Source organism: Phodopus roborovskii, unplaced genomic scaffold, assembly GCF_943737965.1.
Source record: "Phodopus roborovskii unplaced genomic scaffold, PHOROB, whole genome shotgun sequence".
Lineage (NCBI taxonomy): Eukaryota > Metazoa > Chordata > Mammalia > Rodentia > Cricetidae > Phodopus > Phodopus roborovskii.
Genome location: NW_026126447.1, coordinates 34442026 through 34683360, shown reverse-complemented (window position 1 = coordinate 34683360; position 241335 = coordinate 34442026). Strand labels below are relative to the sequence as shown.

General features: G+C 41.3%; 2 protein-coding genes across 11 annotated transcripts; both read right to left on the bottom strand.

Annotated features, from left to right (window-relative positions):
- Window positions 1-13101: 13101 nt before the first annotated feature.
- On the bottom strand, window positions 13102-27705 carry Dynlt5 (dynein light chain Tctex-type family member 5). Its single transcript, XM_051188011.1, has 5 exons — window positions 27554-27705; window positions 25470-25581; window positions 21852-21943; window positions 14938-15062; window positions 13102-13406 (listed from the first exon to the last, which is right to left on the bottom strand). The coding sequence occupies exons 2-5, from the start codon at window positions 25562-25564 to the stop codon at window positions 13203-13205; spliced, it is 516 nt and encodes a 171-aa protein (XP_051043968.1). The 5' UTR covers window positions 25565-25581; window positions 27554-27705; the 3' UTR covers window positions 13102-13202.
- Window positions 27706-44396: 16691 nt separating this feature from the next.
- Sgip1 (SH3GL interacting endocytic adaptor 1) lies at window positions 44397-236199 on the bottom strand. 10 transcript variants are annotated; one of them, XM_051188253.1, is made up of 25 exons: window positions 236069-236199; window positions 235005-235127; window positions 142500-142563; window positions 137072-137096; window positions 134156-134224; window positions 130790-130846; window positions 128716-128770; window positions 127671-127846; window positions 99527-99551; window positions 98562-98613; window positions 96316-96401; window positions 92934-93026; window positions 90591-90665; window positions 88050-88547; window positions 81463-81590; window positions 80352-80478; window positions 75789-75854; window positions 74809-74868; window positions 55534-55645; window positions 50508-50663; window positions 48510-48642; window positions 47438-47640; window positions 46897-46961; window positions 45936-46100; window positions 44397-44444 (listed from the first exon to the last, which is right to left on the bottom strand). In XM_051188253.1, the coding sequence occupies exons 2-25, from the start codon at window positions 235012-235014 to the stop codon at window positions 44422-44424; spliced, it is 2523 nt and encodes an 840-aa protein (XP_051044210.1). In that variant the 5' UTR covers window positions 235015-235127; window positions 236069-236199; the 3' UTR covers window positions 44397-44421. The 10 variants fall into 10 exon arrangements, with proteins under 10 accessions (XP_051044210.1, XP_051044211.1, XP_051044208.1 ...); XM_051188254.1 differs by lacking the exon at window positions 236069-236199 and adding an exon at window positions 235432-235566; XM_051188251.1 differs by lacking the exon at window positions 236069-236199 and having other exon boundaries at window positions 235005-235379.
- Window positions 236200-241335: the final 5136 nt, after the last annotated feature.

Here is a 241335-nt window from a genome sequence, read left to right as displayed (position 1 = left end):
GAAAGTCATGTGCCACAAAAAACAATGGGTATTCCCCCTTGAAATCTTTCATTCTTTAGCATTTGAGTGATGAAGGTCCTGGAACTGGAGTTACAGATGGTTGTAGCCACTGTGTGGGTTCTGGAAAACAGACTGCTGGGCCATCTGTCCTGCTCTAATCTATCCAGCTCTTACTACAGGGGATCCAAAGCCTTCCCTTTAGTGATGGGTAAGCTGGGACAGATTGCTGTGCCATCTCCTAGGCAGGAGCTTTGCCTCTGGTAAGCATGGATGAAACCTTGGAAGACTGACCATCAATCCTGCATCTCCTTTCCAGAGATTTCTGGGACCATAGCTCTTAATGGCATCTGTGGCAGGAAAGCAGTACAGAGAGAGGGGCATGGAGATTATCACATGAAAGAGATGAATGATCAATGTATATATGTGTGTGTGTGTGTGTGTGTGTGTGTGTTTGAGTAATGCTCTCCTCCTTCTCGTAGCCTAGGCTACCTTTATTTTGCCCCTGTCTTGCAGAGATAAAAGGACTTTCCATTCTTATCCTAGCACTTGAGAAACCAAGCCCTAGCTGGTGAAGCCATTGTTATGCAATTGGCTGTCTTCCTCAATAAAAGGAGAAAGTGGGGCTATCACAAAATGTTTTCATCTCTTACATTGGCTGCAGACTCTCGTGGATTGTAATGATAGAATCTGTTCAGCCTAGTACTGCTCTTATTGATGCTGCCTGTGAATGTCATCAACTACATGTTAGGTGTTCATTGTGTGTGGTCTTTGAACATTGCCTTCACACACCAGCTGTAAGGAGCAGATGGTACTTTATCATCATCATCACAATCACGAGAAATTTATCTAGTGGATGGTGTCTCCTGATACACAGTAAACTGCTTAGTGTGGATCAAGGCAGTCTCGCCAAGCTTGCTAATATTCAAAATCCTTATTATCATTAAAAAAAACAACTTAATTTTACTAGGTAGCAAGTTAGATATCACCAGGGAAGGGGGCTTTGGAGATGGACCTTTCCTCTTAACCAGCAGCTTTAAAACCAAAATGAAATTTCAATACTCCATTTATTGATCAAAAGAATGGGATCTGAATCATAGTCCCTATACTTGATGAACTCTCTGGAAGGCCATTCATTGAGACCTTCCTAGACCTTATAAGCATATGATCTAGGAGCTGGAGAGATGGGTCAGTGGCTAAGAGTACTGGCTGCCCTTCCAGAGGTTCTTGGTTCAAATTCTCAGCACCACATGGCTGCCCACAAGCATCTGTAACTAGGAGATCCAGTGCTCTCTTCTGGCCTCTGTAGGCGTCAGGCATACACATGGTGCACAGACATACATGCAGGCAGACACTTATTCATATAAAATAAAACAAATCTCAAGAATATGATCTATAAGAGGTTTCCTTAAAGAATATGAATACAGTTGTCCTTTCAAACGAAAGTCAATCTAAATGACCTTGTCAATCACCTGGATAGGCATAAGTTCCTCAGGAAAAGCCGCCTTGGCTAGCTGCTTTATAAGCAGTATAAAGCCTTCCTGACACATAAGTCAGATTGATTTACTGTATCAAGCATGAATTTCCTCCTGTGAAGTGGGCCTTAAATCCAATCAGAAAGCTGTTAGTTACCCTCATTACACAGCTTGCCAGTCAGTCATTATCATAGCCCACAGAAGTCTTAGCTGGGTAAGACTATTGATTAATCTTCCCCTCCCCCACACCCAGCATCCTGAATAGCACCTTCTGGTGCTGTGAAAGCTAGGACCAAACTGTGTACTGTCTTTAGCAACAGAGACTTACTATTCTGTTTTAGTGGGCAACTGTATTAGTTACTTTTCTCTTGTTGTGATAAAAGCACCATGGCCAAGGCAACTTAAAGAAGAGAGCATTTACCTCTCTTCTTTAAGAGAGGTAAGAGTCCTATGGCATAGTGGCCATAGACTGCAGTCATGGCGGCCGAAACAGCTCTGAGCTCACATCTTGAACCCCAAACAGAAAGCTGAGGGTGAACCGGGAATGATGTCAGGCTTTTGAAACATCAAAGCTCATTCCTGGTAACATATTTCCTCCAGCAGTGCTATTCCTTCCAAACAGCACCACCAGCTGGGGACCAAGTGCTCAAATGCCCAAGACTATGGGAGACATCTCATTCACATCATTTCAGCAACTAAATCAATGGCAATAGCCTGTGTTGTTTTTTGTGGGGGTCTTTGGGTCCCCCATCACAAGCAAAGGAAATAGCCCATACCTGACACTGGGCTTTTTATTTAGAACCTACTGATGGGAGATGTCATTTTGTAAATATGTTTCTCATACTGGTTAATGAATAAAGCACTGTTGGCCAATAGGAAAGCAAGATAGGCAGGACTAGGAGACAAGGAGGAAAGAGGAAATAGGAAGGAGGAATCAACAGAGAGAGCAGAGAGAGCAGAATGCCAGCGGCCTCTCTCTCCGGTAAGGTAAGACCACGTGGAAGTACTTAGATTAACAGAAATGGATTAATACTTAAGTCAGAGCTAGCCGATAAGAAACTAGTACCCGGCCAACAGAATTATATCAAATACAGAATCTCTGTGTGTTATTTGGGGCTGGCGCATTGGCGGGACAAGACCAGTGGTGGGAGGAAAAACCTTACTCCTTACAACCTATGGCTTCTGAGAGGAGCATTATCCCCTGTATAGGGTAAATCCAATTTAATTTAATCTATATTTAAAACACACACACACACACATACACACACAAAGTATTCAGGGAACTTATAAAACAATAGGTGTCCAAATATCTTTTTCAAATGCACACACTGTTAATTATTCCTCTCTCTACCCATTCTTCTATATGGCCTAGAACTGGTGGCAAGGACTCTTAGGCTGCAGGGGTGAACCTACTATTACTTTGCTAATGGACATACCATCAAGCAACCTTCTCAGTATTTGTCTGTGAACCCACAGATTAGTGCTGCTCCTAGTACTCACCAGAGGAGCATCTTTGTGCATTGGGTGGTGGTTGCTTCAGAGGCTTACAACTGGTCAAAAGGCAGAGAGCAAGTCTGTGGAGTGCTCAGCTCTCCAAATCATATCACTCCTCTTCAAGGCTCAGAAACATTGCGGAAGATTATAAATGCTAAAAGTTGTGTTTTGTGAGCAAAACAGTATTTTCTGGATGTGACAGAACCATTGCATTCACAGAAACCTTGTACAAAATCAAGCCAGCCAGTCAGCATTCCAGCATGGGTGGGGCAGGGGACTTGGGAGGCTCCCTCCCTAACTGAGGAGCTATTGACGGTTGCGGAATGCTAGGGGAGGGACAACTGGTTTTCTTTATGGACATGGCCTCTGAAAGATTGGCCAGGGTCCAGTGGAAGCCCTCACACCCATGTGCGTACGGACAGCACAATAGATTCAGTGGGTTACTTTAAAAAGGAAAAAGAAAGAAAAAAGAAAAAAGAAAGAAAAAAGAAAAAAAGAAAGAAATTTAAAAAGGGGGAACAAGGAAGTGATGTTAGAAGGGAGCACATGGTGGGCCGGGCAGAATCCCGGAAGAGTTCAAGCAGGAAAGTGGTAGGGAGTGTACGTGATCAAAGTACATTGCATATATGTATGAAATTTTCAATGAATGAATAAAAATATTGTATTTTTAAAATTAAAATGGAATATAGGTGTTGTGGAATATGTGTTTAACTATGCAAAGATGTGCTGTATTTGTTTAATTATGAAAATTAATTATGAAAAGATGTGTTGCTGTTTTACCTTGCCTGCCTAAGGCACCTGATTGGTTTAATAAAATACTGAGTGGCCAAAATCGAGGGAGGAGGCATAGGTGGAAATTCAAGACAGGGAGAGTAAGTGGAAGGAGGAGTGTAGGCTTGAGAGAGAGAGAGAGAGAGAGAGAGAGAGAGAGAGAGAGAGGAAGGAAGGAAGGAAGGAAGGAAGGAAGGAAGGAAGGAAGGGAGATGCCAGGGATGCCAGGGGCCAACCAGCCAGACTTGAAGGAAACATAGAATGAAAGGTAAAAAGCCCTGAGGCAAATGGAGATGAATCAAAATAGGTTACATGAAATTAAAAGAGCTAATGGGACAAGCCTAATCTAAGGCCAATAATAAGTCTCCATGTCTTTATTTGGGAGCCGGTTGATGGCCCCCCAAAGATAATTAGAACTACATACAGGTCAGTACAGTTGTATCCTGGCTGAAGAGAAGATATTTTAAAGAGAAATATTTGCTTTCCTCCCACTGGCTATCATAGTCTTGAAACAAGGGATCTCAACAAATTAACATTTTCCCAGGAAGGGTTTGCTGAAGGAAGGGATTGTCTGAAGCCCTGCTGTTAGAGGAGACACTGTCCTCCAAGGAAGGTTTCACAGTTTTGGCAGTAGATCAGGTATCAGCTGATTAGCATGATTGTGCATTGGCCAGGCTGCTTCACAGGCATCCCTCTAGCCCTCCCAGTTACAGCTAAACCTCAAGTACCCCAAGATGGACTTGTTCTCCTCTCAGTGTGGCCACAGGGAACATTCTTGTTTCTCTGGGTTCACTGCTGTCTCTTTAGTTGACATACTGGGCATAGAAGGCTGAGCCTCACTCATGGGGGTTGCCTAAGCACATGCTTTGACCTCGACCACTCTTGTAACACAGTGGTCCCTCTGGCCTCACCCCTTGAGACTGTACTTTCATCTCTAGTAAACTGTGTATTTTCTTCATGTGCTCAGTGTGCTTTGTTTGATGTCTTTCTTCTCTTTTAGTTGAGAATTTTGTACAATGTATTTTGATCAAATTCACCTACCTCCTAATTCCTCCCAGATATACCCTCTGTCCACCAACTTTGTGTCCTTTTAAATATATATTTGTATATATATTTAACCACCGGGGTTCTCACCTTTACAAAGAATGACTCTCCCTCTCCTGGAAGCTATTAATTGCCAATACTTACTTATTAAGGATGGGAAGTCCTGCCTACATACCATGACATGCTGGCATTTTTGTTTGATTTCAGCTTTTGAAGGTCTTGTGCATGCTATGTCAAGTGCTGTGAGGTCATACGTGCAATTGCATTACCGTGTCCTGAGAGCACTGTTTCCTTATAGTCTACTATTCTTCTATACTACTGAGTCTTCTAAGACCCCTGAGCCTTGGGAGGAGGAAGTACGACATAGATGTCCCATTAATGACTGAGCATTCCAAAGTCTCTCATTCTCCATTTACAAAAAAAAAAAAAAAAAAAAAAAAAAAAAATATCTGATCAGAACTGAGAGATGCACTGATCTGCCTATGGGTAAAGTGTCTACATCATTAGGAGTGCACACACACACACACTTAATCTTTAAAAAGCAAAAGTGATCTTAAAAGGCTATGAAAATAATCTTGCTTTTCCAACTTGATATTTAAGAAAAGCTGATGTTTATATGTCAACCAGTTTAACACAGAGAGGCAGAAGACCGGTATCAAATGAGCTGGAATTTATTGAGGCAGGCATGGCAGGGTTGTAGCTGTGTAGCTGGTTGTTCAGGATTGAATCAGCCCCTCATGGGAGGGAGACAGGAGGTAGAGGAGACTCACAGTAAGTGAAAGGAGTTTGCAAGGTTCATGAAGGCCCTTTATGAAGGTAAATGCTGGGAGAGAGGAGAATCTAAGCTTCAGAGGATGCAAAGTTGTGTAGGAATGCCAGTAATTCAGCTGTGGTGTGTTGTCATGGTGATGTGTTTGTAAGTAATCCCTCACTTAGGCTGTTGTAGTCAACAACAGTAAACTTTTTGGGTTCACCAGCTGGACTGTGATTTTTTTTTGAGGGGGGGTTGGTTGGTTTTGTTGTTTTTTGCTGTTGTTAGTTCTCTGTTTGGGTTTGAAGAGACTTATTCAGTCACCTCAGAAAGAGTCACATAACACCTGTAAAATTACAAAGCAACACCACTCTGCCTACTAATTTTTTTATTATGCAAAAAAGTTTTATAAAATACATTATTTGAGATAACATGTAGCCCCTTTACTATTCTCAAATGTTACTATCTTAAAACTTCTAAATATTAATAGTTTTCATCATATAAACAAAAGCTCTTTGAAATTCTTTGCAATTTCTAAATGTGCAAAGAACACAAGTCACCAAAGTTTAACCAGTTCGGACTATTTGCAGTATTTGCAGTTTAAAGGTTGCAATAGACAACCGTATACATCCCTATGGACGGACTCATTCTAAAGGAAAGTGTATTAGTGCTTTAAAATTTTTAATTTCATTTTCTTACTGTGTGTGTCTGTAAGTGTATGTCTATGTGTGTGTGCATATGAATATGGCTGTGTGTCTGCCATAGCACACATAAAGGGGTCAGTGACAACTTACAGGAGTCAGTTCTCTCCTTCACCCTGTATGTCCCAGGAATTAAAACTCAGGTTGTCAGGGTGGGCCTTTGTACACTCAGCCATCTTGATGGCCTATATGTGTACTTTCCAGTATATACTTATTAGTTACCATTTATCATATAATAAATATTTATCATAAACAATTATAACTTGTTTTTTGTGTGTAAGGTGTACGGTTTTTCCGCGTGCTGCCGCCTGGTCTTGTCCTGCCACCGCGCCAGCCCCAAATAACACACAGAGACTCTGTATTTGATACAATACTGTTACTTGTTTCTTATCGGCTAGCTCTGCCTTTAATTATTAACCCATTTCTGCTGATCTATGTATTTTCACATGGCCTTCTCTTACCGGGGAGGCGGCCGGCGTCCAGCTCTCTCCAGACTCTCCATCTTGACTCCTCCTTACTCCTTCCTATTTCCTCCTTGTCTCCTAGTCCCTCCTATCTTCCTTTTCTATTGGCCAACAGTGCTTTATTATTAACCAGTATGAGAAACATATACAGAATGACATCTCCCATCATGTGTATATTTTTTGTTTTGGTTTTGTTTGTTTGTTTGTTTTTTGGCTTTCTGAGACAGGGTTTCTCTGTATTGCTTTGGAGCCTGTCCCTGTCCTGGAACTAGCTCTGTAGACCAGGCTGGCCTCGAACTCAAAGAGATCCGCCTGCCTCTGCTTCCTGAGTGCTGGGCCTAAAGGCATGTGCCACCAACACCCAATAACTTAGTTATTATAAATACATATTATTTAAGAATATAGAAACAAAAAGAAGAAAGTTGGTACCCAGTTTCTTAAATCCTGTGGATGCTATTTCTAGTGGGGGCAGAATAGCATAGGATTAAGGTTAGGAACTGCAAATAGTTCAAAGAAGTACAAAAACAACACACCTGATTTTTCCTCCATTTGCTTCTGAAGTGACAGGATAACCATGACTAAGAGTTGCAATTGGGCTGGGGTGTAGCTCAATCGGTCTGAGACAGGACCATGGAAGCCTGCCAGCTAATAGTCTCCTCCCATTTCCTATTCTTACCTCTGTGCCTTTAGTCTTGCAGGAGAATGAAACATGCATATATAGGTCACTTGCTTTGAGATGCTCCTTGAATGATTTAACACTCCTGATGGAGAATAGGCATGAATCTGATTCCAAATTTTAAGCAAGAGAGATAGCTTTCTCCTGATGCCACTGGGCATCAGTAGGTACAACTAAAGAGTTAGTGCTTCTTGTAAATGAAATTTTTGGTGCCTGTTACCAATCTTTTTTTTTTAAGCACTTGTCATTATTTCCTAATAATAACCTTAGATGAATTTGGTCTCAGACTGAGATAGCCCCATCATAAGGATTAGGAAATGTTTCATCTTAAATTCCAGCCTCTACTTCATTAAATGAGTGGATCCTTATGTGTCTTTCACTTGTGCTTGTAAACAGAGATGTAATCAAGCATGTTAACTATGTTCAAAGCAATTTTAAATCTACACTATCCAGGTAAAGTGAACTAAAGAGAAAATATTTGTATAATTAGTTAAATACACATTAGTATTTCTTTAATTTCAAAATGATTTATCTCATATAAATTTATAAAGTGATTTCCAATCATCCACTAAGCAAAATGAGACTGATTATGTGGTGTGTTTGGTAGTTGGATGATCCACCCTCGTCATTTGTTGGAAACATCATCTGTTGGTCATTATCTCAAGTGCAAAGGGAAACCTGGGTCTCCCCATACTGGTTATACTGGTTTCTTGCCTTGGTAGGTAGGGAAATGGGTTGGTGGTAGATGGTAGAAGGAGAATCACAGGTCAAGTTAGAGCCTGTATTTAAAAGAAAAAATGTATAGCACAGTTGAGCTGCTGAGGAAAGAAGCGAAGAGCTACTACAGACTCCAGAGAGAATTTCAGTATACTTGGGTCTCAGTTCACTCTGTAGGTTTGTGCCCACTTGTAAACGAACTCACGAATCCAAATGGGTTTGAAGGAAACAAGCAGTGGGCAGGGCTAAGCAACATCACTGCCTAGAACCAGGAAAGGTCCTGACACAAGCTCTAGCCCTCTGCATGGCACAAAGAGAGATTAGCAATACAGGCAGAAGCTGGGACCAGGTAATACCAGGAAGATCATGGATTTGAAAGAAAACTGTCATTCAAAGATGGTAGTTTGAAAATTTGGGGGAAAAAAAAATAACCACAGGTATATTACAGTGATGAAGAGTAATTGGAAAAATGTTCAATTTCGCCTTTCTTTCTTGTTCCTTTTTACAGTGCTAAGTATTAAACTCAGGGCCTTGGGTCTGTAAACAAGTGCTCTACAGAGGCTGAGCTATGTCCCTAGCCCTTGCTGTTTTGAGACAGAGTCTAATTATGCAGCTAAAAGTAGCCTGGAACTACAGATTCCCCAGCCTCAGCTCTTAGAATACTGGGATTAGCGACTTGCTCCAGCACACCAAGATCTGCTTTAGCAGATACATACTGTGAACATTAAAGGTTGAAAGGAAATTTCTTCAATAAGGTAGCTTTTTTATTTGCTTTATTGTTATTGTTATTACTATATTACTACTACTACTGCTACTACTATTTGAGGCAGGGTCTCCGGTGGCTAAGGCTGACTTCCTAATCTGTTATGGCTGAGACTGACCTTGAACTCCCAGTCCTTCTACGTCCTAAATGTTGGGATTACAGTTGTGCCTTAAAACTCCCTGCTTGTCTCAACTATCTTTTTTATTTTTATTTTTCAAACACTAAGAAGATGTTTTCTGTGGATTGGTGTTTTGCCTGTATGTGTCTGTGCACCATGGGTACCCGGTGTCCAAGGATGCCAGAAGAGGGTGCTGGATCTCTGAGAACTGTGGTTGTAGACAACACCATGGGGGTGTTGGGGATAACACTCAATCATCTGTAGTGCTCTTAACCACTAAACTATCTCTTCAGTTCTGGGTTGGCTATTTTATGTACACTGTCTGTCCAGTCTTCATGAGAACACAATCACAGTCTAATTGACTTTTCAGGAAACTGGCTGAAGGTGTTAGGTGCTTGCTACACTCACATAACTGTTAAGGTTTAGAAGTCATAGAAGAAGTTTGTCTTCAAACCTATGCAGAGAAAGGAAGAGAGAGAGAGAGAGAGAGAGAGAGAGAGAGAGAGAGAGAGAGAGAGAGACTATAGTACCGTCCTTTCCCCTAAATTGCAAGGCCCCTCAGAAGAAAGGCCTTTAAATGGGTTGAGATGCTAGACGCCTTGCAGGTGTCATGGTCTGAAAGCCCCAGACTGTTGGGTGAGAACCAGATTGCTGACTGTGAGAGCATCAGAGAGACTAGGGAAGAAAACTGTTTGACGCTGAGTTTTCTTTTTCATTTTTTTTTTCAGCGTTCAGAAAAGACAGGTCAGATGATGCTCCCAAGAAGGAAAACGATCATTCTTTAAGGCTGTTAAGTTATGTGTCTGATTTGTTGACATTTCAAAAAAATCACTTCCATACACTAATTCTCCACTCTTAAAAGATGAATTCAGTTTTAGTAAAAATGAAACTTTTTCATTTAGTGTTTCATTTCTGAACTCACCATCTGTTGCACCCTGACCTCCTACTATGTGCTTTCTGAAGTCACCCAATTAACAACACACACTGAGGTGCTAGCTCAGTTTTTATTTTTTATTTTTTTTGAGAGAAACTTCACATTTCTCATGTCTGACAACAGAAAGGGATAATTTAGGAAACTGTCTTAATGAAGAAAATAAAAGAAAAAAGGCAGCGCATAACCGATAGAGCCCTGTTGGTTTGGAAAGGTGGCTTCTGGCTGGGTTCCTAGAGCCAGTTATTGGCTGCTTAGCACTGATTAGACAGACTTGCTGGCTGATGGATATTTTATACGGCAGCAGGGAGAAGTGAGATCTCATTTTGGATAGCTGCCAATGCTAAATTTCTTCCCTTGATGCTACGGCTCAGTTTTCAGCTGCCTGTGGCCAAAATGTCCCATGATCAACTTAATCTAGGGTGCAGACTCAAAGTCCGTGTTTTACTTCTCGGGCTCTTTCCGCTGATGTCACCGTCCTTCGCGCGGGATCATGCATTTTGCCCCAGGTGCTCAGACTTTGGGCTGCCACCAGGACCACAAGCACTTCTCTTAGACATCAAGCACGCAGTTAACACTACAAAACCCTGTGCCATGGCACAGGATTATCATTACCACATCAAGGCAACCCTGCTGCTTTGTAAAACCGGTAATGTTTGTAAGGTGCCTGGGACAACAGGGGCTCAGACCTGAATCATCCAGGTACCCAGGACTTGAACCATTCTGTGCGTTGCTTTAACCTCCTTTTGCCTAATCATGTAGACCTTGTTCCTGCAATGTCCCCCATATGACATAGCTTCTTAGAGTAGCTTCACTTAATGCTATTCACTTAGAGAAAAGCTATGGTCTGAGTGCACTTCCTTACCAGATAGTTACCATGCCCCCTTCAATCATTGTGTGACCTCTTATCCCTTGCAAATGTCTTCCTCTAGCCTTCCATCTTTTGAAATTCTCCTTGTCTCCATCACGGTCTGGAGGAAGTTGTTGTTTCCTTTCACAAAGCCTTCCACAAGTTCCTTCATTGGATAAAGATGTTCTGGAATTTTCTTGTGATAATGTGTTTTAACCTGTGTTGTAATCACTTGGTAATCTACCTGTGCCCACTTCTGGAGTTCTGGGGTTACAGATGTGTCCTGATGTCATTTCGATTGGATGCTAGTCCTCGAGGGCTGAGAGGTGTATTGGTATTTTCTGGACAGGACAGTGGCAGTTTGGTACAGCAAGCATAGTGCACAAGAGTCTTGCTTATAATAATTAGATTTCCTTGCTAGGTGGTCTATGCAGGTAAGGGGAGGAAAAAAAACAAACAAACATAAAAGCTGGATAATAGTGGAGAGATTAACTGAGAGCCATTGGAGCAGGGGAGTGGGAGGATGGAGGACAGAGAAGGACCTGAGGGGAAGGTGAGACTTGCAGGAAAGAAGGCAGCAGATAGTGGAATGAGGAAGGCTGACATTCAGGGAGGGGAAGCTCTGCTATTGCAAAATAAAGCGACTTCTTCAAACTTTCGTAGTGTTTCTTTGAAAATGTCCCATCTCAAGGCTTTGTGTGTTGACTGACGCTCTCCTGAAAAAATCTGTTTTTCTGAATGAGTCCTTACCCTGTATTTCATATTTCTGTGCTGCTAGAGGTCATCGCTGAACTGGTATTGCACATAGCAATAGGCCTGCAGACTGCCTTTCCATTGCTTTTTTTTTTTTTTTTTAAAAAAAAAAAAAAAAAAACAGCCTTTGTATTTTAAGGTGTTAGTTGCCAACACAACCTGGGATGGATGATGAGAAGTTATTCTACTGATTGGAAATTAGAACCCTAGAAGAAAATCATCTCTATATGGCGAAGCTATTTCTTCATTTGACTCATTCGTACCAAGCTGCTATGTGATTTCACAGCCTTCATCTGTTGACAAAAGCATACAGTGACACTCACTGCTTCTTCTGATAATCAAATCCAGATTCCAGACTGGTGTTTGCAGACAGGCAAGTCCTGGGGGTCGATATTCTACATAGGCCCCCTAAAGCACTATCGGAAAAAAACCTAGGAATGCGTTTTAAAACTACATTTGGTTTTAGGGAAAAGTAAGACATCAAAACATTTTCAAATCAAGAAGCATTGACTTCGTTTTCCATTCGCTAAAGATCTTCCTGATACGAATTATACATAATTTTCCCCTTAAGAGTGTAACACTGCTAATTCTCTCCATATGTGAGCAATTTGTGTTTGACCTTTAACAAATGTCCTCTAGGCAGATGACTTACCATCCTAGAGCAATGCCACAGTGTCATTTTACATGCACACAAAGACTTGAAAGCTCCATAAAAATAAACGACCCATGCTACAAGAGGCATTAGCCAGCAGAAGAGCTATCTTAGCCCTGTAAACTTCAATGCCCATACATTCAGGAACCTCACTGGGTCACTTTAGTGCTAAATTCATAGGAACAAAATGGGAAGCACACGTTTTATTTGTTAAGCTGCCAGATTCAGAATTCTGGGTAATAGGCCAGCAAAAGTCACATGGGCAGTGTGTACTTAAAGGTAGTGTCTCTTTCCAATACATGGTCTTAGGTGCTATAGACACATTTACTATTAAGCATCATGTATATTTAATAACATAATGTCTACTTTAGTGTGCTTAAAAGCCTGCATTCACTTTATAGTTTCCATTATTGAAGAGTCAATGTTCAGTTCTCCTGTAATTTTGCAAAGTGCAGACAACCCACAGAAGCGTCTAGATTTAGTTTGTGGCCCCATGGGTCTATGGTAATTATTATGAAATCATTAATTCTATCTCGGCACTTTCAGCTGTCAAGTACATGTAACAGTAATTGCAGTTAATAAATGCTGCTCAATTTATTAAATGTAAAATGATAACCAGTATTATTGTATATGCAGTACTGAAGTATATTAACATTCATCATTTTGATGTGCCATGTTGAATTACCCTGTCCTATATGATATATATCAGAATATGTTACCATATATTTCTAGAACCTTATCAAAAAATAAGTTCAGGGAATTCTAGCTCTCCAACTAAAAGAGAAATCAAAGCAATTAATACCCAAAGTAATATTTAGGCAGCACCCATGTTTATGTGAACCACACTTGACTTCTGTTTTGGAGAAACAAGGTTCTGTCTTGGGTTCCCCTCCCCTCCACCAGTCCTCACAAGGATGATGGAAACTTCCAGTTGTTCATCTTGTTTTTTTTCTCACAGGTTTTTGACAGCAGAATGTTAGTGGACAGAGAGACACAGCCTGTTTCATGATTTTAAAATGCCAAGACTGTAACTTCTCATTTTCAGTCACTCGAAGTAAACTGCATAGACATTTGCAAGTGCAAAGAGAGAAGCATTTCTGAAAGCATAGGACGAAACGGTATCACTTTTAGGATTCCAGAGGCATCTGCTGCCAATAAGTATGCTCTGACAATCTCGTTGTCCGATGTAAACGGTCACAATTAGTTTATACCGGGGAATCATTAGTTCTTTGACCTGAGCTTTAATAACCTAGAAATTGTAAAACAAAAACAAAACAGACAAACAAAATAAACAAGGGAGGGGAAGTTTTTTAGTCACATTAAATCTCAAAATTGTTAAACCTGAAAGGGTAATTTGGGAAGAATGGAGGGGACCAAGAGGAGGAAGGCAGGGAGGGTGGGAACACAATGGGAGAGGGGAGCATATTGACGCGTGTGTGAAATAGCGGAAATGAAGCTCATCCCTGCGTAGGCTAACTTCAAAAAATACTTAAGAATTTTAAAAAGGAAAATAGCATTATTGATATCATAGGTAAACCTTCTTTCAAGACAGGCATCCAGGAACAAAATGACAACATTAGCAATAAGTGGATATTTCTAAGATACAGTCAACTGCAGAACAGAACTGAAGGGACTATTATACCTTATGAAAATCTATATTAAAAGATGGCCACCCTTTAAAGAATGCTGCAACCAGGGCTATTTTGTGTTTTCATATCTAATGAGGGGAATATATTCTGAAATCTCCTGCAACATAATAGAACTGAATATTTATCCCAGAGTTTGTTATAAAAACCGGAGCAGGAGAAACTATTGTAAAATGCACTGTAGTTTAGAAAAATAGAAATGTATTTAAATGTATTTAAAGACCACGATACGTATAACTGATAACACTCAAAGAAGTCACTGTGCAGGGAGAAAACAGTCATTGAAATGTGTATTTTTCCAATGAAACAGTTTTTGGTTGAGGTAATGGTTCATGGTAAAGCACTTGTACAAGTAAAAAGACCTAGGTTCAAGTTTCCCAAGACCCAAGTAAAATTCAGGTATGATAGTGGGCATTTATGATTACAGCATACCTATGGGGAGGCAGGCCTATCCCAGCTAACTTGGCTTCTGCTGTGGTGAAAAACAGAGACCCTTTCTCAAACAAGGTGAACAGTGAAGACTAACACCCAAGGATATCCTCTGCCCTCTACATATGCAGTGGCATGCCCATGCCTAACGTCATAGACACAAACATGCACACACACACACACACACACACACACACACACACACACACACATTATACAAATATACAGGAAGATTATTTTAAATGGCATGGAGCTGGGGAGATGTCTCAGCAGTAAAGAGCGCTTTCTGCTCTTGCAGTTTGGTTCCCAGCACTCAGATCAGGCAGGTCATAACTGCTTGTTAACTTCAACTCTAGGAGATCTGAGGCCCTCGTCTAGCCTCCTCCAGCCTTTGCACATGTCACATACACGTGCCCACACGCACAAATAAATAAAAATATAAATCTCCTTTTTTTTTAAAAAAAAGAAGTGAACAGTTTTGTAAAGCAATAAATTTGTTACAAATTACATAGTGATGTTTTTAGACAAAAGCTCATCTACACATGTACCTATACACATATGCAGTAGATGATCTAATACCTATTTTCATAAAACATTACCATTTAACTGATGTCAAAAATTAATCCCTTCATCACAAGGAAGGAAGTGGGCTGTCATTCAGCAAACATTGTGGTTATAGTTGATGCTGAGCAAATAGTACTGTACCTCAGAAATTGTTTTAGTCATCTGTCTGCAGAACTCCGGGTCATATTCAGCTTCTTGTAGATAGGCAGTTAGTACATCTTTCAAAATACGGTCGACAGTGGCCACGGGAAAATGTTTAGTGGGTTCTGGAAATACACATGGAATTTCTTTAGAAGTCAGTTATTTCTAACCACATCCACCTACCTTGTAGGTTCATAAAAAGAACACTGAAACATGAAGCCCATTAGTAGTCTGGGTGAACTCCAGCTAAGAAAGATAGAAGTCTGAATTCGTGCCAGGCTTTTCTGAGAGAACAAGGGATAGTAAGCTCTGAATTTCCCAGACGGCCTAAGGAATATGCAGTGAGTTCTGCTGAGGTTCGCACCACAAGCTCCTTCCTCATCAGGTGCCAGTGCTGGGGCCTGCTCCTCAGTGTTTACACCCCTCTCACGCCCGCTTGGGCTGTCATACTGCAGCCAGAGAAACTTGCTTGGAAAAACCCAGATCTTAAAACGGCATTTTCTTTATGGATCTATAGCTGTGTGTCTATCGGTCCCGTGGCCTTGTTCCAGCCGCCATAGCTTGCCGAGTGCATGCTGCTTCAGTCTCTTGTGCTCCGTCTGGCATGTAAAGATGCTTATGTGTCTTTAGCCTTGTCCACTCTTTGACACAGAGCCTCATTCCCCATCTGTTCAGTTAAAAATGTCTACTCAAGTTTCAATTCTGGCTCAAATGTACTTTCCGGGTTCTGTTTCCCCTCGTGTCTCACCCGAGGTACAAAACACCTCTCACTTACTCCAGACACATGGGTCTCCTGGATCCTAATCCACTGGAAAACAGGTAAGGTCTCCATGCAACTCTCTACAGTGGCATAGAAGCAAGGCTGGGGCCAGAGAGAGGGCTTAGAAGGTACTGGTGCTTGCTGACAAGATCGGTGATTGGAGTTTCATCCCTGAGACCCCCCAGGTCGAAGGAAAGAACCAAGTTCAGAATGTTTCCCTGCCTCCACTTGAGTGCTATGGAACATGCGTGCATGCTTGTGTGTACAAACTTATACACGGGAATAAAAATAATAAACTTCCAGAATTTAACAGAAATGTAAGCAAGACAGGGTTTTATCCCCCTGAGAGACTAATTCAATGCTTAGGTCTGATTTCTGGTTTTAGTTGGACTTAAACATTTTATAAATAATAATCATTGCCCAAACAGTAGTTACTTTTTTTCTGACCATATTCTACATGTCAGGGACTGTGATAAGCATGTATTTACTTTATGATATCTCTCAGTAGATCTTTGAGGGAACTCTCACAGTTATATCTGTCCCACAGATGGGAAAATAGAGGTAGAAGCCCAGAATTACACAGTAACAGAAGTAGGAATGGATGCTCAAGATTCATCTGGCTTTAAAATTTATGTTCTTAACCACATTTCATCCATATTTGGATCAAAGCTTCAGATAAGTGGGTTTTACCCTGATATTCCTGGAATTAGCTGCATTATCCTTCTGTTATCTGTTTTTGGTCCACGCAACTACATGGCATATACAAGGTGGCATAGCTTGGTATGTAGGGGATGGGTTATTGTAAAATTAATAAAGAGGAAGAGTGTGAGTCAGGAATCCTCTCCAGTTCTCCTTTAGTAGTTAATATTATCTATTAGTGTTTATTTTTAATGTCTATGTCAGGTAGGGGCTAAGGGAGTCCCCTTCTGGGATGTCTGAAAGAGAAAGGGAAATCACAAGCAATAGGGTTGTTCCCTTCCATCAGTAGAAGCAAGCCACCCCAGGCCTGAGCAGACCAGAAGGGAGCTCAGATTAGATCCAAGCAGGGCTGCACGGAGATGGCTCCCTTAAGAGTGCTATATGCCTTGGCTGAGAGAGTCACTAGCCTGAGATGAAGCCATGGCATGTACCAGGAAGGCAAATCCCCAGGCCTCAGGGCCCTTTCATCCTGCTGGAGTTCCGTTGGCTTTACTCACTGGTCTACAGTGAGGTCAGGAGGCTGTAGTCCAGTGAGGTCAGCCTCCTGAGGCTCATTAAAAAGAATTTTTACTTTGATGATATAAGACTTGTTTAGTTCAATTTAAGTCAGGATAGGAAAGCCACACATGGTGGTACATGCATATAAGCACCAAGAAGGTGGAGGCAGGAGGATCTGGATTTCATGGCCAGTCTTGGATACATAATGAGTGTGAGGCCAGCCTGGGCTGTGAGAGACTGTCCAAAAAAAAAAAAAAAAAAATGAGAAGAAGAAAAGAAATCAGGTGGGGAAGGAATAAAGGAAGAGGAAACATGATACAATGACTCTAGCAGCTAAAACATCTGTTCAGCAGAAATCTCAGGCAGTTGCCAACATGTGAATGACTGGTTCCACTCCTGGTCCCAGGGGCCAGAGATTGAGATCAAAGACAAATTCCCCTATGGTGAGCTCCTAGGTGCTTACATGTGTCTGTGTCCCCTTCCTGTGAATTTTGTATATGATTTTCATTGTGCTCCCGCCTTTAACTGAGGAGCCAGGGATCGCTGATGTCTTCTTGGGGGAGGGACAGTCTGCTTTCTTTAAGGGTATTTCACCATGCTTCACAAGATGGTCCCCCACACAGGAGTATATGGGCAGTGCATATTGAAGCCAATGGGTTATTGGGGTTTGGGGTGGGGTGGGATCTGGGAAGAGGTTAGGGGTCAAAATACAATGATTGATGACATTCTCAAAGAATGAATGCAATATCTTTAAAAAGATTTCTACCTGTGTACTTGAGTAAAAAAAAAAAAAAAAAAAAAAAAAAAAAAAAGCCACTAGCCTGAACTAAATTAAATGAGTTATGTCATTCAGAGAGATACCTCACCCTTTTTCATTCCCATCTCTCCCAACAATCACTCATATCACATGGTCTTACTTGACCAGTATTATTTCCAGGGAACCCGTTCTGCCTTGCATTAACCTATCTGTCCTTTTTGCATTCAGAAAATGGATATTGCAGTATATTGGTCAGTACAATGCTCCCCTGCCTCCTCCCACCCACGAGAGCAGCATCTACCCTTCTAAAATGATCCTCTCCCTCTTGTAGTCATGAAACAGGAGACTCTATCACTGCTACCCATGAGCCCCAGGGCAGAGTGCAGGTGATATTAGCTCAGGGATGACTCGGCTCTAGGTCTGGCCAAAACAGAACTTTCTTACTTTATTTCAAAGTAGAAGTAGGTGTAAAAACAAACCAATCTCTTACTTGCAGCAAAAGCTATGATTCATAACCCTTAGGAACTGCCAGAGGCCACATTTCCTCCAAGTTGGAAGGAAGGCAACAGTGAGGGAAGGAAGTTGCACACATCACCCAAAGAAAGAGCATCTGGAATGCTTGGAACCTGGTTCCTAGTAGCTCCCAGGGCCTGCTGTACCTTTCTGAACACTGCATATCCTTTTAGCTCACAAACACGATTCTATCTTTAAAACTATTTTTCACTCTAGTAATGAAAACTCATTCTTTCCATTCTAGTGGTCTTCTCCCTACACATCCAGAATCTGTCAACAAGTTCCAATTGATCCGCTGACATTCAGAGATGGAAACAGGCAAGGCAAGCTCCCAAAGCTACTTTCAGCGACAATGAATGCAATCAACAAACCCTTTCTTCTTCATTTTGAGACATTTACCTCCCTAAGGAGGAAAACGTTTTAGAATTCAAAAGATCTGAAAAAATGAGAACAAAACAAAAAACAAACAAACAAACAAAAATCTAGATTAAAGGGAGAGTAGTGCACCACAGTTTCCCCAACGGGGATAACAAGAATTACTCTAAGTCTAGCCTGGTGGCACAAGCCTGTCATCCCATACTTGGGAGATGCAGGCTGGAGGATCAGGACTTCAAGCTGTACTTGGCAATGTGGTCCATCTGGGGACAGCTGGAGTTCTCTGAGGCCAAAACAAAAGCAAGAAAGAGTAACCCTTTACATTATTTTGTGCTTGCATTTAAGGAGATGAAATATACTTTAAATAATTAGAACAGTGTGTACCAACTCATAAAGCACTCCTTAGCTAGTGGTTCAGGTTGTTGTCTTCAGAAGGAAGGAGACTTCACACTTTGCCAGGGTGTGAAGGCTGCAAGATGGCAGAGGATATAAGTAGGACACTCAATGGCCCTGCACAGGAAGGACCCCGAGGGATCAATGGGTTCCAGCAAAGAAAACTTGACACCAGAGACAGAGCTTGAGAGCCTCACAGAAACTGAGCCCCGAGTCTCTCTTTTCCTCTCCCTCCTTCCCTTGTTTCCTTCTTCTCTCCTTCTGTCCCTCATTTGCACCCTCCCCCCTCACCAATCACTATTTTCCATCATGTTGGCTTCATTTACTGCTGTCTGTGCAGTGGCAAAGTTGGCTACTACAGTAGGTACTCTTCCTTGTCAACTTTCCTGGGTTTGTAAACACATCTCTAGGCATCTCTAGGAGGAAAGAAGACTCAATCTGAATGGATAACACCACCCCACTGGCTACCATCCCAGACTTAATAAAAAGGGGGAAAGTAAAAAGTCACCAGGGCACCCGTATTTATCTCTTTTTCTAACTGACCTGCCCAGATGTGAGCAAGCAGTCCTTGACAGCTGTGCCTTCCTCATCATGAACTGGATCTTTAAACCATGAGCCAAAATAAATACTTTCTTCCGTACATTCTTTTCGTCCATGTGATGCTCATAGTCACCATCTTTAAAAAAAATTGCTATCTAATTTTAACCTGAGCTCCAGAAAAAGCCGGGTGCAAAACTTAGTCCATAATTGATGGGAGTCACATTGAATAAAACAAGAGGCTTTCATGCTTAGTGATCCCTGGGAAGGTCTTAGCCTGTCCCATTTAGCAGCAGTTACAGTGAGTGGGAACCGATGCACATACAGCACCTCATTGATTCTCACAGCATCCCTACAATCTGCAGTCCATCATGTTATTTACACACAAAGCAGCCAGGATTCCAGGATGCTTTGCTTAAATATCACCTTCCTAGGTACCATTGAAGCTAGCGTTCAAGCTCAGATGGGATGCCACAGCCTGTTATTTTTTTCTATTCTCTCCTCTCTGTGGTTAGTGAGCCAAGGTAAGTGGTGCTTTATCTAAGAAACACCGCTTCCCTTTTCTATTCTTTTTCCCCCTCATGAACTATATTCATGTTTCGCTTTATTTATGGTAGCTGTAATCATTTTGATGGAAGGACAAGCACACCATAACTTATGATTGCAGTGGTGGTGAGCTCTTCCCAGACTCAATGATGAAAGTCTTTTGTGCTAGATTAAGTCTGCTTTTCAAGGCAGCCAGTCAGCTCTTCTAACAATGAAAATGTATTTCCAATTCTACTTGCTCCTGGGTTTATTTTGCCTGTGAAAGATGCTCATGGGCCTTTGGTAAAGATTTTCTTATGTCAGCTTGATGTAGTTCTGGCCAGGAGTGGAGGATGAGGATGACAGTCAGTCACCTTTATAGGAAGGTCGGTCAGCACTTCTGAAACTTTTGTTTGCTTGAAGAAACTTAAAAAAAAAAAAAAAAAATCTAAGAAACTCAGACATTTGCATTTAAATTGCTTTATCTTGTTGCAATGGGATTCCAGACCTTTCTTTAGCACACTTGACTCAAAGTCATAGCTTGCCAATGAAGAACCTTTGGTTGATAAGCCGGGCAGTGGTGGCCCACAACATGAATCCCAACACTCAAGAGGCAAAGATGTGGATCTCTGAGTTCGAGGTCAGCTTGGTATATAGAACAAGTTCCAGGACAGCCAGGGCTACACAGAGAAAATCTGTTTCAAAAAACAAAGCAAAAACAAACAAACACCCTACTCCCAACCGAAAAAAAAAAAAAAAAAAAAAAAAAAAAAAGATCGAAACTTTGATTTCAAGTTGGAGAAAACTTGACCCAAACTCAGGTTGCTGACTGAAAGGGCTAAGGGCCAGCCAGCACCTGGACTTAGGTATATTACTAAAGCAAGCTGGATAGTAGGAACATTTACTGTCCACCACACGCAGTGTAAAAAGCTACTAGACTAATTCTGGAGCCTGTAATTGGAGTGGGGGTGTCAGTCAACCACCACAATAATATTCACATTGTGCAAATGTGTCTAAAGTTACAGTGTGTTGTCCTCCTTTTATCTAAGTCATCACAGCATCTCAAAAATGAACCTGGAGTGTGGCCAATGAGAGGGATGGAATGGGAAGCCATGTTTGTTACTCCAATAGTATTGGGATTATTGGAGAAAACTGGCTATAAGGCCTAGCAGGGTAGGGTGATGGGTTATAATTTTCCTGGGGCTAACCGGCCACAGGTGGAATTACCATGGCCCACAGAGTCCTTCTTTGCTCCTTGGTAAGTCTCTATGGAATTTGTGCAGGGCAGCAATTATACATGAATTCAGATAATCATAGGCAGGCATACACTTAAAGAAAACAAGTAGGTCTGTGAAGAAACGAGAATGGGAAAAGGTATTTATCTGCAGACTCCACCTGGGAGCATAAAGGCAGGTGTGAAAATCCTTGTTTTCAAAGACCCTAAACCTCAATGGCAGTAGATAAACATCTCTGTCAACAGGGGACCACAGTCATCTGCCTCTGGGCTGAGGTATTTTTTCTCCCCACCATCAACAACATTGGTGGGTTTTGAAGGATAAAGATCAATATACATCTCTTTCACACACATGCATATTCATCCAGAAATACCCAGTGAACTTGAGTGCAATCATGTTATATTGTGCATATTTGTGGCATCTGGAGATTCATGCTTTTTTGTTTTGCTTTGTTTTAGATTCTCCTTTTTAAAAGAGGAAATAAGCTTTGCTCCAAATTTTCAAAGCAAGACCACAGACTCTCTCAAATTAAGGTCACTTATCTAGGACTGAAGATAATGCCAGGCTACAGTTAAATTAGCACAGATCATCGAATTAGAAGTTTAGCATAGTGGTAGCACACCTAACTGGTAGGTGTTTTCCATGCGAACTGTAAGGCGAGAGGCTTCATCTCGATGGCTGGGCTCATCCGAGTGTGACACAGTACTGACAGAACTAAGAGCAAAAGAGGAGGGACATTAATAATTAGTATCATCACAATGTTAACGAAGCATAATATTGCTTTAAGCAAGTATGTTTTCATACACAAAATTCACTGAAAGTTCCCAATAAACCGGATATAATCAGCCCAATGACATATTTAAAGTCTGAGACGCTCTAGAGGTAGGAATATTCAGGGCTCAGGGTCATGGTGGAAGCCCAGCAGAGCAGGTGCTGCTGGGCTGAGCCACAGCTATGGAGTAGTGGAGTGAGTATTCCAAAAGCTATTGCCAACAGAGTCCTTAACAAAGACACAAAAGCATATCCCACAGTAAACAAAGCTCACAAATGGCACTTGGGGGTGTGTAAAGAAGCTTAAAGTGTTGGGAAACAAATCCTCACAGACAAAGGGTATTATACAAGGCTCATTGTGGTAAGTGCCACTAAATCCCTTCAGAATGAAACAGAAATGGGAAACTCATCTATCTACATGGTGAGAGAAACCACAAGTCACCCAAACTATAAGAGTCAATCAATGTCAGCTGCCTTTTCAGTATGAGGGACCAGTCTCCAAGGCAATCTGAGCTGATCCAGGTGCTGACCAGAAACCCAAGCAAGGAGGAGTTCCCAGTGGGCTTCTGGCACCGTGTAATTCAACCTAGTTCAGAAAAAACCAAGCGGGACTAATGAACCTAGAGCATTCTACCCCAAATTCCCTCCACCTGTGAAGATGGAGGATAGGAAAGATGCCATTTCAAAGGGAATGATACAACCCCTTCCTCCCCAGCCGCTGCCTTGCCCCCCCCTCCGTGTGTGTGTGTGTGTGTGTGTGTGTGTGTGTGTGTGTGTGTGTTTGCATCTGTGGGTGGTGTGAATTTGTGTTCAGAATGACCGTTTCTCCAAGTAAAGGCAACATTTTTGCTCTAATTGAATAAGTTATTCTGGTTTTTTGTTTGTTTGTTTGTTTGTTTGTTTGTTTGTTTGTTCTTGTTTGTTTTTGAGATAGGGTCTCACTAAATAGCCCTGGCTTGCCTCGAACTATGCAGACCAGGATGGCCTTGAACTGGTAGAGATCCACCTGCCTCTGCCTTCAGAGTGCTGGGATTAAAAGCATGCAAACACCATGCCCCGCTTTTTTGTTTTTAATTACTTGGTTTTTCTTTTTCTGTCTGTGAGAAGTTTAAAATACTTAGTTTGTAGATGTTTGGGAATCTATAAGTTGACATTTCAAGGAAACCACATTTAGTCTATTTTGAAAAGTCCTTTAGTACTGTATGGTTTATGGGACCATATTAAAACTCACTCAAGGTCTAAGAACATGGTGACATTCTGGCTGCCTTTCTCACAATGCATCTTTGTGGTGGCAATTCTTCCTCCTTCCTTCTAACACCTGCTTTTCTCATTTTTCTGGGGCCGTTTGAAGTAGCAACCAACCTCTTAGGCCATTGTGGCTCCAGGTGTTGTAGGCAGGGCCAAAGATGATAGACAGCATCTGCCTATGAAACACACACCAGCTGCATAGGCTTGTGATTTGGAGCTAAGTCTGTGTCCCGGTGTTCCTCGTGTTGCTTTCAATCTGGCAACACGGCCCCTATCAGCGATTTCATTTTCCTTTCCGTGTCCTTTGATACTGTAAAGAAGTCATTGTTCTGTCCATTTTAAAGAGAAAAGCAATGAGACCAAGGTCTTACTATCCTTCTATCTCCCAACAGAAAAGTCTAATGTGTGATTCCACCAGACAGAATGAAAAGGGGGCAAGGACTACTGGAGCTAATCAATGATTGCAATCCGGATATCTGTGTGTGCACAGCATGCAGGAGGCCTTGGGTGAGGCTGCTCTGTCTCTTATAGGTGTAACATTAAAAATTCCCAGAAAACAGAGCTTGATGCACAACTCAAATTGACTGGGCTTAAAAACCAAAAGGAACCACTATCCTCATTACTGTTTCGCTCAGTGCACTTCATTTTACTGTTGCTATGCAGACGGTGTCACTGGGCAACTTAGAAAACCCAAGGGTTGAAGTCTAATGTACAGATTGTAAGTTTTACCAGCTCGGCCTGCTTTTGAATTATTGAAGATGGTTTCTCAGGGTCTTTTTTATTTGTTTGGAATGCCTATGTTTGAGGGCGTCTGTGTATGTAGGTGTACACAGAAGCCTGAGGTTGGTGTCTGGTGTCTTCCTTGATTCTCTCTACCTTACTTATTGAGTCAGGGTGTCTTGCTCAACCCTGAGCTCCCTGATTCACCTAGCTTGGCTAGGCAGCTCCATGTGGGGTGTCTCCTGTCTTTGCCCTTCCTGCCAGTCCCCTGGTATTACAAAGTAGTCCTCATATCTACCTGGCTTTCATGCATTCTGGGAATCTAAACTCAGGCTTTTGTAGTGGTGGCTCCATCTGCTGAGTTTCTCCCAAGCCCCCAACGTTTTTTTTCTTTGCATAATAATCATGTAAATAGTGTATGCTCATTGTAAAACATGCAAAGCACATGGGAAAGTGGAGAGTAAAATTGCCCATTACTAATCCCAGTGCTTAGATAACTACTGTTAATGTTAAAAAGAACGTTTTTGAATTAATGATTTACATATGCAATTCTATTTTTTTTTCTGCTTGAAATGATATCCTAGGACATTCCCATGTCAGCAACAAATGTACATCCATATTTTAAGTATCAGCTTAATATACAAGCATTTCTGCATTTAACCATTAGTCTAGATCTCTAAACTGCCCCACTGGGTTTCTTTTCTATAGGAAAAACATATTTCTATTTTGTTTGGGCACTTGTATTTGTTTCCACTTTAAAATGCATCACCAGAAGCATCAGATGCAAGTGATACAGACTCCTGTGGAAACAGAGCCCACCAGAAGCACAACACAGTAAGCTGTGTGAAAGGGAACTTTCAGTCAGTTTTGCTGGGGCCACGAGGCCTTGAGAAGATCATAGGCGTTTTACTAGAGGCCTGGATACCTTGACCACACAGATGAAAATGTTTAGGGAACCTATTGCTTTCTGCATCTTCAGGCTGACCATGTCTCTAGTGGACTATAAATTCGTGAAACATTTTAAGAAATTTTATTATTTTAAAGTCTCTCTCTGTCTCTCTGTCTCTGTCTCTCTGTCTCTGTCTTTTTCTCTCTCTCCTGTGTGTGTATGTGTGTGTGTGTGTGCGTGTGTGTGTGTGTACCTGTGCTCAGGAGCCATGGAGTCCAGAGGCATTGGATCCCACTGCAGTTAAAGCTGCTTGTCAGCTGTTGTAGGTGCTAGGAAGTGAGGCTGGCTCTACTGGAGGACCAGAATGTGTTCTTAACCACTGAGCCATTTCTCCCACCTGAATTTTTACTTTGGACACTGTATGTATGTTTGCTTCTTTGCCAGTATGAAGACTATAGTGGTTTGAATGAGAATGCCCCCCATGGTTTTGGGTATTTGAACACTTGGGCCCAGCTGGTGGTGTTGTTTGGGGAGAGGTTTAGGAAGTACAGCCTTGGTGGAGAGGTATGTCACTGTGATGGACTTTGAGAGCTTAAGGCCACAAATACTCACACTTCATTCTCTCTGCTTTGTCCTTGTGGCTCACAATGTGAGTTCTCTGAACTCTGCTGCCGTGCCTGCTGCTTGCTGTTGCTCCTCTCTTCCATGATGGACACTTACTCCTCTGGAACCATAAGCTTAAATAAACCCTTCCTTCTATAAGATGCCTTGATCATGGTGTTTTATCACAGCTACAGAAAAGTAACTAATACAAGGCTAGGAGGCAGGGTCTCCCTGAAGCTGTTAGTACTTTACTCATCATAAAGAACAATCTGATAGTTTGCACATTAGTGTGTGATGGACTGGAAATTGAAAAAGAAAAGAGAATAAGGAAAATATTAAAATAACATATTCAGTACTTTAGTGAAGACTGAAGGAGGAGATTAAGATATTATCAATGCTTGCAGTATGAGCAAGAAACATTAGACTAGGGGCTGGAGATTAAGTGATTAAGAGCTTTGACTGCTTTTCCAGAGGACCCAGATTCAATTCCCAGCACCCACATGATAACTCACAACTGTCTATAACTCCAAGATCTCATACCCTCACACAGACATGCATGCAGGCAAACACCAATGCAAATTAAATTATTAAAAGAATACATTAAACTAGAATGTGAACTAGGTATATTTTTATTTTCTTTGTTTTTAGTTTTGTATGGATGGGTATTTTGTCTGTATGTATGCCTGTGAACCATGTGCATTCTTATTGCTAGAAGAGAGTATTGGGTCACTTGAGACTGAAGTTATAAAGTTACAGACTGTTGCGAGCCACCATATGGGAGCTGGGAATCAAACCCGGTCCTTTGGAAGAGCGGCCAGTGGTTCTTAACCACCAAATCATCCCTCTAGCCCCATGATATGTTTTTAGAAATCAAAGAGCTCCTATATTTTAAAAGCAAGGAACTATCAATGTCAGTCTGGCTTATACAAGTTCAACACTGTTCTGTGTTGAACAGCAGCTGCACTCAAACTACTTGAGTTGCTAAAGACCAGCATGAGATGCTCATTAAGTGCATTTAAACCTCCAACTGAAGGTGTAGATACAATAAATATATCGATTACATGTCCCAACACTACAAGTGGATGAGGTCCAGTGTTTGATCCAACTTGCCAATGATGATCCTTCCTGACACACAGTCTCATTGCCAAGAGAATGCTGCAATCAATTTTATCTTAATAATTAATTGAGACAGGGTCTTGCTGTGTAGTATTGACTGGCTAGGGATTTGCTAGGGAGACTAGACTGGCCTCCGTCTCTCTATAATCCTCCCACCTTTGTTCCTTAAGTACTGGCATCAGGCATGTGCTGAAAATCTGATCTAAAAACAGGTGCAAGTGTTCAACAAACTAATTTCAAAAAAGAGCAAGAATGTATACCTTTTATGCAAAGGTATGTTTAAATCAAAATGTGTAAATTTCATGTAAAAATCCAGTCAGTGCTTAAAATGCAGGTGCTACTTTTGAGGGCAGAATTGTAATCAGGTTTCTTGAATAAGAGTTACTATTGAGAACAATCATAAGCCCCTGGTCTATTACTGGTGGGAACCCATGCTCCTTACAACTGTGACTTCAGTAAGGGTGGAAGCTTGTCATTAAAGTCATGTGCTGCCACCTAGTGGATAGACTTCACAGTGCACAGAGAAAAGAAGGTCAGAGGTTCTGTATTTTTTTTAAAGCTTTTTAAACAAATATTTATTGCTACAATGTGTCAGAGTCGAAAGTGATAATAATACAAAAGATAGATTCCTATGCTCTAAAAACATGATGTAGAGTAAGATAAAATATTCACAGAAACTGCTTAACTAGGAACTAAGAATGAATATATATATATCTGATTCTGTTTAAGGCCAAAAGCATGCCAGATCTTTTCCTAGCAGTAGATGGTGTTTCTTGTTCAAAAATATTAATTCTGTGTAAATTATGCAGTTTTATGATATCTTACCCCATTTGATTCATAATTCTAGAAAAAGGAAGGTTATAGTGGAAACAGAAGTTGAAATTTTCACAAATTAAAGAGAGAACAGCAGAAGGTATAGCCTCACAGGATGTATTTTTCAAAAATAGTGGTTTTCGAAGGACAAGGAATACACCTACCTCCTGTGAAAAGTCTGGTGCTGGCCTGATTGAAGGAAATCTAGAGTGATGGTTGACAGAACAGAATAATCATGAGTGTGGGGGAAAGGTTAGGACCAGTTCTTTAAGCTGTGGGTCAGTGCTCATCTGGGAGGAAGGGAGGTGACGGGCAAGGCCAGATATAGAATTCCCCTGGAGGCCCTGAATGAGGCATAGTTTCAAAGCCACCCTGCCATCATGAGAGGTGATCTGGGGGCATCTGAGTCCTGGCTTCTGTGAAGCTTCACCTCACTGTGAAGTCATTAGTGAGGGGTGTGGCCAGTTATAGCAGATTTCCAATGCAAAAGAAACAATTACTCTCCTCTTTCTTCTTTCTTTCCTCTGCCTTTTTGTCTTTGGAATAGATGCAAGGGGACTTTCAATAAGGAGGAGGCTCAAATAAAGCTTGCTTTGTATTAAGCACTCGGAGGAATCCTTTCTATAAGCTTTCAATTCATCTTAAAGTCACCCTGGACTTAGAATACACATGGACTTGTGAGTCTAATTTGTATGAAAACAAAAGGACATACTTGTTCAAGAATTCACAAAATGCAATAACAAATGTTCATTCACTGATCAAAATATTTCCTAAAGGACAATTTTGTGCCTAGGTATTCTTCTATGTCTTTGAGATATCATACCAGGAGATACAAAAGGCAATTAAGCTCCTTTGCCTCTACAGAACATATATTTTATTATTTTGAAATTTATTTATTATTATTGTCTATATGATGTGTGCTGAATAGCCAAATCCATTTTTATCCTTACCTGCCTCAGCAGAGTTTGGTATCCCCCCCCCTCTCTCTCTCTCTCTGTGTGTGTGTGTGTGTGCGTGTGCGTGTGTGTGTGTGTGTGTGTGCTTTGCTATCAGGATGGGTGCAGAAGTTGTTCTAAGTTATGCATCTCTGGTTTCAATGTGCTTGGACATCTCTTCCTACTCTGCTTGTGCCCTTTGGGTTTTCCTCTGGACACTGTCACATCTTTTGACTCTGTTTAAAACTGGCTTCCATTTTTATTGTTAACACACAACTCTCTCTCTATAAACATATATATTCTAGTCTATATTATTGTATAGTTTGTTAAAATACTACATGTTGAAGTTCTATTTATCAAGAACATTTTAGTTTTCCTCAGGTTTAGATTTTTATGTTGGGGTCTCATTTAAGATGACTTTCCCATAGGCATGGTGGTAGATAACTTTAATCCAAACACTAGGGAGGCTGAAGAGGAGGATTATGGATTCAAGGAAGTGCAGGGTGTAGTGTCGGTGGTGGTGTATGGCATGGACATCTTTGCTTCTGGAACAGACAGGCTTTCCTATGCTTTCTTCTAAGTGCTTTATAGTTTCCCATTTTCTGCTTCTCATCTGGATTACATCTGTGTAAGTGCTGCAAGGTACCAGATCAGCTTCATCTCCCTCCTCACATTAAGAGTGTCTTCTTCCAAAACAATGTCAGCTACAACAACTAAAACCCTCAAATGTTCAAGGCCATGGTGATGCATGCCTCTTTTCTCTGAGCTAAAGAGGCCAAAGGATGATGGTCACTGCAAATTTGGGCCAGCCTGGTCTACATAGTGAGTTAGAGGCTAGCCTGCCTTAAAAAGTATCATTTTTTTTTTACATTTATAGAAATAAATTGGGGTAAAGTACAGTCTCCTCTACTTAACCCATAGTTTCTCAAAGAAGCACAAGGGGCCATTGCATTTCACTAGGAAACATGACATTTCAGCTTCTCCAAGTCTCTCTCTCTGGGGTTAGGCTGTGTCTTAGCTTGATGCAAATGGCACTATCACACATGCTCCCTCTTTGGTCTTCTATCTTCTGGCGTTTCCCCTCAGGGATCAAAAGAAAGGATAGCCAGACCTCACTTCTGATGTGAGGACTCATAGGTTGGAATCCTAGAATAAATTCTTTCCATGTAAAATTCTTGTCCTCTGTCTGCCCAAGCAGGTTCCACAAAGGCCATAGGGGCAGGGCTTTCCAATTTGGTCATCCACTGAAATAAATTCCTAGCTGGCTATGAAGGAGTTCCCAAGTAGATCTCAGTTTGCTGGAACGATGAAGTTCTCTATACTCTACCCCTTTGGTACTTTTCTATGCCCAGTGTGTGGCACTATAACTGGCATGTACAAATGGCTTACTTTATCTTGGGTAAATAACTGAAGGGAGTCAGTATAGTGTGGCTGACCTGCTATGCTAGGTAACTTTAATACATTCTGGTGGAGAGTGGTGAGTGCACATAGTTTTTGTTCTATGAATCCCAGGAACTTAGGTTTGAGGCAAAAGAAAGACTCTGTAGTCTCCAACCTTCACCCAAACCCACAGTAGAACTATTGGCCTCTGAACTGACATGCTTGGATAGCATGTCACATTAGCCACAGAAAGAAACTTGACCTCGTGGTTTCTCTTTCCATTTTAAGGACTGGAGACAAGAGCATCTGTTCAAATGCTGTTCAATGTCTGCCAGAGGGTGGCTCTCCAGCAAGTAAAACACCATTGTGAATGCCTGCCTGGACTCATGAGTAGGAAACACAAGGTTTCCCAGAGGGGACAGGGGCGTTTATGTAAATTACACACAGATTGCTACTTTCTGTGCAATGAAAAATATTTGGCTAGTGAAGTCTTTTTTTTTTTTTTTTTTTTTTTTTTAATTTGTTAACCCTGTGGCCTTAGTCTCAACTTACTTGGGCCTGCCATTTCTTTATCTGATAACGGGGGTGATGCCCACACCTGTTGGGTAGAGGAGACGCTGACAATCATTTCTGGATGAGGTCAAATAGTGGGAACTTTGGAGTTTGTGGTCCTTAAGCTTTCCATTGCTGTGGCTTGTCTCTGCTGCTGTGGTCCCAAAGCCACTGGAGACACTGCTCTAAAAACAGTATTTATGGACAGCAGGATTTCTACCAATATTTGCATGCCACAAAATTGTGCTCATTTAAATTTTGATTTCAGGTACGGAATAAGCAACTCTAGATAGGAAACCATACCTAACCATGTTTCAGATTGTATTTGGCTCTTGGCCAGCCCTGGTACAAAGTTTCCTGGAAGCAGAATAGGGGCTGATGATAAGAACTCTGTAAGTGTTCACTGCTACCACTTCTCTCCTTATTAATTGTCTACATGGAAAGTCAAGTTCAGATTTTCCAACTGGGTGGGAAAGTCACATGCCAAAATTTGTGTTTTGGGGGGTGGGGTAAAGGGGCCCAGCTTAAGAGGTTTTATTTTGCTGCTGGGGGCATTGGAGTCCTTTTTGATACAAGCTACTCAGATAATTAATGACTTTATTACCAGCCTGGAGCAAATACACAACCTTAAATGATGCTTCATTTTTCTTTAATGAAACATAAAAATATATTATAAAAATATAATTTGAACAAAAAAGAGCCAATTCCGAAAACAAATGACAATGATTACATTGAATATACACTCAATCTTTCTTTTGCAACAAAGAAAGCACTTAAATATTTATTATTCCCAGGATGACAGTTAAGCTTCAGTCACAATGAAGAATACTGAAGACATAAAATTCAAGATGAAAGGGCAAACCATGCCGATCTTATACTATATCTCCAAATATGTCTACCAGAACCCTTTATTTTTGACTTCCTTCTCAGTGTGTCTACAGCTACAAAGACATGTAAATTTGTAGTATATCAAGGGAGCTATATGTGTGTGTGTGTGTGTGTGTGTGTGTATATATATATATATATATTTTTTTTTAAAGAAAACCTATCACTGTGTACATGTTTGTGAAGAAAGGAGAAAGCAGCATGAGAGACAGAAAGAGCTTCCATCTTAGCTTGAAGATGGATGTGGTCAAGGTTGGGTATTTAGTGAGCTTCCTGAAGGTGCCAGAAGGAAGAAAGCTGAAAGGTTCTTACAAGGAGTGGGGTTCCAGCCAACAGTGCTTGGGGCCAGATAGACCACTGAGAGAGAGAGAGAGTAGGGTGTGGCCAGAGGGCAACATGCCAGCAGAGGATGGTGCTGTGGGAATAGGCAGGCATCTGTGGCCCCTTGAGCCATACTCTGAATCAGCGATTGTATCCTTGCCATTGCAACAAGTTACTTGACCTGAAAGGCTCAGCTATTTCAGAGCAAAAGAGTAAGAATGAAGATGGCCTAGCAGGGTCAGTGTAAGAGAGAAAACGAGACAAATGTTCAGGTTCGGAATGCTCTTCAGGAGATGATTTATAAGACTGACATTTAGATTCAGAAAAAAAAAATTGTTTTTGAAAAAGATGCATCATTTTCAGACACATTGTTAGTATCAAATCATGTCTTCATGTGATAGCCACTAAGACTTCATAATCTTTCTACCAGTTGAAGACTCATATGAAGGAGAATCACCAATACCCTAAGAAATGTAGGTTGCAAAGAGATATGAGATAGCCCAGAGGCTAAAGACCCTTAGCGACAGTCTGATGACCTGAGTGTGATCCCAAAACACTCATGGTGCAAGGAGAGAACCATATCCTGAATGTTGTCCCTTGACTGCCACATACATGCCATGGTATGCCAGTTCCCTGTTCCAAATGAATGAATGAATGAATGAATGAATAAATAAATAAATAAATAAATAAAAATAAGTCTTTTTAGATGGCTTTCTACTCTGTTTTGGAAAAGGACAATGGAAGTGGGGGTGCTACTTTAGTCTTTGAATGAGGGAACTTTATTTTTTAAAGCCACGGGGGATATCCTGTCAAATTCTTACTTAAGTGGTCTTGATAAACAAGTAAGCTGCATGTAGGTGTGTAAAGCATTTTGATGGCTCGGATGGGAAGGACAGGGATTCTAGCATTCGAGAGCCAAAGAATCCTGTTACAGCTTGGATGGAAAGGTATTCTGGTACTTAGGATCCAAGGCATAACACAGGTCACAGTAAGTATAGCAGCTTACAGCCTGCTTCAGGGAAAGGCTTCCCCAGTGTATCAGCTCTGCTTGGGAAGGAGACGGTTTCCCTGTGAGGTTGTTGAAGTTGTTACAGTTCGGCTCCAGTCCCCGGGAGAGTGAAGTATAACAACTTTGCTTTGCCAAGGGAAGGTTTCCCTGGAGAAAAGTGTTAGAGCCCTGATCCGCTCTGCCAGGGTCGTCTCTGCCTCTTTGCTGCAGTGAAAGAAGGTCTCACCCAAACCTTATTCATGAGATTTATTGGGAGGGAAGAATCCAGGAGAGTGGCTGCCCTTTGCCAGTACGACAGAGGACAGCCAGGCAGCCTGAACAGCCACAAGCTAAACAGTCATGGGGTTTATATAGGGCTTCTTGGGGATGGAGTTTTCCCAGGGAGATTTCCAGGGTGGGGATTGGTCAGATTTCAGTCCCTGCACTTAGACTGGCTAGATCCCGTGCTCAGGGGTTGGTTGGTTTTCTGAACAGGTTTAGAGTCAGAGTTGGCTCTGGTTTCAGGACTAAATTATGTTTCTTTCACTGGTCTTTTTTAGCCTTTTAGCTCTAATTTTAGGACTAGGGTGTATCTTTCACTGGCTTTGATTCCAGGGACAAAGTGTGTTTCTTGGGCACTGGTTTCAGGGTCAGGGTGCATTTCTTTGGTTCTGATTGCAGGGCCAAAGTGTGTGTCTTTGGCTCTGCTGAGGGTATGTTTCTTTAGTTGGTCCTTTCCCCTTACAAGATAGACGATTATTTTTAAAGATACTTTAAAAAGAACATGCTTGGTGACTTGGGCCTGTAGCACCAGCAACTTGGGTGATGGAGTAGAGAATGGAAAGTTTAAAGCCTGCTGTTGGAACAGAGAGAACCCAAGGCCATTCTGAGCAATTTAGAAACTCTGTCTCAAACTAAAACATAAAAGGAGGGCTGGGGTATAGCTCAGTGGTAGAATGCTTACCTAGAATGCCAGAGGCTCTGGTTTAATCACCCTGCTCTAACTTTAATAGACGGTAGAACACTTGTAAAAGTTTAGAACTAGCAGCCAGTACAGCTGAAGATCAGAAGTAGGAATTAATCACTGTAGCATTCTTCCTTCTGACTCAGAGTGGGGTAGCTGTTTTGTTATACCCAATTTTCCCTAAGTAAAAGAGGGAGGTTGTGTTTGCAGTCTATGGACTTGTAGGCCTAAAGGTAGAATTGTAAGTAAGTATAGGTGTAAATTGAATCGCTTTGTTAATAAAAAGTTTCGGTTTTCTCAACCCTAATTAAGTATGGTCTATTCTGCAAATCACACTAACTCCTGCTTCCCAACCATGTTGTTAACACAAGGTGTCCTCAATCCTGTCTATTGTGTATGTTGATTGACCGCTATGTCAGGAATTTGTTTCATCTCCTTGCCAATAGTGGTCGAAATGGAATGCCATGGGAATAATAAAGAGGGATTCATCTTTTTAGGAGTGCAAATGCCACAAAAGATCCAAGAAAGTATTTAGGATCTATAACTTACTAACTATACTGTTGAGAACCAAGTAGAGAATTATTATACGGTGAAAAAAATTAAAAAAAAGAAAGAAAACAATTTGAAAGTGTCCAACAATTTGGGGATGATTAACTGACCCTGCTTTCAAATTCACAAAATATTTTATAGTTATTTAAGAGCATATGGACAAAGAATGAAAACATAGTACAAAATTCGTATTAAATAGTTGCTATGTTTATGTACATACTGATTACAAAATGTGCAAACTGTGAAGTTTTATAATATTGGGGAGAATATAAGAGACTTGTAAGGGCAGCTGGTCTGCAGTACAGGTGGTTTTGTTTTGCTAGATAGTTTCCAAAGCAGTAAATGTACTGCTAGGATCAATATAAGCTTTCTCTTCCAAAGACCAAGGTAGCATTGTGTTTGCCTATCCATTGACCCCCTTCCATCCCCAGGAAGATGTTTTGAATCTTGGTAAACATCACTCATAGCTACAGGAACTAGATATCTAGGTACTCACTGTTTGGAACGCCAATGACCTTCCTTCTGTCGGAACTCATGATTTCTTGTTCTGTTCTTCAGTGCAGGAAACTGTTTACCTTTAGCCAAGGCTGACATCATAACACACTCTAAGAAAAATAATTTTTAGAAAAAGAAAAGCTATGAAAATCTTTTAGTTTTTGTGGTTAAAACACCCCAGGTGGAGGACCCAGATGCTTGTGTGACCCCTTTGAATAGGGACTGAGGTTTTCTGAGAGCAATAATATGTAGTGTAAGTAGATATTTTGTTGTGCCAATACAACTAGGAATAGTACTTTTAAAAAATGCAATAGTGTAGTTAATTCACACAAACAGACACTACTCTGTGGTCAAAATGCTTAACCGATGGATAGGGAGAAAGACACCGTGGAAAGTTGGGAGTCTGTAGAAAGATGCTGTCCTGCACCTGATTTTATTATTGCTCTGCATCTAATCTTGATGTAAGTTTCTGAGTTAATTTTTGCTTTTATGGTTGTGGAGGGAAATGTGGTGCGGGGGTGTGTGCTTGGAAGAAATAGACAGATTGGAGAGGTGTCACGGGGAGAACCCAGTTCCACAGAGAGTTAAGTGGATTCCCATTTGTGTAGGCTACCAGTCTGCTGTAAAATCTGGCCACATTCTTCAATGTTAAACCTCCGAGGTTGGGGGTGGGGGTGGGGGAGTCATAACAAACAGAGCTATGAGATCAATCATGGCCTAAAGTAAACTCAAAAAAGGAACCAGAGGAGAGTTAGCGCTGCAGTTTTTAACTTAGTTTCCCTGCTGGTCAGAACTCTTTAGTTCCCCATCAGAAAGTCAGAGCACCATGGTGTCTTCCTACACATGCGCACTAAAGAAGCTGTACACACAAGACCCCAGCTTGTTGCTTTGTGGTTTTGACACTCTTTGGGAGCTTTTCTAAAAATCATAGGAAGAAATTTGCTAAGAAGAAAGATCTGTAATTTGGGCGGAAAAAAAATAAAGGTCAACTTACTCCATGAATATGCCATCTATCTCATAAATATTCATAAACTTTAAATTCCACTACGACTAGCCCACTGAGCTGCTGCTACCCCTTCAGTATCCTGTGCCTGTCTCTTTTTGGAGTATTTGCTTTACTCTAGCACAAACATCCAATAGACTCCCGTTTAAAGCGTGATTCCACTGATCCTTCCCTTCCAGAAAATGTGAGTGTGCTTGCTAGTTCCAGAGAATTAGCTGCTCCCAACTGTGCTTGCAGGCATGCTGCGCTCCCTAGAGAGACCCCGGTTGGAACTGAGAAGTCCCAGCGGTGCAGGAGTAGGGGAGACCGCTGGCGACTAGCGAGTTCCTGCTAGATGAGTTGAGCATCACCCTTTGAAGGCCAAACTTGGGACCACTTTTTCTAGTTTTGTTTAGCTGGGTGCAAAGATGGCCGTTTCCCCACAAAAGTTCCTCCCTTCCCAGCCTCCTTTCCTGAACCCTCTGTCCCCAAGCACCTGCACTGACCTGCTGCTGTGAGCTGGTGGGCAGGCAGGATCACCTGGACCTGGGATCGTACTCAGTGGAGCTGCAGAAAACCGTCTGCTGCCTCCAGCCTCGCTTGGTCTTGCAGTTGTGGTGGACACCCAGGCCGTCTCCAGGGTGACCTCCTCAAACATTGCCCAGGCCGCCCCTCCCAGGCTCGGTGGGCCTTGGAGCAATTCTAGACTTAGACATCTCATCGTCACTGTCTCCCGCAGCCTTCCCTACCCTGCTGCCTTGTGGGGATGCCACGATCTGACTGTGAAGATGCTTCCCCAGAGCCCCTCATCGTGTTTCTCTATCTGGGGATGTGAGGGGGCACCAGTGGGAAACATGGAAGTTTTCCAGGACATCACATCTAAGATGTAAAGACAAAGAAGCTGCCCATCTCCTCCCTCACCCCGCCCCCAGTCCTGCCTGGACTGCTGACAGATGCTATGCAGAGGTTCAGTTATTCCGTTGTTCCAACAACTATGCCACGAAATGGTTGCTCTATCTGTACAGAAGCAGCGAACTGAAAACCGTGATATAAGCACCCAGGGCACACGGAGTACAGGGGCTTTAAACTCCGCTGTTACAGGAGCAGGCTGCACTAGCTCCTTTGTGGACTCTTTCCAGACTGCTGAAGCTTAAGAAGTTTGGAGTTCATCTGCTTGGGGTCGAGAGCCCACCTTCTTTCAGCCCTGCCATAGTGGACCCCCTCTGAATGAAGAGACACCATCCACAGCGCACAACCTACAACGAATCCTCTCCTGGTCCACAGAAACCAGGGTGATAATTGAGCATCCGGATTCCAGTGGAGTGTTCAAAGAGCCCTCAAGCCCATCCCAACCCCTGTTTGCACAAAGCCAAGAGCAGGAAAGAATTGCTCTTGACTATTAACAACTAGGTAGAACGATTCAGTGATCAATAGCCAGCTACCTCCTTTAATCTGCTCAATGATCCGATAGAGCAGAGACCCTATTACTCTCCATTTTATTTTAGTTTTATGAGGATATTGAGAACTATGATGTAACCTGCTCAGGTCTCTAGTCAAATTATGGAACTGAATTCGTCCCACTAGAAAGCTCTCGACTTTGCCAGACAAGTGGGTCCCACCATCCTCTCCCTTAGTCATGTAATTATGTTTTTCGAAAATGTAGCTCAACTTTTAAGATGCAGGAAATAAAAGGTTCACAGGCTAGTCTATTTTCACATTTTTCATTTATTTTCCAGAAAAAAAAATCACATTTCAATAACAATTCACTCACATTAAACTGCATTTTGAGATGGGAACCCTATTTGCAGTAATGCATCATGATGAGTAATTGCATATTCGAGGTTTTTGTGAGATGGGTGACTGGAAGAATTATGAAGAAAATAATATTTATAAAAATCACGTTACAAAAAGTGATATCCACACTTTTACTAACTCATAAGGTGAGTGACGTGAAGACGGTCTCATGATTATATTCAGTCTGTCCAGCCACGTTCCTGTCACCCTTGCCCAGCAGAGAGCTCACAGCTGTTCTCCAAAGGAGCAAATATCTGCTGCTTTGCTGGGCTGGCAACAGGAAGCATAAAGCTGCACTGCAGATTAGGCAGTAAGGGTCAGAGAACACGGTAGGGGAAAAGACGAGACATTGACTTTGTCGACTAAATTTAAAATATACCTTGAGTATTTGAACGCACAGTTTCTTCTGTAAATATTTTATGCCAGAGATGTTTCATGTGATGATATAAAGAGAGTCAGTGTACTTTTGCTACATGGATCACAGGTAATTTGAAATAAAGGCCACTACCAGGTCAAAGTACACACCATTGAATACCTTTTTACCCAACTGGATGCATTGCATTGTAGTCAGAAACACAGTAAAAATTCTCTGTGATGCCTTTCCGAGTTTCTTACTGTTAAAGAAGAGTAAAACACCAATGGCTTACACTGCCACTTAGTGGAGATGATGATTCAAACTGACCGTTTCATTCAGACAGGCTTCGCCCTACACAAGTGAAAAACTGAGGAGAAATCTCACTTGAAACACAACAGTGTTCAAGCAAACCCAAATCAGGAAACCCTGCCTGGCACGCAGGGTAGCGCCACTGGTACTAGAGGGTCACCATTACAGCTCTTGCTGGTTTCCGAACATAAGTATTCAACATCAATTTTCCAGTTCCCTTCGACTGAGATAAGGGGCAGAGTGGGGTGGGGTGGGTGGGAGAAGGATGCAGGAGGATGAGGGCGGAGAGAGATAGAGTGGCACCAATCTCTTTCATGCATAATCCTTTAAAAAAAGCAGTAATCAAACACCAACCCTTGGAATCCATGAAGCTTTAAGAACTGTCATTCTAGGAACTCTTAAGAAAAATACCAGGTTTTAGATCTTCTGAGATAATCATTTGGTATATTAGTTTAAATAGCTTAAGGTGATGGTGAATACATTCAACATTCATTTTGCCAGAAAATAAATCAACAAGGTAATGGAAGTTCAATGAGTCAGATGGCATTAATATATGCATGATATTTTCAGTCTGTGAAGCAGGAAACTTATGGAGAGTTGTGGCTATCAGCCAGTGATTCACAGAATCTGAATGGACTAAAGGGCAAAGTACATTCAGAAAACGACAGAATGTTATTTCTGTCTGGTACAAACAATTTTAAATAAAGGAACATTTTATATTTGATTTTATGTAAGAGAATGATTTTCAATAAAAAAAAAATAGAGAAAGAGAGAAAGGACCCTAAATACTCAGGTTAGCCTTCTGACCATGCTGAGAAAAGAGTGCACTGCTCTTGGCCTTAAAGAAAATGTATTCATAGAATTCAAAAATTTATGTTAAAATACTATCAGCATCACTGAAAAATGATTTGGTTTCTTGAAGTTGTTTAGTTAAATATAACTGAAAAGTCATCACTAGCGTTAATTCGGAACCTCTTCAACAAGCAGGGGCTTGAACTGCTGGTCATAGGTTCAGATCTTAAAAAAATTAACAATATTTCCATGTTGATCTAAGAGTTCTTTAGACAACAAAGTTAAAATTCACCAAAAGACACTAGTGAACAAAGATAATAATTCACTTCCAATGGCCAAAATTACCTTAAAGCTACAATCTTAGCCTAACCTTCCTTCTTGTATGATTTGATTTACACACCCTTCAGTGGAGCTGTGAATTGGAATTAAAAGGAAAGCTCCCTAATGTTTTTCTAGGTATTTGTATAAATAAAAATACCCCTTTCCCAGTTTGGTGACATTCTAAGTTTCATGAAGACCATGCCAGTTATTGCCCATATCTGAAGAGTGACAATTGTGGTATAGGACCACATATTTCGGAACACAGTGAATGCTTGCTTGTGCTAGTAAACCAAACATGATTTGGAAAACACCAGTGGTGAATGCAGTTCAAATATACTGTACTTTCCTTCCTTCAAAATAGCATTAAGGGTCACTGTAATTTGTATTGGTTTAACACTATTTTTTTTAAAATGAGGCTAAAGATGTATTTAGCAAGGCAATGTACGCCAGGAATAAAGAAAGGAAATCAGAAGTTAAGAGAATAAATTATCATACGAATGACACATGTCAACAAGCTGTCTTTTTCATGCTGCACTGCCCACTTAGGAGAGAAAGCAGAAAATAAACCTGTGACCAATCAAAAAGGCCAGCCTTACTCATCATCTCAACTGATCCTAAAACCTGACAGTCCTTCAAGAAGGAATTTTATTTCAATTGGATCCTAACAATGCAATTCTGCCTTGCTGGAGATAACACAGCCCCAGAGTTGTGATGGCTGAGAACATCCAGTGCTTTCTCTTTGTTTCTGTTTAATGTTTGGAGACATAAGGGATGCTCTCCTGTCTCACTTCTCCTCGTTGTTCTGTGGTTTAACATGAAACATGAGAGAAGCCATATTTAATTCATTAGAGAGAGAATGGCTTTCTCCATTGTTTGCCAAATGAACATATGAAGCCAACACAACATAAAACAGCAGGCTAAAGGAGTAGGGAAAGTCCAACATAGCTCAAGAGAGAAATTTGCGTAGTGAGCACAATAGAGAGGTTCATCAGAAGAGTCTCCTTAATTGGTGTTACTTGGTCTGATTTATTTATTTATAGGAACAATTTGACTCATTGGTTGGTGAGAACACCCTGGGGGCTTCACGAGAATATCACATTTCCTTATGTTACATTTATTCTGAGCCCTCTTTGATATTGCTGAAAATCTTGCTTTCAATTTTTAGTAGCTGCCAAACAGAAAAAGTACACATTTTGACTGACCATGATTCTGGGGGAAGAAAAAGCTCTCTCTCTCTCTCTCTCTCTCTCTCTCTCTCTCACACACACACACACACACACACACAAACTCACCCTTACCTCTCTAGTGGATATTTGCATATTTTACTATCATTCTACATTCATTTACATCCTGTAATTGCTTTGAGAAAAGGCAAAAATCATAGCAAAAATTGGTAAAATTCTTTTTGTAATGAGAATCTATGAAGCAAAGCCAGTTTTCAGGCCAGTGGTCTGAGTGTCCCTTGCAGCTAGTATTAGACTGAATTGGGGGAAAACACTGGACAAATGGAATTAGTTTTGAAATTAATAACACATAAGTGTGCTATAATGTGTACAGTAAAAAGGGCCCTAGTGATGTATCAGGCCATGATGCTCAGATTTGGAATGCTTATCAATAAACATATCCCCAGGTTCCATCCCTAGAGATTTATAAAAGACTTGCTTTTACCCATTGCAGTCTGTTTGGTTCTGAGACTATACCAGGGCCCCAATTTAGATGATACTCTTCTACTGTATGGAAACAAGGTGTCCCACATGCCATCCTCTGAGAGACCTCATTTCTTTTAAAATAACATCCTATCAGGTCCACCCATCTGTAATCCTTTCCATGCAAACTTTTCACAGTGTCTTTTATCTTGACATTCAACTTGATTACTCCCCCCAAACGACCTAAATTAAATAGCAAGGTACTTGTTCTGTTGTCGAGTTAATTGGGGTCCTTTGAGTCCTGGGGAGTCACTTTTGGGAAATTAATCAGCCTAAGTAAGCCTCAAAACCATTATTGTGAAAACATGGACTGAAAAGCATTTTTACCATTTTTTAAAAAAATAGATGTTGAATGAAGAGCTATCTAGTGGCTGACCACTGGGGAACACTTGCTGTACAGCTATGTTTACTGTGTAGCAATTAACCACTGTGAATACACATGTTCCTACAGTCTTGAAAGGTGTTTTACTTGGGTGAAGTAGAGCTGTCAGTCTCCAGAGTCAGAAGATACTTTGGAGTCCTTTACATATGATGAGGCTACATCTTAGCATCTGGAGAAGCCCCTCAGTGCTGGGCAACACTTTGCTTTATAGGATTCCCGGCACAATTTTATTAGAAAAATAAAAGTTTCACTAAGAAAAGCTTGAAAACTTGCATCCTAAAGGTGAGAAGAGGGCGGGGCTCATCTGAGTTCAAACAGCAGGCATCAATGGTCGAGTGAAGGTAGGCAGGCTTCCTTCAAAAGGAGGATTGAAAGTGGAAATATGCATAACTATGGGTCTGATGCTTTGCGGACTGGGAGTGAGAAGAAGTCTATACAATAGTCAAAAAGCACTCTTGTCTGCCCTTTTCCAGTCACTCGAAACCCTTTGCACATGGGCAATCTTCCTTTATTGGTAAACTGTGTCCCAAATATCACACAGGGAGTTGTCATTTTAGCAGGTATATCACCTAAAGTAGTAAATTAGTAGTTGAAAGGTCCACTTATGATAAAATTCAGACTAATTTAAACAATAATTTATTTTTTTAAATTTCATAAAAATAAGGGATTTATTTGAAGAGGAAAACATACTTTCCATGTCACCAAAATAAAACATTCAGACTTTCTACCAGCTTTAAAAATCAGAGTGTTTAGGAAACAGCTCTCTGGTTTGTTTCCTAAGAACTTGGTCTTATTTTAGCTTACTGTCCTGCAAACCATCTAGCTATGATCTAACCCATTGTGTTTAGACAAAAGGGAACCTGACTGAACATTGATGACTGAAACCTTGCCTCAATTAGGACCATGTCTCAGAACACAAATCCCTACCCCACAGTGCTACAGATACAGCTCTGAGAGGAGAGGAAAGCCTACAGAAAACCAGTCAGAGCACCGGCGTCTCCATCCCCGGTATGGGCATATGCTATTTGACCAGTTTCTGAACCGGAAGGCACTACCCATTTCTCCACTGAAGCTCTCATTACTCAAGTTTTAATTTTGAGATCACTAACTGCCATTCCATCTCACAAAAGTCAATTAAGGAACAACAGGATTTCTTCATAGTTTTGATTTTGATTCCTGGAAACATTTGAATAATGTTAGAGACTGTTCTAATCTCTATCTTTAATTACATTTTTACAATATCAATAAAATTCTTCTTTGGAAAGAAACACCATGAATGTAAGGACCAATTCATTCTAAAGCTATATAAAATAAGATAAAGAGAAGACGTGAGAAACAGTAATATTTACACATTTTAATATGCTTTTGTATTAATTTTCAGTATTTCTCCATGGATTGACTACTTAAAAACATTGTATAATCACATTTTAGATAAGTTTCATCTTCCTGCTTCTTATTCTCCATTGGCTTAAGTTTTCATTTCCCCATGTTCCATGAGATTTGTTTTACATTTTATTTCTCTATTTTGGTTTCAAAACCAAACTTATTATGAACAAATTAGTTTGTTGTTAAAAAAAAAAAAAGAAAAGAAAAAGGAAGAATGAAGAAAGAAAAAGAAAAAGCCCTTCAAAGCCAGGCTGCTTTGGGGAACTGGGCAAGAGTCTGTTTTAAACAGTAGGAATTATTCCCAGGTGGATCATCTTGGACATTCGTTTGGTAGCAAGCATTGATTGAAGAGAACACAGATTAATGTGCAAGGCTACCAACAATCTCATTGTTGAAGCAAGACTTAAAAATTTAGTCTGATTCTAGAATTGAAAGGAGCTGAATTCAGATCTGTGTCAAGTTTGAGTGAATTCAGAACGAAAGTCAGCATCGAATGCTACACACCCTCAAGTCAATTGCAGTTATTTAATGGGATAGCCTCGAACAGGAATTGTTTTCTGTTGAAAATAACTTGTGACTTACTGGAAGACTTCATCTTTAGACCTCACAGGACAATGCTCCAATTTCCATCCTGTGGGGCCACCCTGCTCCCCACCCCAGAACTGTGGGATTTATTGAGTTGCAATGCCACTGCCATGACTCTGCTTTCCATTCCCCAAGAACGGCAAAGATTCATACTTTTATATGATGAATCTTAAAATCATTCAAAAATATTCATAGGACAACAAGGTAAATAGAATTTCATTTATAAAGCGTATTTCTGCCTTCCCCAGAGACGTAAATGTAAATGATAAGTTTAAAATTCTCCTTTTGAATCAAAATAGGGAACTATTTGAACTATTTTTTTTTTCTTTTCCCTCTAAGGTCCTTACTCTCAGTGTTTGGATTCTTGTAAGTAAAGAGGAAACAGGGTACTCCTGGCTGCTGGTTGAGAAAGGTCCCTCTGCTCTGAGCAATTGTGCAAAAAGTATAAACCAGTTCGGCTACAGAAAATCTTCAAACTTTAAGAATTATGTTGGCTTTGATCTGATGGTTTAACAATCTCCACATTTGCTAAACTGCAAAGAAGGGAATTGGGGTCAGGTAAAATTTCAACATCCTCTGCACTCTTGGATATAATTTAATATACTTAAACTTTAAATATGAATTGCTTTTCCCTTTTTACACAAGTTATAAAAATAAGAGGCCCTGTTTACACAGTTTGCATTTTTATGAAATTTGCAGTTTGAAAAAAAAGCTTTTTAAAAAGTGGTAATTAATGCTTCTCTTTGAATATGCTGTAACTTTAGAATCTTTTTTTTTTTTTCTGAAATAGTTTCTGGATTTAACCCACTAACCTGAAGCTAGAAGTTTTCTTTAGCACTAGAGGAAAACATAGTAAGGAGTGAAGAAAAGTAAATTTTTTTTTCTTCTGGTTCCATTTAAGGTTCTTGATGTGTGGCAACCCCCTTTATAATAACTATCAACATTATATTTAAATTTTATATATTGACAAAATGCACTCTATCTCTGTAAGCATTGTGCCATTCAACAGTACTACTATTAAATTTACATACCACAATTTAAATTACATCCGTTTCAGGAATGGAAAATACTAAAACTCAAGTGTCTAAGTGCCTTACTGGAATGAAGGTACAGTTTACAAATACAATAATTACATTTTAAAACCATTAACAATATTACACCTAGAAGTAAATACTGTAGAACTGATCATCATAGTACTGTGTGTGGGAAATCACTACTGAAAGCCAGGACCCTCCAGTAGGTAGAACAACACCAAGTATAGATAGTGGTTTCATCAAACCAGATTAGAACCCATCTCTCATACAACAGTTCTCCAGGTCATGGATCTTCCAAATCCTTGCATGAGATTTTATTAGTTATCTGCCAAGTATTTTCCTGCAAAGCAAAATCACAAATCAAAATGTTATCGGTAGGCTCAATGGTATGATGATCTAGTCTATTCCTCCTGCCCTGCCCCTCAGAACCGAACACTGCATGTTTGGGGTGCTGTACTCCTATGAAGAAGTTTTCAGGTTTCTTAGTTCTGCACATCAAGGGTCACCATTGCTGCTTTTGTAGACAGTTTGATGAACATGCTGGATCCTGCCCAGGTGGATCTGGGATTTGTCTCTGAGTATGGGAAGCTGTTCATATTTATTTCTGACTTAGTTCATTTGAGAGGGAAAGGAGTAAAATTAATAATTACATCAGAATAGCAGGTGTAAAAAACCAGGACTCAGAGACAGAGGAAGGGGGGGCAGTGGTAATATGGTTGTATCATGTGTGGAAGACTCTGGGTTTACCCCAGCAAGCCACTGACATGGGCAATCACTGTATTATCAGGGAGGCCTGGCTCTCCATCAAAATTCTATTATTTGTGCCATGCTCAATTCCTGGGCAAACAGTGTGTATCTGTAGACTAGATGTTTTAATTTCACCCCACGTCTCTCGTATTCTTTCTTTCATTGAGCGACAGTATATATGTGAGTATATACTCACCTTGGCAGATGTATGGGAGTTAGAGACAACTTGTAGGAGCTGTTCTCTTCTTCCATCATCTGGTTCTAAGGAGTCTAGTTCAGGTTATCAGGCTTGGTGGCAAGTACCTCCATCCATTGATTCACCTCACCAGCTCAAAACTACACATATTCCTATTTTTTTTTAAATATCATTGCATGTATATACATGATGTGTGTGTGAGTGTGTATGTGTGTGGAGGTCAGAGGACAACTGTGTTCTAAATTAGTTCTTTCCTTTTACTTGTAAGTGGATTTTTGGGACTTAATCCACGTTGCCGATTTGTGTGGCCAGTGCCTTTGATCTGATGAGCCATCTGGCCACAGATAGGTTAAAGGTTGCTTTTAAAGTCCAACAGCAGATCTTCCTAGATCTCAGCTTAGCCCGACAATTCTAAAATTCAGGAAGTACAGTTGTTGAACAAACATCTTCCAAGGAATCTAATGCCCCCAATGCCTTTGGCATGTCACACATTTTTATGCTTTCTCCCGCTTAAAAACAACAACAACAACAACAAAAAACCCAAAAAAACCCTAAAAACATGTTTTCAGGTAGGAGAGAAAGTCAAACCCAAGAGTGTCAGTCTTCTTCAGCAATGCAGCAGCAGGACTTATCCCACTGGCTTCAATATATAGATCAACCTTATGGGGATGATGGCTCAGTCTGAAATAAACAGACCCAGCATATGCAGCCAGAGTCTTCCCATTTGGGTTGCCAGTTCATCTGTACTTTATTCAAATATGGGTTTGTTTTCTAATGGGACATGGGGATAGGAATGAGAGAGCAGAGGATGAGAAACCATACTTGGTTCCTGCTTGAGGAGGGGTAGCAACGTTATTTCTGCCAATGAAACCAAAGCTACCCATTTACCTGCAGCAAACCTCTTCTTGATGAGTGAAAACCGGTACCCTGCTCCAACAAGCTCAATGTCACAGCCAGACAGTGTGCTTCCTTCACTTGTGAACTGCACAACCAATGGGGAGGGTTTGCTTGGGCCGTCAGATAACTGAAATCTTGCCAGTAAAGATCCTACACCTTTAAAAGAAGAGCATCATTGCAAGATAGCAGTTCCTAGTGTCACTTTGCAGATAAGTTTGAAATTGCTTTTGAGATTAACTGTGCAAAATTGGGCAGCCTAGAGAGCAGTACATTCTTCAGCTACAAAATGATGGTGAGTAAAAGCATCCTTGAGTACTATGTGTAACTTGTTTAAATATGTCAGGAGATGCAGGGCGTTGGTGGGGCACGCTTTTAATCCCAGCACTAGGGAGGCAGAAGCAGGCAAATCTTTGTGAGTTTGAGGCCAGCCTGGTCAACAGAGTGTGTCCCAGGACAGGCTTCAAAGCAATACAGGGAAACCTTGTGTCGGAAAAAACAAACAAAACAATACCAAAAAAAAAAAAAAAACCCAAACCATACCAAAACAAAATAAAACAAAGCAAAGCAAAACAAAACAAAAAACAAAACAAAAAAAAAAAAAAAAAAAAAGAAATATGTCAAGAGCGTGGTACTTTAAAATTTGCACATGCCCCAAGGAGGGCTACATCCTTCTCAACTGGTGATTGACATCAGAGGAAAAAAAAGATATCTACATGGGCTCTGGCACTGGATGGACACATGCCTCCTGAAGGGTTCTTCTCTGCCACCGTCTAAACTATATACGGTGAGGTCTTGGTGGGACACCAAAGAGGAAGGTCCACTGAAAGCCACTTGCTTTTATGGAGGTTAATAACTAAAAACAGTTCTGCTTGTTTCTAGGGCTACATGGATTCGGGGTCATAGTTGGCAACACCTGTAAGTTATCTCAGATTTAAGCCTGTGATTACATTACCTCCGTTTTCTGACTTCTGGGAGATATCAGGAATTTTCCACAATATTCTTTGCTGTTCAGCATTCCTAAAAGTAAAACAAAGGGCTTTTTCACATACCGAGGATTTCTGTAAAGATGTCACATTTCCAGATGATGTGAATTAAAATAAAGTGGGTCTCAAAAAGGTTAGCTCTCAGTAACTACATATGTCCCCTACACGAATAAATGTTCTCCCTTTTCCTTATTCTGACCAGCCACAGCAATGTGAGATAAACAGAGGGCAACACAGTGTTTAGAGCACATCTACACAGAAAATAGATGCAAAGTATTTGTTAATCACCTAGTTTAGGCGATTTCCATTGTAGTCACTGGCTAGCTCACATTAATTTTAAAGAAGTATTCTTTATTTTGCTGTTACTAGTAGAAAAATTGATTTCCCTGCTCCCCTGGCAGGCTTGCTGAGGTCTCTTCCCACAGTAAACTCTGGCACTATAAAGTCTGCAGAACTTTAACAAGAAGGAGCCCTTTTATGGAGCAGAGAGGGGACGAGAAGCTGTTTTACCAGACTGCTGGAGGAAGCACGGCCTGGAGCTTGGTCACTCCTCCATCTATGGGGACCAGGAACTGCACATTGTTAAGGGCCACTGCGGTGGTCATGGCATCCGTGTTGTACTTATAATCTATGCGCAGGTCAGTGCTCGCAGGTTCACACCGCCAGTTCACTGCCAAGTTCAGAGGTGTCGACTGAATGCCCTGGGCAGACACCTTGCCAAAGGACGGGAAAGAGAAGGTATAAGTCTCAACTGTTAATATAAAACCGAACCAGAGGCTGTGATTGGCTCTCCAAGGAGCAGATGGGAGGTGTGTGTGAGGGGAAGTTGGGGAGGGGTCGGGAGGAGAGGAGGGAGGGGGAACTGGGATTGGAATATAAAAAAGTAAATTATTAAAAATAAATAAAAACCAACAAAAAATTTTCATTAGCGTAATCATTGAATTATTTCTTAGCAAAAGTTTCTTTAGAACTATTTCATGAGGCTATCACACTAGAAAAAAAAATACTGGTTATTTATACCCAACCACTTAAAAGTATTAGAACACTTGTGCTCTTACTGTGATTATGCTGACCTAACTTACTACCAACCAGTGATATTTAAAAATAGATTTATTTATTATTTGTATGTGTATGTGTGTGCCTGTGTGGATTTGTGTACACCTCGTGTATGCAGGAGCCAGCAGAGGTGAGAAGATGGCCTTTGCACTGGAGTCATGGGCCACCATGGAGTTGCAATCACAATGTGGGGCTGGGAACTGAAGCCATGTCTTCTCCAAGAGCAATAAGTGCTTTCAGCAGCTTTTAACCTCTGATATATTTTTCCAGCCCCAACCCTTATAATCTTAATTAAGTGCATGCGTGTTTCTATAATTTAAAAATGAAACACCTCACTTTGTATTTATGGGTGTATGATGAATATTCTTCTCACTAGTTCCCACACGATTCTTTAAGGCTTCAATTTTTCATAATCACAGCACTTCCATAATATTAAAAGAAATGTTACTTTTATGCAACAGTAGGCACTTCAGAATGTAAATTTGTAATGTGAAACAAGAGTACCCTGACCATACAATAGGCTTACCTGATACTTGAGCATGTCCACATTATAATATGTAGCCTGGGGTTTTTGTTCAGAGACTTTCTTTAGGTGAGTCATCAAATTTGGCATGTTTACCCAGAATTCCTTGGTATTGGCATCATTTTGTGTATTATCACTATTAAGATAGAAAGAAAATCAGTGATTGAACAGCGTCTCATTGACACCTCATGTGCACAAGAAGTGTCTCAGCAGACGGTCTCTGATTTCTCTATTGCCTATGACAACCAGAACACGAGAGCATCCCCAGGGTGGTTTTAGCACAGTGCAGTTTGGTGTGGTGTCCCATAAGCCACCCAGTATCCACAAGGAGGCTCTGCTCTGCAGCCAAACATTCCTGTGAGCTCCTGTCTATTAACTCAGTAGAATGACCACTGGGACCTTTGAAGTGATAACTACCTCCTTATCCATACTCAATAGTTCTCCCTATACTATCTCAGTTCTGTCTAATCAGCCAATGCAATTAAGGGGAAATAAATTGATTTCCCTTTGAACTGACATAACATAGTAATTTTCAGGATTTAACCAGTTAAAAGACTTGGAGGTGCACACTGGTAATCCCAACTTTGAGTAGGCTGAGGCAACAGGGTTAAAAGTTCAAGGATTTTGTCTAAGAGCATCTAAATAAAAACCTGGATTCACATAAAGACAGTCTTGGAGTTTACAGTGATAGTCACAGTTACTTACAGTAGGATACAGTCTTGACTCTCTAAAAACCTTAGCATTCCTGACAGCTGGTGCTCAGCAGCCTATTTAATGACCACTTGCCTGATCTACACTGCAGCTGCTTCTTCATCCATGATGAAGGACCAGCTGGGTTCCATGGTGCTGGATAATGCTATCTCATGCGGACAGGATGACACATAAACAGATAGATTGGACGTTTTTAGTGAAAAGGATGGGGGCCTTCCAGGAGAATGGCAAGGGGATGGTTGGTGGGGCTGAAGATGGCAGGGGATGGACGGGGAGACAGAGGAGCTGAGAGGAAGTGGGTGTCATAGGAAGAAGGGGTGGATAGTAGTAGAACAAGGGGAAGTCAATGTACCATGCCATGGTGTGGGGCAGGACATCACTCATTTTTGATAAGGAAGGACTAATAAGGAGAACATACACACAGATTTTGGTAGATGCTCAAAGCCAATTGCAGCAAGTTGAAATTCTGGGGCATTTGTCATGCAATGCCACTGATCAGCTGTGAGCAAAGAGCAATCTCATAAAGGTCATTGGCTGTAAAAAGTATTGGAGCAGGACCAGATTGGAATCAGGGAAGGAAGCACTTGTTATTGCCACAGTCCAGGGACATGATGTTGGTACTAACTCAAGGAAAGATGCTGAAAAGGAAGAGTGTGGGTACTTTTCAGAGAGACTTCTAGAGAGAATCTTCCTATCCATACTTTATGATGGAAAGGAAGCTGTCAAGAATGATTCCTTTTCTCACCTCCACCACAAACCAGTACACACGTGCACATGCCTAATAAAGGCATTGTTTCAGGTTTGAAATGAGACGGTGTGCACATACAGAAACTAATTCACATTATCTTCCCTGGTGTGATACCCATAAAAAGGACCATTATAGTAAAATCATATGTTTCACAGGAAAGGTTTTCAAATTTACATGGAAGAATAGCCCACAATTCCAATATTATTTCATTTAAAAGGGTGTTCATACAACAAGAAGGTTTTCTATTATTGGGCTCATTGCCTACTGTTCTTAACAACTATTTATTAGTAAGAAGTGAAACAGGAGCTATACATTGTCAGCGATATGGAGTTTCCTTAAATGCCTCTTTAACTCCTTTAGAAGCTGTGAATTAGAACACACAAATGCATACACAGCTAGGCATTTACACAGCACCACAGATAGAAAACTTGATAGCAAACACACGGGCCCGGAGTCTGGGTGTCAAATCTACATGCATATCTGCAGAGACAGGGTGCCAAGGCAATCATCTCTTTAAGACTGTATGCAGAAATCATATTTACCAGCAGAGAAGTTGGGGGTTCGGCAGGACATGCTCTAACCTGCTGGAATTTATCACCCGAAAAGTCAGAGCAGCTGGGGATGGGTTGTTGGCAAAGTGTCTGGTGATGCCAGCGGGGAAGGACAGTACCATTTCTCCTGTAATCTTGACAATGCATCTGGAATACCAAACACATGAGAGGAAAGTTCAGAGACAGGATCAGTATCCTGGGATGCAAAGCAGTGGTGGGTTTGAATGACAATGCGAAATACCCAGAGTAAAGGACAAGCAGTTACAATTATACTCCCAACCACCAAGTCATTTCTAGCTTACCTGAGAATTAGAGAACTGATTTTTTAAAAAGAGCCGTAGTTGTAAGGAAATGTAAAATATGTTTCTGTAATGGGAAATTTTAAGAACTAGAAGTTTGAACTTACCATTTTGAATGTTTTGGAAAGGACATATACCTGTCTACTAAAAAGTCAAAAAGAAAAAAACTGGCCTGAAAACGTAGTGTGGTCAGTTTCTTTTATGTACTCCCAGGCGAAGTTCTCCCCTACTTTATTAGTTCTTTAGTCCATTATTTTGCCTATTTTGTCACAATTAAATTAGCCATAGAAATTAACACATGGTAAGATGATAGTTCAGAAGGAAGAATAATCATTTTAAAAGGCTTCATAGAGGTAGGAAGATGATAAAGTGTAGATACTTATAATACAAAATTTCATACATTTCAATGATATAAAAATCAATATATAACCAGGATCCATGTTTCCATTGTCTTCCATGTCTTCCTGTCCCTCTGAAATCCCTTTGGCCCAGTTTTACAGTCCTCGATCCTAGGGTCCTGCTATGTGCTTTCATCGCTCTTCATTGTTTTGCACTTTTTATAATATAATATAATAGATATGTGGTTGGGGATGCGGTGAGACTTTGTTCCCTAGAGGCATTATTTTCAGATTTATCCACGAAACACTGTGCATCAGTAGTTAATTAGTTTTTCTTTTGCTGAATGGATATCCTATTTTAAAAATAATAAGTCAATTCACCCATCAAAGAATATTAGAGTTCCTCCCAATCTTCACCTGTTACAAAGGTGTGGTCGTCTTTGAGTGGGTGTGGCTCTAACTTTTCTTGCTAGGTATGAGGGATCGCCAGGTCCTGTGCTGGGGATGCCTTTAACTTTTAATGAAATAGCCCGACTTCCCGTTTTTCTTTCTTTGTCTTGCCCCCTGTCTGTGTGTTTCATTCTTCTTTCTTTCCCTCCTTCCTTACCTCTCTTTCCTTTCTTCTTTCTACAATGGAAAATACAGCAGTGTGGGCTCGTGAGTATCTCAGCATTTCCACACCCTCACTAACGCTGCGCAGAATCTGTCTTCAACTATTTGGTGAGTTGTGAGATCCTGCTTTAACTTGGCTTTGAAGAATGTCTAAGAATCTTAAGGTCTTTAAAAAAAGATTTAATTAATTGATAAGTGTGTGTGTGTGTGTGTGTGTGCGTGCGCGTGCGTGTGCCCGCCCTTGAGTGCTCTTACTATGGAGCATGCATGGAGGGCAGAAGCCAACTTGCGGAGTTGGTTGTGTTCTTTCACCACACGGTTTTCTGGGAGATAGAGCTCAGATGATCAGATTTGGCAAAGGTGCCTTTACTGCTGTGAGCCATCCTACTAGTCCCCAACTTCGTTCTTTTTCAAAGTTGTTTCAGGAATGGGTCCAAACAGAATGCAGGTTCACAGCATCAACTTCGGCACAAACTCAATTTATAAGCTTTCAATTCCAACCCACTCTATTTTACCTGGGAGACTTTGAATTAAAAAAAAAAAAAAAAAATTCTCTTTGCTTACAGCATCAGGTAAAGTTTTGTCAGTAGAGGGCGCAGAAGAGACAGTGTAAGGAGTTCGCTTAATCTCCATACTCTCTAAATGAAAATTTGAAATTATTGTATTTTTAGATTACTGAGTTCCGTGTCTGTTTGACACGGTTTTCTTTCTTTAGGAAAATATTTTTGACCTGAATGATTGTTCCTACCAGAATTTGATGTGAATGTCAATGTGTGATTTGAATCCAGATTAACAAAGCTTAAAGTGAAACAGAATTAGAAATCGATTTTTGAATAAAGCCTGGGGCCATGTAAATCCTCACAAATGAAGCATTTACAAAGAATGAAGAAATTTCCAATCAAGTGGCATCTGACTTACACATTGGGCTTTCCCTCTTGTCACAGGTAGCAATGAATTCTCCAGTTCTGGGCTACAGAATATGAAGCCAGTTAGTTCCTAGTGGACTTTGAATTAGGGGAGGGCACGGGGAGGGCATCGCTCCCATGTGACTGTACCATTCTGTTGACACTGAGCACAGAGCTTTTTCATGAGCATGCTCCGTGTGCAGGAGCTTGAGTTGCTTATTTAGTCAACCTCCTGAGGCTTATAGACCATGAACAATCTTCCCTCCCCCACCACACCACTCAGTTCAAATGACCCTTTCTGAAGCCTTCTTTACTGTCATCATCATTCCACCTCCTTACTTCACCCTTTTCTAGGTTGGATATATGGACAGATTTTATTTTATTTATTATTTTTATTTTTTTAGAAAATTGTATGTCAAAACATAACATTGTATTTGCACCTTTTCTATAAGACATTGGATTACTTCCACATGCAAGTTTTAGTTCCCATCTTAGATGTCTCCACCTGTGTGCCTCCTGTCTAGTTCAATGGTCAGTTCAGAGTAACCATTCTGTAGAACTTAGATGAGGGAGTCTGATGGGAGATGTCATTCTGTTTCTCATACTGGTTAATGAATAAAGCACTGTTGGCCAATAGGAAAGCAAAATAAGTGGGACTAGGAGACAAGAAGGATTCGAGGAAGTAGTAAGGAGGAATCAGCATGGAGAGACTGGGGTGACCAGACGCCGGCCCCACTCCCTGGTAAGATGAGACCACGTGGAAATACTTAGATTAATGGAAATGGGTTCATACTTAAGACAGAGCTAGCCAATAAGAAACAAATAACTGGCCAAAAGCATTATATCAAATACAGAGTCTCTGTGTGATATTTGGGGTGGCGCGGCTGTGGGACCAGGTCGGCAGGAAAAACCTTACTCGTTACACAAGTATTAGTTCCCATCCTAGTTGTCTTCACCTGTGTGCCTCCTGTCTAGTTCAATGGTCTGTTCAGAGTAACCATTCTGTAGAACTTAGATTGAGCACCTTGAGCCTTGTTTTGGTGCTAAAGATGCAACAATGGAGAAAAGAGCCAAAATCCAGCTGTTAGAGCCTCCATTCCAGTGGACGGGGAGAGTAGACATAAAAAGTATGTGTGAGGTGTTGGAGAGGACAGCTGAAGAGGAAGTGAGGTAGGAAGGGTGGCGAGGTTGGAGGGGGAGGGGTGCTACTTTCTGCAGGCTGAGTGAGAAGTTCTGTTGGTGAATTTGTTGAAGAACGGAAGTGAGGGGACAAATTGCTCAGATACATGGATGAAAGCTTCACTAAAGAGAAGGAGAGGGGCTGTGGGAGGTGGGATGGGGAACAGAAGGGAAATGGCTACAGGCTTAAGTGGAGAGTATTGAAGAGGTAGGAGGGTAGACAAGGGAGGCGGGAGTAAACCCTGTTAGATGAGGGGTGTGGCTGGAAGTCCTCCACCAATAGAGCACAGAGCACCCAGAACCTCACAGAACCCTGGGGAGTGTCTCTCCTGTAAACAGATGAGAGTTTGGAGCATGGGAATCAGTGCCATGACCAGGATGGACTTCAGAGGAAGCTGGGGAGACCAATTACATCTCTAAATATACTAGTGAGTGAATGAACGAAAGCCCGCTAGGGAGCAAAGAGAAGAGGATGGCTGTGTGAGTCTCCCGCGATTTCCCACCACAGTGTACGTGTTCTCGCCACATTCCTATTAATTTTTTTAAGTAAATATGCTTCTGTTTTTCTCAGTTCTTATCAGCTCAGTGTTTAAGGAACTGATCGGCCAGTGCTGAGTGATTCTTCTCACTCACATAGCAGGCAGGTGTACATATTCTTTGTTCTAACAAGTCTACAGGACTAACATGTTTGTAGTGTTTTTCAGCTTAAGCGGACAGTGTTTATGTGTTCCATATGAGCCTCTCTCCACTTTCTCCCACCTTCTCTCTTTCCTTCATGTCTCACCTCTCTGGATCAACCCCAGGCTATAGTGTTTGTTTCAATATATTATTATGGACCTAGAATAAATCCTAGTTCTTGTTGAAAGAGCCATGACAGCCAGCAAGAATAAAGACCCGGTGACTGGGTAGGATGCTTTGGGGCTGGAGTTACTAATTCTATTGGTTCTTCAGAATAGTATTAGTAGAGGAAGACTTTTAGAAACAGTGTTTCTGAAGGGGAAAGAGGACTCACACTTTGTCATGTGAATTCCCACCTAAAGTGTGTCGCTCCAATTATGTTCAGTTCTTACTGCTTAGTAGGATCCGTAATACATAAGCACACCCGGTACTTCCCATTTCTCTCGTGCTAGACTAAGGTTTTCTAAGCCCTGTTCTTATGAGTGAATAAAGAACTAAGAGCAGTCTATCCATCACTTAGGTTTCCTTTTGTTTATTGATAGAATGCAGGCCTAGATTTAAACCAGCTATACACTTGGCAGTAGTGTGGTGCGGGTGTCTGGTGTGCAGGGTGGATTAACATGGTTTGGATTCCCTTTGTTACTGAGTGTTGAAGACTGCCTATCTCTCTGTGAAAAAGAAAGGTACCCATAAGATGTGGTTTGTGTCTTTAAAGCCATCATGTGGGAGGTAGAGTCAGTCGGATCTCTGTGAGTTCAAGTCAACCTGCTCTACATAGTCAGCTGCAGACGGCCAGGGCTGCATTGTGAGAGTGTCTTAACAGAGAAAAGAAAATGTAATAAAATTTCAGAGAATTAGTGGAATTTATGGATCTGATCCACTTCTCCACGGAGCTCTTTCTCAGAAGGTAAGATAGTTTATGTTTAATGTCCACCCCACCCCACCCCGCCCCCACAACTCCATAGGACAGGGCTTCAAGAGCACCAGGCCCTTATCTCAGGCTTACTTGCTTGGGTCTGCTCCTTTGAAGTAGGCGTTGACAGTTTCTGTGAATGCTGCTGCAACTGGGAGGGTGTCCTGGGCCCCCATAGTTAGAGGGCTGGGTCCCCTGGAAGAACCTGTAGGAGATGAAATGCTTCCTTTTATTTGGGGCTTATGTAAAAGGCATGCTTACATGGAACTAGCGATCACTAAGGGACTGGGGAAGGGAAAGGGTCTTTTTTTTTTTTTTTCTAAACAAAACAAAACAAAACAAAACAAAAAAAAAAAAGACGTGATTACACAGTAGCTGTGTGTTCAATGAAAGCACAAGTATTTAAAGAAAATATTTGGCTGGTTTATAGACAAATACACTTGACACTGATTCATTGACTACGGAAGAAAATCCAAGCGAAGAACAAAGTCACAGGGGTTTATAAACGTTCCGCATAAAGCATGAGGCAGTATTTGCATGACAGTTTGTGCAGCAGGTGGTTAGTAGAGAGAAGGGTTAGTTTCCTATTTCCCACTAGAGCATTCCACCCAATCAAATGCTCAGCTTGAAAACCTGCATTCCTTCATTTGGAAGAGATAGTCATGTGGTGTTACATAACTCACAGCTCTTTTCTGCATTATTTCCATTTTTCAAAAGCACAGTTGCTCCTAGGCTCAACAAGGTCAAGATCCTTGCCTAAAACAAATGCTACCAAAACGATACAAGTTGACTCCACACAGACAAAAGAATGCAGCACACCCTTGACACTACCAGGGTCTTTGTGTTCACTGAACACCTGCTGTGTGCCAGGAGAGGCAACATACGCCTCCCTCCCTTCACCCCACCTTCCCCTCAGCTTGTGGGACAGGCAGGGAGAGACATATTTTACAGAAGAGGAAGCCAAAGTTTAAAGGGCCTTTTCCAAGATAATACAGTTATTCAAGCAGTAAAACAAGAATCCAAATCTAGATTTGCTTTCCTGTAAAGCTTGTATCCTTATCATCACACGCTGTGTGGCTGGTCTACAAGAAACACTTAACTACAAAGATTTGCTGCAACACTTCAAAAGCATAAAGTTTAGTTTGTTGCCTTTGTGATTAGCTTCTAGGCATGGTACTGAACATGGTATCTATGTTACACCTTGATACTTCTCCTTTCTACCAAACAAAGATGTTATTACTCTTCTGGCATAGGATACATGCATTGATGTAAATCCCATCCTTTATATGTCTTCCCCCTGGACATGACCTTTCCTGCTCATTCTAGCTCATGACACTCCCCCACCCCCAGTTTTTTTCTATCTTTGTTCAGCTCTTAATATCTTGTACTTGGTAGTAGGCCCTCAATCTTTTAAAATTTTACTTATTTATATTTTACGTATGAGTGCTCTGCATCTACACCTGTGTGCCAGAAGAGGGCATCAGATCTTATTACAGATGGTTGTGAGCCACCATTTGATTGCTGGGAATTGAACTCAGGACCTCTGGAAGAGGCAGCCAGTGTTTTTAACCTCTGAGCCATCTCTCCAGACCCCATGGACCATCAGTTTAACAAATATGATGTACAAATATTTATTGGTATGATGTATCATGCAGTAGATACTGAGGATGCTCAAGATAAGTTAAACATGGTCTTTTTTTTCCTGGAGTTCAGTGTGCAGTTATCATTATTTTCATAGTCAACAGCATCACCACCATCACCATTATCACTCACACCAGTAAGGACCTCTGTCACTGCTATTTACTTCCCATTTACTATGTGCCTTGTGTAAGTAATAAGCATGATATTTATTGGGCAGACCACCTGTGTGTTTCAGCCATGGTTTCCAGCCTTCAACACTGCCAAGAAATGGTGGGGCATCTAGGAAATGGGAGTCACATGGAAGGAATTTAGGTTCTTGGAAGTATGCTCTTAAAGGAAACATGGAGACTTGAACTCTTTCCTGTATAACTCTTTGTTCTCTGGTCACCATAAAGTGAATGTGTCTCCTCTATTACATACACATTTTTGACATGATATATTATGCCACCATAGGCCTAGAATACAGGGCCAAGGAACTGTGACTCCAAATACACTTTTCTTCCTTTTAAATTGGATATTTTTTTTAAAAAAACTTATATTTTTATTTCATGGAATGTGTGATTTGCCTTCATGCATGTCTGTATGAGGGTGTCAGATCCCTTGAACTAGATTTAGAGACAATTATGAGCTGCCATGTGGGTGCTGGAAATTGAACTTGGGTCTTCTGGAAGAGCAATCAGTGCTTTTAACCACTGAGCCATCTCTCCAGCCCTATGTTGAATTCCTACTGTTATGTTTGCCACAATAACAGTAAACCAATTAACACAGGACGAATATTCAAAGAATTTCTACAACTTGCTCAGTCATGCCTAGCTAATATGCAAAAAATTTTGAGATTGATAGTGAAGTATGTGTGAATTCAAAATTTAGATTCTGAGGACTATATTATTTTGTTTCCTGAGTGGGTAATTATTTGGTCATTTGTGGCAAGAAAACAATTGGGGCTAACTAAAGTGTGTACATCTGGGACCATGGGGTTGCTAAGTTTTAAAGAAAGGAATTAGGGATGAGCTACTTGTGCAGTTCACACTTCCTCAAATAGAACCAAGTTTATACCAGCCCTTCCTTAGGAACATGTGCTATCATCCACTGTTAAGTCCAAGAAAGGTGATGTCTACACACATTTACAAATAATACAATAGGGATAAACAGGCAAAACAATTTTATTACACTATTTACCCATTAGTTCAGACATTTATAGAGTAATTAATAGATCCTGGAGGACAATGACTTCCCTAGCTGATGGTAACAAGTGGGCTGGAGTGGAGAGGGGTCTAGGCTGTTACCATTACAGCAAGATCATGGTTTCCCTGTCATTGGAACTTGGGAGTTTGGTGAGGTAGAAAATAAATTACAACCAAATAGAGTAATTAAACAAATGCTTTAAAAGACTGGTGTGAGAGAAAAAAAGATAAACAAAACAAAACGGGACGATGGTTAGTAAGTGACAAAGCATTTTATACAGATATTTTGGGAGATTTTATACATAAAAATGGGCATTAAATAATTCTTTTGAGACTCTATATGAAAACCTCTGGGTATGTTTCAGAGCAAAATGCACAGATGTACAATATTTATATAATCTGGAGTAGGAGTATTGATTTCTTGAGATTTTTGGGTTCTTGGAACTGAGATTTGAACAGTCCCTAGGAAACGAGAGACCCATGAGCCATCTGACATGGGGGGGTCCCACATTTAGATCATGTTAACTATATGTAGTGCATCATTTAATGAGGTAGACAATAACGTGTGGGAGGGAATTTGTCTTAAATCCGTGTGTGGTGTATCTGTGCATGCGAGTGTGTTCTTGTGTGCTCTCGCGTTTCTGTGTGTCTCTCTGTGTGTGCTTGTCTTGTTTGTGCATGTGGAGACCAGAAGTTGACATCGGCATGTTTTCTTCAGTCACTTTTCTGCCTCATTTTCTGAGACAGGATCTCTTCATTTAACCTGGAGTTCACAGTTTTAACTAAATTATCTGGGCACCGAGCCCCTGGGTTCCACCTGCCTCCACCATCTGTATTGGAGTTACAGAGGCATACAGAGACATGCCTGGCTTTTTACCTGGGCACTGAGGACCAAACTCAGGTTCATAAGTATATGTAGGCGAGCACTTTACCCACTGAGCTCTCTCTCTAGCCCAAGGACATGCCTTAAGAAGAAAATAAAACCGATGGGAAATGCAGATGTTAGCAGATAAAGAGAATACTATGGGTGCTTTATTTTCCAAAACTGCAGAATATTTTAATGGATATGATAAGTTTGTGAATAAAGCCGTGTGATTTGGGTGGCTGATAGAGGAGAACTGACAATCACACGAGTCGCGAGTCAGCAGTTAATGTTTACCAAAAAAGAACTCTCTACTGAGGGGGTCCAGAGCTCTGTGCACAGACTAGGCTTTCATTATCAGAATTACTGGGGGGTGGTGGTGCTGCTGAAGGTGATAACAATGCAGTGATTAGCACAGCTATTCAGCCATGGCACTGGGTAGTGGCTGGGAGAATGGGGTTAGCACTGGGAAAATGGGAGTTGGCATCAGCCTGGGATTGCTTCTTTCTCTGATACTTGTCTTAAGTATTTTGGGCAGTAATGATCCAACCATAACCATTTTGCAGGTCTAGTTAAAGGATTAAAAAAAAAATAGTGTAGCATATGCTTAAGATTCTTTTTTTTATTTTTAGTTTTGGATACTGAGCTGGAACTTCTAAGGAAAAACAGCAAAAATAAAATATGAAATTCCTAGATGTTAAGATTGAAAACTGGCCAGACGATCTGGACATGGCGATGCGTATCTATAACACTAACATCCGGGAGGCTGACACAAAAGGATGGCAAGTTGTGGGCAGACTGGCTACATACTGAGCTGGTCTCCCAATTCAAAACAAAGCAGTGAAGTCAGACAACTGTGGTTTTGGAAAAAAAAAAAAAAAAAACAAACTAGCTCAGTAGATGAATATGTGTAAAAATAAAACCAACTGGGGGATTTAGTCGCTTGACTTTCTATGGTTGGGTTCTGAAGATCGATCTCAGGTAGTTTGGGCTGTATCAATGGAGAGTGTTAGAAATGGCGGCTTCACTGTCTTTTGTCAAGTGTGTGCTTTGTGGTTTAGCTCATGAGAGCGCACCAAACACTCCAGCAGTTAGACCAAACTCTAGAATGTGATAATGGAAGGTTCTAATTTAGCTCTCTCTCTTTTCGTCACCCGACTCCTCCCACTGTCCCCTACCCTTTTCTGCCCTTACTGTGTCCGCATCTTGAATGCTGTAACCATCCCTGTGGATTTGATCAATAAGGCCGTGAAAGCAGAAACACATATAAGATAAATATTTACAGAGAACCCTTTTACCTTAAAAGATCTACAATTTACAATTCTAATTCCTTGGTAAGCTTGTACTTTGGAAGGAACAGAGCATTTTGTATTTTACATATTTTTTTTGTCATCACAACCTTATCCATATATCATTTATAATAGCTATTTACAATCCTACAATCCTTTTCCAGATGTTAGGTCACTTCTAGGTGGTAATCTAAATGTATCTGTATATTAATTGATCTTTTCCCTTTGCACTATTTCCTGAAGATTAAAAAGATTAAACAAAGATAATTTTAATTGTTAAGAGGGCCTGGGTATATCACATGGAGGCTCTGCTCAGTGTGGCTGGTCATATGTGAATGTTTCTGTGTCCCCTGCAAAACTGGGATCTTTGTTTAGAAAGACTACTGACTAAAACTAGGAGAATGAAGAAGAGCTTTGAAATTTTAAAATGATCTGAAATGGTATTGTTCTTGACTCAAGAGGTCAGACTTTTTAAGACCAAAAATCTTCAAGAAAATAGTGTTGTGACCACAGAGAAGACAGCTAACTGTACTTCTCTTGGGGATGGGGCGGATTGTATAGCTTTAGCTTTCTGTCCTATAGTATTAGGTGGTTTGTAGACATTAAGGCTGTTATCGTGAGAATAACTTTCTAACAGAGTACAGATGCTCTGAAAATAGTGCCTCTTTACTGGAGGGTTGAGAGTCTCTGCCATACCATCAGAAACTCTGATGTGTGGGATAGAGGTAGGGACACAAATATGTAAATATAAGATACAGACAAATAAAAACTAAGTATTAATACACACTGAAAGAGCATATAGTTGAGGTCCATAGCAAAATGCTTAGTTGACCACAAGATGAACTGGCATGTGATCACAAGACCAACAGAGAAAGACTTGGCTCCACAGTCTTAGCCATCAGGGTGTGAAGTCTTGGTTTCCACTAGGGACAAGGTATTTGATTTATCTGGTACTCATTTGCCTCATCTTCAAAACAGCATCAATAAAAATAGCATATTAATAACTTGCACTAACCATTAGAGGCAGTATTTTTGAAGTCTTCGATGTGGTATACACTTGAAGAGCAATATGTTTTTGCTGCCATAGTTTTTGTCAATGTGAACAGTGGTTAAGGTTATAGAAGAGGTTTAGTATTTGAACTAGAGTAGACTTTTAGGTAGAAAACAAAGGGAGATCTGGAGGTTTTTCTACAAAGGGAATTTGCAGATTCCTTTCATCCTTCAATTGGTTTTATTTTGACTGTTTCTGTGCACACATGTCTAACTTGGCATCTCTCAGCAGGTTTAAGTTGCTTGGTGTAGTATTTGTACAACAATAGGCTATAAAAGTTGTTTGAACAGACAAATAATTTGAACAATCAAGACCCTTTCATTCAAATGTGAGTGCCTGAAATTAAGTGTTGTGCTGGGAACTGTAGACTGGGGACTAAGAGATACATGACAATGCATGAGGCATGGCCCTTCCTTCCTTTGTGGAACTTAAAGGGGAATGTAATATTAGCTAAAATTGCAAAGAAGCAATGAATGGTATTAGAAAAACATTTAATACCACAAACACTATATACTGCTGTTACCTCACAAGGTAGGTGCAATATTTGCTATTTTGACTCTTATGTGTGCCCTTCAAAAGCTTCTAATTCTAAATGCCAACATAAATTTATGATTTTTTATGTATAAATTTACTGTTCCCACCCCCCCAATTTCTTCCTCCTCCATCTCTACCCATGAAAGGGCAGGTTTCCTATGAGTATTAACAAACATGCATTATTAAGTTGCAGTAAGACTAAGTACTTCTGCATGTATTAAGGCTGGACAAGGCAACCCAGTATGAAGAGTAGGGTCCCAAAAGCCAGTAAACGAGTTGGAGACATATTCCTGCTTTTAGGAGTCTCACAAGAGTAATGGGCTCTTTAGTAACATAAAATGGGCAGGATTGCTCTGGGAGAAGTCCTGAGGGATAAGTAGTAGATGCAGACTCTGAAGGAATAAGTCAAGCCTGGGAAGGGGACGTACTTCACAAACCATACTACTGTGCCTTTTTAAAATAAAACACTAATTTAAATTTGGTCATAAAATGTGATAGTTTTTTTAAAATCAAGTATCAAAACAAAGTTAAAAATGAAGACTTTTTACTGTTATTTAATGCCATATCTTGCCTCCATTTGGAGTGGCTTATGACCACCACGATGGACAGGGGAAGCCGCAGCGAGGCCTCATAGGAACCACATCTGTGTTCTGATGTGAGTTGCATTTTCTACTGAAAATGGTGGTAGGGTTGGCCTGGTTACTTTGTGTTTAATTTTAAAGTTGCTGTTCCCCTACTCATTGAAAAGAAAATGTGATATAGGGTACATCCTTTTTTTTTTTTTTTTTGTAAAGAAGTATTATCATTTGTAGGGAAAAAAAGGTTAGATTTATATGTATGCACGTGTGGATGGATGTAGTCACTACATGTAGCCACTTTAAAGGCTACTGTGAGGTTTACAGAGCTATTTATTGTATTATTCATCTTGGTTAAGATCTACATAATAGTTCCCTCGGTATCAAAAATATACCTCTGGAGACATCTTGTAATTGACAGCAAAAGAAAAGCAGGACCTTCCCACAGAACACTTCTCCCCACTAGTTTTCCTGTAAGCGGGGATGTGATGACAGATGGAGGTCACCTGCTTCTCTCATAGTCTTTTCAGCTGAGTTACTAAAATTAACTTCCCTTCATGTGTCTGACTGAATTTTACTACATGCTTGGAGAAGAGAAAAAAAAAAGTCCTGCTTTGATGTAGTAAGAATGTGAAAAATTAATTTATGCAGAAGACTAGTTCATTATGTGCCTGTGTACCTTCTTTGGAATTTAAATCCCATAATGGTGAAAGCTAAGACAAACAGGCTGACTGGTACACATTATGGAATAATACTCAGGTATTACAATACTAACTTTCAAAAACTTCTGGCTGGTTTGCTTTGTAGAAACTTAGAAATAAGCTTGGAAAAATGAATGCAAACAAAATCCTGGAGTTTTAATGTGTAGTGAAATTAAGCTATCAATGTTTTAAAAAAAAGCATACAAAGTCCAGACCATAAACCATTAATATGTTTAACAAAACCAAGTCACTGCATTAATAATAAATTTCAGGTGCCAGTCACAATTCTGATATTTGAAGCTTAGCTTTAATTTCTGATGGGTATGTGGAAGACAGGCTTGGTTATTGTCTGCCCTCATTGGTTAGCAAACAAATGCGTGTCTATATTTAAGCTTATTTTGCATCTCAAAATCTGTTGAGCCAGTGGAGCATGTTCCATTAGGTGGCTTTGTGGGGTCAAGCAAATGCAGCACTGGTGTATGTGCGTGTGTGTGTATGTGCGTGTGTGTGTATGTGCGTGTGTGTATGTGCGTGTGCGTGTGTGTGTGTGCGCGCACGCGCGCACATGCGTGAATACAAGGTGTTTTTCTTCCACAGTTATCCATATCAACCTTTGAAAAGTGTGATTTTTTTCAGGTAATATTTTTAGTTTGTGCTTTTCGATATCTTTTAATTTAAGAAGTGCTTAAGTCAATATAATGATCACTAAAAGCAAACTGTGAGCTATTTTCAAGTGCATTGTAGTGGCCCAGAGGATTTACTAAAAGAAGAGAGCAAAGAGTTATGTAGTATTTGACAATATAAGCAAGTCTTGGATGCAAGGAGTCACTCACATGGATCAGAACTGAAGTGTAGCAAAATGATAATGGTGACTGTGGGTTATTAGATTACAGATTTTACTTTTCTTATGTGTTTGCTTCTCCATGTTTTCTATACAGTCCATGAGAAATAGTACAAACACAATGGGATTTTGGAAATTTTACATTGAGGTTTCTACATTTCTAATTTTTATTCCTTGCATGATTCCTTACAGTTCAAAAATGGATGCCGGCAATTTTGAGCACTATTGAAAGTTACTTTTCCATTGGGACTGACGCTTGTGGAGGAGAAAGAGGGAGAGAGCTGTCTAGAACTGATGGACTTCCTGAAAGTCTTTTGAATGGCCAGTTTCATTGGCAATAAGTTAATTCAAGAAAAGCAAAGTTCATAGATAGGAGGAACCATTACTAGTAGCTATTTTTCCTGGCCCCTGAAAAACAAAGCTTCACCAAAACATCCTTAGAAGATGCCCCTGCCCTGTTCCCTACTCCTCAGAGTAACCTTTGTGCATTATCAGAGGCATCTTTCAAGCTTCTCCCTCAGCTCTTAGAGGAAACAAAAACTTGTTATCATCATACTAAACAGCAGATGAAGAAACGTAACTGTGAAGACACGTAGTACCTGTTTAACTATTGCCTGGCAACAAGAAAAGCAGCCCCATTCCTTCTGTGTGTCCTGTGTTCTGGTAAGTAGAACAGCAGAAGAGGAAAACAATTCCACCCCATGTCCCATCTGTTGTCAGTCTGTGCAGAAGTGACTGCCACATGCATGATAGCAAAAATCGTTGAAATTCTAACAGCGATGACTTGAAATGCCTTATGTCAAAGAAATCTTGAACTTAATAAAGCAATTAGTGTACAATCCTGGTCATTATTATTATCTTTCCCATATTTTAAAATATCTATGCAAATAATTAGTATATGTGATAATTTCATGTGTGTTTTACTTTACTTTCTGTAAGGACCTTCCATAACCAACAGTCTGGTTAGTTTGGAGGTAATGCTAAATAAATATATCTAAAGCCCAGATACATGACAGGATTTGAAAGGGGACATTCTCCTGTATCTACATCTGTATCACTAGTATACCTTCTCTACTTACTTATGTCACTTCTCCTTTCTTCACAAAAGAGCTTTTTCTCCCTCTTTCTTTTGTAGTGCTGTGCCTCATACATGCTAGGCATGCAGTCAAATGCTGGGGCATACCCTGGCCCCCCCATTAAAAGACTATTTTGTTATGGAAATATGCAACTGTAAACTATAGCTAGTTTTTCCTAAAAGACTCATAGCAAAAATAAAAACTCTTATTGACCCGCCATTTTCTGAAGCAGGCTCAGGTCCATTAGAGAGTGACCAATGGTTTCCTCCAATTTCTCACCCTCCATTTTTCTTTTGGGGATGTTTGTAATTACTTGTCAAATCTGCTAAAAGCCATAATTTAAAAATTAACAAGATGCAAGCAGTTTTCTTGCGTGTCTTCCAATAGCTTTAGCACAGGAGAATACCACCAGCTAGACTTTAGTCTCAAGCCAGCTTTACGGACTGTTTTTGGTGGAGGTGGATACAGAGAGAGAGGTGACATTAGGTACCTAATCACCTTCTTGCTCCATAAGCAACAAAGGAAAAATGCTTATTGTCCATAGGAAAGGAAACCAGGTAGCAACTCAGAGCAGAATATGTTGTGGGATGATTTATGCAGAAGACTGAGATGCTAGAAATTTCTTGAGAGCAAGCAAAGTTGACACCAAGACAGCCATGTCACAAGTCAGGGACATGTGAGGTTGGACAATGATAGTAAAAGCCAGTATTTACTGAATGCTTTACATTCACAGTGAACCCATGGCTGGGCTTTCATTCTGACCATGGTGTCATAAGAAAGGTGCCATTATTATTCAGTTTCCAGGAATGCAAGACTTAGGTTATATCACATAGTGCCGAGGCCGTAGCTCCAACCCTGGAAGGTTATTACAGATTCTAACACACAGTACACACACACACACACACACACACACACACACACACACACACACACACACACCCTTTCCACGTATTTCTTACATATGTAATTGTATATATGCATATGTAAATATGTATTTCTGAGTACACTGATATAAATGAATGGAGTTTTCTTTTCTAACTAGGATAAAGTCAACTTACAGTTCAGTAACATCTACATATGGCATATGACCACATATCAGAATGCTAATACAGCAACAATTACTAGTATTCAAAGATGACCACCTAGATTTAAGTCACTCCTATTTTTTCCACTGTCCTCTTAGGTTAGTGGAGGAAATAGGCTAGGACACTGATGGACGCCTCCAAAGCACTCTATCTCCTTAATAGCAATATTTTCTACATGTTAATGTCACTGTCTATTTGATGTCTGACTTCTGTGCACTCTGAAGGCAAGGACATACTTTGCTTATGACTTCTGTGTCCCGATAGCTTTCGTAGTACCTGTGCACATAGCAGGCACTCAGTAAATAATTCTGACTGAGTGAGCACAGCTGTAATTGTGCTGATAACAAAAGCAAAGCACAAAAGCCAAGTTCTACAAATCTGATCATTGTCATCCCTACCAGATGCCTCCCTATTCCAGTTATAAAACATGACAAATCTTAGCTATGCACATCCATTATAATTAATTCTGAGAACCTATGAGAGACATAAAAGAGAATCCTGGCTCCTTCCACAGATATAATTGTGAACAAGTTAGAGGAATTTACATGCTGAATCTAGCTTAAGGAGTATGTTAGTCAAACTCTGTAATATTGACAATCGATTAGACAGCCAAGTCCTTCAACATGACTTATATATCCTTAAGATTATTATGGGGTAGGTAGGGAACCTAGTTTTTTATTTTTTGCTCAAGAGTTTCTGCTACATGGGAAATAAAAATGAAGTATCATATAAACTAACTCTTTACAATAAGAGAAATACAGTTTAATACGCGATTATTTTTAAAGTTTCTGTGAGTCAGTTCATTTTTATTTGATGTGGGCAAACAAATATAAATATTCCTTCAGTCTCATGGAGTGTCCATGTGTGAGAGTCAGAAGGGAGAAAAAGCAGGAATAAAGTAAGACTATATAATAGAAAAGGATACACACCCAAGAGAGTACTGGAGGCGTTGATGGGCATCAGGCAGAAAGAGAAGGAAACAGCCCATAATTTCCATGTTAACTTGTATTTGCAGTAACAGCCAAGGAGAAGCAAGTGTTTGTCTCCTGCAGTTTTCCTTTCTAGTGGTTAGGTTGTTGCACTTAGAATGTCACTGCATTCATCCGACTGACATTACCACAGGTATGAATGTCACTGTGTTCATCCAAGTATGACAAACAGCAGAGAAGTCAGCAAGGCATCTAGGCTATTTAATAGTTTCTACAAAAACATAGCAATTGAGTAGCCCATTCAAAATTAATCACTGATTTAAGAAATAAATAAAATAAAAACACAATGGAGCAACTTCCATTTGGCTGCCAAGTGCAGGCATACACCAAAGCTAACCCTTCCTGTCTATGGATGCAGAGTCCTTCACTCTCAGCAGACTGCCCCAGGTGGTTATTTTTTGGGGGGCAGTTTTGAGACATGTTTTTTCCTGAGTAGCTTTGGAGCCTATTCTAGAACTCTCTCTGTAGATCAGGCTAACCTTGAACTCCCAGAGATCTGCCTGCCTCTGCCTCCCAAGTGCTGAGATTAAAGAAATGTGTGTGCCACCACTTCCTGGCTTTGCTGAGATTAAAGAAATGTGTGTGCCACCACTTCCTGGCTTGCCCCAGTTTTCCAGTCCATTTCCTCTTGGATGCTTCATGGGAACCTTAGTCTTTCTTCCTGATCATATCTCCGCTGGAGATTTCTTCCTCCTGATTAACAGCAGGCTTCTCCCTGGTTCTCCCATCCAAGCACTAAACAGGCCAGACCCTGCTTAGCCTCTGAGAACAAATGAGACTGTGCAGGGCTAGAGGTGCTTCTGTCAATGGCTCCTTATGTTTGAAGATGGAGTCAGCCTTCTCTCCTTGCCCTACTTAAATGGTGTTTTCAAGATCTTGACAGTAGCATCATGTTGGTCCATTCCTATTTCCTGGACTATCTACCTAACTTCTCCCTGATTCTTCTCAATATCAAAGATCCTTAGACCACACCTCCCTCAAAAAAATCTTTAAAATTCTCCTTGCACAGGGATTGTACTTCAAATTCCTCCTCCAAGCATGTGAAACACTTTGGAACATGGCCTCGATTTACTTGGCCCAGGGTTTATCATTGCTGAGCACAAGCAAGGTGTTTGTCCTGCTTCTGCTCAAGTTACTCTTTCAAACTAGAACACTTCACTTTCTGAATCCTGGTTCTTTAATGTTAGCTGTGGCAAGTCCCTCCGTTTCCCCCAAGATGTCCCAGATTCATCTCAGCCAATCCCTGTGCTTTTCTGGAGTTTTGCAGCTGTTTCATGCATTTGCTATAAGCATGCCTTATGGGAAGTGCCACATTCCTTTTGTTTGTGCATTGACCATCATAATTTCAACACAGGGACTTATATCCAAGAAGAGCCACGGAAGAGTTGTACCCACCAAGGGAAGGAACAAGTTAGTGAATCTTTAGCTTTTTTGATCTATTAATCACAAGCTGTTTCCTTCTTCCTGCCCCAGGGGAGTGTTAACTCAAGCTTCAGTTTTCAAAGTTGTCTCCATGAAGTAATCCTTCTTCTGGGGCTTATGACTTCATGTTCTTCCTGTTCTAGAGTTTGCTTTTGCACCCAGACAAGTGTAATGCACACTCAGGGTTCATCTCCTCTCTGAGGGATAAAAGATTTAATCTTTAGTGAAGCATGCCTCCTTTGCCTTCGGCACATTTCCAGTCTTCAGGATTGTGCCCAGTTTCTTTTGAGTGTGACACAGTTCAAGGATCTACATTTGGGACCATCATGGTCCTAAAAGGAGGAAAATACACATGGGACTGAATCTAAAGGAGACACAAGAGTATCTTGGCTTAGCCACCACCAAAGAGCTCACAGACCACATTAGAGAGAAGAAAAATACTAGAATTTGGTCACTTCTCTTAATTCTCCTTACCCAGTCTGAATATAATCTCAAAGTCTGAATGACTATATTTTCAGGTGTCATAGTGCTTTAATAAACAAAAGAAAGTTGATTTTGTCTGATTTTCTTAATTGTCCTGCTGGTGACTGTTATCCTTTGCATTCTGAAGTTTATAAAACAAAGACTAAGTGACATTAGATCCTCAAGATCAGGATGTCATGCAGAGCACAATGGACTTGAATTCTGCAGTGAATGGAAATATCACTTTTATGACTCCACAATAATTCCCCAAAAAAGGATTTAATTCTTGACTTCCTGTTATCTTGAGGAAGTTACCAAAATTCCTGCACCTCTGATCACTATTGGAGATGTGAATAGTAAGAGTACCACTGTGAGTGATGGCTGAGATGTGGTATCGGAGTGTTAGCTCAGGAGTCAACTGCGATATGGAGCAATCCATGAAATCTTGCAGCCCTATCACTGGCAAAGATAGTAAATAGTACCTAGATATGATGATGATGGGGATGATGATTGTAATAATAATAATAATAATAATAATAATAATAATAATAATAATGATAATAATAACAACAACAATAATAAACAATTCACTACTTCACTATCCAGGTATACCCTGCCTGGTACAGAAGCCACTACTCAGTAAACTTTTCCACAACTATTTAATCAGAGAGATTCTGACCTGAGTTCTGGACATTCATGTCCTGCCTAGGAGCCCTCACACACATTTGAGATGACTAGGATACACTCTGATGACCACTCATTCTGTCTGCAGCATGTCTGTGTTACAGTAAACATAATGAGGTAGGGTAATGTCTTCAAAGAGCAGGAAGCCAAGCAAACATTCACACACTCATTCCAAGGGATTTCCAAAGCCAGGCAACTGGATTACTATGAAGAAAAAATGGGAACAAAATCCTCAGCAGACTTCCCTGGTAGCACATTTTGTAGATTTCAGTTTCACTGTAATCTTTTAAACAGATTTAATATGTTAAAACAAAGGAATGTTTTGTGACTTTCATTATTAATCAAAAGGATTGTATAACTCATAGACACACAACAGTCAATGCACACAATCTCAGAAGGGCAAGGATCATGCTTTTATGTTGAATGAAGACTGACTTGAATCGCTATTTTTTATGGTCCTGCATGGTTTCACTGTCCTGATAGCTTAATGCTGATTTTCAAAGTAAGCACTCATTAAACTTAATGCATTATTGATGGAAAAGGACCTGAGTTAAGTGGTACAATCAGAGGGACCCGCCCATCTGAAGAACACTAGGAATTAAGCAAGGCAATTACTTCCCAGAAAACTGTCCACACCTTTCAATTTTCCTTTCTTTAATGACTTCCAAGTGAGTTAATTAGCCTTTCCAACCTCTTACAGACTTTTATTACAAACCAGGGTAAATAAAAGTGAGTGAAGTTGGGTGGGATATTGCTCAGTGAGAGATAACTTGCCTAGTGGATCTGAAGCTATGGGTTCAGTCCCTAGGAGAGAGAGAGAGACAGAGACACACAGAGAGAGAGAGGGTGCAGAGACACAGAGACAGACAGGAGAGAGAGAGACAGAGAGGGAGTAATGGAGGGAGGGAGGAGGTCAGTGTTTTTTACATGTAATTGTGACTTACTAGTGATCAATTAGGGACATTTAAAAAGGTTGCTTACACTGTCAGACACTTAAGAGTGCTTTTTCACAGAGTCAGCAAAAGTCTAGAGAGAAAAAAGTCTATTATCCCAGAGATGACCAAGGTCCTTTCAGAAACATTTTTACTCTCTGAGAGTCAGGATATAGAAAAGAACCTGAATGGACGACTGGGCTGGTGGGTAGAGTCAGAGTAGGAAGGTGGACGAGGAGGTCAATGAGGCACAGACAAGCTGTGTCTGGGAATGATAGAGTTGGAGGGCTGAGGGTGAGAGAAAACTTTGCTCTATACACAGATGAGACTGTGAATAGAGCAAGTTGATCACATGGGGGCAGGGTGTGTCCCACACAGCTTAATCCCTACCTGCCTGGCTGTGAGGCTTTGCAAAGCTGTTTCCAAATCTCATTTTCTTCAGCAGTGACATGTGTAGTTAAGATGAGAACATAGGCAGAAGTGTTTTATGTACTCACAGTGAGTGCTCCAGTGTTATTATATTCACTATCACCTCACTTCTCCAACATGCTCCAGCCTCTACCAAGTTTTATTTTTCTTATAGAACTCACTTCCCCCTCCATACTATCTATATACACTACTTATTTCTCTATTTTTAACCCTGCATGCTAGAATGTAAACTCTGTGGCAACAGGAATATTTTTGTTTTCTTTGCAAGTTTGGAGTGGTCAGTAAATGTCCAATAGATGTTGTTGAATGAGAGATTCATTGCTTAACATAGTTTCTAGTATATAAGATGCCCAGCAAGTTTTAGTTATGAAATAACTAAACTGAACCCTGTCTGTAGGCACTGTTTCCAAGGTATTAGAATGTATGAAACATGTTGGGGATGATGCAGCCTGAGAGGACCTGGAGATCATGTGTTGGATGGGTCATCTGTTAGGGATGATGCTTGAAATGAACATGATGAAAAGGAAGTTACTCATACGTCAAGTCTACAGATAAATGCAGAGAGAGGCTGGAAGTCAGTGGTCAATAGCAATAAGGGGGGAAAGCCAGTGGAGTGATCAGTTAGATGATCAATGACTACTGTCTAAAGGCAGGAGGCTTTGACAGGCAAAGCAGGGCTATGAGAATTTATATCTGGCTCCCATTTGCATGACACATGGCCACAGGAAAGGGAGGAATATTTCATGGAGACTGCTTCTGAAAAATGGTCATCCTTGGAGAGAGCTGGGGTTCAGTTAGGGAAATGAGTGTGAGTTCAGCAGAGAGGCTGAAAATGTAGGGTAGGGGTGTCAAAGATGCCATGCCAACAGGAGGAAGAGTAGCACGCAGGGTCACAGAGGACAGTGTGACACAGGTGACCAAGATGGTCTGAGACACAAGGAAACTCATGGTAGCAAGGATGTTTGTTGTTTGATTTTCACCACCAGATGCAAGATGATTTTATAGCTTAAAAAGTCACCCAAGAAGAGGCAGCACATTTTTGGAAACATCTTGACGTTAAAAGGCACCTCAGAATTGAAATATCTATTAGGCATAGTGATTTGTCATGGAAATACCATTCCTTTCTATTTGAGGATACTTGATGGCTGAAGGCAGGTGCTCTCTCCCTCTCCCTCTCCCTCTCTCTCTCTCTCTGTGTACTCATGTACATGTAAGTGTTCTTACTGGTGTGTGCCCACATGTGTGTTTGTGGGTGTCAAGGTCAAAGGTAAATGGTGGATATCTTCCTCAATTGCTCTGCACCTTACTTTTGAGGTAGTGTCTCTTCTGACCCAGGAGCTCACCATTTGGCTAGACTTCCTGGCCAGCGAGCCCTTGGATCTTCCTGTTTCCACCTCCACAGTGTTGTCATTACAGTGTGAAATGTGGTGCCTGAGTTTTTAGGTGGGTGCTAGGTCTTCACATCTGTGTAGCAAGTCTTTACCAACTGAAACCTATTCCCAGCCCCAGGATTTTCTTTTGGTTGATTGAAAAAGTCACTAGTGAGAAACCCTGTCTTGAAAAAGAGAAACCCTGTCTCAAATCACCAAAAAAGTCACTAGCATTTGAATCATTTTCTTAATAAGGCCAATGTAAATTTAGAACTGAATGACTATAGGGTCCTAGTCACTATTAAGAATGGATAATGAACAATGAAATTTGAAATGCTACAAGAAAAGTTATTCAAAAGTCAGTAAATAAATGAAAAGCTACTTAGAACAAGTGACGATTTTGACATGAGAACTTTCATGTTCTTCACTCTCTGGATGAAGCATTGAAGAAAAGTGTAATTAGTAAGAATAAATGTGGATAAACATGAGTGTCTGAGGAAATCTGTTAAAATACTATTCAACAGAATGTGTTGAATGGCTATCCTTTTGGAGCATAAACATTGAGGTAAGGCCATATTCTTAGCCATTTCTACATCATTCTATCATGACAATAGAAAATAGTCTTTGCAATCTTTTCAGGTTTCCCTAGGTGAAAACACCTCAGATTGACCTATACCTATAATGCTTTATTATGTCAGTTAATTTCCTGGCTAATAAAGCAGGCTTTGCTATTGGCCGAGTTGAACCAGGGTTTGGGCCTTGGCAGGTACAGGTTCACACTGTGCTTTAGGACTTCCAACCCTTCCTGAAGCAGCTGCGTCTGTTGCCTGGATGACTTTTGTATGAATGGTTTTGGACAGGTTCTCTCCAGTATGGGCTTGCTACTAGCCCTGATTGGCTTCAGGTACATCAGGCTTGGCATGCTGGGATTACAGGAGTGCAACAGCCCTGCGGTCTCACCTAGACCCTTTCATTTCAGCTGATCAAAGAGAAAATTTAGGCGGTCAAAAGTCTGTGGGCTTGGCATTTTCCCTATCACAAAACTGCTGCCCTTAAGTGATAAAGTCACATGGAAAAAAGACATCCCCCCCCTCCCAGGAAAATCACTTAGCACTTGTATTTGGGTCATACTGGGAAAAGACTTCAGGGCATCTGAAAATTTGAGGTCAGACCATGTTTCTGGCACCTGTGCAAGTGTCAAGGGCTCCTATCTTATAAGGATAATTCATTGTTAGGTGAATTTTGCTGGTATATTTCATACTGTTCATATATTTTAGCCATTCTGATTTTTAAAAACTCACACTCAAGTTCCTATTGTCATGAAACACAAAGACAAGTTTAATTAATATTTAATTCTAGGGAGAAAAATATAGCTTATCAGCTTTTGACCCTGGAATAAATTTCACTATTTAAAATTTTACAAAGTAGGAACTTGTATGATAAATCCCTATGGATAAAATGGCTGATAAATTAGGTAAAGTACTTAACACCCTGCCCCTCGATGCCCACTTGGTAGCTTAAGTGTGCTATTTAATCAAATGTGCGGCCTGTGAAGATAAGTAAGACGTTAAACACAGAATAAGAGAGTGCTAACCCTTAATAGAGAGTATAAGAAAATGTCAAATTTTGAGCTTAGAAATTGGATATTGTTTTTATGTGTTTCCCTTAACCTTCATGAATGGCAAGTTCAACAGTAGTTGCCCACTTTACTGCAGTCATTATAGTTGCAGTTTCCAGGGATGCGGACCAAACCTTCCCCTAATGCTCTTTGTCTTGCCTCCTGTTTCTCTGATTCCTCATGGAGCATTCACATTCTCTATCTGGAATGCCAGGTTTTCTAAATTAGGCTAATTATAATCCCAACCTCAAATGTGCTTAAGTTTGCCACACGCACACAATTGCAAAAGGATTAGGAAAGAGCCTGGTTGACAGAGTCAAGTTCCTTAGCCAAAGAAGGTTCCATTTGGTTCTGCTTTTAATTGGCCACCATTAATTAAGTAACCAATGTTAACTGCAAATCAGCTTGAGTTTGTTCAGTATGAAAAATGGAAGAACACATACCAACCAAATTCAGGAAATGCTTTCTTTAGTACTTGATGCTTTCCAAGTAGCCATAGCATTTTTAATGGAGAAAGCAAGACCACAAATTTTGAGGAAGACTGGGAATTTTTCAATGGGAATAAAAACAACACAGGAAGAAGAGACTAGAAATTAGAATCTGGTAGGCTATGCTCTACTTACCTTCAAAAGTCAAGTAAAACTTTCCTCTGTCAAACCAAACGAGGGAAGGCTGTTCATTCTCTGTTTGGCCAGGAGGTGAAGCAGGACGGGGAAGGGTTAGGAGAGGGAGAGAGAAGGACACGATGTGAGTTTCAGAGCAGGTAATTAATCTCACTACAGGGAAGGGTAGAGGCACTGCATGCTGTGAGCGTGCAGGTGGGAGGGAAGGCTGGTAGTTGAGAGGTTTTTGTTTTGTTTTGTTTTTGTTTTTAATTGAGCAAACAAGGCAAAATCAAAGCTATGGAGACTGAAGGGATGGACACCCGTGTAGGTAGCTTGAGGCTAGGCACTTGTATGCATGGAGCAGATGTCTTCCTGGCCATGCAGGGTTATTAGCGTATTTCAACTGCATTAATTTGGGCAAAACTGTCATTCAGCAATTGCTGCATCCTTTTTGTTGTCCATGTCTTCCCCTTGCTTGTCGGCACAACTTGGGGTTGAGGTGTCTATGCAACATTTGCTTAGCTTTTCAATGACAACAGCACTGCATATCAATTTCAAGTTCACAGACGATGTCAAAGGTGTCCCATCCCTCTGCTGGAGTCACCTTGGGCATCCAGTCACAACACACCCTTTCCTTCGGTACCAAAGAGAAGATTTCCAGTGGTGCTTCAATAAGGTGTAAATTGGAAAGCAATCAACAGACTCTGAGTACATTAGTTATTTCTTCCTCTGCAATTCACACAGCAATGGCATCTCACCTGGTTTGAGCCTTTTCTCTGAGAAACTGTCATGCAACCTGCTGTTTTACAGTATGTCCACTTAAAATCGGTTCAGTGGCATGAGTTCCATGATGGACAGTACATGGACAGGGTGCATCTGAAAGGCACTGGGACTCATGAGGTGGGGGAGCATGTCCATGAAGCTTCTAGCATTCAGATGGAAAATGGCTTGGATTTGAAAACTCTAAGTATCTAGGTATCACCCAGCTAGCACCATACCTGCAGGCATGTCACAGCGCCTTTCAAACGAGGGCAGTTTGTCATAAAAAACATCATCTTCTGACACTACAAACCAAAGAAACATAAACAAATGGAAAACAAAAAACACAAATACAAATTCCAAATGAAACTGAGAAGCACAGTTTACCAGTTGAGGCAGGAATGACTTTCATGGGAAAAAAAGAAAGACTTTAAGACATTGGGATTAAGATGAAGATATGGAAAGTGATGAACTTATTTGAGATGACTCTATGAAGAGAAACTGGACTAAGGAACAAAAGCCAGGCTTTAGCATCTGTCAATGTGGTGGGAGTCGGCTTCAGGAAAGGAGTTAGATCCCACCTTCTCAGGGAGCCATGAAAGGCACAGCTTTCCTTATGGGAGAACACTTCACTCCAATGCAGTTCTCAAGGGGCCAGGCCTATGTTCATCAACAAGAACCTCAGCATAGCTCTGGCAACTCAACAAGATCACCTGGCACATATATTCCCCCAGGAAGAAAGGAGTTATCGTTTAATGTGACCACTAACAGCAGTATAAATCCAGGGTTCCTGCACACGTTGTGCCATTTTAACTAACTTGTACCCGCCTTTGATAGTTAAAGACTACTAATTGTGAACAGTGTTATCATACTGATATCTTTGAGCATGGTTCCAACTGTAGCAAGATGTTTATTTTTAGAAATTGGCCACAACTTTATGAGCTGAGACACTGAACCTCAACTATTTCAGATCTTTACCCAGGCGCATCACTAAACAACAAATACAAGGGACCGTATTTTTACTCTATATGATCAAAAAATAACGCCTTAGGTTTCAAAGGTGTTATCACAACTTTAACAGATAATCAAATAAAAGTAGTAATGGAGAAACTGTCCTTGTCGCAGGGACGTTAAGGACAGAAATTAAGAACATAAACACTGATGCTTTTGGAACTCATTTTAATGACTTGATGCCTAGTCATAGGGTATATGACAGGGATACTCTTTTTAATTCTTTTGGTTCAAAGATTCAAGAAAAAAAGTGTGTGTGTATGTGAGTAGGTATATGAATGTGTATGCGTGTGTGTTTGTGTGTGACTCTGTGTGTGCATATATGGGAGGAGCCCAAGGAACTGGAAGACGGCACTGGATTCCCTGGACTTGATATTATAGTTGTGCACCATCTGATGAACTAAGTTTGCTTATAATTAAACTTTGGCCTTCTAGAAGAGCAGCAAGCACCTTTTAAAATAAGTAAATTAACCAGTTCATTGATATATTTTTATATGTATGTTTTGCTTGCATGTGTATCTGTGCACATATATGTTAGTGAGCTCAAAGGCCAGAAGTAGGCTTTGGATTCTCTGGAACTAGATGTACAGATGGTTATGAACTGCCATGCAGATACTGGAAATCAAATCTAGCCAGTGCTCACAACCACTTATTCATCTATCCATCCCCAGGTTCCAGGATGTTATTTGTCAGTATTTAACTGTAGTTACAGCTTCCATGGAGGTGGAATGATTTAGTGGAACTCCTGTTTCATTGAATGGATATAGTAGATACAGATGTTTCACAAAATATAGCATCTTTTAGTTCTACGCAGACTAAGTTGGTATGAATATTATCCCCCTAGACAATTTATAGAATTTGGAATTGCTCCCCACATTGGAGGACATATTTTATTTGCATTGTTTAGAACAAGTCCCTTTTACTCAAGTTATGAACCAAAGGAAACATCAGAGTACACCTGATGCTTATTTTGTCACCCATTGATGGTTACATTTCACTTGTTACAGATTCCTGCCACATTAAAGATGCAAATCAGAATGTACAATACCAAGAAGGATTACGACTAACAGGGAAGCAGAACTGCCTGCCTTGTCATCATCTAAACAAGCAAAGAAACACAAGACTTCTCACAGTCACTGAAATAAGAAGCAAGTGGGGGATTTACAAGGAGAGATAAGGCCGTTATCTCTTCTGCTACCTCTCATCTGATTCTTATAACTTCAAACACTTTCCTTACTCCATTACTATCAATAGATTTCTCCCTCCCCTGAATTACATAGTGCAGGTCCTATGGGCATTCTCTAGCACAAAAGTAGTCATCTTCATCCTAGACGTGCATCTTCTCACATTGGGGTTTAACACAATTAGTATGGTTAAAAAAAAGTTGTACCCTGACACATTTGGAAGCCTTTTGTCTTTCTTTGTCATCTATAAAATCGAGGAATTTAAGTTAAAAAAATATAGCTATGTAAGAACTCTTCATTATTTGAGGGTAGTGGCACACAGAAACTTCTATCTTCTCATGTTGTATTGGGTTCACTACTCTATAAATCATAGCTCTTATAAAAATATTCATACTCAAAGTTCTTTATGGGCATTTTCTTATATGAATTATTGTACAGAGAGTTTTGATTTGCTATTATTTTGATTTTGGAGATAGGGTCTCTGTAGCCCAAGAGCTTGTGATTCACCCTGCTTTGGCCTCGTAGGGTGCACTACCAAATGTAGCACAGGCTAGTTTAAAAAATCTTAGTTCATGTATGACTTTGAGATTGGTTCATCAGTTCCCATGAAATTGCTCCAAAGGTCACAGGGGATGGTAGAAAAGTGTGGAGGTGGGAAGGGATTGTTCAGCCACCACTTAAGGAACTTGCTGTGAGTTTCAACCTCTCCCAATTCACTTGCTAACAGTGAGTTGTCAATTTAAGCAAGGCGGAATGTTTGGAGAAAACTAGAGACAACAAGCAACACATGAGGCTGGCTGGTTGTTCAGCAACTGAGCTATTTCAGAGAGAAATGGCTGTCACGTGAGCAGAAGCAGAACAGAATAAAGACCGGGTGGCGAGGACATCAGTGGGTAGACAAACCCAAACCAAAACAAGGGAACCTAAATGAACAGATGAGGGTGCTCCTGTGCACGAGCCATTGTGACCAGCTTCCCACATCGCTCCATTTTTCAAGCCCTCTGTGGTTCATCTTGAAAGGACACACACAAGGGATAATCAGGATCAATGTTGCTGGTTGTAATTGGAGATTTCTGCTGCAGGAAGTATAGAAAAACGTGTCCAAAAGCACGGACACAGTTCAGATTCCCTGTGTGTTCAGTTTTGTGCATGAATCACAGTGAGCTGAAAGAACACGCGGGGTGGCCCATCTGAGGTAGAGTGTGGTCACTTTTGAGTGACAACTCACTCTTACTTCCTTCTTTGCCCAACAAAGCACATCAAATGGAGGGTGTGTGGAATGAATGGTCTTGGGAAAATCTAACAGTAGGATAGGACTTGGGCAACTGACTACCCAAATCAAGGAGACTAAAGGCAATAGAGGGTAAAAAAAAAGGCTAGCTATCACAAAACAAAGAATCAGAGAGGAACGAGCTAATACTTCTGTACACTGGGAATCTGGAAGTCCAGGAGTATTCTAATTGATACAGAAAAAGAACAGATATGGCTTTATAAATAATGTTAAAAATCTGTTATGAAATTACATGAGCTCGAGGTACATGGGACTGTCTTGAAAAACCAAAAGGAAGGAATTCACATGAAACTGGAAAAGTGGCTACATTTTCAATTTATTAATTTAATCCAAACTTGAATGTGTGTGTTGGGGGGGGCAGGGGGTAGGGGGTGGGGGATGACATGGCTTAAAGTTTAGATTATATGGCAGAGCTGAAATTCCCTTTGTGGTTCTGAGAGGCACACCATCACTTGTTCTGGAGAAAATGGGCAGCTGTTCTCTAGGAGAGCCTTTGGTGACTGCATGGTGTGCTCCTCTATAAGTAGCAGCAGGAGCTGGGTGAAAATTTCTCCCAAGCAGTGTGGAATGGGCCAGCTGGTTTATAGCATGGAAGAACGGGAGAGCAGTCCAGAGACTGGGGGTGGGGTGGGGTCACACAGGGAAAGTGTTATGGGAAAGCTGCAGGTCAGGCAGCATGCAGTAAAGGAGAGAGGCAGGGTTGAGGATGGGAGGTGGTGGTGGCGAACCACCCTCTGAGCGGCCATTCTCAACCCTTCACTTTTATCACAGTGTATACGGAGAGGGAGAGGTACAGGGACATCTGCTGGAAACGATTGCTTTCTCCCTTCCAGGGAAAATGGACCACTAGGGAAAAAATGTTCAAAAAATTTCTCAAGTATCTCAGTGCCAATGCCTACATTTGCCAACCTCAGACAACCAAACAATGATGAAGAATTGAAAGTTTCAAAACAGCTAACATCCCAAGATTAAAAAAAAAAAAATTCTGATCTAAACATTTCCTCTCCAAGGAGAATGCCTTTTACAAGAACTATCCAAATATTAGTATCTCCCTTGGTAACTTCTTTTGTGAGTTGCTCTGCATGGGACAATGTAAGGAAATCCCTACAAAACACACATGCACTTCCACATTCCGTCAGTGGTTAATCTAAAGCACTGGCCTCCTTAGCTGAGAAAGTGCTTTTGAGAGAAGAACCAGATGATCATAGCAAACACACAGCAGAACAGTTGCTACTAGAAACAGGGCCCAGGGAGCCGAGATCACAAAGGACAGCCAGTCAACAGCCACAGACACATGAAAGGAGAGGTCAGTTTACCAACGGTGGGAGTGGTGGCTGCACTCAAGGAGTTAGTCGACGATATTGAGGAGGTGCTCTCAGCCCGTGCTAAGGGTGCTATCGGAGGAGGGCTGGAAGAGTGTATGGGTGGGCTAAAAGGCCTGGACTGTAGAGAGAAGAAAGATGCAAGTTAGACACAGCCATAATACTTTGTCCCAGCATTTTCAAACGCTTACATTTTCTTTGTGTTCGTGTGTGTGTACATGCCACAGAGAGCACACGAGCGTCAAATGACAACATTCCACTATATGGGCCACAGAGACTGAAATCAGGTTTTGGCAGCAAGTGCCTACACTGCTGAGCCATCTCGCCATCTCTGGTTTCAGTACCTTTCTTGGATCTTGGCCCTGGATATGAGAACTCAGGTTCTTGATGGCCAAGGTACCATTTTCACTGAACTGGACCGCACTTACACAAAACCAGAGTACTGGAGCTGGAGCAGCGGTAAACCACAGCCTATGAGCTCAGTAGGCTTAGACGAGCCATTTACATGTCTCCCAGGAACTACACTGGTATACTCCCCCATAAAGAGGTCTCAAGACAGAAGCCGAATGTTATGATGCCATTTATTCAGTGGCTGTTGTACAGGGGTCAATGAGATTTACTTCTGCCACAACCTTCTTAATTGAACCACCGAGAAGACCATTCCTACACATCAATCTTAGAATAAAATTTAAGGAAAGGTTGGTAGTACACTTAGAGGCCTCCACTCTATATTCATATTGCTGAATTTCTGCTGCTGATTTATCAGGTTTCTAGGGCCAGAAAGCAGAATTTTTCTTAGAGCTTTCCAGTAACTAAGACAAATACTGTAAAAGAATAATACTCCCCCCCCTCCCCTGCTTCTGAAGATTCACTCGATGGACCATCACTGGCCTAGGCACCAGATTCCTACCATTTTAGACCTTTGCTTGGAAACTGGGAGAAACATGAGGCGGCTTGAAAGACATTCTCACACAGCAGCGACTGCTTATCAGCTGGCCCCTGTGATGGTCACTTATGCTGTCATGCTTAGACCTGAAGTCAAGATGTCCATGTTAGGGGACTTGGGGATCTTGTTCTGAGCATGCTAAGGCAGAGAGAAACATACCACATCTCCAACTCCAGGCTTCCCTGGGGGTAGCTTTGGCCGGGATGGAGGCCGGGGAGGAGGCGGAGGTGGAGTGGTACTGCAGCAAGGGATTAAGGGAGTCGCTGGTCTCGCAGGAGATGATGCACCTGGAAAACAGGCTGGTGTTAGAGAGGGCAGGAAACAAGCTGGCTGGAATGCATCAGCACAGAGCAATGCCTGCCACAGATGCCAGGCAGTCTTTTTCTTTGCAGTTACTACACTAAATCTTTTTGCACAGCATGTTTTTTCTTTTTCTTTCAATAAAGAAAAAAGGTTCTCAGTTGAACTATGGTTGATGGCAGAAGCTGAAGCTCATCACCTTGCTGTCATGTGACATCCAATGAAAGGTAAATCCTTGATGGAAGGTGAATTCAGGTGACTCTTGGCAGGGCAGTAGGGGTGGTTCATTTTGGCCAAGTACACATGGGACTTACGATACAGTTTCTTGGTTTTTTTTTTTTTTAAATTTACATTCAGAATTTATGTCTAAAATAAAACTGGAAGTTGAAATTTGAAGGAAGATGAATGTTATTTCCACATTAGATTTTTCATTTTTAAATACAGGTAAGAGAATTAATATGTTGACTGTGTCAACTCATGAGTGCTAACTTCATCCCTTTCTCAAATACATAGTGTGAGCAAAGGACATGAAACTACAGGTCACTAGTCCTTTGTGTGTTGACTCTTTATAAAGGAAACACAGTGAGGGCTTTGACAGGAGCATCCTTGGGAGCCGGCTAAAGTAGGGTTTGTTACTGACGGTCTCTTTGGTGGTTTTGAAAAAGCCTCTTGGATTTACTTTTTTGGCTGTCCATGACAAGCATATGAAACACAGATGGTACACAGAGGCTGGCATGCACACTGAGCTCAGCGCTCAGGGATCCGTTTGCCTTCAGTCATAAGTCCAGGATGCATAGAAAGAACTACCTGGCCTCAAACTTTAGGAGGTGAAATTGATGTCCAGACAGTTCTTGTCTTGGTTAGAAAAAAGCAGGCTGTAAAATCATGCTTCAGAAACATACTGCCCTGCCTCCACACTCCTCCCCCAGGTGCCTCTGGGTGTCCCCTGCCCTACTAGCTATCTATCTCCACATGTCCCCTGTTGTACCAGCTATCCCCACATGTCCCTGCTTCCACATTCCCCATTCCACCAGCTGCTGCCACACACTGCCACCTCCACATCCCTCATCCCACTAGCTGCCTCTATAAGCACCCATCCCCACATCCATATGCCCACCCCTTCAGCTACTTCCTTTACATAGTAAAACATAAAACCAAGACCGATAGAGTCCTAGACCAGCACCTCAGTACAGATTTTGAGATTCCCAAAGAGCTCTGAATCTGAGAAGCTAAACCCATCTCAGAATCACTTCTCATCCTAAGAGAGTCTCTGACAGTGAGCTTTGCTTCTCTTGTTTAAAGAATGAAATCTTGAGTGGTCTCTCTTTTATACCTCCTAAGTATGGAGCCATTGTTACTGCCCCTCCTAGACATCCTCCTGTGCCTCTGCTAGTACCACCAACTGTCTTTTTTTCCCCCTTTCATTCTACTCTTACTTTGTTTTACTGCACCAGGATCTATGCTAGTACTTTATATGTGTGACATCATCCTCCTGCTTAGTCTTTAGAGTAGATACTGTGTGCAGTTCAGTGAAGATGGAAGTTCTTTTAGTGGCACATCCGTGACCACAAAGCATAAATAGTTTGTTAAATATCAAAGCATATATGTCTCTCGAGGCTTCAGATGGACTGTGGACTGCCACAATTTGCATACAGTATATTTTTAATCCCACCTTGACAGCTTGAACACATCTTTTGTAATCTAAATGTCCTTAGTTTTTGGCTCACATTCTTGTTAAAAACAAAATATGATTGACAGGCCCACTACAAAGTTTCTTTTGAGTATTAAGTATATGTTATGCCCAGTATATTTCTAAAGCATAGATGTGACCATATAGAGATGGGAAATACGTTCTTAAACAGTAGAGCTTTGTCAGGAAGTTTTCATGGCATTTTGGGGGGGGGTGTACAGGGGTGTTTCATTCAACTTTAGTACTATCTTGCTATAGGAGTGGTCCAAAATGTTTGCTCATGGGCCTATAGTCTTCTGAATCAAGCTCAGGCAAACATTAGCTTCAGAAGAGAAATTCAAGACTCCCAGTAATGTTTGGGCTGAGGACTGTCTCCAGGGAAATATGATTGGCCGAAAGGCTGAGTTTTGGCCCCAGCGCCCTTTTTTCAGCTGAGTGGGATCTTTACCTCTCTGAAACTCAGCTTTTGTGTCTCAAAAAGTTAGAAATGTTCTACCTTACAAAAGTACTTGTTGGGGGTCCATAAAATGGCTTCCCTTCATCTAAGCTTAAAGTCAGAGAGGTCAAAGCTATCATTATTCTTCCAAGATTAATGCCAGAAGACTTAAAGGCCTAGGGTGTGGCTACTGCAGGATGTTTGGTTTTGGTCATGGATGTCTTATCTAACAAGAAACTTGGTCTGAGGTATGGTTACTCTTAACCCTTGTCAAGGCCAGATAATGAGAGATTTAGTCTAAAGCATGTTTACTAACCGTTTGGAGAATTAAGGAAGAAAGTCTGTTTCTTTCTTGCATCTTGATAAAGAAGTCTTGCCATTTTCCCCTTTTTGGTTGGCGTATTTAAGAATGTTGAAGAATAAACTTGGTGTGTTCAGTATTCACTGGATTGTCCTCCTGACTCTATTCTGTGTCATCTCTTTCTCTTACTTAGTATCTTTACCTTCCATTTCTCAATCCACAGTTCCCCTTCTCAGGCACAAACACTGGTTAATACAGATTGGCACCTCAGCATGGGGCTACTACAGATGGCTACTACAGGTACTGATAAAAACCCAAAATGATGCTGTATAACACAAGGCAACTGATACTGAAGAGGGTGCTAAGGACTGTCTTTTGATGCAGGTATAGGTAAAAGCAAAAGAAAAATGTTATTAGTTGAAAAGTAATTACTTTCCTTTATAGACTCCTTACTTATGTCACATTATTCTTATCAAAGTGATAGAATTGTGATAGATTATGCAGACAGATAGTCAAGAAATGTATAGAAACTAAAAGACACATTGATTAATCTTTACTGGGAAGAACCGCAAGGTCTAGCAGGGGATGTGCAGGGCCCGATAAGCATCTAACAAGTGAACTAATGCTCCACATGCCTTTGTGATATTGTTCACTGGTTTCAGGTGTTATGGATGCAGAGACTTATTTATACATCTCTATCATCTCTGATTTTCAGTCATCCTTTTACCATGTAGTGTTTACTGTCAAGAAGGATGATGTGAGATACACTGGGTAATCCATTGTTTAAGGCTTAAATTATGAGCTACAAGTGTTGACAGCCTTGACTTGCTCTTGGCCCATTTGCTGCTCTCAATCTGCAGTCTTGTCAGTTTCTGAAGGTCACATGTGTATTTGCATGTCCTTTCCTATGTGTCTGTGTATGGGATGGGCTGGAGACAGTGGAGGCATCTGAGTGGAGGTGGCAGAGGTGTAGGACATGGAACTCAATAGCTCTTCGGCAGATCCATGTTCTACTACTCAAAAGGTTTGTGACCAGGACCAAATTACCTCTTTGACCTTTGTTCTTTGGTCTGTCAGATGAAGCTAATCACCCTTTCCCTAAGATCAGCAATTAATTTGGTCATTTCAATCTCTTATGGATACTTTTATGTTATCCTGACACAGATATAGTCACCTGAGAGGAGGGAACAGCAATTGAGAAGATGACTCCATAAGATTGGACCTTAGAGAGACCTGTAAAACATTTTCTTAATTTGTAATTGATGTGGGATGGCCCAGCCCATTGCGGGTGGTGGCACACTGTGCTGGTTGTCCTATGTTCTATAAGGGAGCAGGCTGAGCAAGTCATGAGGAGTAAGCCAAATAAACCTGTCCTTCTCAAGTTGCTTTTAGTAATGGTGTTTCATCACAGAAATGGTAGCTCTAACCAAGAGAGAACCCCAGGTTGTTCAAAGTCATTATGTGTGTTATTTTGAATAATATAGTTGAGTGTTATGTTAGTTTCCTGAGCTAGAACATATTACTCTGAACCTAACTCTTTTCCTGGCTTCTACACTTGCTGTATGCTAGCAGCATGTTTTTTCCTGCGCCCAGGCACACACTCCGAATAGACACTAAGGATCAGCACCTGCATGCATTTCAGAGAAGTCATACTTAGCTGAGCCTTAGGAACTTTCTGTTAAGTCACGAATTTTTAGATTCCAGCTGTTTCAGCAGCAAGTACTGTGTCATGCTGTGGGTTGAGTCATTTGTCACAGCAGTAATCACCTGTGCTGGGGGTATACTGGATATGTTCACACATACTTTGAGATGTCTAGGAAAAGCTGGCCAGGCTAAGAGTCATGAAGAGCAGAATTCAAACATCCAAAGGTTGAGATCCTAAATTTTCATTTTGGACAGTTTGTCTATCTTCCATCAATACTAGATGAAATCACACATTAACTGGAACTTAATTAATAAGATAATGGTATAAAGTTTCATTTATTCATGGGTTTCACTAGCCAAGTTCTGTCTTCCACTTATAAATCCAACCCCTTAATGCAAGTGAATGTAGCTTTCTCTAGCTCAATTAACAACAATTAAGAGTCTCTATTGGTAATATTTGAAAAGTTAAATTCAAATAAGGGCATGAAAGTTAAACACTGAAATAGTACCCAGCCTCTCAGACATTCCAGAACAAAAAAGAAGAGCATCTCTTCTGCCCAAACTCAGTAGCCAGGTAACTTAAATATGACAGGTGACAGGTAAGGGAGGACACAGGTGAAGATCAAACTTGCCCTGTCTTCCCTGACTGTCGGCGTTTGCTTCGAGGAGTGCCTGACTGACGTCCCACCATGGGCTGTTGGTGACTACGTCTTGAAATATCCTTTCATAACCCTAAGGACCTGGCCCAGAAATGAGAGCATGTCAGGAAATGATGGAGGCACACCCTTCTTTTAGATTGACAGCTGGCTTCTTCAGGGTTGCTGTTCAAGAGGGTTCTTCACTCTCTTTGTAGGTAAGCACATAGCTTTGTATCCCAGACAAGACCTTACAGGAGCAGCTGCCCTAGCCTTCTTGAACTACAGAGGGAAGCACAGAGTGGGGTCTTTTAAGAACACCTTTGAGAGTGCCAAACACTATAGGGCACAGGTGAATGTTAGCAGTAAAGTGAGATCAGCCTATGTGAGCAAACTTTTCAGAAGTACCCGAAGAACACGGTCGGTGGTCAGGAGTACAGCACAAGGCTGGATGCAGTCTGAGTGTCCAAATGCCAAGTCTGAAACCGCTAAATAGTTTTTGTTTTTTGGCCTCTGTAAAATACGGGCATTTTAATACTAAAGTGGGGAGGTTGTTTCGAGGTTGAAGTAATACATTTAGTTGCTATTATTGGAAAATAAAAGTTCTCAAGGTTCTTATGGCAAAGATGTTGGCTGGTTCTGTTTACTGCTCTGCTCCCCAGACTTAAGTCTTGATTGTGTTCCTTTGTAGAGGAGCTGGGCTGCACACACAGTTAACACAGGCTACTCTGATGTCCTCAGAATCTTTCACTTTACAGAGCACAGCTGCATTTGCTGACAAAGTGACAGCTTTGGGAGACTCTGTAAGGAGGCTGCTGTGAAGGGATCAGGATGGAGGCAAATGCCTTTCCCCTCTGTGACTTCCTAGATCTAAGTCCCACAAACTTGGTGGCCTCTTTCCAGGCAAATATCAAAGTGGCACCCACGACCTCCTGGAAGATGTTGAAGCTGAACCTGCATGCAGAGAAAAGGGACACTGTGCCTCTGGCCAGGTGACTGAGCCACACTGGAGTAAGTGGTGTGGGAAAACCTCGGTATTTGACATGCATGGCAAGTGTTCTTATTCTGCATGTAATTAGAAAATACAAAATGCAGTTTCAAATAAAGATGAAAAAAGAATTCAACAGGAGAACTTGCGTCCTAAGTCCCACTGCCTGTCACTCTACCTGGAGGTGGCATAGGGCCTGAGGAATGTCCAACACTGATATCAGAGACCTAATCAGGTGGCTCAGGTACAATGGAAGCATGATAACACATCCAATGGTTGTTCTCAGGATTAAACCTCAGGATCCTCCCCCACACTTTGACTTATAAACTGTAGGGCCCTTGGGAGGTATCTTATGGGGTGGGGGTGGGAGAAAAAAAAGAAAACTAAAAAGAAATCAGTTAACCTGTAATCTACTTGCTGTGACATTTATCCTTCTAGAACTTTCTGGAATTCTAAACAATGACATCACAGCTCTCTTTATAAGAAACAAATAGCAGCCCCACCACCCATACCTTCTAACTGTAGGGAACAAGTCAGGGCTGGGAGTGCAGAACAAGACACATCCACAGACTTGGACTATGACTGGAGCATTCAATGGACTAGAACATGCCACAGGGCCACAGGACACCAGACCGGAGGAGGAATGGCAGAAGCCCTACAGCCAGTTGCCAGGCAGGAGGAGGGTGTTCGCACATTGCAGCAGCTACAGCCATTCCCTAGCACACGAAGCACACTCAAACAGGAAGACATACCACTGGTGGTCCCCGTACCACTGCCCGAGCCGGGTCCGGGGGACGAAACCACAGTCCTGTAGGTGGGTGGTGGTGGGGGAGGTGGAGTTGCTCTCTGTCCCAACCCACACTCTTTAGGAGAGGAGAGCGTTTCTAAGTAATCATCTTTAATGAAGGTCTGCTCAGCAACTTTCTTCTGCACTTCTTCTAAATTGAGCGGAGATGGTACATTGCGAGGACCAGCAGGCCCTGGGGGACCTGCAGAGCCTGGGGGGCCAGCTGGGCCTGGAGCTGGGGAGTCAGCTGGGATGTCTGATGCAGCTGGTGGGGTCACCACCTTTTCCCTTGGAGTCAACTCTGGAGTAATATGTTCCGGGGATGCATCAGAGAAATGGACCCACTTCTCTTCAGTATTAACAGCAACAGACTTGGGGGACAACACTGGGCCAAAAATGCTGTCCAGGTCACTGATGGATGGTAGTTTCTCAATTTTGGCCTCTGTGGCTGCCTGGTCATTTCCTGTGGTCAAAGTAGTTGATTTTAAATTTTTATTAACTCTTACTATTACTTGTATAGATAGGAGCTAGAAGAGGGTAGAGGGAAAGCTTAACAAGCATACTGTAGCATGTAAGATGATGCCTCAATGGGCATCATTCATGGTGTGGAAATAACTTTACTGAATTAATCACTAAAGGAAGAGGGTAAGGCGCTAACTTCAATACTTGACTCGTATTTCTATGTAAGGTGACTGTGGTAGAGTGTTGAGCACAGTACTGCCCTCTAGTGGAGCAGCAGTGAAAATATAGTAGCAGGGTCACTTAGGGCTCTGGAAGGGCAACTACCCAAAGGGAGGACAGTCTTGAAAATCTGGCCTGCTGAATACACAGAACACAGCACAAGATTTGAGCCCTGAGTTCATCTTTACAGAGCTTCTCCAGTCTAGGCAGTTAAACAGAACGTTTGGGAGAACTAATGATAATTTCTGGTAATTGAAAAAAAAATAGGACATCACATTTAGCTATAGATTTACTTTAAGTACACCAGAAACACAACAAGATTATTAAGAAGATAACCCCACACAAATGTGTTCAAACACATATAACATACAGCATACACAACACACATAGGGGACACAGCAAGGCATTTGTTACTGATTAGAAATGTTATATGGAACTCTGTGTAACAAGGAAAATCATGAAAACATCTTTAGAATTTCTTTTCTCACCAAGCAGAGCATGTTAATATGCTAGTAGTGACTGCAATGTAATTTTTTTCTGAAGAAAATTTCATTTTGCTTAAACATCAGCAGTGTATTCTTTTCTACACATACCTTTAGTGAAGTATAAAATATTTAATGATTACAAATTGGAAAATAGTCATTTTTTTTCTTTTAAAGCAACAATGAGGTTATTGAAACTAGAAATTGCTGCACAGCCATACCTCCATACCTCACCTTACTTGTAAATGACACAGGCTATAAAAACAGGCTTGGTAGTTCCATATTTCTGATTGGAAAGGAGTTAATTTCCAAGGCAGCAAAGCCACAGATAAATGTAGACTCTTGCATGACTGACAATAAATTATGATTTTATGGCTTCTAGATTTATTTGCAGCTAATACAATTTATGGAGACACAGGGTCTCCAAACAACTGATGCTGAAAATACCTTACTTATGATGCTTTTGGTGGCTCTCTATTGGGATTGAGTCAGTATGGATTATCATAAATGATTGCACCTAACTTTCTATTTTTCTGACAAATATCCCACTTCATCTCTGTTAAACTCAGCAGGCTGTAGCGGCAACCAGGCATAAAGGACTCCAGAGGTGATAAAGAGCCACATTCTAGGGCTCAGGTAAATAAAACCACCATTACCACATTTGAATTGCTTGTCCAATAAGACCTGGCAGTTTATAAATTGTTGTGAATGCACGGTATTGATTTTAATAGAAAGGAAAAGCTGTGTCTCATAAATGATATGTCTAAAATAGTTTACAGCAATTCCTGGCCATATTTTATAATTATTACCACAGCCTTTGCAGTGAAATGATTAAATATTTGGATGACCGCTGGGGAGAATAATCCCCCCAACAGGTTACTCTCCTTCTGGGACCTACTTCAAGCTTTTATATCCTAAGCAGTCAGCCTTAGTTCTACCAGACTGCCTATTGGCTCTTGAAAGATACAAATTGCACTGTGAGACTATTTATTTTCAAGTCATTCAAATGAGAGCCAACCAAGGGAGAGGTTGAGTAAACAGTTGACTTTTCATTTTACGGCTACTTTATTCTACTCTATAACCAGTAAAGCTCCCGTTATATAAAATTCTGCTAAAAACAAACAAACAAACAAACAAACAAAAAACCCGTGTATGTCTGTGTGAAACCTGGGAGTGTACCTTACAGTAAGTCAGCACAGTAAGCTGCAGTAATACTGAAACCCAACACCAGCACTGTGCATGTGAGCACAGCCTCGGCTTCCCAAAGCATCAAGGGCATGTTGTCGTCCAAGGCCATGGACATATTTGCCACATCCTCTCAGGACTGTAAAAGCCCAGTTTACCTGTTGCAACTGTTAAGGGCGAGCCTGTTGGAGGTGGTGTGGCTGGTACAGGTTTTGGAGGCGGAGGTGGAGGTGCTGCAAAGAGAGAGGTAAAGTGTCAGCGGTCACATTCTTCCCGGGTAACACAACCAGGACGGAGAAGCACGGCCCAGGCTTCTGTTCACACCTAGTCTTGGAAATGGGGCAGCCGCGGTCTCCACTTCTGAAATTGCAGGGCCAAATGTGCTGGCTAATTTTATGTCAACTTTGATACAAGCTGGAGTCTTTGAGGAGGAGGGAACCCTAGTTGAGAAAATGCTTCCATGAGATAGAATTGCAGGCAAGCTTGTAGAGCATTTTCAAAATTAATGATTGACATAGGAGGGTCCAGCTCATTGTGGGTGGAGCCACCCCTGAACTGGTGGTCCTGGATGCTGTAAGAAATCAGGCTGAGCAAGCCAAGGGAAGCAAGCCAGTAAGCAACACTCCTCCATGGCCTCTGCATCAGCTCCTGTCTCCAAGTTCCTGCCCTGCTTGAGTTCATTCCTTGGCTTCCCTCAATGAACTGTGATATGTAAGCCAAATAAACCCCTTTATTATGCCCAAGTTGCCTTTGCTCAGTGTCTGATCACAGCAATGATAACCCTAACTAGGACTCCCAGAGACAGAAGCATTCAGATTGCTTCAAATAGGGGTTTAGCAAAAGGTCAGATAACCACAATATCAACATTTTATTCATTCAACAAGCATCAAGTCACAGCTAAATTCAATTTCTTTACTAGAAGCAAGGGGCACTGTGTTGAATAAACACTGGCTATGTTCTGGAGGAATAGTGATTGATCATGAATCCTGGTAACACACAGAATAGTCCTAAGGGGGTTTGCAGGGAGGGGTTTTAAATTTAGTATGGGTAACGTTGCCTAAATTGTATCTGGGCAGATTTTGCAATACTGTGCTTTTAAACTCTTAGCGTGTGTGGTAGTTTGAGTATAACAGGTTCCCATAATCTCACAGGGAATAGCATTATTGGAAGGTGTGGCTTCGTTGGAGTAGGTGTGGCCTTCCTTGAGGAAGTGTGTCACTGTGGGGGGTGGGCTTTGTGGTCTCCTGTGCTCAAGACATGACCAGTGGCCCAGTGTCTGGGTCGACTTCCTTTTGCCTTTGGATCAAGACGTAGTAGTGTTTCTCAGCCCATATTTGCCTGCATGCCGCCATACTCCTAGGTGATGCTTCCTGTTGTAATGACACTGGACTAAACCTCCGAAACTGCTAACCCAACCAAAGGTTTTCCTTTATAAGAATTGCTGTGGTCAAGGTGGCGCTTCACAGCAATAGGAACGCTAAGAGAGCATGCCTTAGGAAATCAGGAGTGAAGTCATGGGCCAAAGAACAGACATTCCCAATAAACCTTTTAGGAAATAAGATTCTTTTTTTTTATTTAATTTTATATAACAAAGTCCAATTAAATGAAAACAAACATTTATACACAATATTTGGGAATTTGGGCGTCGTTCTTTCCAAACTACAGGAAATAAGATTCTAAGATAAAAAAGTGCAACATTTTCGCCCCTACCAAAAAATTTGCCCTAATGGGTAGGGTTTCTCATTTTGTAGATTAAATTAGAAATTATTCTTTCAACAGATAAATTTTTTTCTTTAAATTTTTTTTTCACCTGTCATGTCTGATAGATTCAAGAGTTTACACGATTGTCATGAGCCCTTGCTCCCTGGGAATCTGAGTGTGGGCCCATAATTCCTATCCTAAGATCAGATGAGCCAGGTAGGCGTGAAGTTAGAGAGCCCAGGGATGACTGACTTGACCTAGTGACTAACCCAATCAGCCAAGCTAGTCCAACTCACCAGAGGTGAGGAATTGACAAGGTCTTTCAGGACCCTGTCCCATCACCTTGGTTGAAACCAGGAGCATTGCCATACATTTGTCTTGCTTTCATTGTAGTGTCTCTGCTAGAGAACTTGCTTGTCTTGCTTTCCAGGTCATCTTTCCTGTCTATGGGTCCTTTCTGTCCTGTGTAGTCCCAGTTGTTGACTGGGACCAGCAGAGACGCAGCTGGACTTGCTCAGTGCTTGTGTTGTGTGGTTGTCCAGTGCCTTCAGCTCAACTTCTGACTTGTACATAGTCATATGAGAGGAATGGATGGACAAAAGATCATGTAAGATATCAGCCTCAATGCTAACAATACTGCTTAATTTTTATTTCACTCCAGCTTAGGAAACCTGACCTAGACTGTTAGAGTATAATCTCGTTTCTTTAAATTCAAATATTATCTACCCAGGTCTTCTAACAGTTGCCGAAAATTGTACTATGCAGACAGGTAGTGAAATGAGTCAGACACATGAACTTACTTCCAGTGGGGAAAGGTCTTGCTAGCTTCGGTGACTCCATGCTTGGGTTAATTGGTTGGCCCGAACCCCATATCTCAGGCTGATCTAAAAGAACTGGAAACATAAAAACAATTCCTCAAGTAAATTCAAATAAGAATTTAGAACACTGATTGAAGTCGAGCTTTGCAACACGATCCCACACCCTGCATCGTCCTAGAAGTTTAATTTAGGAGTGTGCTGAGCCACGCACTCTTCAGGCAGAGGACAGAACCAGAAATATGGTGGGTTGGGAGCGAGGGGGCGCCTGTGTATGGACACAGAGCCAAGCAAAGGAGAATCCAACTCTAACCCACACTTTCTTCCTGTCTGGTCACCTAAGGACATTTGGATGCCACTACACATAATGTCCCCATTTCTGTACTATTCAGACATTTCAGGAACTAATTTGAGAACATTTATTTTGTTGTTAGTCGGTATATTTAAAGACTTCTATGAATATGCTCCAGTGTTGAAAATGTCTGGATTCTGTGCAGCGGTTCCTGCTTTTAAAGATTGTTCAGTCTCTTAACCCTTTACAGCATCCTAAGGGGGGATGGTTATTCTAAAGATGCTTGAACATTTTAAAGAGAACCAGAAAATTAAATTATTTTATTTTATGTATATGGGTGTTTTGCCTTCATGTATGTCTGTGTACCATGTGCATGGCTGGTGTCTGATGAGGCCAGAAGGAGTTAGATACTCTGGAACTGAAGTTATAGATGATTGCGAGCTGCCTTGTCAGTGCTTGGAATTGAACCCAGGTCCCATGGAAAAGCAGCCAGTGCTCTTAGCTACTGAGCCATCTCTCCAGCCCAGGAACCAGAAATCAAATAGTTCTTTAGATATATGAAGCAAATCAAGGCAAGGGAGTATTGGTCTAAGAGCACTGAATTTAACATTGTTTTTCTTTTTGTTATGATGTTTTGGTTGTTACTGTTCATGTGTAAATAACCAGTCCTTTTAAGTAAGTGCATTGCTATTCAGTGTGCAGTCGGGAAAGTAGGTTGGATGTGGATTTCAATGTAGCTTCTAGCTTACTGTAGAATTCTGGGCAAGCCATTTAACCTCTCTGAGCTTTCCCCCTGAAGCAGAAAGGGGGAAATAATAACTCCAGAAGTAACCGAGAGGAATAAAGTTATTAGTGGGGGTACAAATACATGCATATACAAATTATGAACATAAAACACTCATCTAAGGCCAATAGCTGTTATTTTGTATTTCATTCTCACAGCATCACCATGTGCTAAAAGTCAATGCCATTTTGAGGAGAGAAAAACAATGGCTAGTGTTCTCAAATACTTGTCTGTGGAAAAAGTAGAGAGCTGAGACCAGATGCAAGCACAGATCTTTCCAAGCCACACACTTTCCCCTCCTAGGTCTTCTACGCAAACAATCATAGAACAATCAACCTATAGAAATAAGAACGAGCAGATTGGAAAGAGAGGCGTGGCCAGGGGAAGGGCTGGTGTGGTTGGTGCAAATGTCAGAACTTTGCCAAACTTCAGTGGCTAAAGCTAGGAGGACAGTCAAACAACACTCATCAGTGAGTCCAGATGGATGGTTTCCTATGTTACAGTTCTCCATGCAAGTCTAAGCCCTGTGCTGGGAACAGCGTTACTTCCATGGGGACCACCTGGATTTTAAAAACAAGACAAACAAAACAAAAATCCCCTCTATTCTCATTGAAAGCATCCCTGTGCAGCTGGTTGCTCCTGAGCCATTCTTCATAGAAAAGAAATTTTATCTGGTCACATCACACTGAATTCTCTGCAGTGCACTTTGGTTAAAAGAGATGTGAGTGTTTTCTCGAGTTTGCACTTGTAACAGGTATCAGTGAGTTCTGTGGCTTCATCCACTGCTTTTCTTCTGGAAGGGATAAGACCTGGAGCAAGTCCTTGCACTCTGAGATGGAGGTAACCAGTGACCAGTGAGGACTAAAGGGTGGCCCCACCACCCTCCCAGGTTTAGCTCTATCTATAATGCTACCAAGAAATAAAATCCTGTCTCCATTACTGTACTTTGAAAGCCCTCTTTTATTTTAGTTCAGTCTTCTTGTCTAGTTGTTATGTACGTCTTTGTTTTTAAGACAGATTCTCACTATGTAGCCCCACTTGTCCTGGAACTCACTCTGTAGATCAGGCTAGCCTTGAGCTCACAGAGATCTGCTTGTCTCTGCCTCCCAAGTGCTAAAAGGTGTACACACACCACTATGCCCAGCTTATTATGTAAGTGCTAAGGACATTCTCCATTGGGGCCTAGAAAGTTACCATCTTATTAAAAATATAGTTTAGAGTTCATTTTTTTAAAGACAGTATTTTTAAATATGTGTATATATGTGTCTGTCTATGGGCACATGCATGTGAGTGCAGGTGCCACTGGAGTTGGTTGGATCCCCTGGAGCTAGAGTTACAGGCAGTGGTGGGCTTTTCAATGTGGGTACTGGGAACTAAACTTGGGACCTCTGCAAGAGCAGTGCATGCTCTTAACCATATTTCCATAATGTTCAGCCCCAATGTAGAGTTTTTAAGTCAAACGATTTTTTTGAGGGGGGGTGTTGAGCCAGGGTTTCTCTGTGTAGCTTTGTAGACCAGGCTGGTCTTGAACTCACAGAGATCTATCTGCCTCTGCCTCCCAAGAGCTGGGATTAAAGGTGTGTGCCGCCACCACCCAGCTTAGTTAAACAATTTTTTATAATGAAATTCAATAATATCAGACACACTTATTGGAAATATATGAGTTGGGTATAAATACAATTCAAATATAGAATAGATCCCCGTTTTAAAGGGGTGCTTTATATCAACAAGACATACACAATTTAAGCCCTTCAAAAACATGGTGAGTTTTAAACACTTAAATATTGAATTGTAGAATAAATATTTAGTAGGCTATTGGCAGAAATGAAGGTATTTCTCTTATAGCATTGCTAAACGTTTGTCGATGCTTCTGGGTCTTAGCAGACCTGTACACCATCCCACTGATACTGCCCCCATGAGCTGGAAAAGAGCCAATGGCCACAGAGCGGCCTCACTATTGAGCATGAGAAGACCACTCTGAATTTATACTCCTGCCCACACTTCTCACAGCAGCTCTTGGGCTCAGAGTTCATTTACCCTCATCAGGCTTGGTGGAGATCAGCATGTGCTTTTCCTGGCCTATTTTCAGGAGTGAACTTGTTAGCCATTGTGGGAATAAAATTTTAAACCATAAAATAATAGATGTTTTTCAACTAAACTCGCAGCACACTTCACTTGGAGCGTTTTCCCACCATGAGGATCTGATGGAATGTTCACAATACACGCTCACATACATTTACTCAAGAGAAGTAACTCCACAGCAGTGCTGTAGAAGACACACAGTTCCTTACCTTCTGTCTTCTGTTCATCAAAAGCTGATTCTAACGGTGGACCAAAGAGAGGAGCAAGGGCCAGCGTATCATCTGGAGGCTTCTTGCTAAAGCATGCATTTTAGACAGAATATACAGAGAGAAAAACCAAAAATCAATGCTCAAAACTATACACAAACTCTCATATACTCTCCTTGCTTAAACAAGCACTCATGCACTAGGTGTGCACAAGTGTGTACAAAGCTTCTGTTGGACTTAGAAAGCATCTCATGAAGGTGTCACATGGGAAAGGGTCATGGTGGGAGATAAGACCCTGAGGTCGAATAGAGGCCTCGGCCATAGTCACAACAGAAACACATGGTAAGTCTCTATACATAGAAGTGATGTATTAGAGATGCCAGTTTATTACAAAGCACCTTTCTGTCACACAAACTAAAAAACTACATATATTTGCTTTAAATGGTTTTAAGACAGCTTCATATAAAGCCTGGGCTGTCTTAAAATTCATGATCCTTATGCCTTTGACATGCCCCATGTGCCGAGCTACAGATGTGTGCCAACATGATCTGCCTAAAAATCTGCACCTGCAGTTGCTTGTGCTGATTAGTTTTTAGGTCAACTTGATGTAATCTTGGATCATCTGGTTAAGAAAGATCTTAACTGAGAAAGCGTCCTTATAAGATTGGTCTGCAGGCAAGTTTATGGGAGCATTTTCTTGATTGATGGTTGATGGGGGAGGGCCCAGCCCATGGTGGGTGGTTCCACCCCTAGGCTGGTGGTGATCTTGGATCCTGTAAGAATCAGACTGAGCAAGCCACGGGGAACAAGCCAATAAACAGCACTCTTCATGGCTTCCATAACAGCTTCTGCCTCCAGATTCCTGCTTTGACTTCCTTTGAAGATGGACCGTGACCTGAGACTTACAAACCTTTTCCTCCTTGAGCTGTGTGTGGTCACGGTATTTTACCACTGAAATAGAAACCCTAACCAAGGCACTAGCTTATTTCTTGTAATTAATGCAGTTTAACGAGAAAGTCAAGCACAGAGTGTAAGGAGTACAGGTTTTTCCGCCTGCCGCCGCTGGTCTTGTCCTGCCGCCATGCCAGCCCCAATTAACACACAGAGACTCTGTATTTGATATTATACTGTTGGCCAGTTACTACTTTCTTATCGGCTAGCTCTGTCTTAAGTATTAACCCATTTGTGTTAATCTATGTATTTCCACGTGGTCTTCTTACCCGGAGCCGACTGCCGCATACTGCTCTCTCCAGACTCTCCATCTTGGCTCCTCCTTACTACTTCCTATTTCCTCCTTGTCTCCTAGTCTCTCCTATCTTCCTTTCCTATTGGCCAACAGTGCTTTATTATTAACCAGTATGAGAAACATATACAGAATGACATCTCCCATCAACAGAGCTATATATGTGGTGCCCAGAAAGTTTGTGTTGGAATAAATAAACTGGGACACTCAGTTTCTAATTTCATCTTGCCCCTCCTAGTTAATAAACTAGTGATGTCCCAATCAGCACATCTCAAGAGTATTGAGATATCTCATTTTCCGCCTGACTACCTATCTAGACAGATCATTGCAATTTTATGGTCTTCATTCTTTCTCTGGGCCTGGTTCCCATCAGGGATCCTAATGATCTCTGTGAGCTTGTCATGCAGGGGAAGGTTGGAGAGAGTGAGCATGTCATGCAGGGAAGAAGCAGGTGGAGGATGAGAAGGCAAAGAATCCAAGTTTTAAAGAAATGGATTAGAACTATCATTATGGGAAACATTAACTATTTGTATAATACTTCACTCAAAGAATACACTGTGAATTACAATAATTTGTGTGTCTGTGTGGTGATGGGGGCAGGGTAGTAGGGGCCAGGAGAACAAAATAGAAGGTTCTTTTGGTTGGGAAGTTGGAATGTATCAAAAAAGTATATGCAACTATCCAAATTCTCTTTTTTAAGGCAATACAATGTATCTCAGATGAACATTCTGGAAGCCAAAACCACTTTATACAGAACTCTAGTCTTCTTATCAGTGAGTAAACCATATATTCTGCCATAGACAAATGCAGGCATTTACCCAAAAGTTCCTCTTTGGGCTGCATGTGTAAGCAATGACAACAAATTTGGTCAATGATGTAGATATATGAACTCACACACATTCACGTGGCCCTTCATTCACATGGCCCTTTATTCACATGCCCTGAAGGATATTTGCTTAACAGTTACAAGTCCATGATGAGTAAAACAAGGATCTTCCATGCTCACCTTGTAAGTTCTGGAGTTGGGGTGGAACGCCTGGGCCTTGCAACTTCTTCACCTGACACACAGGACAAAGACCTTTTAAGGCATATCTTTAGCAGTTCCTTCTGGTGTGTTATATGAGCTATGTTTGGAAACACTTAGAGAGTTAAGCCTCTCAATAAGCAACTTAACATGAAACTGCAAAACAAACCCTCTCTCCTGGTGATGCAACAGCCATATATCTGCCATATGTGGTAGGATTTCTCTGGCATTTGTAAAACCTCATTAACCAAAGAAAAACCATAAACAAGCCAACATTTGAAGATCTGTATATTGTAGAGCTCAGAGGAACAGCCTACTACCATTCTTCAAATGAATGCCTGTTGCCTGAAATGGTTCTGGCTCTGTTACCCTGGGGAAAAATAATCCAGGCCACACAGATCCAGTTGTCAGTCTGCTCTTTTTTTTTTTTTTAAATGGCAAGGAAATGTTGCAACTTAAAGAATGAATGAAATTAGATTTTTCTAAGATACATTGTATGTGGCAGGAGGTGTATCAGACTCTATATGTGATAACCTATGTCATATCACTTTGGTGAACTGAAATTTCATATCCAATAATGTAAGAATAGATAAATTGATTTGTCTTTAGGCATTCCTTCTCTCTCCCCACCTCTAGCTACAGTGCGTCTAATCAACCACTGATTAAATTAACTTCTAGGCTTAAAGATACAGCAAGAGCTGACAAATATAGGAAGAAAGCACTGGTGTTTTTCCAAAAATATATTTGTTTGGAGAATTTAAGCATTAATCATTCAGAACCCAAATATCCTCCATCATAACAAGAAATCTTTGCTATAAATGTTTTGTTTTGAAAGCCTTAAAAATAAATCCCCAAACTTGCAATTCGAATGCAAATATGCTCCAAGATCCAAGGAACTATTCCTCTGTCAAACCATACTCTATTTCTGGGAGCTAAGATATACTTACTGGATAAGTTCCTTTTAATTGCACCCTAGAATTAGAAATAAACACTATAAGGCTTAAGACCACATATATGTTATGTACAATATGTATTATTTCTGTCATTTGAATTAAACTGAACTCAGAGATATTCCAGATTGGAAAAAGAAAATTTGACTCAGAACCACACTGAAGTTGGAACCTGTGGGTAGACACCACACACACACACACACACACACACACACACACACACACACACACCAGCTTTTTTACTCTAAAGTGACAGAGAAGGAGAGTCATCTGTAACTCACCAGAATGAGCAAGCCCTTTACCTGGGAGGATTTAGCAAGGACACAAACTGGTCTCTTACAACTAGGTCCCTCAAACTCTAGCACATAAGCATCCAGAGTTATTAAATGTTCAGTGTTTGAAAATTCTAGAATGTGTGAGTACTGTCTGCTCTTGGTCAGATGGGATCCCAAAGTGGTTAGCAGAAATAGTTATCAGAATGGCCAGGACTTGAAGGGTGAAAGTGGTGAATGTTGACTGAAGTCTACTCATGTCCCACTGACAAGAGTGTTTTATACAGGCACCCTGGAAGCTCCATCCTCCCTACCCATCTTCTCCTTTGCCTCCTCCCCACTTCCTAACATCAGTCTGCCAGCCAGGAGCCATCTTTTCAGTGCGAGACCTCTGGTAGAATGCAAATAGTTCTGGCAAGAATCATCCATGCAGGTCACCTACAGGGATGGAGTCTCGGCACAAACTTACTCAGATAATAGGAAAAGCAACTCAATGAAACGTTTTGACTGAAGTCAGAGGCTGTGACAGGTTTTTAGCATGGACTCTTCTAGAAAAGTAAGACACCAGGAGGGTGACATCATGAGGCAGGGCATGGCTTGCCTTAGGAAAGGGTGGAAGGTGGTAGTACAGAGAAGTGGTCTAAGAGGCACTAATTCCCGCCCCTTCTCGCTGTGGGGAAGAGTAGCTGCTGTGTTATATTCTTTTAGATAATAACCTTAACAGTGCAGGGCATGGTTTAACACTTTACAGCAGACCAACGGGCTGCATTTGATCTTTCCTTAAACTGGCAAGTTAGAATTTTTCTGCTCCAGTTTGAGTCCATTTATGATGGAGGAACAGTCTGATTCAGAACAAACCCATTAGATATTTCTTGATGGGTGGCTTAATTGTGCAGATTACATCTTCTAGCTTGCTTTGCCTGAAAAAGGCAAATTATCTGGTCTTACTCTGTGTGCCAGATAGAAAACAATCACATTGCTAGTAATGAAATAAATATACTGATTCCAACCTACCTCACTCGTTATGGAAGTTTGGATAGAGGAGATATACAGACAGATGACTGAAGAATGAATTGTTAAAGCAGAGTTGAAATGTTTTTCTGCACTATCAACCCCCCAGATATGAGAACTATTTTAAGGTCTGAAGGAAGAGACACAGGGGTTCAAGTACTGAACTCCAAGATTAATGAGCTGGTTGAGGGCAGAGGGTCCTACTTTGTACTGTGAGAACTGCGATCTAGCAGATAGAAGATACCAGAGGCTGAACTGAAGCCCTTTTGATCTATCTACACTGCTCACTTTATTAGAATCGCAATACCCAAGGAAGCGAGAAGAGCACTTCTTCTTATTCGCCAGGTGCCATGTGTGCCCCTTCCTCCCACATGCATTTATCACTGGAAGGCAGGCAGCAAGGGAGCTCCTGCAACAGTATGGCATGCACCCCAGGAAGGAGTGAGCTAAGTGCAAGCCAGACACGGAAGAAATATACAGACAAGCTCGGTTTGTTTTGAAATGAGAAAGAATAAAGCAGGTACAAAGGAATAGATTCAAACGGCCAACAGCAACAAGCCGGCCCAATAGGAAAAGAGGGCCTCATTGTCAGCTGAGTGTGTAGCATAGCCCTTGAGGACCTGAGGCTGTAGTACACAAGTGAGGTCCAGGTGCTGTCACCATAGAGGCCACACCCAGGAAGGAAGCACATTGACTGAAGCCTCAAGCGACCATGTTTTTATTCCATTGACTATTGCTGAATATATGTGTACACACACACGCGCACACACACACACACACACACACACACACACACACACACACACAGATATACACATATGTAAAATAGTGAATTACTTGTCATTTTGAATCAATGAATTCATTCCTTATGAGTTGTCACAATCTGAGATCATCTAAGGCCTGGGTTGGAGTTGTCATATTCTGGCTAGCTGTCTCTGGAGATATCATCTCATAGTTTAAATAGAAAAGCAGTGGCTTGTCACTAGGTAGGGTGGTATTTGCCTCAAATAGTAATGACTGTTATTGGCATAAGTTTAGGAACATTTCAGAGAGCTTTGCTCTCTCTCTCTCTCTCTCGCTCTCGCTCTCTCCCCCCTCTCTCTCTCTTGCTCTCTCCTTTCTCTCTCTCTCTCTCTCTCTCTCTCTCTCTCTCTCTCTCTCTCTCTCCTCTCTCTGTAGGAGCTTGCTAAGTATTCCCAAATGGACTTGCACTCACTATGTAGCTCAGGATGGCTCTGAACTTGCAATGATTTTCCCATCTTAGCCCCTCCGGAGCACTGGGATTATAGGTGTGTGTCACCACAGCAGTCACACCTTCTCTAAGGGACTGAACAGGTAGATACGGTTATTCCAACAGCTTCTGCATTGCTTTGAGTCCTTCAGATTCTTTGACCTGAGGAAAACTGATTTCCCTCTGAAAAATGTGAACTACCAGGATGAATATCTTGTCAAAGTTGTCTAGGGTGATGCGATAGCCTGGGAGTATGCCTCCCTTTCTCATTCTGAGTATGTATTAGTGCATACGGACCAATGTAAGTTACGGTACAAGGGCATATTTTGAATATGGGCTCAAAAGTGATGTTTGAAAATTCCTTTCTTCAGTTTCATTGATATTTTTATTATTTTAAAATTATGTATGTGTGTGTCTGAGTGGCTATGTGTACGTGCGTGCAGGCACCTGCAGAGTCAAGAAAAGAGCAGATTCCCTGGGGCTAGAATTACAGGCAGCTACGAGCTGGCCAATGTGTGTTTTGGTACCTAATTCAAGTTCTTGATATGCTCTTAACCACTGAGCCATATCTCTAGCTCCACATTATTATTACTGTTAGGTATTATTTCTGAAGAAATTTCTTCTCTGCTGTCATCATCATCACTTTGCATTAACTTTTGTGTTAACTGTACTTTGGTCCTTGGACACACACACACACACACACACACACACACACACACACACACACACCCCTATATTATACATCAGGCAGCATTAATTCAATTATAGACAAATGTTCTGATAATTTTAAATGCTCTCACGTTTAGACAGCCAGAAGCTTCCAACCAGTGAACCCAGTTCATCTGCATCTTGGTCACTAGGTGAACATAATGGTACTGGGAAAGCGACCTTACCACCTCCCTTTGGCAGCAACTTTCTCTACACATGTTTAAGGTTTAAAATGTTGAGAGCTCTTACCGGGCTGCGCCTCTGTGGTCAGCAAAAAGGAAGAGAGAACAGACACCTAGTCAGAGAATGACGGATCAGTCAAGAGGCATGGGTAACAGGGGGCTTCGAAACAGTTACCAGCCATACACACCAAATCACAAGGTCAGAGCAAGACAAGCAGGCATGTTGATTAGGGCTCATCAAGCCCCAGGAGGCTTGGGAGAACCCCAAAGAGAAACTTCTATATACAGCTTTGCTAATGTGGTGGTGTTTTATGTATCTGCCTTCAAGGAAAGACAGGAATGTACAGAATCCTTATAGGTGATTTATTATAACATCTCGTCAAAAACAGTTTTTCTCCAGAATATTACAGGCTATTTAGAGCGTTTGGACAAGTCTGTTTCCACATGCAATAGCATACACCAGCACCATTGATGTTCTGTATTACCACAAGGAAAACCCACTTTTGGGAGATTTCTCTTCATTGTTCTTAGTCGGGCATTGGTGGCACACGCCTTTAATCCCAGCATTTGGGAGGCAGAGGCAGTTGTATCTCTGTAGGTAGAGTCCTGCCTGGTCTACAGAGGTAGTTCCAGGACAGGCAGGCTCCAAGCAATACAGAGAAACCCTATCTTGAAACAAACAAACAAACAAACAAACAAACACAAAACCAAACAAAAAACAGATACATTTCAGCAGGTAGTGACTATTGTTTTTTAAATCTGACTTTGGCTTGATGATTTGGGCAATTTTCTTCCTGAGGATAACCCCTGATAAACACACATGGAAACCTTGAAAACCACCTGGCAACAATAAAACTTGTGGGCCAGATGATAATCTGGGAACACAGCACACAGTGAGGACTTCTTTCTTTACTCCCCCAACCCTGATGACAGCTGCCATCAGTGTGTCCCAATAGTCTCCTTTGGCATCTTTCGGCTGCACCAGGAAGGACATGGATGTGGGAGGTGAAGGAGCTATGTAAAGTTTGCTTTAAAAACTCAGTAAGAGGGGAGGAGCTTCCTCAGTAGAGGCCAGGAGCTCAAACACAGGGGCAGGCAGGAGCTCAGACAAGATAAACTGATCTTGGGAACAAAAGCTTATAGACTTAATGCTTGAGAGGCCGCCATGGACATCTAGTTCAAAGTGAGGTCTGAGACCCAGTTAGAGTCAGCAGACCCGGGAATGGGCTTTAGCTCTCTAATTCTGTGATTTCAAGAATGGCATTGTGGAAGGACATTATTGTTTAGTGACCAGATGAAAGTTCTTTAAATAAGGGAATGTGGAGGTTACATGACAAAAATTAGAAATACTGTAAATGAGGTACTATGTGACATACTTGCCCAATATGCAAAATAAAATGCAGATTGCAGCCAAGCAGAGGAAGACCCTTAGACTTAAGACTTTCTCCATTTAAAATTAAAACACTTTTAAAATATTACCAAATGTATTAAACCACTCAAATAAGCCATATCTTAATTTTCTATGAGTTAAAAAGATCTCTATTTTAGTGACTAGTTCATGCTTATATAGTTCATGCCCTCCTAGTAAAGGGCAATCACCAGTGATAACATTTTAGAAACTTCATTTGCAATTTTTTTTTTCATCAAGGACTAGCCATTCAAATTCACACAGTTGCAGGCTGATTAACAAGAACCCAAAAGACATAAAGCTGTGCCAAGTACAGATGTCGAGGGTTGCAAGGTCTGTAAGAGCTCCTGAAGCCCTTAGAAGCAAGAGGTTCTAGAATCACCACCATTAGAGATCCCCATGGGACAGGAAGGTCAGCAAAGTCTATTAGCTGAGGTGGGGGTGGGGTCTTCGGCTGTTAATTTTATGTGTGAGGTCCTCGGGTCAATCCTTGTATTGTAAAATGAAAGTTATTGTATCCCCTTCTCTGTCATTTCCCTCAAGTTTCCAAAAAAATTTTTTTATCCTATGAATTATAGAATTTTCATCAAAGGTAGATGAAAATGAATTTAGGATCTGGAGCTGGTCGTTTTTAGAAGTGGAGACTCCTGTCTAGATGCTCTCAGGGTAGCTTCCTTGACCACTGGGCCCACAGTGGGAGGAGATGGGATCATGGCTGCTCCCTCTTTTAGAGAGTACTATTTAAAAAAGGAAAAAAAAAGTGAACTGGTCTAGTTATGTGGGCCAAAGTTATAACTGTATAACAAAAAAAAAAAAAAAAAAAAAAATAAAAATAAAAAAAAAAAAAAAAAAAAAAAAAAAAAAAAAAAAAAAAAGAAACAAAACACGTATAACATGTATTCAGTGGTGCAGAGCCTGCAGGTGGCTCAAGTGTCCCTGATTGCGGGCATTTGCATCACACAGAGCCAGTTCTTGCAATATTTGTCACACCTGATTATTCAGACAGAGGTCTTACGATCCATCTGCTTGTGTTCTGGACAAATTTCCAACCTTAGTAATTAATCATTAGTTATTTAAATCCCTTGACCATCTATGCACCCTGGAGAAGACTCTGAAGATCAGTTTTGTTTTCTCTTTGAGATAATCCTCATTTTGTATTTTGAGGACAATTTGAGGGAAGCACTGATTTGTGACTCTCCTGTCTCTACCTCATCAGCATGTGACTTTATGGGAATTCAACTACTCCTGGATTTAATTTTTTTTTTTTTTATGTGAGTTATGGTGATCTAACTCAGGTCCTCATGACCAACCCAGCCATCTTACTAGTACTCATGTGTTACAGATTTTTCTAGGAAAGAATTAGGATGCATCAACATTAAGTTGTTACTATGACCATATCCAACAGACTGACTTGCTTTTAAATGCCTTGGGGTCAGGATAAAGCATGTTGCAGGCCTCTATTTTCCTCACCATTGTATGTATCAATATCAGTCTTGTTCTTGTGAACCATAAGGTCAGATACACAAGGTCATCTACAGTATTCATTTAGACTTAGACCATCTTCTGCAACCCCACTTGGGAGATGAAACAAAGAGCCTGCTAATAATGTTTCCCTCACAGGGGAGCTGGCTAAGGAATTGTCACGATGGGCATTTGGAAAAAATAACTGAGTTACACAACGTCTTGAAAACACAATGAAAGTGAGAACAAGGTTATCCTTGCTATAAGCACAGCAACATTTCCTCCTAGGAGGAAAATGGGTGAGGAATGGAGAGTTTTAAAAGTGCCACTGGCAAATTTTAATGAGAATCGGACAACTCTGCTTAACTCAGAGGACAATCTAGGGTCAAGGATAATACATGAAATTGGCCACATAAGGAAAGGCTACTGAGAGCACCAGGGACATGATGTGAGCACACCACGTGATCCCCCCCTCATGCACATCCACAGAGGCTCAGCTTAGCAACGACAGAACGGATACTTAGATTAATTACACTGGTTGCATATAATTTTGGAAAAATTTTATTATTATTATTATTTGGACTCATTTTTGTTTTGTGTCTCACATTCCTCCTTCCTGACACCTGAATTTTGAGTGCAGTTTCTTCATGAGATATAGATGGAGTTAGTGCACAAGGTAAGCTCCCAGCATCCCCCTAGCTGAGCTCAGTGGAATAAACCAAACTTCTTAGTGTGGTCTGATATAAAACAAAACAAAACAAAACAAAACAAAAAACAAAAACAAAACAAAACAAAAAAAATAACAAAAATTCCTGTTTGTATTTTACACTACCATTACCCACATCAGCCTTGGACCTGAGTGCTAAGAATATGTTCCCAATATTTCAGGCAACTATGGAAACAGGAAAACAGACTTTTCTTTCTCCTTTTCCTTTTCTTTTTAAATTTGTTTTATTTTAACATCTATGCTGCTCTAAGATAAAGGTGTAATTACATTGTATCAGATTTGTGCTGTCACTAAAATTCATCCACCAAGCACTAGGAAGTAGCTAGTATTTTATTGTACTCATTTTATGTGTCTGCATGTATACAGATGCCATGATGTGTATGGAAGTCAGAGGACAATGTGTGGGAGTCATTTTTTCTCCTTCTACCGTGTGGTTCCCAGGATTCAAACTCATGTCATTGGGTTTGGCAGCAAGCACTTGTAACCCACAGAGCTATTCTGCTACCTGAGATTTCTACTTTATATAAAAGGCTCCTCTTTCCAGTCCCCAGCAATACCAGGATGGGGTATTTTGATTCACTAAAAGAAAAATGAATAAAAACAGACTAATTGGAAATCCTCTGCTACCCCACTCCTCCATTCTCAGGCCAGTTCCACAAACAGTCAGGATTCTAGAAGGTTGTTCATTACAAAAATTAAATGTTCATGGTATGCGGAGGTAGTCTGACCAGCTAAAGTGGAAGATGTAAGAAATGAAACCTTGGATGGAAAGTATTGGGCTGTATGCCTGTGACCCTCTACAAAACTACCTTGTAGCCCAGGATAGTGGGCATGAAATCTCTTAGCAACCGACTTCCTTGTACCCAGTGGCATACTTTGACCTTGTCCTGGTTCACAACATTTGGTTTTAATATCTGAAATTTCGTTTTGCTGTTAATCAGGCATTGGATATACAGATGATGAGAATGAATAGAATATATAATAATCTGTTCAGAGCATGGGAAAGATACTTTTTCTCTTACCGGACTTTTCCTCTAAAAGCGAAGGCATGGGGAAGAAGAATAAAGAGACAATGAGAGAGGTGACATAAATCTTCAAGAAGAGGCATTGGAGACTCTGAGGGACATCATTTAAAGCAGTCCACCAAGGCAATGTTTCTGCACACGCTTCTGTTCATGCCTGACGCGGCCACTCCTGGGTTATTGTCTTCTGTTCAAGATTCTGAGGGTAGAGGCATGGCTCCAAGGCTCTATGCAAGCACATTTTAAACTTTCTTTTCAATGGCTCACAATGATCAAACGGATTCATGTCTTGGAACAGAATGTTGGAAGTCACTGAAAAATGACATGAATCCAATACAGCTAGGCATGGCCATTGCATGACAACCGGAAAATGATCCAGAAACTAATCTCACTATGGAACCTGACAGTGTCTCTTCTCAATTCACCCTGGCTACAGCCAGCTTGTCTCTGATCCTGTCTTTCATTTCCTTCTGCTCTCTGTGGACATCATCTCCACAGCAACATCTTAGCAAGGACCCATCGTCTGTCAGGGACAGTAGGCCTCCCTGAGCCTTCCACGTGTTCTTCTAGCTTGTGGTTGTGTTTCCAGCTGTGTCTTCAGCTCTCCTTCACCATCCCCAGAATCACCTTAGGAGAAAAAAGGCCTTCAACCTCCCTGGCTGGTTGGCATAGTGCCTCCCTGATGGAGGACTGCAGATGCATTCAGGCACCCACACCTTCTCTGTTGTTTTTCTGTGAGTTCTGAACTTAGTGGCATGCCTCAAGGCTTTTCTGCCTTCTCTCTACTGTCATCAGCCTCAAGGGCTTCTCCCCCCTCAGCCAGTCAAAAAACCCTAAAACCCTTCTGCATTCTTCAAGGCTAGAACAATTTTTTTTTCATGAGTTCCTTTCCAAGCTTCCCAGTCTCTCTCTCCTCTCTCTCTCTCTCTCTCTCTCTCTCTCTCTCTCTCTCTCTCTCTCTCACACACACACACACACACACACACACACTTCCTTGTTTGATCACAGCACATTTTTTTTTAAATAATAATTGTCAACAACCTCTCTATTTGCTTGGAATTTATTAGCCTCAGGTAAACAAAGGAAGATTGCAACAGCAAGCTTTGCAGTCCCTGTTTTGTTCTGTATTATCTATCATCTCTCCTCAACAAACTCCACAGCAGTGGCTACAACCGACCCTCCTCTAGCCTCAAACACGTTGCTGTGAATAGTTTGCCCTCACGATTTTGAATTTCATTTTTGGGTTTATTAAACATTATGCAAATGTTTGAGGCACAGAGTTGTCTGAAATATGGACATATGAACTGTCCTCTAAGAAAGGCAGAATTGTGAATAGCCAACATGGCCTTATTTGGAGCAGTTCCTTTACCAGCTTTTATCAGTATTTCACTTAGATCCTCCTCGAGAGTTCATTTCTGTCATTAGTTATAGACTCCAGACTCCAAAGAGGTGGCATGGCTTTATACACATTAACAGAGAAGTATAGGACTACATATCTTGGGTGGGATTTCTCTTATAGCAAACACAGATGCTTCCTAATAGCCATGGGGGAGGCTGGCAGTGGTATAATTTTCAGATAGAGGTAGGTGGTGAGAAGTACAGGGATGAAAATGATGAATGTAGGGTCTCAATCTACAGACAAACACACCTTTCAGGTTAAACTGCATAGATGTAAAGCTGTCATCACAGTGAAAAGATGCATACACCTTCCATATACTCAAATTAGCCCAATCTTTCCTTAGCTTGATGCCTTTTGGCAAGTTTGGCAAGTCACCCTGGGCCTCAATCCTGTAACATGGCACAGTAATTGTTTTCTTGTAAGGTTGTTGTAAGGCAAGCATGATCATTGCAGCTGCCATTCAACAGAACCCACACTTACCACAACTGTGCCTTATGGGATTGGTGTCATCACTCTAGTTTAGCTATGAAGGTGAAAGAAAGGTGTGTTGGAGTTCTAAGGCCTTGTGGTTACAAAGGACCAGAGGCTTGGGTCCAAGGTGGACCCAAGTCCATTGTTCAGGGCTGGATTAGCATTGAGATGGAGAACAACAGAGTCAAATGGTCAAAGGGAAGTATGTAAATTGTACTGTCTCCCCTAGCAGGGCTACAAATGTCACAGTGTGAACTTCTGCTAATAACTTTTTGGTTGGGGATTAAACTCTGATTATAAGGCATATTTATCAGCCTTTTCTAGAATCAAATGCATTTTGCTTAATTAAATGCGAAGAAAAAACATGAAAACACAAATATCCTTCCTATGCCTCCCCATCTCAAGATATATGATGGATTAAATTCCCTTTAGTCAATATATTGGTTTGTGATATTAGCACCCATCAACACTTTTTACGGTCTCTTAATGTAAGAGTTTCTTAAGTATGTTAAAAAGAAAACAAAATAAATCATGACAATTCTGTTCAGGATGATAAAAAGAAATTGAGATACTTCTCGGTTTAAAATAAGATAGTAAGAGTTGAGTTTTCATTATAGAAAATAGTAAATAAGAGTATCCAGAAAGAGATGTGTGCCACAGTCTCACAGGAAGAGATGTGTTTTACAGGCTTACATGGAAATAGAGGTAGAGTAAGTACATTTTTAGATTGGGGAAAGTCCACAGGAACAGGAATTTTCTTGTTCCATAGACCAAGAAAACCTGACTCCTGACTTGCAAGCCTAACAGGCAGCTTAATCTTAAAATCAATGACTATTCATGAAATACCCAGACCCCTACCCTCCACAGAGGCAGAATAGCTGTTACTATTCCAGATTAAGTCAATAATGCAAACATTCATTCATTTATTCATTCAGTCTTATTTAACCCTACAATTTTGATATTTTATGCACAAAGAGCTAGAATGAGCATTATTTAAAATGCTGGGGGTGGGCATGACAGTGCTGTATGCAGAAATACACTCAATTTTGCTGATCCTCATTGGAAGCTTTGTGATCTGAGTACATTCTTGACACTTAACAAGGAACTGAGCTGCCCCCTGGGGATTAGGAACATCAAACACCACAAGCAGGACAGAACATTACAAAGTTAAGTCTAACTCACAGTCCTTTTACGATTTTGCACTGCCACCCTAGGCAACTTTGCCAAGGCCACCTTTGATGCCATCTCTAAGACCTACAGCTACCTGACCCCTGACCTCTGGAAAGAGACTGTGTTCACCATGTCTCCTTATCAGGAATTCACTGACCATCTTGTGAAAGCCCATACCAGAGTCTCTGTTCAGAGGACCCAGGCTCCAGCTGTTGCCACCACATAAGGGGTTTTATACAAGAAAAATAAAGTGAATTAAGTCTGTTTAAAAAAAAAAAGATTTTTCAAAGGCTTAACCTTAAAAATAAGGTAGCTAAATTATGAATCCTCCTATTTTTTGATAGTATTTTTTTTTGTTTAAATTTGAAACAATCTTGTTTTACATGTCAATCTCAGTTCCCTCACCCTTCCCTCCTCCCCTGCACCCCCTACAAACCCCCATCCCATCCCCTTTCTGCTCCTCAGGGAGGGTAAGGCCTTCCATAGGGGATCTTCAAAGTCTGTCATATCATTTGGAGCAGGGCCTAGGCCCTCCCCCATATGTCTAGACTGAGAGAGTATCCCTTTATGTGGAATGGGCTCCAAAAGTTCATTCGTATACTAGGGATGAATACCTATCCACTGCCAGAGGTCCCATAGACTGCCCAGTCCTCCTAACTAACACCCATATTCAGGGGGTCTGAGTCAGTACTTTGCTGGTCTCCCAGCAATCAGACTGCAGTCCATGAGCTCCCCCTTGTTCAGGTCAGCTGCTTCTACAGGTTTCTCCAGCCAGGTCTTGACCCCTTTGCTCAACACTCCTCCCTCTCTGCAACTGGATCCCAAGAGTTCAGCTAGTGTGTAGCTGTGGGTGTCTGCTTCTGCTTTCATCAGCTACTGGATGAAGGCTCTAGGATAGCATATAAAGTAGTCATTAATCTCATTATAGGGGAAGGGCATTTAGGGTAGCCTCTCTACTATTGCTTAGATTGTTAGTTGGGGTCATCCTTGTAGATCTCTGGGCATTTCCCTAGTGTGAGATTTCTCTCAAAACCTATAATGGGTCCCTCTATTATGGTATTACTTTTCTTGTTCTCCTCTATTCTTTCCCTGACTCAATCTTCCTGCCCCTTCATGCCCTCCTCTCCCCTCTTCTCCCTTTCTCTTTCTCCTAACTCCCTCTCCCCTCCCCCATGATTCCAATTTGCAAAGGAGATCTTGTCCCTTTCTCCTTCTCAGGAGACCATGCACATCTCTCTTAGGGTCCTCATTGTGAATCCTTCTATTTTAACTAATGGGATTATACTCTAAACTAACTATTTTTTCTTCTTTTCCTTTTTTTTTTTTTTTTTTTTTCAAGACAGGGTTTCTTTGTGTAACAGTTTTGGCTGTCCTTGAACTTGATTTGGAACTACAGTGGCCTCAAACTCATGAAGATCCAGCTGCCTCTACCTTCTAACTGCTGGGATTAAAGGTGTATACCTCAATTCCCTGGCTTATACCAAGCATTTATCATTTGTGACTAGCTGGGTATCCATAAGGAGCAAAATGGTTGGCTTGACCATTAATAGACATTTAATGAGCATTCAGTAAATACCAGACACTAGTCCAGGCATACTAGTGAACAACAAAAACAGGGACATTGCCATGAGCTCCCCTTTGAAAGTTGGGGAAAGAAGATGAACAAAATAATAAATACAATAAATAAAGAGCTAATAAATACAAAATATAAGCAGGGTAATAGTATTTAGAAGATGATAAACACATTTTTAAAATAAAGGAGTTTAAGAGTATGAAGTTAGGGTGCTTGTGATTTCAATAATGTGGCTGGGTTGACTTGAGGTGACACCTGAAGTTGGTAAAGACATAGCACAGTTATCTGGGGAAGAGGTCACAGGGTGACAGGAAGAAGTGGGATGACAGGGAAGAAAGTGGGGCTGTGTGGAGAGGGAGGTGTTCTGTCTCTGAGGGTCACCAGCTTATTCTTAAGGCTATTCATTCTGTTCCAGTGTGACTTATAGCTGTCACTATGGACTCCCAAATATGAGTGATTAGTTACTATTGCCCTTGGCTTACAGGATATAGAGACTAACGCAGCAAACAATGCCAGGAAACATAACATGTAGCTGTGACACATGCTACTATTTGGTGTTGATCTTGGGAAGTCTGTTTTGGTTCTCCATGTTAGAAAACACAAGAGTAGGATCCAAGTAGGGTAAGAAACTTTAAATATACAGAGCAAGTGAGATCAGTGCATCTTGCCTTCTGTCTATGTTGTTCATAGTGAGACATGTAGCTCAGGCCTACACACACACGGCCCTATTTTTGAGTTATACTTGGTTTTTTTTTTTTCACTAAAGCAATGGAAAATTACACAGGTTGTGATGGCACATGTCTATAATCCTAGCAATCAGTGAGCAAATGCAGGATTATGGATTTGAGGTCATGATGGGGGAAGTGTTCTGTTTCTATTATTGGTTGATGAATAAAACACTGTTGGGCCAATGGCCAATGAGGTCAGAAGATAGGCAGGACTAAGAGAGGGGTAGGAGAAGTCTGGGAAAGGTAGGCAAGAAGGCCAGCCAGAACAGTCAAGATGTAGCAGGCAAAGGAGTTGCATGCAGGTCTGGTCCAGTAAGCCAAGACCACATGGAAATACATAGATTAGTAGTCATGGGTTAATAATTAAGACAGAACTAGCCAGTAAGAAGCCCTAGTCATTGGCCAACAGCATTATAATTAATATATCATCTGTGTGTTCATTTGGGGCAAAGTAGCTATGGAACCAGGTTGGCGGGAAAGAATGCTCATAACAAGGCCATTGTGGCCTACAGAGCTCCAAGTCAGACTTGGCTACATAGCAAAATCCTGTCTCAAGAAACAACCCATCCATCACATTTGATGTTACTGATTTCTGGCACTAACATATAGCCCCAAGAAGACAAATGGATATTTATTTTTTCACTATTATCTGGATCTTTCATTTTTCATATGTTATAGAAACTTTTAATGAATAAAACTAAGTGTTGTGTTTTAAGAAAGTAAATTCCGACGCTGGGGGTGATGGCGCATGCCTTTAATTCCAGTACTCAAGAAGCAGAGGCAGGTAGATCTCTGTGAGTTTGAGGACAAAGCAAGTTTCAGGACAACCAAGGCTACAAAGAGAAATTGTGCCTGGAAAAACTAAATAATAATGATGAAGACGACGGTGATGATGACAATGATGATATTCAAGATGCTTGAAGCTTTGGTGTTTAGGATTGTAAACAGAAAACCTGAGCCCTCAGAAGAGAAAAAAAGTTTCTTACTGTAGTGTGCAGGATTATGGGAGAAAAGCCCTGAAAGGACTTCTCAAGGAAGAAGACACATGGGTAAGCTTTGATGAAAGAACCTGGAGCCTGTAAAGGCATAAGAAATGCCCCATTGCCATCAGTGGAGAAGGAAACATGGATGGCACAAATTAGAAAAGAGCCACAGAACTGGAAATCATAAATCTTTTTCTTTTTAAAACAAAACACAATGTAAGTTCATGGCTTTACGGTTAGATTCCAAGTTCTACACAATTCCTCATGGTGGGACTATCCACCTACCCATTCAATCGATGAGTATTTTCTAAATCCCATCTGTGATGGTTACTGTTGTCATCCAGATCATATCTGAAATCAACAATGAAGCATTGCCTCTGAGTGGAGCTGGGAGGGAATCTCTAGGCAGGCTTAACTGGGGTGGGGATGCTCTTCCTGGAGCGGACAGCTGAGATGTTAAGAAGACTTAGGGAAGAATGGTGGTGCTTTTTCTTGCTTAGCTGCCCTTGCTCCTTGATGGTGAGTGTATCTACCTAGCTGTTCTGCCATTGCTCACTGACATTGAAACCCAGCTTCTTTGGCCTATGACAGACCAGTGACTCTCCAGGAAACCTGTAGGCCTTTAGTGCCAGACTGGGACCGATGAGTTTTCGCCCTCTCCAGCATGTAAAGGGCTTTTGCTGGACTACCCGCTCCCCATAATGTAAGCTAATATAACAAGTTGCCCTTTGTAATATACATCCATTCTATCACTTCTGTTTCTCTAGAGAACCCAGTTCATATATCGTGTGTCAGTCCATACTGCATGCTCCGGTAGAAATGACTCCTTGGGGGAGACTTAAACCTACCTCCTCTGAGTGCAGGGGCAGTTGCCAGACCTGTTAGCAAATGATGCATCCCTCTAGAAGTTATCTTATAAATTGATTGCTTCTTTGGAGTTCATTGTGCTCCGATCATATTCATTAGCTACTAAAAAGAGTCCAGATTCCAGACTCCACAGAGGGGGGACTAACACAGTCAAGGAGAATTTAAAAGGTAGAAAATTCAGCCTTTTAAAAAATTATAATAGACAGAATTAAAAGCACATAATTCAAGACTTTTCTGATTCTGGTGTAGCTAGTCTAAGATGTTTATATGCCATTATGCATCTGTGGTCATCTTCACCATGATCAAACCCCTAAAACAGGAAAGCTTGCCTAAGTCAGTGGAAGAGAGTGGAAGAATCTGGAGTTAAACAAGGAAAATATGTTAGAACTCATGTATGGCAACAAGATTTTGTACTCAGTGCAACCAGACTTCTCTGGGAATGTAAGGAGTTCAAGGATGAATACTTACTCATGTTTCAGACCAAAATATAAAACAATGCGAAGATTTCTCCTTAACAAAATAAGCTAGGCATAGATGGTTTGGAAAAAGATACTGTGATAAAGGTCAGGAAATGGAAGCAACAGAATGCTCCAGAAGAAATATAATTAGTAATGAAGGAAGAAAAACCAACACATTTAGATATACTCAGTCTTCTGTGAACAGCTGGTGATGTACTAAAACATGGAGAAGGGAATGACATATTTTGAAAGAGAAGCTTCTATCATGTTCTCTGTCCTCTTTAGGGCCCTGAAACAAAAAACTGAAACAGTACTGATGGGAGATGTCATTCTGTAACTATGTTTCTCATACTGGTTAATGAACTGTTGGCCAATAGGAAAGCAAGATAGGCGGGACTAGGAGACAAGGAGGATTCGAGGAAGTAGTAAGGAGTCAACATGGAGAGACTGGAGAACAGAGGTCTGGGCCCCTCTCTCCGGTAAGATGAGACCAAGTGGAAGTACTTAGATTAATAGAAATGGTTTAATTATTAAGACAGAGCTAGCCGGTAAGAAACAAGTAACTGGCCAACAGAATTATATTAAATACAGCGTCTCTCTGTGCATTATTTGGGGCTGGCGCCGCAGTGGGACCGGTGGCAGGAAAAACTACTCATAACACAGTACTGTCTTAGGTATAATTTGGCCTGATGGGTCAAACTGCTCTTAGAGGCCCATGTAGAGGAAGATTCCCACACTACTTCAGCAATGTCTGCAGATGTTTGAAAACCAGCTTTAGTACCCAGTTTGTTTGTTAGTTTGTCAGCCCTTGTCTAAACAAATCCAGATTGAGTGGAGCTAAAACTGACTTGTTGAGCAAAATGCAAGCTGAGCATTTGCTCTCCAGCTTCCTGAGTGCACAAGGTCTGTACAGTGCCTAGAACCATGTGGTAGTTAGTCTCTTCTGGAGTGCAGGAGCCTGGAGTGCTTTCCCACCTCCCATGATTCTGTGTTTTCTGCTAAGCTCAATGGGGTGCTAAACCTTTTGCCAAAGTGAGGACAGGATAGGGGGTAGTGTTACCAAGCAGCAGCAAATTTGTGGAGTTTGCTCTCTGGCAGGGTAATTTGGGGGTGGAAGGTGGGTGGGCCACCTGGAATCAGCAATCAGCACCAGTCTGTCTACAGTTCAAAGCTATCTCCCACAATGGATAAATAACTGCCTTACAGATTGCAGATGTCCAAGAACAAAGTCAAATTCGAAAAGTGTATAATAACTGGTAACACATTAACTCATGTCACTGAATTTGCAGGGTTGTGGGGAGAAGGTACAAACCTATACTTAACCGCCTCCTATTCCCAACTATTCTACAAGTCTTCTTGACTTCACACAGATCCTTCTTTGCTATTTTTATTTCCTTCTGCCTCCCACAAGTCTCTCAACTAAAGGAAAAGGAAAGTGCTGTTGAAGAGAACCAACCATCAAGGATCCCTGGCTGGGCTGGCTGTTCAAGCACACCTAGACACTTCTTATCCCCTCCTGTCAACTCTGACCTCATCCTTAAGAAAGCCAGTCCTACTGTTCCCATTTTACAGACTGGAAAACCGAGGTTAGAATTAAGTAACTTGGACACACAGACACACGGCCTGTGCTCTTCCTACTTGCTCTTGGTCTTCCAAGGATGAGCTGGAGATGTTGTTTGGGATTAGAGCTACACATCCAATCTGCTCCTGTAGCAGAGTGTTTCCCATAATGATGATGAAGCCAAGATCACATGGGTGAGCAAGGCATGTGTGAATCAGAATGTAAACTTAGCTTTGACTCAATCCAGAGGGGAAAAATTCCCTGAATTACTGCAGAACTAATGTGTATAAAAACAAATCTCCTGGGGGGAAAGCCGACAATGAGTCCTGGCTCCCTGAAGACCAGAGGTAAACATAGCAACACTCGAGAAAGGAAAAGCTTTTATATTCCACTGAAGCCACCAGTCTCCTATTGTTTACCGAATGTGGCTAAACCTGCTGCTCCTTGTGTATTTCAGAAGGGAAGAGATTCCCATGCCATAGATCCTGGGAGGAGAGGAAAGGGGGTTTGGGGAATAGGGGGATGTTATCATGTGTCTACTATAAGCAACATGGGTTGTATTATCTGGTGAAATAACTTGAAGAGTAAGAAAGTTGATTTTCCAGGTGGGTGCCAGCCTTCAGTGCAGCTTCTTGATGAAGAACCACACTTGAAACGACTTAGTAAGGCTTCTAGAATTACTGTAAGGGAAAGTTATTAACACGTTTCCCCAGTTTGATGCTTAGGCTAATTATTGATCTTAGGTCTAAATGACTTTTGAGTGTTTGGGCCACCTAAATACAAGCATTAATGATATTCTTAGAAATGTGCTCTAGGCTCTGCAGACAATTCTAATGACACTGAGATTGACTTTGAATGCCATGTGAAATCTGAGTGTTCATTAGCTGTCAAGTCATGCATTTCTCTGAGCAGCCCCATGAGGTTGTATGGGAATTGTCAGTGCTTACAGATGAAGAAACCAAAGGCAGATTTTGGAACCCACCAAGATCACTAACTGACAGGTGACTCATTTGAAGAACTGTGATATTATTGCAGTAAGTGTGCATTCATTTTTCTCTAGTTACCTTAAAGAAATTCAGTAAAATTCAATTGTACATTGAATTCTACTTTTGCTATGGTTTGGAAAGAGACCTTAAAGTTCAGTATTACGATACTCTTTAAGAACAAAGCATGGGTCAGGAGAGATGGCTCAGTGGTAGAGAGCACTGGCTGCTCTTTCAGAGGACCTAGGTTCAATTCCCAGCACCCTCGTGGTGACCCACAACTGTCTGTAACTCCTGGGCCCCAGGGCCCCAACACCCTCACACAGGCATAAATGAAGGCAAAACACCAATGCACATAAAGTAAGAATAAATAAATCCTTAAAAAAGGAGAACAAAGCCGTCTCCTTGTAATGTAGTGTAATGGAGGTGTTCATCTGCTCCGAGGTTGCAAAGGGCCTGCCTCACGTGTCTGTTTCTGGGAGGAATGATAATGACAGTGCTGCTTCCGTCCCACAGTGTGTTTGCTATTCCAGTTCCAGAGCCCAAAGACTGGAGTCTCAGACAGATTTAAACACCATGCCTGAACAGCAGAGCTAGCAAGCTGAGCTCGGGGGTGGGGGGTGGGGGTGGGGTCGCCTTTCTCACCACACCCCAGTTCTCTTAGTGGCGAGTGCGGTTGCTGTGCGTGTTGCTAGAAAAATCAACCTCGTCTGTCTCGGATAGAGAAATTGAACTTAAAAGTTCTTCTAGATGCCAAATGAGATTTGTTGAAGGAAAGTCCAAGGCAGGCAGGAGATGCTGAGCTGCTAACTCCAGACTTCACTTGACAGGATGTGAAGAAGACACAGTGTGCTCTCAGCGCATGACTGGAAGTGTGGAAGCAGGGCCACAGCTCCCAAAAGGGAGGGAAAAACTACAGAACAGTGATCAGGAAATCGAAGGCTGCGAAGTACCAATGGCAATGGGTACTGCCACCAGGATTCTGTGTGTGCCTGCCCTTCAGCTGTCATCAAACAGGTCCCCATCTCACTAAGGATGGACAACAGAATGGCAAATGAGATTTGGTCCTGACAGAGGCCTATGAAAGTCAGCATCCAAATCACCCCCAGGCCTACTTATTATCTTGACTTTACAGGTGAGGAGATATGCTTTCCATAACAGTCCCAAGGCTCATCTAAGAGACATAGGAAGAGCACAGTGGCCAGGCCAGCTCAAATCCATGCCTCCTTGTTACACTGCAGCTGCCTGCTAGTGACCCACATTCTCAAGCCAATATTTAAACAGAACAATTTCCAGAAGGCACAGGGACACGAAGGCAGTAGCCTTAGGTGCCATGGTAACTACTCCCACCTGTTTCCTTCTCCCAGGGCTTTTGGACACTTACCGTCTCTCAAATACAGCTCTGTACTTTATGACTTCTGACTTTGTAACTAGTTTGAATACAAAGGGAGTAAAAGAAGTTCCTCGAGAGGGCCAGCGTGAGGGCATAGTTGGGTGACTCATCATTGGTTGAACAAAAAAGGATGAGGTGAGGATGAGTGTAGAAGTAGAGGGCAACGGCATTCTACACTGCTTTATCCTTGGCCTGGCCCCATTAACTTTTGTTGACTCACAAGTATTTATTGAATGGCAATGATTCATAAAGCTGTGTCAAATGTGGGAGATTGAGGGTGGACACCAAAATGTGTCATGCATTCCCCTGAAGAAGGTTTGCTTGCACCAACTTTGAGGCTGGCAGTCTTCAACTGTGCATACCTCAATATTTGCCTCAGCTGCACAGAGCTGTGTTGTTCAAGGTCATGTCTTACCATGGCTCTGAAGAGTACTGATGATATTGTAATATAGCAGTTTCTCTTCAGCCAAACACATACCAGGGAAGCATCATCCAACCTCCAGAGTTCAGCACAGGCTGTTGCTGTCTGCACAAAATTGTTCATCTCTTTGTGTCCACAGCATCCCATAGGTGTTAGACTCAAGGTCAGTTGGCAAAAGGAGGGACAATATATTTGCACAACCATAATCAAGGATAAAAAACATAAGATGTTCAACAATGAAATACCATGCTCTAAGATGTAGTGAGTATTCCTTTGCCCAGGAATAGTGGTACACACTTTTAATCCCAGCATTCAGGAGGTAGAAGTGGGCAGACCTTTGTGAGTTTGAGGCTAGTCTGGTCTGCATAGTGAGTTCTAGGCCAGTTAGTGATACACAGTGAAGCCTTATCACAAATAAAATGGCCTCCTATTGCTGGAGGGGTACACACTGACTACATAAGATGCCTGAGCTGAACACCGTTTCTGTTCACCTTGATGGTAGCTAACATGTAGCATAGCATTTAAAAATTGATTAGAGTTAACCATAGTTCATGAATGGTCTTTGGGAGTCCATTTTCTGTAGAGGGATACTCTCTCAGCCTAGATACACAAGCTTAGGTTCTGCCCCAAATGATGTGTCAGACTTTGATGATCCCTCATGGGAGGCCTCACCCTCCCTGGTGAGTGTATGGGGAGTAGGATGGGGGTTTGGTGGTGGGGGGAATGGGAGGACAGGAGGGAGAGGGAACTGGGATTGGTTTGTACAATAAGGTTTTTTTTTTTTTTTTTAAATGATTAGACATATTTGAAAGAGAACTTCCTATACCTTTTACTTGGTTCCTAATGGATTCCTGCAAATGATCTAGATCATTTGTGATATAGCAGCAGAAGCTGCCAATGTCCTTCTGATTATCATTTGTTCATCTGCCTTTTAGTAACAACCAGAATTCTAGTCTGTCCATTGTCTTTCCAGGGGAAGACTACATTTCCCAGACTTCCTTGCAGCAGATCTGTCTATGTGAGTGAATTATTGTTAGGGTCTCAGTGGTAGTGCTGTGTGCACCACCGTTTAAAGGAAGACACATGCTTTCCATTTTCTTTCTACTCCATTTCAAAGTCTAAACAGGGAGATGCTTGATGATGTATGGCAGTAACGACCCAGGAAGGCAGAGTAGAAAGTTCCTGGACTTTTGAGTGGCACTTGGGAGTTGAACTCTTTAGCCTTCTGGGAGGTCTAGCAGTTTTGCTCAATAGACCTTAATGTGGGAGAGAATAAAGTCTTTCTTTCTATTTAAAGCCTTTTATCTCTGGTGAGGTTGCTCAACCCTAGGGCTCTCCCTTATACAGATATGAGATCCAAAACAAGCATGGGTGGTTTTCATTGCCTGAGTCTGTTACTGTATTACCAGGAGACTACATTGGGAAAAGAATCAGAACTAATACCCCTCACATAGGAGCTAATCCCTGAGATCTAGATTAAAAATACACTATCTGTTTAATGATACAGAAGGATTTTGCTACTCACTAAAATCCTAGTTCTCAACAAATTTTCAGGCAAGGCAGCAGGTTGGAAGCCACTTCCATATAACCTACTTGAGAAGAGTTGGTGAAGGAATACATAGACCCTGTTCCAAAGAGAAGAGGCCTTGGGAATTCACAAAGGCAATGTGAGAAGAGGTGAAGATTGCTGATAGGCAGGTACACATGGAGCAGAAGCTAAACTCAGGACGGCTTCAGTTCCTCTGCTTTCCGGAGGAGAGGAAGCAGAAGGCTCATCTAAAAGTTAACCCAGTGGGCCCCAAAGAAAAGGCTGGCAGTCCTACCCCCAGGGCAAGTCTCATATCTACTTGCAAGGTTTCACTGAAGTAGGGATTCCAAAACAAAGTTCAGCAGTGGTGAGGAGGTCCATGATCACTCTGTAAGACTCAGTGGTAGCAGGGTACCATCTAGAGAGGGGCTCTACTGTTCACACACATTTTACTCTGGGAGTCAAAGAAAAGAGGCCAACCACAAGTCAGGGAATCAGTCTTTAATCTGGGGAGTCTCTGAATGATGGGGGAAAGTGCCCAGCTCACAGTCTGGCCAGCAAAGAACCCTGATGTGTAAAAGAGGGAAGTTAGTCTGTGGACATCAGACACTTGTCCAGTACAGGTTGAAAACCAGTGTGAAGTATAGGAAAGTCACAGGGCCATGAGTTCAAATGAAGCTCACATCCCTAGCATATAACAGTTTCAAAGTTCCAAGGGCTCAGCATCTCATTCCTGTTTCTTGACCATTAAACACCTCCCTGTCTTTAAAAATGCTTTCGGTTGTAGTTTTGTTACTATTGTTTACTTTTGTGTGTTATGTGTTGTGCACACACGCTGTGGCATGCATATGGAAGTCAGAGTACAACAGTGTGAAGTCCTTCCTATCTATCTATCTATCTATCTATCTATCTATCTATCTATCTATCTATCTATCTGCACATTCAGAACTGTGCTGGGGATATTTGTATAGTGTGTGAAGATATATTGCTGTTATTGGTGCAATAAAAAGCAGAATTGCCAATAGCTAGGCAGAAGAGATAGGCAGGACTTTCTGGATGAAAAGGAGGGGAACAGAGGATGATTCTAGGCATGTGTGACAGAGATGCCAATGAGACATGGAGGGAGTTGAACATAAAAAGTGAAAGAAAGGTTAAAAAGCCATGAGGCAAAACAGATGAATATGGGTGGGTTAATTCAAGTTATAAGAGATAGTGGGACAAGTCTAAAGCTGAGGCTGAGATTTTATAATTAATAATAAGTCTCTGTGTCATTATTTGGTTCTGGCAGTGGAAAATAAAGTCTGACTACATATGGCATCCAAAATGAGGGCATACATTTCCACACAGGACCTGAGAAATCTTAAAAAAAAAAAAAAAAAGGTTCCAAAGACACAAACATGGAGCCAGATGTGGCTTCCTAACCCTGTAGTCTCTCAGGTGGGCTCTGCTTACAGAGGCTGCTGCTGGAGGGCTAGAGCCAGCTGCCAGCACCATGAGCCAGCACCGTGTGCGATGCTGAGCTGTGGAGTGGCTCACATGGTAGTTTAAGATTTGTCTCAAGTGGTCAGAGAACACTCCACGCACTTGGTAAAACCAGGTCCAGACACAGAAAACATCTAAAAAGGTGTAGTATGTTTAGAAAATATACTTAGATGCTAAAGAAAGAAAAGAAAATGGGTATAGACAATCATAGAAAACAAGTAGCTTAAAAATAATACAGTGAAGCCTTTAAGGAAAGAGCAAAGTAATATAAAATGAAAAAGCCACATAAAGATGGAAAAGATATAGGGTGTCTGGATCCTGTTTGGTGTTAACTTCAATTTTTTAATACTAATGTACAAAATAGCTGCTGAGAGATACTGAATTATGGAAACTGCTAAATTAAACCAACCTATGTAGTTTAAGAATGTCTTAACTTCAAATTGGAAGTAAAATATACGTTGTGTTGAGGGATTATGCCTTTGCTTCCACAGGAAACAAAAGTTATGATTCTCTTAAAAATTAATAAAGATCAGATTTTATTGGGAAAGATCTCCTGAAAATATTGGCCACAGACATGATAAAAGAAACCAAGAAAGACTACAGGATAGGTGATGTATATGCTGATCCTTCTATTATTCAAGCAGCTCTGAGACTGGATGAGACATGATGAATCTTGTTGGTTACAGAATCCTTATGACTTATTATTACATGCCTTTCTTTTATATGACATGGGAGATTTATAGTTTGGTTATACAGTCTAAAAGGTTTTATAAAGTTGACAGGTACCTCTTACCTGCTGCAACATAGAACCAAAAAAAAATCATTTTTGATTTGTGCACACTACACATTGCATGTTTGTGTTAATACAGATATATGTTACCTTTAAAAGTTTATGTTTTCAGAGAAAAAACCCCCACCAGACAACAATAAAGACAAGTAACTCAGTTGATCCAGCATCTCAGAATGCCTCTGTTGCAGTTTCCTCAAAAACATGCATCCAGCACAACTTCAAAGCTGCTAGCTGTGATGTTCCAGCCTCACAGACTACTCCAGCCAAGACTTCAGATAAGCCCTACACTTTCCCATTATACAAAGACTGGACAACAAATCATATAGCTAGTTTTCCCAGGACTTGACCATTATCCCAATTTTCTCAGGGTCCCCTAAAGATGCCTTTGCCCACAGACAGGCATTCATTGTAAGTATGTGCTTTGAAACAGGAAGTAATTGTAAGAACAAGACACCCACATTCCTAAGAGGTGGGGTGGGTGTTTTTTGTTTTTTGTTTTCTTTTCTTTTCTTTTCTTTTTTTTTTTTTTTGAGTGGATTATGGATGTTTGTCATTGTTTAGGGGTTACAAATGGTTATCAGTCATGGACAGGGAAAAATGAAGCAAAAGAGACTGGATTCAAGGATCGTTATTTGAATAGAAAATGGGAGATATGGGAATGATAGGATAAAAGGGTAGATTCTTGAATCCAGTTTTAGACTAAAAAGCAACTACTAGTCTCAAACATTTTACATTGGTATAGATTTTTGTATATTGATACAAATTAAGGTTATTTTTGTTATAATATACTGTATATATGTTTCTACCCTTTTAAAGGTATTGTATCTATGCATATGATTTAAAAATGTAATGTAAAATTCTAGTCCTTGAAAGCTATTTAGGATAATAAGAAATTCAGGTTAGTAGTTAGTCATCTATAATAATCAAACTTGTAGTCATGTTATGTATGTTTCAAGGTCAAACAGAGATATATTTTAAACAGATAGATGGTCTTCAAAAACTTCAGAGACCTATAGAATATGGCATTTAAAATATTTTAATAACATATAGCTTTTCATGACAGTAAGACATGTCTGCTCCTAGCAGCATCAATCTATATAAAAAAGATGTAGGACACTGAAGAACTTCCATGTAGATCTTGCTTTTGTTGTGATAAAGCTAGCCACTGAGCAAGAAATTGCACTTGACTCAATTGCTGACAGTATGTTGTCCAAATTAAAAAAGCAACACACAAAAGAAATTGACTGCAGAACTTTGCCAAGGCAAAGTAGGACAGTCCTTCAAAAATTCTGGCTTCACAGAAAGGTCTGTCAGATATTCTAGGCCTGTAGGCCAAAGATGGATGCCCTAAAATTGCAGAGGAACCTTGCGGTGACTGTTCAGGCAGACATCTGACTGCCATTTATCTTTTTGGAAATTGTTTGCTCTGTATTTCCTGTAATATTATATCCTTTTTGGGTCTTTGATGGGGTTGAAGACTAGATAGTTACAGTTTTCCTTGTGACCATTTTTTTTTTTAAAAGAAGTGGTATAAAATGTATGAGGTTTAGAGACATTTGATGTGGGATACTGTTATTGTTCACTGTAAAGATTTATCACTCATTTTGGTTTATAAAATGCTAATTGGCCAGTAGCTAGGTATAAAGTATAGGTGGGGTTACCAGACTAGAATTCTGGGAAGGTGAAAGGCAGAGACACAATCACCAGCCAGATGCAGTGGGAGCAAGACGAGAATGCTTTACTGAGAAAAGGTAGCAAGCCATGTAGCTTATGGTAAGAATTATGGGATAATTTAAGTTGTACGAGTTTGTAAGTAATAACCCTGAGCAATAGGCCAAACAGTTTATAATTAACACAAGTCCTTTATGTGTTTATTTGGAACTGAACTGAACAGCTGCAGGGCTGGGAGGGACAGAAACTTCCATCAATGGACATTAAATTTTTTATTGAAGAAAATGTTTTGAGGTCTAAAAAAATACTCTTGCGTTAGTAATACAAGTTATGATAGAAAGTGAATTATGTACAAATCCTTGGATTCACCAAGATGGAATACATAATAGAATATGTTGTTCAAATATACTAAATACATATGGGCTGGACAAAGAAAATGCACTGATAATTGTTCTTATTATATACAGTTTTACTGTGCTAGAGTTAAAAAACTTTCCTTTTTATTTAGACAAAAGGGGGGAAATGTGGGGGAAGATGTGTTGCTGTGATTGGTGTAATAAAAAGATGAATGGCTAATAGCTAGTCATGAGGGAGAGACAGGACTTTCAGATGCAGAGAGAGGAACTCAGGATGATTCTAGATATTTTTGGGAGAGAGATGCCAACAAGACATGGAGGGAGTCAGACATACAGAATGAAAGAAAGGTAAAATGCCACTAGGCAAAACATAGATTCACATAAATGGGTTAATTTAATTTAAGTTAAGTTAAATTAAGCCTAATTAATAAGGCTAGTGGGACAAGCCTAAACTAAGGCCAAGCTTTCATTGTTAATAAGTCTCTGTGTTGTTATTTGAGGTTGGTAGTGGAATAGAAAGTCTGACTACAAAACTGTCCCAAAAAGGGTGGCAAGAGCTTATTCCTAGTCTAAATATCAAAGTTAGAAATATGTGGGAGTGATTCTCATGAAAGAAAATTTCATGGCAAAGGGAATAAATTGGGCTGGACTGGGGTCAGGAAAGCAACTCCAAATTGTGGTCTCAGTGTATATACATCTACTTTTTGCTCTGTTTCCGTGAATTCTTTCTCATCTGAGCCTTAAGCACCTGATGGCTGCTTCCCTTAAAGATGGCTTCTGAGGAAGCCTCCGGCTTCCAGCCACTTTTCTCACTGTGCCTCAGCAGCATATCAGGTTGGGCACACATTCATTGTAACACAGTGGATCCCGCCTTGCCTAGAGTCAGTGAGCTTTTAGCTATGCTTCTGGGATGTGTATAGAAAGCCCACTTTCTTATTCAGTCATCCATTTAATCAGGGGGACTTGCCTTCTTCCACTTCCCCATGCAATTCCCAAAAACCCACCCAGTCTATCATGCCCTACCTAGAAGGGGATGTAAACTTGTCCCTGACATTTAGATTTTCTTACAATTAAAGACAAACAACAAACAGTGACTTGGTTAGTGGAAGGCGATGAGCATGATGTCAGCTGAAAAGTGAAAACAAAGTGAAAGGGGGCGTTTTACCTAATGCTTCCAAGACTACAAACCACAGGCCAGAATGTGTGTTTAAAATCTCTACCTTTCATTGCAGGCGAGAAAGAAACAGTATTTCATGCTTTTGCTAAAGTAGCAGGTGAATATATGATGACAAATCATTTTCAATGTGTGGATGACTATTAGCAATCCTTTTAATTGTCACCAAACACATGGGATAAATCCTACTGTAAGCACTAAGATTTGCTTTTTCTTAAAAACAAAACGAAACAAACAAACAAAAAACCCAAACAAACAATTTTATCCCAGGAAGGCAAAATTTTTTTCTCAAGGAATAAACAATTACAACTGTTTTTAAAAGGTTAGTTGAGATATTTCTAGAAGCCCCTAGGAAGCGGTTTAGCATGTACTAACTACCCTGTTGAGGAGGATGGTCCCCTGAGGAGCCAAGAGAATCTCATTAGGGAGCTTGCATCTGTGTGCACAGCTATTCTTAGAAGACAATGTTGGCACTTTTCAAACCCCAGGGAGAAAACATCAGCACTCAGAACTCAGCAACTGAAGAAAACCAGTAGCTAGGAATTCGGAATGGAAGCCCAAATCATGGGAGAAGACCAATTAGAATAATATAAATAAAGCAACAACTGGATATGAGTATTCTAAATTCCAAGAGTATTTAAAACAATTTGAGGATTAAAAAATAATGAAGAGCCCACGCTTTAGAAACCTAGTGAGATTTTACTTATTTTCTATGATTTTGGAGCATCACAATAGTAAGTATTTTTAAAAGCAATGTTCTTGGCTTTTGTTTGTTTTCATGAAGACAGAAAATTAAGATGTGTTTTTGAAACTTTGCTAGTTGACCTGTGAAGTTCATATCCTTTTAAAATTAAGTCTTTAGAAGTAAGTCTGAAACATCATTTTCTTATTTTTTCTTTGTCTGACAATTATTAAAAAATAAAATAAAACACAATTTCACACGCTTTTACTAGTCTAGAAGGTATGAGGAACTGCATTGGAAGAGGGAGAGAGTGAGTTACTCAGGGGTTGCAGAGCTCACCAGATTAGACACAAGTGGCTTTTAGCACATGTGACAGAACACGGCTCCCCACCCAACCTTACCAAAGCTTAACATAAGGACTCCACTCACCACAGGTGACGGGGAAAGTGCAATGTTGCCTATTGAAGCCTTCAGCTCATCTACAGTTGCAGCATTCTTAAGGACGTCCTTCGATTGCAGTGGTTTAATCTTGATGTTGAATTTCTTGTGGGACTCTTCTTCCTCCTCAGACTCACTCGAAGAATAAAAGTGTTTTCCTTTGGTAGGTAGAACACAGTTAAGGACACTTAGCTCTTTCTTCTGCTAAGAGGTATTGGTGAGGACAAGACAAGAATGGCTTTGGTAGACATAGTAAAAGTCACCTTAGATGGTGGGACACCAAAGAAAAATAGCACCCAAGGAAGAAAGGTTATGGTTATGAACTCTGAGGAGCACTGGTCATGGTCCTACATTTTTTCTTTTCCCTTCCTTCCTTCCTTCCTTCCTTCCTTCCTTCCTTCCTTTTTCTTTCTCCTTCTCTCCCTCCCTCCTACCTTCCTCCCTCCCTCCTTCTTATTTCTCTTTCTTCTTTCTTTACTATGTCCTTCCTTCCTTCTTTCTTCTTTCTTTCTTTCTTTCTTTCTTTCTTTCTTTCTTTCTTTCTTTCTTTCTTTCTGACAGGTGAACTTTGTATGTCACACACAGATCACAAGCAGGAACTTGTGTCTCCACACACTGCAAGGCTACTTTAAAGGGCACCTATAAAGAATCTTGCATGCTTTGGAGTTGGTCAGAGTAAGGCAAGGCTACTTGGGTCTTTCCGGGGGGGGGGGGGAGTTGGCCAGAGAGGACAGTAATGCTCTTTGCCATTCACTGTAAATGACACTGTCATATTGGGGTTCAGCAGGTAAGTCAGGGTAACAAGTGTGCAGGATGTTTTACTGTATATTTCCCTCTACCCTGTCACTTTCTCTCTGTCTCTCGACGAGATCAAGGCATGTACATGCTCATTAGCCACCAGGCTATTCTCTGGGCTAGATACTCATCTCTGAGGCTAATAGTAGCTTTGGTTATTTTACGACCTTTGTGAGACTCAAATTTAGCTTACTGGTCCCTGAGACAATATAAATTTTAAAAATTTAAACAGAAAGGATATAGCCTGGTTCTTCAGGCCTGATGCTGTAACCTTCTTCATCCAACTCAGGTGAGTTCTGTAAAACAGAAATACAACACACATATATGTAGCAGTAATACTTAAAGAATAATTGAGAGGTAGTTGAAGGCACATGAGAAGCTGGAGGCTGGAGTGGGAAGTGTGGTCATGCTGTAAATACAGTATTCCTGATTCAAATTCTCAAAAACAAAAATGCAGGTTAAGTGGTTATTTCCCCAAATTGATGGAGAAATTGCTTTCCTTCTAGAAATCTTTTACTTAAGAATACAGACAAGTGTCTCATTTTAAGGGGTTGAGGAGTTAGCTTTTGGAAATGAATGCTAAGCAGTCTCTGTTTAAATCTTTGTTCAAGGATATCTGAAGGACCCCAGTGATGTCTCAAAACAAAACAAAACAAAACAAAACAAAACAAAGAGAATATATCAGGCCTTTCCGAAGCCACAGACTGTGCCAAGCAACATGGGCAATTGAAATGCAAACTATTTGCCCTCAGGGAAATGAAAACATATTCTCTGAGGCAAAAATTAGAAAAGAAAATACCACAAGATAGCAATTGTAGTTATTAAGAATGAGGGGGATCAGCTTAGTTTGTAAGGATAAGGGGGGCTGCTGGAGACTTTCAGTGCAGATAAAGAGGGTAGGGTAGGGATGGGGTCACTCCACGGTGGTGGGAGGAGTGTAGGATGAGATGCCATGGTAGGAATGGACACTGTGTGACTCAGGTGGTGAAGGCCAAAGTGACAAGGATGACAGTGGGGGGTAGGGGCCAGGGACTGGGCAAAAGACCATGGGTGATGTCTGCTAGGGTTGGGGGCTTTGTCTTGCTAGGGCTGCTGAAGTTTCTTAGTCACAGTGGAAGATGTTGGGGACAGAGGGTAAGGTGAGTGGAGGCAGGAGAAAGGGTGAATCATCTAAAATATGTGTACCAACTCAGGCTCTATTGCTAAGACTATGTGTGACTCGAGTTTTGGTGATGGGATAGGATGAAGCAAGGATGAAGGAAGAATCTGGAGGGATAGATTGTCAAGTCTTGGTGATAGGAGGAAAAAGGAGGGAAGTGTCAAGAAGAGTCTATGGTTTCTACCCTCCAGTCCTGGGAGATCGACTACTAGATGAAGCTAACACCAAAGAGCTAACACTATAAGTTGGGGAAAATAAAAGACAGTATGCATGTTGGGGTTCATATGTTACACCTTAGTGCCTATTACAAATGTGTGTCACAGTCTCATTGAATGGCATGAAAACCCCATTTGGCAATAATGAGCTCAATAACTAAAAAGGAAACTAAGCACAACCATGTAGCAAGTCAGCGTCAGTCTGCCGTGGTCCTTGACTCCCTGTGGTTTTGAGACTGTATCCTCAACCAAGGGTAAAGGAAGGACTGTGTGCATTGCTCTGCTAAAATTGGGACTGGAGGGGCAGCAATGAGAGATCTCCGATGCAAAAACATATACATAAAAATTCTGTATGATTAGAAATCTGAGGGTAGTGCAGGTTGGGTGAACAGCCTGCTCTAATGTGGTTAGTGAAGTGAATGGTAATGATGCTAAGATGGGGGAGTTTAGATCTCAGCTGGGATCTACCTTTACTTCGTGAGAATCAACTGTCACTTGACCTGGGAAAAGTCTATACCATATAGCTGTCATCATATAATCCAGGCTCAGCAATTAACTTATTTGCCACCATATTCAAAGCTACTTAGAAAGATAATCACTTACATTTAGTATGAGAAAAAAGTATATTTGTATACAGCTGTGGGCTTGGTATATTCCTGGAATGTGCAAGCAATTATCCCAGAGTTCTTACAATGATGGGACCAGGGTAAGTGCTGTGCTGAATGATTACTAGGGGCCACATACAGCTAGTGCTTGGAGGTTTCAGGTCTTGAAGCCCAGTTTGATAAGACTCTGGGGCTGTGAACTTTACTACATCCTAAATACAGCAGGCATTTCCAAATGAAATGCAAAATTTCCACTTATTTCTGTGTCCTCTTATGTGTCTAAGTGCTTCAAGTAATTTTAAAGTTGTACATTTTAAAAAAAGTTCTTATACTTACATATCTTTCCCAATCAATTTCTGCATAAAATCCATTTGGTGCCCCATTGCTTTTTTTCTGTAATAAATTTGAAAATAAATTTAGAAGGGAAACATTTGAAAGAAAAGGGAAAAAAGACCACAATGGAACAAAAACCACTTAAGTCTTATCTGTATTTAGCATGAGCTATCAAAATCCAGTACTGGAAAGACAGATTAGAGCATCCTATGGTATAAAGCACATTGGTGTTACTGGGTGGTAAATGCAGTTGCCATGGCACTGGATGAGAAAGCCTATGTACATATTTCGCAAGACAGCAAAAACCAGGCATAGGGGTATTCACAGCTAGCTGTTCAAATTTTACTCAATTACTGATGAACTTGTTGAGTTTACATTATGATTTAATTATATCCAAGGGTTAAAAGCACACATATGGATTTTAAATGGAAACCTTTGACTTTCTGTGCTGCCGACATACAAATAATTCCAGTATACCCGGAATATTCAGTTGAGTCATTAACTATTTAAATTATTTATACCACTGACTCAATTGATAGCATATATATGGAATCAGCTTCAGATTAGTTAATTCAGTTCCTGGTCACTAAAACTCATGTTGCTATTCTTCCTAAGTGGCTCTCCTTATCACATTATTAAAACAGAATTTGAAGATTGAAGGTGGGTTTCTCTTTTCCTGCATTCTGTGCCTGCCTCTACTAATACACTCTTGCAAGAAGATGGGGAATGAGCATGGCTCTGTTTCCTGCTTAGCTAAGTTTTTTTTTTTCCTCACAGTAGAATTGTGACAAATGAACACAAGTACTTGACCAGGGATGAGGCACCCTCCAGGGGGAAATCAATAAGCTTCTCTATTTTTTTTTTTTTTTTTTGACAAAAGTACAAATAAGGTTAGTGATGATAGGTCCATTCAACAACATTCTTGCATTTAGCACAGTAAATGATGCTAAGTCACTGAGCAACAACAGACTTCATAACAACACATGTGGTGATATACAGGGCTTTGAGGACAGGGTCTTTGATTTTGCAATCACAAGTAAGGCCACTTGCATTACAGTGTGGCTGGCAACCATCCACATTGATAAATAGGAGAGAGCTTTTTCACATATGCCCAGAGGATTTCTAGAAAACCCAGAAGAATCATCAGCATCCATTAATGTGTACTGAATGTTGCATGGGCATTCTAAGAACAAGCTGTGGCTCAGTGAGGGGTATAGTTCACGGGGCGTAAGTGATGTGCTTTTCTCTCTCGCTACAGACTATCACTGTGTGAGAGTTCATCAGGCCTCGTACCCAGGATTATGGGGCCTATGCTGATCACTCTCTCTCTCCCATTCCTTATAAATATTCCATATATGCGGGCATCATTTCTGTCTTCCCATAGAACTTCCTTCTTGGTGTTTGAGTGGCAGTTTGCACAGTCTGTCAAAGGCCTATAAAACCTGTCACCTTAGCTCTGCCTGTGTGCATTGCAATGCTACCGTGTCAACTTAATGTGTTAATAATCTCTCCTGTAAACAGGCCTGCCTCATTCATATATATATATATATATATATATATATATATATATATATATATATCCATCCTACTTTACTAACCTGTCTGTATATGGTTTTACCTCCAGAAGCTTTAACTCCTTAGAAAGCATATATAACAAACAAGTTCAACAGAGAATTTGACACAATAATAGGGAATGAAATAAACTTAATGGATTCCAGAGAGACAGACCCATGGATATTGTTATTTGTGTAATACTGCAATCAGTCTGCTTTCTAGTTTGTAAATGATTCCTTCATACAATAGATTGCTATTATAAACTCAATGAAATTAGGTAAGTTAGTGAGTTCACAGTTTGTCTAGTTTTATAGCTTTATCCTCTGCTAATAAGCTCTGTGATTAAAACTCCTCAAATTCAATATATTCTACATGTTCAGACAAATTATATGTATATATTATATATGTATGTTAGTATAGATGCATTTTTTTCTTGACAACATATATCCAACACTTTCATAAAGAATTTACTAAATTTCTAGATTTGGGCCAAGTAAACATTTCCTTGTTTCTATGGAAATCAATGGAAGACTGAAACAAAGAAAAAGAAACCGTAAGGGATTTTCTTGTTTGTTTATGACAAGCATTTTACAAACAAATACTTAATTCAAACAACATATTGTAACAATACATTCTTTTTGTCAGGTACTCGGCACTCTACACACACACACACACACACACACACACACACACACACAGACAGATACCTACATGCATGCAAGGGAGTGGCTTTATTAGAGGAACTGGCAATTTATTCTCATTCATGCTCATTTACTCTAACAAATACTTTTGTTTCACAAGTGAACATTAACAAGTTAAAGGTAAGCCAGGATTTAACTGGGATTCTTTTGGTTAAGCACAAGGGAAGTAATTCTCATCTTTAAACACGGAACAAGGCACAGCTCATAACTCGTGGCTGTACTAGTTCTCCATAGAGGACTTCAAAGCAGGGAGGGATGTGGTGAAGAAACATCACTGGACAGTTGGACCTAAGGCTGAAGGGAGGCCAGCTTTTTGCTAACACCTAAATAGTGTTTTTTTTTTCTTCTCCTTGAACTTCTTTTTTTTTTCTGTTTCTCTTTTCTAATATTTGACATCTGTCAAGTATAGCTTTTATAACCTGAGAATTTGACTGTTTTTGAAAATGATTGACACTCGTGGAGATATTCATCTTGATTTAATAGACATTTTACTTTGGCTATCTTACCATCGGTTTTCAGATAATGTGATGAGCTAGATCAGCAGTTCTCAATCTGAAGTTTGAGACCCATTTGGGGGATGAAGGACCCTTTCACAAGGGGTCCCTTATCAGATACCCTGCATATCAGGCATTCATATTATGATTCATAACAGGAGCAAAATTACAGTTATGTAGCAACAAAATAATTTTGTAGTTGAGGTTATTACAACATGGGGAAGTATGGTTTCCACAAGGCAGGGTCCTGCCAAGCTGCAGATATTGTTGCTATAGATGGTGCTTACTTTACCAAGAGCAATCCAACTCAATGTGCACATTGGTATTTCTATTATAGTTCATCATCTTTACAGACAACAGATTCTTTTAAAACATGAAAAATTGAAATCTCTGTTCTTTTTCTAAGACAAAAAACAATGCAAGCCTTTAGAAAAATAGCTAGACCTCAGCACAGGAAGTCTGTATGTTGATTTAAAACCCAGACCCGGGTAGTCAAGAAGTAATTCGGAGTTACCTTGTTGAACAAGTAGTGCTATTGTGCGTTCCAGATTTGAGGTGGGGATTTTACTCACTGTTTCTACAACCCCTTGGAAATTTTAAACTAAAATCTGTGTCCTTACCGAAGCTTTCTTGCCTCCTTCACGCGCACACTCTGCTTTGCTATGGTAGGGTGGCTCGTGTGGGCTGGGCTGCTGGAATTGATTGTGTTCATGTAGAAAAAAGTTGTTAAAGGATCTGTTTGTTCTTCAAGACACATATAAAGAATCACATGGAGTCAGCAAACATATCACAATAGAGACAACCTCTAGACCAAATTGTGCAGCCTACCAATCATGGCAGGATTCTGTAAGCAAAGAGCGGACTTCGGGCCCATAATGAGGCTCTATTCAGCAGGCCAGTTTGGCTAAGCCAAGAGAGGAAGGGAGAAGGCGGGAGATGGGCTGGGGCACCAGGGGCCATTTGGATCCCCCTTCAGAGGGCACTTGGCTTATGAATAGAGAACAGACATGAAGACAATACAGAAAGGGACTGGGCGATTTCTGATTGTATTTCTACTCTATGGATAAAAAGCATAGCTCTCCTCTTTTCCTCTTATTGAAGTCTTCTGAAAGGCCAACAGAGACCTACAGGGACACAGAGGACAGTTCCAGACCTGTGCCCTTTCCTGGCTGCATGTTTAGAGACAAGCAGAAGAGCTCTCACAGCCAGGGACTCTGACCCTGGTACCCCAGCATATTTGTGGAGGATCGGAACTGCTTAGGGAAAGTTCCGGTCTAGCCTGCACCAATTAGAGTTTGTCTCTGGATTAGAATGTGTGTCATACACAGCTACCTGTGGTCTAGACATTGTGACAAACAGCTCTGCTGATGATGGATGGGTATACACTCAGCCAGTGAGCAGCAAGACACACCCACCTTCACGCCATGCAGCCCTGCCATGCAGCCTCATCAGTGATGGGCTCCATTAGGCGCTGAGAAACTGAAATTAAGTTTCAGTTTGGCACAGGCTCTTTGGGTACCAATTTCTTTGTAAGCACTAGATGGGAACACCTGTAGCTGGTAGAGTCATATTAGTGATAGTGAAAACAGGCCTTGAACTGGCGGCAAGCAATCTGGAAGCTGTCTCAACCATATCAAAGTGGTTACAGTCCATAGATCAAAGGGCTTAAACCCATTTTGAGTTTAGAAGAAATTCAGGCTGAGATTTCTACAGGCCAATTAACTCTAGTCCACAGCATTGGGTTTCAGAATTTGGTGGCAAAATGTTTGGGAAAAGTTTGAACGTTTTTCAATAGGACTTGTAACTGACATATAATTTCCAATTATCCATGATTGTACTTTTTTTTTTCTAGAAAATGCACTTTCTTATTTTGAATGTGGCCTTTTCCAGAATAATAGTTTTTGGTTATTTCTGGAAGAAATGAAATTAAATAATTTCCCTTTCTTATGAACACATCTTTTTGACATTTCTAACTAATAATGGAGAGGACCTAACTGCTAAGCAGTGATTTTACAGGACATGGGATGGTACAAGACAGGTTCAGGGAGCCCTGGAGAGCATTGGGCCCATGCCTGGAGCTCATGGTCACGGTCATCTTCAACATCGGGTACCATAGCACATAATACAGCAGATGCTGAGATTGGGGCTCCTTAGAAGAGCAGAGACCAGAGAGGCAGCAACATGGCCTCAGAGACAGTGAGCAGGGGATTGGAGGAAGAAAAAAAAAAAGACTGAGAGAGTGGGAGAATGAGACAAGCCAGGAGTAGCAATCCAGTGAGGGCAGAGGCAATGACAGAGCCTGGCAAAGGCGTGGACAGAAAGACAGAAGGACCCAGGGATAGGACCCAGCCAGTAGCAAAGAGAAGACACAGAAAGCAGAGAGTACCTGAGACAGAGTTAAGGAGAGGGCTCTGAGCCAGAAGCAAGAGGCGAGGAGAAGCTGAGTCTTCTGGGCCTTTTTTTTCCCCTGCTGAATAGAGCCTTGATTATAGAGGTCCCCAAAGTCTGATCAATTTCATTCTAGTTTTTTTTCTTTAAAAAAAACATTTCATAGCAAGAATCACATGAATGCAAAAGGCACCCCAAAGCCGAAAACTCTTTAAATCAAATGCAGGAGGAAAACTCCTGCTATGGCTGCAATCAGCACCCTATTAGGTAGATTATTATAAGGAGTAGTTTTCAAAATATATATTTTTAACCACTGGATTTATTTTAGTTCTCGCTCTGGCCCAGGGAGCTTAATGTGTGTCCATTTCCCCTTCAATAACAGCTGTTCTTTTGAACCTTCCAAATAGGCAGCTGATTAGATGGGAAGGAAGTCATTTTAGAAGCCAGGGTTGACTCCAATGTGGATCTGTCTAAACTGGCATACCCCAGACCACTTTAAAAACCAAGAAATCTGGCAGCCAGCTAGGAGTCACTTCCTGCTTAAATTGAAACCTGGTGGACAAATTTTCTACTGTAGGCTGTAAATCCAGGCATAAATAGTTTCAAGACCACTCCCTATTTCTGAATTTGATATAGAAATTGTATTTGCAGCCCAGCTACTCAAGGGGAAAGTTTCCTTGGGAGGCAGCTCCTCTACAACTGTGGCGCCGCTGGAAAAGATTCTCCCATAATGAGTTTTATGTCATTGAACTGGAGATGAAATAGGAGTCAATGGGAGCAGCCCCTGTGCAAACCGTCTGGCTTTTGATCAGCCGTCTCTGTGGCTAGTTTGCTTGTGTGCTCTGGGGGTGGGTCTTAGTTAGTGCAAATATACAATGTCTAACTTGCTCTTGGGCTGGGTTTTAGGTGAACGCAATATATAAAGTCTAACTTGACAATGACCACATTTATATCTCATGCACATTTACTAGGGAGATTTAAAATAGTTGGGCTTTTGAAAAGTCCTGCAAGAGAGAGAGGGAAGGAGGGAGGAAAGAGGAGGAGGAGGGAAAGGAGGAGGAGGACGGAGAAACTGGCCTGTAGGTAATTTAAGGATAGCACATACATTGAGGTGCAAACCCACTAAAAATGATCATTTAAATACTTACCATCCCATCTCGATCTGGAGAGCCTCTGTAACAGAAAAGAAATGGATTTTTATGAAAAGGAGACATTCCTGCCCAGTGATTAAAGACCCACAGTAAGAACTGTTAGCCATTATCTTCAGCTGCCCTGCGTTCCCACTGCAGTGAACCCAGTTAAGGAAACAAAAACTACCATACTGAGCCACATCTGAGTGTGGGGTAGGCACATGTGTGTCAGGCAGGGAAATTGTCACCAAGATCTGGAGTCCAAAGGTAAAAGCCAGCAGTGCTGGACCATGATCCACATCCTTCATGAGAGTCTGGTCCATCCTTCTTAAATTATTTGTTTTATTTTAAATTATGTGTATATGTGCACAACTATGTGTGAGCACGTGCGAGTGTGAAGGCAGGCACCCGTAGAGATCAGAGAGTGTGTCAGATCCCCTGGAGTTGGAGTCACAGACAGTTTTGAGCCACCTGATACTAGAGCTGGGAACTGAATTTGAGTCCTATGCAGGAGCATACTGTCTCAGCTGCTGAGCCAGCTCTCCAGTCCCCTGGGCCCATTATTGCTAACTCCACTTAAAGGGTCAGTTATAAAGCATGTACACAGACACATATATATTCCTATAGCTATCCCCTGAAGCAATCCTGAATTTCCTTTTATGAGGTAAAGAATTTTTTTTTTTTCTGGTAGTTTTCAACCAGTTTGATAAATCTGTGCCTTCTTCCATATTCTGGCATTTCTTTCAATGATAGGGCAGGAGATGGGGTTGGAATTGTACTAAGTTGCGCCCTCTGCTGCTGAATCCCAGGGTAGCGTTTCTGTGGTGGTGCCAAGCTGTGATGCTCTGCAAACAAGGGCTTCAGAGCCTGAGTCTTCTGGCACCCCAGCTGCCCAGACCTTGCTTTCTGTCTCTGAGGAGTTGTGTTAGAGTGGTCTGTTTTGTTCGCTTGTTGGGATCTTCGTGTACCCCATCTTTTATTTTGTTCTTTTCCACTTTGTTGTTTGTTGTACGTTATGGGCGTCTTCTGAGCTGTTTCTGCTTGGATTCTCCCTCATTACTATTTTTTTTTTTTGGGTGGGGGAGCAAACTGCATATACAGAAATGACTATTTACAGCAATCTTTGTATTCACACAGAATAAAAAAGTAAAATGAAACCAAAAAACTGGAACACTCGTGTCCCCTCTAAGGTTCTGAGACAGGGGCACGGGGACACTTTCAGAGAAATGAAATTGTAGTTTATAGTATTTAGGGCTACAAGAATTCACAGTTAAGAAGAAAAAGTGAGGATGTGGAGGGAGGATGTAAGAAAGAGAGCAATGTGTGTGGGCTACAAGCGTGGGGAGTAATAGAGAAAATATTAAAGAAGAGCCCCAGGAAAGAGAGCAGGCGGAAAAGGACTTAGACTAACAGGAACTAAGAATGGTGGTAATTGTGAATTAAAATAAAATACCAAGAAAAATGAAACGGTGTAGGAACTCTACCACCAACCAGCTTGCACTGCTTCCCAGGTGGGATGGCACGGCTGTCCCCACCCCTTTGACAAATCATTCTTCCTTGTAGCTGCAATGGGGAGCGGGCTGCAGTTCTCAGTGTTGCAAACAAGTTAGATGTTCTCCCTCCTGAGGTGGCTTCTACGCTGGACACAGCTTCCTGTTGGAATTTCCTAATGGGAGACGCCAGCCATCCAATTAAACCTCTTTTCTGGTGTGCTGGGGGAGCCTACTTTCCATTCAGGGCATTCAGTGTTTATGAGGGGACACGGGGATGGGGAATGCCTAGGCTTGTGTTTATCTCTGCTACTGGGCATTCTCTTCCACTGAGGATCCGGACCTTTTCCCTGATCAATGACTGGTAATGTCCGAGAATACATGCACGAGCTGGGCAAGACTGCCTTGTTCAGTACAGTTCTTGTGTTCCCACGCTGTTGCTCGCCTTGGCAGAGGCAGGGTGCTGCTTTCCATACGTTCTGCAGACAGGTCACCTGTGATGCTTGTGGGATATTTGAGTTTTAGATGCCCATTTCACACTTGTGATAGAGCTTCCACAGCCAGCACTGTGCTAAGCTCTTATCAGCCCTAGTGTATTTAGTTTTCCGCCATGACTTTGCTTCCCATCTATTCGCTCTTCAACATGCTGGTCCCAGGGGGCCGCGACAAGCATTTGGTGTGTTACAGGCCCCAGGGGAGTAGCAGTGGTTCTGTATGTCTGGATGCTGGTTGGTGGCTGCTCCAGGCTGCTTCCCCATTGGAGGACTCTGTGGATTTCATCATGTCCGGCTTCTTCCTAAGCACTGCTTGGCTTTTCCTCAGTTCACAGTCTCCAGCTGCCCTCCCACTCCTTTGTGTGTTTCTGATGTTGTTCTGTTCTTTCTCTCTCAGAAACAGATGGGCTCTTCTCCTTTACCAGGTCACACAGAGGCAGCTTTCAATTCGCCACTTTTGCACAATGCCAAATTTATATAGCAGTCTGCAAGAGAACCAACGCCTTGGACCTGTATTTCATTTTTAAAAGTTCTTCCTTTTTAAAGTGACAGATCCATTGTATTGGATGAGAGTTCTATTTTAAACCTTGTCATTTATCATGGATGGGTGACCTCTAGTTTTAAAGGTTTGTTTCATGTGACTACTGCCATTTTTCTTTGACTCTTTGTCTGGGTGACGGTCTTTCCCATCCCTGCCTTTTCTAGAGTAGGATTCTGTTCTCGGCCTTGTTTGTTTCTTTATGGCCTTCAGCAAGTGACTAACCCCACCTGGCACTGATTTATCCTTTCTAGAAGTGAGACACTGTTACTAACCTTATTGAATTATGTGAAAATGAAGAGGGTTACCAGTGCAGTCAAATATTCTGCTCTTCCTCTCTCTATCAGCCACTGTAATGATGATCAAATCAGGAAGCTCTAGATCTTAAACCCGCTCTCTCTAGGAGGAGGTTCAATCAGCTGAGGTTGATGCTGGCTGCTATGCTAGCAGGTTGCTTAGCAACCCTGCGCCAGTTGCAACAATCCTGGAAAAGGTTGGCATCAACAAGGTCTCAATGATTGCAGGCTGACACAGGCATTAGCTGAAGCAAACCGCCAGAGTGCTCTGCTAACCCCTTTGTGTTTATAATTCCTTTTCCAAGAATGATACGTGATCCAATTAGAGAGCAGGGACTCATAAGAAACCAAAGCTTCCCCAAGACAGTGTGTCCTTTAACCATCACTGTTGGGGGAACCAGTTTATACTTAATTTTCTCTCCTGTAAGTAATTTGGCAATCAGATAAAAAGTTAAGGAAAGGCGCTTGGGATTCTAAAAAGTAATGCCTCATTAGAAGACCGCAGAGAGACACTGGGCATCTGAGGCAAAGCCACGAGGAATAACTTACTTTCATAGACTTCTTTGCAATGGGGAAAAAGTGCTTTGGCTACATGCAAATTAGCCTAGCCTGCTCTGAGGCTCATTTAGCGGCCCCCACCTCTCCTTCTCTCCTCTCTCCTCTCTCCTCTCTCCTCTCTCTCTCTCTCTCTCTCTCTCTCTCTCTCTCTCTCTCTCTTCTCTCTCTCTCTCAGCTTCTGCCGTGGTGTTCTTTTGAGGTGCTTCCAACAATGTCCCACATAACACATGGCACAATGTAGGTGTTGCCAGATGTGGCTCACAGTCTCTCCAGTCCAGTGTCTGGCCTTCTAGGGCGTGCAGATTTCACATAGTAGAAAGTTAATTGTCACAGGCAAGGAAACGGAGGCCAAGTAAAGACCTGGATAATTTCCACTGTCTTAAGACTCTTGGCTGAACTGGGACAAAAGAGCACAGACACTTAAAAGAGAGCAAGGCATTCATTTTGGTGGTTAATATTTAGAAAATGGCAAATTTATCAAGAAGCAATGTAAATCATTTGATGCTTAGAAAAAATATGCCTAACATACTCATTTAGAAACCACTCCAGGGCTGCAATAAATATAATTTCCAGGAAATATTCAGAAAAGTAGAAACACAGAAAGATGATCTTTCTCAGCTCTTCACATCTTTGGATGACAGCATTTCAGGGGCTCAAGGTGCACCACTACTGAGGATAGAAGGCCCTCAGGCCTTTCTATCTCACCCGTCTGTTTGCCATCCTTGTCTCTCATCACCACTTTTACCAATACTCTCTGTCCATTTGCTTTGTCCTGAATGGCTGCTAGATTTCCCACCTCTCTGCTTCTACTTTTATTGTTGCATTTGTGTGAAAGATATTACCTCACCTTTTAGAAGGCCGGACTCAAGGCCCTCCTGCCATGAGGCATCAGGCCAAATGGGTACTTTCTTACCTTCAACTGTCTATGAAATTCCATTTTAATTGCTCATGAAGAACTCATTACTACCAGTTTATACCAGTCAGAATAGAAACAGCACCTACTAAATATGAAGGAGCCCAGTAGGCACCTTACATGTTGCCTCATTCAGTTGTAGGAGAGACTTTTTAATTTGTATAATTCTTGATTGATTAAATTCTGTACTTTCGGATGAGAGGGCACAAGAAAATGCTAAACATCCTGTGACAAGGTTTATATTTAGTTAAAATGAAAATTAAAAAGCTGAAGATGAAAATAATTCATTATTTTCACCTCTGCACATCCAACTCTAAGTTTCCTAATTGTTCTCTTCCAGGCATGCCAGGTGAAGAAGGATCCCACTGAACTCCATTCTGACACAGGACAGGCCATCACAGATCTGCAGTTTTATTCCTTCATATCCAGCTGTAACTCCTCGCTGGTGTTCTCCTTAACTGAGCTAGGACTGAGATTCTATGCTCTTGGCCAGCGAGCTTCATGTATGGTGTTACTTGTACAACTTGACAATGCATCTAAGATTTTGTGTCAGGGCCAGCTTCTGAATAAACATCCAATATGGTTAAACAAGAAAACAATGGAATGAACATGTTACCTTACTAACACTCTCCAGGGTCTACTGGGGCACACTGCATCAAAGCATCCCCACAGTTGTTTTAGGCATTAGTTTCTTATTGAGGTTCCTGTTAATTCTATTGGTTTTACAGATCTGTCCAATCCTGAGACCTAAAGTAAGAGCTGTGGGTGTCATCCAGGGCACGTTTGTGGGTTGGGCTAGGGTAAATCTGCCTGCATAGGTATAAAGTTATTCCCTTGGGTCAGGTTATGCAGATAACTCCTCTACAAATGTAATAACCACATTTTCTGCCTCTCTTGGCAGAATTAATAGATATGAGGTCATAAAAATGTTCATGCTAAAAAACCTGAACCCATGATGAAAAGTTTCTACCCTTCAGAAGTATGACCCTAAGAAGAATTTGTGCTGAACAGTGATACAACTATCACTTGGAAATGGGAAAAGCACAGGAAAACAAACACATGCTATCAAGAGAGACTTTGGGGCTCTCATTCAGCATCAACTACAAAAGTGTCTTAGATGGATGCTTGCCCAGACAGGCAAACTCAAAAGTACATACGTGGAGTCAGTGTCTTTCTCTTTCTTCCGTATTCCAAAGGCCTTCCTTGTGCGTTTTTTCAGTCCTGTGGGAAAATGTCAAAGGGTCAGGAAACAATCAGCAGTACAGAAGGTGCAGCCAGACCCAGTGAACTCTACCCAAACTACCGTCACACTACTCCAGAGACAGAGGCTGGGCGAATTCAAAATCAGTTTGGACAACTTTCTGAGACCCTGTCTCAAATATTTTTTTCTTTTAAAGAAGTAAAGAAAAAGAAAAAGAAAATGACTAGGCATATTAAGAATATGATTCAGTGGTTGAGTACCTGCCTAGCATAGGCCAGGTCCTAGAGCAGTACTTCTAAACCTTCCTAATGCTGTGACACTTTAATACAGTTCCTCATGTTGTGGTGACCCCAACCATAACATTATTTCATTGTTACTTCACTACTGTGGTTTTGCAGCTGCTATGAATTGTAATATAAATATCTGTGTTTTCTAACGGCCTTAGGTAACTCCTATGAAGGGTCATTTGACCATCCCCCAAGGAGTCGAAACCCACAGAGGTTCAATCACCAATCCTGAAATGAAAAGGGAAAGTTGCTCCATAGCTGTTAGCTTTGCATATTTAGAAAGCAGTGTCAGCATATGTATATGCATGTGAATATGTGAGTATGATTCATTGTTGAAGTTTCAACAGGTGTTTATGAGGGCCTCGGCAGGGGAAGTTCTTAGACTCATAAGCAACATAAGGATGCTGTAACTGGGAAAGATCACAGGCTTTTCTTAGATGACTGTTATTCACCAGTAAGATCAAGACTTTGCCAAGAAACTGAATCACAGATTTAGAATAGCCATTTCCAGGGTGGATCAGTACTTGAGACTGGATAATCCTAAAATGCAGAGAAGACGAGCCTTACATACCAGGAGAGCTTATGCACACTCCTCTCCCCATCTTATGCCCAGCATTGCCATCTCATCTTTAGCGTCACAGCTAGGCTGAGATACTAACTGTTCTTTAAGCACACCCCAACACTGGTACTCCAGCATCTCTTCCTTAGGATTTTCCATCTCTGGTTGAAATTCACTGCTTATTTTGCCAACAGTCAAACTTTCCATTTATTCTTGAAGGTCAGGCTCCAACGACACATGCTGATAAGACCTATCAATCTTTTCAGTGTTGTTGTTTTGTTTGTTTGTTTTTTCCAGACAGGGTTTCTCTGTGTAGCTTTGGAGCCGTCCTGGAACTTGCTCTGTAGACCAGGTTTGCCTCGAACTCACAGAGATCTACCTGCCTTTGCCTCCAGAGTGCTAGGATTAAAAGTGTGGGTCAATACCGCTTGACAAGACCTATCAGTTTTACTTTTGATGCCTTTGGATGTGTTAATATATCAGTGGTACCTTCAGCTATTTCAGATTCTCTGATGACTGTGAGCTTTCCTAGCCTAGAGGCCAGGGTTGCCTAGTTAGCATGTCTGCCCCCTTCCCTCTGCCTGCCCATCTTGCAGAGGTATCAGATGACATTTGGTGATTGGAGTTCCAAGAAAGCACCATTCAGGCAGAAGTGGAACAAGAAGACCTCTTTCTTCCATGCTTATGAGCCAAGTTTGGGTCTCCCATTCTCACTTCATCATGGACCTGTTGAGACATCCTACATGGTCCACAGGTGCCCACATGACTGGGCTTCCTTATGTTAAGTTAGCAAATACTGTTTTCCCATAGCAGATGCTTGTGTCATCAGAACTGTAGGTAAAGCTGAATTGAGAGATAGGAACTAAAAACAAACCTGATATTGCTGGGCAGGGTGGTTTAACCCTATTATCTCAGCAGTTGGGAGGCTGAGACAGGGGGCTTGCTGAAAATTTGAAGGCAGCCTGGACTACAGAGTGAGACCCTTTTTCAAAAACAAACTAAAAAACCCAAAGCAAGCAAACAAACAAAAATATGGCCACTGATGTGGCAGGAAGTACAACCAGAAAAACAGACAGGACCAGGCATTTGCTATCATCTTTCTCAAGGTCTGTGAGTCAGTCGAGGCTATGAGTCACTCATTAGCTGTCTCTAAGAATACTACTCAAATATAGTTTCCAAAATGTCTCAGTGCAGCTCGATTTTGCATTTAATATTCATTCTATTTAAGATGTTTAGATCTTTAAAATGTCAATGCTCTTTTTAAAAACCATTTCCCACTCAAAACTATTCTCCATTACTCTCCACATAACGAGTTTATAGGGGAACTGGCTGACATTTCAAGCTATTCATAATATTTAGGAATGCTTGCCCCCATCCCATCCCATTCCATTTTCAATTCTCTTTGTTAAAATCTCTTTCTTCTGTATTCTTTCTTATTCCCCCATAGGGACAAATAACAGTTACATAATCGTCATTTTCTTATCATTTATCCCAGGTTTCAGTTTCTCGCTGCTTCCAATTTAGCTTTAGGTTCACAATGATTGTTGTACCCATGAATCACTATTGATGACTTTAAGAACGCAAAACCATGACTAACTTGTATTTTCAAGTTCTTTATTTGGTAACTCTACCTATAAGAGACAGCACATCTTCCCAAACAGATCAGGAAGTAGCTACAACTTTCAGATTCCAGGTAATCTTGTATTAACAACTAAACTAACACACCCTGGACTAACACTTTTGGACAACAGTCAATGTGAACTAGGTCATGAATATCCCGAGTTATCTATTTTCCAGGGGAAAATGCACTGGCCTAGAGTTGGGGACATAGAGGCCATCTCAGCATCGTTTCTGGTTGCACAGCTTGCTGTCACTTCTGTTCTCTTTGGGTTGCAGGCTTCAGTTTATAACAAGCAACAATAAAAGGCAAAGGAATCGCCCACTCATAAAATCCTATGCTAACCTGGAGCTTTAGTGTCATGTTTCTAACACACAGAATATATATTCACATGAAATATAAAACAGAACACATACATATGTGACATTTTGGAAAAAAGTCAAATTGTTAAGTAAACGTTTAAAAGAGGGCCCCTCCGTGACAAGTCAAAGACTTGAGAAGATGACAAATGTTCAAAGAAAACTGATTAAAGCAACAAAAACCATAAAGTGTAAGTCATTTGTATCTTAATGAATTGTTTTTTAAAGATTCAATCAGAAATAATACTACCCCTGCTAAACATGAGGTACAGTCATCCATTCCTTCTGAGAACTTACAAAAAAATATTTTGGAAAAGTCTCCCAGGAGAAATAAATCAGTAAGATAGCTCAGTGGGTAGAGGCATTTGCTGTGCACAGAACCCATGTTAAGGTGGAAGAGGAGAACTGTCTACACACACACTTCTCCACCCCATCCAGCACCCACAGTCCTAGAAGGGAGAAATATTATCAGAACATCAAGATAAAGACATTTTGTGTCAGCTTGAGAAACACAGGGGCCAGCAAAATGGCTCAGAGGGTGAAGAGGCTTGTTGCCAATCCTCACAGCCTGAGTTCGATCCCTGGGAACCTCATGGTAGAAGGAAAGAAACAGCTCCCACAAGCAGTCCTCTCGTCCCCACACATGAACCTTTGGAATGCGTGCACCCCTACTCATACCCATGCAAATGAATGAATAAATGTGAAAAAAATTTAAAGAAACTAATGATTTTCCAATTCTGACTTCATAATGCTCTATCAGTTTTAAAGTCAACTTGTAATTAGGATTGTTTTTGGTATAGGGCATGGATTTGGGTCAACTATTCTTTATTAAGGAAAGCAAAGCACATAACTTTTAAAGAAATGCCCCTGTCTAGGTGCCTGGACTGGCCTTCCCCTGCAATCAGATTGGTGACTACTCTAATTGTCATCATAGAGCCTTCATCTGGTACCTGATGGAAGCAGATGCAGAGATCCACAGGCAAGCACTTGGCCGAGCTCTAGGGATGCAGTTGAAGAGAGGGTAGAGGGATTATAAGAGCGGTGCGTTTTTGTGTGTGTGTCAAGATCCCTGAATGGTAAACCCACAGAGACAGCTGATCTGAGGTCGTGGGAGCTCACAGACACTGAACAGACAGCTAGAGAGCCAGCATGGGACCTACCTAGGCCCTCTGCATCTGGGTGACAGTTGTGTAGTTTGGTCTTTTGTGGGACCCCTAATAGTGGGACCAGGTGTATGAGCTGGCTCTTTGGAACCTATTCCCTATGGTGCGATGCCTTGTTCAGCCTTGATGCGGGGGGCGGAGGGGGGGAGGATCATGGTCCTGCCTCAGCTTGAAATACCATGTTTTGTTGACTCCCATGGGAGGCCTTACCTGTTCTGAATGGTACTGGAGGAGGAGTGGATGGGGGGGTGGTGGTTAGAGGGGATGTGAGGGGAGGGAATGGGATGAGAGAAGGTAGGGGAAACTAGTATGTAAGTAAAATAAATTAAAAAAAGAAAAAGAAAAAAGAAAGAAAAGTGCCTCTCCAAATGTTGAGGTCCACAGCAAGATGATTTTCTGCTGTGAAGAATACAGGATGAGAAAGGTTTTGCACTGAGCTGTGGTGAGCTGGCTTGTGCCCCTCTGTCTAACTTATGTCCCATTAGCTTCATTCAGTGTCTTGAGACAAGCCAGTAAAGTTTTGAAGGAATCACATTTAAAACAGCCCCCCTCCCATAAGATAATGTTTCTCCCTGTAACAGCCCTGTCTATCTTGGAACTCAATTTGTTGACCAGGCTGTCCTCAGAATTGCAGAGATTTACCTGCCTCCTCTGCCTCCTGGGTGCTGGCATTAAAGGGGTGCACCACCATGTGTGGCTAAAAATAGACCTTTAAAAAGAGGTTGGAAAGCTTATCTTTCTAAATTCAGAATTCTAAATTCAGAATTTAGCCAATTCTGATTATGATGCTACTGAACAATTAAACAGAACAATGGATACAGGATTTGATGGTGTTGGCACTAAAGTCCAGGGCAAGAAGTAGTTACATCATTGAGACACTAAGCACACATTGTCACCGCTGGTCTCTCTGCAGACCAGGTACCAGTTGCATGTGATGGTTCTTTGAGATGTCTAACAAACTCTCTTTAAATGGTGCCTGTGTGTGTGTGTGTGTGTGTGTGCGTGTGAGAGAGAGAGAGAGAAAGTGAGCACATATGCACACACACGTGTAAGTCTTGGCACAATTTTACACACATGAGTGTGTGGGTGCATGTGCCATGAGTATATGAGTGGCCTTCTACTTCATTGTCTGGAGACAGGGTCTCTCACTGAACTGGAAGCTTGCCATTTCGGCAAGGATGACTGGCCACAGAGCTCCCAGTTACCTGCTTATCTTCACCTCCCAATGCTGCAGTTACAGGCATGCTGGCTTTTTACGTGGTTGCTGAGGATTTGACTTAGCACTGAGACATTTCACTTGTCCAACTTACAAACTTTTATTTTGTGAAACTGTAGTTGGCACGTTCAGGTAATGAGTCTGAGGGCTGGCTTAAGTAGTGCTGCAGGAGAGAAATCCTGACTCTATGGATGGAAGTGTAGCACTAATTCATGGTCTCTGAACAAACACCATTTCTCCCACCTGGGTTTGCACAGACATGCTGCATTTCTAGAAAAGCCTTTAAACTTCAAAGATATACCTCATTATTTAGTTTATGGTATTCCATAAGTAAAATGGAGATGAAGTATGTCTCTATGAACAGGTGCAAATGTGGTATAGCCACATAATAGAGTGTTACTCAGTCCTGAAAAGGAATCAATTGCTGATGCCTGGTATAATATAAATAAACCTTAAAAACACTGTGCTAACTGAAGGCAGATAAAGATAGAATGTCATCTATTATGCATCTTTATAGCAAATATCCAGCAAAGACAAATTCATTAGCATAGAAATCAGAGTAGATGTTGATGGGGCGAGGCAGAAGGAATGGGGACAGTTGAATGACAGAGACCCTCTTGGAGATGATATAAAATTCCGAATCTAAACAGTGGTATTTGTTCTGAGAGACTGGGAACATGAAATGTGATGAGTTATGTATGGCAAAAGGATCCAAGTGAAAAACTGTACATTATGTGTATTTTACCTCAACAGAAAAGTCAGGCTCTTTTGGGATGAGAGTGGGAAAAAAGGGAAAGAACCAAGGTAGATTGTCTCAAAAGTTTGAGGCCCGAATAACTACATATGCTGATCAACACAAAAGCATACATTTGTTTAATAAGTGTAGAGGTAATTTTTAGTGATTAAAAAAACCAAACAAAAACAAAACTCAATTGTTATTCTCCCCTGTGGATAACAGTGTTGTGATGTCAAAAGGAACACATCTGGAAGTGGTTACAAATTTGTGACCTCCACTATGAAGAAAGGTGTTTCCATGAGAATTTGCAGAGAGCACACTTTTGCCCTTTCCTTCATCAGGTATATACGAAGCTTCCAGAAACACTTTATTCTGTTGCTTCCTCCTTTGATCTGGTCTCAGAAGCTCAGAAGCTTAGCATTCCATGTGGGGGCATCGATTCACCTTGGTGAAGGACAGGACAGGCTTAAAGCCATTTGCTCAACGGTGTTAAGAAAGAGGCATTTCCTGAAACAGAGTACATGCTGATCCTACATTCCAAACAGCTGGACAAAACAGCCCTACAGACTACAGCTAGGATATCTGAATCTTCTTCGAATCCCCCAAGACAGCGCCCCTTACCAGCAGGAAGTAGTTTGGAAAGAACGACGCCCAAATTCCCAAATATTGTGTATAAATGTTTGTTTTCATTTAATTGGACTTTGTTATATAAAATTAAATAAAAAATACTCTATATGCAAAAAAAAAAAAAAAAAAAAAAAAAAGAAAGAGGCATTTCAAACTGCAAGGAAAGGAAGCATGTGCCATCTATGGGAAGGATTAATACTATCTACCGAAAACCCTGCCTTCACTTCTATGTGGTACCCATGACCTGTGTGATGATGGACACTGTTTTGTGTCAAGCTAGAAACTGATCTGAATCATTTTCACTATAATGATATAATGTATGAATGTATGTATGTATGTATGTATGTATGTATGTATGTAATGATGCAAATTCCCACATCTGAATGTTTGAGAAACATTACTTGGCATTTTGTAGTACACCATACATGGCAAAAGTTTCAAAATATTATGTACGAGTTGTGGATGTTGCTCAGTGGATAAAACACTTGCTTTGCAGTTATGAGGATTTTGAATCACCAGAAACCCACGTAAAGCCAGATTCAGCAGTGTTCATCTGGGAGGTGGAGACAGGTGAATCCATTGAAGCAGTGGGGTCATGAAGCCGCAAAGGCTTTATAACCCATCGTAACCAGTGGACTTCTAAATGGTTAAAGGGCCAAACCCTTTCATTCATTTCCTTTATACCCACAGTGGAATTTGGAATGTGGCAATAACAAAGCAACCATCACCAGCACAGTTCCTGACCAACATCCTGCATCTGGGATATGGCCTGGGTCCTTCTTACTGTCATCTGTGTTCTGGCAGAGTCTCTGGCTATTGGTTCCTGATGAGGTAAAGGCCAACTGTCTTCTGATGGGAGATGTTATTCTGTAAACATGTTTCTCTTAATGGTTAAGGAATAAAGCCCTGTTGGTCAATAGGAAAGCAAGATAGGCAGGACTAGGAGACAAGGAGGATTCTGGGAGATGTAGTAGAGGAGAGTCAAAATGTAGGAACTTGAGAGAAGAGATCCAGACCCTCTCTCTGGTAAGATAAACCACGCAGAAACACTTAGATTAATTGAAATGGGTTAATATTTAAGACAGCTAGCCAATAAGAAATGCTAGTAATAGGCCAACAGCTTTATATCTAATACAGCATCTCCGTGTGTTATTTGGGGCTGATGCAGCTGTGGGACCAGGCTGGCAGGAAAACTGCCCCAAAACAGTCTTCCATTTGGGATGGGGCTTAGTTTTGGTGTTCTTGCATTTCCAGCAGTCTCACTACTAATTTGATCCCAAGTTCCTGGTCCCTTGCCTTTACAGACAAGGTGGGCTGTTCTTTCCAGTGCTACCAAGACTTCTGTCAGTCCTTCCTCCTAAGGTGGAATCCAGCAACTCGCCATGAAGTTATCCGTCTGTGGTGTCTGTATGACTCTGAACTGGGTATGTTACAGGTGTCGCATCCTCAGATGGTTCTTCAGGACCTCTTGTTTCTGTGGTTCCTTCTGCCTGTGGCACTGATCTGTGAAACACCAAACCTTCCTCCTCATGCTCAGATTTCCAGGCTCTTTTTCCATTAGAACTTTAGGCTGTTCATATGTGTAAAGCTCAGTCTCATTGTACCTGGGGGCCTTCCCTCTGTTCTAGTGAAAACTTAACCTTGTTTACCTGGTTTGGGGTCCATCTCACCATTACAGTTGAAACAGAATTATCTGTTCTACCTGTGGGTCAAGATCTTGCATGTCCTCTAGTTCTTTCTGCAGCCACACTTGCTTTCCTCACCCCATTTTTTCACATCAAAGACCCAGTGGGACTTGGCCCTCCATCTCCTGCCTGATCACTGCCAGGCAGCACTCTTGGACCAGTCTCTGGACAACCATGATGAAGCCTCAAGCAGTTAACTGGGGGCCACAGTGCTGTTTTTGTTTCTCCTTTACAGTGTTTTAAGAAGTGCTGATAAAAAAGATACGTAATCTGGAGTTACTGAGACTCTTGCCTATCTTCACAGTCACACAGAGATCCCTATTAGGACTTAGCATTAAAATGAGACATTCTAGCCATACCTTGTCTTGCGGGAGTGTCAGCCATCTGTTGATCTGTCATATAGTTACATCACATACTGAGCTACAATGTCTATTGGCAACTGCATGAAGTTCAATGCTGGTGTGTTTCTGTATCTTTGGAATTCTATATAAGCTGCTTCTTCGAACATTTTATATAAATAATATACACACATTGGTACATAATCAACCCTTTTTGACACATTAGAGATACATTTTCGTGTTTCTCTCCATTTGCTCTTGTTCAATCCCGATGCCCTGAATGATTTGTTGTCAAAGCCTTTCCTCTGGGAGGATTGGTATGAACTTAGCATCATCTAAGTCAGATAACATATATTCTTCAGTGTCATTCTAAAGATTTTACTAACATGATTGTGGACATTTAAGATTGCCGGAAGGTTTAGTCTTTGCATAGGTCCCTTCCTAGGTAGTGGCTCTTCAGAGGGATGGATCTTGCAGCCCAAAGGGCCTGTTCCTCATGTTCCACAACAGGTGCAGGCAGGAGTCACTCTGAACCTTGCTTTGCCCACCCTAGATGGAGGGAAGATGCTGTGTGTCTTGAGGTGGGTGCGCTGCCATGAGAATCAGCATTTGCATCATCCACATGGCAGGTGCCAAGAGCCACCTCCCCGACACTCAGACTACCCAGATCAGCCAGAGTTCAAGTCCCCTCCTTTGTCCTTAAACACATTCCTTATGATAGGTTATGATTAAAAGCAAATGAGTTCTTTAAGTGCTTTGTAAAAACTGAATTATTGTGCTGATAGGTGTTTTCTCTGAAACACCCTCTAATTAAAAAACAAAACAAAACAAAACAAAAACACCAAACCATCTGAACAACACAAAACATATGAGAACCTTCAGACTTCAAGGGTATTCATTAGAGGAGCTAATAAAGTAAGGATGTGAGTTCAATCTCCAGAACCCAAACAAAAACAAATAACAGGGAAAACAAAACAAGCCAGCCAGGCATACACTTGAAACCCTAGTTCATGAGGTAAAGATGGGTGGATCCTGGGGCTTGTGAGAGAGAGAATCTAAGACCTGTGTTCTTTGCTTTTCTTCACCCTGGATGTGAGACACTGAGAGAAATCCTACAGGAAGGAACTTCTTTGCTTTGGTCCAAAGGCTAGAAGGCAACAATCATAGTCATGCCCATCACATGTCCTGGGCCATGAGAAGAAACCAGAGGCAGGTCACCATGCAACAGCAAGGAGACCAAATTCCAAGAACTGAATCCTGACTCCTCTTGTCCTTGGAATATCTCTTAGTCTTTACAACTATTTTTGCCGTCTTACAAAATAATGTCCCCTTCAATGTGATTTATTTTAAATGGAAAGATATTTCTAGGAAAATTAAACTGCACATTAATTAAACTTAAAGACTATATTTTGCATGTTAAAATCTTTGTTTGGTTCCCAGTAAACAGAGGAAGCTAATAAAGGCTGGCTAAATGGTTTCTTTCTGTAGCGAATGGGAATTTTCAGCCAGAGTCTTTATCAATGTCGAGGGTTACTTAAAGGTTAATCACATGTAATGGAATTACTTATTTTCTGCATGAACCCAGGCCAAGTATTTAGTCTCAGTAACAAAAAGCAGGCAAATTTAATTGCCCTGGGCATGGTGCCTCGTGCAGATGGCAACTTCAGAATGGCAATGTGTATTCATTACGATGGCTACTGTATTTCAGAAAAGATGCAGGGACCTTGCAAGTCAGTATCTCCTCTAAGGTTGAGAACTGCAGGTCTTGAGGCAGGCTAGGGAAGTCAATCTTCCATGGAGTCAGATTCCTAGTCCTTCTGTTTTAAGTACAAGCACTGTGTTTCAATTCAGACTGTCCCAAAAGAAAAATATTACCCCAATTATCCAGGTCATTTGAGATAGTCCCTCCTGTGTGTTTTGGTATTTCCAATTTTTAGGGGTTGCACTGCTGCCTAGAATGTAGGAGATGTTTATTAAAAGTCAATATCAGGAAGCAGCAAGAGTTGAGGCCAGTATTTAGGAGTATACCAGCTTGTATATACATGTTACATGTTACAGCAGTCAGTTACATGTTTAGCAGCTGCTGTATATATTTGCAGTTTTAACCAAAGGAATTATTTGTAGTTTGTAGGTATGTCTTCTTTGGTCTGATTGCTCTAGTTTGACATTTCAGTGATCAAAGGAAGTTCCAGGGACCTTTGTACTTGGTAAGCACACAGCCTGTTTATACGACATCCTCAGCTAAGCCCATTGGGAAAACCACAATGACTGTCCAACGGTAGTGGACCACAAAAGTTTGACACGAACAAACATCAAGTTCAAGTTCGGTATCTGTAAATTCATGTTGAGACACTGAAATGGAGAATCCCAAAGGCAACAGAGAACTTCAAGCAGCTAAACATGGATTTTTTTCCCCCAGAGAGAAATATTTGACCTTTTAGTGACATAGAAGGAAATGTTAGAGAAGATAGTCACGGAATATATTTGATACCAAAGGTCAGATTTGCTGTGCCAGTGTTAATAGAATTGGGGAGGTGGGTGATCAGGATTTGAAGCAGGTGGACAACTTCTGATAAGCTGTCAGCATAGGCCTGAGACCCTTCAGCAGCATGCTTAGCTGGGAAGAAAGTGGGAACTTAAGAGTCTCAACTTGGGCTCAATGCTTACCCTTACTGCCTTCAGGGGCAGGCTGCTTCATCTACCCGAGTCTCTATGTTTTCAGCTAAGAAATGTAAAGGGTTTTATACGTTTTTAATGCTATAAGAAATCCGTGGAACTGGAAGTATATTGGACATCACTGTAGGTAGATCTCTCTTGCCTATCTTGACATGTCCATAGTTGTGAAACAGCTCATGTATTCTAAGTGATGACACAAGGACAACTGAATACCCAACTTTACCATTGCCAGTATCTCTGTGGATTTATTTCCCTAGAAATATTGTTAAAAAACAGCAAAATTTGAAAATAACCAAAATTTCAAAATCCGCACCTTGCCTTGATTACAATAATCATGACAAAGCAAAAGTCACTCTCAAGAGACACACACAACAGTCACCATAAAAAATTAGTGAGAAAAGACTCACAATAAGGAAGGCATGTTTCTGAAAGAGCTAGAAATAGCATGGATAAAATCTCCAGTGTTGATTACAACTTGTATTCATCGCCTGGTCTTCCCATGGTGACTTGCAAGCCAACCAGAATTACTCCCGAAGAGCAAGAGACACTGCATTGAATGCAGCATTTCCAGCTTTAGGCTGTTCATCAGGCACAGGCTCTTGCTTGGAGAGCACCACTTCAGATACTCTCATTTATATGACGCATCCCACTAGAACCTTGATGCACAAAACAATTTCTTTCATCTGCCTCTCTGTCCCTTCACATTTGTCAATTCTCCTTGGTACCTGCAAACCCTCCCCACTCTACCTGCCCCTGACATGTGACATACGACAGCAATGGCTTTGAGCAGATAAATGCTGGTTTGAAGTACAAACAGAAAAACTCAATTGAATTATAGCTGATCAAATACTTCCTTTTGAAAAAAAAAAAAACTAAACAAACATTTTTCAAGAGAAAAATGAATTCAAAAGAAAACAAACTGGACACTAATAAAAAGGGTTTTTGTAAGCTGTAACCCATTGGTGTTTTATGCAGGGTGGAAGAGGCCCTTTGGTAGACCTAAGATTGGTTGCTATATTTACCACTTCATGCTTATATATTAATTTTTCAGAGGTCAATTAAAACTGGTTAAGTCTACCTTACCCAGATAGATGCTGACAGTAAAGGGAAAGGCATGAGATGTTACCACATTCCAAATACCACAGGCTACTGGCTAAAGTTATTTAAGTCTAAGATAAATGAAGCTAACTTCTGAAAAGAAATGGAATTAGCTTACTAATTAGAAACCTAAGAGCACAGAATAATTCTTAAAGATCAACTACCAGATAAATATGCACAGGTATAAAAAACAAAAACAACAACAACAAAAAACAAACAAACAAAAAACAATTGAAAAGGAATTAAGTAGGGCTGGGGAGAGAGATAGCTAAGTGTTTGCTGTGCAAATGTGAGGACTCACATTCAACATCCATCACTGTGTAAAACATCAAGGTGGTAGCCTGTGAGGCAGACACAGGTAGATGGTTAGTTGTTCTAGCATAAACAGTGATCTCTAGGTGAGACCTATCTCAAAAACAAACAAACACCATCCCCCAAACAGGGTAGATAGTTCTTAAGGAATGACACTATCTGTCTTCCAATGTACCTGCACATACATGTGTACTTGTGCCCATTCTAAGCTCTCTTGGAAGGCCTTAAAGTTTTCCAGGATGCATGTGGATTGATTGAAATACAATATAAAGATCATTTTCCTCCAGCCCACAGACTGGGAAAAGATTTTCACCAATCCTATATCCGACAAAGGGCTGATCTCCAAAATATACAAAGAACTCAAGAAACTAGTCAACAAAACACCAAATAACCCTATTAAAAAATGGGGTACAGAACTGAAGAAAGAATTCTCAATCGAGGAAATCAAAAAGGCTGAAAGACACTTAAGAAAATGCTCCACATCCTTAGCTATCAGGGAAATGCAAATCAAAACAACGTTGAGATACCATCTTACCCCTGCCAGAATGGCTAAAATTAGAAACACCAATGATGACTTATGTTGGAGAGGATGTGGAGAAAGGGGAACACTCCTCCACTGCTGGTGGGAGTGCAAACTCATACAGCCATTTTGGAGATCAGTATGGCGGTTCCTCAGGAAAATGGGAATTAGTTTACCACAGGACCCGGCAATCCCCCTCTTAGGCATATACCCAAAGGATTCACATCCATGCAACAAAGACATCTGTTCAACTATGTTCATAGCAGCACTATTTGTAATAGCAAGAACTTGAAAGCAACCTAGATGCCCCTCAATTGAAGAATGGTTAATGAAGATGTGGCACATCTACACAGTGGAATACTACTCTGCAGAAAAAAATAATGGTATCTTGAAATTCACAGGCAAGTGGATGACACTTGAAGAAACCATCCTGAATGAGGTAACCCAGTCACAAAAAGAGGAACACAGTATGTACTCACTCATATATGGATTTTAGACCTAGATCAAATGATCACCAGCCTATAATTCACATCACCAGATGAACTAGGATACAAGGTGTATTCTAAGAGATTCATATAAAGTCCCTCACAGAATTGGGAAGTGACAAGTCCCCCAGAGCTCAGGTGAAGTGGGGGAGGACAGCGAATGGAGAGAGAAGTAGGAGAAAATGAGGGGGAGGAAAGGAAAACATGTGCGACCAGGAGGATTGAGCCTGGTTAGGAATAGAAGATAGGAAAGAGAGAGACAGAGACAGAGAGAGAGAACATAAAAGAGGGAGCAATATTGGTTTGAAGATAAAACTGAACACAAAGAAAGGTCGAGAGAACTATAAGACTGCTCCCAACTAACAAGTTGAGCTTACGTGGAAAGGCTATCATAAATGCCCTTCCCGGAGAGTGAGATCAACAACTAACTTCTCCATGGAGCCCTCAACTAATGCCTTTTGAAAACAGGATCAAACACCCATACATAAACACTGAGTCGAACTAGAACCCAGATGCAGATGGAGAGGACAAGACCATGTGGCAGAAACACATAGAGACAGCTTACCTGAACAAGGAGGAGCTAACGGCCACTAGACTGATAGCTGGGAAGCCAGCATGGGACTGACTCAGGCCCCCCTGATTATGGGTCTCAGCCAGAAGGACTGAGCAGTCTAAGAGACTTCAGACAGTGGAGCCAGGATGTATCCCTGGTTCACAAAAGGACTTTGCGAACATATCCCCCATGGAGGGATAACTGCCTTAATCTAGAGACAGGAGAGAAGCCCTAGTCCCTACTTCACAGGACCTGTCAGATCTACATGACCCCAACTGGATGGCATTCCCCTACATATGGAATTGGGGTGGGGGGATGGGAGGGGAGGGTGTTTAGAGTGCATGTGAGAGGATAGAGAGGGCAAAAGGGAGGGAAGGAGAGAGGGAGGGCTGGGGGGAGGGTGCGAGGGAGGGAGGGAGGGAGGGAGGGAGGGAGAGGGAACTGGGATCAACATGTAAAATAATATATTAAACTAAAAAAAAAATGCTTTGACTCCAAAATTTAAGTTGAAGGACAAGTTACTGGGGAAAAGGATTTCTATTTTTGTTTCCACAGAAAATGAAAAGATGTGGATTCCTTCCAGACTAATATGGTTTGATCACGCCAGACCGCCTGAAACAGAGTACAAGCTGATCCTACATTCCAAACATCTGGACAAAACAGCCTGACAGACTACAGCTAGGATATCTGAATCTTCTTCGAATCCCCCAAGACAGCGCCCCTTACCAGCAGGAAGTAGTTTGGAAAGAACGACGCCCAAATTCCCAAATATTGTGTATAAATGTTTGTTTCCATTTAATTGGACTGTTATATAAAATTAAATAAAATTAAAAAAAAAGAAATGAAAAAGAAAAAAAAGATCATTTTCCTCCATCCCCCTTTTTTAGTAACAAATCCAACAGGCACAAACATTCCCTGCTGTTGTGTAGCAGTTTCCTCTGGAGGGAAAGTCCTGAAACTTATGAAAGGATGTGAGAGAGGTGAAGCAACAGGATGCTTTAGGGCAGGATGTTTACAAGGGGAGAAACAACAGTGTGTTCTAAGGGAGCATAAAGCTAAGGAATGAGACAGGTAGTAAATACAATAGCCTCAGGAAACTACTCCTGCTGGATGCCATAAGCCCATAAGGTTGCATTGAAAATCTGTTTTCTTGTGATTTTCTGAGGTAATGAAATCTTTTAATAAATGCTATTCATTACTCCATCTCTTCAGCATTTTCTTGGGTGAAATATTATTCTCTCTATATGTATCTTGTATTATAAACATTAAAAAACATGCTTGTTATACTACCAATTATCAGATCTTACATTCATATATATGTATGCATATATATGTATATTGTATATGTCTGTATATTTGTATGTAATGTATATATACACACAAACACAAACACAGTCTCAGAATGGAAATTTCCTATTGCCAGTCAGTGTTATTTTCACTATTTTTCTAGTACTATTTTTCACTATTTTTCAATGCTTAGCCATACAAGCTGTGGAATATGAGTGATTTGTATCTGAAGATCTCTGGACCTTCTTCTCAGTGGCTGATGAAAAAGGGACCCGAGGGACATCTACCATTACCAGAGAATCTTCTAAGCTTGGTGGCAGCATCTTCTATTACCCATGACTTATATAAGACAAGCACTCAATTTCTCTGTCCTCAACACTCCTTCTCAATAGGTGGCTGCCACTCACTTTAGCACCTTATCTACTTTCAAGAGCTACACATAACTGCTTGGTATTGGAGAGTAATATGAGATGGGCTTGAGATGCAAATTCTTGAGGGTAGAGATTAAGATGTTGTAATTTAAACATCAAGAGAAGTCTTTGAAAGCCTTAGAGTGGAAATGTAAAAAAGATGTGTTTATTCCAACCAGTAATTACATGGGACCCCAAAGCTCCAGGGTAATAGGAATTCATTTGTAGGGTGGCCTTTATGATAAGCAAGAAATTAGTGCTTTCTAGTTCATCAAAAAGCAAAGTACTATGATACATGATTATTTGAAAACAAGCATTTGAGTTATATGTATTTATGAGGAATCACAGACTCCCACTAAAACTGTGAATATGAAAGGATTTCTTAGCTGTGACAGGATGTGTAATATTGTTAGCTATGACAGTCCAGTGTGCTCCTTCTTAGGAACCCCTAAGAGCTCTAAAACTCAAACCCCTCAGTTTTGTTACACGTTTGCTATCAGAGCTGAAATCTGATTCTAGCTTTGCCATGGACTAGCTGTGTGATTTTTTTTTTAATCTACTTCTCAAGAATCAAAGTTTCTGTGACTGTAGAATATATACATCAAATGACTACAGTAGTAAATGAGAAGATATATTTGTATATACAGAGAATTGCCTGGGTAAAAGTCATTATTTATTTGTATAATTTTTATTATCATTTTAATTGCAGTAAGAAAACAGTAAGCTGCAGAACACACACACACTTCAATTCAGTTCCAACAGCAAGGTGTCTTTCTCCATTAAACTGTACAGGTGAGAGAATTCCATTTCCCCTCACAAACCATGTGGGTGATGTTACATCTAGTGTTTGCTGGTGGGAAACATTAGCTCTAAGGTTCTATGAATTCTGATGAATGTTACCACAAGTAACATTTTTCAGATTTCTGTCATGCAGATCCTGTGCCCTGCTGTCCCCACGTAAAATCCCTAAGAAAGCCCTTCTCTCATGGAGTGGCCAACAAGAGCAAATCATTCTTGCATGTAGCAAGCATAGCAAGATAAACAGCTCAAAACAATCAATATTTTCATGAAATCAAGTTTGAGTATAAAATGGACAGTAGGATAAGTCCTTTCTGGAATTAAAAGCATCACACATCTGTAGTGTAGTGTACTCAACCTTTCCTCTGGAAAACGATGAAGATTTAGACATTTTTGTCCCTGCCCAAAGTGGCAATTTTAAGTAAAAATTCTTCTTGGAAATGGACTTTCGCCAACTTCCAGAAAAACACAAGAAAGGGGAAATATCATGGCACAACCTACAGGTATTCAATATACAGAGTGTCAGCACAGAGCTCAAGGTGTTGCTTGGTAATGGAAGAGCCAAGCCAAAGTCTAGGGAGATTACAGCAGAAGGCCCTCACCTAGAAAACCGTGTGTGTGTGTGTGTGTGTGTGTGTGTGTGTGTGTGTGTGTGTGTTAAATCAGGTTCTATCATTAAAGGTATGTATATAATAAATAAGCATAGTAATGTGAAACATATTTCTGGTTGGATGGAGAAAAAGGACACAATGTCTCTGTCTTCTGTAGAACTCTATCATAAATGGTTTTTTTTTTTTTTTTTTTTTGTTTCTATTTCTAAGCTAAATATCTCATTCCCTTTGAGATGTCTGGAAGAGCAGGCAGAACTCCAATTTATCCGAATAGCATTATCCCAACAACATCAATCACAACTCCAGTGACGCTAGCTAGTACCTTTACAGCTGAACTTTGTCTCAATAATTTGATTATATTTTCTTAATCAGATTCATGTCAGGTCTTTTAAGGACAGCCAGCCTTGGTTTTTCTGTCTTTTTAAATCTCCCTTTTCAGGCTAGAAATGCAGCCCTTCAAAGAGGCAAAGTTAAACATCTGTAGGAATGGTAGCTATCACAGAGGAAATGTCACATTATGTCCCTTAGACAATCAAAGGCTTTGATGCCCCTACACCAGCTCACAGTGTAGCAGTGGTGTCCCTAATCTCTGTGAATTATCTCCTAGGGCATTCATTAATATTCAAAACTAGTGATTCTCAACTTTCCTAATGCAGTGACTCTTTAGTACAATTCCTCAGTTGTGGTGACCCCTACTATAAGATTATTTTTGTTGCTACTTCATAACTCTAATTTTGCTACTGTTATGAATCATAATGTAAATATCTGATATGCATGGTATCTCATATGTGACCCCTGTGAAAAGGTTGTTTAACCCCCAAAGGGGTTGCAACCCACAGGTTGAGAACTACTGTTCTAAATAATGAAAAATGTAAAAAAGCACTTTTAAATTGTTTTATATAGTTACAAAACTGACACTCTTCACCATCAAAAATTAAATATGGGCATGGTGGCGCTCACCAGCACTTTATCCCCTTCTGATATAAAAATTCACAGATGCCCAACTGCTTTATAATGATGTACAAATTAAGATGCACGGGATGAGGGGGCATGGTCAGTGCCACAGGTGCGGCTGGATGGATCTCTCACTACAGCCTGAAATAAAATAGTACATTAGCTTTAACCCCTTCCTGCATACTCCAAATCATCTCTGGATTACTTATAGGACCCAGTACAATGCAACTGCAATGTATATAGCCATTACATGGTTTTTAATTTATATTATTTGCCATCTTTCATACATATTTTTCATGTGTGGTTGGTTGACCTCCAGATACAGAACCTATGGATATGAGAGCTAATGGCATGCACATTTCCTTTTAGAAATACTATGATGGCTAGCGGACCCTTAAAAAGATCTTAGTTTGTCCAAACTAATTTCTGTGAACAAAGAATGCTCACCGTACAATGTATGCTTATATGAGAAAATATCTTCATGTAACACAATACCACATACAATTCATATGCACAAACACTTTAAAACCAATAAAATAATTTACTATAAAAGAATACACAGCCTTATGCTACTACCAACACACCACACTTTTTTTTCAAGCATTATCACAGCATCCATTTTGCAGAAGACTGGGAAATCTTTCAAGGCCCATGGGGATGTGTGTTAAGCACTTTTTTTTTTTTTTTTTTTTTTTTTTTTTTTTTTGTCAAGTTGCTAGAGAGTGATGGGGTACACAACACCCCAACCATGCAGGAGCTGAACTGGCTGCCTGCTCCCCACAGAGAACCTCAGTCTTGCTTGTTCTTCCTGTCCAGGATTCCTGGCCCTATCTTCTCTGTAATTGTTATATAGAAGGACATTTAAATTTAGAAGGAAACAAAAATATAGTAAGAACTATCAGTGGTTGAATGGATGAAACAAAAATTTGTTCTTTTTACCAAGTACTAATCTTTCCCTCCCTCCCTCCCTCCCTCCCTCCCTCCCTCCCTCCCTCCCTCCCTCCCTCCCTCCCTCCCTTCTTCTCTCCCAGGCTTCCCAGACCACCCTCCCATCCCAACCCTCCTACCCCCACTCCACAGGGAGGATGATGCCTTCCAGGAGGGATCAACAAAATCCGGCAAGTCATTTGGAGTAGGGACTAGGCCCTCCCTCCTGCCCCTAGGTTAAGGGAGTAACCCTCCATGGGGAATGTGCTCCCAAAGTCCTTTTGTGCACCAGGGATACATTCTGGTTCCACTGTCAGAGGTCTCTTAGACTGCCCAGGCCTTCTAACTGAGATCCATGCTCAGGAGGTCTGAGTCAGTTCAATGCTGGTTTTCCAGCTATCAGTACAGGGCTCATCAGCTCCTCCCTGTTCAGGTCAGCTGTCTCTGTGGGTTTCTGTAGCCTGGTCTTGTCCCCATTTTCTTATCACTCTTCCCTCTCTGCATCTGGATTCCAGTTAGGCTCAGTGTTTAGCTGTGGGTGTCTGCTTCTGTTTCCATCAGCTACTAGATGAGGACTCTATGATGGCAGATAAGTTAGTCATCAATCTCATTATCAGGGAAGAACATTTAAGGTAGCCTTTCCACTGTTGTGCCTGTCAGAATGGCTAAAATTAGAAACACCAATGTCAACTTATGCTGGAGAGGATGTGGAGAAAGGGGAACACTCCTCCACTTTTGGTGGGAGTGCAAACTTGTTCAGCCATTTTGGAAATCAGTATGGCAGTTCCTCAGAAAAATGGGAATCAGTCTACCATAGGTCCGGGCAGTCCCACTCTTAGGCATATACCCAAATGATCCACATCCATGCAACAAAGACATGTGCTCAACTATGTTCATAGCAGCATTACTTGTAGTAGCAAGAACCTGGAAGCAACATAGATACCCCTCAACTGAAGAATGGATAAAGAAGATGTGGTACATTTAATGGAATACTACTCTGTGGGGGGTAGGGGGGCAGGCCAATGGAATCTTGAAATTCACAGGCAAATGGATGGAACTTGAAGAAACCATCCGGAATGAGGTAACCCAGTCACAAAAAAGAGGAACATGGTATGTACTCACTCATATATGGATTTTAGACATAGAGCAAAGGATCACCAGCCTATAAGTCACACCGCCAGAGAAACTAGGATACAAGGAGGAACCTAAGAGATTCATAGAAGGTCCCTTACAGAATGGGAAAGGAACAAGATCTCCTGAGCATATGGGGAGTGGGGGGGACAGCGTGTGGAGAGGGAGCTAGGAGAAAGAGAAGGGGAGGAGAGGAAAACATGTGGGACTAGGAAGATTGAGTCAGGGGAGGAACAGATAGAAAAGAGAGAGAGATACCATAGAAGAGGGAGCTATTATAGGTTTGAAGAGAAAACTGACTCTAGAGAAATGTCCAGAGACCTACAAGGATGACCCCCAACCAAGTGCTAATCTTTCAAGCTGGCTTCTCCTTTCAAAGCACTGAAGAAACCAAAAGGTATCTTTGCAAAACTGCCCCCTACTGGAAAGAGGGCACTGTTGCAGGCCTTTCAGGCTTTGGAGACTAGACTCAGCCTTGCAGTCTGGGCTAGGGGAAGAAAATGTACCTTTTCCATCTCTGAATTTTCAAGTTTTATTTTAGTAGTGACAGTGACTTTTGGATTCTTCCTCTTGATTCCACTTGTCATCAGTGTCCAACAAAAAACCCTCAGCACACCACTCGCTAAACATCCAATTGCAGGGAGCCTCATTATAGCCTGATGTTTTCTACCTGCCTAAGAGCACTGTCCAGTATTCAGCACATTTTATTCATAAATAACAAACACAATGTACTGGATAACTCTATGCCGTGGTAGCCCAGTGTCAACGGCTCTAGTCATTTGCAGGAAAGGCAGTACTTGCTTTGAAGTGTTAGAGACAGATAAGGTGAGGTAATAGGATATTCTAAACTCTAATGAGTTTCATTAACTTTTAAGAGGGATTTCAGAATGACTGTTAACTATATTCAGAAACAGAGTCAAGGTCTCAGCATGGCACATTATAGTTCAGAGATATAATGCAGGACTCTTTTTGATGGTACCTGACTTGAAATTGCAGGAAAGACATGCTCATGAAAGTGCTCTCTCTACACCACAACAAAGAAGGTCTTTCTCTGTGGAGTAGCGGTTCTTATTCTCTTTTTGGTCATCACTCCCTTCGGGATTTAATAAAAAAACATAAATCTGTCCTTATGAAATACAGGCATGAATGGATATTCGCCAATTTGTGCATATTAAGTACAGGGAATTTCCATCCTTCATCAAATGGATCTGGAGTGTCAAGCCAGGTCCCCTGTTCTATAGTGATACATCTTTTGCATACTGTACAATGACATAGCAGGCCATCATGGTAGAGATGACCCATATGCACCAAGTATCTGGTGACTCTTCAACAAGTATTCAGTGTGTGACTTCACACCTTGAAGGAAGCAGGCTTAATACACACAGCATCGGTCCCTGGACCCACAATGGTGGATGCTCTAAATCAGAGGCAATCATCCAAGCACTCCTGCCATGTCTCCCTAGGCAAACTTCCTAATTTTCCCCTGGCTGGTCTCGTCATTCCAATTTCCTTTCTGTTACAAATAGCCGCAATGATCTTGCTAGGCCTGAAGCTTTCAAACTGGAGTAGGAGGAGAAAAAAAAAGATAAAAATTCAATTATTACAGTAATGGAGATAGAGAGCTTGATCATTAATAATAATGAAGAAGAAAAAAAAATCCACAGTTCCTACAGTGGGCTGTTCTAGTACTGGGCTGCCTCCTATGCCTTATCTATTCAACACTTGAATAAGTCCCTCACAAGAGGATTACCCATCTGCATTTTAGATGTGGGCAGCCACAGGATCTGAGAGAACACAGGATTCACATAAAACCTAAGGTTTAAAATGTCACCAAGATTTAATATGAGCATGTCTGTCTCCAGTTGAATATTTTTCCTGCTATGTAATGACTTGTGTGTCAGGGTGGGTAGTGGTCGAGATCTTACTCTGTAGCCCAGGCTGCCCTTGAACTCATGGCAATCCTGCCTCAGCCTCCCAAATTATGGGTTTAGGTGTATGCCACCATGTCAGATAATACTTTTGAAGGCACTTTTTGAGTAAAGGCTGGCCTTTAACTCTGTTGTTCCTGTATCTCGAAATTAGTTATATCTGAGAGGTCTCAAAGCATAGATGAAGAGATCTGCATGGGAGGAGGAAAAAGGTGACTTATGCCATTTAGAATATTCAGGTAGATTCCAACACTGGAGTCACATGGGCTTGTGGCACAAAACCATTGAAAGCATCCAGATACACTCTGGCACATGTTGTCCTCCATTAAAAAAAAAAAAAATGCTAAACGAACCACAGAGACAGGCAGCAAAATTTCACATCCTCTTTCTGTTTACCCTCAGTTACCAAACTAGCCTTCACCTTTCTTTTAGATAAAAATAGTAATCATTATAAACTACTCTGACAAGAATATCAGCTTGTGTTTGGATATAAAGAGGGTTGGGAATTGTTGTTAGACTCTATTTTCTAAAGGCTCTGGGATATGCCAGGTCATAGTACTTTTTTTGTCACCTGTATCTATACTGATTGCCTCCTCACACAGTCCTATTCTTTTAGACCCAGCCTGGTGTGATGGCTGTGGTCAGTTTTCTTAAATGCAAGTAACTTGAGTTAAAAACAATGCCACACTACAATTCTTCATGGAGATGTTTGGGGAAATGTTATATAGCTCTTTGGTTTTCTCTGGCAACTCTCCATTTACACCTTCTATCTTCCCTGTGAGCAATACACCTGCCAGGCTCAAGGCCCTAAGCTTATGGACCCTGCACATGTGGCTCCTGCTGGGAAACAGATACAGAACTACAGGCTATTTATTAGAGGAGAATGCTTTTAAAAAGTCTTCCCAGGTGATGTCTTCCAAAGTCACATGCACAATGAACTGGATGATGTATGTGGGAAATGAAAAACACTTTGCTATTTAAGATACAACAAGGAGATAGTTTGGTAAATAATAGAAGTCATGGACTTTTTATACCATTGTAGTAATGTAGAATTCAGCCTGTAGGTTACTGGGAAGCAAATAGAAGCTTTTAGAGAAAAATTTTCTCAGTTAGATTTGTATTTATCAGGGAAGATGGATTGAAGAATGAAGATTGGGTTTGAGATCCATGAAGTCATCAAGTCAAGAATTCTTATGGGCTCCCTGAAGTAAGACCATGCCATAAAAATGGACAGAAAACAATCCTGTAGAAGATACAGCAGAAAGATGACTCTTTTGAGTTGACAGAGTGAGGAGAACTCAGAACCACTCATAGTCAGAAGTAAAGGGCTGGGCTGTCCACACAAGGCAGAGCTGTTTCAAATCATACAAACAAATGGTGCACCCACTCCTGCCCATGAAGTAGATCACCCAGTGTCACAGTGCTAATAATGTATATATTGGATATTTATCCCATCACATATTTTGTCCTTTCAATTATTCTGTGCAATAGCAATCCTTTGTTCATTTCATGGATAAGGATTTGAATTCACAAATTCAAGGTCACAAAACAGGCAGCTATAGAGTGAGGGCTTAGATATAGGTTTAGCCACCTAAATCTAGGAATTTTCTTTCACATTAAACCATATAAAGCAGTTCACTGTGGGTACTTTGGGAAGTTCAAATGCTTTAACCCGAGCTTCTACCTTGTTCACCACCAGAGGAGTCTCGTTGTCTAGGATGCTCAGGATGGAAAGGTAGGCTGCTCCTTCATTAATTATTTCAGACTCAGTCATTTTCTGGAGCCTGGTAGTTTCTTACATAGAGTAATATGTTACATTATGAGATACAGGTCACAATGCTGGGAACAGAGCCAAGGAATGAGGTGGATGGATGGCCTTAGTAACTTTGCTCAGCAGCAAAGTGTCCCTTTTTCCTCAGCACTGTGTCTTTCCCAACAGTTTAAAGTTATTCTCTAGATATAGAATATACTCGCCTTACCACAGTACTAAGAAGGTCAAATAAGACAGCACTTATGAAGGAGATTCATATGCTGTTATACAGTGTATCTCATTCATGTTATAGAGTTGTCGACTCTATGGTCAGTATGGAATAAAAGGGAGGTGATGAAAAATTACAAATGTCCGCCAGACTCCGAAACCACATATTGTCATGTTCCAAAACTGATTTGGGGTTACTTACATACATGCCTATTAATATAACCTTAATGGTCCTTATTGCTCTACTTAGTATTTATTTCAGACTTCATTTCTAAATATTTCCAGTTATATTTTGAAAAAAAAAAAGGATTAGGCTTTTTCTGCTTTAGAACATTTACATCAAGTCTTTCTGTTTCCTTATCCATGTACCCTTGTGCTGGGGATTGAACCCACAGCCTCTCAAACATGCTAGCTAGGCAAGGGCTCTACCACTGGGCTACCTGCTCAGCCCTAGATTAAGCCCATGATAAAGGTTATTTTTCAATAGCTATTGCAGCTCCAGCACAGTGCAATCTGAATAACCAGTTCCTCTATATTATACATAGATTATGGAATTGTAGATATTCAAAAGTTCTAGTACAAATTATGTAAGTGAATGTTCTTGCTTCAGTTTTAAAATTCTCTTGGAATACCTTAATCCATTTATATATAAATGCAGCTCTTATATCACTAACCACAGTGTTCAAACTTCCTCTCACACCAAGTATGGAATTTTATATTCAAATCCTGAAAAGATTGTGAATTACCATATTAAAACATATACAGCTTACTTCACTGAATAAAAATCTTGATAATACAAATGGACAAAATACTTTTATCTTATAATCAACTTGTAAATCCTGTGATCCTGCTTTGAAAGACAAAACATTCTCCTTCAGAGAAGGTGCCAGCTTCTCGTTTTTCACCAAGGAAGGCTGATCTATCTAGTCTTCACCTTCTTCATAAACTGAGGTGAGCATGCTTGTGTCTCTTTCTGACATACATTTGTAAAAGGGGAGTTGGCAATATACACACAGAGGCTACCAGTTCTTACAGGTAACAACTAGAATCTAGCATGTTATTTCACAGAGATCAGTAGCTTATGACAGGCTTCCTGTTTCTAAAACTTCATACAAACTCAAGTCTACTGTTGTCACCTGTCTTTTCATACACATTATTTGTTATTATTATCAATTTTTCATGTCAATGAGGAGAGCATACTAAATGGGAGCTGACCACTACTCTCTGTTCTATGCTGATCATTCATGAGAGCTCTTGAAGTTTCTGTGTTCCAGGGTCTCACCTCTAAGTGTTCATAGCTCTGAGTTTGAGAGCAAGGCATTTTATGTCAGAAAATTCTCCAAATGATTCTGATGGAGTTGCTTCATGACTCAATGCCATGAAAAGAATCCCTGATGAAAGCAATTTCAAGTAAAACGTATTTGCTTTGGCTCATGGTTTCAGGGGACTTTAATCAGTTCATCAAGATGGAGAAGACTGACAGAAGGAGCAGCTCAGTCTGATTTGGCAGGAGTGTGCATAGGTGTGGCTGTGCATATCTTGGCTGACTAAGAAGTAGAAACAGTCCCAATCACCCACCTACCCCCCCCCAAATGCTGGGTGGTGGTGGCACATGCCTGTAATCCCAGCACTCAGGAGACAAACACAGACAGATCTCTTTGAGTTCAAAGTCAGCCTGGCCTACAGAATGAAAAACAAAAAACTCTGTCTTGAAAAACAAACATATACCAATAAAAAATGAAGAAGACAAAGACGAAGAGGACGACGACGACGGGGAAGAAGAAGGAGAAGAAGAAGAAACCAAAGTAGTAGTAGTAATAGTAGTAGTAGTAGTAGTAGTAGTAATAGAGGCAGTTCATCAGCCAGAATCATTAGGCTATAATGACTCACCACTGGCAGCAAGGCACCATGTCTCAGAGGTTGTGTTACTATCCAAATCATACCATTATCTGGAGACCCAGTGTTCAAACACACAAGCCTATGGAGCACGTGTCATACCTGATCCGTAACACAGTGCTTTGGAAGTTGAGGACACCTGAGTCACACCTAGGGCCTGGTTTCCTTTTATCACCCAACATTTGACTCTCTGAAGAGTCATTAGGACTGCTAAGTTCCCCCTGACAACATGGCTGCTGTAGGTATAGAAGCCTAAGAGCCAAGTCCTAGTTTGTTTTGCACACTGCTAAGTCTCAGCTAGGGCCAGTCCTGCTAGTCACATGGCACTGGGGGCACCTTTGTCAACATATGAAGGAATTATTCAGATGCACTGGACATACAAAGGTGGCATTTCCAAGGAAAGTGGTCTGTGTACTAATTCAGAAATGCTGCTATACCATTTTAGTCAGTAACAATCAGGGATAAGCCACTTATTCCCCCAGTTAGGAAGAACATAAGCTGAGGCCCCGAGAGCTTTATACAGGAAGAAGTAAAACTGCTTTCCTCGACGCTGTGCTTCTCTTTAGAGTCAAGGGAACCCCATGCCTGCAGGTGGAGGATGGCAACAACTTCAGGAGAAGCGTTAAAGAGTGAGAGCTTTTCCTGGGTCACACTGGAAGCCTGTCATCTTCCTGAAAGCCCTGCAGATGAGAAGATGGCAAGTAGAAGTGCTCCTGGATTTCCCCCAGCAAGCATGAGAACTAACTGCACCGAGAAGCCATTATGATGTGAATAACATTAACTATACATTAAATTACGGTTAAGTACTATCAGGTACTCTCGCCTGTAGTGAGATATTCACCCGGCTCACACCTGTTGCACTGACCATACCCATTTAGGTGGGGTCACAGGTGCAGACATGATGGGGGAAGGCTAGGTCTGTGGTCCCGGACCCCAGCTCTCTCTCTCTCTCTCCTCCCTCCCTCTCTCCCTCTCTCTCTCTCTCTCTCTCTCTCTCTCTCTCTCTCTCTCGGTTCTGGTTGGATCACCTAGAGCAGCCTGGGTGTCAGTGTTTGGAGTGAGAACTTGCAGGTCATCGGTTTCTTATGTAAGTGACTTCGCGAATAAAATATATTAACCCATAATATAACCTCGCCCTGTGTATCTTAATCTGCACGTCATACTCACCATTCTATGAAATATGATTATTACTGACATGTTCCAGATGAGACAACAAAAGGTTAGAGGTTTTCAATGGCTCACCATAAAGAAAAAAAAAAAGGGGGGGAGGGGGAACAGGGGAATGGTCTCAGAATCCAGACTCTAAATCTAATGCCTGTGTGACCGTCAGGGTGAGACATCTGTGGAGGGCTGAGCCCAAAGGTGCAGTTAATATTCTTTAGTGTCCATTCAGTTCAAACACAGCTCCTGACACCTTATTCTCTTGTGCACTTTGCCCTGACACACGCAACACCGAAAGGGGCAGCAGTTATGCAGCCATAGCGAGCTGGTCCAGAGTGTACTTTAAGGGATGCCTTTAATAAACGATGCTGAAATGATTTACACAGATTTCCTCTGGTACACAGTTTCTAATAGGAATCTACTATCCATCTATCCTCATCAGTGACAGTGTGAAAATGGTATTCCCCACTGGGGTCTTTCCTAGTTTGGGTTTTGTACCTGTTCCAAGCCAAAAGATTTTTTTTATTTTTCCAACTGTACAAACCTGATGATGTCCCGCCTCTGCCTAAGTCTGGCCAGTTCTGCCTCTGTAAAGCATGTCATCTTTTCTGGCCTGGAGAGCACCTTGCACCATACCTTCTTCTAACCACTGGCTGCATCCCCTGCTCTCCTCCGGTCATGTGCTTACACGTGCACCCCCCCCCATCCCTCCCAGCATGCTTTTCCAGTCTAGGCTTCCTTCTGCTTGGTAACAATGTCCTCTGGAAAATACCCTTAGTGTTGAGGGCGAAGGTTTATCATCAGCCTTCCCACTGAGGCTCCCAGGAGCTTGCAAATGCCTGATTAGTGAGATAACACAAGAGGCTAGCTTCATCTGTGAAAATGGAGGATGGGGCCTCTTTGCTTGCAGCTCTCTGGCTCTCCAGTTTCTAGCAGAATGACTGACAATGCATATTTCATAAATATTGGAATAAATCAACACACAGGTATCAATCTGAGATCCATTTTGGTTTAAATGTAAGCCACAAGGACAGTTTCATAATGAATCTTTTTAAAAGTTAAATTTCTCGCTTATGAAGATGAGCCTAAAGGCACAAAGCTCAACTGTTTAATGTGCTTTTCGTGAAGGTATGTGTTAAATGTCACTGAATGAATACAGAGGAAAACAGCTCACAGCAGGGGCCAAGAAGTCTTGAAAAGCATCTATCAGTGTTTTGTTTTGACTTCAGATTTTAACATGCAGGTCTTAACAGAAGCTGTCCCTGGGAAGGCTAAGAAGATAGTGCAAGGATGGTTTCTCTGAGGCCTGAAGAGAAAATCCAGACTCTGCAGTGTTAAATTGGAGCTTGCTCTAGGTTGAAAATAGATCCCAAGTGTCCAGTTCCCCAAGAGGCAGGCTCAGCCATTTAGCTGCAGGAAACTGGAGGAGAGGTTTTCTGTGAGGCCTTAGGATCTCCTTGCTTATGGGCAGGAAGGTGTCTTAATACTGGTTTAGGTTCCTTTCAGAGCTAACACATATTGTCGCCATACTACCCAGGACCTTCTCCTCACATTCTCAGCATACCCTTGTGGTGGAATGCACAGGGAAGCCTGCCTCTTCCTGCTGTGAATTCAGACAGAAAGGAGACAAATGATTTGGAAAAAGTGCTGGGAGAGGCCTAAGAGGCAGACTTCCCATGCCCTGTGAGTTCCTAGGCAGCCTGCACCCAAGTTACTGTAGTCTCAGCCACATGCCAGGGGTGAGGACTTGGATTAGTCACCCAAACCCCGAAGTCTGTCTCCAAAAGAGTAAAATTAGGCTGATTGGGATGGAGGATGACTCCGTGGGGAGAGTGCTTGCTTGCAGGCATGAGGCTATGAATTCAGTCCCTAGCACCCACAAAAAAGTCAGGCATGGCAGCCTGTCCTGTGCCAGGGAAGGGGAGACTAGAGGATCCCTGAGCCTTACCTGCCCTAGCCTAACCTAGGAGCCCAAAGTCCCAGCAAAAATAGGGTACAGCTATGTGGTGGTAGCTCATGTCTTTAATCCACAGCATCTGGGATGCAGAGGCAAATGGATTTCTGTGGGTTCAAGGTCAGCTTGGTCTACATATCAAATTTTAGGCCAGCCAAGGCTTCCTAGAGAGATTGTCTCAAATAATAATTTAATAATAACAATAATAATACATAGAGATGGCTTAGCAGCTAAGAGCACTGGCTGCTTTCAGAGGACCAGGTTCAAATCCCAGCACACACATGGCAGCTCACACCTGTAACTGCAGTCCTAGGGGATCTGATGCCATGATATGATACATGACCATGGTCAGGGACACACCTGTCGGCAAAACACCCATACTTATAGAAAATAAATAAGTGTGGATGGCTCCTGAGGACAACACCTGGGGTTTACCTCTGGCTGCCATACACATGTACACACACATGCACCCCAACATGAACACACATGCACATTGATCATTCCCATCTTATGGGCCTTTCTTAGGGAATACAGGTGTGACTTAGTTACCTCATAGCCCTGTGTCTAAGAGATATTTACAGGAGATGGAAATACCTAATTGTCCTGTTCACTGAACACCGAGGCCCAAGTGACTTGAATATACAGGGTCCTAACAACACATGAAAACTGAAAAATAACCTTTTGTATTTGTGACTAAGCACACTTAATGAAGAATGCACTTGCTTGCTGAACTCTGCCTAGACCTCTGCCTCCTGCATTTCCCCTTCCCTGTTGATTTCTGTAGTATGTGCACATCTGATCACAGTGACCATTCAAAGCCCAGGTTGCTAGGATATGAAGTAATTCAAGGGAATGTGGCATGGTCTATGATGAAAAGTAAAGTACTTCAAACACATTCAGTTAAACTTGTCCACAGTTTGAAAAGTCTGGCTTTTGATCCCATCCCAGAGTCAGGATAGGAAATAGGTCCTTATTTTCTGGTAAATAAATCATTCTGTTTTTCTAGTTATTATCGCGTTTTCTTACAGTTCTTTGGATGTACAAGCAAAGAAAAACAATTTTAAAAACCTAACTCTTGCCTTTAATCCCAGCACTTGCGAGGCAGGGGCAGGCGGATCTCTGTGAGTTTGAGGTCAGCCTGGTCTACAGAGGGAGCTCCAGGACAGCCAGGGCTACACAGAAAGGCCATTTCTCCAAACTCGCCAGTGCCAGCATTGGAAGGAACTGGTGGGCTTGGCTCTTAGGTTGCCAGTACATACCTGCTGTTAGAGACAAACAGAAAGTTCGAACTTATGCTTGTCCAGGGCTTGCTTTCCCCGCACCAGCCATTTGTGTTTCTTTTCTAACTACACCACTTCCCCCTTCTTGTTTTTCTTTTTCCTTCCTTCCTTTTTTTTTTTTTTTTTTTTTTTTTTTGTAGTACTGGACATTGCAGCTAGGCCTAGTCCATACTAGATACGTGCTCTATCTACAGAGCTACAGAGCTACAGAGCTAGTCATTTCTTGCTGCTCTATCTATAAATAATTTAAATTCCATCACAATTTGCCAGCCACATCTGGAACTCCTTTTTCCTTTTTAAGGGATGACATAATTAAATGAAAAACAATCCCACACTGGGGAACAGTTGTTTATGAAAGAGAAGCATTTCCGCAAGCTTAGAGTTCATGTTCAAAGGAGGAAAAGACAAAATGTGAATGAGGAGAATTCTGTGTCAAGCGAAGTGGATGGCGTATACTAGATAACCCTACCCAGGACTGGAGAATCACAACACAAATGCTGAGCTCAGGGCTCCATCTTGTGTCAGTGGCAATGTACTGGTAATGGTACCTTGCAGACCTGCAGAGGGATCATCCAAGCTCTTCAGAAAACTGTATGCCATGATCAACAGCTGACATCTGACGTCTGCAAGGTGCTGGACACCGATGGGCAGTACCATTGCCCCTTGCTTGCTGCATCTCCTAAACATTCCCTTTTCCCATTTCCAAAGGGAAAATAAAGAGCCCAAGGTCATGTTTTTACTGACTTATTTTTGTTTCATATTAAAAATAGAAAAGAAAACAAGTAGAAACTGATTTTCTTTCAAGTTTTAAATAAGGTTCTTGGGCTAACAGAATGTTGGAAAAACAACATTTTGCTACAGTATAGATGACCTGGGACAATTGAGGGGGTAAATATGTCTTTGCAGAACAAAGGGAAAACGCACTTAATTTTAAAAATTGAAAAGAGCTGAGTGACATCTCCAAGTATCCTAAAGCAACTTTGAGATGCAACTTCTGTAAAATATAGCTGCAGTTCGCAGAACTCATTGAAGAGCTTTAATAATTATCTGGAATAGCTGTTGGAAGTCATAGGGACCTTGTAAACTGTCTTCTAAGTACTCATGTATGTGCCCTTAGATTGGTGCTCAGCCCGGATGTCATTAGAGGAGCTAGTCCTTTCAGTGGGTAAAAGTTAACACAGAAACCTATAAACCAAACAAAGTGCCAAGAATTTGTGATGGTTGAGTACTGATCCATAATGAGACATTGGTATCACTCCTCCAAGGCTCAGGGACACCTTGGAAGAGGGAATGGGAAGAATGGAAGATACAAAGAATCGGGTGAGAGGCAGTGAGACGCCCTCTGAACAGGGCATTGCTGGTGCACTCATAACTTCACTGAGGCTGTTGTAATTTTTTAAAAGCAGCTTGAGGGATAAAGTTCAAGTGGGGAGGTTTTTATTAGGAGAAAAGGATTGCAAATAGGGAAAAAAGGAAAGGAGAGACTGACCTCTGGGGACAGGAGCGAGAGAGAAAAGAGAGGCAGAGAGGGGAGAGGACAGGGAGAGAAAGAAGGAGGAAGAGAGGGGGAGGATGTGAGGTCGGCAGGCACCTTTAGGGGGAACACAGTGAACAGTCACAGGTGGTGGTGCTCTTAGTGGCTGCAGCTGACGTGTATCCTGTTACAACTCCAAAGGTAGGCCAGTATAAATGGCTAAATACCGTGGATATCTACACAAGACCACAGGATTGGGCCTGTGGGTATTTTATCATGGATAGCAGAAGAGGCCATGAACCTCCACCCCTACTTGAGGGTCTATTTTCAGTTGCTGATGTTTGGGGGAAGGGAGAGTTCATTCCCTATAGTGGTATAGTCACAGAAAAGTTGCCAGTGCTCCAACAAATAATCTCCCATCTACATCAGGCAAGAAACATAGTGGCCACACACAAAGGAAAGGCAGGAATGGAGGAGGGAGACTTGGTAGAGAGTGGTCCAGAGGGACAGGGAGAGGAGGAAAGAGAGAACAGACTAAAATGCTATCATTCATCCTACAAATGCATGGAACTGTCTAACTGTCTAACAATAAACAAAAGTCATGGAAAAAGAAAGAAAATAAAGCATCAGGGACCGTATCCACCCTTCCACCTCCATCCTAGTGGTACTGTCTTATAGATGTAACACAGAATCATAACCAAAACCTTGGCATCGTCACAGTCTACCCATCTAGTCACATTTTGCCTGTTTTAATACACGCTTGCATCTTTTGCTTGATTAAAAATTATTTTAAAACTTTGATTTTCTATGTATAAATGATCTTCTTAATTATATGCGTGCACCATGGGTGTGTTTGCTACCCTCAGAAGCCAGAAGAGGACATGAGATCCCAGAACTGGAGTTACAGACAGCTGTGAACTGGACCCAAGTGCTCTGAGAAAGCAGCAATTGCCGTTATTGCTCAGTCATTTCTCCAGCCTGTTTGTCTTTTTAAGATACAGTTTACAACATGTTGGTGAACACCAAGAGTCGAGTTGTGCAGGAGTTGCATTGTAAAACCTCTTGGGCACCCTTCAATAACTGCATGCACCTTTCTGCTTCCCTTATGCCAAAGCCCTGGGAACCGCTAATCGCCCTCCCACTCTAAGTGTTGCCATTTCAGGAATACACAAATAGAATCACTCACCTTTTAAGACTGGCCTTTGAGGCAGAGCAGAATTTCAAGTTTCTTCCTCTATTGATCTCCACCACACTGCCTTGAGCTAGGGCCTCTTCCTGTTTGGGCAGGCTTGGTCCTGGGGAATTTGCCAGTCTCTACTCCCCAACACTGGGGTCACATAGTTGTGTACAGTTCCTTTCTCAGCGGTGCTAGTATTTGAACTGACGTCCTCATGTTTACAGAATGAGTGGTCTTACTTAGGGTTATCTCTCTAACCTCAAGATTGGCTCTTTAAACACAGTATCATTCCCCTGAGATCTGTGCAGGGTGGTTGGACTAGTAGCCCTTTCCCCATCACTGTGCACACTCCCACATGGTGCTTGATTATCCATTCACATTTATTTAAGGAGGTTAAGGAAATCAGTAAGTGGAAACACCCAAATGCACAAGCTCCGTACACGCAAACCCCGAGTGCATAATTCAGGAGTTTGCAAATAGAATGTTCCTCATTAGACATTCCTAGTCTGTGATGCTCTGGAAGGTTTGAAAGGTATCCTTAAAATACCTTAGGCTGGTGAAGCAGCACACCATGATGAGAAATAATGTGCTTTTATCTAAAAGTAGGGGATGATGATGTCATCTTGGCCTGTTCCCAGGATGGCAAATACATCTTGCTTCCAGTACAGATTAGGAGTGACTGGCAGTGTCTGCCCCAAGGGCAGTGATGGAGAAAATTCGGAGTGTGAGTTCAGGCTCAGTGGCATCAGAAACTAATTGATCCCTCAAGTCTGCCACAGGTATCCGGTGCCAGGTGTCTGTCATTAGTGGTGTTGACAGAGCTAAAGAAAGGCCACATCAATTCACAAAGTTAACAATTAGCATGGAGTGGGGACAAAAGCCAACCCGAAAGTAAAATAAGATATAGAGAGAAAATAAGGCTGACTGATGTATCAGAGCTCTATTCAGGCAAGAAACTTTTAGTAAACCAGCACAAAAGCATTGACTCAATTTATCTGGGTAGTGGGACGGGAGGACCTAAGCCAGGAAGAGTCATTATCAGTGGAAGTGTCTCTTTCTGAAATCAGAAAATGCTGATGAAAGAGACAAAAGCCACCTTTCCCCCAACAGTCAAGTGCTTGGTAAGCAAGAAGCAGAATGTTACTGCTTCTTTACACACCACTTCATGGATGTTCATGGGACCCTCTGCAGCTGCCTTTGAAGCAGGGTCCCATTCTATCCCTGTTTATAAATGATGACTGAGGCTTAGAGAAATTCACAAACCCACCAAGATAGGAAATAGAAATCCCTGTTGTCTATCTCTATAATCTTTTTCTTCCTGGACCTCTCTTTCTCACTGTAAGCAACAGTGCTTTACACATGAGTCTGGGCACATAGTTACTCCCTGTTCCCAGGGAGTAGAAGCAGAAAGTCAGAGAGCTTTCTGAAGCCACCTATGAGCTGTGAGCTGACTTTCCTCAGCTACACTAAGGAACTATAGCACAGGTTCATCCTCAGTCAGAAATACAAAGAAGTGTTGCACCGGAGTTCCACACGAACAAGGTGAGGAAAGGTAGCCACATTCACAACAGGTCTAATGAGTTGGAACAAGTTTCCCCATGGGGCCAATGAAGAGTAAAAGGAAATAATTCTAAGGAGTAAGATTTAGGAGCTCTAGATGGGTGAAATTTCTATCCCCCCAAGATGTTTGTCCCACTAAATAATCCCACAGATAATCTTCACTTCTAGATATGATGATTATAAAACAAGTACACATTTATAAACTCACATCGTACTTTGGGGAAAGAAAAACACATTCCTGTGACCAGAAAATCATTAATAAGATGCTTCTATTTCATGTCATAAAGAGTGATGCAATATGAATCCTGTAATATGAACCAGAATGTCTATTTTACTCTTTCATGAAAGGTATTATTTTACATACTATATTACTAATATTACAATGCTACACATTGAGTTGAAAGTTATATCCACACACAACATGCACATGGATAGTCATAGCAGCTTTATTCATATTGTTCCAAACTGTCTTCCCAATACAACCATAATGTCCTTATGTAGGTTCATAGATCAAGATCATGGTCCATCAGACAGTGTTAAAGAAAACAAATGAGATATTAAGTCATGAAAAGATAAACATCAGGCACACAATTAAGTGAAAGAGGCTGATAGAGTCACACAACATATAACTACAGCCTTAGAACATCCTGGAAAAGGCCAGCCATGGAGAAGGTGTAAAGGTCATAGCTGCCAGGAATAAGGAGGTTGTGTAGGGACACAAGCTACAATTTTCAGGTAGTAAAATGATCCTTGATGGTTCTATAACATTGGCAGATATACATTTGTCAAACCCCACAGAATATATGATACTGGTAACTCATAATGGAGATTACAGACTCCCAGAAGTGATGACAAGTGAGACAGACTCATCAGAGCTAGCAAGCCTTCTCCTCTGGTTCAGAACTTTGATACAGGAGAAGTTTCAAGGGCAAAGGAAGAGGAGGCAAGAGACATGTATCCTTTTTGATCAACTTTGCCCTGAAACAAAACTCGAAAAAATATAAATCTGTTAAAAGAAAAAAGAGACAGCAAAAGGGAAGTGACAGAATGGGACAAAGGTAATCCATGCTCATTGTCTACCATTTTGGCAGGCTCCTCTGAACCAAAAGAATCCTATGTACTTTTAGCCTAAATGTATAATTGTCTGAGAAAATTTTGTTCACAAGTTGAAACAAGATTTCTTGTAAAGAAAAAGTTAACATACTTGAGAAAGGATCTTGATAAGATGCTTCAGGGGTTTGGTATCAAGTCCAGAACACAGGGAGGTTCTGAAATGGAAAGGGACTCAGTGAGTCCAGAACACAGGGAGGTTCCAGGATGGTGGGAAGGGACCTCTTCTCCCTCCTGGAATTGTAGAACCAGAACTCCACTTTAGAGAGAAAAGTCATAGATACATAAGATTTTGATTTTACTATGAGTGTAAATAAAATTTCCTCCCAAAACATTTACCATTCTCTCTTTCTCTCTCTCTGCCTCCCTCCTTCCCTCTCTTTCTCTCCCTCCCTAATTTAGAGGCATTGTGGAGTGGCATTTGCAAAATCAAGACAATTGGATTACTGCCATTTGGACTGTAGAAACAGAATAGACTTCAGACTGCAGGGAGTTCTGATATACAGGACCCACATTATGAAGCCAACAATTTAGATGGGAGTCATTACTATTGTGTCCTTGAATCTTACAGAGATTGACTATAGAATTCTTTTAACCAATCAGACAAGTGTGGGCACATTCTAATTGTTCTCTGGAATGTCTACTATAGATGCCTGTTTTTACCCTCAAACAAATTAGGGTTCATTGGTAGGCCATCTTAGCATTTTCCTGCAGTACCTAAAGTTGGGATTTTTATTTTAAAGAAATGATGTTTTAAATATGGAAAAATTTAAATTTTGCTGTAATCTCTTATCCTTTTTGGGCTCAACAACAGTATTAGATTCGAAATTAGATGTCCCAGTGGCAAGGATTGCCAAGACCCTTTGGTACTTAAGATTCCCTTGAAGTTTTAATCTAGCCACACCCATAATGAACTCAAAATCTTGATGAGGAGGTGACATACACTCAAAGAAAAGATGGAATGAAGAGCATCCTGCCATGTGGTAAACAGCACATCACAGTGTATTTGGAGGTTTCTCATCCTGCCTGCTAGGTCTTGAGTAACCACTCAGAGGCTTAATATTATGAATATTTGTTTGGCCAATGGCTCAGGCATATTACTAACTAGCTTTCACAATTAAATTAACTCATTTCTTCTAATGTGTGTATCTCTACAACACTTGTGACTTGTTACCCCACATTTTGCATCACTCTGGACTACGTGGTGTCTCCTTGACTCCACCTTCTTTCTCTCCTTAATTCTGTCTGGATTTTTAGGCTGGCTCTATTCTGCCTGGCCATTGGCCAAATCAGCTTTATCCATCAGCCAATAAAAGCAACGCATATTCACAGCATACAGGACATCCCACATCATCACAATCTATATATGCCATAGAAATTATATAAGATGTTGGATGATAGCTTAGCCTAGTTTATGAGGCTCAATCCAAGCCTAAGGATTGAGTATGAAATAGATATGCTGAGGGAGAAGTGGGAATTTTACAGCCAAGTATGGCTTAAATAGTCAGACCTCTATAGACAATGTCAAAAGTCTTTGCACAGTTTTCTAATAAGTAAGAATACTTGCTGCTCTTCCAGAGAACCAGAGTTTTGTTCCCAGCATCCATTTGAAACCTGTGGACTCCTTAGGCATTGACACACACATCATATATGCTCACACAGACATACATTTATAAAAACCTCTTAGTTTACATATTATAATTGAGGAATGTTATCGAATGTTGTTTAAGGAGCCCCAGAGAGTTGATGACATTATGCACAAAGGATGCAGCATTAGTCAGGGGAGTGTTTGCCATGAGCTTTGGGTTTCCACCTAGGCATGCACTGAATCTAGATGAGGAGGAAGGGGGAAGTCCCATCATCAGTGTAGGAGCCCCCAACCTTGGGGAATTCATAAGTTAGAATGGTTCAAAGTTGGAAGGAGTTTTGCCTATTCTTGTTTTTTCTTGATTTTAGGAAAATTAGAGAAATTGGGGTCAAGGACAGAAGTGATATCTGTGCCCAAATTGTTGAAGGGGAAAAAAAGTCTAAAATAGGCAGGCCCTAACCCCTCCAGCAAACATTTAAGTTGATCCATCCCACTTCCCTTCCAGTCATGAGAAATTCCTGAACCCTTCATATCCTTTGAGCCTCAAACTCTCAACAAGATCTCATCTAGCAACAAGGGCTCCGTGAAGAAAATGTATGTCTGCATGCTTCCATGTAGAGAGATCATGAGAGACAATTCATTGTTCACTCCAGGGAGTCTATATTTCACTGTGGGAGCAACTTAAAGTTAGGAAGGTATAAGGAGTAGGTTTTTCTTGCCGCTGGACCCACTGCCATGCCTGCCCCAAATAACACACTGAGACTCTATATTAGATATAATTCTTTTGGCCAGTTACTAGTTTCTTATCGGCTAGCTCTGTCTTAAGTATTAACCCATTTCTGTTAATCTAAGTATTTCCACATGGTCTCAGCTTACCGGGGAGTGGGGCTGGCATGTCTAGTCTCCCCAGTCTCTACATGCTGACTCCCCCTACTACTTCCTCAAATCCTCCTTGTCTCCTAGTCCTGGCTATCTTGCTTTCCTATTGGCCAACAGTGCTTTATTCATTAACCGGTATGAGAAACATATTTACAGAATGACATCTCCCATCAGGAAGGTAGATCTACTTCTGCTTTTTGTGTTAGGACATAAGATTCTCTTTCTGTTTTTGGCCTCTTCCTTCCTTCCTTCCTTCCTTCCTTCCTTCCTTCCTTCCTTCCTTCCTTCCTTTCTCCCTGCTTCCCTCCCTCCCTCGCTCCCTCCCTCTCTTTCTTTCCATCACCTTTTGTCATAGGATTTCTACTGCTGTGAAGAGACACCATGACCATGGCAAGTCTTATAAAGGAAAAAAATTTTAATGGCATGGCTTACAGTTTCAGAGGTTTAGTCCATTATCATCATGGTGGGACATGGTAGCATACAGGCAGACATGGTGCTGAAACAGAGTCCTACATCTTGATTAGCAGGAAACAGGAAGTGAAATGAGACACTGGGCATTGGGCATGGCTTGAGCATACATGAGACCTCAAAGCCCATCTCCAAAGTAACACACTTCCTCCTACAAGGCCCTACCTACTCCAACAAAGCCACCCATCCTAATATGCCATTCCTTTTGGGGGGCATTTTCTTTCAAACTACCCTTTCTACAAAATTTTACTCATAGAATTCTAGAACTAAGTTTAGAAAGCATGTCCCCAAGGTTTTTAAATATATATATATATATATATATATATATATATATATATATATAATTTGTTCAACCTATGAAAATACTCAACTAAGAATCTGATGTAACAGTCTGCAAAGAATCAGTTATAAGCTAAACATGAAACTAAGGAAGCAGAAAATGCTAGAGGCTGGGGAGGATGGCTGTAATACAGGGTCTTCTGGACATGACAGGACATTGCACCCATGAACTCACAGCAGCTGTGGTTGCCTACACAAGATCCACATAAAATCAAGCCTGCCAACACCCAACATGGATAGGAGAAGGTCAATGAGACCCCACCTCTAACCATGGAACTTTTGGCAGTGATGGCTTCAGGGGAGCAGTATCAGTGTTTCAGTTGCATGGTTTATAGTAGGTTGTCTATGTTTCGGTGAATGGCTCCACACCTATGTGAAAACAGGAGGCACTAACTGTACTCTGTGTGTCGTAAGAAAGTGTTAGAAGACGAAATTGGGGGGAATATGGGTATGGAACTCTTCTGGGGCAGCTGGGAGGAGAATGGAAATGGGAGTTGAATACAATCTAAACACAATTTGTTCATGTATAAAATTATGAAAGAATATAAAAATTTTAGTGGCGGTCAAAGTAATGAAAACTTGTGGAGGTAAACTGCACTTGGAGGGCCCAGACACATAGACCTGACTACCAAGCAAGCATGCTAACTTTAAAAAGAGAAAACTATATCTCTTGACTAGTTGTTCTTCTACTGTAAAAAATCAACTACTATTAGACTAAACACACCTCAACCTTAAGAGGATTTATACTCAAATATTGACATATATTGTTTATCACCTGTCCCTGTTTTGAACACTGAAACATCATGGCTCCACTTTCCTCAACAGTTGAGACGGGAGGGTCCCATTGTGCAAGCCTAAATGATGGAGTAGAGGGAAGGAAGATTACAGAGCTACATCTCTCTTTATTTCCGTCTCTTATTGATAATAACCAACATACGTTCTAATAAAAAATAAATGAGGGTTTTTGGAAGTAAGCAGAGTGGAAAGGATCTAAGTAACAACCTTGCCACAGTTATTTCAGCAGATTAATTTGTGGGTTCAAGGCTAATATGTAATTCAGAAAAGTGGAATCCCAGTGCTTCCTTGTTACTATTGATTAAAAAAAAAAAAAGATCAAAATTTAAGAAGTATGAGTTTGGGGGATTCTTGGTAAAGGTTAAGTAACTTATTTGCTCTTATTGGGAGAGAAGTCAGGGGTGAATATCATGAAGCCTAGCTATCCCCTCCCTTACTTTTTGAGGGGAGAAATAAAAAAGGAGGGAGGAGGACAGGGCTTATTTCAGGCAGATGTAATATGGTTAATTACACAGGGTGGTTGTCTCACCATCAGGAGGAGGTTCCCTGGAACCTGAGAAGATGAAATCCAACTGGAGTCAGGAGCATTCTGGAACACACACAGAAGAAGCAAGAGGAATGTAGGAAGCCAGCCATATAAGAGCAAAGCATTCGGGCTAATTCTGATCTGTAAGGGTGGTGACACAGAAAAGGCAGGGGATGGGTGAGAGTATGACTGCTCCCATCTAAAGATACAGCAGCCCAACAAAGAGCTCAGCGATGGCGCCACAGTGGCAAAGCAGCAGTGAACCAGACTGTGGAAGAATGGAAACAACCGAACTTAAAAAAGAGCCAAAAGACAGAGGGGAAACACACAGAACTGTAAAGGATGTGTGTGGCTAGAACCAAAGAGCTCTCCTACGTGGTGTTACTGGGATCTCAGAAGAAGAGGCGTAGAAGGTATGCCTGTAAAAAAACAATGCCCAGAGAAATAGTTACAATTTCCTAAATCTGATGAGAAATAAACTATCAGTTCAAGAAGCCAAATCCACAATACTCACACATCATAACTGAATTTCCTAAAGCTAATTATAAGGAGCATATAAAAGGAAGTCCACAAAGCTGGAGATTTATGGCGTCTTGCTTTCGTGGGTAAACAGTTCTCATTACAGCACATCTCTCATCAGACATTGTGGAAACCAGAGGAAAGTGGGAAAAAAAATATGTGTAAGTGGTAAAACCAAATAACCAACAATAAAGCTTCCTGTCAGCCCAGAATGTAGCACACAGGGAAACTAACATGGAGACACAAAGGAGAACTAAATGGCTGCATGAAGAAAGGAAACTGCCAATCAGAGACTTTAACACTTTACTCCCCAAAGAACCATTGATAGTTTGCCATAAATGGGAGAAAAGAAAACAGGAACTTCAGGAGGGAATAAAAATCACAACCAATAAAAATATCAATACATTCACCAGGCTTTCCATCTCACAAGTTTCATAAATCACTTCTTATAATATAGCAAAATACAGCTTATGATAGTATATTATGCTGCATAATATGTAATAATATAGCTTATAGTAAAGCAAACTTACAATATGGTCTTACATTGTTATAAAGTCATATCTAAGAAATAGAACAATTATATTCTAAACTGGAAGACGGTAAAAGGACATAACAGAATATAAAGTTTCCACACTTCCTTCAGAGTGGCAAAATGATAGCACCTGCATATTATGGTAGGTTATGCATATAAAGTATAATAGCTAAAGAAACCACTGGAAAAATTATATTAAGAGACATGCCTAATGACATAGAATTCTATGATCAGGCAAGAGCCCTCAGGAAGGAGGGAAGAAGAAAACAAGAAACCAACTAAAAATGGTATAATCACACTGTAACACATCAAGAGCTTCATTAACTGTAAGTGAACTGAATATGTGTAATAGAAATGGAAACTGGCCAAGCGGTTAAAGATATGACCAATTTGCATGCTGTGTATAGGAAACAGACTTCAGATAATAATGAAAGATGGGAAAATACATTATGCAAATGAGAAGCAGAGGAGAGTGGGAGTGACTGTGTGGCTAGGAGATAGCAGTGGCGCCTGGAGAAGTGACCCCCATGGGTACACAGAAAACTACAACCGCAAAAGGGGCAATAGCAACCCACAGTGCATATACACAGGAGAGCTGCAAAATACGTGGAGCAAACATTGATGAAACTTAAAACAGAGAAACAGGGAGGGACACACCCTCTCTCAACGACAGCAGTATTTCTTGGTCGAACTCTGGGATACATTACTAGGCTTGAGAGTTCTCCTGTGTATGCACTCCCTGGGTACCCATGGGAAACTCCAAGGTCCTTCTAATTCTTCTGTAAACAGCATGGCACGCAAGGCTAGCTACTTCCTCTTTAATATCTGCACTAAATGTTAGGTAATGGAGAATTGGAGATACTAATATCTGATTCATAAATTCAAAAATCTTTAAGTAGAAGCAGATGGACATTTGGGCCAGGGGTCCAAATCAACATACTATTATTTTCTAGCTCCATTCCACACAAAAGAAGTGTTATGATAGCTCACATCACAAAGGTGAAGTCTCAGGCTCCATGAGGGAAAGTCTAAAAGATGCTGTGCTGGGGGGTTGTTAGGTCATCAGAGTCTCACTCATGCAAAGCTCATCTGGAAATTACTGGAGATTCCAGCCGACAGTCAAGGGAAACAAAGCAGAAGGAAATAAAATCACTGCCAAGAATGCACGAAGCAACAGAGGACAGGGCATGCCTGGCATGATTGATGAGGAAAGGCCAGCAGGCAAAATATGTAATTGTCCTGTGATCAGAGTTCAAGGCCAGAATCAGGGTCCGGAGAGGGCGGATATTTGTGGGGAGAGAAGAAAACACAGGTGTGAGTGAAGTAGTTCAGGGAAGGAGAATACTGCTGTTGAGAAAGGACTCACAGCACTTGTTACTCCTGTTTGGTGGGCTGGGGGAGTGGTAAGTCTGGCCATCAGCCAACGGTGATATGACACTTCATAGGAAGGGTGCCATATCTATACCATCGTCTGTCAGGTTTGCTCAAATATTCATAAGCATGGAGACTGGGCTGCAGGGAAGAAAGGCTTTTCCCCTACTTCTATTGTTTGTTTTTGTTTTTACTTTTACAATTTCAGTGTGTGTGTGTGTGTGTGTGTGTGTGTGTGTGTGTGTGTGTGTGTGTGTGTACATGCTGGGGATAGAATCCAGAGCCCTAGCGGATGGCAGGACAGTGCTCTACCACTGAACCGCATCCTCATTTCTTATCAGTTTCCTCCAAATTAAAACATTCCATCCTGAAGGGAAAGGAGCCTCATAAGAGCTCAAGAAACCCACAAGGCTCAAGAGGCCCCTCCCCACAGTTCATCAATTGCTTGAGGAGAGCTTTTGCAACAGAGCTACTAGTTGGTTGGGAAGTCTAGGTGGCTTCTGAGTCATTACCCACACTTGTGTGGACTCTGGTGATGCAGCTGCTTTTGAGACACCATGTTCCTGGAAGTGAGCCCTATCCCATGACCCTGTAAGTAAGCCCAATAAACTCACTGGTTCACCAAGCTAGTAAACTGTTTACCTGTACTATATATGGGGTAGATAGAGGTTTGTTTTCTGGAAGTCAGGTAACAACCAATCCCCTTCCACTGTCCTGATACTATTTGTTACATTTATTAGCATATCTTGTTGAAAAATTTACTATCATATGTCAGATATTGCTAGGGATGAAAACTCTGCAGAACAACCTGGTGAAGGAAGACAACTTGGTAATGCATTGACTTGAGTAGTTCTGTCTAATTGAAAAAGATTTTGTGGACAGTAGAGCAGTTTAAAGATACTTGTTTTGCCTTTCAAGCCACTACACTGCCTAGGACTATGGGAATCTAGTAGGGTCTGGATAAATAACAGGGGCTAAATGAATTTTAACAGAGGCTGCAGAAAAAAATTGTTGCATGCTTAGGAGATGGTGGCCACCTTCCGAAACATTTCCACCTCAAATATCCAGAGATGCGTATCTCTTTAAGGAACTTAAATTGGTTTGTCTGGGCAGTGGAAGGTCCAAAGCACATCTGCTCAGCATATGCTCACTCCAAAGGCTAAGTTTTATACTAACAAACTTTCCTCCCTTTTGCTATCTGCACTAAATGTTAGGTATTGAAGATATGGAGATATTAACATCTAATTCATGAATTCACAAATCTTACAGTTTAGAAGCAGATGCCAAATCAGCAGTTTCTCTTTAATCTAAAAATCCTCCAACAGCAAGTGAACTAGATCCTACCCATTCCATTTACTGGTTTATCTCAAATGTACTTCTCAGGGTCCCTCTAAGGACTAGACTCCTCTTTCACAAAAGGCTCCACTCAACCCAAGAAAGCCTTTCAAGTCATTCCCCCCCCCAAATATATTACGAACTAGAGATAAGGAATTTGATAGAGATTTATTTGTTAGTATAGTAGGGGGTTTAGAATTAAAGGAAACCTCTTCTTACTGATAACATCCCAGCCATATACATAAATGTAAGAACATGTAGCAGGGGGATATTTAGCAGACGTTAACCAGAGAGCAGAAAGGAAAAGGCCTAAACTGAATGATCCTTTCACAGGGGTCACATATCAGATATCCTGCAAATCAGATGTTTACAACACGATTCATAACAGTAGCAAAATTATTATAACAGAGAAGTAATAAAATAATTTTATGGTCGGGGTCACCACAACATGAGGAAGCATATTAAAGGGTCACAGAAATAGGAAGGATGAGGACCACTGGCTGAAGCAGGATAGAGCGCTGAACACGGCTGACACAGCACAAGGGAGGGAGTTTCTTTAGTTCATCTATTAGAGCTCAGAGAATTATGCTTAAATACAGTTAAATATGAAGGGAGAAACAACTTTCGTTTTCATTTACGAAAACAAAGCCCAGAACTGTTAATTTCTTCACAGTAAAGGTCAGTGATGAAGCAAATAGTCAACCGCAGTGTTTGAGAAACCTGAGCGAGCACACACACCAACTAAAGGAACTCAATATGGTGGGATTGCTGAGGTCTCTTCCCTAAGACTCAGCAAAAAGGACTTAATCTAAATGTGTAAATAATCTCTTTATAGAATCCTGGTGCAAACTGTTAGAGGATCACAATCTGACTGATGATTTTGGGTACATCTGCCTTTCTTTCCTATACTATAAAAAAGATCTATGGCTCATCACTTGCAAATTCATCTTCTGATTTTTATCAAGAGCACTTAGACTTTTTCTAGCATGTGATCCTAGCTGGCTACTTTCTTTAAGGGGCTTTGCATCCTGAAGTCTCACGTCCTTGATACACAACTTTGAGACAGGATCTAAAAGGGCACATGTAAATCAGTATCTGGGCACCAAATGCATCCTTCCAGTTGCTGTGATAAAACACTCTGACCAGAGCAGTAAGAGGAAACTTAGGGGAAATGGTTCATTCCATCTTACACTTTCAGAAGGAGTCGCAACAGGAACTTAAGCAGGAACCTAAAGGCAGGACCTCTTGCTGTCCCATGCAGCATTACCTCTGACATGGGAACTCACTGAAGCTGAAGAATTGTAGCAGGGACCAGAGGATGCTGCCTTCTGGCTGTCTCACTCTCCAACTCACATACATACTCATGCTTAGCTAGCCTTCTTAAACAGCCCAGGACCACCTGCCTAGGAAGGTGTTCACAGTGGGAGTCAAGATAGTCAGTCCATCATAGGATGTTCATGGACCAACCTGATAAAGCATGTCTTTTAAGACTCCTTTTGTCAGGTGATTCTAGGCTATGCCATGTTAACTGTTAAAATTAACTAATATTATGTGTTGGTATTTTTTACAAATCAAAATTGAAATTGTATGTTTCTTGTATGTCCAGTCATCTACAAACTTATGATAGAGAAATGATGTGTTCAAGTTACACAAAACATGATGTAAGCTGGAGAGATGGCTCACTTGGTAAAGTGCTTGCTGTGTAAGCATGAGGACACAAGTTCAATGCCTAGAATCGACATTAAAAAGCCAGGTGTAGTACTGTACAGATCACAGCACTGGCAAAACAGACACAGGCAGATCACTGCTTGCTGGCAGCTAGCCTTGTCTAATCAGGTTAGCTCCAGACTGTCTCAAAAAACAAGGTGCACAGTGAATGAGGAGTCTGTCTGTCTGTCTATCTATCTATCTATCTATCTATCTATCTATCTATCTATCTATCTATCTATCTGGTTTTCCTAGCACAGTGCAACTGCTAAAGCTAAGAGGGATCAAAAGACTTAAGGATGAGATTTTGTGACTAAAGTTATGTTAACATAAACTTAGATTATGGAAGATAGGTTGTTATTTTAAGTTAAACCCATGAGTTGATGTCTCTAAACCCTTCCAGCCTTTGACTGGAAAGAGTTCATTGCTTTTACAGAGACATAAATTGCCAAAGTCCTTCACATCTCAGGTCTGTGAAATGTGCTTCCCCTCACTTAATCATAAACTTGGAGCTGAATATCTTCCCTCAGATCTCTGAGAACAATGCCTCCCCATTCACATAGCAGCCTGGGACCTGACCCTTTCATCCCGAGTGTCCTGGGAAGGAGGCAGAACAGTCCGGTCCCATCTTCATTCACATGTTCATCTGGGAAAGTCCCCCAAGCAAAAGTACCTTCCAGCAAAGCTGTTCATTTCCAAAGGCAACATTACACAATAGTGTTTCATATTACCCCCATCACTCATCTAGTCTGCTTATCCTCATTAAGCATTTATGAACCCTCTTAAAAATCAGGATGACCGTCTCCCAGGTTTCCACATAACTCACAACCTCTTTACCAGCTGTAGGAGCTGCAGACTGGGAAGGACACTCAGTGGAGTTTGGAGACCTGGGTTCCGACCCTGTTACCAACACTACCCTGGTGCCAACACCCCTTCTTGTGATGTAAGAGATTTAGAATGTCATGATACTCTCTGGGACACAGTTCAGTGTTCCTCCAGAGTAGTGAGTACCAGGGTAGTGAGTCACCTGCTATGCTAATTCTTTGTGAAGTAAAATCCAAGTGATAGCCGAACTCACTTGTTGGAGAAATTTTATAACCTCTCCAGTATTTTTCATGCTGTAGTGTTAAATAAGTCTATACCAAACTTATATTTAACATTACGCATCACTAAGACATTCATTTATTGGCAAGAAACTCCTATAATTTGGACTTTTTATGAGGAATACATAACTCACCTTGGGCAATGCTGACAATAAGGCAAGTAAGTCTTTTTTAAGTTTTAGAGAAAATGCAGCCCTTTTTGAGTTTTTTTTAATAGAAAATCAAGTTTCATTTACATTTTCCTGTGCTTTTCATATTTATGCTGTAATTTAAAAACCAGATCAGAACTGACAGAGCCCCACAAATGACAAAGTAGCCACATTGTAACATAAAACTTAGAAACAGTCAACCGTTGGTTATATTAGTTCATTTTTATAGCTATGCCTATCACTGTGGTTCTATTCTATATGCATAAAGATGCATCATTTTTTAGAGATTTTCAAACATTTTGTACTATGTAGTTTTCTACCAATCTGTTCTGGCTAGTTTTATGTCAATTTGAAACAAACTAGATTTATCTGGGAAAAGAGAACCCCAATTGAGAAAATGCCTCCACCAGACTGGCCTGTGGGTAAGCCTTGTAGGGTATTTTCTTCATTGATGATTGGCAGTGGGCAAAAGACAGCTCGCTGTCAGTGTTGCCATCCCAGGACTGGTGGTCCTGGGTTATGCTATACGGCAGGCTGAACCAGCCATGAGGGACATGTCAGTAAGTGGCATTCCTTCAGCTCCTGTCCCCAGGTTCCTGCCCTGACTTCCCTCAGTGATGAACTGTATATGGAAGTGTAAGCTGAAATAAACCCTTTCCTCCCCAGGTTGCTTTAGGTCATGGTGTTTTATCACAGCAATGGAAGCCCCAATAAGACATGATCTAAATATTGAGTACATAATCGATGCCATGCACCGGGAATAAAATGACTAAATGAAACTTCTATATAATTAAGTAAAACAATAATATAAAGAAGTGACTACAGTATATAGCAACATTGGTTATGTTTATTCAGTCAGCCAATTATGCAAGTACTGTGCTGAATATTAAAGACATAGTGGCAAGCAGAATTCTTGCTGTATATGTGAAGAGAGATGATGCACAAACATAGCATGTGTTGTGTCAGGTGGAGAGAAGTAATGTGGCCAAGACAAGGGCAGATCCAGGTGGGATAAGGACTTTAGAATAGTGGTTGCTATGTCAAGTGAGTCACCAGGCGAGGCCTCTGAGCCGGGATTGGAAGTAAGGGACTGGGAGTACAGTTTGGGGCAAAGAGGGATTCAGGGAGGATGGAAGAGCAAGAATTAAGACAATCTCGGGCAGGATCATGCTTAAAGGTCCAGGAAACAGCAGCAACCCTCGTGTGGTTGGGGGTAGGTTGAAAAGGAGTCAGCATCAGTAGGTCTCAGGTCATGATATAGGAGGCACAGCAGCTCCTCTTCACTGAGCTAGAAACCTGTGTGCAAGTGAGCTGGACATGGGCTGCCCAGTCTTTTAGACTGATCCGCCTAACAAAGGTCACATATTTGCCTACAGTAATAGTAGTGAGGCTACAAATGGAAACAGAGAAGAAAACTAAGAAGCTAGTAAACCAGCAGGGAGCAGATTGCGTTTTAAAAGGGTGAAGCTTTGGGCAGGTGTGTGTGTGTGTGTGTGTGTGTGTGTGTGTGTGTGTGTGTGTGTGTGTGTGTGTGTATTTGAGATATACTCTGACACATGAGGTCATAGAATAGTTGGTTGACTGGATGCAATACAAGAGACATGGGGAAGTCTGAGATGTCTTAAACAAAAAGAAAATATAGGAATAGCTTCATATAGTGAGGACAAGGACAGGATGCCCAGTTGTATTTGGGAAGAGTAGAGGGGAAAAAAATTCACAGGAGGTAATAAGGTGTTTTTTGCTTTTGTTTGTTTGTTTTTAACTTCCATCTGACTGGGTATTATAAGCCAAGACAGGGGCAGATTAAAAAGAAAGAATGATGTGAGAGCCACAAGTGACCAGCTAGGTCAGAATGATGGTGGCTTTGGACTTCACACAGTTGTGGTCCCAAAGAGCCTTTCATGAGCACAAAAGAGTGTGATATTTACAAGAGCCTGGCCACATGCACAGACTTCTGGAAGTATGGTCTGGGTGAGGCTCATAGGAGGCATCTCCTTTCATAATCCAATGTAAATGTCATTTTCTGTTCAGTGCAATGCTTATTTCTATCCTCTTATGTGACCTTACAAACTCCTGGTAGGAGGCACCCCTTGGTGCCTGCCATTGTGTACCTAGTGCTCCAGGTACTAATGTCAATGCTAGGTGGAAAGTGGGTGATGCTGAGCATTGAGCTTCTTAGGGAGGAGCACTCTGGGGACTGGGATGGAGCACAGGACAGTCCCTTCCTTTTACTTTGTTTCTTAAAGGATGGAAACCCCTTCAGCAACAAAACTTGGGTGATCCTGTCAGAAGAAGACATACAACTTAAACCTCCAAAGAAATTAGAGAAGTCATGCTACCTACAGTTTTCATTCACTAGGTTTTCCTCCAGACAAACAGAAAACACCTGTTTCAGATGTTACCACCCCATCAGTTTCATCCTCCCTGAAGAAGCCCCTCCTGGTATCTCTACTTACTGTTTAAGGTATCTTCCCCAACAACAAATACCCGCGGCTGATGGGAGATGCCATTCTGTATACATGTTTCTCATACTGGTTAATGAATAAAGCACTGTTGGCCGATAGGAAAGGAAGATAGGAAGGACTAGGAGACAAGGAGGAAAGAGGAAGTAGTAAGAAAGGGAGTCAAGATGGAAAGTCTGAAGAAAGCAGGACACCAGCTGGCTCTCCGGTAAGACCACGTGGAAATATTAGACTTACAAAATGGGTTAATAATTAAGACAAAGCTAGCCGATAAGAAACAAGTCTCGGTGTGTTATCTGGGGCTGGCGCGGTGGCAGGACAAGACCAGTGGCAGGAGGAAAACCTTACACACGGCCACTCATTCAGTCATTTTGTACAGTTAACAGCATGGATTAACAGCATGGAGTTCAGTGTGTTTGTAGCTGGCCTCATTCAGGACCATGAGGTTTCTAAGCAAGTCAGCTTATGCTTTTTTGGCATCAATACCAATTTAAAAAGGGGGGAAAGGGCAGAACAGTGCATTACCTATGGGAGGAATCTGTACATGAGCACTTTAGGAGATGATTAAAAAATGGTACAGAACTGAATTTGGGTATCTCAGAGTCTGCAGCTTGAGGATTATCAGTTCTTCCCTCTGGTTTTCCTGAGAAGTTAGTCCACTCCTACCAGGAAGATCCTGAGCTTTTTAGCCCATTGGTTTCTTTTCAGCATCAGTTTCCCCCACCTCAGTACCCATAGGTGGAAGGGATTCATGTGTGATAATAGAACAGCGGTAAAACAACAAATACCACCTCAAGTCCTGGCACATTAATAAAAGGCACACTGGTTTCCAAATGGTGGCATGGCATTTGTTTAGAATAGGTCTTCTATCTCAGTTTTCTTTTGGCGGCAGTTTCACTCTGGAGCCCTGGATAACCTAGGACTCATGGCGATCCTCCTGCTTCAGTCTATTGAGTGCTGGGATTACAGATGTGAGCCAGTATGGCCACATTAGAGTGGGTTTGAGAAGGGTAATAAGTCATAGAACCCAACTCCAAAGTTAAAATGAACAGCTGGTCTGCAATACTGACTTCATCAAGGGTGTCTTAGGGTTTCTATTGCAGTGAAGAAAAACTATGACCAGGGCAACTCTTACAAAGAAAAACATTTAATTTGGGCTGGCTTACAGTTTCAGATGTTTAGTTCATTATCATCATGGTGGGAAGTATGGTAGCATGCAGGCAGACATGGTTCTGGAGAAGGGGCTAAGAGTTCTATATCTTGACCCACAGGCAGCAGCAGCCACTGAGTGGCCACTGAGTGTCACACTTGCCCTAGCTAGAACATATATATGGGACCACTAAACCTGTCTCCACAGTGACATGCTTCCTCCAACAAGTCCATTCCTACGTCAACAAGGACACATCTCCTAATAGTGCTATTCCTTATGAGCCAAGCATTCAAATATTAAAGTCTATGAGAGCTATTCCTATTCAAACCACCACAAAGGGGAAGTAAAAAAAAATAAAATAAAAAAAATAAAAGAAAGAAAAGAAAGTTTTACAGAATAGCCTAAGAATGAGCAGGTTTTTATTACATTGTTCATTCCTCCTTTTTTTCCCTTAGAGGTGCAAATGTAGAGGAAGCATGAGTGTATGTGTGCACATGCACACAAGTACACATACACACTCATATGCCTGCACTGGTATTGTTTTCTTACACTAAGTGAATCAGCTCATCAAATTCAAATTATTAATCCTCTGATCACTGGCAAAACAAGCCAGTGGACTCTCACTTAGGGCAAAGAATTAGAAGTTTTTCACAAGAATACACATGAACAAAAGCAATAAGCATTATCTTAAATAGCCCCATGGCCCCTGTCCTCTGTGTATTTCATTTATGTATAATCCATGTGGTTATGGTCAGAATCAGAAGCTGGGATAGATGAAATTATCAGTCAATCTAAGCATCAGATTATATTGGATTAAAACCAGAGGATGGTCATCACCTCAAGAAACAAGCAGTTCAGAAGACATTGTTTGAATTCAGACTAGGAGCTACCAGTGTTTTCAAGGTACTCTCTGATGTGGGCAAGGCCCTGGATACTCTACGAGTCAAGGAGTCTCAAAGACACAAGTTTCCACTGTTAGTGCACACCATAAACCTAGAGTGGGAGGGAGGCCAAGGTCTAAGAAAGCCTGCAGGAGGAACTGATAGTTGAAATGGACCTTGAAGAATGAGCAAAGCATTTAATCAGCAGAGATGTGGGGAGGATATGGTCTCAGTAGCAACTTGAGCTTTATCTGGGGAAAAGCTACCCCAGCCTGTAACAGGTAGGTCATACATTCAAGATACTGAAGCCTGCCCTGGTTCTCTGGCAGCTAGCTGCGCTCCTAACCAACAAACCTGGAGCAGCATCGTTCTGCTTGCCTCACCACAGCTGGACTCTCCAGTAGCAGGAGCAACACAGCTGACAATGCAGCCATCAGCAGGCAGCAGTTCTGCCAGGGGAGGAGGTGGGAGGCATAACAAGACAATCCCCTCCTTGTCTATTCTGCAATCAACGGGGAATGATCTGCAGGTCTGGAAATTCACATGGCACGTGGTTAATCTAAAGGCGCACTCTTAGAACAGCTTGCCCCGTGGTCATCACGTAACTTACCTATTGTGACAGGGAGGACTGGAAAATTAGAGGGGAAGACACACAACTGAAAATTACTTCAAAGTGGAATTTTAGGAGCAAAAGTAGTAAATGTGGAAGAGGTTAGGCGAGATATCTAGGATTGTGTATTACAGGCTAGTGAGAACAAATAGCAATTCCTGGGTTGTCTGCTCTGTCCATTGGATTCACTCTCTTTTTAAATCCTCACTATATAGTCTTACACTATCATTTCCATTTTATAGAAAAGGACACCGAGGCTTCATTGGTATAGATAAAATAGCTCCATAACAGCCTTTAAACGCAGAGTCAGATTTTAAACCTGGGGCGCTGACACCACAGGACCCACATCATATTGGAATTAAAATTGTCTGGGCTCACCAGTAGGAAATGCCTCAGTACCCTTTCATTTCACCCAACAGAGAAAGCTTTTCCATTCTTCCTCATCTTCACTGATTCCAACCTGATGACTACTGTATTAGCATCGGTTTACAAGAAGAAAACTATAATTGCTAATACAGCATATTCTCTTTGTTAACAGTGTCATCTTCATGGCTCAAGAAGAACTATCCCCAGCGCCATCTCATCTCCTTGCTGTTACTGTGAATGCTTATTTTCAGATCCTTTGACATCAAATGTAAGGAAATACTGGCGCTGTAGCCTCTCTGTACCTTCATTCCAAGCACCACTCCTGACATGATCTTAGAAAGAAATGCCATGCAATCTGAACAAGATGCACATTGCTCCTATGCAGTGTCAGTGTCAGAACTGAGCCTGAAGCCTGGGTCTGGTGGCTTGAGTCACTGAGAATGAGGGAAAAATTGTCTTTCCAAGGCACTCAAATGACTTGAGGTTTCTGGCTATATTATACACAAATGTGTCTTTTATTTACCTTAAAATTTATCAGAATCTAGCCATGGGTAGAGAATTAAGCCCATGATATGATATTACCACAAAGTACACAGGCATGAGACACTGCCTAGCTGGTGTACACAGTGAAGAGAATGAAGGGGCCTTTGGACTTAGATCCATCCTTTCTTACCGATTTGTGAAAATTGAACCCATTGGCTCGCCTGACTTATAGGAGAGCTCATACAGCCACATTCAGGATGTCAGAGCATGTGGGTCTGATAGTATTTACATTACTATTAAATGTGTGCTAGGCATATTGGAGTCCAATTTTAAAAGTTATTAAGTATTTTTTATTCATTTTTGTTTTGAGACCATGTATACCACATAGTGCAAGAAGTCTGGAAATGAATAATCCTCCTGCCTCAGCCTCCTGAGTACTGGTATCACAGGCATGTGTCCTCATGCCCAGGTCTGACTCTTAATTCTAAATAGTTCATTGTTTGTCTGGAGCACCAATGAGTGTAATTGGTGTTACTTACAGGAGCATGGGGGACTTATCAGTGGCTACTCTTCCCTTCCCAGCAACCATTAATCCCAAGTAACTCATTTCTAAACACAACCAGCAGAAAAGCTCTAGGGCACATATACAACTAAATAACAGGCCGAATTGGAACTGGGGTGCATATATAAGTAAATGCAAGATTTAATTGGGTATAAGTGTGAAGTTAAGAAATTATAAAAGTAAAAACCTTGGCCAAATGAAATGTGGCTTTGAATTTGCAGTCTATGGATTGTAGTGAGGATCACAAGTTGTTATTATTATTATTATTATTATTTTAAATAGCAATGTCACAGGGGATTCACATATAGCTGAAGGTGAGTTCTATCATTACCTTTGCAACTCTTTCTGAATTCCTGTAAACCTCTTTACTCTTATTCCCACCTACTACATGATGAAACCTAAAGTATCTGTTTTATAATCAGAATACAAAGATTACATGCTTTCCAAATGCCCTGTGGGTAGCAACTCTGTAAACCCTTCTCTCAAAGACATCTTAAAAGCTTCCTGCCTCTCAGGAGTCCATGTCTGCCCACACTTAGAAGTATACAGCTACATCTACTTTGCAGTGTAAGGAAGTTCAGCACTAAACAACTAGTGCCCCAGCTTATGAAAGAAAATAAAATTTCATATCCCCAAATACCAGAAAAATACAATCACTAAATAAGTAAAGGCATGAACAATAAAACAGCACGTACGCACATTGTATATTTATATATGTGCATGCGTGTGTATATGTGTGTGTGTACTATATATAAAGACTTAAAGTAAACAAAATATAGGACTCTATTGGATGATGAGTAAAACAAACCACTGGAGACAAGCATCTACAAAAGAGGCAGGAAGAGGGAGTGCAGGGCGACTTGTGGTAGGTAAGTGAGGGTGCTGGCAGGAACAGGCTAGCCACTGTCTAAAACAGTTTCTTCTTTCTGGATACAACCCAGTTCCATTTCCACATGTCTTTCAATTAGAAGCGCCATGCAGCACAGTGGCACTTGAGTGCAGAAGTGACACGGTTTGCTCCTAAGTTGGGCAAGGCAGAGAAATGAAGACGTCTCTTTTGATTTCCTCTCTCTACCTTTCAAATGAAGGCAGCGGCATAATAGGCATTCTAAATATAGAGCGCTCTGAGAATTTAGATGTAAGCAGAAAGGGTTTGAGTCTCTAGATGACTCTCCGAGGGGCTCCTAACTCTAGCAACACCTGTACTGAGCCCTTATGTGAAGGGGAAAAAAAAAAAACCAACCTAACTAAGGGGAAAGTCACTGAAAGATGAAGGATGAAGGATTTTGTTTTTACATAGCTAGCATTATTCTAAAAGACACATGCCCAAGCTTAAAAATAAACCAGTCTTATTGAAATATACCATTAGTGCTTGTAAACCACTGGTTCCCAGTATATTAACTGAGCTGTGCCACCATTGCCTCTGTAATTAAATCAAGAACAGTCTTATCACTCCAAGAAAACCATTACCAGTCTCTCCCCATGTTCCCCAAATCCTTCCAGCAGCCACTAACTTGTTTTCTGGACATTTTCTGTAGATGAAATTATGGACTATGTGTGCCTTTGTTCTTTTTCACTTGACATGTTTTCAAGGCAGAACCACTCTGTGGCCTACATCACCGCTTCCTTCATTTGGGTTGGGAACAAGATTCTACTTATTGATCCATCACACTGTGCTTGTCCAGTAATAACTTAATATCTCATGGATAACCTTTCATGATTGGCTTAAGTGTCTGTAAAATATCTTATACTTTGACATAGACACCCTGAAGTGGAGAATCACTGACAAATCTCCCTTCTGAGTTCTGGGATTAAAGGCATGTGCCGCCACCACTACCTGGCATTCATCAGTTCTCAGTATCACCCACCCTTGGGTGGGCTAAATGTCTACTGGTCCACTCACACTCAAGGTTCGGGGGGCACAGCTATCCAGATCTTACCAAACATAGTTTTTTCCCCCATGGAAAACACTGAGAAAACTTGAAACCACTGTCAGAGTGATCTATACAAAGTCTCCAGGAGTGGGGGTGGGGGGATGGGGAAAGGCATCTCACACATGGTGTTCAAATCTTTAATTCATGAGTAAAGGAAAAACTAATTCTCTGTAACCAAATAGCCTGGGAGGAACCTCTGTAAAAACACATTTTGGGAGGAAGTTAAGGAATTAAATCTAATGCAAACATATAAACACAAAGGAATTAAGTAGGACTTAAATATGCTGGGTCAGGGGAAAATGTTCATTAAAGGAGTCACCCCTCAATATTGTTCTAAAGATAAATGCCAGCTGTTCTGAAAATTATTAAATCTTAATGACATAGTCAAGTTGCTGTTACTTTTCTAGCATACTTGTGTCAAGGGAATGGTAGTCATTTGAGACTGGACGTCTCAAAGGACATGGTGGGTTTAGAAAACGGGTCATGTCTACATAAGTGTTTTTCTTATAAAGAAGAAACAAGGATAAGTCAGGAGTGTGAAAGACAGTATGGGCCGGCCCATAAAGCCACCAGTGTGGGGAGCTCATGAATTAATTTAAACCTATAAACTGGAAGCAGATTTAAACAATATTACATGGGCAGATAACTTTAAAAATATAATTATGAACATACATACCATGAAAGACAGTAATAGAAAATGGGTATGCAACATATCAGTTGCCCAACAGTTGTCTAGGTTTCAAAACTTTGTTTTGTTTTTTCTTAAACCTTTCACTAATATATATATATATAAAACTGTGCAAGGCAATAGAGTCATGGGACATTTTATGCATGCATGTACCACACAGAGAACCCCTCAGCTCATCACACATGATCCCATACCTCCTCATACAGACAAGTGTTTGCATAAGATGATCTATTTTCACAGCAAAATTAATACTGCTTTATCGGCATCATGTAACCAGGCAGGCCTGCTCTCAACTGTATTGAATTTCATAAACACCTAGTTTATCATATCTTTGTTCAGCTCAAGACTTCATTACATTCTATGATGCATTAAGTGGTAACAAGTCCTGGAAACCTTAATTTAGGGTATCCTTTCTTTACCTTCATTTATTCCCCCCACTTACTGAGCAAACCTGGTTTATTTCACAGGGACTATGTAACATCATGCATTTGTCTGTTTGCTTCCTTCCTTGTTGGTGTCATTTAATATTTTTCTTCCATTTTTTTTCTATTTCCTTTAAATGAGTAGTTTACTCTAGAAGGCAAGAATATAAATTCAGTTACAATTTTTTAAATATCTATTTTATTTTATGAGTGTTTTGTCCACATGATATATGTGTATCACATATGTTTCTAGCAACCGAGGAGGCTGGAAAGCATGACCTGGAACTGGACCAGGTGGTCATGAGCTGCCCAATGTGAGTCCTATAAACTAAACCTGGATCCTTTGCAAGAGCAACAAGTGCTCTTAACTTGAGCCATCTTCTCCAACCCTCAGGTTCAATTTTTTTAAAAGTAAGACTACTTTTCAAGTGGCATATTTTATATGATATTCCACTGAGAGATGGTGACCAGTTGATTTACCAGTCTAGCTGACTCACCCATAGTCATCCAGTTGACTTGTCCACAGTGATGTCAAGACTGGCATGACTTGTTTTCAAGAAAACACCTCACTACTACCTTGTGATGACTGACCATGGTAATGCTAGGCAGAAGTGGGAGGAGACATCTCAGACTTGCAAGAGGGATGAAGTAGATGAGAGAGCAGTCAGGAATAGGAGGGAAATGAGGATTCAGATCCACAAATAATCCTGAGGGCTTAAGATCAGTGGTAGAGTGTTTGCCTAGTAAGTATGAAGCCCTAAGTTTGGTTGCCAGCATGGAATGAATAATGAATGAATAACTATATAAACTACAAATGCAATGTTCTATTAAAAAGGCATAAGAAATGGAAATAATTATGGAACAGGATTATTAAAAGGCTGGAAATTTACCAGGAATTTTCATGGGTCCTAAGAATCAAGGTGAGTAAGCAGGTGATGAGGACACAACACTACAATACAGGTTTTACAGCAGTAGATAATTAGGTATTTTTGTTCAATTTAGAGTCCCCAATGCTTAAGAGAAGACTTAATATAGAGTACATACTCAGTAGATATTTGTCAAATATACATATTAACTTTTGATTGAGTGGCTGGATTTACAATGCTAGAATTCTAAGACAGAGAACCAGTTGGATGTTCACACTGTTACTAGAGATCAAATAGCTAGGGAGACAACATAGACCTTTCTTCAAATTTGGTTTGCCTCTAGTGATAATCAATGATGAATACCTTAGGCAAATGTTTACCATTGGAATAAATTTCTTAAACTGTACAACTTAATAATGGCTAAAGCCATTATTTGGCAAAAAGCCAAATGAATCTAACTTTATGCCTTGGGAGACATACTATGATTATAGGGGTAGGTATAAGAATCTAAGAATCAATTTTGCAAAACAGTGGTTTTTTTTTTTTTCTTTTTTTTGGCTAGGGGAGGGTAGTCTCCAAGAGGAAGTTATGCTTGACTAATGGCAGCATTTCATGTGAAGTCAGGAACATTAAAAACAACCTACCAAAAAAAACCCAAAGACCAATAAATAAATAAATAAATAAATAAATAAATAAATAAATAAATAAAAAATAAATAAAAAATAACAAGCAATTCCATGGCCAGGAAAAAAAATAAAAAGTGATGAATGATATACATTGCTAAAGTCACAAGTGTAAGACAGAATGTCATCTTGGGCAGATTTAATGGTAATAAAGGAACACCATGAATAACTGCTCCAAATTCTGACATCCATGATGAAATGGACCAATCCATTGAAAGGTGTAACCTGCCAACACTAAAATAAGATGATAAAGATAATCTGGATAGTTATATACATTTTAAAGAAATTGAACCGGCAATTATTAATTTTCTTCTTTTAAAAAATTTATTTTATATACCAACTACAGCTTCCGATCCCTCCTCTCCTCCCCTCCCGTCCTACATCTCCTTTCTACACTCCCTCCTTCTACTCCACAGAAAGGGTAAAGCCTCTCATGAGAATCAAGAATACATGGCATATCAAGCAGAGGCAGGCCCATGCTCCTCCCCACTGTATCAAGGCTGAGCGAAGCATTCCACCATAGGGAATAGGTTCCAAAAAGCTATCCATGCACCAAAAGCATATCCTGGTCCTATTGCTAGGGGCTCGCTACACAATTGTCACCCACATGCAGAGGGCTTAGGTCAGTCCCATGCACGCTCCCTAGCTGTTGGTCTAGGGTCCATGAGAGAGAGTTTGAGTTGAGGGGATGAATCAGCCTTTAAAGGCTAGGCTTTAAACCAAAATTATTAACTTTCAAAAAAGGAATACATCATTGCCCAAACAGACTCACTAGTAAGATCTACTGAACATTTAAGAAAGAAATCATATCAACTCTTTACAATCTATTTAATGAAATAGAAGTAGATGAATGATCCTCAATTAATTTATCAGGCCGTAATTAACCAGCTATCCCAAAAAAGGGTACTCTACGAGCCAATATTTCTCACAAATATAGATTTAAGGAATTCTCACTAATATAGCAAATGTAATCAGAATTCCATGTGGAATTTATACCAAGTATGTAAGAAACCATGACAATACAATCCATTATATTACACCCTATAGAAAACTCACAGGATCATATTTACAGATTTGAAAAGAACATCTATCAAAATCCAATGCTTATTCATGAAGAACAAACTCCAGAGCTAAAAGGGTGTCTCCTCAATTCAGTGAAGGTCATCTACAAACCCCACAGCTAACAAGCCATCTTGCTTAATGGTAACATACTCCAAATTTTCCACTAAGATCTGGTACAAGGCTAGGATGGTTTTGCTCACCTTCCCTTTGAACTTTGTACTGGAAGATTTGCTAATGCAATAAGACAAGAAAATAAAATAAAAGGTATAGAAACTGCAGAAAAAATTGAATCACCTGTTTCTGTGTATCTTCATGTTCAAGGCTCCTATAAGAAGAGTATAGTCTCAGGCTCATACCCTTTCAGGTACATTCATGAAAATGGCAAGTACCTCGTGTCCCTACAGCTCCCAAACAATTTAAAAAATTCATTCTTATTAGGTCAGTTTGAGCAACACATGCTTTTCTGACCCAATTGTTGTGGCTGTTTTACTCTTATAGGTACCATTATTATTCTACTTAGCCAGTTTTGTTACACATGTGTTATATACAGAATCTGCTAGTTTCTGGAGGAGGGGTTGTTGAACACTCATTTTTTAAAAAAAAAAAAATAAAGAGTAAATGCATCTTGAGAAGGCACAAAACAATAAAAACTTGAGACAGTATTTTTATAACTATCATATTGTCATTATTATCAAAATCTAACAGATGAAAAGCAAGACACCAACAGGTGTGGTTAAGGCTACAACAGACTAAATAGTGTCGCTTCTCTTTGTGTTATTTCATTTAGCGAGAGTGTGCTCTAGACTAGCGCAGACATTCCTTGCTCCAAAAACTACAATAATTCTTATCTCAGAAACAAGGGAATTTATTTCTCTGGAAAAAGAGATTGTTTTGGGGGCAAACATAAAAGTATAACGTTTTATTTTCCCATATGTCAGTTGCTACCCCAATGTCTCTCAAATCAAAATGACAAGTGCAATGAAAATCATGTAAGAAAGCCAATGGCTCCCGAGGGACAATGATTTCTCATTATTCACATTGATTTTTGAAAAGATCCCAAGTTTCAAACAGCAAGGGAGCTGGCAAGAGTGTGCTGAGGTGGGCCGCTCAGAGCCAGACCAATCTCTCACGGCCATCCTAAAAATAAGACTTTTCCTGGTTGGCCCAACATCTCCCTCCCTCTTCCCCCTTCCTCATCATTTTGATTTTGGTTTGTTGATATGTTAAGATGGGGGTCTCACTCTGTAGTCCAGGCTGGCCTGGAACTCACTGTGTATCTCAGGCTCGCCTGCTTCCACATTTCAAGGGTTGGGAGTAAAAACACCATGTTGCCTTTTTTCCAAGATTTTTTTTTCTCTTTCTTTTTCTTTCTTTCTTTCTTTCTTTCTTTCTTTCTTTCTTTCTTTCTTTCTTCCTTCCTTCCTTCCTTCCTTTCTTTCTTTTCTTTTCTTTTTTTTTCTGACTGCTTTCTTTCCAGAATGGGGACATTAAAATGAGTCCATCTTAGTAAAATGACTTGTCTGGGTTAGACCTAACTGAAGCTGTAATAGTCTAGAATAAATTACTTGGAATACATTTTCCCTTTACTTAAATGGACTGGCAAATAGCACTAGAGTGCAGCTTAGCATTCTGGTTGATTCCATTCAGTACCTCTCACTCTTGGCTTCCTCCTATCAGCTCAACATGACAGGACTAGTAAACATGTTTTTCTTGGCAGACTAGACTTCACACTCTGTGAAGACAAAGCTAAAGCACACAAGATCCACCTCCTGGTACCTGCACAGAGCCTGGAAGAAGTCAGGGGTGGAGAGGCAGCAGTGTGTGGAATCATAATCAATCCAACGATTTCTTCAATTCACACGAGCAGGAGTTCTTCAACTTTTAGGCTTACACTGTGGCATACTTTATTTCCCAGAATTCTAACCCCAAATTTCGGCATGTTCTTCCTAGTATTATCTTTTAGAGCTGTCTCAGACTTCCCTCTCATTTGGAAATGTATTTACTGCCTCATCGTTTTTATGCATAACTCTTGTTGTTATCTGTGTAACTTTACATTTTGTGATAAGAAAAGCTTCAGTTCCGGCCACTGTCCCACAACTAGAAGATTCTATGACACCTAACATGCAGTTCTTCAAAGCTAATTCCCTTACTAAGTGTGGCCAAATGCTTTCTTCCATAAAAAGAAATTAATGGATGACTTAATGATTTCCCAGTTGTATTGCTTTTCTTTTCTTTTTAGGATTCCAAGGCTGAATCTGCAATCAATGTAAGAAAAAGTGGCAGATGATACATTAAAATTATAGAGTTATACTCTTACATCACAGAACATGGCTTTGACAATTATACACTTAGTATATGGTGGTGGTTCTGTTAGGTGGTAAGGGAGCCAGAGAATTCCTGTTGCCTGATGACTTCATACCATCATAATTTCATAACACAGCAAACCACTCATATGTTTATGATATGTGTTGCCAATAGTATGTTCACATCATATGCAGAGTTACATACAGGATGTTACACTTGAGAAATGTCTGTGCTGCTAGCTTATGTATTTGCCATACTACACTTTGTACCAGTGCTTTGCTTTTTTAGTGTCAGGCAGGATGCAATGTCTTCTTGGCAACAGCATCATATATCTAGAGTTTACCGAGTCTCTCTTGATTTCATCCTTTTCCCTGTGCTTGTTTTAGTCTTTTGTTGTTTTGTCCGTTCAGCCCTCATGTCCAATAGGATATGCCATCTAGGATTGTGTAGAGTACTGTCTTATGCAGCAGTAGAATCATCACACATGCATCCCAGGAGTAGTCACTTTAGGAAATGATGGGTATCCTGGGTATCTGTCTTACATGCCTTGTGCATTTCTTTGGATGAAGTCAAGTCAGACACAACTTTCTCTGCTTCAGCCTTAATGACCTTCCTACTTACCCAACACAGAGACCAAGGCTTGCTCTAGCTCATACTGTTACTCTCTGCCTCTAAGCAGATCTTAGTTCCAGGTGAACATTGAGTTCCCAGGGCATTTAACTACTGCAGTAAGCTACAGAGAGGTCAAGTGGCCTGAGTTCAAGCCCAGACAGGTCTCTATTAGCAAGCAGGAGGAAATGTGAATGCCCCCATTGTTAGAGCCAGTCAAAAGTGATGCTTTTGTTTTCCAATGCTGTCCTTAGGGATCTGTCTCAAGACTACTACATGACTATGACCACAAGAAACAGTAAAGACATTATTAATCTGAGCAATTCTAGGCTTATCAGTTTTGGTTTATGGGGTTTGACTTTAATTTGATTTAAAGCAGGGTTTCTGCTCCAGGAAGTTAGCTGCCTGCCAGTGTTCCTAATTTCTACAGACTGTGTTCCCAGCCTCTGCAGGAACTTCCTTTTCTGGCTGCCCCAGAAGGACCTCATATGGCAATGCAGTGAGAGCAAGCACTAATTCATACTAGAGTTAGAGAAAAGATGGCCTTTCCCCTCCTCACCTTTTCTGAAAAAAGAAATCCAGTATTTCAAATGCCCTTCTTTCTCTGAAATTTGGGGTATTATTTACCATTTCCAGCGGGCAGGGGGAGAACAAACTTCGCTCTCCTTTAGCCCTGTGGAGAGGAAGTAAACAGAGCATTCCATCCAACATGATTCACAGTTTCCCAGCTGCTCAGCCAGTGGGCCCACTGGAGATGGCTAAATCACTAGGATTTTCCCAAACACCCTGCAAGCCAGCTCCTCCCTGGTAAAGACAGGGCAGCTGAGAAACAAGGAGGGACCTCTGAGGGCTTGTTCTCCAGACCTGACCCTGTTCTTTTAGCTGCCCACCCTCTGGTCTGCTGACCAGACATGCTAAAGTAGGTTTGGGATGATCCACTAAAGTTTCCTTTTACTACAACATGGTATATTCTCCCAAATGACCCCAGGGACAGCACAGGCATTGTCCTTACCTGACAGGAAATACTGAAACACAGCTGTGCAGTCAGCCTGATGCCCTACATACCCCTCATTTCCCCCATTGCCTGCCCTCTGTTCCAGTATGTTTTTTTTCTTGTTTAGACTGTCTATTTATACTAATCCTGATGGTTTGTCTTTTTCTTTTTTTTCCACATTATGTTGATGTTTCAGAGGGAACGCCCCTCCCCTCTTTCAATTTCCCACAAATGCCAAACATAGAAGCAACACTTGGGGAAACAACATTTAGCAGTGAAGGAATGGCTGCCGAGAATCTAAGATTGAATCTGGAACTTCAGTACTCTAGAAAACTGCAGATGACCACAGACAGCCATCACCCCGCAGCCTCTCATCCTCTTTTAGACCCCTGCTCTTTTAAAAGCTCCTTCAAGTCCTGGGTGTATAAATCCTTCATTTTCTAAAGCAAGTTGATTATTTTTTCTCAACCTCCCCCCCCCCATTATCCTTGATCATACCTTGGGGCTGGCTTTCCACATCTAAAAAGACCTAATATATCTCTAATCAAATTAAAGGAAAACAATAAAACAAATGTCAAGCTGGGGCTTGCTGTTGCAAGTGAACGGGAACCTACCCAGGCCGCCTCATTGCCAAGGTGTCTTTCCTGCTTGGGGCCTGCTGTAGCTTCAGGTCACCAATGGTGACTGCTCAGGCACTCCTTGAGCTGGGGAGCTATCTACCCCTTCTGAAATTCTAGCCATGATTTTTCTCCATCTCAGGGAGAGGATTCCTATATCCGTGAAACCCCTGTGTAGCCAACATACTTGCTTAAAATTTCTAGTGATATGTATTGCACTTGGGAAAATGTAGTGAACAATCCCAAACTGTTACTTGCAGAGAGTCCAGGTTGGAAGCTGCCCTGCTCACACCCTATCTATCTTGTCTCTCGTTTCTGCCAGGACAGGCTGGAGCTAACACTGTGTCAACTAGTGAAGGACTGAGCTTCTGGGATCATAAGAAACTCTCAGACTTATTCAAACGGACATTGAAGAGTTGTCTAGGATGGTAGCTACTGCTCTGTGGGACTCAGGGTTTTATCAGAAGCAGACAGCTAAATGCAAAGGCAAATCTGGAAGCAAACTTTAAGCCTAGCACAGTTTTCTTTGCTTTTTAGAATTTTATCATTATTATTTTTGTTTATTTGTGTGTGTGTGTGTGTGTGTGTGTGTGTGTGGAGGGGAGATGGCAGGCAGGCAGGCAGGCAGGCAGGCAGAGGGCGAGAGAGAATATACATGCCACAGCAGCCCTGTGTGGGTAGGTTAGAGACAACTTGTGAGAGTCAGTTCTCTCCTTCTACCATGCTGGTTCTGGAAGTATCTCAGATCCCCAGGCTCATGACAATGTCTCCACCTGCTGAATAATCTGGACAGTCCAAGCCCTCTGCACTTTAACCAGTCTTGTTTATGGCAGGTTTACTGTAAAGCTGGAGGCAGAACCGAGTAATCAAAACATATGTATCTGCTTCATTCAGTGGGCTCCCAATGACATTTCATTTGAATAAAATGGCTCTGCTATGTCAAGCTTTAACATGTCAAAGACTAGGGCAGAAGGGCAAGCAGAGGGGCAATAAGGGGCAAGCAGAGGGTATTCATGGGAATAAGTGCTTCCACGTTGCTGTGCTTTGCATCTTACTGGGCTGGTGCTTTTCATCCAGCATCTACAAAGTGAACAGATGCCTTGTAGGACAATTAATGCCTCAGTTTTGTTCAATTAAGAAATGAAAGTACTTTAGAGACTCTAAATTCTACTTGCAATTATTAATACCCTTTAAAAAAAGATTTCCCAATGTCTGAGGGCCTGCTGTGTTTTAGTGGTCATTTACTCCTACATTCTCAAGTCTATTCTGATAGAGGGTTTTTATTTAAATTTCTTTTGAGACTTACTAATTTTTATTTAATGTGTATGATTATTTTGCCTGCACTACATACATGCCTGATGTTCATGGAGGTCAGAAGAAGGTGTTGGATTCTCAGGAATTAAGTGTGAGCCAACATGTGAGTGCTGGGAATTAAACCTTGGTGGTCTGGAAGCATAGCCAGATCCAACTCTGCAGCCCTGCTGACAAAGTTTTAACGCAATGCTTGTTGGCCAAGCTGGAGGTTGAGGACACAGGAGCAAACAATCAGTGACAAAGGAGACCACCTACTCTCCTCTTAAAGGCGGTATAAGATTGAGTCTATGACTCAAGAGACGAGAGTTGACTGCCCCCTCTGAATTTCATTGACAAGTTATTGTAAAGTAATTGACTTCCGCATGCTTTCATTTCTTCACCTGTAGAAGTGAAGACATCATATTTAAGTGATTTATTGGGTGGCCCCTATGAGATGGTCCTTGTAGGCAGCCAAAACAATGGCTAGAATATAGTGTTCAATTACTTTTAGCTATTATTAGCCATTAGACTTACCCTACTGTGTAATATTTCATGATTACCTTGAGGACTACAGGAAATTTGTGTAATTATTGTGTACATCACAGAAGACACAAAACAAACACGGGGTTAACATTTACAGAGCACTCACTATATGCTCAGCACTCCCCTGTTTATCTACACATTCAATGTTCCCAACAGCAAACAGAGGCACCGCTCTTCTTATGCTCATTTCACAAACAAAGAAATCAAAGAACAAAGAGGATAACTACCAGAGAAACACAAGACCACAGCGGGATAGCATGCCACTCCAGTTAGAATAGGTGTGACCAAAAGACAAGACATAACAAGCATTCTTAAGGATGTGAAGAAAATGAGTCCCTGCAAGTGGACAGTGGCAATGAAAAGTATCACTGTGTTCATTGGAAACAAAATAGAACCACCGCATGATTCAGCAATCTTATCACTGGATAGATATTCAAAGGAAATGAAATCTGCAAGCCTACATATTCACAGTAGCCAGGAAATACCACTGGTGACAATCAACTGCAAATGGATAAAGACAATATGGTCCATATATACGGTGGGACACTATTCAGCTAGAAAATACTTAAGTCCCATAATTTGTTCCAACATATGTGGGATGGAAGATCACCTCTTAAATAACATGAGCTGGACACAGAAAGGCAACTGTTAGATGCCCTCGCTCGCTGGAATCTAAGGAAGTGACTTGGGCAGAAGTTGAGAGTAGAGTGGTGGCCTCCAGAGGGCAGGTGAGAAAAGGAGCATCAGTGCTCACTAGATCACAGGAGGACAAGAGCAATGACCGCAGCATGGTGACCGAAGATGACAATGATGAACAAGGCATTTCCAAAGGGGAAAGGGGAATGGACGGGACACTTGGTCACCCACGTATGCACATGTGGAGGCCAGAGGTTGTCTCTGGGTATATCTTATTGCTTGCAACATTTTTTTTAAAAATATGATTTTTAAAAATTTGTAGCTCATTGTTTTGGCCAGAATGGAGAATCAGAGAATCCCCATGATTGGCCCCTTCACTTCTCTCCTCAGGCTCTGGGGTTAAAGGCATATGCCACCATGCCTGGCTTTCCCTGAATTCAAGGGATCTAAACTCTGGTGCCCATGCTTGTGTGACAATCACTTTACCCACTGGCTATTCTTCAGTCATAAATTTTGATTAAAAAATCATAGAGAAGTAAGAGTTTGGGGAAGCAAATATATTTCACCTTATTAAAGACCCATAATACACACATACACATAGAAAAACCGCACAACAATGCATTAACACATACCTTCTATGTCTTAATCTATCAGCGGGAAGCAAATTCTATTGAAAAACTTTAAAATAAATTCAACTGAAAAAATTTTAATTCAATTGAAAAAGTTTAAAAGAGGCTAAGTAACTTCCCTAGTACAGCTAGTTAGTAGATCACCAAAGTTTGAAAGCAGTTTGGTTTCAGTCTAGTTTTTCACTGTATGTCACTCTATTTTGTGGTAACATTCATAACCAAGTATAGGAGTGTCATTCAATGCAGGTTAGGAATTCAGATCATAAACACAGTGGGTTTGTGTATGTATGTGTGTGTGTGGTAGGGGTTTGTGTTTTTGAGACAGAGTTTCTGTGTAGCTCTGGCTATCCTGGAACTCACTGGACCAGGCTGGCCTTGAACTCAGAGATCTGCCTATCTCTGGCTCCCAAGTGCTGGGATCAAAGGCATGCATCACCACTGTACTGTCAACATTCTTTTAAACTAGGGGACTGGCAGATAATTGTGTCTTCCAGGGAAGTTATCAAAAGGGTTGGTTCTAAAGTTATTTTATATTCTTTGACAGTAACATACATGTATATAAAGGACTTTAGTACTTTTCATCCCCATTACCCTATCTCATCTCCACCTTCTACTAAAGCCTTCCCAACAAGCCTCCTCCTACTTTTATGGTGTGTGTGTGTGTTAGATCCACTGAGTTTAATTGGGGTCGCTTAACTGAGCATAGATGAAAGGTTATTTACTGGACCATGGACAACTTACCAGTAACTACATCACTGAAGAAAATGACATCTTCCACAATTAACTCTCAGTAGTCCTTCATGGAGGGGTGGAACCTAGGAGTCTTTCTGGTTTCCACGATGAAATGCTCATGAACTCAATCTATGCCACTCTCATGCAGATAACTGCAGCTGCAGTGAGTTCATGAGGGTAACAGCCATGCCATGTTCAGAAGAGTTTCACAGTATCCTCCCCGACCCGTGGCTCTGACATTCTTCCCACTCCTCCCACTGCAATGTTCCCTGAGCCCTGGGGAGGGGTGGTGTGGTGGTGGTGGTGGTGGTTGGGGAGGGATGGTGTGGTAGTGGTGGGTCATAAAGATGGCTTGCTTGGGCTTGAGCCCAAGTCACTTATCCTCTGGGTTTGGGGAAGTTGTGAGTCTGTACTTAGGCTGGTTGTGTTTTAATGATTCAATATAAAATCCATCCAGTGTCTGCACCAAGGAGTCCCAGCCTATTGGTGGAAGTTGGGAGGTTTGAACAAGATGCTGGGGGAAGGCTCAGACTTCAGAGACTTCTTAATTTGTTTAGATCTGAAGTACAAGTGTGATGCTTTGTGAAGTGGACCTGAGAAATGTGCAATAATCCAGCCCTGTCAAGTCAATAGCAGCATCAAACACATACTCCACAGTCACATCCTTGGTCCTTTGCTTTGTGAAGGTGGACCTGAGAAATGCTTAATAATCCAGCCAACTCAAGGCAACAACAGCATCAAATACATACTCCACAGTCACATCGCTGGTCCTTCCCCCTAGGAGGGGTGGATCCATGAAATCTGTAGTAATCCAGCCTAGGGAAGGCAATACAGCAGCGTCAACCATGTACTTTAGAGTTTCATCACAGGTTCTTCACCTGCAGTGTAACTAAGCACTGATGGCTGGCTGACATAAGAAGCAGGAGCAACGGCTAGTTTGGGGGAGTCAAACCAAATGATGTTCCAGGAGAGGGTAAATCTAAGCTAAGAGAAGGTCAGGAAAAGGGCTTGTTGCCTTTCCTGGAGCCAACGCTTTTCATTGGATAGTACAAGAGAGGAGATCCTGGGCTCCAGCCCTATGTTCATCCTCCCTTCCCCCATCATGCCATATTTCTTCTATCCAGTAGATCCTGTATTTTTTTCTGGTATCCACTCCACTGCAGATCCATGTGCTCCAAGGGATATTGACCTCCTCTCTGGCTCCAGCAAACATACCCTGACTATCATCAAACTGAGATAATTACAGCCATTCCACTCTCCCCATGAAGTGAATGGGCTCGAACAAACCTGTGCCATTTATATGGAGCTCTGAGAAATGAAGATGAGCATCTAGATCCTAAACAGGAACCAGCTCACTCTGCCTCTGACAGTGTTTAGCATGAAGGTGACAGCTAGGATGGATCTTGGACATTTGACAGTGCCAAGGGCAGCAGAGAAGGAAGAAAAAAGAAAGCAGTGTTTTTGATGACATTGCAGAGCCAAGTACTCAACAGCTCTCTTGAAGCCTCTATCTGATTCCCATTGCTCCTTCGGATGTGTTAGATAATAGATCTCATTATTCAAAGCAGATTGAAACCAGTTCCGAACATTCAAAGTTATAACACACATGGATTCATGCTCATGTGCAGCTGTCTGTCAATGTAAATGCTAAGCAAACAACAGAGGTCAGGTGTCTGTCAATATAAATGCTAAGCAAACAACAGAGGTCAAACTACTTCAGGAAAGGTAGTAGTGCTTCCATAACCCAAAATGAAGCAGAAATTCAGGATCTGCTCCAGCATCAGATGACTAGTATTATCATTTTAGTACTCAGAGTACAAACCATGAAGCAAGCATCAGCATCATCAGCCTTGAGTGTGAGCTTATTGGTAATGCAGAATTGGAAGCTTTTCTTTAGCTGAAGGCATGAGACACTGCATCTTAACAGTGTTGGCATGCATGTCTTGCACACATTAACAGCAAAGAAGCATTTTCCTAGCACAGTTAGACCCTGGCAGTACAATGAGGACAAGGGGCTCAGCAGTACAAGTTCCCAGGTACCTCCTGGGGCTCGCTCCACTTTGCTCAGATTTCTTCTCCTCTCCATCCTCAGCTCTTGAGGGAGGGCCTTAGAAGCCACTGACATACTCTGTTTGTTTTCCTTTGACTTTAAAACCATGTCGGAATTAGAGAATAGTCACCTGAAGCCCAAGTGCCTTGTGTAGACAGTATCTTTGTTCAACAGGGTATTTGGCCATAGGCTTCTGGAATTATCTCTTTAATCTCCCGTTTTGCCATAAGCATGCCTGGATTGTAAGATGTGCCACACCACACCCTGTTTGTACTTGGACTCCAGAAGTTTAAACTTCAGCCCTCATGCTTGATGAGACAGAGCTGTTAACAGGCTTTAGTTCAGCAAAGGCAACCTCACATCCTAAATCCAGCCATAATTTGTGAGTTCAACTTGTGGTTAGAAAAGCCAGACTGGGGGGGGGGCAGTGTGACTCATGACTGCCAGTCTAGCATAGTATGTGCATAGTAGACTTTCAGGGCTGGATACATAATTTGTGATGCTTGTTGCAAAATGAAATAAAAGCCCTTGGTTAAAATGAATCATGTAAGTGTATTTTTTTTTTTAAGTATTTGGAATCCCAGGGTTTGGGGTAGGGGGCAGAGACTTGGGATTTGTACTCCTTGGACAGATAGACTAACTTACTTGGCAAGCACCAGGACAAATGGGAGATGATGTTCCTAAAAACAATGTAGACATCACCTGAGTAACAACACTAGAGGTTGTGCTCTAGCCTTCACACACACAAATAGACCCCCCTTTCACACATACCTCCGCACATGCACACACACACACACACACACACACACACACACACACACACACACCAAAAATAAAAACAGAATTTAGAACTTTGTTTTTAACGTGCTATGTTGGGGCTAGTATGTATGTATAGATATCCACATTTATACCCATGAATGCTCCTGAGTAGGCAACAGTGCATATATACCATGTGGCACTTGCAGGTCAGAGGAAAACCTCAGTTATCTTCATTTTCTACCCTGTTTAGACAGGACATCTTCTTCAACAGGGTGTCTGGCCAGCAAACCTCTGGGGTTTATTGTCTCTCTAGCTCCCATGTTGCCATAAACAAGCCGGGGTTGCAGGATGTGCCACACCACATCCTGTTTGTACTTGGACTCTGGGGGCCGAAACTTCATTCTTCATTAGTGCATACCATATGCTTTGTCCACTAATCCAGATCCTCGGCCCTGACTTAGAATTTTAAGAAGATAATTGTAGACTATTAAGCCATACATGAGGCTCCTTTAAGTATGGGCTTTTGTGTAACTTCACAGGCTCATGTGACCACCAGTCAGCTCATCTCTCAACGTAAAAGGGGCAATACAGAGAAAAGGATAGTTGTCCCTAGTTCTCTCATTCTTCTCATTAAAAGAAGTCATCGTTGATGCGAATCTTAGACTGGCGCATGCTCAGAGGCAGCAGTGAAGCCATCACACTGAACATTCATTCACTTCATTCAAATTCTACCATAGGTGAGCTTGGTTGACAGTTCTAAAGATGCAAATTAGAACAAAAGGAATCTCAACATGCTCCAGTAGGCAAAAAAAAAAAAAAAAAAAAAAAACACTGTAAGCATGTAAGGGTGACAAAGAATGTTGTGGTAGACAGGTCTAAATGTGTTACTTGTTCGATATTGAAACCACAAAAACCTGTCTTTCACAGGTCATTAATAATTTTTTTCTAATTAGTCTTAATTTTATTAATTTATAAATAAAAACTGGATATAGTCTGACTTATGATGACAATAGCTAGTTTCTAGCTGGCCATTATTTTACCCATGTGGACATTTGTTTGTCACGTGGCTATTTTCTCCTGGATGAACTTTGACTCTTCCTCTTCCTCTTCTGTATCCAATTTTCTCCAAAATACCTAATTTCATCCCATTGACAAAGGCAAACAGACAAAACACAACATCCCACTCTTCTGGTGTTTTTAGGGGATGCTTAGAGAGTTCTAAATCACCCAGATTATATGGGAGGGAATGGGTAAATCTGCATTCACTATCAGGCTTAAATTAAAAGGAGACAGCTTGTAGAACCCAGCAACAGTGAGCCATCTTCACCTCTGCAGACATCAAGTCAACTTTGCAGAAGATTCTGCTGAGGCTACATATGAGCAGTGCAGTTGATTGATTATCTGGGTCTGCCTGAATGTGGAGTTCAACAATTCCAAAAGCCCCCTGTCACTACCATTTGTAGGAAAACTTAAAAGCTACGATACTGATGAAGTCGTTTTTACTTTTGACAGTCAGAGGAGAAATCTCAGTTATCATTACTACCCCAGAAGGCAGCAGAATATGATGAGATGAAGATACCATATCACTACACTCTGACTCTACTTGAACCCCTGCGTTGATGAGATGTGTGAACCCAACATAAATCAGAAGAGTCCTGGGAATCTGCATATTAACTGATCAATATTGGGAAAGTACACTTAGTGTTTACCACACATAGTGGAGCAAATCTTACTTTAACCTGGCATTCTTTTAATACATGACATTCATGCGTTTAAGATCTAAGCTCTTCTGAGAAAGCACTTTTACGAGGCAAAATAACCAAGAAGGGGACAGGTGAGGCATCTTGTTTTATAAAACATTTTACTCATGATGGATACACTCAGCCTTTGAAAAGGGTGTCCTGATCCACACACGCCTTTGGACAAGATCCAGTTGGCATCAGAAGCAGGGCATCTGCACAAATCACCCCACAGTTTGGTATGGGGGTGGGAGGGTCTGACACCTCTATTTTAAAGGGTACCAGTGACACAGATCCAAGGCCATGCTTTGCAAGAAGCTGGGCACACAGCCTGCCTCCTCTAGCTCCATTGCAAGCCTGGAAGCAAGCCTGTCTATGCTTTTGTGAATTTGAACCTACATTAGGTCTGGCCAACTCAATCAGTGGGGAAACACAAATGGCCACTTCATTTTTATTCAGTGGACCAGAGGCTCAAAGTGAAGAGCTTTGTGGGATGGCATGCCAGAGAAGCTCCTGGAAGAACTTCCTTAGAGAAGGCTTGTCCTGCTCCCAGCCATGCAGCATCTCGTGGCTCAATAGTTCCCTTCTGAGGAAAGACAGGAACTCTAGCTGTGGTACAGCTCTCATCACTTAATACCCTTCTATAGGCAGCTAAGCAAATACCAGAAACTGAATAAACAGGAGATGAATCTAAAGGGCTGTGAATTCTGAACAAGGTGAAACTCTGCCCTATTGGCTACAGAAGCTGATGTCGGAGCTGTCTGTCAGGCTTGGGATGTTTGATAATTGCCTATGCTTTAAAGTGCTCTAGAAGGTTGCGTGGCATAGCACCGATGACTGACCACTCTGTAGACAGAGTGTCTGGGTTTATGCTCTGTTTTTAGCCATGTTGTAGTGTTCATATTTTGAACAAATTACTTAATCTCTCTAAGCCTCAGTTTTCACATCAGTAAAATGGGATAAAGCATCTTGTACCTCATAATCACTAGGTCAAAGAATAAAGTACTGCGGAGACATTCTGCTCTTTCATCTTGTGTCTAAGGAAAGTGGCCACAGCTAGCATCCATCCCCTGTGGAGATTTCTTCTGTGTCATTGATATCAGTGCTCCTTCAGAAGATGAAAACAATGCTACCTTCTGACTACTCACACCACAGCCCCAGTGCTGGCACTGAGGATCCTACACTGAATGTCGCCTGGGGTGGAAAGACGTCATGGCAGTCATATAGTTACGTAGCACTCCTGTGAGCTGAGCACTGTAGTAAGACCTTGGTAGTCAGCAAACAAGAGAGGCAGGGCTCTTTTCTGCATTTTAGCTGGACCTTGAAGGGTGTGAGAAAATTAAGTGGAGACAATTGTTCAAACAAACATCTTGGTAAAGAGATAACACGAGGATGGCAGCCATGGGAAGACAGAAAGTTGACTCTAGAACAGTGGTTCTCAACTTTCCTAGGGCTGTGACCCTTCAATGCAGTACCTCATGTTGTGGTGACCCCAACATTAAAAATATTTCGTTACCACTTCATAACTGTAATTTTGCTACTGTTATGAATTGTAATATAAATATCTAATATACAGGATGTCTCATATATGACGCCTGTGAAAAGATCACTCAACCTCCAAAAGGGTTGGGTTGAGACCCACAGGTTGAGAATCACTGTTCTAGCATATTTTGTTTACAGATGCCTAAAGGTGACTGTGGACTCAGACAAGAATGAGAAATGCGTAGGTATATACACAAAGGGACAGACAGACAGACAGACAGACACACACACACACACACACACACACACACACACACACAGGAGCCTGGTAGTGTTGACAACTTATAATCAATTTCTGGATGCCAGGAGTGCCATCAGGTCCAGTTCTATGGTGTGAATGACAGAAATAGTAAGATGCATTTTTTAAGAGAGAACGGATAGTACTTGGTGACCTATCACATAGGGGAAGAGGAAGAAAATGTGCTTTAGTGTCCTAACTAGCTGAGTTAATTAAAGCAGTATCTTGGCTTTAGACAGACTCTTTAGGCTTCCTCAGTTTAAAGATAAGCAAAGACAAGAAGGTCTTATTCAAAATCCCACCTTGAAGATGAGTAGCAAGACAGAAACTGTCACCACAGAGCACTCAAGTGTACTCAGCCTTGAACTCTTCACAAAAGCCATAGGGTCTGACTCTGAGCCATTTAATTGCACAGAGCTCTAATAGCTGTTGGTTTTCCTCTCCCTCCTACTGGACTATGCCTCATTTGGACTCCATGGGACATCCTTTCTTCTGGACAAGGCCACACACGTTAGGAGACTTCCAGAAGAGGATTCTTGGAGCACCATGAGGATTCCTTGGAGAATTTGCTTTGTAGTAGTGGGATAAAATATGTTTGCTTGCTACAAGAAGTGCGAGAATGTAAGCTGCAGTGTGACTCTGTGCCAGAGCTGCAGACAGCTGCGGCACAAACCAAGCAGCCGTGAGTAAATGAGGCCTGTCCTTGCACAAGATGGATGCTCAGGGGCTAAACTCAACAACAGTGCTGCTGAGCTCAGGTGCCAACTTCCAGGGCTCCGAACTCCAACATAAGCAGAGCTAGTCCTGTCCTCTCACTGGTGGAGGAAGTAAGCCTGTGAGAAGAGGAGTAGGAAGAAGACTATGTGAAAGGCACCTCCCTCCTCAGCCTCTACCTGGCTTCCTAGGACTGCAGACGTGGGCCAACCAGAGCGAAGCATGTGGGTGACATCCCTGTTTGGTGAATGTGGGCAAGAACTAAGCAAAACTTAGCTGATGTGTTGACCTCTGAGGTCCTAGTGGTAGCCATCCAACTCACTTCACTGTGGCCAAGGGATGATGGGAAACTAAGAAATGGAAAGTACCTTGAAGGGGGATTTACGTTGTCTTCTTGGAAGACAGGTTTTCCTTGCAGTGGGTGGATTGCTCCCTCAACCTAACACTGGATTTTCTGATATAAATTACTAGCCACCACGCAAATGACATCAAAACATCAAAGCAAAGACAGATAAGGCGGGCATCACTGTGGTCCAGGCACTAAGCTCTTTACACGAGTTGAGTCACTGTTTCCCCACAAACACTCTCCGAGCTAACATGAGTATTGCCAGGTTGACTTTTGAAAGAAAACATGAAGCGGTGTTGGAGAGAGTTAAGCTGGTAGCACATTAAGTGGGGTCAGACTTAAAGCCAAGCATCTGGGCTCCAAACAGGGCAGCAAGGGTGGAGACCACAGAACAGCAGCCCAGGCAGGGAGTGGCTGCACCATATAAAACCAGGTCAGAGAACAGAGGAAAAGCCAGAAGAGAGGAAAGATGATGGGGTTGCTTAGCACTGTGGAGAAGAAGGGGGTGGGGTATAGGCAGCAAGGCTAACACAGCTCTGGAAAAGGTGCTGCCTACAAATGCTGTCATCTCAAAGGCTCTCCAAACACACAGCCAGCAAAACAGGCATGCTCAAGAGCTCAGGCAGGTGATGAATGGTGAGACCTAGCAAGGGATCATGACAAGGGACAATAGCCACAGCAGGACTAACACCAGAGGGCAGCCAGCCTAAGGTGATGTCTTGCAGTATACAGAAGTCAGAGATCACAGGAGCTAGGGTTCAGTCACATCCCAGATTTGCCACCCCCAAGCTGTGATACTTAAGCCTCCACTTCCTTATTTATCAAAGCCGATGAAAAACAGCCCTCATACAGTTATGATGAGAGATAGGTAAACCGCATGGGCGCAGATGTTCACAAAGGGCCTGGTACATTGACAAAAGCTATCACTACCAGCCTTGAGTGGGAGTGATCTCTGGATGAGGCGATTTCACTCTCAGAGAGGCTACTCGTTGTCCTCCTTCAAGGACATGGGCATTATAGGTGGAGCTCAACACTACTGTTCTTCTTTTTTTCCTGCTCAGTTAATGAATTCACGAAGAGCACCAGAAATATAGCACACAGGTAAAATGAAATGCTCCGAGTTGTGTTTTTATTTATTGCTAAATAAACAGCATAAATGCTGTTATAAATAAAGTTGGAGAGAGCTGCATATATTTACACGTTCCTAAAGTATGCATTCTATTGTAGTTGTGGAGAAAGGAGCATCTGTTAAGAATATTAATATCAAGAGTGGGGTTAAGGTACTGGAGAGATGACTCAGTGGTTAAGAGCACTTGCTGCTCCAGCAGAGGACCCTGGGGTTTAGTTCCTAGCACCCACTAGGCGAATCACAATTCTAGTTCCCAGGGAACACATGCATAGTGCACATACATGCAGAAAAAACACACATACCCCCCCAAATAAAAATAAATCTTAAAAGAAAAGTGGAGTTAAGCCTTAACTATAATAAAGCTATTGATATATCATCAGGAACTCTAAGACTTTTCAAATGCGCAATAAAATAATTTTATTTTCATGTTAAATAAAGTTCAACTGATGACTATAGTTCTTATGAAATGCTACAAAATAAAAGTTCTATTACAACCAAATCAAGATGATTTACCCAATAATTGTTAAATCAACAACTAGAGAATTGCAGCAAATACTGAGAAAGACATCACAAAATTTATCTGAAGCCCTCCCCATGCTTTGTTAAAGTTTATGTTAGCACACAATGCCGTAGCAACCTACAAGGTGAGAATCTGAAAGACTGTGAACTCAACTGACTATAAGAACAGAGACAGCCTGGGTGATGGTTCTCTTACTCTGCCACCAAGGGCATCTGTCTGTTAATAAGATCTAATGAGAAAATAGAGACAGAGGAAGAGTCACAGTGGTTATGAGCAAACCCTGGCTGGGGAGGGGGAGACTCATAGCTACAAAGAGCCATTCCTCTCACTAATCCCTCAGGAAAAGCAAGGTCTGCCATGCATGGGCATAATCAACATAAATGCACTGAGGATGCCAACATATAAGAAAACAGTCTTTTGGGCATTAACACAGAGGAACTGTAAAATACTCTTGTTAATGGCCCACACCCCTAGGCCAGTAGTGACAAAGGATGGTATTCTCAGTGGGAACAAATATACCCCAGGTCTATAACTCAATCACAGAGGCTCTTGTGGTGTAGAGTGACTGTTGTGAGAGTCTCCTCAGATGGCTTTCAAGTGAGGGACAAACATTCCCTTCCTTCTGAAAACTTTCTTGAAAGGTCCATGGTAGTTGTCCTGTTGAGATTTTGAGATATTTGTTGAGAGGGAAAGGTAATCAAAGCAAGAGATTTCAAATGGAGAATTAAGGCATGCATGGGAACTAAAAGATTCTGCATGTATGTGGGGGTCAACCCCATAGCCTGCTTAAACACCAGGAGTCAAGAGCTCAGGAACAGTGAGGCTAAGTCAGTAACAAAGAGTTCCCTAAGTACATGTTTTAGCAGCACCTGGGAGAGCTCAGTAAAAGCTTCCAGAACCAGAATAGAGGCAGATCTATACAGCATACGTGACAGCAGCCATGATCACAGGAACTGTGACACCATGAACGCCATGGGGCAGGAGGTATGCTCAGCTCTACCCATGCGATGACATTTATTAGCTTGTCTTAGCCTCAGCATCCCAGGTTGGGTCCTCAATTACAGAAGCCCTTTAAGAACCCTGTCCACTACTTCCTTCCAAGAGTCCCTGAGTTATTTGTACTAATTTAGTATTCATCTCACAGAAACACCAAACTCCCCAAGGTGTGCCTCATGCTGCTTGTTCGTCATACACTCCTTATACCTAACCCTCTTAGAACTGCAGTAGACACTTTCTGGCAATATTAGCAAGCTAAGAAGCAGTGAGTGAGTGTGTGTGTGTGTGTGTGTGTGTGTGTGTGTGTGTGTGCATGCATGTGTGTATGAACTGGTTTCCACTTGCCTGGAGGCATACAGCCAGCAAGTCACAAAGCCAGGGTCTGTCTAATTTCCAAGCTTGTGCCCTTAGCTGCTGTACCATGTAAGTAATCGAAGAAGAGAACTAGAGAAGTTAGCACAAAGGAGGCTGGGAAAGGAGCAACTCTTGCCTGCAGCGAGCCTGGTGCAATTTCCTGTGTGATATAAATGCATTTGACCACAGGGGTCAGCACACAGCTGGGGAGACAGAAGGTGTAGAACAGGGTAGCTAAAGGTACAGCAGGGAACTCTCATCCAGTGGCATCCAGGGAAGGACATAAGGGGTATTGATGGAAATACTTGCGTAGAGAAATGAAATATGGGGAAGTCAGCTTCTGTTAACAGGAAGAATTCTTGAGCAACTCTATCTGATCTGGTCAAGGGACAGGGGTGCAGTTATAAAAGCTATGATCTAACCAATTCGCCATCAAAATGACTGCCAAACGATTGAAGGATTTCAGAGCCATTTAAAAATGAGCACTCAAGAAGAGTTCATGGCATATGAAATGTCTCTTATCTTCATCTCCTTCTCACCTGTCAGCACAACTCTGAAAATGCTCAGTGCTAGAAATATTTGAGCTACAAAAAGTTTATTCAATGGCTGAGCTAAATCTTCACCTTTCCCTTCAGACCTTGTCATCAATGGTGCCAATGAGTGACTGGGGAAGGGGTACCACAGTCCTTTCCAATTTCTACCAGTTTTCCCACAACACTGATATAAAATTTAAATATAATGGGGTATCTATTATCAAACATAAGTTGAAGACAAACCCTCTAGAAAGAAAGAAGAAAGAGAGCCAATGGAATCTATAGCTACTGAAGTTCATCCTACATCAAAAGTAATTGTTTAAAGGTGCAAATGAGGTCATGACCTTCTCCGTAAGCTCTGCCAGTGGCTTTCCATTGCCTCAGAATAAGTTCCAGATCCATCCCCACTACTCACCAAGTCTGGCCTGACCTCAATCTTCCAGTCTGCTTCTCCTTGTCCTAACTGGCTTCTCTTTCTGCTCATTGATTTTCCTGAGGCTCTGGTCCCTCGTGTCTGCTGTTTTCAATTCTGAAATAGTCTCTTTCTGGATCTTCATGGGTCATGACATGGAGACATCTCAGCTGGGGTGCATCTGCCCAGGAGTCCCTCCCAACCATCCAGTGTGTGATTCTCCCTTGGGTTTTATGTTTGCATTCCCTGAAGTTAAGTTTTCATTTACCTGTTTTGTTAAGCTGTCTCTTTGTGATTAATCGTGTCCTGGACACCTCTTATCTTGACCTGTGACTATTGCACAGCACTCCCTTGTCACCAAGACACTACTTCCAATGTACCTAAGCCAAAAGCTGATCAAGAGTGTGAAATGATCCATTTTGTATGTGTGTGTATGCATAGGTTCATGTGTGTGGCTGTGCTATGTGTGCATGTGTTTAGAGGCCAGAGATCAACCCTGGGTACCATTTCTCATATATCACTCACTTTGTTTTATGGGAAGAGGTGCTCTCATTGCCCTGGTGCTTAACACTTCAGTTAAGCTGGAGCCCCAGGATTTGCTTGTTACACACTGAGAATGCAAGCACAGTCTTTTATCTGGGTCCTGGGGATGGAGCCCTTGCCCTCATATTTGTGTGGTGAGCACTTTCCTGATTAAACCATCACAACAGCTCCATTGGGCTATGCTCTTCAATGAGCCACACTGAATCGTGTTTCCATAAAGGAGAAGGCAAGAGACCAGTCAGGAGAAGAAATCCAGTTTGAATAATTGGATCTGGCATTCTAACTGAGTAGATTAGGCCGAATCCTCTCTATCCAGTAACCTGAAGTTGGATTCAGAACTATACTGGGCTTTGTAACCAGGCCAAGATACATTTTATTTGAGCACACTTTCAACTGTATTTGAAACTGTCTCACTAAGCAGCCATTATTAGTAATAATGTTTTATCCTACTTAGCGATGTTATATATAGCTCCCTCAATATAATAAATAATTCAACACAATAGGAAGGTGCACACCCCTTGGTATCCACAAATGAAGTTTGTTTGTAGCCCGAGAGGCAGGGGATGTGGGGAAAGGTTGACAGTAGCAAGGGCTCATTAAAAACCTTAAAACCAGTTGCATCTCAAGAGTTACTAATACCAAACCCAGGTCCTTAATGGAAAACAAAGCTTCCAAGATATGGAAAAAAAATAACATCCCCAAGGCTATATTTTATCTCTATAAAATTTCATGTTTCAAAATGTTTTCCATATATTTTTGTACTTTACTCTGAATGACCAGGTAACAAAGTTAGGGATGCTCAAAATATTCATCATGATATAGAAGAGAACATAGAGATGTGGCAATATACCAAAGATGCGCAGGCAGCAGAGGGAACATCAGGAGACTCAGCCTCATGCCATAACTAATGAGCAGCAATGCTAAGACAGAGAGTAGTTTTTAATTTAAACAAAATTCTCTTTCTTTCTCTTTTTACAGCAAATGGCTTTTCTAAACCCAACTGAGCAGAGCCAGGTGCAGGACACTACATAGAACTCTCACTCCTTCACCATGAGAAGACACTGAGCAAGACCCAAGAATTCATACTGTAATACATGCTTATTGACATGGACAATTTTAACTCCATCACAAATTAACCTCCTCATAATCATCTAAGTGTCTCAGGACAGGGGAACAATGACATAACTTATCAATCAGTGACATAACTTCTCAACAACCAACAAGAACAATGCTTTTGGAAACTACTTCAAGATCATGTATGGGACATATAGTAATAATGACAATAAATCATAATGATGATACATGTTCAATATTGAATTAACCTAATCCTTATAATAATTTTTCATGTAGAGATTATCTTGGGCAGAAGAAGAAACCATGACATAGAGAGATTAAATAACTTGAAAAAGGACTGTTCCTCTGAAGAGGCGGGCAGGTCTTTGACCCCCCCTTTTTCTCCTTCTCTGTCTCTCTCTCTCTGTCTCTCTACCCCTCTCTCTTCCCTTACTCTCTTCTATTCCCCCAATAAAACTGCCCCCCACAAAATAACTTGAAAAAATTCACATAAATGTGGAGAAGTGAGAATTTGAATTTGAAGTCACTTCTAGAACTCATGATCTTCACAAATGTAGACATTGCCTAGAATAGTGGTCATAATCAAATAAATAGAGAAAAAGTCATATATTTATGCATGCACATATGTATAAGCAGGTATGCACATACATGTATATTTAGAATTTGACACAAAATATATTTTGGATAGAAAGCAATTAATAGCTATACTTTATTGAGGATGTACATAGTATGTTAGGTACTGTGACGAGTGCAGATTTATTTAGCATCTCATTTGATTTTCCCGAAAGTTTTATGCAGTGGTTTATTTTACCATTTTGCAGATATACTCATTGAGCGTTAAGGAATTTCAGGTTGTGTGTCCCCAGAGCCTATGTTCCACACTCAGTAAGCTGTATTTTTAAAACAGTGATTTTTTTTTTTTTATGATTTCAATGTTGTTTTTGTTCAAATTTTCAAACAGTGAACACTTATTACTCAAAACCAGAGGAAGACTATTTGAAGCACTGGACAGGCATGCGTGAGACAGTCCTGTGTGCTGCTAGGACCACAGTGTGAATCCACCATGGCAGAGGTCATGTTGGAGCTGCAGAGAGGACACAATCCAGGACAGGACTTGATATCTCGAAACCCTACAGGAGCTTCTGGAGGCCCAGCATAGTCACTGGTGTGGAGCCTTTACTGTGGACCCAGTGGTCTTCTAAATGCCTTGCTCAGGCCAAGTCCTTTGATTCTGAGAATCACCATGTGCTAAGTGCTCCTTCTGCTAAAGTCTGCAATCCCTTTCCAATGCTCATTCACTCACTGGGTTCTAACTGAGTGCTGACATAGACCCCACACTGGGACAATCAAAATGAGTGAGGCATGTTTTAGCCAAGGCAGCCTTTCCTTCTTACATGAGGAGCAGGACTGATATAAAAGAAAAGGTTGTGCCCACAGAGAACAGCATCTAAAACTTGCTGGGTCTCAATACTGGGCACCAAGACTGCGGCACCGTTGACCCCTGTCTGACCCAGAATTGTCATGCCAGTCTCTGCAAAACATATATGGCAAGTCCTGAAACCAACATGTCCGCTGACTCTTTCCTTCCTTCCCCCCCCCAATGGTTTGATCTTGACTCTCTAAGTAAAGTATACTTTCTGACTTAATTCTTAAAACTTTTCATGTGAAATGATCACACCCACAAATTTCATATTCGTTATAAGGAAGTAGATCCACTCTCTTCCCAAGGTCACGGACTTGAGGTTTAACAGAGGTCAGTCTGACCAAAGTCAGCAGTCTGTAGCATGCTCTGTGGCCTTGATAGCTGAAAAGGAAGCTCTCTATCAGCAAGGAGTAGGGGACTCTTTTATGTCTTGCATATAAAGAGGGCACTTTGGTGTGACCTTGACTGATGAGCACTGACTTGGATTTGTTACTATAAAGGGAAGGGGAGAACAGTGTAAGTAAAGAAAGAAAATAACAAAGGGTTTTGTGTTGTGTGGGCAGAGCAGTGAGGGGAAAAGACAGCCTGTGCAGCGCAGCTTCACACAGCACATTTTATCTCATAAGCAAGGGAACTCATAAAGGAAGGTAACCATCTATGGCAGGCTACACTTCTAACCATCTATGACAGGCTACACCTGAGGCGACATGCTAAGTCTGGTCAGGTGAGTTCGTGGGGGAGATGGGAAGTTTGGAGGGGTGGTGTACAACTATGCATCCATTGGGAATGAGAAGGTGGGGACAGGTTTCAGGAAGGATTCCTGACACTCGCATGGGTTTAGTTACCTGGTATGGACTTCCAGCATCCACACTGGGGAAATGAGGATCTAAGAGAGACGTGAAGGTTAAAGTCACAGCATAAAGGCAGGAGCCTCCTCTGCTTGGAAGGATCATACCATTTCTTGCCATTGTTGCTGCAGTTAGTGCTATGTAAGCTAGGGGCAATCTTTCATCTCCTTTTCAGTAACTCACTGAGAGCATTTGTGATGTGGGAATGCACAGCTAGACCACCCGCATTCTGGTTTTATTCACTCTGTTTTCACTCTGGGAAACCATCCATGGGAGGAAACACAAAGTGATAAGCCATGTGCCAGTTCCAACCAATCCATGGAATAAGATGTCAAGATAGTTGCTGAAGCCAGAGAGAAAGACAGTTGGGATTGATTAATGATGCCGGCCATGGTCAAAAACAGAGCAGCCTATCACATGGACATGGAGAATAAAGGATGATAGAGAATGCTAATAAATCAAAAGAAGTGGGCAGGGAAAAATGTGCAAGGCATGTCTGCAGAGGCAGTACAGCAACCTCCTCCACGACAGGAATGCTGGCAAGAAGCAACATTAAGCCCCTGAAAATGAACTAAAAACCACAGGGTTAGAGCCCAGAGAAAACAGTACATACATATCAGCCTCTTCCAGATATTTTCATATCTCACCGTGTTTGTAAAATGACTCTGGGAGTTGGGGACCAGTTCTGTTCCTACCCTCCTACATGGGGAAGCTGAGGCCAGGCAGTTCCAGCACTCACTCAAGGTCACACAGCTGGTGGGCGGTTCAAGGCCTGTCCTTTTCACACTCACTGACAGCAGGTGCATAAACTCACAGAGGGAAGAGCTATAAATGGTCACATTGTATGTGCGCTCAGTAGAACGATGACCCCGGGGACACATTCATTTGTATGTCTTTTGGCAGTCACCCAGCCAGCCTCAGCACCTTTGAACGTGAAAGACACCATGGGTTCCCTGTCTTTGTCTATCCACATTTTTGGTATCATGACTTGAATGAACTTTCATTTATCTTCCAGGGAGAATAAAGGCTCATGGATAAGTTGCTGCATTTGGCGTTGGTTTCCTCAACTATAAAACGAGGCTGGACCAGTTTGGTTAACCTTCAAATGGCGGCGTGCACTATCATATGTTCAGGATAATAGCCCCGGCTTTCACAAGATGCCAGTGAAAACTGAGACTGTCCTGCTAAGGGAGAAAGAAGCTTTTGAGAAGCAGGTTTTCTATAAAATGTTTTGTAGAATGTAAGCTGTGAGAGTTTAGAGTCCCTGGGAAGAGTGACACCACAGTGTGACCCTTGTCACCATAAAATTCACAGAGGACAATGAGTGCTACTGAAAGGAGCGGAGCACGCTGCTAAGTTAGGGGCCTTCTTCGAGCTGATGGCTGATGGCAAGGACCAGAGCCAGGTGATGATGAAATGCCACACTGGGTCTCAACAGCCTGATGCTTGCATGTTGGACACCCAGACTTTCTAGTCACACCATTAGACGCAGAAAGAGCTTACGACTGGGTGTCAAAGCCCAGCTAATGATGCTTGTAGTAGTTCTTAGCAAGCCACTTCATCTCACTGAGCCTCGGTTTCTGTTTGAAATAAAGACGGTGACACTTACTGCTTCTCCAACACAGAGAGGCTGTGGGATTGCAGTGTGTGTGAAAAGGTAGTACCTCACTAGGCACCATGCCAGATTCCAGGTTTCTAAAGACAGCCACTGCAGCTGGCTCCTCTCCCGTCATTTTTACTACTTGAGACTAAAGGAAAAGCTCCAAGTGGACCTGGAGAAAATTTGGGTTGTATCCTTCACCATCGAATGGAATGCACTGCACCTTGAACAAGCTGCCTGGCAACTAGTATGCATCCAATACATAGTTTTTAAACCATATGCTCATTTGAATTAATTGCTTTAAAAAATGTTTTATTAATTCTTCAAGAATTTCATAATACACACAATGTATTTTGATCGTATTCACTCTCTGCTCTTCCCTCTAACTCTTTTCACATTCTTTTCCAAACCCTCCACCCCTCACAATATCATACCACCTTAAACTAAAACAAAAATGTGTTTTATAACTCAATGAATCCAAATCATGTTGTGCATGTGCCATCTATTGGAGCATGGTAGACCTATCAAGTACCACACCCCTAAAGAAAACAGACTCACCTTCCCCTGGTAGTTATGAACTGCCAATAGCTCCTCAGATAGGGGTAGTGGCTTCTCACTTCCTTTGCTTATGTAAAGGCCTTTGAGACACAGCTGAGAGCTCCTCACTTGACAAGTGATCCTGGTTCTGAACGAGCCTTATCATAGGTATAACCTGTCTTTGTTGGGTGTGTTCCAAGCTTAGCATTATAGCTGAGTGCTCAGCTCTATAGGTTTGGAATGATGAACTAATACAAGGACATGACATACATCCATTTACTTAAAGGTGTGGAAAGAATAAGCCTAAGAGGTGCCATTATCAGGACTTCAGTGTGTTGGCCAGATAAGCTCAGCTTCCTAACAATCCAGCTGTCACAAGTGTGGAAATGATGATTGGCTTGATCGTGTGCAGGTCTTATATAAGGTATCTCAGGCAGTGTTCTAGTGCTGTGATGAGACACCATGATGATGGTGAATGTTATAAAAGAAAGCATTTAATTGGGGGTTTGCTTATAGTTTCAGTGGATCAGTCCATTATCATCATGGTGGGAACAATGCAGCATGCATGGAGCTAGAGAAGTAGCTGAGAGCTAGATCCTGATCCACCGAGAGACAGACAGAGAGAGAAAGAGAAAGAGAGAGAGAGAGAGAGAGAGAGGGAGAGGGAGAGAGAGGGAGAGAGAGAGAGAGAGAGGGAGAGGGAGAGAGAGGGAGAGAGAGAGAGAGAGAGAGAGACTGGGCCTGGCATGGTTTGGAAACCTCAAAGTCCACTCCCTGGTGACTAAGCTCTCAAATATGTGAGCCTATATGGGCCATTCTTATTGAAACCACAACAGGCAACCATAGCTTCTGTGAATCCATTAGTGTATTCCTGTTGTCATTTCCAGAAGACACAGTTTTATTCTGGTACTCCCTAATCTCTGGCTCTTACACATTTTTTTTGTCATCTCTTCTGTGATATTCCTTGAACTTTGAAAGGAGGGTTGTGATATAGATGCTTCATTTATGGTTTCGCCCTCCAGACACTTATTCTCTGTATTTTTACTAGTTCTATATATAATCTTAATGGATAAAGAAATAGTTCTGTAGTACGTTCTATAGGTGACAGGTACATAGATGCTTTTGTCTTCTAACACAGCAAAAATGCAAAACTAATCTGTGGTATGCATACAGAACAGAAGAGTATTAAACAACAAAGGAGAATAGCAATGTATCTGAGTTAATTGTGTGCTAGGTTTACATTTTGGTGTTGGACAAAGAAGAGCCAAGCCTCAGAATTCAACCTTGGAGTGAGAAAATGTGGAAGAATCCAATCATTCAGCAATGGCAATGGGTTCTTAGAGCTGGGAATTCTAGATACAGGACAGATCAATCATCTCATTCTGTCATGAGGAAACACAGCCTGGAATGAAAAGCGATTTCCTCAAGGCATCCAGCCAACCAGTCCCAGCACTTAGATTCACACTTAAGTATTACTTCTAGAACTATACTTTTTATATACAAAAACCCAAACTACAGAAGTTCAGTGACCACACTGAACTCCTAAGATCAACAAATTCTCTATTCAGACATAATATGGCACCCGAAAAAAAAAAATTTCACATTCTAGGATGGTATCCTTGAAATTACCAGCACAATGCTCAAATGTATACTCATTGATATTCATCTATTCATTTTAACTAGTTTCCATAATATCCAGGCTTGATCTTAAAGAACAAAAATTAAAAGAACACAGCAAGGGAATGGTGGAGGGAAAATGGGAGAAGGCACACATATCAGGGAGGCATCAGTGTATTAATACAACTGATTCAAATTTCTTTGCATAGGTGTAGCACAATGTGTGTCTTTCCATTGTGAATTCATTTCCTGGGAGAGAATCACAGAAACAATTCAAGCTCAGTGCATATTCTCAAATAAACCATCTCATTTAGCACTTTGTAACACTGTTCCTAATTGTGTCATGTTTGTATGTTTTGTGTCTTTAGTGAGAACATAAATGTGAACATTGATTTTTTTACATGTACCATGCACAGCATGTAGTTATAATAGCTATTTAATTATATCTAGTTTTGCTTATTTATTCAAAGAGTGAATGTATTAGGCCTCCACTAGGTATGAAAACTACATAGATGAACATGGTAGACCAAATGCTTGTCTTCAAGAGCTTACCTTTGAGTCTTAACTTCAGCTTTGAGGACTCAGTAGCCCAACGTGTATGTTTGGGATTTGGAGATAACCAGAACAAAAGGGAAATCCTTCTGAGGAGTGGAGGTTTTGCAGGAATCATAAGAGAATTAGTGATTCTACATGTTATGAAAAGTGATTTTTGCAAGGAAGGATCTTGGATAGAGGAAAAAGTCTATTCTAAGTACTAGGATGCATGTAGTGTGATCAGGGTTAGTGAAGCATTAGCTAAACCTGAAGAAGACAGCAGGCTAGAGCATGAAGGCTGAATTTAAAGTGAAATGGAAATGGAAAGGATGGAAATGTAAAATGAGGAAGTAGTGTGACATAAGGTATTTAAATATAGATGTTTAAATATATAAGTACATATTTATAGAAATGTATTTAAAGTATATTTAAATATAGAAAGACTCTAATATTCTGCAGAGGCAATGGACTTAAGCTCAGATCACAAGACTGGAGCCTGGTCTCTCCCACATCTACACTACTTCTCTAGTAGCTGTTCCATTGGTGAGTAAGCTAGGCTATACCCACTGAGTTTAGTGTGACCAGTTCAGACAGGCTCACCCCAATACCTGTGCTCACACCTGCTTTCTTCCCAGGGGATCCTGTCCTCATGGTGCTTCCTGTTCCTTCTTGTCTATGACACAGTCGATTTCTTCCCAAGGTTCTAAGACAGAAGCTAAAATGCACCATAACCCCTTAAATATTATCTTTCTAGTCATTTCAATAAAATCTCTCCCTGCCTTCATTCCACTTGTAAGTTCAAGTAATGATCTTTCAGCTGGATGATGGTTCCTATGATAGAATGGAATTAAGAAAAGGCAAGCCACAAGAATGGAACTGGAAAGTGAAACTGAACATCATTGAAAAACTACAGTATTATCACAAGTCTATCTAAAGCTTTTCATGTAAAATAATTTCTGGAGATGCCTTCAACTTTTGTCTTTAGCTCCCTGTTTTCTTCTAATTAAGCCTTCTTTATGAATAATTGATTCAGATAAGCCAGGTGGGAAGACTAACAGCAATATTCAAAAGTAATACTTGAAATTAGAAACACGTTGATGCCATCACTCTCTTCTGCTGACTCGCTATGATAGCTTCTGTGTTCATGGCAAGTATTTAGTATTCAGTCTGAAGTTAGGCTAATCACTGTTGATGGACAAGTATATATGACTACCCATTCTTCTCAGAGATTTGAAGTTGCTCACTGGGATTGAATAATCACTGAAGCATCTAACAGTGTCTTCCCAACGTGCACCTGAAGATGGACAGAAATTACATAAACGATGGAGTGTGTTGTGTATTAGAATCTCACATATACTCTTGGAGTTATTAAAGTAACTGCATATTTTAAGGGAATGGAATCGGTAGATATTTGAGGTGCTCTCTCTAAAACCTCTAAGCTAACTGTAAAATGAGTACTCTTGTTCAGAAGGCTTTGTTCCATTTTTTAAAAAAATCACATCAAAGAATTTTCCAAATAGAAAATTCCATTTCTAGAGTTCACAGGTTTATTGCAGCAACAGATGTTCAGCTAATCTCAAATTGGACAGAATCATGTAAGTAATCATTTGAGGCATAAAAAGCACTAATAGGGAATGAAAAGGCAGGGTTCTGCCAGCACTCATATTTTAAGTAGAGAGAAACAGAATTTGCAACTGTAGAAACAAAGGCTTGTTTTTCAGTGTGGCTAACATGCCTGCTCTGCTACAAAGTAAAAAAAAAAAAGTTCTTAGAGGCTGAAGATCATGAGTTTTGTTAAACAGACTTGGATTCCAATTCTATTCTACAGTGGGCAATTTTTTTTTCAGCCACAATGTATTATTTTTAATTTTTAAATCTGGGAAAAGTATTATAAGATATTCTATTGAGAATGCATTTATGCAGACATGCCTATGAGTAGCAAATATATTAAGATTTATTAGTCACCTCTAATTGCAACTAAATCCTTAAAACTATGCTTTTTACTTTTCAAAACTCTTATACAGGATAAAACCATTGGCATGAGGAAAGTGATAATTTGAATACAGCATCAGCTAAGAGCCTGAAGATGGAATCAAAACAGCACCAATTAGCTCTGCACGGGACAGGAAACGTACTTGATAGCCAGCCTCAGAAATAAAAGATTCTTCGGGACCTTAGCTTACTTTTCAGTGATCTTAGGAAATACCATTTAAGATTTTTAATAATAACGTAACAAAGAACAGTTCCTTGACTGCCCTAATCACACTGACCACATCTTAGCATCACCAATGAACATACCCATGGCTATAGCTCCCTCTGCTACCACCTCTTCCTTCACTCCCATACTGCATCTGAGCATCATCGTGTAGTTTCCCTCAACAAAGAGACAACTCAATACCAACTACTGTCAAAAAATAAAGAATTCAAGAAGCAACAAATCAAGTCTCTTAAAAGATAATACTTGCATGAGAAAAACTGAAATTTAGCCTCAGAGCCACACACTGCTGCTGAGCTGAATAAGGATCCTACAATTACAATGATGTCTCTTACAGTATTAGAACAAGAGGGAGGTGGTACAGGTCCTCATCTAAGGCCAGGCTTTCCAAAGGTCACTGGGAGTGTGAAGCCTATATCCTGTTTCAAATGATCACAAACCTGAATCTGAACCATGAACTATTCAGTTAAATATGTATTTATTCTTGCTTCTCACAAAATAGAGGAGGGAGTGAGAAGTTGCCCTGCCATGCTTTCTTAAAGCAGCAGACAAGAAACACTAAAGCAAAATAGCAATATGCACGCACACGCACACAGAAGTAGGAAGTACAGCCTCTCCCCTCTAGAACTGTGTTTATGTGCATGGCTGCACATGCATGTGAGGCCATGCCTGTGTGGCACACGAGAACTGGTTGAGAACAGACCATGTAGATGTTTAGTGAAGCAATCTCACACTGCACACTGGCATTTCACCAGACGGCTGCCATGGCAGCATTTTGGGCATCTTTTGTGTGTGTGTGTGTGGGGGGGCGTCCTTAGCTTTGCAAGGTTACTGTGGTATGTGCAATAACCTAACTTTATCTACAGGCGAGTTCAGCGGACATAACTGCCATATCACATCTTCAGAGTAAGAGGAATTTAAAGGAGGGGTTCTGGGATGCAGCATCAGAAATTGCTAAAAAGACTCACAATGTAGTTGGAAGGCCACTGACAGGCAAATAGATTTCTGGTTTAGGCTTCTATCTGTTTTCTTCAAGGTCACTGAACAATTAACAGATGATTACAGATAGGAATTACAGATAGAGCATTTATTAGTTTCACATGAAATTTGAAAACAGGGGGCACACCTGTCTAATTGCACCCCCAAAGGTTCAATAGAAACAACTGTACCCATAGTGTCACCTCTGATGCCTAGCAGTGTAAAGGTAACAGCCTCCCTGAGATAAATTTGGCAAGCTAGCCATGGTGCTACTTCAGCTCCAACACCAGTCTTTGTTAGAGTTCCCATTTCAGTTTCTGCAGCACAGATAAGCTTATCTCAGAGCTTTGAGCTGGCGTTCTGGATGGCACAGTAGACCTTATTACTAGGAGAACTGCTAATGAGCATCAGGAAATGCTACCAGCTCCAGAGAACTTACAGGATAGTTTCAAGGCGAGAAGTAAGAGGACAGGCCCTCAAATTCCCCGTGGAAGGTTAGAAATGAATCTGAATATGTGCAGATGCATATTTTTTTAAAACAGATCCTACACAAAATTTAGCTGAAAAAAATAATACTTCTCTAGACAAGATTTTTTTTTTTATTTCTGATGAAGATAATATGGGCTTTGAATTGAAAACTACATGTTATACTCTTTCTGTTTGCTTTGCCTTGTTATTCAAAGATGAAATTCATTCTGAGTTAGCTAAAACTGATTTAATCTTAGTCTTAACAATATCACTTAGCTCTCTGAAAACGAGACCAGTCTCTAAACAGAATGATACCCTACCTCCTTTTAAGGATACTTCCCCAAAACTGTGAGCTTCAACCCCAGAATTCTTCACTCCCTAAAATCACACTAATGATATTGAGAGAGAGAGAGAGAGAGAGAGAGAGAGAGAGAGAGAGAGAGAGAGAGAGAATTCATTTCTGGCAAATGAGTACAGGCTACATTGCAGGTTTCCTTGAAACCATCTACCATCTTCCTTTTATTCCTGTTTAGTACATTTCTAAGGCCCACTGACCATCAACAATTGGTAGGACAGACCTTGGTTTAAAAGGTGGCCTCTCTGCCATTTCAGTGGCTGATTTAAAAACCCATTATGCACTGGATTCTGTATTATAAAATCCAACCTGGGTACTACATTTCTGCCTGTCATCTTAGGGAAGGCCAGGAGTTTTGCACCATCCTGTAATGTGAAAACAGAAAATCGAAGCCAGCATAGAGCTCCATGCTTCTTCTCTGATTTGTTGCTTTTTGTGAGGTTATACTGGTTCTCACTATCTCAGGCTGGAAGGTTCAAGTTAGTATAATAATGTGTAGTTTAAATAGAATCTTCTATGGAAAGTCCCTTAATGGTAAATGCAGCAAGATAATTGGCAAATAATCATTTAATGTTTAGCCAAGAGCAATTTCCTTTCTAAACTGGTACGATCCCGATTAAAGAGCCAAGGGGCCCAGGTATTTTTCTTAGAGCTCTCATTCTGCTGCAATGACGGCCCCCATAAAACTCCAGTTTATGAACCGAATTTGTTGCACCCTCACTCTAATATTATAATGCAAACCCCAGTGATCAAAATATCTAAGATATGTAAACAGTTCCCTGCAAACGACAGCATGTGGAGAACTCTGCCGATGACCTCTCCCGTCTAATGTCAATTTCTGAAAACAAGTTTCCATCGCAAAGATTTAACCAGAGGACTTTCAGGAATCCAACACACAAACAAACAAACAAAACCCTTATCTTTTCTCCCAACTTGTTTGGTCTGTGAGCTTTTTCGTAGTAGCTGTCTCAGTTTCCTGCAAACACTTAGGCTTTCTCTTTCAACGGGGCTGCCAGCTGCTGAGGTTCTGAGCTAGGCAGAAACCTTGTGGTTTGATTCCATTAGTCTAAGATCTGGCCGGTTGCAAGGGTTGCAAGCAAGCTGCCTTATCTGCTGGCAAAAAAACCCTGACAGCCAGGTTCTAGACACGGACACTAGCTGCATGCATTCTTCCATACCGGTCTACCCAAATTTTGCCTGGAGCCAGTCAACCACAACAGAGTGAATCCTACCTTCCATCATGGTGGCAGAATTGCATTCCTTAATTTCCAAGGAGTCAGAAAAAACACAGGAGGATAAGCTTCCAGATCCCAGCTAAGTCCTCACAATGCCGCTGCTGAGGTCTGCTCTGCTTGCTGCCAAGCCAAAGGAGACAAGTGTTAACCCGAAAGACAGGCCATGGATGCTGCTGGTGCTGCTTCACCTACAAGCTCCTAGGAAGATGCTGAGAGAGAAAGGCAGAGGAACAGCAAGCCGGCAAGCTGCACCGCCTGCACTGCCTCGGCCAATCCCTTCAGCTCTGGACCGCGTCACATGGTAGCCAGCCTGCATCTCCTGACACAATACCCCCGGAGAGCTCACAGAACCCATTTCCCGTCCCCATTCCTCGCCACCCCCACCGCTCCCCTCTCCTCTCCAAAAACACAGCCCCTTCCCCACCTGGTGACGCACTTCCCCCGCCCCTCCTCGTGGTCCTCTCAAGCCTATTGCGGCTCTGGGTCGCCCGATGATCTGAGCTGCCACCGTGACTGCAGACGCCAGCCAGAAAGGAGCCCAGGAGGCTTAGCTGCCCAGGGGATTTTTCGTTTTTCTCTTTTATTTAATTTTAAAGAAGAAGAAGAAGAAAAAAAAGCTTCTCAGTAGTTCCAGGTCTTGGCAACACACTTTAGTATTTCCAGTCCAACCTCATTTTGACCTAAAGGAATTTCGAATGTCAGTACCTGGCTTCTGCGCACATCTGTCATCTGTGGATCTGTATCTCTCTCTCTCTCTCTCTCTCTCTCTCTCTCTCTCTCTCTCTCTCTCTCTCTCTCTCTCTCTCTCTCTTTCTCTCCTTTCTATCTCCCTGTCTCTCTGTCCCTCTGTGTGTCTCTCCCTCTCATTCACGAGAGAAAATCAATTCGCTGACGTCACATCATAAACAACCATCCCCCAAAGGATGATGCAGAAAAAAAAAAAAAAAAAAAAAAAAAAAAAATTCACCCCAGCTGCCTTGAAAAGAGGCAGGAAATTAATTGCGCATGACATGCCCAAGGGCTGGGAACTGTCATTAAAACAAAGAAACAAAAGAACCCACCCGATCCGGGCTCTGGAATCAAACCGGCGATGCTCCAGCTCATTTCTGGGGCGAGAGGCGGGAGAGGGGGGCTGAAGGCAGAAGCCTAAGCCCTGGCCTCTGCAGACGTGTGCTCGCTGTCTCCTCCCACGAACTCGACTCTGCAGCAGGGACCCCGGGCAGCGGGTCCCGCCGCCACTCGCACCGCGTCCTCCTGCTTACTAGGGCTGCTGCCCGCCTCAGGTGGGGAGCCTCTTTTGCAGACTTGGCTACAGCTGCCAACTGCAGCCCCTGCGAAGGGGCAGGTTTTAGGAGAGACGCGCCTCCAAAGATCTTGAGTCGCCTCGGAGCCCAGTCTTTCACCCAGGGGGAAATCCAGCGGGAGGCAACCTGGAACGGTTGCACTGGAGGAATGGGCGGAGCCCGGGCTCTGGCAACTTGCTGGGATGGGATCTGCTTGCCCTGGAAAGGTTCAGACACAAGGTCTGGTTGAGTTGAGGGTCTGTCACCTGAGTGCTCTCAAGAGACCTAGGAGTCCTTCAAAGAGACTCCCAGGCCCGTTGTCGGGCAATCCTGAGCCAGACAGCCAAGCACAGATAAATGGAACCGAGAAGGGGAGGCCTATGAGAAGGGAGAAAGAAAATGATGAAGGGAGATAGGAGGCTAGAGAAAGGTCTCTTTAAAATGGGGAAGAATAGTGGAATCGGGGCTATGAAAATTCCCTTATTGAAGATCCGGTCCTAGTGTCTAACAACTGTGCTGATCGTTTATAACACCCTCACTTAATATTATCCAGATCTCGACATTTCCGGATTTCGTCCAGAGGGAATATGAGATACTGGTGGCCATGAAATAATAAAGAGCAGAGCTAAGGAGGCCAAGCAAGAAGCAGATTAGTCAAAATCGAAAAGCAACTCAGTTCCTTAGCAACTTACAAGATTTTCTTAATTAAAGAAAACCGCATCGTTTCCCCTCAAGGACATATGCTTGCTTCATTGGCCTCTGCATTCCAAAATTAAAGTCTCTGGAGAGATACTGTTACTTGAGGCTTTTCCCCTATGTCTATGAGGAAGTAGAGTTTTAAAAGGAAGAGATTACAAAATAAAACATGTCTTAAGGACAACTTGATCTGCTCTAAAAACTGCTGTGAGGTGTGTCTGTGTGTGTGTGTGTGTGTATGTGTGTGTGTGTGATTAGCAAATTATTTTAGTGACAATTAAGAATGTGGTGTCAAACAGACTGGTATGAAATTGTGTCTCTTTTTCATTAAGATCTGAAACCCTGGGCTTTGGTCTCTTAGCTATAAAATGGAAATTACACATAATACCAAGTTCACAAGCCTAGAAACCAGCTCTTCTCAACCTGTGAGTCGAGACCCCTTTGCTGGTGAGTGTCCCTTTCACATTTACGATTCATAACAATAGCAAAATTACAATTATGAAGTAGCAATGAAAATGATTTTATGGTTGGGGGGGGGGCTCACCAGAAAGTTACTTAGTGTTGTGTCTGGGGCCTTGCCTTATTAAGTCCTCCATGTTAGAGTTGCAGAATTACTATCATTGACACTGAAGGGCTGGCACATGCATCAGAGAAGGTTGCAGCCATAGTACTGCAGGTGCAGAGCGTCATGCCACTGAGAACAGCAGCGAAAGACTAGGTGAGACAGAGGGCCAGTTTTTTTGGAGATGCTTGAAAGTTGCTGAAGGGAAAGGCGCAAACAAGATTAGTTGGGGGAAATGCAAAAATGATGGAGTTTTGGGATAGTTCATGAAAAGAAATGCAATGAACGTGGGTCTGGAGGTGAGTGGTAGCAGGACATGCAGTAGGTGAGGTGAAGCTGCAGATGACTGAGCAGTTTGTCAGCCTCTGCTCCCAGCCCTGGCTCTGGTGAACTGAGCAGATCTCTCACACGCACTGTGGTTCACCCCAGTTTGGTTTTAGGATTGCAGCAAGTCTCATAGCTAGAAAGAAAGTGAGCTCAAAGATTCATGTTCGGAATATATTTGAAAGTTTTAATGCACAGTAAATATTTATAAGGCATAATGTGATATATAAGTGACTATGTAGCATGTGTAATGAGTAGATCAAGGTAATTCACACATCAGCCACCTCCAGAAATTTCTCTCTCTCTGTGTATGACTTTAAAAATCTTTCCTACTAGCTGTTTAGAAGTAAATAATTATGACCAAACACAGTGACCTCATTGCACCATAGACTGTTAGAAGTTACTCTTATCCAGCTGTTTCCCATCACACCTGTTAACCATCTTACTTTCACCCATTCATTAACTTATGGTTGCCAACTGCCAATAATACTGTTCTACTCTCTTCATCAGTCAAACCAAACATTTAGCTTCCTCATCTTATGAGAATATGTGGCATTTATCTTTCTGTATGTGCCTGACTTATGTGACTTAATCTAATGCCCTGCAAGCTTATTCATGTTACAGTAAGTAACTGAATAATCCATTGTGTGTATATGTATGACATTTTCCTTACCTGTTCGTTTTGTCTATGGACTCTTAGGCTGATTCCATATGTTAGCTTTTATAAACAGTAACACAATGCACAGATAGGTGCAGATGTCTCTTTAACTTACTACTTTCCTTCTTTTTGGATGTATATCCAGAAGCACAATTACCAGGTCATATGGCAGTCCTCTGTTAAATTGTGCAAGGTTTCTATTGTTTTCCTATAAGAGTATGTGAGAGTTCTGCCTCTGTACTTCATCAACTTCTGTTATGCTTTTGTCTCATTGTTAATAGACAGTTTTAAGGGGCTTTGTATTTCCCTGGCAATTACTGGCATTGAGCATCTTTCATATATTTTCTGGTTATTTTTATATCTTCCTTTAATACATGTTGATTCTGGACTTTTGGTCAGTAGCTGCTAAGGTCATACGAAAAAGAAAATTATAGCTACAATGGCCCTAGAATGACTAACAAAAAGGTGTGTAGCAAGAAAGTGGTCAGGTCAGTCCTGAGGGCAGTTTCATTTCTCCACAGATTTCTGAGCTGCTTGCCTTTTTCCCTTTAAAAAAGATATCTTATTATCAATTCACATTAAAAATGTACTCAAACATATTGCCAGAAAAACTCTAATACCTTGATTATATGTATGGGAAACATGATTTTGCTCAAGAACATAAGCAACATCTTCGATTATGCCCAAATTTTCTCACCTTTCCAGGAGAGCTCTTTCCTTGATGATAAGACCCAAAGAAGAATTTCTTGTTGCTGAAATAATGGGATGTTTCTTACAAGCCTGAAATAGCAGCCAAAAGATCTTGGAAAACACAGGCTCAGTTGCTAGCTAGCATCAGAGTGCAAACATCGCAAACATTGCCTGGAAACCCTGTCCAGGATGATAAAGACAGACCCATGTCACACTAGGCTCATAGAATATGATTTGGCTAGTCAAAGACCAACAACCTAGATGCTGATGTCACTAGACTTTGCATTATGTTTCTGAAATAGGGTTTGTATTGTGCTGATGCTTCCTTAGTTATTTATGACTTAGAATCAGATTCCAGCTGGATGTGACAGCCATGTCTTTAAATCTAGTACTCTAGAGGCAGAGGAAGGTGGAGCTGTGAGTTCAAAGTCAGTCCAGTTTACATAGCAAGTTCAAAGCCAGCCAGAGCTACACAGTAAGACCCTGTCTCAAAATAAATAATGAATGGATGAATGAGTGAATAAATAAATAAATAAACAATAAATAGATAAATAAATAAATGAAAGAAGAGAAGTCAGATACCTATCACGTTCTCAAAAGCTGGGCTTCTTTATTTTCTTTTAATTTTAGTGTTTTGGGGGATTATCTGTTCCTCCTAGAAAAAGAAAGAAAGGAATAAAGGAAGGAATGAAGAAAGAAGGAAAGAAAGAAAGAAAGGAGAGGATTGGAGAGATAGCTCTGTGCTTAAGAGCACTGGCTGCTCTTCTAGGGGACCCAGGTTCAATTCCCAGCACCCACATGGTAGCTCACAACTTTCTGTAACTCCAGCATCCAACACCCTCACTCAGATAAACAGTGAAGCAACAGATCAATGAAATAAAATAAATAGTTATAAAATGTATTTGTAAAAGAAGGAAACAAAGAATGAGAACTGAGTCGTGAAGGAGGAAGGAAAGTTAACCCAAGGAAAAGCTTTAAATTGTGATTATGTCTACATGTACATCTCTCCAAGGCAGCCATCATGGCAGAACATTTGGCTACTTCCATGTTACTGTCTCCTTAGATCCAGCCAATGATGGTAAAAGGGAAATGTAGCCCAAACACTAGAGTCCCAGTCTTGCCTGAAGAGCCTGAGTTCTGAGTCACCACAGTGAGAGATTCTTATTGTCTACCTTGAGGTGAAAGTGGATGAGTTATTGTGGAGATCCTGTTTGGTTTTTGCTTGTTTTTAATAGATCCAAATCCACATACGAATGTATGTATATGTACCCACGTGTATGTATATACTATGCTCATTAGTAAATGAAACAATTACAACTTGAAATATTGATAAGATGGACAAAAGGAATTTGGCTGTCTAGCTTACAAACTATGTGAACAGCTGAGGGGAAGCTAGAAACAGGGCATGTCATGACTCTTTCCAGAACCAAGTACTAAAGGACCAAATTTATCCTTTAAAAGTATCTATTTTTAAATTTTGTTACAGTTTTCAGACTACAGAGCCGTAAAGGAATGACTCAGATTTCTCGATTTCTCTCTCTTCTCTCTCTTTCCAGTATATCCTCTGTTCAAGTACTTTTTCTCCATGTGATCATGGGGGCTAGCTATTATCTATTGACTCCCCAATATTTCCATCCAGAGAAAGACTCTCATTGACTTGGCTTGAATCATTGTTCACTCTCTGGACCAATTCATGGTGAATTTATGGAAGCAAGCACCACCTTTAATTTATTCACATGTCCAATACTGATACTAAATTTGGGGAACGGGGAGTAAGGCAAGTTTAGATAACAAACAACCCTGAACAACATGAAACCCTCGTATTACAGGAGAGGAAAATAAGGTGCCATCAAAGGAAGGATGGCATTATTTCCAGAAGAGATGTGAATGAGACTCTATGTAACAAAGCAATTTGTGCCACAGGCAATTCTCAGTGTATCAAGTACAAAAGGATTCAGCCACAGAGCCCCTCAGAATGCCATACTTGGCCCCATACAGCAGACTTGAGAAAATATGTGCACACTCACACAGTCATACAGTAAAAAAGCTGAACTTTTACATGGGGGGGGTACACTTCTTACTTGCTAGCCATGGAGTATAAAGTCATGGCATCCT

What these genes read in the sequence shown, in the direction of transcription:
- Sgip1 (XM_051188253.1), bottom strand. An exon ending in AATTAAAAGGAACTTATCCA is followed by an intron (nt 98,614 to 99,526) that starts GTAAGTATATCT and finishes CCTGTGTGTCAG; the next exon opens with GTGAAGAAGTTGCAAGGCCC. An exon ending in TGGACATGCTCAAGTATCAG is followed by an intron (nt 47,641 to 48,509) that starts GTAAGCCTATTG and finishes TCCTTTGGCAAG; the next exon opens with GTGTCTGCCCAGGGCATTCA.
- Dynlt5 (XM_051188011.1), bottom strand. Translation starts at nt 25,564, where the DNA reads ATGGAAGAGAGGAGCAACAGCAAGCAGCAGGCACGGCAGCAGAGTTCA. An exon ending in GGAAAACACCTACCAGTTAG is followed by an intron (nt 15,063 to 21,851) that starts GTGTGCTACCAC and finishes GTGTATTTCCAG; the next exon opens with AACCCACTAAACATTTTCCC. An exon ending in TGACTAAAACAATTTCTGAG is followed by an intron (nt 13,407 to 14,937) that starts GTACAGTACTAT and finishes TACAATTTCTAG; the next exon opens with GTTATTAAAGCTCAGGTCAA.